This window comes from Colossoma macropomum, unplaced genomic scaffold, assembly GCF_904425465.1.
Source record: "Colossoma macropomum unplaced genomic scaffold, Colossoma_macropomum, whole genome shotgun sequence".
Taxonomy (NCBI): Eukaryota; Metazoa; Chordata; class Actinopteri; order Characiformes; family Serrasalmidae; genus Colossoma; species Colossoma macropomum.
In genome coordinates, this window is record NW_023494806.1 from 23867904 (window position 1) to 24106298 (window position 238395).

General features: G+C 40.5%; 10 protein-coding genes across 25 annotated transcripts; 7 read left to right on the plus strand and 3 right to left on the minus strand.

The window, feature by feature from the left end:
* Positions 1-204: 204 nt before the first annotated feature.
* Positions 205-25879, minus strand: tnksb (tankyrase, TRF1-interacting ankyrin-related ADP-ribose polymerase b). 2 transcript variants are annotated; one of them, XM_036598088.1, is made up of 28 exons: positions 25363-25879; positions 22524-22748; positions 20124-20219; positions 19977-20013; positions 18999-19074; positions 16840-16860; positions 14575-14669; positions 14008-14074; positions 12357-12543; positions 12135-12253; positions 11384-11475; positions 11217-11295; positions 10504-10675; positions 9813-9892; positions 9389-9534; positions 8254-8419; positions 7690-7909; positions 6455-6564; positions 6143-6331; positions 5467-5716; positions 5196-5278; positions 4849-4969; positions 4057-4154; positions 3852-3926; positions 3408-3513; positions 2162-2348; positions 1881-2037; positions 205-794 (listed from the first exon to the last, which is right to left on the minus strand). In XM_036598088.1, exons 1-28 carry the CDS (start codon positions 25727-25729, stop codon positions 708-710), a joined length of 3708 nt encoding a protein of 1235 aa, XP_036453981.1. In that variant the 5' UTR covers positions 25730-25879; the 3' UTR covers positions 205-707. The 2 variants fall into 2 exon arrangements, with proteins under 2 accessions (XP_036453981.1, XP_036453982.1); XM_036598089.1 differs by lacking the exon at positions 16840-16860 and having other exon boundaries at positions 340-794.
* Positions 25880-33313: 7434 nt separating this feature from the next.
* Positions 33314-48472, minus strand: agpat9l (1-acylglycerol-3-phosphate O-acyltransferase 9, like). Of its 3 annotated transcripts, none has more exons than XM_036598110.1 (14): positions 48366-48472; positions 47968-48026; positions 47211-47374; positions 46377-46443; positions 40954-41233; positions 40278-40352; positions 39986-40075; positions 38910-39003; positions 38291-38406; positions 36935-36990; positions 36610-36695; positions 35233-35361; positions 34491-34570; positions 33314-34075 (listed from the first exon to the last, which is right to left on the minus strand). In XM_036598110.1, the coding sequence occupies exons 3-14, from the start codon at positions 47352-47354 to the stop codon at positions 33976-33978; spliced, it is 1317 nt and encodes a 438-aa protein (XP_036454003.1). In that variant the 5' UTR covers positions 47355-47374; positions 47968-48026; positions 48366-48472; the 3' UTR covers positions 33314-33975. The 3 variants fall into 3 exon arrangements, with proteins under 3 accessions (XP_036454003.1, XP_036454002.1, XP_036454001.1); XM_036598109.1 differs by having other exon boundaries at positions 47953-48026; XM_036598108.1 differs by having other exon boundaries at positions 47211-48026.
* Positions 48473-54030: 5558 nt separating this feature from the next.
* Positions 54031-85093, plus strand: adamts12 (ADAM metallopeptidase with thrombospondin type 1 motif, 12). The gene is given in 26 exon segments (XM_036598086.1): positions 54031-54119; positions 55366-55691; positions 63304-63484; positions 65313-65533; positions 66309-66392; positions 67730-67813; positions 67815-67855; positions 68304-68453; positions 68602-68745; positions 69908-70052; positions 70353-70445; positions 70786-70931; positions 71115-71284; positions 73109-73239; positions 74211-74331; positions 75872-76116; positions 76457-76598; positions 77214-77340; positions 77437-77647; positions 77844-78143; positions 79482-80039; positions 80131-80283; positions 80452-80625; positions 80767-80913; positions 82383-82536; positions 82709-85093. Coding segments are annotated over 26 exon segments (4455 nt in total). The 5' UTR covers position 54031; the 3' UTR covers positions 82828-85093.
* Positions 85094-89627: 4534 nt separating this feature from the next.
* fgf10b (fibroblast growth factor 10b) lies at positions 89628-106345 on the plus strand. The gene is made up of 3 exons (XM_036598168.1): positions 89628-89883; positions 103057-103160; positions 104654-106345. Exons 1-3 carry the CDS (start codon positions 89628-89630, stop codon positions 104843-104845), a joined length of 552 nt encoding a protein of 183 aa, XP_036454061.1. The 3' UTR covers positions 104846-106345.
* A 2733-nt stretch (positions 106346-109078) lies between these two features.
* mybbp1a (MYB binding protein (P160) 1a) lies at positions 109079-132879 on the plus strand (the record flags this gene model as incomplete). Its single annotated transcript, XM_036598257.1, is given in 28 exon segments — positions 109079-109279; positions 111894-111989; positions 112534-112617; positions 112733-112807; positions 113224-113331; positions 114192-114382; positions 115661-115828; positions 116881-116998; positions 117313-117602; positions 118450-118560; positions 118657-118782; positions 120465-120671; positions 121877-121985; positions 122657-122750; positions 123515-123669; positions 124910-125044; positions 125999-126127; positions 126827-127003; positions 127363-127520; positions 128416-128550; positions 128750-128819; positions 128949-129080; positions 130027-130095; positions 130415-130528; positions 130935-131033; positions 131200-131324; positions 131932-132084; positions 132086-132879. Coding segments are annotated over 28 exon segments (3840 nt in total), but the record flags the coding sequence as incomplete, so codon positions are not given.
* A 93-nt stretch (positions 132880-132972) lies between these two features.
* Positions 132973-142156, plus strand: LOC118826980. 2 transcript variants are annotated; one of them, XM_036598126.1, is made up of 6 exons: positions 132973-133082; positions 136104-136161; positions 136503-136778; positions 137076-137360; positions 139737-139817; positions 140758-142156. In XM_036598126.1, the coding sequence occupies exons 2-6, from the start codon at positions 136104-136106 to the stop codon at positions 141003-141005; spliced, it is 948 nt and encodes a 315-aa protein (XP_036454019.1). In that variant the 5' UTR covers positions 132973-133082; the 3' UTR covers positions 141006-142156. The 2 variants fall into 2 exon arrangements, with proteins under 2 accessions (XP_036454019.1, XP_036454020.1); XM_036598127.1 differs by lacking the exon at positions 139737-139817.
* A 3331-nt stretch (positions 142157-145487) lies between these two features.
* LOC118826975 lies at positions 145488-149591 on the plus strand. Of its 3 annotated transcripts, XM_036598115.1 has the most exons (6): positions 145488-145834; positions 147134-147194; positions 147277-147567; positions 147992-148276; positions 148674-148757; positions 148919-149591. In XM_036598115.1, the coding sequence occupies exons 2-6, from the start codon at positions 147134-147136 to the stop codon at positions 149230-149232; spliced, it is 1035 nt and encodes a 344-aa protein (XP_036454008.1). In that variant the 5' UTR covers positions 145488-145834; the 3' UTR covers positions 149233-149591. The 3 variants fall into 3 exon arrangements, with proteins under 3 accessions (XP_036454008.1, XP_036454007.1, XP_036454009.1); XM_036598114.1 differs by lacking the exon at positions 145488-145834 and having other exon boundaries at positions 146938-147194; XM_036598116.1 differs by lacking the exons at positions 145488-145834; positions 148674-148757 and having other exon boundaries at positions 146938-147194.
* A 4319-nt stretch (positions 149592-153910) lies between these two features.
* LOC118827001 (myb-binding protein 1A-like protein) lies at positions 153911-159336 on the plus strand. Of its 2 annotated transcripts, XR_005008834.1 has the most exons (6): positions 154984-155278; positions 155385-155445; positions 156663-156820; positions 157931-158029; positions 158192-158316; positions 158980-159092. XR_005008834.1 is itself a non-coding variant. In XM_036598169.1 (4 exons), exons 1-4 carry the CDS (start codon positions 153936-153938, stop codon positions 159065-159067), a joined length of 408 nt encoding a protein of 135 aa, XP_036454062.1. In that variant the 5' UTR covers positions 153911-153935; the 3' UTR covers positions 159068-159336. The 2 variants fall into 2 exon arrangements, 1 of the variants encoding a protein (XP_036454062.1); XM_036598169.1 differs by lacking the exons at positions 154984-155278; positions 155385-155445; positions 156663-156820 and adding an exon at positions 153911-154031 and having other exon boundaries at positions 158980-159336.
* Positions 159337-183717: 24381 nt separating this feature from the next.
* LOC118826998 lies at positions 183718-221754 on the plus strand. The gene is made up of 6 exons (XM_036598160.1): positions 183718-183996; positions 188486-188545; positions 198948-199247; positions 219293-219593; positions 219986-220276; positions 221251-221754. The coding sequence occupies exons 4-6, from the start codon at positions 219332-219334 to the stop codon at positions 221427-221429; spliced, it is 732 nt and encodes a 243-aa protein (XP_036454053.1). The 5' UTR covers positions 183718-183996; positions 188486-188545; positions 198948-199247; positions 219293-219331; the 3' UTR covers positions 221430-221754.
* A 1322-nt stretch (positions 221755-223076) lies between these two features.
* On the minus strand, positions 223077-234197 carry LOC118826999. 9 transcript variants are annotated; one of them, XR_005008833.1, is made up of 6 exons: positions 233047-233655; positions 229646-229725; positions 228478-228756; positions 228031-228328; positions 225868-225951; positions 223077-224107 (listed from the first exon to the last, which is right to left on the minus strand). XR_005008833.1 is itself a non-coding variant. In XM_036598166.1 (6 exons), exons 4-6 carry the CDS (start codon positions 228206-228208, stop codon positions 223926-223928), a joined length of 444 nt encoding a protein of 147 aa, XP_036454059.1. In that variant the 5' UTR covers positions 228209-228328; positions 228478-228756; positions 229646-229725; positions 234116-234197; the 3' UTR covers positions 223077-223925. The 9 variants fall into 9 exon arrangements, 6 of the variants coding, with proteins under 6 accessions (XP_036454059.1, XP_036454057.1, XP_036454055.1 ...); XR_005008832.1 differs by having other exon boundaries at positions 224220-225951; positions 228478-228759; XM_036598166.1 differs by lacking the exon at positions 233047-233655 and adding an exon at positions 234116-234197.
* Positions 234198-238395: the final 4198 nt, after the last annotated feature.

Genomic DNA, 238395 nt, shown 5'->3' on the forward strand with positions numbered 1-238395 from the left:
GACATCACCATTATGAATTAATAAATGTTTATAACATACCATCACACTGCTATTTACAAAATGGACATTTATTGTCCCTTTAAAAAAAAAATTCAATGTTTATGCTTTCTTGCTTTTTTGTAACAAACCACACGTCACTAAATTGGTTAATCAAATGTTTTTTTTTTTTAAATGGAACAAAAACAATACCGTTACAGAAGCCAGTAAATATACACCAAATGTTTAATTCCACATGTTAATAAATGTGTTTTAAAACAGTGAATAAATAAATTGTGGATTTGAACAAAGTTTATGTTCTGACTGGGTTTATTTAAAAGAAATGAACTGATTCAAAAGAAAAAAAAAAGACTTTCCTTAAAATACAACTCAAATAGCTTGGTTAATCACAACGTGCTTTACATGATTCTTTTCCACTGCCTGTACAATACACTTCACAATCCAACTGTTTTTCAAATAACTTAAATAACTCACTTTAAAAGTGCAAATTCATAATGCATACATGGCAAGCCCATGAGTAAGACAACAGTCAATAGAACAGTTCACATTTCTTTTTGTGCAATATTCACAAGAATGTTTTAGTGAGACAGGGTGAGAGACAGAGAGAGAATATGTGAGAGAGAGAGAAGAAATAAGGGCCAGAGTGAGGCAAGGAAGGAGGAAAGAGACAGAGAGAGGGAGAGAGAGAGATAGAGAGAGAGAGGGGGACACTATGATTTCTGTTCTGCTCCTGTGGCAGTTTGGGGGGTGCTCTCCGGCTTTGCAATCTGATAGGTGATTAGATATTCTGGATAAGCCTGAAAAACAAACACAAAAAAATCACTGCATAAATAAATGTCCCCTCTGACAAGACGCAGTACGCAAGTGTAAAAAAGACTCATTTTTCATTTAAAGGGTTTGTTCTGGGGCTTTCCTGTCTTGCTTTGGACAACACTTGGGACTAGCCTGTTTTGGCTTGGACTGCTTTGCCTTGGACTATTCTAGACTTGGGACTTGCCCATCTTACCTTGAGACATGCCTGTGTTCTCTTGGACTACACTTGCGATTTGCCTGTCTTGCCTTGGACTAGGCTTGGGATTTGCTTATCTTGCATTGGGACCTGCTTGCCTTGACTGGACTAGACTTGGGACTTTCCTGTCTTGCCTTGGACTATTCTTAGGACTAGACTTAGGGACATACCTGTCTTTGCCTTGGGACTAGACTTGGGACTTGCCCATCTTGACTTTGGGCTAGACTTGGGACTTGCCTGTCTTGTCTTGGACTAAGCTTGGGACTTGATTATCTTGCATTAGGACTTGCTTGTCTTGACTGGACTAGACTTGGGACTTTCTAGTCTTGCTTTGGACAAGACTTGGGACTAGCCTGTTTTTGCTTGGACAGCCTTGTCTTGGACTATTCTTGGGACTAGACTTGGGACTTGCCCATCTTACCTTGGGACTTGTCTGTCTTGTCTTGGACTAGACTTGGGACTTGCCCATCTTACCTTGGGACTTGCCTGTCTTGCTTTCGACTAGGCTTGGGACCTCCCTGTCTTGCCTTGGACTATTCTTGGGACTATTCTTGGGACTTGCCCATCTTACCTTGGGACTTGTCTGCCTTGTCTTGGATTAGACTTGGGACTTGCCCATCTTACCTTGGGACTTGCCTGTCTTGCTTTCGACTAGGCTTGGGACTTGCCTGTCTTGCCTTAGGCTAGGCTTGGGACTTGCCTGTCTTGCCTTAGGCTAGGCTTGGGACTTGCCTGTCTCGCATGTCTCGAGTGTCAGGACTTGAGACTTACTTGTTCTTTGAAACACAATGGCTTGTTTTCTTCTAGGCACACTTATTAATGAACACTGCAGTTGTGAGTGTGTAATACGTGTCTCCTCAGGTGTATGTTGTACCTGCTCTCCCCTGTAGATGACATACTCTGCATACGCAAGGCCATTGACACTGGGCCTCCCGATAACAGAGTGATGACCTGGAGGAGCATGAGCCATCTTCATAGCGCTGAACTGCAGGAAGGACTTTCCCAGAGTTACCCTGCAGAACAGCATCTGCCTGCAACCACAATAACACATATATATTACTGAACACAGCTCTTACACAGACACCTCACTTTCTCCATTTAAATACACGTAATCATGGTCATATTAATAATTTTTGTATTTCTTTGTTGTCTTACCTGTGGCACAGGTAGCAGGAGCGGTCTTTGTGTGTAGGGCAGCCAGTTCCTCCCCCGATGCCGTAAACGTACTGGTTACTCTTGGACGAGTTTTCAGCAAAGTAGATCCCCGCTCCAAACATGCCTCCAATGTAGGCATGCCGCTCGTCAAAGCCTTTATGGATGATGGCGTTTATAAAGGGTGAACCTAAACAACACACAAAATAAAACACAGAAGAGCTAACAGGTACACTGTTGGACAATGATGGAGACCCATTGTGTTCTACAAGAGACCTTTTCTATTCAGTAGATGAAGAGTCCATGGTAGTTTAGCAGAGAAATAACTTTCCACTGTTTGAGGTCGTAGCGAACGTCAGCAGGAGTAGTTAGTAAGTGATAAAGCTGCGCTCTCTGCTTTATCAGTTACATTCTTAATGTGTCTTTGGCAACACGCTTACGTTCAGGCACTTGTGCTTCATGGTAGCAAAGTGCAACATAAAACTACTAATCTACTTATAAATTCTAATCTACTTACAAATGTAAGAAAATTGTCAGAGTTATGTTAAAACCTAAATTGTTAGCCCATATATTTTCTCTGTCTTCCCATAACAAGCACCTAAATAGTGATTTTGGTATTTGAATAGTGGCACCTTAACCCAAATATGCATGCAACTACTAATCACTACGATGAAATAAGACTACAGCACATATTTCCAGTGCTGTCTCTAGGAACCCCTAAACAGTTCAATTTATTTAAAAAATACACCATACATCACTTTCTGGAGAGCAGTAGAGTCTGAGACAGACTGCGTTTGGTGGAACAGTAGAGTCTGAGACAGACTGCTTTTGAAGAACAGCAGAGTCTGAGACAAACTGCTTTTGAAGAACAGCAGAGTCTGAGACAAACTGCGTTTGGTGGAACAGTAGAGTCTGAGACAGAATGCTTTTGGTGGAACAGTAGAATCTGAGACAGACTGCTTTTAAAGAACAAAAGAGTCTGAGACAGACTGCTTTTGAAGAACAGCAGAGTCTGAGACAAACTGCTTTTGAAGAACAGCAGAGTCTGAGACAAACTGCTTTTGAAGAACAGCAGAGTCTGAGACAAACTGCGTTTGGTGGAACAGTAGAGTCTGAGACAGAATGCTTTTGGTGGAACAGTAGAATCTGAGACAGACTGCTTTTAAAGAACAAAAGAGTCTGAGACAGACTTTTTGGAGAAGCTGAGTGGGATTAAAGAGACTGTGAAAAGCAGGGTTTAGGGTTTTACCATGGAAAAGCATGCGCTCGTTATGATGATTGTGGTTCTCGTCAGCGATCTCCTTCTGCCGGTGAGTGTATCGCTCTCGTAACTTCTTATTCACCACCTTCTGGATCTGCACACACACATACAGACAACACCCGTCACACACCAGCCCAAAAACACAGCATACTTTTCTATTTATACTTGATTACTGTAGGTCAGTTTTTTCTTAATCCTGCTCCCCATGTCCTGCACTTAGGAACACATTTCATTTGTGATACCCCCAGAGGTCATATTAAACAAAACAACATTCTTGTTCTGAGACAGAGAGCAAAACCAAGTCTACTTTAAATGTTAAAGCAACAATTGACAAATCCAATTTCTACAATTAGGGACAAATACAGCTGATTTTATCGGCCAACTAATCTACCGGTCAGGCCCTCATTCTGATATTGTCAAAACTGTCTTCACCTTGATGACGTTGTATCTGCTGAAGACTCCTCCTGCATTACCGCCATCTCTGTGCTCACGGATTGTACTCTGCATCTGCAGCAAACACAGAAATGAAACCTTTCATGCCACTGAATGACTTCACATTACGTCAAAAACCTCTCAATAAACAGAACTACGTAGCAGGGAGCTGTGAAAGATCACCACTTCGTTTTTGTTTGTTTACCTCCTCCTCGACGGACTGGAACTCCTTGTCGTCAGGCGGCAGGTCGATGAGGACGGTGCCCTGAGCGGTGCAGTGGAAGGCCAAGTATGGGTTCGCACCTGGGACACAAATGTCACACACAGCAGGACAGTCAAAGCTATAATCCGCTGCTGTAAACACGCTGCATCTGAATAGAACCGTATTAGGGTTAAATACATAAACAGCATGAGAATAATTAAGGGGTGTAAAATAAGGCAGGGTGGGCGAAGATTAAAGAAGCCCCGGAATACTTAAAATATAAAATATAAGGGGAAAGTTTGTCAAATAACTTTGTTTAACTAAGTTTGTTTCACAAAGTTGTTGCTATGGAATCCCAGGTGGTTGCTAAGGCATTGTTAGCTGTTTCTATGGTTTCCCAAACAGTTGCTAAGGCTGCTGTTATATCCCAGGTGGCTGCTAAGGTTGCATACTTTAAGTTGGCCTGACAAAGTTGCTGCTTGCTGTGGAATCCCAAATGGTTGCTAAGGTGCTGCTGTTATATCTCAGGTGGTTGATAAGGTGTGACTGTGGTATCCAAGTGGTTGCTAAGGTTGCTCACTTTAAGCTGGTTTCACAAAGTTGTTGCTGTGGAATCCCAGGTGGTTGGTAAGGCACTGCTAGGCTGTTGCTATGGTAATCCAGGTGGATGCTAAGGTGTTGCTAGACTGTTGCTATGGTCTATGTTGCTATTGCTAAATTACTCTTCCTGGTGAGGATAAATTCTCCAAATACTATTACATCACCAAGTGCCCCCCAGAACGGGATTGGACTCACCCTGCTGCCCCCCCAACAGCCTCTCGATGCCTTTGATGAGTTTGTGTCGGTGTCCATAAGCGTTTATACCGATTTCCTTTAGCTCCTCATGTCCCATATCAGCCAACACGTCCAGAGTGATCTACAGAGAGAGGGAGAGTCAAATAAATCACACTGTCAGTGTGTGAAGGTCTTAAGAGCACAGCTCTGAAACACCAGTAAATAGTAAATACGCTGTTTTGTGAGTAAAATATTCTGATAATTCTAAATTATAAATGAAACTTTTTAAACCCTCATTTGTTCTGATTACTAAAAGTTAAACATGACTGCTCCTCACTAACAAACTGACTCACACTGCGAAGCCTCACCTGCTCGCGTTCGAAGATGTCTCTGAGGTGCTCCAGACCCAGACTCTTCAGGAACTGACTGATGTTCATGTCCAACACCGCTACTGCAGGGGAACATTAGCATTAGCACACAGACGTTCACAGCATTAAACAAAAACAACTGTGCAGATACAGTGTGTGGAACTCAAGTCTTGATGATGAGCGAAAAATAAAGTAGCTGATCCACTGCATTTGTGGTAAATCAGAGTTTTCACTGGACTATCGCTTTAACTCCTAGATTACTCTTCCTCACCCTCTCCTTCTTTCCTCTCTGTTCCAGACGCTCCATCTGCAGGGCCTGTAGCCCCCCCACTGGCCCCGGCGCTGGCCCCGTCGCTCAGAGGCCCGGCCAGGTTATCGATACTGGAGGCGGCGGAGAGGCAGGAGGGCGTTGAGGCAGGCGAGATCAAAGCGGCACTCAGAACTGTGGCCTGCGGCTTAAAACAGCTGGGCAGAGCGTTCGGTGGCATGGCGTCCATCAGCAGTGCACGGATATCATCAGCCTGGCAGGGGGTATCGGGGTGCAAGGGGTGGGGGGGGGATATAATATGTTTAATGATCACAAAGCTCCTCAGTCCCACAGAAATGACCATTTAAAGCTAAAAACTTGTTCAGCCTAGAAAACTGTGCTTATGCTACGTACAGATATACATACAGTACTACGTCATTACTATCTAATACGAGCCTATAATACATAATATGACATTATATTCATTATTCACATAGCATTAGCATAGCATTAGTAAAGCAGTTTACCAGGGCTAAGAATTAGCATGACATGTACATAATACAGTACAGTACTGTGGCTAAATGTTAGCATAGCACAAACACAGTGGTGTATACCACGGCTAAGTAACAGTGCTATCACAGAATTAGTACAGTAGTTTTCCAGGGCTAAGTCTTAGTACAGCGACGGCACAGTATCATACCGTGGCTAAGTCGAGAGCAGTCTGGCCCTCCTGGTTCTTCATGGTTGGGTCGGCGCCGTGTGCCAGCAGCAGGGCGCATAACTGCGTCCGGCCTTTCTGAGCAGCCTCGTGCAGCGGCGTGAATGCCCACTTATCCGTCGCGTTCACACACGTGTTGTACTTTATCAACAGAGCTGCTATGTCCACATGCTAGAGAGAGAGAGAGAGAGAGAGAGAGAGAGAGAGAGAGAGAGAGAGAGAGTGAAGGGTTACTCTCTGAGTGTGAGAAGCATGTGATGGTAATGATGACTTCACTGCGCTGGCGGCTCTCACCCCATAGGAGGCAGCGTTGTGCAGCGGGATCAGTCCTCCTTTATCCTGCGCGTTCACATCTGCTCCGTGCTCCAGCAGGTACTCCGCCACCTCCAGGTTATTGTAGCCAGCTAGTGTGCGCACACAAACACACACACACACACACACACACACACACACACACACACACACACACACACACACAAAAATATTTCTGATTAAGTAAAATAGAAGCACAGGGCTTCCCTGAAGATATTACTTTACAACGTGTCACACTGGCTGGGATAGAGGTGGGCAATATGACTATATTTCATAGCTATTGTGAAAAATGTTATCATGATGAAACTTGTTATCGTGATAAACTATATGCTTTCGTGAGCATATAGTGGATATTGTCAGTTTTTAAAGAACAATGACCAACTGTGTGTTTAATTAAAAAAAGATTAAAAATAGCCCTGTTTAAGTGGATTTAGTGCAGTGCCGTATGTGAAATACTGAAAAAAAATCAAGTTTTCAAAGGCAATTTTTAAATGTGGTGCTAGAAGTGCATTGCATGTCTATCAAAGTATCATGGTATGTATCTTGAAAACATATTTAAGTATCACGACTTTTTTTTTGCCATATCTCTCAGCCCTACCGGGGGGTTTCCAAACATTTTCATGCCTGGACCCACATTCTGAGATACTGCTTGTCCTGAGATCCTCTAAATATTTCACAAAGTGAATTAAACCTGTCAAAAAAGCCTTTGACTTTCAAGTTATTTATCAGCCCATTTAAAAATATACTGTTCTCTAAATCAACAAGTGCAATTATATACCAAGATAAAAGAAGGAATCGTGTAGGCTTACACCGTTACATACTTAGCGAGATGGTGAAACAGAAAACTAACGACAACACTTGTTTTACTAATATTTAGCTGGATATTACGCATCTTTCTTAAACTGTTTCTCGTTTACTACGCTAGCCAGCTCTGTACATACTGTTAAACATTAATGAAGCAAGGTAAAGGAAGCTCTATATACCAGAACTGACACAACACAGTGGCGTTCTTTATGTTTCTAGTGGCAGGTTTTATTACATATAGATGGTTTCATATATATGTAACACATGAGACATGTGACTATTACACGTAATACTTCATCATACATATTGAAATTGATTATAATTTAGGTACTTACATATAATTCGCCTAGGATATTTTATGTTTACGTCCTGACCAGGTGTAAAAACAAACCCGTATGTGTGTGTGAGCGTACCTGCGAGGTGCAGTGGTGTGGAGTTCCTGCCCTGCGTGTCTCTGCAGTTGATGTTGTCTGGGCTGCACAGTTTCTGTACTCGAGCGAGGCAGCCCTTTTTCGCTGCGTCCAGCAGGGCGGCGTCTCCGCGCAGCAGGTCCTGAATGTCTGTGTCTCCGTCCTTCACCATGTCCAGAGCCATGTTACCGTCACGGTTCTTCTTAGATGGGTCAGCGCCGTGCTATTAAATACAAATACAGCACTGTCAGGCATCCATATCACTCCCATTCTAACACATACAGGTCGTGGGTATGGAGATGTCCATGTTAGTGCATATCAGTACACTAATGGTACTGTAGGGGGCGATATGGCATCTACTGTTTCATTTAAAAAGCCTCTATAATGTTCATATGATCCACACAGTCATTCTGACAGACTGTAATACACTACAGGAAGTGTAGGGGGCGATACGGCTTCTACTGTTTCATTTAAAAAGCTCTCTATAATGTTCATATGATCCACACAGTCACTCTGACAGACTGTAATACAAAGAATATTAATATTAGTCAATGAAATCACGCTGACCTTCAGCAGTAGTTTACAGATTTCGTATTTGCCCTTCGCTGCTGCCTCGTGCAGGGGGGTGAACTTCCACAGATCAGCAACATTTACCGATGCTCCATGTCTGACCAACAACTCAGCGACTTCGTAATGACCGTAAGAACAGGCGTTATGAAGAGGAACCAACCCACTGAGAGAGAGAGAGAGAGAGAGAGAGAGAGAGAGAGAGAGAGAGAGAGAGAGAGACAGAGAGATTAGAACATAACTCCTGGCAATTAAAGAATTAAAAATGATCAAAAATCATGTTTTTGATATGCATTTGAGGTACTTTTGATAAAATAATGATGCTGTCATTTTCCTAATCTTGTATTAAGAGTAAAGGTTTGAACTTTAAACAGTTGCCACTTCAACACTAGGTGGTGCTGTGTGTCATTAACTCTCTATATAAGCAGTAAGAAGTCTAGCCATTCACTCCCAACAGCACATAACAGCAGGACAGTTTTATAAGTACATTTATTATACCGTTTTATTATTTTATATGTTTTTATGTATATGTTTATTGTACATTCATAGTACATGTTATATGTATAAGTCTATGTATAATTTTATGTAAATGTTTATGTATGTTTTCTGTATTTCGCTGTTGCCGGAACAAAACCTCGTATCTCCAAAATGGTAGCTTTACAGGAGAAGGAAAAAAACATACTTTACTTTTAATGTAAGTCAATGGAACCAGACATTTTTCCAAGTAATTTTGGGCCATTTCCTTTGGTTCCTGAACCTCACCCATAAAGTGAAGGACAACAGGTATTTTCAAATTATGTCAAAAACTAAAAACTGGACATATGAGGTTTTGTTCCGACCACAACGATAAGCACTTTCTAAAAGTTCTAATTAATTTTCAGACATAAAAGCGAGCATTAGAAAGAGCACATAATAATAATTACCAACAAAGAATTTTCTGGAACGGTATCATGATAAGATTTCTGACCATATCGTTCAGCCCTATTAGGGTTTTAGTCATCATGGCCATACTGGTAATGATAAAGGATAGTGAGAAATACTTTATGTAGTAGCTGTTTTTTTATAATGATTTACATGCCACCCTACATTTGAACCACTTTTAATTTGATTAAGTTCAGGATAATGACAGTCGTACCCCTTATCCTTGGCGTGAACGTCAGCTCCGTGGTGTAGCAGATACTCCACCACAGCCACGCGGTTATACCCTGCAGCGAAGTGCAGCGGAGTGGAGTGACGGCCTTCGAGATCTCTGCAGTTCACGTTCTGAGGAGAACACAGTTGCTGCAGGAGACAAAAACATTTTAATTCAATCTGGTATTGTTCCCAAACAACAGACATCAACACATCTAACGAAATGGCCCGATGCTGGCGCTGTACAGCTCATATGGTTTAATAAAGCTTCTAATGAAGCTGATTTATGTTATTTTTAACCAGCCTTCTGTAAACAAGATCACAACATCACAACAGTAGTTATAAGGAAAGACATTTGTAGGCAGAGCCTGGAAAGGGGAATAACTTTCAGCTAATCCATTCACAAACACCTCCACACCCTCTCTCACCTTGACTGTGTCCAGATCTCCGGCTTTAGCCGCCTCCAGGAAACGGTAATCCACGTCAGAGTTTCGAGCTGGAATGTTTTCTGAATGAACACACAGGAACCAACACAAACTCAGTCAGTACATTAATCATTATCAGACTGCTTTTTCTGCTGCTTTGACAATGAATAGCACTGTAGGAGTGTATTCATAACGTCAGTGCGATTATAGTCCATTCTGTGACAATAGTCACTGCTGAGTAATACAGTGTACCTTATAGTATATATGTAGCGCATATTGTGGTATATATATATATATATATATAAATATATAAAACAACACATAATATTTACCACATTGTGATGCTGCATATATACACTACATATAAAATATGTGCAGTATATCTACATTATAATGTATCTCAATATACATACAAAGCATAGCTCAGTGTATATGTAGTTTATACTATGTTAGATGTATAGAGTACATTACAGCAGTGTTTACTATAGTGTACAGAGTATAAGGTATATGTAGTATACAGTATAGTGTATGCAAAGAGTAACATATCACATATTTAGTTACATTGAGCTGTATATAGTGTACACACTTACTATAGCACACTGCGTTTATACAGAGTGTATTAGTGTGTACTGCATATCCTACAGTGTATATTACAGCGTATACTATAGTGTATATTGTAGTGTATATTAATCACCGCTGAGTATCTGCTGGACGGCCTCGTTCCCCATCTGAGTGGCCGTAAAGCCCTGCAGTGAAACGATTGCCGGGTCGGCGCCGTAACTAAGCAACAGCCGGCAGGTCTGGATGTGTCCAGCGAGAGCGGCTCTGTGCAGGGCAGTCTGACCCAGAGTGTCCACTGCATTCACCTACAACACAAACAGTGAAAGTGAGGTCAGTATTGTTCAGCAGTGATGCACTAAAGTGAAAGTTCTTGACTAAAACTGAAATTCAGGACACACTTGGCTGAAAACCAAAAACAAAAGCCAAACACCATTTTTTTTTATATTATCCATGATCTGATAACAGCTATTACTGCCAGTACCAAGTAATTCAAGTCATGTTAACCTGTCCGGTTTTGTTCTGTGCTTTGGGTGACGATGGGTCAGTTTTGGACAGAATTTATTTGTACTTGGGTCAGTTTCAGACTCAAACCCTGTTCATGTGGCTCATTTCGGTCCCAGACAGAATTGGGTTCAGACTCAAAACCTGATAAGTTTGGGTCAATTTGGACAATTCTCAGACTCTATTTGGGTTCAGACCAAAATTTCAGGCCCGATTAAAACTCTAATGCAGGCATGTCAAACTGGAGACCTTCAGAGCTAAAGTGCTGTAGAGGTCGGCGTTCATCCTCATCTAACGCTCTAATTTCAGTTCATGAAACGCATGTGGACGTGTGAGTATACACACCTTCGCTCCGTGTTTCTGCAGAACCTCCAGAACATCATTATGAGCTCGTTCAGCAGCCACGTGGAACGGAGTCATAAAACTACAGAGAACACAGCGAGAAAACGAGTGAGGAAAGACTGAGGAGCTCAGTGAAGTATGAAGCTCTGTTAAATCTGAGCGTGACTCACTCTTTGTTCTTGTCGTGGATGTTTGCTCCTTTTCTCAGCAGCAGCTCTGTGACCTGTTTGCGTTTGGGGTGAGGAGACGCCACCGCACAGTGCTGTGAACACACACACACACACACACACACACACACACACACACACACACACACACACACACACAGCAGTTACACACAACAGAGCTTTAACAGATGCATTGTAAGAGTGAAACTACATTAATTTCAGTGGAAACTGTGCTGCATGAATTTGCATCATTAACCAATAAATCTCAGAAATTTGCATGTCGTTCTGAAGCCACTGTTAGTCCAATATTAGGAACTCCAGGAAAATCAACACTTTTCATGAATGTACACTTTTCCCCTGAATGCCACCGTATCTGCTCAATTAATTAGTCAAAATACGAGTAAGGCCAATACATTCATGCTAATAGAAAGCTAACACCGCTGCACACTGAAATGAAAGTAAGCCTACTATTAATAAGCCTCCTATTAAACTAGTGTTGGCATGTAACAGCGCTGTTATATGCCAACACCAGCTACTCAAACTGCAGCCTAAAACTGCCAGAGCCTCCCAACTACAACACTGGACAGAGGCTGCTGGTTTATGTCAGCTATTTTGTTGAGGTCAGTTGTATGATGGTAGTTCAGTGGGCCGCAGTGTTAGCTTACATGTAAATATATTCATATTTAGGCTGCTTAACAACCTTGTAATTCAGAGGATTTGTAAAAGTAAATAAAGCTATCTGTGCTTGTGGTACCAGAGCGCTGTCGTGTGAGTGCGGGTGTTTGAAGCTGATGATCTCCTGTGGAGTCTTCTTCACTTTGGCCACGTCCCCCTCCCGCGCAGCCTGCAGCAACGAGTGACCTTTAAACTCATCTGAGAAAGAGAGAGAGGTCAAAAGGTCACGCACCACAATCATAACTCACTCAAGCAGCTGAGTGTGTTTATTAGCGGGTGTGTGTGTGGGTGTGTCGCTCACAGGTGAGTTTCTCCCGGAGCTCAGGTGTGGGAGCCAGGTCGATGGCGCTCTTGCTGTGGCAGTTGAGCAGGTTGGGGTCGGCTCCGTGACTCAGCAGCAGTGAACAGACCTCCACTCTGTTCTTACTGGCCGCCTCGTGCAGCGGAGTGAACTGCCACAGATCCATCGCATTCACACACGCGCCGTGCTGAGAACAACACAACCGGTAATCAGTAATGTGGGCAGAAAGGCATCAGTTTAAAGGGGCTACTCAGGTAAAATAACCTTAGAGATGTTGGTAACGCAGAAATTAACTGATCATATTATTTGATTATGGTGATACTTAATGAGCTACAGACACGTCTTTGGCCAAAATAAAAATTTCTAACATTTAAATTGATAAAACGCCTGGTGTATTGTTTTATTGTCTAAGTGTGTGTGTGCCATGCATTTTCTTTACATCGGGTATTTGCTTGTTTTGCTTGTTTGTGATTTGTTTTGTTTTGAACTTTCTCCACGCTGGTACATCGTCAAATGAGAACCAGTCGAGAGACTTTAACTAGGTCACAGGCGAGACTCTTCCCCACGGTAGCAGAGATTGTCTGGGCTGCAAGCCAGGACATTTCATATTACAGCATTGGAACTTTGCTAGGCTACGAGGTCACAAGCCGGGGACATCACACTGTGAGGAAGACGTTTGACTGGGCTACAAGCAAGGGACCTCACAATGTGAGAAAGGAGTTTGCCTGGGCGACGAGCCGGGGACTTCACAACATGAGAAAGGAGTTGGACTAGGCCACAAACTGGGGACTTCATGCTGTGAGAAAGGAGTTCGACTGGGCCACAAACTGGGGACTTCACAATGTAAGAAAGGAGTTTGACTGGGCCACGAGCCGGGGACTTCACAACATGAGAAAGGAGTTTGCCTGGGCCACAAGCCAGGGACTTCATGCTGTGAGAAAGAAGTTTGACTAGGCCACAAACTGGGGACTTCATGCTGTGAGAAAGGAGTTCGACTGGGCCACAAACTGGGGTCTTCACAACGTAAGAAAGGTGTCTGACTGGGCCACGAGCCGGGGACTTCACAACATGAGAAAGGAGTTTGCCTGGGCCACAAGCCAGGGACTTCATGCTGTGAGAAAGAAGTTTGACTGGGCCACAAACTGGGGACTTCACAATGTAAGAAAGGAGTTCGACTGGGCCCAAAGCCGGGGTCTTCACAACGTAAGAAAGGTGTCTGACTGGGCTATGAGTCGGGGACTTCACAACATGAGAAAGGAGTGTGCCTGGACCACAAGCCGGGAATGGGAACATGAAAGACAAGTTTGACTGGGCCGCGAGTTGGGGACTTCACAACACAAGAGGGAAGTCTGACTGGGCCACGAGCTAGGGACTTCACGCTGTGAGACAGAAGCTTGACTGGGCCGCAAGCTGGAGACTTCACAATGTGAGAAAGGAGTTTGAAAGGGCCAAAAGTCAAAGAATTTGCACTGTGACAGCAGAGTTGATTGGGCTGTGAACCGGATCACTTTTCACTGTGATAGTAGAGTTTGACTGGCTGCGAACTGGGGGGAAAAAAGTTGTCATTTCCTGATACACAGTGATTTCCTAAAAACTCATAATCAAATTGTATCTTTGTGAGATCTGAAATATGAACATTTAGATGTCTGACCTTTAGCAGGAGTTCTGTGACCTCATAGTGACCGTATGAACAGGCGTTATGGAGCGGGACCAAACCACTGAAAGAGAGAGAGAGAGAGAAGGTTATTTGTATAAAAGTATTCTTGACATCTGAGATCTAGGAATGGATGCACTAATATTAGAACTGTGGGCTGATGCAGATGTCCTATAAACATATCTGTCCAATAAACATATCCATTTATACAATGCAGAACTGCATTAGAATTACAGAGCAATATATCATTTATTTCTGTTAATAAGTTACAAATGCAGTAAAATTAACTAAATGCATATGTTTTATTGCAGTAACCCAACGTCACCTAAACGTTCTGCTCTTCTGGAGCTCAAACACATTTCAGTCCAAAATATCGGTCAATCTAAACATCCAACACCAATATTTTTAAGGGGTTATCAACTGACAGTAACATGATTCTGATATTGTCCTGCATCCCTAAAGAGATTAGAGTGTCTGTTCCCCATGGAACACTAATCCTGTCCCCACAGCACTTCAGTTCTGTGTTATGGAGACCGTGTACTGGGTCAGCTGTGTTTTTTTTACCCTTTGTCTTTGGCGTGGACGTCTGCTCCGTACTGCAGCAGCAGCTGGACGATACGAACGCGGTTATAACCGGCAGCCAGGTGCAGCGGAGTTGACTGTAACAGACAAACACAGTCCTGATTATATAACCAATACAATACACATAAGCAAAACACAGAAAACCCTGATTACAACACAAACGTAAAAATAGGCTAATCGCAAAAAAATCCTCCTCTACTTAACAGTCTCTAAAAAAGAAAATCAAAAACCACAAAAGTATGTTAGGGTTACCAAACCTCAACTTAAAACTAAACATTTAATAACAATAATAGAATAAAAAAGGGCAAAATAAAAAAAAAATGCTTCCTAAAAAGCTACAAAATCTGATGACTATAACTTCAGATCACACAAGAAAAGGCTTTAAATCATTCACTGATCCTCTGTTAAACTATATATATATATATATATATATATATATATAATATAATCCTAATTATAACAGAACACTAATCAGCAATTCAATATTCATCATATTCTACAGTAAATCCTTCTTTAAAATAATAGAATATCTAACACACAATATAGCACAAAAAGAACAACATCCAAATGTTCACAGAATCAAACACAAGACTGTGCGCATGAATCAGACAAACACACTGAATAATAAACATTTGAACAATTTTTCATTTTTCATGCAACAGTAAAATTATGAATCATGCTCCTTCATGACAAATGAGTAAAACTAAATCAGTGATGCAGTCGTCAGTCAGAAAGCCTGTGATGATGAGGATGCTCAGTGCAGTTCAGACAGAACGGGGTTTATTCCAAACTCACAATCACTCAAAAAAAATAAATAAAAAACAAAACACATTCAGATCAACACTATAATCCTGCTACCATCAGCCAGATGTGCTAGATTACAGTCAGGTGTGTCATATTACACCCAGTACAAGTGTGCAAGATTAGAGCCGGCCAAGCTGTGTTAAATTACACCTAGAGGTGTTAGATTAGAGCGAGATGTGCTAAATTTAAAGCCATGAGTGCAATATCAGAGCCAGGTGTGCTAGATTACAGCTAGCCCAGGTGTTAGATTACACACAACTGTGCTAGATTAGATGCAGGTGTGTTAAAATGGAGCCAGGTGTGACAGAATACACACACATGCTAAATTATACCCAGCCCAGGTGTGCTAGATTACACCCAACTCAGAGGAATCAGATTAGATCCAGGAGTGCCAGATTAGAGCCAGGTCAGATAGATTACACCCAGCCAAGGTGTGTTAGATTAGGGCCCACACAGGTAAATTAGATTTGAGCCAGGTGTGCCTGATTACACTGGCCCAGGTGTGCTAAATTAGATCCAGATGTGCTACATTACACTCCACACAGGTAAATTAGATTTGACCATGTGTGGACAATTAAAGCCAAGTATTCTAGATCACATCTAGTCCAGGTGTGCTAGTTTAGAGCCAGGTGTGCTAGATTAGGCATGGAATATCAAAACCAAGTGTTCTGGATTACACTCAATCCAGGTGGGCTAGATTAGAGCCAGGCGTGCTAGAGGGAGGTGTGCTAGAATACAGCCAACCCAGGTGTTACATTACACATAAGTGTGCTAGATTAGAAGCTGCTTAGAGGCAGCTATGCGAGACCAGGTGTGTTAGATTACACCCAGCCCAGGTGTAAGATTACACACAGGTGTGCCAGATTATAGCCAGGTGTGCCAGACTGGTGAATAAGGCATTGTTAGAGAATCACATTCAAAATCCTGTGTAAGGATATAAATTATGCTGTATAATAAACTGTTAGATCACAGTTCGCTGACAGTGACACAAACACACTGACAGACGCACTCTCACTCACAGATCCAGGTGGTTAGGGGTGTGAATAATTATGAGAAACGAGTGCAAGACGTCATGCTTCACTTCTGACCACAACCAATCAAACTGATCCATCAAAAAGGAGAAATATTGCTCTGAGCTGTGGGTGGGGCTCAGGTGAAGGCGTGCAGCAGGATGGGCTACAGCAAAAGCAGGTGATTCACATAAACAACCAAACAAACAACAAACAATGAAATAAAACTCAAACGTATGGGAAGCCTCATGTCATTTCAGAGTCAACCAAATGCGAGCAGCTGTGTGGGTTGGTTGAGATGGACTGTGCCCAGCACAACAACAAAAAAGTTTCAGTGCAATTAATATGCGTGTTTATGAATGAATTTTAGGGACAAAAATTAAGGAAATGCAAATCAAACTTTTTTTTATTATTATTTTCAAAACAAACTTACCAGCATTTTTTGTGAAGTTGACTGAAAATCGCCAGAAACCAATAAAAAAGGCAAAACATAAAAATTAGGCCTAAAATCTATCATACTGACATCATGACTTTAGAGGATTAAGACCCTACAAAGACATGAAGACAAACACTAAATCATAAACAGTAACTCATGCAGGATTCCTGTAAGTATTTTAGAGCCCTTTAAAGTTTCTGACCTCTACCTTTAACAACTGGCTTGAAAAAGGGTCATTTGATAGCCACATCCTCAAATTACAGACTACTGCTGTTAAAGGGCCCATATCACCCACAGCAGTTTAGCCCCACCCATTCAGTCTATAGCAGTTTAGTCCCACCCATTCAGTCTATAGCAGTTTAGTCCGCCCATAGAACTTATAACAGTTTAGCCCCACCCATTCAGCCTACAGCAGTTTAACCCCACCCATTCAGTCTATAGCAGTTTAGTCCCACCTATAGAACCTGCAGCAGTTTAGCCCCACCCATTCAGTCTATAGCAGTTAAGTCCCACCTATAGAACCTGCAGCAGTTTAGCCCCACCACTCAGTCTATAGCAGTTTAGTCCCACCCATAGAATTTACAGCAGTTTAACCCCACCATTCAGCCTACAGTATTTCAGCCCCACCCATTCGACCTACGGTATTTCACACAAACTTAACTTCAGACTGCTTTTTGAATGAGGCCCAATACACAGCAGCTGCGGCCGTGTGAAAATTAATTATGAACAATGTCATTTTAGTAAATAAACCCGCAGAAATGTTCTGGGGGAGATGCAGAATACAGGCTGTTTAACCTCGTAACGCAGGGTTTCGGGACTTCGTTCTCTTTGTCTATGTGAAGAACCCAATCACAGGCCCCTCACGCAGCAGCAGATCTGAAGATTTGCTCCAATCAGAGTCACTGAGGTCATCGAAAGCGACGGCTGTCAGAAAACATCGGCCAGCGACGCAAACGAGGCGAATCAAATGCACAGTCGGAGGGAAAAGGAGCACTAAAGCACCTCCGGCACCGACCACGTCTCAGCACGGGGCAAAACTCTTACATTACGTATTCGCACCCTTAGAAGCTTCAGTGGTAACAAAGTATTTGAGAGTAGTTTTGTTTTGCAGAAAGAAAAACATCCTTTAAAGTAAAGTATATATCATATACACAGCCAACGAGTGTATATATCATATATACAGTGGTGTCGCCTCTCGCTCTCGTTCATACAGCTCTTCCTCTCTCTCGCGATGGGAACTGGAGCTTCACTGAGCTGCTGCTTTAGTTAGTTTCCTGCTGGTTGGTTTGAATGAGAGATTCTATCAGAGTAACGTATAGCGCTGCAGCTGGGCTTCAGCCTGCACTACTACGGGAGGGTCGAAGGGTCAAACTAGGGAAATGAATTAACAATGTTCAGTACTGTTAACAATTAATGACGTTAACTTGCTCTTAATAAAGCAAAATTATGTAGTTATATAAAATAACTCTAATGTATATTGTAGAAAAAAAACAATAACAGCAGACTAAGGGTTAAATTACTGAGGGGTCCAGATGAGGATAGACCTACTGTGGGAGGGGGGGGATGAAAGAGATGGCCTAAAAACATAAATGACAAAGCTTAACCATCCATCCAAGCTGAACTCATTACAGCAGATCTGGGTCACTACAAATAAAGAACATTAGATTTAAAGGAAGGAAGGAATGAATAAATAAATAAATAAATAAAAATCCGGGCACTGCCCTGTGAAACTGTACACAACAGAATTCAAGGGTTCATATCACTGCACTCAGTAATATGAAACTCAAGTATATATGTATCACTCTAATATGATTCTAGCACGTCAACTTTCATATAATCCGTCAAATTAAGAAACTGTACATCAAATCTCCAGGTAGATAACCTCAATAGGTGATTACAGCACATTGTTTACCATGTAATATAGAGACTGATTGAGTTTTGATGCAGGTGTCTGATATTTGTCATGTACATATCTGCTGATGCTGACATATAAACATTTATAAATAAACAGAAACTGGACCAGCATTACAGAGAAATATAAGTGATAGTCGAGAAGTGGTGCAGGAATAAATATAACACTGTTTATGATAAGATTCTATAATCGTAATAACGCACAGATCATCCAGTAATGAAACGTGTACAGGTGTGTTAGTTACCTTGCGCCCGTCGCTGGCGTGGCAGTTAACGTTAAGCGGTGTGAGCAGAGCCATCAACTTATCTTCATTCCCGCTCCTGACAGAACAGACAGAACACACACACACACACACACACACACACACACACACACACACACACACACACAGAGCAGCTCAGCTTTAGTTTTGATTTCAGGCCGTCTTTAAAAAATCCATATCCTGCATTATTCATTATTTTTCCTCTTGAGGTCCACTCAGTGACATTTGTGTAGGTTTTATGGAGCAAAAACATGAAATGACACATTTTTGGATGAGCATGTTGGTATTAAACATGCTGCTTTTGTTATGATTAAGACCAATATATGTAAATGAGCTCTGTTCTGATTGGTTGCCTTGCTTTCAAAATCAGTCAGGACTGAAACACCATGAATGGGCCAAGCTGAGCTGCTGCAGGCTGAACAGACAAGCATATTTACATTTTTTTAACAACAATTTTTTGTGACATCACTAAAAAACATCAAAGTTTATGTTCCATATACGGTCTGTACGGACTGTAAAGGGTGAATGGTTTGTTTTGAAACTTTAACAATGTTTATATACTACATTAAAATCTTCGTTCAGAAAAGTGAGGAAATTCATTTTGCATTACATGAGCTACAAGGGATAATGGAGGACTGAGTAGAAAGGATTGAGGAGGGAAGAGGGAGGAGGGAAGAGGGAGGAAGGATGAGGGAGGACGGAGGAGGGAGGATAGAGGAGGCATGAGGAAAGATGGACAAAGGGAAGAGGGAGGATGGAGGAGGGAGAAGGGAGGACGGAGGAGGGAGGATAGAGGAGGCATGAGGAAAGATGGACAAAGGGAAGAGGGAGGATGGAGGGAAAATAGAGGGAGGATACAGGATGGGGGGAGAATGGAAGATAGAGGACAGAGAATGGAGGGAAGACGATGGATGGAAGAGCTGCTGACGGAGGGTCTCTGGTCAGTGAGGCGTCACTCACCTGGCTGCCTCTAACAGCTCGTCCTTCTTATATTCACCTGCAGAGAGAAGAACAATCAGACACAGCAGATCAGCAGTAAAGCAGTAAAACGGCAGCAGACGACTGAGTGAGAGATGAGTCTGTGTTCTGTACGTGTTCTGTACGTACCGGTGAGGACGGTCTTGGCGGAGGGGTCTGCGAGGTCCAGCGCTGATTTTCCGTCTGTGTTTCTGATGTTGGGGTCGGCGCCGTGCTGGAGCAGCACTGGAGACACAAACAGACACGTTTATATTTAATTCCACACACTGAGGAACATCAGCACTGTCAGAACAAAACCTCGAAAACAGTAACTTTACAGGAGAAGGAAAAAACACACTCGCTTTCAATGTGAGTTACTGTTACAAGGTTTTATTCCAAATCATTCTCGAAATTCTCACCATGTGAGCGGCTCAAATGATAAAAAAAAAAATTTAAAATGACAAAAAAAAACAGATAAGAAGTTTCATTCCGACAGCAACAATGTATTTCACTTAGTTCCACATAGAGAAGAATATATCGTTACTGTTAGAACGAAACCTAGTATCTCATTTTTGTTGTTTTTAATTTTGTTGCACTGTTTAAAATCACCAGCTGCCCTTTACTCTGTGATGAACGGACCAATAGAACTAGTCCAAAATGGAAAAAAGTCTGGTTACTTTGACTTACATGGAAAGTTAAGATTGTTTTTTCCTTTCTTCATAAAGTAACAAGGTTTTGAACCAGTTATTAGTGCTGGGCCTTCAGTTCGGGGCACAAATGTCAAAACTCTATCAAAAAATGAGAAAAAAACCCACCTCTATGATAATGCTAATTTCTGCTAGTGCCCCTATGGGATTTATAATAGTATATTAGCACTAAGCTAACGCTGGTGCACATGAATACTTTTTGGCTGGTCTAGATTGAACAGGGACATCTGAAGCTTGTAAAACACATCCCACACGTTTTATCTGAAGACAGTTACAGTTATTATTAAATATCTGAGTTTGTATGTATCGGTTCTACAGCCACTCTTTCAGTAAAGAGTCCTGCACAGAGCTGCGGCCGCTGTTTTCCATTCCTAACAACCAACCGAAACACTGCTTAGACCACGGCTTAGACTAGAACGTGACGTTGAGAAAGTGTCTTCAAGTATCGTGATATCATGTTTTTGCCATAACGCCCCAACGCTACCACAGACCATAGCAGCGCTGTCTCTCTGGCTCTCTCTCATAGTCCAGTGATGTGGTCACTCTCTCTCAGTGTGCAGTGTCAGCAGTGTGTAAGCACAGAGGTATTCAGCACTCTGAATTCACCCCATCAGCAGACCGCTCCTCCTGTACGCCCTGTTCGTCTCACTAAGGTCACTTTCCCTCTATCAGACGTCCAGCATTCACTGTCCAAAGGGACATAAAGGGTATACACCACAATAGCCTGCGTATCGTCTGTATTAGGAGTGCGCATTACGACTAATTATGATATTTGAGAATCCGTAAGAGTTACTCATTAGTGACACACCAAAAACATTTCTGGCTGAAAATTTAAAACCCCTTCAAAAAAAAGAGATTTTTTTTTTTGTCTTTGGTTTTAATTCTTTTAATTTTTTGAATTTAATTTTTAATGTATATGTAAGTTTCTAAAATCACATTAAACAAAATTTCTAAACATGAAAAACTAAGTCTAAAGTAAAAAGTGAAAATACGCTTGTATTATTATTGCTTTCAAGACAAACCTGAGCTGAATAAAAATAAAAACAGTTTACATAAAATGTTTTTTTTATGCACTTTTGGCTGTGGTTTGTTTCAACTGGCTGATATTTTCATCCTTAACCTGCTGACTGAACTGTTTGAATGGCCGACGCAGGACAGCGAAGAAATAAAGAGTGTTTTTAATCACTATTTCTCATTTTCACTACCACTTTCAAAATATTCTGAACTGCTTACCCCTCTGTTGCATGGTGTTGCCATATGGCAACAATTTATCTCAATTTTACTAAAAAGCATAAATATAAATATATATAAATCTGTGTTTTCCCATTTAATTGTGAAAAAAGCGTCTTACTTTGAAAAGACAAATACTTTATAACATCACATGACCAGGAATTCTTACTCTGATGTTCGGATTGTACATTCACTAAGTATAATGTGGATTTGTTTGGTCTGGTTTTCAATAAAAGGATGTTTTTAGAGAAAAATTAGATTTTACGTTGTGTGTTTTTTTTTTTTAAGATTTTATGGTGCTATGATACGATTGTGCATTGTTGCCAGATGGCAACAATTTACCAAATACCCCACTTTAAAAATAATACATATTTTTCAAGTATGTCCATTATTTAAGCACACTTAAATAAGGAGAACACATTAAAACATTTTATCATGTGTAAGTAATAATTCATGCAATAGAGGATTAAGTGATCTAAATTTCAGGTCATCCCTCATATTGAGATGTGCTGAATGATGACGGGTAGGCATGGTGGTGATATTATGGGTTAAGAATATGTACTTCTTTTCTAATTAATATCATGTTAACACATCCTGAAGCTGCTGTTCTCACCGATGCAGACGTCTATCTTGCCCTTGATGGCGGCCTCGTGCAGCGGCGTGTAGTTCCAGTTGTCGCGGGCGTTGGGGTCCGCTCCCTGACACAGCAGCAGACTGACCACCTCCGCGTGTCCGAAAGAGCAGGCGTTATGGAGCGGGATCAACCCCCCGTCATCCCGGGAATGAACGTTCGCTCCCATCTGCAGGAGGTGCTCCACCACGTCCTTCCTACCAAAACCTGAGGAAGACGAACCAGAAAAACACGTCAAAAGAAAAGTCTGAGATACATTCAGCAAACCTAGACACACAGAACGTCATTAGAAACTCCATTTATGTGCATCACTGACTGTGCAATACGTTATAAAATCCGACGTGAAAACATGCCTTCAATACTACAATGTAGTGAACAACACAGTAGTTTTCCCATCAGGCAAATTACGTGTTGTTAAAAAAAACAACAACTCCACAGAGACACACTTCTGCACATTTTAATACACAATTACTGTTTATCTACTGAATTTAACATGAATTTAAATGTTATGGTACATTTTATATTTATTTTTGTCCAATAAATATTCATTGTGCACCAAACATATACAGAAAAATGCCATATTTAAGTGTACAATCAACAAAACACAGAATTTGATCTTTTCAATGACAACTGTTTGTAATTTTGTTCAATGTCATTTTAATACTTATTTAACATTCTATATTCTATATTTGATATATTCTATAATAATTAACATTCTATGACTGTAATCTCTAACACCATTCTACAACAATAATCCATAACAATAATCTATAACAGTAATCTCTGCTTCATTTTCTTTGTCATCTCAGAATGTTTTGCAAAGACATCATGTAGAGTATCACTACACGGCTCTTTCACATTCTTTGTTTTAATTTTTTTCATTATTTTGCAATTCTAGAAATGTAGAATATCATTACTGAGTCTGCAATGTGCTGTGAAAATCACCTCTATAAACATTTATGCCTTGTTTTTTGTACAGTTCTCAAAAACACTGAACACCTGGACATGAAAAATGATGAAAAAGACATTTTTATAAGCACTACCAGCAGTACATTACATTCAGTAATACTGTAAATCTTCTACCCCTCATCTTATTTCAGTTTTGAAAAGGTTTTTTCAAACCCAGAAACACAGAATGTTATTAAAAACCCTCTTTACCTGCATCACTGACCATGGAACACGCTGTGCAATCCTACAATCACCTCCTGAACCTCATATTATTTACAGTTTTGGATTTGATCACATCTAACATCATCTGAAACATCTGAATCGTCTGAATCACACAGCTGCAGAAAACGTTTAGGATTATGAATCACGGCAGTTTGTCCATCACAGCTGTTCATCAGTCAGAGCTGCTGATCATAACTGGTTATCAACAGTTATAGCTTTTGACCAATCAATGATCTACCAAAGCTGATCAGTCATAATTGTTCATAAATCAGCTGTTTATCAATTACAGGTTCCGGCGCTATTTACTGGTGATAACTGCCTTTCAATCATAGCTGTTTATGTTTATTAAATCAATCACGGCTGTTTATCAGTTATAGCCTCATGATCAAATGAATTACATTCATATTTTTAAGAAAGTATTTTTAATGTATATGTAAATATTAGAAATGGATGCAACTACACAAAATTAATCTATATATGGGCATATATGTCAACACATCGGCATATGAGCAGACTTTGGCATATGTTTACATATTTAAAAATATGGGATTTTAATAAATGTAGCACATTTAACTTAAGAAACATCGCATATATTGTACTAACATATTTCTGTAATATGAAAAAATATATATTAGTAATTTTCTATGGGGCTTTACATCAATCAGCTGTTTATCAATCACAGCTGTTTACATAATGCAATTCTAGATCATTCACTGTTTTTAGATCATTCACATTCAACTGTTTACCTATCAGACCTTGATCAATCATAGCTGTTTATCTCTTACAGGTTTTAATCAATCATATCTGATAGTCTCTTATAGTTTTTGATCAATTGTAGTTAACTGATCCGTATTTGAACAATCACAGCTGCTGACCCATCAGTTTCTGATCAATCGTATCTGTTTACATCACGCAATTTAGGATCATTCATAACTATGTTCCTATCAGTTTTTGATCAATCACAGCTAATCGGTTTTTGATCAATCATAGCTGTTTACCTCATAGTTTTTAATCAATCATAGCTGATCAGTTTTTGAACAATCACAGCTGTTTACCCATCAGTTTTTGATCAATCATGCCTGTTTATCTCATAGTTTTTGATCATAGTTGATACGTATTTGAACAATCACAGCTGCTGACCCATCAGTTTCTGATCAATCACAGCTGTTTACATCACACAATTTAAGATCATTCATAACTACGTTCCTATCAGTTTTTGATCAATCACAGCTAATCAGTTTTTGATCAATCATAGCTGCTTACCTCTTATAATTTTTAATGAATCATAGCTGATCAGTTTTTAAACAGTCACAGCTGCTGATCGATCACAACTGTTTACTTATCACTATTTTTTGATCATAGCTGTTTGCCTATCAGTTATTGGTCGATCATAGCTGATCTTCTTATGATCAATTATAGCTGTTTATCTGTGAATCACGCGGTTAATCTGCTAATCCGATTATCGATCATGTTTGTTTATGAATCATAGCTCTAGCGAGCCTATTAGCCTTTTAGCTTTTTTAGCCTTTTTAGCTTTTTTAGCGATGTTAGCCGCTTTAGCCGTTCGCCGATCACCCCGTCTGATCGATCGTGGCTGCTGATCGATAGCTGTTAAAGGCCCCTCTCTCGGTGTGGACGGATCGTAGGTTACCTGCGGCGAAGTGCAGCGGGGTGGATTTCCTCCCCGCCATGTCCTTGGCGTTGACGTTAGCCGAATCCACCAGCCGTTTCACCCGGGACACGTCTCCGTTCCTGCAGGCCTCGAACAGCTCCCGGAACGCGCCGCTGTCCTGGGCCGGGCTGGGGGCCGCTGAGGCCGGACTGCTGCTGCCCACGGCCCCGCCGGGGGAGCTGGAGGCTCCGCTGCTGCCCGGCCGCTCCGGAGAGGCCTCGGTGGGGCTCAGCGCGGCCGCCTCCGACTGAGGAGCGTCCAGAGGCGGCGAGGAGACGGCGGAGAGCCGCGGCGGAGACTGGAGCCCGCCGCCATGGTGCTGAGAGGAGCGCCGGGACACCGCCATTACACCCAGCCTCACATACAAAACCAGTAGAACACAGAAACCCTCAGATACACTCTCTCTCTCTCTCTCTCCGCCGCTCACACACGCACTCTCTCTCTCTCTCTCTCTCTCTCTCGCTCTCTCTCTCTATCTCCGCCGCTCACACACACACGCTCTCTCTCTCTCTCTCTCTCTCTCTCTATCTCCGCCGCACACACTCTCTCTCTCTCTCTCTCCGCCGCACACACACACACACACTCTCTCTCTCTCTCTCTCTCTCTCTCTCTCTCCGCCGCACACACACTGTCAACAACACAGCACAGACACGCTTCCGCTTAGGGAGGGGCGGGCTTCCGGTTGCACAGTATAGTACTGAATTACTGAAGTACTGAAATACTGACACAGCTGCTAACAGTATAGTACTGAATAACTGACTCAGCTACTAACAGTACAGTACTGAATAACTGACTCAGCTACTAACAGTGCAGTACTGAATTACTGATACAGCTGCTAACAGTACAGTACTGAATAACTGACTCAGCTACTAACAGTGCAGTACTGAATGACTGACACAGCTGCTAAGAGTACAGTACTGAATAACTGACTCAGCTATTAACAGTACAGCACTGAATTACCTAACAGTACAGTACTGAATAACTGACTCAGCTACTAACAGTGCAGTAATGAATTACTGACACAGCTGCTAACAGTACAGCACTGAATTACCTAACAGTACAGTACTGAATAACTGACTCAGCTACTAACAGTGCAGTAATGGATTACTGACACAGCTGCTAAGAGTACAGTACTGAATAACTGACTCAGCTATTAACAGTACAGTTTTGAATTACTGAAGTACTGAATTACTGACACAGCTGCTAACAGTACTGTACTGAATAATTGACTCAGCTACTAACAGTGCAGTAATGAATTACTGACACAGCTGCTAAGAGTACAGTACTGAATAACTGACTCAGCTACTAACAGTACAGTATTGAATTACTGAAGTACTGAATTACTGACACAGCTGCTAACAGTACTGTACTGAATAACTGACTCAGCTACTAACAGTGCAGTAATGAATTACTGACACAGCTGCTAAGAGTACAGTACTGAATCACTGACACAGCTATTAACAGTACATTACTGAATTACTAACTCAGCTACTAACGGTACAGTACTGAATTACCTAACAGTTCAGTACTGAATTACTGACACAGCTGATAACAGTACAGTACTGAATTACTGACTCCACTGCTAACAGTACAGTACTGAATTACTGACTCCGCTGCTAACAGTGCAGTACAGAATTACTGACACAGATACTAACAGTACAGTACTGAATTACTGACAGTTACTAACAGTACAGAACTGATTTACTGACACAGCTACTAACAGTAAAGTACTGAATTGCTGACACAGCTACTAGCAGTACAATAAAGAATTACTGACACAGCTGCCAACAGTACAGTACTACTGATATACTGACACAGCTACTGACAGTACAGTACAATACTGATTTATTGATACAGCTTCTAACCATACAATACAAAATTACTGACACAGCTACTAACAGTACAATATTGAGTTAATGACAGTACAGAACTTAATTACTTACATAACTACTCACTTTACAGTACTGAATTACTGGCACAGCCATGAACAGTACAGTACTGAACTACTACAGATAATACCGTATGGTATTGAACTGCTGACATGGCTACTAACAGTATACTACTGAATTACTGACACAGTTACTAAAAGGACAGTACTGAATTACTGACAGTTGCTAACAGTACAGTACTGAATTACTGACACAGCTACTAAAAGTATAGTACAGAATTACTGACACAGCTACTGTTAGTACACTACTGAATTACTGACACAGTTACCAAAAGTACAGTGCTGAATTACTGACAGTTTGTAACAGTACACTACTGAATTACTGACACAGCTACTAAAAGTACAGTACTGAATTACTGACAGTTGCTAACAGTACAGTACTGAATTACTGACACAGCTACTAAAAGTACAGTCTTATTTAATGACACTGCTACTAACAGTATAGTCTGGTTTAGGGACACAGTTACTAACAGTACAGTCTGATTTAGGGACACAGTTACTAACAGTACAGTCTGATTTAGGGACACAGTTACTAACAGTACAATCTGATTTAATCTCACAGTTACTAACAGTACAGTCTGATTTAGGGACACTGTTACTAACAGTACAGTCTGATTTAATCTCACAGTTACTAATAGTACAGTCTGATTTAGGGACACAGTTACTAACAGTGCAGTCTGATTTAGGGACACAGTTACTAACAGTACAATCTGATTTAATCTCAGTTACTAACAGTACAATCTGATTTAAGATCACAGTTACTAACAGTACTGTCTGATTTAGGGACACAGTTACTAACAGTACTGTCTGATTTAGGGACACAGTTACTAACAGTACAATCTGATTTAAGATCACAGTTACTAACAGTACTGTCTGATTTAGGGACACAGTTACTAACAGTACAGTCTGATTTAGGGACACAGTTACTAACAGTACAGTCTAATTTAACATTTTCATAACAACACAGATTCTGATTTTGTGCCCAGCATTTCTGATGTGAGCACAGCGTTCACACAGATCAACTTTCCTTTGCCGGGAATGCTGTGCTCACATCCTAACAGTAAATATGAGGTTTGCTTTCACTGGTAATGTTTACTGATTCGAAATGAGCCATATATTAATCAGTATATCTTGCCGGTAATGGATAATGATATGGGTCCAACATCTAGAATGTTTGCCAGCACTGAGTGAGATGGATGTTCACAATAGGGCCCTGTGTTGCTATGGAGACAACAACAAACACCTTTCTGGCATTGGGCTCAGCAGCACGCTGTCCAGCTGACTGGAAGCTGTGACTGTTTTAGAATAGAAATGCTGGAACAGAGCCTGGACGTACAATGCTGGTTGGTCTAGATGTGAAAGGGATCTACAGTTTATGTGCATTAGTGTGCTTTGTTTGTGTTTCACTGGTATGTAGTTTCAGAAATGCCTATTTCCTCTGGTGCTGCTGGGAGGTGGGGTGCTGAGAACAAGACTCAGGGCTCTTATTTAAAGATGTGAGTATCTAAAGTCCTCTTAAAAACACTGCGTTTTAATTTAACTGTGGCTTTTGAACTTCATGTCAGAGCAGATATATTTGTTGTTCTCTGTTACCTCATACAGAGTGACTATAATAGATTAAACTATATTATTTTAAGACAGTAATCACTATTTTTCCCCCCCTAGAGATCTATATTATTGAGTTTAGTACCCAGATGCAGCTAATCTGAGTGTTGAAAATATATAGATTGCTGGATTATCTTGACTAGCAGGAGGTTAGCTGGTATAACTAGTAAAAGATAGGTTAACTGGATTAGTCTGCAAAAGACTTGCAAAAGATATTGACTATTTAGATCAGATAAGTCAGATTTAGACCTAAACTGCTCTATTCTGGTCTTATTCTGAGTAGATCTTTCACATTGCTTTATTACTTACTCCAGGCTTAGGCCTACTTCAGGTCTGGAAAACTGGTGATTTGTGGATATCAAGATGATCCACTGATTCCATTCCACAGGTATTTAGGAACCCTCCCTCAGGAGAAGAGGATGCTCCTGGAGAACACTTTGGAGGTACGTCATAATATTCTCCATATGTCATATTAATCAGACAAAGCAGCAGCTTTAAAAGTGACCAAGGGTGGCCATTTGTCCTGTTGCACAGGCAGAATGTATTTCTGGCACAGCTAAAGAGAAAGAAGACGCACTACCCCCAAAAGGTAGGTACACCAAACCCAATGTCTGTCGCTGTGGTTACGGTGAACCCCAATCAAGAGTTAAAGCAGAAAAAATCATAAATTTGAGCTCCTTCCGCTTATTCTAAGTGTAGTCGATCAGCCAAGACACGTTTGCTGTCTTAGTTTTAGCACTGGAGCTACAAGGCCCATGTAGCTAACAGTGAAAGCAAATACCTCACCAATTAGCCTGGTGCTAACTATGCCTACATCATCACATCCTGGCCTCAATCCGTGTGGAGGTGTTCAGTATCTCTAATAGACTTGATTATGTGGTGTCTGACACTGTATCACTCACTGTTGGTCTAAAGTATAGACACATTTCAGGCTTTAAGGTGGTTTATGCTAATGTTTTTAGCTTTGCGTGGTTTCTGACACTGTGTCTCTCCACATATCGACACAAGTGTGGTCAAAATTCAGGCTTCATGATGGCGTCTACTGTTTTTAGCTTTATGCTAACATATTTTACTCTATATTTAAAGATAACTATGAGTCACACAGTGTCAGAAACCATGTAATCAAATCGATTAGAGATACTGAACAACTCCACACAGTTTGAGACGAGTGTGTGATGTTTTTTGGCATGATTTAAGTTAGCACCATGCTAGCATAGTGCAGTATTAGCTTCTACCTCTTGTCAGCTACACTAGCCTCGTAGCTCCAGTTCTAAAACTGAAGAAGCAAAGTTCAGACAACAAAGGTGTCTTGGCTCAGCTTGCTGAACTATTCCTTTAAAGAACTCTGTAGTTTGTGTGTTTCAGGTGTCCAGAAGGAGAAACAAACAGAGCAGAGACGACCGAGTGATGGAGATGCTAATGGTGGACAGCTCGAACAAACACCCCCAAAAAAATCATCCACATGCACTGTGTTGTGAAACACATACACAAGTAGAGATGGCACAACGCCACATTGTCTTCTCTGATAACATGTGTTGAAATCTTAAATATTGGCCTTTTATTTATTTTTTCTTTAAAAACTGATGAGCTTTAAAGGGCCCATATCACCGACGACTGAACTGAACTTTCCCTGTCTATAAAAAAGCGTTTGTGCCTAGTTAGCAAAATTAGTTTGGCTCACTTGTGGGCCACATTCTTGGTTTGTTCTGGCCCAGTATACGGCTGGGTCCTTGGCCCAGATCTGGCCCACACACTGTAAAGTGAGTAGAACTAAAGGATATGGCCCAAATCTGGCCCCAATCTGGTCCAACTACATTGTTGGTCCACAATATTCATACCAGAATTGTCTCACAAATGTGGACACAAAGTAAAAATGGTATGAAGCTGTCCAGGATCTGGCCCTGTTCTGGCCCGCATGCCTAACATCTACCCAGTAGTCAACCAGCACTCACATGGGAAAGCCAGAATCAGCCCAAAACTGTTATCTGGGTAGCGTGACACAGTTAAATGTGCTAGATGCACTTCTCGATTCGTACAGTCCATAAATGGAAACTAAGCTGCAAAAAACAGCCCATTTTGCGTTCACTGTTTTTGTGATGTCACGAAAACCAACACATTTGCATTCGGTCAGCCTACTGTAGTTTAGCCCCGCCCATTCATGCTGAAGTTATAAGGAGTGTTTCAGCCTGGACTGCTTTCTGAAGGAGGCGCAATACAGGGCAGCCAATCAAAAGTGAGCACATATATCAGTCTTAAAGGCAACAGCCTGTTTAATTCTAAGTAATAAAGACTAAAAAAAGCTATAACTGTTTTTGGTACATAAATCCACAGAAATATTAGAAGTGGATAAAATAAAAATGCAAGAAAATATGTGGGATATGAGCCTTTTAAAAATATTCTTTTATTATACCATTTTCTGTTGATATTGTACTCAAACCTGGTGCCACCTCGAACAGTTTCCTCTCAGGTGATCACCCGCTGATAATCAGCAGTGGTGGTGGAATGAGTTTGTGTTTTCTTTGTGTGCCATACCCTGACGTATTTGCTCATATTCAGTATTTTTATGGTTCATATACAAGGTACTATGAGAAGCTATTTATCCGGGCAGTTCTTATTTGCTTGGGTAGAAACATTATGAATATAAATAAACATTGATATGATTAATTGTTTCATGTTTTTTCAGTATGTTAACATATAGAGTATTTATCCAAGAACAAGTAAATTGACTGCCTTGATAAAATAGTTCTAAACAATGGTCTAAACTGGTCTTTCTCCAGTCTGGTCCTGGAGACCCACTGCCCGGCACATTTTAGAGCTTTTCCTACTTTAACACACCCAAGAATGGGCTATTAATGTGGGCCTCCAGGACCAGGGCTGAGAAACACTGCACTAAACAGAAATATAGTCACAAATTAAATAACTAAAGCATGACTGTATTGCCTATGGAAAGGAAAGTGCAGAACTACGCCATCTGCTGGTCGCCATTCATTTCGCCATTGACAAATCTTTTACAACGGATTAAAATCGCTGTAACGTTTGTTAAACAGTCAGTTTGTGATTATATAAACACAGCACGCATGAATTTAACATAACAGCGGAACACTGTGCTTAGCAACATAACTGTAGCAATTAAACTACAATTGAACTACAAATCCCATGCCTCAATGCAGCGCCGCTTCGTTGGATATGCGGCAGTGACATCATCGGCGCGACAGACTTTGTAGTCCGTTTTGAGAAAACTCGTAAAAACTGTATTTCTGTCTTTTTACTGTCAACTAATCATTGATATAGTGTCAAATGTAGCTGAACATGGTGTGACACTTTGCCGTATGCTGTACAACGGGTGCATAAACCGTTCCGTTCTTTGTAAATATGTTGTGAGCGCAGCAGCGTTCCCTCAATGCGCTCAACACCAGAATCTTCCACTAGAGGGCGGTGTTGATATGCGTTTGCTCTTGTATGTGTTCAAATCTGTGCAGGTCTCTGAAAACTGTCCTGAACTCTGTTCAAGCAAAATGTTGAAGAAGTTACATCAGCAGAATTTGTATTTGTGGAATGAAACTGTAAATAAATGAGTGTAAAGCAGCTTCAGTTCTCTTCTGCATGCCTGTTTTCTCACAGAGGAAGTGGATGAGACAGGAGGTCAACAAATGGGTGCCATAAAAAACAGAAGCAGACCCATAAACTCTGATTGGACTCCGGCTGAGACCCCCAGACTCAGACACGGCACAGTGTCTTTATTAGAGTGAGGGTTTTACCTTCTGTGTGTCTACTGTGAGCCTGCTGAGAACCATTTGGGACCCAGTTAACACTGTGTCACCGTGTTAACGTACACATGCAAGCCTGGATTACCAGCTAACGCTGTTCTTTCCATGTGTTGTTGTGATTGAAAGGGAATTCCACCATTACACAAATTCTGTATAATTCAGTGTGTGAGCTGTAAACAGAGAGATTCAGAGTGGTTTGGTGTGAAATGGTTCAGATGTCTTTACAGTGGTGGTGATAGGAACCAGGGGTCACCATGACTACAACACAAATATAGACATTTTATTCACTATCAAAACCACCAGTGAACCTACACGAGTCTTCTGAGTTTATATGGAATGATGATGATGGAAAAATAGTGGAAAACCTGAAATAGTAAGTTTTCTTTTGGGACTATTTTGCCTCACAGCGCCCTGCATGTGTCCCTCCACCATGAATGGACTTTTTTATAAGTTCATGCAATAACTTTCTGTGGGGGAGCTTTTAGAGGTGGATGTCTGGTGTTTTTAATTAATGCATAAATAAATAAACAAATACTAATGACAGGGTTGTAAGGATTTGATCTGACAGTACAAACATTTTATTAGATGTGACTGAAAACAATGCCAAAGGTTTTATTTGTCAGAAATTAATTTATTGAGGAAAAATAAACAGCACATCAAAACTTTAAAATGAAGAACATGAGGATTTTTCTGTCATCAGAAAAATAAACAATGCAAAGTTCCACTTTCTTGTGTATTACAACTGAATGAACATTAACGATTAGCAAAATGCCATAATTTGCCATATAACTGCCAAATTAGTTTACTTTCCTCAAAAACAATATCTTGTCCTGTTCTGTTCGAGGCAGAGAGCTGTGTGCAGTTCAGAGTTTGTTCTCCTGAAGGCACTGACATGAATGTCTTTAGGTTGTCAGCAGAGCTGAGCTGAGGAACGCCTGTAAAACCTTTTACAACAAAATACCACAGAGTAACCAGAGGCTTTAGCACCTCTGTGTTAGTGTCTGTGATTGGTGGATATGGTGTCTCAGAGGGTGGTGATTGGTGGGTTTGGTGTCCTGCAGATCTGAGATTGGAGGATTTGGTGTCTCAGAGGTCTAAGATTGGTGGGCTCAGTGTCTCAGAGGTCTGTGATTGGTGAGTTTGGTATCTCGGAGGTCTGTGATTGGTGGGTTTGATGTCTCAGAGATCTGTGATTGGTGAGTTTGATGTCTCGGGGGTCTGCGATTAGTTGGTTTGATATCTTGGAGGTCTGTGATTGGTGGATTTTCCAGTTCATTCACTGCTGTCGTCTCCGACCACCATGCTGCTGTACTTCTTCTGCTGCTCCTGTTTGAAAGTGTCCTTCACCTTTGCTCTTTTCAGACCACCATCCCTACACACACACACACACACACACACACACACACACAAATTACAAACTGTATTACTATTGTTTTGACCTCACAACTTAGCACACATAGTTCCCTGTGTATTTCTGTGTATTTGTGGAAGAACACTGTATGTATTATTTTTATTTATTTATTTTTTTATATTCAACATCAACCATCAAACTCAAAAAATCACAAATAGAACTGTTTTTGTTTTCTGTTCTGTATTTTTACTTGCCCATAAAGATATTCTATTATATTTTATTCTATTGTTTTTACTCCATTATCCTGTTCTATTCTATTCTATTCTATTCTATTCTATTCTATTCTATTCTTATATCGTGTTCCAACTACATTTAATTGTATTCTATTACTTCTATTCTAATGTATGAACATGATATAAAAGAGAGCATTGCCCACCAGGAGAGGTCCACCAGTCCCCCCTGCTGTGCGATAGCAGACTTCACTCTGTTAGCAAACTGCACTGCGTCCTCTCCTTCCTATACACACAGGAAATGAGTCAGAGAAACTGCAAAGCACTGCGTAACTACAGTGTTTCACAATCCAACCAGAGACAAACATCATTATTACGGTTTTTAAAGCATTTGCTGAGCAAAACATTCATACATCATTTCTACCCTTGACCCGAATATACTCAATCAACCAAGACATGTTTGTGTCTGAAGTTAGCTTGTTTAGCTTTAGCTTTAAAGTTTGGAAGTTAATAACAGTGTATGACACACTGTTATATATGAAAACTGACAAAAATACAGGCCAAATTCAGGCTTCAAAACTGTATTTTGCTATGCTAACATACTTCAGTCCATGTTTATAATAACAGTGAGTCATACAGTGTCAGGAACCACATTATCAAGTCTATTAGTGATTACTGAACTCCACTCACTTTTAGGCAAGCGTGTGATGGTTTAGGCATTTAGTTAGCACCATGCTAATTGGTGGGGTATAAGCACCCATTACCTGTTAGCGACATTAGCCTCCTAGCTCCAGTGATAAACAAAAGAAACAAGCTTCACACACCAAACATGTCTTGGCTGATGTACAGTGTTTTGGGTAAGGGGGTGGGTGTGGTTGTGGTTGTGACTAAGTCAGATTTTTAGCTGAACTATTGCTTTAATTTTGATTTTCCTGTGACTGTTCCCACCTTTTGGGTCATGGGGGGCAGGTACCAGACGTTGCAGACAATTGCCCAGCTGGTCATCATCCTCAGCAGGTAACTGACCATGTTATACTTTGCACTGTTCCAGAACGCATCGCCAAACTGAGGGTCATACTGCGGGACACACATATACTCATAATTAACACATTACAGCCTGCAACCTAAAGTGCTCCACCAATACAGCATCATTTATACCGATTTTAACATGAAAATGAAACCTTCTGTATCTGAAACACAGGAAAACGAGTAATGGCTAGAGAATCATTTCATTCATTGGCCCCAACAGCTGTGCCAATACAAACCATGTCAAAAACTGTACTGCTTTCCAGATATTTTCTAAAAATCCATTGCTTACCACACAGAGGTAAAGGGTCAATGTTTTTAAAAATGTAGACATTACCTTTCAAGACCCCTCATCAACAATAACTATGTATACATGTCATCCTAAAAACTTTGCCCATCATTTGTGTTCTATCTGCTTAAAAGCCTGTACTGGGCCCATAAGGTGTGGAGTGCTTGGACCCCTATGATTGCCACTTTCTTGTAATTGCTAGATGGTTCCTTATCAGTCACAACATTTATCAACGTTTTCTACATCAATTTCAGACAAAAATGAAAAGGTAGCTGATTGTCTTGGTTGCAAACATCAATAATTTACATGTGTTGACCTTTCCAGCACCCAATGCTCTAAAACTATTGAAGAAAGAAATCTGAAAATGTGAGAATAAAACTGTTTTAGTAGCCTTCTATTCCACAGTGGTTTCATTTATCAGCACCATTAAGGCACTAAAGTTATCCAGTTAATCCATTAATATCATCCAGCACTAGCAGCGCTCCTACTGAAACCTTTTAATGTTTTAAAAACATCACTCATAATATAATATAAAATCATTTCTAATATTCTAAAATTTAATTCTAACATGAAATTTCAAATAAAAGGCCATGATCTGCTGTTAGGGCACCCCAAATTACCCAACGCTCCCATGAATAAAAACTATTTTATTTAAAATGTACACAGATTTCGTCTGTGTCATATTTGTCATTCAAAATGACAAATTTGACCAAAAGGTGATGAGTTTGCAGGCATATTATGAAAAAATGACTTTCATCAGACGATTACCAGATAATTTGTTATAATAATATTAAATAGGCAGATTTTTTGCCCAAACACACAATTCTCAAGCAATTTTTTTTCTCATTTTTCATTTTAGTCTATATTCCACTACAGTGTAATCGGTTTCTCCAGTTACATCCGTGTAACTGTGGAATGTAGGCTGAGTGGTGTAATGTTTATTGAGTTGTGTAATTTTATTGTTCATATTGCCCGTATTGCAGTGCGGGGTGACGGAGGAGCTTTTATACCTTTATAGCGACGGGGTAAATGGTGCCTCCGATTTCAAAACTTCCCTTTTTGAACATCATGACGGACGTGTTGTTGATGCAGGTTCCTGTGTGCAGAAACAGAAGCAGAACAGAGTGAATGAACCACGACTGTAGAGTTTACAGACCAGTCAGGACGTCAATTAGACAGCCTGTAGTTAGCCATTAGCATTAGAGTGCTTGTTTGGCTGAAAAAGCATTTTCACATAATTTTTAAATTAAATTTCAAATAATTTTATTTAATACTGTTTTTTCCATCATGCTCCCTGAGCTTTAGGAGGGCTGTTTTAAGCATTAAGGCACTTACCCTCGGGGAATATGAGGATGGGCAGTTTCTTCTTGTCGTTCACGTGATCCCTCAATCTGTGGAAGACGGGAAAGAGGGAGAAGAGCTCAGCTGAGAACAGATAAAACACTTTACAGTAATAAAATCCTGCTGTTGTTTTAGATTAAATATTTATGACTGTAATTCACTGAAACGAATGGAGAAACTGTGTGGAAAGTGCAGATTCTAAACTTACAATCCAGGCCATAGTGTTTATAAGGGCCCTGCACTTTGGCTGAGGTACAGTGCAGGGCAGACAAAAACAATTCTAAGGGATGAAGAAAGTTTGGAAAATGATCATGTACTAAAAAGCACACCTAATGCTGTAAGTGGGCAAGAAAAATGCAGAACATGAGCCTTTAATGCTCCAAATCTTTGGCCCACGCAAAAGTTATCGAGATAACTATGTGATTAATTATGTGTTTGCAAACTGCAGTGTAAATATGCATATGTAACTTGTTAAAATATTATTATTTATCGTCGCTCTCAGAACAAAAGTTTGTACCTCCAAAAAGGAAACTTCACTGCAAAAGGAAAAAATGTCCTTAACTTGTAATAGAATTTAATGCAACTAGAGTTTTGTCCAAGTATGTTTGGTCCATTTCTGTTGGTCCATTAATCATGAAATTTTACCCCAATGCAAAGGGTAACTGGAGTTTTCAAATTATGCCAAAAAATAAAAACTCAACAGAAACATGATATCATATTTATCATTGATTTAATGAATCATATAATTATGTTTTTACATTTAAATGATTACGTAATGTAAAGTGAATGTGTAGAAAAATGACGATAATAGTGGACTAGTAGCGATTAAAGCATAACTGAATGTATCTTCAATGATTATGAAGTGCAGTTGATGAGTATATGGTGTTATTAAACATATATGAGCCTTCAGTGCTGCACTGACTAGCTTTTCTATACACTCTGTGCTGTGTGTGTGTGTGTGTGTGGGAGTGTGGGGGAGTGTGGGGGTAATTGCTGACCTACATTCCAGACCAGTGCATGTCTGAGCACTGCATCTCTGTGTCTGTTAAATAAATGACGTTAAAGGTTCGGCTAGTTCTTAAAGGAACAGTTCAGAGAAACTCTAATTCAAATCCTCACTGATGGACTACATTTATTGCATAAGTGGCTGCACTATCACTTTAATGCACTCAGTTTGGCCCTCACGCTCTAGCAGGAGCAGAAAACAAGATCCAGCCTGAAGTAGATTCAGCTTAAACATGAGCTCTATAATAAGCAGATCATTAGCTCTGTGCTTTACTAACACACTGTGTGCCTGCAGTGACTTGTTTAACAGCAGAATGAAGGAGGTTTAATGCAGTGCTGCTGTACCTCTGTGTCACCAGGTGGCGATCTTTCATCTCCGCCCTCTCAAACCAGATGTGCGGGCATGCTCGGACCATCGCCCGCTGGACCACGCCCATCAGCCCTCCGTGGACCTGCCCCACCTGTCAATCACACACGCAAACCCCACCTTAAAACCTCCAACAGCGTGTTTATGAATTATGTGTGTGTAAACGCTATGACTCCAGCTAATCATTATTTACATAAACTCCAATCGATTATCAATTATTATCTGTTTAATCAACTGGTCTTCAACTGAGGATCTGGAACTGAAGTTCCAACAAGTGATTTTTCCTTTAATGGTGCAGTGAAATAATAGAAGCCATATCGCCCCCTACACTTCCTGTAGTGTATTACAGTCTGTCAGAATGACTGTGTGGATCATATGAACATTATAGAGCTTTTTAAATGAAACAGTAGAAGCCATATCGCCCCCTACACTTCCTGTACTGTACTACAGTCTGTCAGAATGACTGTGTATCAAGTAGTGCTTTTCTCATTATTAAAAATGAAAAATGAGTAATTGACTTTGTAAACTAATCATTGCCTCCTGCTTGTGTGCATCACTGTAATTCCACTCGGTGTGTTTTTGTTTTGGCTCACTCACCATGGCGTAGCCGCTGTCATTGGCTAGGATCACCACGTCGATCGGTGAAGTGTGATTGGCTACACAGATTCCTCCTTTCTTTGGTTTGTTCTCTCTGCAGAAGAGGAGACAGAACAGATTGTAGCTTGTTGTGATATTAAATACCTGTTATTGTATTCAGTACTTGTTACAGTATTTAGTACTGGTGTTTAGTGCCTGTTATGGTATTTAGTACATGTTGTGGTGTTTAGTGCCTGTTTTGGAATTAAGTGCCTGTTTTGGTATTTAGTACTTGTTATGGATTAGTGTAGTACTTGTTATGGATTAGTGCCTAATATGGTACCGAGTACCTGTTGTGATATTTAGTACCTGTTATCATACTGAGTACCTGTTATGGTATTTAGTAATTTTTGTAGTATTTAGTACCCGTTATCATGCTGAATACCTGTTGTGGTATTGAGTAACTGTTGTAATATTTAGTACCTGTTATCATACTGAGTACCTGTTGTGATATTTAGTAACTGTTGTAGTATTTAGTGATATTTAGTATTGTGGTATTTAATACTTGATATGGTATTTAGTACCTGTTACAGTATTTAGTACTGGTAGTTAGTGCCTGTTATGATATTTAGGACCTGATATGGTATTTATTACTTGTTATGGTATTCCCTCCATGGATTAGTGCCTAATATGGTATTTAGTACCTATTATGGTATTGAGTACCTGTTGTGATATTTAATACCTGTTGTAATATTGAGTATCTATTATTGTATTTAGTAACTGTTGCAGTATTTAGTGCATGTTATGGTATTCAGTATCTGCTGTGATATTTAGTAATTATGGTATTTAATACCTGATATAGTACTTCGTACCTGTTGTGTTATTGAGTACCTGTTGTAGTATTTAGTGCCTGTTATGGTACTCAGTACCTGCTGTGATATGTAGTAATTGTTGTGCTATTTAATACCTGATGTAGTACTTCACACCTGTTGTGTTATCGAGTACCTGTTATGGTATTTAGTAACTGTTGTAGTATTTAGAACTGCCACGGTATTCATTACTTGCTGTGATATAGTAATTGTTGTGGTATTGAGTACCTGTTATGGTAGTGGATGGTGGCTGAAAGGCCTCTGGCGCAGATCCGATAGCACATCACATGCACCAGCTCACTCAGCCAGTCCTTTAACCTGCAATGCAAAACATCCACACCGTCACCGCCATCCACACAACTTCTTCAGTGGAATGAAGTGCACTTACAGCAGGCAAGTGATTCACCCAACAGTAATACAAGCTTATATAATTAAATACTTAAAAACTCTGTAAATGTAAAGGTTTTTTTTCATTTTATTGTACTGCGTACTGTAGAAGAGAGTTTTAGTGTGTGATTACCAGCAGTTCGGGATGAATCCCACCGCAGTGGTGCCGATGACCAGCCAGCTGAGCCCGATAGCCGCCAGAGTGACTCTGCAACCAAACCAAATAGTTATGGTCATTTAAAGACAAACCAGCTAACCAGTTTGGGCACCCCTAGTCAAATTCCATGTTTTAATTATGAAAATAAGTGAACACATCCTCTACAACGAGCACACTTCTGCACATTCTAATGCACAATGACTGTTTATTTGCTGAATTTAACATATTAAAATAAAAAGCTTATCAGTGTGCACAAGAACAGCACAGTGTTGGTCATGGCACTGTGCGGGTTCTGTGCTACTGAAGAGGTCAAGCTGCCCTCCAGATTCTCTGAATGCTAGAACACCATGTACAGCGACACAAATAACAATAGCCTGTAAGGATTTCACTCATCCAGACCATCAACCTGTCTAGTAAGTCAGCTGGACGTGTGTTATCTTGAAATCGTGGTATCTAAGATATATATATGTATATATATATATATATATATATACATATATATATATATATATATATATATATACCTGATTGGTTGGAACTGAGAGTTTAACAGAGAAATTAACTATAAAAATAATTATATAGTCACATTTAAATCACTTTGTGACAGAAATGACTGAATGGAAAAGCTCTGTGACTGTGGCGTGTGTGTTACCTGAGGGGCAGCAGGATGCCATAGCGGACGATGACCCCGACGCCCCACAGGATGGTCAGTCTGAGGGAGATGTAGTGGAAGTTGTTGTTGGTTCGTGTGAGCAGGTTCCAGGACACTAACTCCTCCGAGCTGAACCTCTGAGTGACCTCGTCCTCCACTATACTCTCGATGCCCTTCCGACTGAAATAAAACACGTCACTGAGAGCGAAATCCCCCCGCCGGTTCCTCCGCTGCTCCCCAAGCTCCTTCTCCAGTGAGGAGTCATCCCTCTGGATCAGACCTGAGGAGAACGCAGCAAGACTTTGTTACAACTAAAAGCAACAATTCATTTCAGTCATTTAGCCTGGCCTAGTAACTCGCTAACTCATTCCCTAATGTTTAGCAGTCTGGATATTTTCCACAAGGGGGTGCTGATACCACAGAGTTTTTCACGTGCATCACTGAAAGGGAAGAAACCGGCATGAACCCACACCATGCTAGGCTAAAGGATCCCCTGAAGCATTTACAGTAAAACTACACCGTAAAAAGTGAAGAAGGCTTATTACAAACTTCCATATTTTGGGTAGAGGTGACTCTTAAAAAGTGGTTCTTTAAGGGTTCTTTAGTAAAAGCACCGGTTATATACAGAACCATGATAACTGACTGTTTGAATACTTAAATGGTTCTTTGCATTGTTAAACATTCTCCATAATGGAGAGTGTCTCATATATGGTTCTTTAAAGTACTTTTTTAAATGGTTCTACATAGCGCCCAAAAGCGTTGATCAAAGAACCTTCTTTGGACTGTCTTTGCTAAAAAGTGTACCATTAACAGTATTAAGCCCAGTGGAACAAAGCTTAGCTTGGCGCTAACATAACATTATGCTGGCAGAAATCAGCATTATCCAACAGTAGAAAGTGCTAGAACATTCCGTATGTGTGCTTATACATTTTATCAGACGTTGGTGGTAGAACAGTATTCAGTGTTTTAGTGTCTTTATAGACTCTACATTATTATAATAGAGCTGGGAAAAGGTTTGGAGGGTGGGTGTGTTGTGTGCCCCCCTTTGCTTTGTATTTCATGCTGTTTAAAGCTTCAAACAGCACTGAAAAATGAGTAAACGACATGCATCACTCATCACTGCACTTCATGAGGAAACTGTTAGCCGAGCAGGAAAAGACACGCAATTGAGACTCCATGGAAATGTAGACAAAGCAGCTTCATGAGTCTGAAATAAAGCTACTTCACTGGAAGTGCCAGATACGTCTGACAGGTCTAAACAGCTCCAACACGCCTCACTGCAGGAATGCAAACCTGGCAGCATAACAGCAGCAACACTACCGTCCAGACGGAGAGAGTTCTGCTCACACTCGCTGACACCTTGTGCTTCCATTCACTGTCCACTTTATTAGAAACACCCACCTTTTACTTCCACTAACTGACCTCTTTATTAGAAACATCTACCTTGTGCTTCCATTCACTGTCCACTTTATTAGAAACACCCACCTTTTACTTCCACTAACTGACCTCTTTATTAGAAACATCTACCTTGTGCCTCCACTCACTGACCTCTTTATTAGAAACACCTACCTTGTGCTTCCACTCACTGGCCACTTATTAGAAACATCAGCCACACTAATGAAGCAGCAGCAGATGAGCTATCGTCTCTGACTTTACATCTACAAGGTGGACTGACAAGGTAGGAGTGTCTAATAGAGTGGACAGTGAGTGGACACAGTGTTTAAAAACTCCAGCAGCACTGCTGTGTCTGATCCACTCGTACCAGCACAACACACACTAACACACCACCACCACGTCAGTGTCACTGCAGTGCTGAGAATGACCCACCACCCAAATAGTACCTGCTCTGTGAGGGTCCATGGTGGTCCGGACCACTGAAGAACAGGGTAACAAAGTATGCAGAGAAACAGATGGACTACAGTCTGTAACTGCAGAACTACAGAGTGAAACTGTACGGTCAGTGGAGCTGAAAAAATGGACAATGAATGTAGAAACAAGGAGGTGGACTTCATGACGTGGCAATACTTGCAGCATTGTAATATATTCTATATATGCTGAACCAATGCACACACTGCTTTTTACAGTGCAGCTAGCTAACTTAGCTAGCTGACTAGCTTCACTCACGCTGTGGTTTGGTTTGCAGCGCTGCAGCTAAAGGTCACTCACTGATTCTTTAACTGATGACGGAACTGTAAACCAGCACTAACTACATCATCTTCATCACTTCAGCTAACTCACAATGCCCACTCTGTACTGCAGTGCAGCTGTATGCTAATGGACACACAACAGTGCCAAAGCTGATGTTGCTGAACTGATCTGTGTGCCTGCAGAGCAGAGAGAAGCTGCCTGATCAGTGTTGATAAGCCAAGTACTGAGTATTGATTTATCGTTACAGGCTAAGACAGACAGCAAAGCTAAATGAGAGGACTGTAGATAATAAAAAGGCACAAAGTCCACCAGGGGTGTGAGAGTAATTGTGTAATCTTTAATTGCTTTGGCTAAATGTTCACATTCCACACCAGTGTGGAAAACTCCGGCCTGGAACAGGACAGACTGGATGATTTCACTTTTACTTGGATTTACTTCTAATAAAGTAACTTACTATTTCCATTTTTAATAACCACTATAAGGAGAAAATGAATTTGTTTTTCATAACACCCAAGCTGAGGAAGCTATTAGCTTGTAGGCCAGCTAATCTTAGCTAAGTAGCTACCGTGATCTTTCACAATTTCCTTTTTATTTTGTCATTTATGGTAACAAAAACAGACTTTTGTTAAATGTAAAGCTGTTGCTTGAATGTCAAGGTGTTAGTTAGCTGGCTAGGCTAGTGTAAGCTAACTTAGCTAGTGTACGCTAATGTTTAGGTTAGCTTATGTGAGCAATAAACCCAGTGTAGTCTTGAACGTTAGACATAAGTAATTAACTGAGTACTTTATTAGAAACATCTACCTTTTACATCCACTCACTGGCCACTTTATTAGAAACACCCACCCTGTACTTCAACTCACTGGCCACTTTATTAGAAACACTCACCCTGTACTTCCACTCACTGGCCACTTTATTAGAAACACTCACCCTGTACTTCCACGCACTGGCCACTTTATTAGAAACACTCACCCTGTACTTCCACACACTGGCCACTTTATTAGAAACACTCACCCTGTACTTCCACTCACTGGCCACTTTATTAGAAACACTCACCCTGTACTTCCACTCACTGACCACTTTACTGGAAACACTTACCCTGTACTTCCACTCACTGGTCACTTTATTAGAAACACTTACCCTGTACTTCCACTCACTGGCCACTTTATTAGAAACACCCACCCTTTACTTCCAGTCACTGGCCACTTTATTAGAAACACTATTAGAAGCTAATGTTTAGGTTAGCTATGTGACCAGTAAACTCAGTGTAGCCTTGAACGTTGGACTAAGTAATTAACTGAGTACAGATTCTTAAAATCATGTTCAAAATATTTTAGTAGCACTACTCTAACTTTAAGAGCAACAACAGAAAAACTTAAAGAACAGTCATGTCAAAAAGCCAAAAAGTGTTAAGGTAGTATTAGATTAAGGTACAATAGCATCACAGCTTAAAACTGCTGTAACATTTTGATTAGTTAGCTAATGCTGGCTAGTTTGTTCCTTTGTTGTTATCTAGCTAGCTAACTATTAGTGCTACCATCCAGTTAGCAACTTAGCTAACATTAGCGCTAGCCTAGCTAACATTAAGGGTATTTGGACAGTGTTTTTGCATGGCTGACCTGCTCATGATTGTGTTATGATGACCAGACTGTGTTACGTTGTTAACCCAGAACACTGAAGGACAGTGGAGAAGGGAGAGGGGTCAAAAGGCCGTTCCGTTGCTCTTTAACCCGAGATTTTCAGCACGCTTTCATCTCCTGAGACGCACTGTAACCTAAAGAAGCCTCTGTTTTATCTCAGCATCGATAAGAGCCATCAGTTATCTACCGCTGATAGCAGGACTCTTCACTCCAGCCTGGACCAGCTGCCCTCTGCCCTCAGAAACAATAATAAAACCACTCAGTTTAACCCCCGAACTGCGGCCTGACTCCTCGCTTACTCGTCTCAAAAAAAAAAAAAGTAAAATAAAATCTATCTTCTCTGAATTGTCAGTAATTAGTTGGCATTTGAGATGATGAAACTGTCTTACAGTAAGAAACAGAGCTGGAGGGTCATTTTTGGTCGCAGTGTATGTGTTTCTGTATATTTTCTATAATGAAGCCTTTTGAATATTTTCTTGCTTATCTTTTTTCACTAAAGTATTCTGGAACCTTTGAACGGCTGTACATGGTTTGTTATTGTTCAATAAAGCCCATTTTATTGTTTGGTCTTTATTTACTATATTGGCCTCTATAAACTGTCTTAGTAGATCTGTCAAATGAAAGTGGACAGCTCTATTTATTATACAGTAACCACAATAAACCATCCACCATCAATTATTAGTAAATTATTATTCACTAATATTTATTATGCAGTAGCAGTTACTGTGAATTAGTCAGTTACTATAATGAAGTGTTCAGTTACTAATTATTTAGAAACTAATTATTCAGCATCTACTACGAATTATTCAGCATCTACTATGAATTATTCAGCATCTTCTATGAATTATTCAGTATATACTATGAATTATTCAGCATCTACTACAAATTATTCAGCATCTTCTATGAATTATTCAGCATCTACTACAAATTATTCAGCATCTACTACAAATTATTCAGTATCTACTATGAATTACTCAGTATCTACTATGAATTATTCAGCATCTTCTATGAATTATTCAGCATCTACTACAAATTATTCAGCATCTACTACAAATTATTCAGCATCTACTGTGAATTATTCAGCATCCACTACAAATTATTCAGCATCTACTACAAATTATTCAGCATCTACTACAAATTATTCAGCATCTACTGTGAATTATTCAGCATCCATTACAAATTATTCAGCATCCACTACAAATTATTCAGCATCTACTGTGAATTATTCAGTATCTCGTATGAATTATTCAGCACCTACTATGAATTATTCAGTATCTACTGTGAATTATTCAGTATCTACTACAAATTATTCAGCATCCACTACAAATTATTCAGCATCTACTGTGAATTATTCAGTATCTCGTATGAATTATTCAGCACCTACTATGAATTATTCAGTATCTACTATGAATTATTCAGTATCTACTATGAATTATTCAGTATCTACTATGAAATACTCTAACTAACTAGTAACTATTCTGAAACTCATCTGTACAGTCTGTACTGATCAGAAGAGGAAATGGAGAGCAGTGTATTGCGTATTAAAGCACACAGTGCCAGTGAAACCACACTTCAGTGTTCAGTCACGGGAATGTGTCGTAACCGTGTGTCTGTGGTGAGTATACATTTTATGTTTACCGTTAGATGAAGAATGTTTTAAGGTCTGCTCCTCTCTGCTGCTCTTCTGAATCTTCAGTGTTGCCCACTGGAACACACAGACACATGGTTAAATACAAACTGTCTCTCTCTCTCTCTCACACACACACACACACACACACACACACACACACACACACACACACACACAGGCATCCTATTCAACATGTTCTTTTCAAATTTTCTATTCCACCTCAAACAGTGCAGCAGTTACATTCTGGCACATGGGCTGTTTTTGTATATGGTCACCAAAAGAAATGCTCACTACTTTAACACACAGTTAAAGTTAAGAAGTTAAGAATGTTCCTTCTCCTACGCAGTTACAGCATATATATATAACTTATTAGAAACACCTACCTTGTGCCTCAACTAACTGGCCGCTTTATTAGAAACACCTACACACATACGTATTTATGTGTGTGTGTGTGTGTTTGTGTGTGTATTTGTGAATTCAGACTGCATTTTAGAGAGTAATTAAGACTTAGAATTTAGAAGAAGGCAAACTAGCTCACTGACTAAATTTTGAGTTAGTGTCTAACCCAAACCACTAACGGTAGACATTTATTTACCTAAATAAAGCTACTATCGTTGACAATTGTTTTCTATTTCCTGCTTCTCTCTAAACCAGATATATAATGTGTTTTGAATACAAAAATACTAAACATATTTTCTCTCAAATGTATACAACTTTGTGGGCATAACAGTGAAAATACTTAAACAGGACTCTAGACAGTCACTCATTGTGGCTCAGCTGCTGTCTAAGTGTTGGTGTGTGTGTGTGTGTGTGTGTGTGTGTGTGTGTGTGTGTGTGCGTACCTTCAGTGTTTTGATGAGGATCTTCATGTAGGTCTCTGTGATGCCCAGTGAAAAGCCGAACATGGCGGGCAGCATGATGAGCAGCAGCAGAGACAGGAAGAACACCTGCAGCACCGGAACCACAGCGGCCCAAAAGCCCCCCATACTGATATATATACTCACACCTGTACACACACACACACACACAAACACGCCTGTACACTCACACCTGTACACACATAGCCTGTACACCTACTCTCACACCTGTACACTTTAAATACACCTAGAGTACCACCTGAACACTTACACACTCACCTGTACACCTGCACACTCACCTGTATGCCTATATAAATTTATATATACACACACCTGCACATCTAGATGTATGCGCCTATATCACACACACACATCTGAATACCTACACACTCACCTGTACACCTATTTACACTCACCCTTATGCCTATATATACATACACAACTGTACAGCAGGATGCTCACACCTTTACCACATACACGTGGACACCTACATACACACCTCAACACCTGTACACCTTTACATACATACACATCTGTATGCCTGTATGCACACCTAGATACATATACTTACACTACACACTCACTTGCACATCAACACATGCTCCCCTGTACTTCCTCACACACCTGTACACCTACACTCTGACCTGTATGCCCGCACACTTATCTGTACATCTATTTATCTATCTATAAACATACATATATCAAGCACTCACACCTATATACACACCTATTCTTCACACACCTGTGCCACACAGCTGTATTTAACTTCACGCAAACCATACACACCCACGGCACACACATCTGTACACGAGAGGAGAGACAAAAGAGTGTGTTTTACATCGACAGCACGAATTAACGTCTTTATATTAAGTGGCTTCAGTAATGTCACATAACCTATGGCGCTCAGGCATTTAACAAGTGAATGAATGAATCAATGAAAGAATGAATGTAAAACAGGACGTTTTTAGATGCGTATGAAATGTGACTGAAATGTAATCCTGTTTTAGTCTTTGAGTGCTGTGAGTGTTCCATAAGATCTGATCTACTGTACAGAAGAGCTTAACTTCATTATAATTAAAACAGTGCTAATTAAGAGTTTATAGTTAAATTAATGAGTGTAGATGAAGAGAAAGAACTCACCCGTGTGAAGTCCAGCTGAAATGTCCCATCACTCCTGACCTGCTTGTGTTTCACACTGCGCCTGTTGCGCCAGAAGGTGTGTGTGACGCTCCCTCTGAGTGGCTCTGACTCTGCCCTACTGACGGTAATGTGGACTAAAGGTCAGCAATTCAAACCTGCAGAACAGTGACATCCTGTGGACGAGCAGTGCAACTGCATTGAAAAATCTGAACCATCAGCCTGCTGGGAGAATGAAGAAAAGAATGAATGAATGAATGAATGAATGAATGAATGAATGAGTGAATGAATTATTTCATACAACATGTATGACCCAAGTGATTCTCAGTTGTATGAATGAAGGAATGAATGAACTGACCCCTGTGGCTGTTTCACGCTTGTTTGGTCGTCCACAGAGTCTGGGGTTTTGTTTTTTTGGGTTTTTGGGTTTTTGGGTGATTCTGTATCTTGTTCATTTTGTTCAGCTACTTTCACAGGGCAGCAGTCAAAGCACACCAAATTACACACATGGGTGTCCTTTGATTGGTCAGGAATTTGGCTCAGTTGGAATTTGGCTCGGATACTTTAGCGTTTGCCTCCATTGGTGCCAAAAGAAACAACATATTTTTTATTTTAGCTTTAACTAGCCTGTCGCTGGGTTTGGGGATTCAGTTGTTTGGTATGAGGCTGAGTACGACTGGAGTGACCACAGCTGTCCAAATAAACAGACCTAAAGAGTCTTTTTAATGATAATTACTGAATAATAATAGTCCTTAATAAATAATAAATCTCATTAATAATAACTGAACAATAAAAAGAAATGAATAAATCACTGAGTGCAGGAATGAATGAATGAATGAATACTGGAATAAATAAATGAATGAGTGCATGAATGAATGAGTGCATGAATAAGTAACTGAACTGATAAATGAGTGAATCAATAAATAAACGAATTAATGGATGAGTGAATTAATTAAGTGAATGAATGTGTACCCTGCACTCTGGCCTTTGTACACTGAATGAATGAATGAAAGAATTAATTAATTAACACTGCTTTCTGGTCTGTGTCCACTAAATGAATAAATGATTGAATGAATGACTGAATGAATGAATGGCTTGTGCAAACTCACTGTGTAAAATGCCTTTGTACACTAAATGAATGAATGAATGAATATCCTCTGGCCTGTGTGCACTAAACTAAAGCTCAGGAGTCTAAACGCTCTGTGAGTCTCTGATTTATCTCAGCACACTAGAATATAAATGGTGGGTTATTAGTTCAGTGCAGACACGTGTTCCACATTCGGAGCCGAGGGGGTCAGTCTGGGTGAGTGTTCCCTGAGTGATGAAATGAAAAGATATAAAGCAACAGAGTTGGCTGGAGATCCAGTCCAGAGAGTGAGTGAGAGAGTGAGTGAGTGAGAGAGTGAGTGTGGAGCATATGTGTGGAACAATCTGCTCTCCCCGATCGGAGCTCTGGTCTGAATATGGAACAGATCAGTGAAGCTCGGAGTTCCTGCGTTTGGGCTGTGAGAGGTTCCGCAGGAAGAATCAGCAGAATCTGAAAACAGCCACAGTTCATCAGGAGGCCAAGCACCGTGGCGACTTGACTAATCCGGCTCTGACACCGCTCTGCCAGTGCCGCTGCTCACAGCCTGCAACCTCTGACACACACATGAGGAACTGAGGCAGAGGGATTACTGAAGACCCCACTTACACACCAGAGTAACCCCCACCTCCCACCTCCCACCTCACCACTTCAGTTAGGACACTGCACCAGCTGGACGACTGTCCAAGGGACTGGACGGTCCGAAAGTCACACACCACCCTCCATTTATCCAATGTCCAGTCAAACAGCCATTACAGTTACTGATTCTTACTGAGAGCTGATTGGTTAGCATTACTGCTACTGAGTGCTGATTGGTTAACATTACTGCTACTGAGTGCTGATTAGTTGTTGAGCTTGAGTAAAGCAGTTTGCGCTCACTGATGTCATAAAGGCACATAAGACATTGTCAAGTTCTATAATTAGAGCTCAAAGGGATTCTATAGGATTCCATTCATTTTGGACTTACTCGAGAGCGCCCTCTAGCGTCTGACAAACTAGGAAGACATTACTGAGAGGCAGTTCTCCTCGATATACATTCTCCTATAGTGTTTCCCCAGCTTCTGAAAACTAAGCTATGCTCTTGTTTACGTCATAACATGACAACAGCTACTGAGAGCTGATTGGTTAACATTAGTGCTACTGAGTGCTGATTGGTTAGCATTACTGTTACTGAGTGCTGATTGGTCAGTATTATTGCTACTGAGTGCTGATTTATATATATATATATATATATATATATATATATATATATATATATACTCCTGTAGTGTTTCCCCAGCCTTTGAAAACTAAGCTATGCTCTTGTTTACGTACTAAAATATCAATGCTGTAAAATATGTTTTTATTTCAAATCATAATAAAAAATCTCCTGTTCTACTTACACGTTTCATGAGCTGTGAGTCAGAAACAGTTCATATAAAACTACAACATGACTTTGCTGGCCATAATTGTGAGTTCTAAGAGTTAACTGGAGTGTCTATTCTGATGATTTTACTTCTGACTGCAGAAAAAAGCTCTTACTGATCTTTTAATGCATTCACTCCCACATCAAAGTTTCCCGAGGTGCTAATTTTCAGCCTTAGTTAAACACAGTGCAGTGGAGAATGTACTACCGCAGAATTTCCTAAAGGCTGAAGCGTCTGCTCTGCTTTCCTGGGACTCTAATTTAAGATTACAATTTAGGTTTTAGACAGTTTAGACAGGATTACTCAGCAGGTCCTGCTGCTCTTCGGGCAGCAGCACCTTCAGGTCGTCTTCACTCGATGTAATGTCCGTAGTGTTTATAGCACTGTTTCACTATTCTCACATTCTTACAACTTTACAAAGTTTGATGGACGAAGGACTTTTCATCATTAACTGATATGTCTTTTATAGCCTATAATCTATTAGTTTAATAGAGCATCACATAGACCCCTGAAGTCGTGCTGTCACTCTAAAGTCCTGCCCAAGTAAGGAACTCTGAGTCTCTTTGTATTTTTATCTATGGGACAAACGAACAGTGGTTTTAAAAATAATTGGTTCTCATGCTCTGTGGTAAACAAAAATGTTCTAAATGTGATATGTTTTGTCCTTTGCACATTTTTTCCTTCTGAATGTCACTGGATCATCTAAATTCTGTGGTCATTAACCCCTAAAATGGCCAGGGCCCACCAGCAGGCCGAAAGTTTTATTACACACTTCTATAAACTAAGAATAGCTCAGCCAGTTGGCATTGAGGTCACTGTAGTTACTGAATAATAAGCCTTAGTATGTCATAAGATGGGATTTTAAGGGGTAAATGAATATTGCTACCAAGCTAACACACCTGCACATTGAACTGACATTGCATTAAAGTAAGACTATTATTAAAACTATTACTATTACAACACTATTATATAGACTTTTCTATCAAAGTAGTTCAAACTGCACACTCACAGTAAAAAAAAAACTATTTAAAACTTTAACTATTTAAAACTATTTAAAAAAAATGTAAAAATACTTTAACTAATTAAGTATTTAGATCTTGGATATTTACGCGGATTATGTCATCAACTATTTAAACTAAGGACGTTTACATGGATAGTAATAAGCTAAATATATTAAAAAAACACTTACAAGGTAATTTTTATTGGCAAATGTCTGTCCCAAAGGCGGAGTCCATAGTCGGTAGGTGGAGCCTTTTTTAGTCACGCCCCTGTACTTTAGAGCAGGAAGTGAGGCTGCATCCCTGTCCTTCATGGCCGCATGGTGAGCAGTTAGTGCCCCAAAGTCTGAAAGTCAGTGTGGAACAATAAGAATTGTCACTACCGAAACACAGATTTTCTGCAGTTAAGTACACTTTTTAATGTTTTAATGAACAATATGATGATTTTCTGTGTGAACAGCTGTTCAAAGCTGTGTTTGCTGGTTGTGTACTGCTGCGTTTTTGAGCTCAAAATGAGCCAAAATTGTCACTGAAACAGTCACTACTGACACATTTGGGAAAGTTTGGTAGAGTTGTGATTGTTTTGGTAGTGACAAAATGGAACGTTCAATCATTAATTTTAATAAAATAAACATAATTGAGGTCTAGGGTCACTCAAAGCAGAAGGATTTTAGCCTAAAGTCCAAGATTAGTTCCTAAATGTGTTTTCAGCTCTGACCTTAACCCAGTTCGATGGAATGAACCATTATAGTTGAATGATCTGTAAAACAGCGGATGCTCAAACTGCAGCCTAACGCTGCGATTCACGTTTGTGTTGAGAAAGGCGACATTCTGCACCTCATAGCGGTACATGGCCGATGGCGGGCCGACGCCACTCAAACACTGGCATGATGACCATGGTACCCGTGAAAATGGACGGGTTTTAGAGCAGAGCTTTGGCAGAGTAGATTGTTTTAAGGTGGAGAAAAGTTGGACAATACTGGGTTCATCAAGAAATTCAACAACAAGATGTTTGGCATCCAAGGCTACCCAAAGAATCAACATTTAAGTTTATTTCACTGCTGCGGTCGACGGCAGAAGTTGGGAAAATTGAAAATTTAACTCGTGCTGGAGGGTTCCGCTCACCGCTGCGTCTGCAGAAAGTTACCGCTGGCAGAATTTTCCATCATGGTTGATGAAAACAACAGAATATCTAGTTTGCAGTCGTCCAGCTACCGAACACACATGTGAACACAGCATAAAACTGCCTCTAAACTACCACACTGCACAGAGCCTGTGGTGTGTGTGGGGTATTTTGGTGAGGTCAGTCTTATGATGTCAGTTCTGCGCGTGGCAGTGTTAGCTTACATGTAGCGTTGTCAGTATTTTGGCTGCTAAATGACCTCGTAATTCAGAGAATCCAGTGACATTCAGAAAAATGTGTACAAGACAAAACGTATCAGCTTTGGAGCGCTGTAGTCAGTTTACCACACGGCGCGACAGCAGCGCATTAGCTCATAAGATCGTTGAGACTGACGTTATCATTAGCCTACACTGTTAACGTTCATTAACCTGCATCGTTAATGATTTTAAACTGACACTAAGAAAGATTTACTGTGTAAAATTCTGCTTCTGCTGAACTAACGTTACCTTTTTATTATTTAGAGCTATAAACTCTAAGTTAAAGCTGCTATAGCTAACTAGGCTAACTTAGAGACTGTTTACAAGCTAATGCTAACGCTTCAGTCTGGAGGGGAGGGTACGGAAGCGGAAAGGGGCGTGTCCTCGATATTTAAGCGTTTGTTTGAACGTATAACTTAATATTTGTTCATTTTTATGCAAATGTAATTGTCACAAAGGTAATTAAATAATCTCTGACCAGATTTTACTGGAATCTGATAATCCGGAGCTCCAAATAGCCTCAAAACTTCACTAAAGCTAACAAAGCACGATAATGTTTCACTCTCACTGTTCTGTCCAGGAGCTGGTCACTTTCTCACTTTCTCTGCTCCTTTCTTTCTCTACCTCTGTCCTTCCCTCCTCTCTCTCTCTCTCTCTCTCTCTCTCTCTCTCCCTCCTCCTCGTGTGCCGGGCTCACTCCTCCCCTCGTGCTTACCGTTTCTCTCTCTCTCTCTCTCTCTCTCTCTCTCTCTCTGTTGTGTTGTTCAGTTTTCTCTCTCTCTCCTCCTCCTGTACTCCGCTATGTCTCTCGCACTCCTCCTGCTCGTGCTGGCCTGCAGCCACGTCGCGCGCTCGGTGTCGGACAGCGCTCTCCCAGACGCGGAGCAGGGTGGGTGCCATTACTAATTCACACGCAGAGAGAAGGGATAATCAGCGATAATTCACAAACTAACTCACTAACTCAGCAACGCGGGACAGGGACGCTGCTGTGTTTGTGCTGCACGCGCGGGGAACCCGGCTTCCCTCTGTGTGTGTGTGTATGTGTGTGTGTGTGTGTGTATGAGCGCGCGAGGGGAGAGCTGCAGAAGTGTGTGTGTGCGCTGTCTGCAGCCCTGTAATGCAGCTTTAGGGTGTATAGAAACCCCTGCAAGTTTAGCGAATTTTGCTAGTTTCACTGCTGTTGCAAGTTTTGAATTTTTTTGCAAAAACTACAAGGTTTACATGTTTCACGCAACCAGGTTTACCAGGTTTACATGTTTCACGTTTCAAGCTTTCAAACTTGCAGAACTATTGTATTGTAAATTTGATTGTAATCCATTTATTTTGCAAACTTTGCATGTTTTGCGAGTTTCGAAACAAAATGTGCAGTTTTTGCATGTTTCAAAACTTTTGCAAAATTTGAAATTTTGTGTGTTGTAAAGCTTAAGCAAATGTTGTAGGTTTTGTTTTTGTTTTTGCAAAATTTGGCAAAATAACAGGTTTTACAACTTACGTTTTCACACAAATTGCATATTTTGAAATTGAGCAAAAACTGCAAGATTGCAGTGTTTTACAAGATTTTACCTTATGCAAAATTTGGAATTTTAGAACTATTGTAGCTGTTGCAAATTTGAAGAAAAAATCCCAAATTTTTGCAAACTCTGCATGTTTTGCAGGTTTTGAAACCTTTACAAAGTTGCAATTTTCATATGTTATAAAGCTCATGGGTATTTTGCGGATTTTGGTATTTTTTGCAAAATTTGGCAAGTTGTGTTTTACAACTTACACTTTTTTACGCAGATTGTGTATTTTGAAACTTGAGCAAAAATTGTAAAATTAAAATGTTTTACAAGATTTAAACTTTTGTAAAATTTGTATGTTTTGAAACTTTTAGAACCGTTGTAGCTGTTGCAAATTTGGCAAAATTTTAAAAACTTCCACAAATTTTGGTATGTTTTGCAAGTTTTTAAACTTTTCAGATTTTGCAAATTTTGCAAGTGATAGGTGTTTTAAAACTTTACAGATTTGCACATCTTTCATGTTTTACAGCTGTTGCGTGTTGCAGAGCTCCTGATTCCTTTGCGTAAACTACACAGATGCTGTAGGGTTTGTATTGCACTGGCTGACCTCTCTGGCTCTGGACTCTTCCTCTGCAGATCTCTTCATCAGGTCCCACTCTCACTTCTCTCTGGTCCGGCCGGTGCGCGTGGACGAAGCCGGACGCTTCCTGTCTCATGAGGTGTCTCACCGGCCCGCCGCAGACACGCATGTGTTCTACCGGCTGCAGCACAGCGAGCGCGAGCTCCTCCTCAACCTCACACTGAACCCTCACCTGCTCTCGCAGGACCACGTGGTGGAGACGCGGCAGGGCGGGAACGGGACCGGGACCGGACGGCGGGTGGAGAACGCCTGCCACCTGCTGGGCACCGTGACGGATGGGCACTTGCAGGGCACTGCCGCCGTGAGCACCTGCAACGGACTGGTGAGTACAGCTCCAGGTCTGCAGGGACATACAACTGACCTCATTAGCATAGGGTCATCACAACTGGGCAGCCTCTGTGCTGTGTAAATGGGGCTGTTTAATTAGCGTATAATGGTGTAATTAACATATAATGATTAGCATATAACCATGTAATTAGTGGATAGGTGATGCTGTGTATTTAGCACATAATTAGTGCTGTGTAATTAGCGTCTATATGGTACTATGTAATTAGCATATAACTGCGTAATTAGCGTACAAATAGTATTGTGTAATTATTCCTAATTTTCATGGATACATCATTTTAACAGTCATGACTGGACGCTGAAGAGAGAGGGGAAGTAACTTTAGCTTTGAGCTCATTAGCATCTGGCTCATTAACGGAGGTTATTCATAACTGGGCGGAGCATAAAGGGAAGTTGGATTGCATCATTAGCATATGCCTCATTAGCATATATTAATAAATATCGGATGGGTGTACATGTGAGGAGGTGGAGCTGCATGATTAGCACAGACGGAGAGAACACGTTCAACTGCACACGTGTGTCTCAGGAGAGAGAGAGAGAGGAGAGAGAGAGAGAGAGAGAGAGAGAGAGAACGAGGGGCTTCAGAGCAAACACACAAAACAAACACCCTCCTCTCTCTCACTCTTTCTCTCTCTGACTCACTAACACACAGGGCTCAGTTACTGCAGGATCAGCAGATACAACACAATACAACTTCTGATGAGAGAGAGAGAAAGAGAGAGGAGAACAAAGAAAGAAAGAAAGAAAGAAAGAAGAAACAAAGAGAGAAGGAAAGAGAGAGGAAAAGAAAGAGAGAAAGGGGAGAGAGAGAGAGAGAGAGACAGAGACAGAGACAGAGAGAGAGACAGAGAGAAGGGGAGAGACAGAGAGAGAGATGGAGAGAGAGAGAGGGAGAGAGAGAGAGAGAGAGAGAGAGCAAAAGAGACAGAAACAGAGAGAGAAGGGAAGAGAAAGAGAGAGATGGAGAGAGAAGGGGAAAGAGAGAGAGAGAAGGGAAGACAAAGAGTGAGAGACAGAGAGAGAAGAGGAGAGAGAGAGAAAGAGAGAGAGGCTCTCATGCTGTGGAGGAGAGAGTTTAGAAGTGTATCACTGTGTCATCAACCAGCATGAGTCACTGTGGAAAACATGAGATAGAGAAAGAGAACAGAGAGAGAGGAAAAATAGAGAAAGAGTGAGAGAGAACATAGAACAAGAGAAGAGAGAACAAAGAGAGAACATAGAAAGAGAGAACACAGAGAAAGAGAACACAGAGAAAGAGAACACAGAGAAAGAGAGAATAGAGATATAGACAGAGAAAAGAGGGAGAGAGTATAGACTGTACAGAGCACAGAGAGAGAGATATATATAGACAGAAAAGAGAGAGAGTATAGACTGTACAGAGCACACAGAGAGAGATATAGACAGAGAAAAGAGAGAGAGAGAGTAAAGAATGTACAGAGCACAGAGAGAGAGAGATATAGACAGAAAAGAGAGAGAGAGTATAGACTGTACAGAGCACACAGAGAGAGAGATATAGACAGAGAAAAGAGAGAGAGTATAGACTGTACAGAGCACAGAGAGAGAGAGAGATATAGACAGAGAAAAGAGAGAGAGTATAGACTGTACAGAGCACAGAGAGAGAGAGAGATATAGACAGAAAAGAGAGAGAGAGTATAGACTGTACAGCTGTCTGTGTTCACAGTAACAGTGTGTCACAGTGTGATTAACCCCATAATGACGTCTGTTAGAGATTAATGAACATCCCGGTTAGAGGTGATGATGTATGTGTGCAGTTAGCGCTGTGCTAATGTTGTGGTTTCAGCTTCCATTACATGTTAGCTGCATTAGCCTCATAGCTGCAGCGCTTAAACTAACGAAGCTGCGGTCAGACGCCAAACATGTCCTGTCTGATCTACTGTATTAGACCTTTACTGAGCTATCGCTTTAATGTGTGTGTGTGTGTGTGTGTGTGTGTGTGTATGTGTGTGTGTAACGTGTCCTGGTGTAACTCTGCTGTAGGCTGTGTGTGTGTTTTGGGTCAGTGAGAGCAGGAATGTGTTTCCCTGGAGACCCTCCCACCTGTCAATCAACAGAAGCTCCTCCACACCACTCTCTCTCTCTCTCTCTCTCTCTCTCTCTCTGCATCGTTAACTTTCACTGTTTAACTCTTCACTTTCCCATCACTAAATAAACAATCTGTGTCCAAACAAACGCTGCCTGTTCAGTCTGGACTGGTCTCTCCGTGTTATCTAGGTAGATTCAGCTGAGCTGCTCTCTGATTGGTTAGGACTTCAGGAGCTGAACTGAAGGTTTTACACATCAGATTATCTACCAATAAAATCAGAAACTGACAGAGAAATCAACCAAGCAAGGTTTGATTTACAATGGATGTGAGAAAAAACACTCTTCTGGAGATTCTAGGTACATCACTGACTGTAAATGTCAGCCATGATCTAAGCAGGTTTCGGTTGGTTGTTAGGAATGGAAAACAGCAGCGGCAGCTCTATGTCAGGACTCTTTACTGAAACAGTCACTTTAAAAATGATATATACAAGCTCAGATATATGCTAATGTCTGTAACAAGCTTCAAATGTGCATGTTTAATCTGGAACAGACAAAACATATTCATGTTGGCCAGCATTAGCTTAGTGCTAAGATACTACTAGACATCCCATAGAAGTGCTAGAAGTTAGTGTTAGTCTAGAGGTGTTTTTTTTCCACATTTTTTGACCGAAATTTGGCATTTGTGGCCCAAATTGAAGGCCTAGCTCCAATAATTATGGTTGATCTCTGACATTTATAGGGTGTTATTAATTTCAAATAATATTTGAATCTGTTCTACAGTTTCTCATTAGGTCGAATGAATAACCGACTCTGAATGTAGGTATTGTGATATAAACTGAGTCTGTTCTACAGTTTCTCATTAGGTTGAATCGGATTTTTAAGAGTTACATAAGAGCATATTTGTGGGCGGAGTTTAATGAGGGGAATTTAATGAATTACTGTCATTAATAGGGTCTTTGTTGTGTATTTAGGTCAGTAGATCAGAGGTTCAGTTGGCTTGAGCACTGTAGCGTAATGTAAATAATCTCCTAAATCAGATTTATTCTCTTTCTTTTTCTCCTGTAATGATTATTCCTGAATCAGGACAACACAAATAACTAAAGCTACGTTCACCACAGCAGATTCCATTCAGAGGACGCTATTTGGAGCAGAACAGATGCTACAGGAGCTCAATATGAACATAGAATGTCAAACAGCAGCAGTGTTTATAAAACTGCACTCACATTACCTTTCAGAGCAGGAGTGTGTGTGTGTGTGTGTGTGGTGTGTGGTGTGTGTGTGTGTGTGTGTGTGGAGGGAAGTAGACCACTGAGTGTGTGTGAGACAGTTTAACTCATTCAAGTCTAAATTTATACGTGTCTTTTTCATATAATGTTCACTCGTAATTGTGTAATCACATTTTTAATTACATATTACTTACACACTTAGTTACATAATGAAAGACACACCCATTTGATTTCTATTCTTTATTAACCGGTTCGTTCTGTTTGTCTTATGAGTAAAAAATGACAGAAACAGCAAAAATATAAAGGTTTTTTGCTGCACAACAGTAACCTTACAGAGCGATCACATGAATGTCATCACATGTGCTTTAGACTATCCACATATTATATTGCCTCATATGGACTTTTCACTGATTTTTCACATATTAATTACATGTGATCATGTATCAGTCACATCACACCAAAAATAAACCTTGACACACATGGTGATGTATAAATCACATCTGATCACATATAATCACACATGAATCACGTCACACATCATCACATGTGAATCAGTTATGTGACTTATACATCAGTTATGTGATTTATACATGATCACGTGACCACATATAAATCACGTCACGTGTGACCACATATAAACCTTGTCACATGTGATCACAGAAATCACTTTGTGTGTGATCACTTATAAGTCACATGTCAAACGTGGTCACGTATAAATCACGTCACACCACATATGAATCTTATGTCACATAAATCATTACATCACATCATCACATATACATCATGCCACACATGATCACATACAAATTACATGTCAAACATGATCATGTATAAATCACATAACATGTCATGTCCCACCTGATCGTGTATAATCACATTACATGTGATCCCGTACCAATCACATAATTGATCACATATAAATCATGTCACATGTGGTCACATATTAATCACATCATGTGATCACATACATCACATGTGGCATGTAATGACGTGTAAATCACATATCAGCATATGTCCTCATTGACATCACTGCCTGAAGGGTGAAGTGACACTCCAAAGCCTTACCATTTCACTCTTGAACTAGTTGATTATCATACTCATTTGACTAATTGTTGCAGCCTTAATCACATGTTCATCAGCTGTTGGTGCACCTTGAAGTATCTGAATTCACTCATTAGAATGTCCACCTGGACACTGATGGACATCAAACTGTCTCTCCTACTTACAAACACAACTGTGGTGTAGATTTAAAGTTTAGAATGTGCACTTTCCACGTAATGTCTCTGCTTTCCAATGAGCTGTGAAATAAATAAAATAACGTGATAGCTGTGACTTGGACGGGTTCTTCAGGATATTAAACTTCCCTCAGATCAGATCAGATCAGACCCCTACAGACCGTCTGAGCGTGTGTGTATGTTATCCTCTTTACCTCTAGGCTGGAGACAGGAACAGGAAGAGGAACAGGAACTGGAGAAATGCAGCACTCTCACATATGCATGCATCCCCCCTTCCATCCATCCATCCACGTCCTCCTCACACACATGGCTTCTGTATTCCACACAGTGTTATTATAACCTCCCCCAACACATAGCTGAGGAGAGAGAGACACAGAGACACACGGAGAGAGACAGAGAGAGTAAAAGAGAGAAAGAGAGACAGAGAGAGTAAGAGAGAGAAAGAGATACAGAGAGAGAGAGAGAGAGAGAGACAGAGAGAGTAAGAGAGAGAAAGAGAGACAGAGACACACACACAGAGAGAGAGAGAGAGAGAGAGAGAGAGCGAAAGAGAGAGGTAGGGAGAGGAAAGGGGTTACCATACCTTTGAGACAGATATACGTAAATGAGCTCTGTTCTGATTGGCTTCTCTATGCTGTGACTCATTCAGAAAGGTTAACGAGTGAACTATTCCAAACAGAGTGATAGTCTATAGCAACAACACTCAATTACAAATGGGCGGGGCTATCCAGCTATAGACTGAATGGGTGGGGCTAAACTGCTGTAGGCTGAATGGGTGTGGCTAAACTGCTGTAGGCTGAATGGATGGAGCTAAAGTACTGTAGGCTGAATGGGTGGGGCTAAAGTGCTGTAGACTGAATGGGTGGAGCTTAACTGCTATAGACTGAATGGGTGGGGCTAAGCTGCTTGAGGCTGAATGGGCGGGGTTAAACTGCTGTAGGCTGAATGGATCCTATGTAAATCTGTTCATGGCTGTGACATCACCTTAGCTTTCTGTATGGACTGGAGAGGGAATGGAGGGAAACCCTGTTCTCCATGATATGGGCTCTTTAATTTGATATGGGCTCTTTAATCTGTGTGTGTACATCACTGTACACACACACACACACACACACATACACACACACACGGCAGCGGTGAACGAGTGCATGAAATGCATTCTGGAATTTTGGCTCATTCTCATGCGGCCACAGACGCAGCTGGATTTTCTTACAAACACACACACACACACACACACACACACACACACACTCACACACACTCACACACTGGTTTGATAAGGTAAGAATGACCATAGAGATTAGAAATATTTCTGAACACACCAGTGAGAATTCCCAGACTCACTGATTCACTGACTCACTGACTCACTGGCTGACTGACTTAATCGACTCCCTGATGCACTGACTCATCAAATCACCAACTCACCAACTTACTGACTTACTGATTTACCGATTCACTAACTCACTGATATACTGACTCACTCACTGAATCACTGACTCTCTGACTCAATAACTCATTGATTTACTGATTCACTGATACACTGACTCACAAACTCACTGACTTACTAATTCACTGATACACTGACTTATTGTCTCACTAACTCACCAATTTACTGAATCACTAACTTACTGAATCACTGATGCATTGATGCACTGATGCACTGATACAGTGATTTACTGACTCACAAACTCACTGAATCACTGATGCGCTGATACACTGACACACTGATACACTGACTCACTGCCTCACAAACTCACTGACTTACTGACTGGTCTCAGTAACTCACCAATTTACTGATTCACTAACTCACTGACTCAGTAACTTACCGACTCACTGATACACTGACTCACTAACTCTCTGACTCACTGACTTACTAACATATGTCAGTGTGAGGTGTAAAGAGCTTATCTGTGCTCAACAGTGTAGAGATTTAGTGACTCAGGTGATGTAGTGATTTATAAGAACGAGGTAAACAGACTCCACTGAGACATTTCGGAACCCCCCCCCACAGCACAGAGAGAGTGTGTGTGTGTGTGTGTGTGTGTGTGTGTGTAGGGCTTGTGTAGACACAGTGATGGATTGCTGTGTAATCTGGAGTGATGAGCATTAGTGAAGTGTTAGGACTTGTACACACACATACACTCGCTGAATACAGAGGGAATGTGCTCAGGGCAAGAGTGAGAGAGAGTGAGAGAGGGTAAAAATACCTATTTGCATTCAGCTGAAGTTTGTTGCTTGATGTGTATTATTAGCTGGTATTACTACATATTAATAACACTACAATTGCCACTACTACTAATAATAGCAATATCTTACTGTGATGTCAAGCTTACATTGGGATTTTTGGAATCGGAATGGGAGTCGACTCCAGAATTTCTGGAACTGAGCAGTCTCGGTTTTTCCAATTTTTTAAAATTCCCCATAATTCAGTGTGTGAAATGTAAGCAGAGTAATTCAGAGTGGTTTGGTGTGAAATGGTTCAGAGGTCTTTACAGTGGTGGTGATAGGAACCAGGGGTCGCCATGACTACAGCACAAATATAGACATTTTATTTACTATCAAAACCACCAGTGAACCTACACGAGTCTTCTGAGTTTACATGGAATGTTAATGATGGAAAATAGTGGAAAACCTGAAATAATTATTTTTTAGGGACTCTTTTGCCTCACAGCACCTGCATGTATCCCTCCTCCATGAATGGAGTTTTAGGCCAAAATCTTCTCAAAACTATCATAAAACAGTGTCTCAGTCATCAGGCAGTGAATTCATAACCATTTCATGTAGTAACTTTCTGTGAGGGAGCTTTTAGAGGTGGACGTCTGGTTCCTATCACCACCACTGTGAACAGTTCTGACTCGGTAAGTTTCTCTAGAACAGAGCGTTTCACACCAAACCACTCTGAACGACTCAACAACATCTTAACCATTTAATTATGTGGAAATTCTGAAAGATTGGTGGAACTACCCTTTAAACCCCTTAAATGACCTGACCTGCTGTTGGGTCCACAAGTTAGGACTGGAACTGTTTCGTAATTTGCGGCCTGTCTTGGAGACACTGTGCTTCAGTACTGTGTGTTGAATTTCAGACGGGTCTGCTGACTCTCCCTGCTGGCGTGTTTCTGATCGAGCCTGTACGTGGACACACGCCGACCCCCGCAGACCCACACCAACCGCACGTCATCTACCACAACTCCACCTGGAGAAGCCCCCGAGCACGCCGCAGCACACAGACTGACCACAACCTCCACGGTGCCTGCGGGGTCAAAGGTCAGGAGCTATTACATTCGTAAAAACTGCGTTTCATACTAATGGACTCTCGTAGACACTGCTGTGTGTGCTAGCATGCCTGTGGCAGCCTGCTGTGAGTCATAAACTGTGTGCCTCAGAGCAGGGTTGGGAGTTATGACAGTAGTAAGGTAAACCACTGTGTCTAAAATGGTGATGGTGTTTCAAAATCCAAAATTATTACAGCAGATATCTCTTTTGCTGCCGACTGCTCTCCACTGTAGAGCCGAATGGCTCCTATGGCTGTTTTGTGTAGGTCATAGTTTCTTTTCCCTCAGATATGCTGCTAATTCAGGACCAGAAATAATGCCTCAGCGACGGCTAACAGACACCAGAGAACACTTTCGACTCTGGTTTTCACCTCATCACCAGTCTTTATTCCTTAAACGTGTGTAATTTTAACATGAGTTAGCTGGAATTGAGCCTATATTGTGGTGTGAGGCATTTTTGGCCTGCTGAGTAAGTTAACTCTTAAAACCTGCTAACTAAGCTAGAGTTAGCTGAGCTAACACACTACCGCTCCAAACACCACAGAACAGGTTTGATTTAGACCTCCCGTCATTCCAACACAAGTCACTCCACTTTGCTCTCTCAGATTTGACTCTTTATTCAATAAACATGTGTAATTTTAGCGTCAGCTAGCTGAAACAGAGCCTGTGCTGTGGTGTGTGAAACTTCTGGGCCTGCTAACTAGACTAGCGTTAGCTGAGTTATCACACTGCTGCTCCAAACACCACAGAACAGGTTTGATTTAGACCTTTTTTGAGTCTTTATTCTCTGAATGTGTGCAATTTTAACACCAGCCTATTGTGGTGTGAGGCACTTTGGGCGTGCAAACTAAGCTCTCATTAGCTTAGCTACCACAGACACCACAGAACAGGTTAGATTTCTGCTTTCTGTCCCTCCGACATAAGTTTTTATAGTCTACAGTTAGTCAGAACAGAATCTGTATTGACTGGATCTGTAACCCGCGCACTAAGCTAACATTAGGTTAGCTAGCAGGCTGCAGATCCAGACAGGTTTAATTTCACTTTTTTGTCCCTCCGATTCTAACCACTCAAGTTTAATTCATCATCTGAACTTGTCTTGGTGCTTTAGATAGCCACAGTTCAACATGTTCTGTGGTGAGCAGAGCTCTTATTATGCTAAACTAAACTAATGCTAACCAGCTTCTCGCTCCTAGTTAGCGGCTTTGTTTAACATTTAGCAGTTGTCGCTATGCGAATGTTTTGACGTTTATTAAATGAAGGACTGAAAATTGTGCACTGCTTTCACTTATTTGGTGACTGTGGAAGCGAAACTTTTTATTTGGTTGTTTTCAGTTTTTAAATAACTTTAGATGAAATGGCACAAAAGTGACATAAATAGAAAACTTGAGCAGCTATGCTAAGGTAATATATTACGGTAATATTTGACAGTATAAAAAAGTGCACACCAACCGTACTTCAGACTAAAGGGTATTTTAGTGTGTATATACATACAGAAGCAGTCAAAATCTATTAAGTATCAACATATGTGGAACTGTTTAGTCCATGGCTACCTACAACACACCTGACTGGCTTAAACACATTAAGGAAGACACGAATATCACACTATAATTAAACATTTGAACGAGGTACGATAGGTAGATGATAGAATGATTGAGCTTTTGCATTTTCACACAATTCAGTAACGCTCTACCTGAAAGCTACTACATTAAGTTTTTTAATCAAATTGTTTTAGAAGTAAATCCGTACAGAAGCATCTTCCAGATGGCTTTCAGATTTAAAATCTTTAAAATCTTCGACCTGTGTGTGTGCTTTTGGTGCAGATGGTGCAGCGTATTCAAAGCAGGTGGAGCTGGACAGGGAGCTTTGGGAGCAAGAGCAGAGAGACCGGACTGAACCGGATCGACCTGGACGCAGGCAGATTTCCCGCCGTTCCGTCAGTATGGAGCGCTGGGTGGAGACCATGGTGGTGGCCGACTCCAAACTGCTGCAGTACCACGGCAACAATAATGTGGAGAGTTACGTCTTCACCATCATGAACATGGTGAGACACCGAGACTGACTGAGTTACGGTTCAGAGTACTGACTCTGATTGATTGATTGATTGATTCAGGAGTACTGACTCTGATTGACTGATTCAGAGTGTATAGTTCATACTAACTCAGATAGATTAATGATTCAGCGTGTGTGATTCAGACTTATTCAGACTGATTTACAATATATGATTCAGACTTGTTCAGATTGTTTCATGATTCAGAATAACTGTGTTTGATTCAGGATTCACAACATATGATTCAGACTGATTCAGACTGATTCATTTGATTGGTATAGCGTAGTGGGTGATATGTGGTAGACTAGATTCAGGCACATCATGCTGTATCAGTAAAAGTCCTTGGGCAAGACTCCTAATGCTGTATTTGCCCATCTCTGTAACATAATTCAAATTATAAGTTGCCAAATGCCATAAATGTAAATAGAAATGATTCACAATTTAGAGTGCATGATTCAAACCTGCTTCTTTTGATCCATGATGCAGAGTTTTTTGTTTATAAATTGATTCATGGTTCATAGTGTATGATTCAGACTCACTGTCTGATTCTGATTCATGATTCAGAGTTTACACTGGCTTTGATTCACGATTCATCATGATTTGTTTCATGATTCATCTGTTATTCTTTTTAAACATAGACATGTTGCATTACTTACTTGCATGACTTGTTTTTAGTGTGATCTGAAAATATTTTTTATTTTTTTGATCCAGTTTTGTTCAGATGCTGAACCAGGTGCCAGTGTGAATGTATGTGTTTGTGTTATTGCAGGTGGCAGGTATTTTTCATGATGCCAGTATCGGTAATGCCATCCACATCATCCTTGTAAGGCTCATATTGCTGCAGGGAGAGGAGGTAGGAACAAAGCTTTCACTTAGGAGTCACGATTCCTGATTCATTTAACTTCATACATTTTTTCTGTTCATTTACTGTTGGATCATTAGTAAACTCAAACAATGCATGTGCAACCCATACTCACAATGGGTTACTTAAGCTATAAGCTGAAACAATGACGTTTACATTTGATTTACATGCAACAGGTCTTCACTTCTGACTTTTTTAATGTTGAAAATAAATAATGGAGACATCTACAGCAGGCAATTACCCTGCACAGAGCCCAGCGCACCTCAGAACAGAAAGCTTCTTTGTTGCTTCTGTTTTAGTCACATTGTTCTTACTGAGCAGAGAGGAACTAATGTTTCTTTGCCTCCATCTCAGTCACACACTCTTCATTAGCTCCATAACTAAGATACTAAATCACGAAATCAACCACACCCTGTCCCACCAGCAGCTCTGAGTGTGTGCAGCTGTGTGCTTTTCCTGGGAAAAATGAAAAAGCCTCATTCTGGCCTCATTCTTGAAATATAGTTCCCCAGAGTAACTCTGCATAATCAGATTGGCTCTGGTTGATTCATGAGTCACAGTAGATGGTTTCATTTGGCTCTGTATGAGTGGACTGGGATTAGTTGTCTGATTCATGATTCAGAAGGAATCATTCAGTTTGATTCTTTTTGATGTATGATTTAGAATATATGTCTCTTTAATTTATGATTTGGAGTGTATGATTCAATTTAACTCTTTTTGATTCCTAATTTACTGTGTGCTTCATATTGTCTCTGTTTGATTCAAAATTTACAGTGTGTGATCCAGACTGGCTCTGTGTGATTCATGAAACACAGTGTATAGTTCAAATTGGCTGTGATTGATTCACAATTTGGAGTGTATGATTTACAGTGATTGTGTTTGATTTACCATCAATAGTGTGTGATTCATATGGGATCTTTTCATTTCATGATTCAGAGTCTGTGATTTGAACCGGCTCCTTCTGATTCATTGTTTACAGTGCATGGTTCAACTTGGCTTGGTTTGATTTATAGTTAATAATGTATAATTCAAATGGAATCTTTTTGATTCACAATTTACAGTGTGTAATTCCAACTGATTCTATTTGACTTGTGAATGAATCAAATATAGTCTATATGATTCATGATTTGGAGTGTAGGATTCAATTGTCTCTATTTGATTCAAAATTTAGAGTCAATGATTCAGAGGGGAAGAATCAGACTGGCTCTTTTTCTGTGTTAATGTGTGCTATAAAACTGCCCTTCAGTTTTATGATTCTTTTGTAATGCGTTTTGTATGTGTGTGTGCATGTGTGTGTGTGTGTGTGTGTGTGTGTGTGCGTGTATTAGAAAGGACTGAAGATCGTTCATCATGCAGATTCCACCCTCTCCAGTTTCTGCAGCTGGCAGAAAAACGTGAACCCCCAGAGTGACACGCACCCCTGCACATCATGACGTTGCTGTGCTCATTACAAGGTCACTCGCACACATACACACAGACACACACAGACACACACACACGACTGCAATGTAGTATTGCGTGTTCTAGACTCTACTGAGTTCTAGATCCTTAACTCTAGTTATGTGCCTAGACTTCTCTATATCACAATACCTACATTTAGAGTCAGTTATTCATTCAACCTAATGAGAAACTGTAGAACAGACTCAGTTTATATCACAATACCTACATTTAGAGTCAGTTATTCATTCAACCTAATGAGAACAGACACAGTTTATATCACAATACCTACATTTAGAGTCGGTTATTCATTCAGCCTAATAAGAAACTGTAGAACAGACTCAGTTTATATCACAATACCTACATTTAGAGTCAGTTATTCATTCAATCTAATGAGAAACTGACTGCAAAGTACACTAACTTTGCTGAGGTACCTGTATATATGCTATTATTTTGTAAGTACAGGAAGGACCTGTGCGCAGGTAGGAATGAGCCGTGTGAAACGCTGGGCCTGTCTCACCTGTCCGGAATGTGCCAACCGCATCGATCCTGCAACATTAACGAGGATTCAGGGCTGCCTGTGGCCTTCACCATCGCACACGAACTCGGACACAGGTCAGTGCGTACATGTGCTGTTTTTAATGTTATAAATGCCGTCAAGCCTTATGACATGATGGCTATTATGGGGTTTTTGGCAGAGTGCGCAGCTGTACCCAGTGTAGCCATTCACCCTCGAGAGTAATGTGTTTGTACATGTGTGTAGTTTTGGTATCCAGCATGACGGTCAGGGGAACGACTGTGAGCTGGACGGTAGAAACCCCTTCATCATGTCCCGACAGCTTCAGTACGACTCCTCCCCCCTCACATGGTCTTCCTGCAGCAAAGAGTACATCACACGCTTCCTGGAGTGAGTACACACACCTTCTTAAACTCGAATCAACATAAACTAGGACTAGACTGCCTCTCCAGTGCCTTTGATTCAGTGAATAGGACAGGATACAGGATGTATTATAATGTGTCCATCGCTTTTTAGAATTATCACTTTAAAAGGTTGCATTTATTCGCCAGTGTAACGTTGACTAGTGACAAATGTGTCCGACTCTATAAATTTTCCCCCTCAAACAAATGACTATAATAACTCAGAATCATTTATTAAGTCAGAAAAAGAACATTTTCCTTCCAGAGTGTAAAAATAAGAGCAAAAACAGATTGTTCTCTAGGCGCTAATATATATGCTAGCGCTATTATCCTTGTATTGGTAGTGTTGGGTGGGTATTAGGGCAACTCTGAATATCGTATAGACATATAATAGCATATATTAGTGTATAGCTCCACCTGCAGTGACTCATTCAGGCAGTCATTCAGAGCCTCAGTCAGTCAGTCGGTAATTCAGACAGTCAGTGACTCAGTCAGTTAGTCAGTGACTCAGTCAGTCAATTACTCAGTCAGTCAGTGACTCAGTCAGTCAGTGGCTCAGTCAGTCAGTCTGTGGCTCAATCAGTCAGTAACTTAGTGTTTTAGTCAGTCAGTTAAATACTCAGTCAGTCAGTGACTCAGGCAGTCAGTCAATTACTCAGTCATTGACTCAGGCAGTCATTCAGTGACTCAGGCAGTCAGTCAATTATTCAGTCATTGACTTAGGCAGTCAGTCAGTGACTCAGGCAGTCAGTGACTCAGTAAGTCAGTCAGTCAATTAGTCAGTCACTCAATTACTCAGTTAATCAATCAGTCGGTCAGTCACTCAGTCACTCAGTGACTCAGTCAGTCAGTCAGTGTCTCAATCAGTCAGTCAGTGACTCATTCAGTCAGTGACTCAATCAGTCATTCAGTCAGTGACTCAGTCAGTCAGTCAGTGACTCAGAGGAAATAACTCTGACAATGTTAAACTATCAAATTAAAATGTGAAGTATAAGCATCCAGATTCATTAAAAAGTTGTAAATGCACCTACAAATAACACTCGAATGATGACATTATGGGAACCTTTAGCATAGGAATCTGGACTGACTTCAAGAGTCAACAAACTCTCTCTCTTTGTTTATCTCTCTATCTGTTTATCGGTCTACCTTAGTCGCGGTTGGGGTTTTTGTCTGGATGATCGTCCATCTAAGAAGGATCTGACCACAGCTCTGGTGGCTCCGGGGGTCCGGTACACTCCGCAGCATCAGTGCCAGATGCAGTACGGCCCCAACGCCACCTTTTGCTCAGAGATTGACGTGAGACCACTTCTACTGTTCACTAGCAGATTAATAATCAGAGAAATGTTTGATTTTCACTGTTACTTTTCAATGAAGTAAAAAATGCTGATGCTTTGTGTATATTAATCTTCAGCTCTCAGCTTCATGTTCATCAAACTGTCTTCCTCTGTAGGAGGTGATTTCACAGGTTTCTTTTCCAAATTATTGTTAAAAGTACAAACTGAACCTCTGTTGGTCCAAAGGTGGTTTAAGCTCCTGAAAGGTCTTAGTGCTGATGAGTGCTGACTTCACAGTATTGCGTATCTGTGTTGTTTGTAGAACGTGTGTCAGATCCTGTGGTGCTCTGTGAACGGATCCTGCCGCTCCAAACTGGACGCGCCTATTGATGGGACCAGGTGCGGCCCGGGCAAGGTGGGATACTTTATATGATGTCAGAAAAAGAGTGTGCTAACTTATGCATATGTACTGCTGATAGGTAGGTAGTGTTTTAGTAAGTAATTGCATTTCTGATATAAATTTAGAGGTATAATTATAGTTATGTCTCCTCACGTAACTCCATTATTATTTTGTAACAATGTTACAATTCAATTATTTGATATGATTCAGAATTATTTTTTAAAAATGAACAAAACAAACGAAATAGATAATAAAAACAATACACCATGTTTTTTTCTTACATTTAATGAGTTAATACTGTACATATATTATATTGAATGCTCTTACTGTGTGTCTGTGTGTTTGTGTGTGTTAGTGGTGTATCTCAGGTGAGTGTGTGATTGTGGGGAAGTTACCTGAGATGGTGAATGGTGGGTGGGGCCAGTGGAGCACCTGGTCTCACTGCTCACGCACCTGTGGCTCTGGTGTCCAGTCAGCGGACAGAGAGTGTGACCAGCCCAAGTATGACTCCTACAGTGCCTACATCGCTTTCTTTTTCTCTCTTTCTCTCCTTCTTCCAAACTTTTGGCATATAGTGTGTATCTAACCCTATATACACTGTTTAATATTGGGTTTAATGCCCCTCTCTCTCTCTCTCTCTCTCTCTCTCTCTTTCTATCTCTCTCTTTCTCTCTCTCTCTCTAGGCCGGCGTTCGGGGGAAAGTATTGTACAGGAGAGCGTAAGCGCTATAGAATCTGTAGCACGACACCGTGTGCTCAGAAGCATCCTACGTTTCGGGAAATGCAGTGCAGCGAGTTTGATACAGTGCTGTATCACAACCAGCTTTACCAGTGGATCCCTGTCTCCAGCATCAGTAATCTTTATTCATCACACATCACGTTAAACATCACATCACCCATCACATTAAACATCACATTACCCACCACATTACCCATCACCCGTCACATTAAACATCACATTACACATCGCATTACACATCGTATTACACATTACATAATCTATCACCTTACGCATCACATCACCCGTCACATTCAACATCATATTACCCACTACATTAATTATTTTCCATCACATTAAACATCACATTACACATCACTTTACCCATCACCCGTCACATTAAACATCACATTACACATCACATTACACATAACATTACCAATCATCCATCACATTAAACATCACACAACACATCACATTACCCATCATCCATCACATTAAACATCACATTAAACATCACACTAAACACCACATTACACATTGTATTACACATCACATTACACATTACATTACCTATCGCGTTATTCATTGTATTGCCATCTCATCATCTATCATTTTTCACCTTACCCAACATTTATCACATCAACCATCATGCATCGTGTTACTCATCACATCACACTATCCTTGGCTTTAGCCTTTGTTTTGTTCCAACAGTGTCGATATTTTGTAGATTGAGCTGAGATGATGATGATGTACATTAATATGTATTCTGAATGTTTAAGTTCATTTCTAACATGTTTATGTTTGTATTTAATGCACATTTTTTTCACACATTGTCTTCAGCAACTGCACAAACTGATTCAGTCGTGAAGTTATTTGGGGTTTAATGTACCACATTCACTTTCCCACAATGCTCTGCTTTGACTCCTGTAATTAATGCTCAGTGTGAGGTTAAACAGTGGTGTGTACTGCCCGGAGCTGCTGTGTGTTCCAGTAGGAGACATTATCTCTGCTCACATGACCCAAACCACAGGACCACAGACCAACCTGCCTGTACTTCAGCATTCAGAGTGATCGCAGTGCAGGACTGTAGAAATCTGCTTGTAATTAATGCAGAATTAGATTCTACGATCACAGTTTAATCCAGTTCCAGTCACTGTAGATCTGCAGTTCCGCCTCTGCTGACTGTGTGGGCTCGCGGCTGTACTGGGTGCTTTTGAAGAACTCTTCTAAACACCACAAACCTGGAGGAGTGATGGTGGACTCACAATCTGAGTCACTGGGCAGAATTCCAGTCACTGCAGGGAAGCTGCAGATGTTTTGTTTCATGTTGATTTCTGTATTTTAGGCTCCGAAGCTGAGAATAGAAGCCGTAATTGCACACTGCAGCAGGCTACATTATTATAAAACATGGAAAATAGGCCTGAGAAGGTTTCCTCCTTTCAGTTTTTGGAAATTTTGGCTTTTTCTTCCAGGCTTTCTGAGGCCTGGCGTGCATTTTGTGTTCGCAGCCGTGTGTGTGTGGGTCAGTGTTTACACAGTGTAAACAGTTTACAAAACCAGAGCAGCTCCAAATAGATCAGTTCAGAGAAGAACACTGTTCTTTAACCCCTCTGGAATTGTTATCGTCAGTGTGCTGTAATGTTTAAATGTTATTAACACTATTAATTACATATTTTACATATACATATTTTATGCAATTACATTTGCATTCAAGTCATAATAAAGTATCTCCTCTTCTACTTACAGACACTAATATAGTCTGGATTGAAAGTTTAGAATCTGCACTTTCCACACAGCTTCTCTAATTGTTTCGGGGATCTACGAGACATAATTTGTATAGAATTACAGCATGACTTTGTGCTCAACTGTGCTTCTAATTTTACTTTAGTAAGGCTTTGTTTTATATACTTCTATTTTTCTATCTCTTTCTCTTACTCACCTTTGCTCCCACACTCAGACCACCCGTGTGAGCTCCACTGCAGGCCGGTTAATGAGGACTTCTCGGAGAAGATGCTGGACGCTGTAACAGACGGGACTCCGTGCTTCAGTAACAGCAGCAGGAACGTCTGCATCAATGGTGTGTGCAAGGTAGAGTGACAGAGTATTCCCCTTAGCAACCACCTGCGACACCAAAGCAACAGCCTAGCAGCACCTTATCAAGCGTCTGGGATTCTATAGCAGCGGCTTAGCAACACCTTAGCAACCATGTGGGATAACATAGCAAAGGCCTAGGAACACCTTAGCAACCACCTGGGATACTATAGAAACAGCCTTGCAACATCTTAGTGACCACCTGAGATTCCAGAACAATGGCCTAGCGACACTTTAGCAACCACCTAGAATGACACAGCAAAGGCCTAGCAACACCTTAGCAACCACCTAGGGTACCATAGAAACAGCCTTGCAACACTTTAGCAACCACCTGAAATTCCATACCAAAGGCCTAGCAACACTTTAGGTACCACTTGAGGTGGGTAATCCAGGTCCAAAAAGTAAAAACCCTCCCCAGGATTTTGTTCCAAAACAAACAAAACAAAATCCTGGGGAGGGTTTTTATTTTTTGGACCTGGATTACCCACCTCTAGCTACCACCTGGCATCTCTTAGAGAAGGCCTTGCAACGCTGTCTAGCAACACCTTAGCAACCACCTGGGAAAATATATAAAAACCTTAGCAACACCTTAGCAACCACATGGGATACCATAGCCACAGCCTTGAAACTCCTCAGCAACCACCTGAGATTCCATAGCAATGGCCTAGCAACACTTTAGCAACCACCTAGTATCCCACAGAAGAGGCCTAGCAACACCTTAGCAACCACCTGGGATTCCACAGCAATGGTCTAGTAACACTTTAGCAACCACCCAGCATACCATATGAACAGCCATGCAACACCTTAGCAACCACCTGAGATAACATAGCAAAGGCCAAACAACACCTTAGCAACCACCTGGGATAGCTTATATACAGCCTTGCAACACCTTAGCAACCACCTGGGATAGCTGGGAAGGACTTCAGCTATTTGATAATTCCATAAAGAGTATGTGTGGATGTGTACAGGCGGTGGGCTGTGATTATGGAATAGACTCTAAAGCTGAGGAGGATCGCTGTGGAGTGTGTTTGGGTGACGGCTCCAGCTGTGAGACAGTGAGAGACTCCTACACAGAGAAAGACGGATATGGTACCTCACCTTCTCCATCACACATACCTCACACTATACTTCACCTCCTCACCTTCATCACACACACCTCACACTGTACCTCACCTTCTCCATCACACATACCTCGCATTGTATCTCATCTGCTCCATCATGCATACCTTGCACTGTACCTCACCTTCTCCATCAAACATACCTCACACTGTACCTCACCTTCTCTATCACACATACCTCACACTATACCTCACCTCCTCACCTTCATCACACACACCTCACACTGTACCTCACCTTCTCCATCACACATACCTCGCATTGTATCTCATCTGCTCCATCATGCATACCTTGCACTGTACCTCACCTTCTCCATCACACATACCTCACACTATACCTCACCTTTTCCAGCACACATACCTCATACAGTACCTTACTTTCTCCATCACACATACCTCACAGTGTACCTCATCTTCTCCATCACACATACCTCACACTGTACCTCACCTCCTCACCTTTATCACCCATACCTGATACTGTACCTCACTTTCTCCATCACACATACCTCACACTATACCTCACCTCCTCACCTTCATCACCCATACCTCATACTGTACCTCACTTTCTCCATCACACATACCTCACACTATACCTCACCTCCTCACCTTCTCCATCACACACACACCTCACACTATACCTCACCTCCTCACTTTCTCCATCACACACACCTCACACTGTACCTCACCTCATCACCTTTTCCAGCACAGATACCTCTCACTGTACCTCACCTTCTCCATCACACATACCTCACACTGTATCTCACCTACTCCATCACACATACCTCACACTGTACCTCACCTTTTCCAGCACACCTACCTCACAGTGTACCTCACCTTCTCCATCACACATATTTCACACTATACCTCACCTTCTCCATCACACATACCTCACCTTCTCCATCACACATACCTCACACTGTATCTCACCTACTCCATCACACACACACCTCACACTGTACCTCACCTTCTCCATCACACATACCTCACACTGTACCTCACCTTCTCTAGCACACATACCTCACTATACCTCACCTCCTCATCTTCATTACACATACCTCATACAGTACCTTACTTTCTCCATCACACATACCTCACACTATACCTTACCTCCTCACCTTCTTCATCACACACACCTCACACTGTACCTCACTTTCTCCATCACACATACCTCACTATACCTCACCTTCTCTATCACACATACCTCACCCTTTCCAGCACAGATACCTCACACTGTATCTCACCTTCTCCATCACACCTACCTCACACTGTATCTCACCTTTTCCAGCACACCTACCTCACACTGTACCTCACCTTCTTCATCACACAAACCTCACACTATACCTCACCTTCTCCATCACACATTCCATACAGCTCACCTGAACACAGATGTCGGCTGATGATCATGCAGATTAAGCAGTGAGTGAACATCATGCTGTTAGACTGTACTGATAGGGGCTTTTCTAGGAGCTTTTCCATTACAGTATTATCAGTAACTGAGTTTGTATGTGTGTCAGGTTATGTAGACATGCTGCTGATCCCAGAGGGAGCACGGGACATCCTCATCCAGGAGGTGCAGGAGGCAGGGAACTTCCTGGCCGTGCGTGCGGCAGATTCGGAGGATTATTTCCTCAACGGGAATTTTATCATCCAGTGGAATGGAGAGTACAGAGTAGGCGGAGCCAAATTCTACTACGATCGTCATGGTAACCTGGAGAACCTCACTTCTCCTGGACCCACCACACAGCCAGTCATGGTGCAGGTACACACACACACACACACACACACACACACAATAATGTGTGTAGTAACTGATTTTCACACATTTTCATTTAGCATCAAATATAAATGATAAAATATGAATAATTTGATTTATACATTTTATATATTGTACTTTTCTATTTCTGTATTCGTGTAAAATAATTATTTATTTTTTCTTGCTCAGTTCAATAGCGCTAACTGTCAGGTTGTAATATAATATCTGACATGTCTGGTATCTGGACCAAACATTGCCTTGAAAAAAGATGTCTTTATTTATACTTTTAATTGTACAAGGACAAAAGATACAATAATAATATTTAATATAATATTTCTCTTTGCAGCTGCTGTTCCAGGAGCCAAACCCAGGAGTGCGTTTTGAGTTCACAGTGAAGAAGAGCCGCCTGACCGGTAACGAGCTGCTGGAGCCTGAATACAGCTGGAAATACGGAGCCTGGACCGACTGCAGCGCCTCCTGTGGGCTAGGTGGAGAAGTACACCTCATTTCACATTCACAAAACATGGTCTTGGATTGAGAACCACAGGTTGTATAAAAGCTCTGCTAAAAGAAGAATTAAAATCATATATATTTATACATGAAGTGCATTATGGTTGCAATTGTCATAATTACCATCAGTGCATTATGGTTCTGGTTACTTTCAATGCATTACAGTCAATGCCATAGTTATAACCACTGTTTATAGTCGCTGATGTCATTATTACCATCAGTGCATTATAGTCGTGATGTCATCGTTGCCATCAGTGCATTACAGTTGATGTCATAATTATAACCATTGCATTATAGTTGCTGATGTCATAATTACCATCCATGCACTATGGTGATGATGTCATAATTACTTTCAGTGTGTTATAGTCAATGTCATAATTATAACCAGTGCATTATACTTGCTGATATAATTACCATCTGTGCATTATATTTGCTGATGTCATTATTACCATAATTGCATTTTGGTTTCTGATGTCATCATCACCATTAGTGCATTATGATGCTGATGTCATAATTACTTTCGGTGCATTATAGTCAATGTGATAATATTATAACCAGTGCATTATAGTTGCTGACCCCGTTCTCTCGTTCAGGTGAGCAGCAGCAGCCCGTGCGCTGTTTTGAGGAGGACATGGGCGTGGTGGACGAGGCCCTGTGTGACCCGAACACTCGGCCGGATGACCAACATCGCAAGTGTAAGAACAGGGACTGTCCAGCCAGGTCAGCGTCTCTCCACCCTAAACACTGTAAAAGTTTGTAATCTAGTGCATCTGCTTCTGAACAGTTTCAACTGAAGAGTCTGTTTACTGCCCCCAGGTGGTGGGTGGGGGGATGGCAGCCGTGTTCGTCCTCCTGTGGGTCAGGGGGTCTGCGGAGGCGGGCGGTTCTGTGTGTGCGGACTGCGGGCGGAGAGGAGCGGGTGCTGCCCCCTGGAGACTGTAAACATCTCCCTAAACCCAAACTGGCCGTGCCCTGCAACAGAGACGTCACCTGTGGGTCAACCTGGGCTGTAGGCAACTGGAGCGAGGTGAGGTCACGGGGTCGCGGGGTCAGACGGGAGGTGCCCGTCAATCATTGAGAAAAAAATTTCACCACAGAAAAATCAGATTTACACAGTTTAAAGTTTGCCATTTAAAGTTTTGCACTGAATTGTGTTTCTTTATCTGTTTTGTGTCATTCCTGTCCGGATGCTCGTCCACTGACTGTCTTCTTTTGTCCTGCAGTGTTCTCTCAGCTGCGGTGGAGGGGTGAAGTCCCGTACTGTGAGGTGTTTGACCGAACCCAAGGTGTCCTGTGACCCCGTGACCCGACCTCGCTCCACCACCTTCTGTAACCTCCAGAGCTGCTCCTCCAACCACAGGCCCCGCCCCCACCCTCAAAAACCCACCCCCAAAGTCCCTACCCACACCACCAGGACCCCACCAGCTCCCACACGCACACCGGTCCCAGACGTGCTCCACGAGGACGATCAGGATTTCATCCTAGTGAAGAACGGCAGCGCAGAGGACCACACGCACACCACGGTAGGACTGGACAACAAATCTTATCACAATAATTTTTTCCATATCATGTATTATGAGCAGTCATTGATAAGTACTATGTACATTTCTTAATGCTCAATATTAGAATAAAAATAATTATTTTTATTTTAATAAAAAACTGAATAGGTATTTGCAATCTGAAGAAAACAAAAGGCTTATTCTGGCAGTTTTCAATAATAACAATAATAATAATAATAATAATAATAGTAATAATAATAATGATAAATTGCTATCACATCTCAATACTTAGCACTGCACCAGTTTTTAAAGGGCCCATATCATACATCTTCAGTTATAATGTTTTTGTGGTTTTATGCACCAAATGTAGCCATAATTCAATTCGATGTGACCATTTGTAATCCCTTAGAATTAAACAGGCTGTTTTTGTTGATGTGCCTTTAAGACTGATATATGCAAATGAAACTGATAAATGTAAATGTGCTATATTCTGATTGGCTGTGCTCATTCAAAAAGCACTCAGAGCTGAAACACTGGCTGGGCTAAACTGTAGGGATGTTGCTGTCACCTCTCAGCAAGAAGGATCTGGGTTCGATTCCCCAGTCGGGCGACCGGAGTCCTTTCTGTGTGAGTTTCCTCACACAGTGTAAAGACATGCAGTCAGGCCAGTTGGACATGCTAAATTGCCCCCCTAGGTATGTGTGTCTGCCCTGTGATGGACTGGTGACCTGTCCAGGGTGTTTCCTGCCTTCCTCCCAGTGAGCGCTCGGATAAGCTCCAGCACCCAGTGCGGCTTTGAAGATGAATGTGTTAACTGCTGTTGGCTGAATAGGTGGAAATGACGTGGAACTTTCACAACGTTTATAGACTATTTTATATACTCCTTAAATGGCCAGAGCCCACCAGCAGCCCAAGTTTTATTATGCACTTCTATAACCTAAGAAAAGCTCAGCCAGTTTGCACTGAAGTCCCTGTAGTTATTGAATAATAAGCCTGGGATTTTAAGGAGTTAAACTCCTGTATTTCAAGAAAGTGAGAGAAATGTGGTTTTCCATGCTAAGGGCCCTTTAAACATCACAATACACGTGTATCATGTTTCAAGTATGGTGATAATATTGTGCTGTAGGGTCTGTAGTGAACCCTGCAGGTATTTCATACACTTTGGTGCTGTTAAAAGCTGCACTTTTTCTCCTGTAAAGCTCACATAGTGCCACCTAGTGTACTAAAGTAGCACCTGTTTACAGTATAAGCCTTGACTGCTAATACTGGACTGAAAACAGACACATAATTGAATCTACATACGTTATTGAAATTGAAAAAATGTTTGATTTTTATAGTAGTTGTTATTGCTTTATCATCCAGGCCAATCCTGGGGTCAGTGAGGATGAGGAGGGCAGCGCTGACCTACAGCCGCCCGACAGAGGCTCCAGGTACACACCAGGTTACGACTACATAGTGGAAGAAGATGGAGGTGATGAGAGACAGAGTGTGTTTACCATCCGGCCCCCTCTGACCACAACCGCACCCCCGCACACACCGCTGACCACAGCTAAACCGCACTGTACTGCTGAACCCACACGCGTTCTTCTGACCACATCTACACCAGCCATTAAAACACACGCATACACCAAGGTTGCTGTGGCCACCATCAGAGACCACCCTTACAATGGCCATAATGCCAAAGCAACTGCACACCTCCACACCACACCTGCCTCATATACACCAACACGGAAGACGGCGAGGGACAGCAGCGGTCAGTCTGAGAGACACCACTCCCCTGTCGTCACCCACACAAAGCTTAAGAAGATCCTCACAGCCAGGAGCCCCAGCAAAGCCAAAGGCCAAAAAACACCCGCACATGCCCCAGGTGGAGCGGGACCCAGCACAGCGGCATTCTGGGTGGTGGGCAACTGGAGTGAGGTAAATATTTACAGCGTCAACACAATTTTACCACGTTTTAAAGTGTCAGTGCTGGTGGGCCGTGTCTCTGACCTGTCTGTGTTTGTGTCAGTGTTCAGTGAGCTGTGGTTTAGGTGCAGTTTGGCGGAGAGTTTCCTGCAGTTCCGGGTTGGACGCTGACTGCAGCAGTGTGAAGAAACCTGAACCGGCGCAGCACTGCAACCTCAAACCCTGCGCTACCTGGCACACGTCCAAGTGGAGCAGGGTGAGCACTCACACACACATGCACGTAACCATTGAGCAGGTCGGTCAGTGCCCAGTCATACACACTGTACCACTGTAGAGCAGAAACTGCTGCGATATCAAAGACAGCCACTAGAGGGCAACATGAAACTGCTCACTTTTCTGACTTACTGTTTGTGTGTGTGCGCAGTGTCCAGAGGGTTGTGTTGGTGGTAAGAAGCAGCGTGACGTGCAGTGTGTTGACTCTCAGAGTGGACGGGCGCTGAGGCCGTTTCACTGCCAGGCTCTGGCCTCCCGGCCCCCCCGCACTCTGCCCTGCAGTACCCAACCTTGCCTGCAGTGGGCGCACTTACCCTGGGGATCGGTACTGACCTCCACTCTCTCACTGTAACACCCCTGACTTCACTGTTTACCGAAGTGGTAGATGGTCTGGGGTCGTTTTACTCCTGGTTCCTATTGTTTCCTTAATTGTATCTGCTCTCTTTCTGTCCATCTGTGTATCTAGTGCTCTAAAAGCTGTGGTGAAGGTGTGGTGGAGAGGTTGGTGTTCTGTCCAGAGGACGGACGCTGTAACGCTATGCTCCGGCCCAACAGCACCGCCCCCTGTAACCTTCAGCCCTGTGTGGCCTGGACCACTGACCCCTGGCAGGAGGTCAGTATCACAACACTGTCATTATTAGGACAACTATTTGAATGAGTGATGCCAGACCAAGTGTGCCAACGTGGTCTTTTTTCAGCTTTAACCTCTTTTCTCTTTTTTTATTTAATTTATTTATGGGACAATGCCTATTAATAAACCATATCAGTACAACTGTAAATGAGCCATAGTTAGCCAAAAAGGCTCATATTCCATTGTGGACCCTGGACTGATGTTAAGAGGCATCCGAAAAATAACAAAAATACAATATAAACACTTCTTATAAACGTGTATTTTTTATTTTCATTATTTAATTTTTAATATCACAGGAAATTTGTTGTACAATTCACAAAGACACAGGAACATAGTTAACATAGTATGCAGAAGCCAGTAGCCACCAGTTAACTTACTGCTAATGGGTGGATGCTAGCTGTCAGTGATTATTAGCAACATTAGCATTAGTTTCTCTAATGAAATAATACAGATTAAATAATACAGATACATGAAAATAAAGTATGTTTTAAAGTAACTGAGGCTTAAGAAGTTATAAGAATTGTTGCTCAGTTCTTCAAGCTGGATTGTTGTCCACTAGGTGGCACTAGTAACTGACCACAGCACAGAAATATGTACGTTCTATTCACAGGTTTTGTCATCTCTACCTGAAAACACAATCATTCGTGATTATTCAGTGCATTCGTTAAAGGAGCTAGTGCTAATGTTGGTAATATTCAGTGAAAGCTGTGCTCTTTTTAAAAAAGCTGCAAAGAACCATGCTTGAAAAGAGATTTGTGAGTGTGAAGAACCCTTTAAAGCCATAAAGGATAATTCAATACATTTTCAATATTTATCCATAATTCAGTGTGTGAGATGTAAACAGAGTGATTCAGAGTGGTTTGGTGTGAAATGGTTCAGATGTCTTTACAGTGGTGGTGATAGGAACCAGGGGTCGCCATGACTACAACACAAATATAGACATTTTATTTACTATCCAGAACCACCAGTGAACCAACACGAGTCTTCTGAGTTTATATGGAATGTTGATGATGGAAAATAGTGGAAAATCTGAAATAATAAGTTTTCTTTTGGGATTAATTTGCCTCACAACACTCTGCATGTATTTCATTTTTAAACATATGTTTTAGGACCAAACTCTTCATAAAACTATCATAAAACAGCGTCTCAGACATCAGGCAGTGAATTCATAACCATTTCATGTAGTAACTTCCTGTGAGGGAGCTTTTAGAGGTGGACGTCTGGTTCCTATCACCACCACTGTGAACAATTCTGACTCTGTGAGTTTCTCTAGAACAGAGCGTTTCACACCAAACCACTCTGAACCACTCTGTTTATGTTTTAACTGTTTAATTATGCAAATCTGGAAAATTGGTGGAGTTCCCCTTTTATATAATATACTGCTTTTTTAACAATTTAACGGCTCTAACTTTTAAAGGGATGTTCTAACTTCCACTGTGTGTCGGTGTCAGTGCTCTGTGAGCTGTGGTGATGGAGTACAGAAGCGAGTGGTGAGATGTACCAATACGGATTCAGGCGAGGAGCAGAAGAGCAGCCTGTGTGCAAAAAACAACAAACCGGACAGTGTCCGCAAGTGCAGCCTGGAGGAGTGCAGAACTGATTCAGGTAAAATCAAATCATAATCATGGCATGGATTGAAGGTTTATAATCTCCATATTCCATACAATTACAAATACAGAAGTAATCCATATAAACTACAGCAGCTTGTGTTTATGACGTATATATTCTGTTCAGTGTTCATCGCTGATGCTGTGTTTTTGTGTTTGCTTGTGTGCAGATGTTCCGGTGTGTAAGAGGAACAGCATGTCCACTCGTTTCTGTGCCAAGCTGAAGCTGCTGGGTCGCTGCGTTCTTCGCTCCATCCGCAGACAGTGCTGCCTCACCTGCAGGACGTAACACTGCCGGAGGTCGGAGGTCATCATCGACACCTTGAGCGACAATGCTGGACCACAAACAAACAAACTCAAGCACACAAAGTTGTTGTTTACTTGAACTTCATGCTGCCCTTATGTGCCCGTCATGTTTCCCTCCTGCAGCGTCTTAGACCGCTCTTAGATTCCTCCTCCGGAGCCGTGAACCCACTGGAGATACGAGCCTTCAAGAAACCGAGCTTTCGGAACCAAATACCTGATTGGTGCTCTTGAATCTGAGCCACCGTCTGTCTGATTAAAGGCATGTTGTGGTTATCGGTGTCAGTTATAAAGCAATTCTAAAGCACAAGAACCTTAAACCAGTGCTGCACTGGAGGTGGTGAGAATCTGCATTGCTTCTGGTATGATTTACTGACCCATCCTCAGTCAGACGATCGTAAAAATCACAGTAAAATCCTTCCAGACGAGTAAGTGGTGAATGCTAATGTGCAATAACGGTCATCAAACTCACAGATACATCAGTCATAAATGTAAAATACAACGTCGGTGAACTGATTCACAAGATGATGTTATAATCGTTGGTAACATGTTTGTTTTATTGCACATGATTATGATGAGGACGAAGAGAAAGAGCAGAAGGCCGAAACTGTGAATTTTCCAGGCTGTTCAGTGTACCATCGAAAACCAGGGTGAACCGTTTAGGTGCTTTTTAGTGATGATTCACATTTACTTATGTGCTTTTTTTTTAAATTAGCAAATGTTCTATACTTTTAGCTCAACATGTTTTCATATTGTGATCACTGTAAATGACATGAATGCTGATATTCTGATCACACAAACGTGCAGAAGCACAATGTGACCAGCCGTTTTACCACCGTCCTGCTTCATTTCCGTTCAAAACCTTCAAAACCTCACAAATTTCTTATGCAATCAGTCAAATTTCAGTCAAAAAATCAAATTTACACATTTTCTCATACCTCAAATGTAGTCAGTCAGCCAGGACATGTTTTAGTTTAGCTCTGGAGCTATGAGGCTAATGTAGCTAACAGGTAACGGAAGCTTATTATCATTGACAGTTAGCATGATAATAACCGCATGCCTGAATCATCACACACTCGTCTCAATGTGTGTGGAGGTGGTCAGCATCTCTAATAGTCTTGATTAGGTGGTTTCTGACCCTGTATGACTCACTGTTATCTATAAACATGGACTGAAGTACGTTAGCATAGCTAAAACGGTAGTAGCCTCCATTTTATCGTCTTTTTACCACAGAGAAGTGAGAAGAACTGCTACTCACTGGTGTCCTCTGGGTTTACCTGACACTGGACTGCTCGTCTGGGAGAGTCCAAAATGAATGGGTTCCTAAGGAGCTTTTGGGTGCAACTGTTAGCAGTAAAATCAAGCATTCAGCACACAGTAGCAGTAATGCTAACATCCTACAACCCAAAACCTGTTTGCTGGAGAAAAACAGAAAAATACAGGAACATTTTAAGTGGTTTGTTAACATTCAGTGTTCTTTGTCTTGCTAAAATTCCTCACAAATGGTTAGAAATGTGTCATTTTATTTGTTTTTAGCCATGCAGCTCCTTTCAGCTCATTCATTGAGGGCTCTCTTGTGGGTGTTTGCAGTCATATTTTGTTTTATAATGAGAGAAATGTGAAGGCTCCCCTTAAACTGACTCTGCTATTACTGGGGTATACACTTCCATTACCTGTTGGCTTGTTAGCTACATTAGCCTTGTAGCTCCACTGCTAAAGCTAAAGAAGCGAACTTCAGACTCCAAACATGCCCTTTACCTTTTTAGCTGTGGAGGATTTTTTTGCCAAACTAATCTTTTAATGGGAAAAACACATTATTTCTATCATTGCTTGTAATGAACACTTAGCATGTCTAACCTGATGGGTTTCCAGTGACTGACTGCACTGAGGGTTTTCTGAGCTGACCGAGTCGTGTAACAGAGTTACATCACTTCCAGATGTGGGTGTGTGAGAACGTGTTTGCTGTGTGAGCCGTGTGCTGCTGTTATGGTGCTAATGCTTGGAGCTCATTAGACGCTGTTAGGACATTTTGTTCATTATTAATGAATTCTTATAGTCGTAGTTAATGAACCTGTAGACGTCGTTACTGTGTTCTTTAGGTATTAATCAGTGAGCTGTGTGAGAGGTTGAGGTGTTGCAGGCCAATCCTCGCTGGCCTTTAATACGAGGCCCAAATCTTTTATACTGTAATACTGTGGAGTTCCACTCTGCTGCATTTCTGTATGTTTATGAGATAATAAACGCTGTGATGAGAAGAAAACGCTCAATGTTGTGTCTGTGAATTTAAATAAAGAGTAGTAAATCAGTCATGAAGTGCTCTGGCGTTGGGACATTCACAGAGTGATTCAGAACGGTTTGGTGTGAAATGGTTCAGATGTCTTTACAGTGGTGGTGATAGGAACCAGGGGTCGCCATGACTACAACACAGATATAGACATTTTATTTACTATCTTCTGAGTTTATATGGAATGTTGATGATGGAAAACAGTGGAAAATCTGAAATAATAAGTTTTCTTTGGGGACTCTTTTGCCTCACAGTGCCCTGCTTGTATCCTTCCACCATGAATGGAGTTTAAGGCCAAAATCTTTTCAAATCTATCATAAAACAGTGTCTCAGACATCAGGTAGTGAATTCATAACCATGTCATGTAATAACTTTAAGCGAGGGAGCTTTTAGAGGTGGACATCTGGTTCCAATCACCACCACTGTGAACAATTCTGACTCAGTAAGTTTCTCAAGAACGGAGTGTTTCACACCAAACCACTCTGAATGACTTTGTTCACCTCCATTCAATTAAATTCCTTAAAAATTTTAATTTTATTAAAAATTCAGTTGAAATTTCACTTTAAAGGGGCAACGCTAATGTTACTAACTGTGAAGCAGAGTGAATGGCTGCCAGCTTACACTTGTTGTTTGCCATGTTAGCATCATTAGTCAGGATATTTATTTAACACTGTAGTTTTATATGAATAACTTCTGACTCATAGTTCCCTGAATCAACCGAGTGTGTGGAAAGTGCAGACTGTAAACTGTCAAACCAAACCACATCTGTGTTAGTAAGTCGAAGAGGAGACATTTTATTATGATTTGAATTTGATGAAAAGTTGCTGCTGTCTGTACAAAAACAATCTGTGCTGTTTTTGTCATTTTTTGACATCAAAACAAACAGAAAAAGTCAGAAGTGCAAACAGTGTAAATGTAAGTAATGATGTGACCTGCGATGGAATTAAATCTGTAATTATTTAATTACATTTGAATAATGTAAGTGATAATGTAATTAAGTTCGGCCTTGTTGTTGCAGGCTCTGAGGTCACTCAGGCTGAGGCCCTGGCCGGCTCTGTGTCCGGTGCGTGTCTCGGGTGAATGGGGGTCAGGCTGTTTGAGCTGAAACCAAGCCGTTACTCAGCAAGGCAACACCAGCGGCTCTGTCCTACATTCCTTCACTCGGTGTTTGATAGCAAAGCCTGTGACTCAGCCCTGTTTCCACCAGTGTTATATAATCACACGTTACCGCATTACAGGAATTAGAAACCCAAACACAGTGACAGGAGGGCAACTGTAGACGCGCCGGGGCAGGAAGACCACCTCCCTCTGCTCTGTAGCGATAAATAATGTATTTGAATCAGATTCACACGCCCACAGCGGCTCTGATTAAAGATAAAGAGATAGGCTGGCTAAAATGTACCCAATTCTTGCTTTAGCCCAGATACATTCATACAGCCAAGGCATGTTCGGCTGGTGTTAGCACAGGCTATTATCTATAAAAGGCTGTTATCTTTTTACATATGCTAACATACTTCGGTCCATGTTTATAGATAACAGTGTGCCATACAGAGTCAGAAACCACATAATCGAGACTGTCAGAGATTACTGATGACTTAGCATCATGTTAATTGGTTGGATATAATGTTGGATTGCTTGTTAGCTAAAGAGGCACCAAAAATGTCTTGGCCGATGGACTAAATCTGGGGGTAAGGGGCGAAAAACAATCATGCTGCCAAACTATCGCTTTAAAGCTGTAGTAAGTGACCTCGGTGCACAGTTACTGGATTAATGAGGCAATCTGTGACCTGTAAATAAAATCCTGTGTCATGCGTTTGTTCCTCTAGCTGTGGAAACCCACACCTCACCCACTTAACTGACACCCAGCACATCAAATATTTAACTTTAGTGACCAGCAAAAGCCCAGCTGGCCCTGAACAGCAGAAACGCAGGACGCTATGCACGGCTGTGACTGGGGTTCAGTGGCTAATACTAAGGAAAATGGATCTAAAGGGCGGTGATCATAAGGCTACATAACACCGACATAAGCATTATATGACCACTGACTAAAACCTACATCATTTTTTAAAAACGTCTTCTAATTTGACATCACTTGACATCAAAATTGACAAAAGTGGCCTTTATGACAGAAGAATAAGCCTTTATAAGCCTGTCATGGAAGGCTTATGTAGGTCTATGAACCCTGGCCAACAGCAAAGTGATGAAGGCTATATTAGGTGAAACAACCAAACAGTACACTTAAAATCTCAGGAAATATTAGAATATTGAGTAGTTTGTCAAACTTTTGTAACCCTATTTGACCTTTTGTCTGCATTCTCTGCACCAACAAGGCTATTTAGCCCAAATACTGATGTCATTCTGTATAAAATCTTTTTGAATAAGAGAAAAAAGGAGAAGCTTTGGAGAATGCGAAAGACGACATGCTGCTTTATCTGGAAGACGTGGATCAATAAAGATAAAGCTGTAGCCTGAAGGCAGAGATCACTCAGAGATCCCCCGTACTGATAAAGCCGCTAAATCTCATGTATATTGCTTTTGCGCTCAGTGCGGTTATTTTTCAATAGCGCTCGCTTCTGTGAATGTATGACAGCTGTACTGCTGAGGCCTGGATCAGGGTTGGAGGTTCATCCTCTCCATGGCTTTGAGACTTTTATGGAGGATGAAGCTCCATGCCTGAATCCTGGCCTCAGCAGCTGTACTGAGAATCACAAAGCCACAGAGAGATTGGAAAGTTTTTCTCTTTCTATGTTCGCTGTATCTTGAGCTCTGTGACCCAACCTGACCTCCATATGAGGGTACACACATTTGAGGACCTCCGACTGTAACTTGTAGAGAAAGACGAGACAACAAAGGCAACTTGTCTTGCGTTTTTTGCTCTAGAGCGTCGTACTGTGTGCTGTTTAAGGTGAAGACTGAACTACAAAGGAAGCGGCAGATAAGATAGTGGGACAGACAGAGTCTGCAAGACCTCAGCATTCTGCAAACAGAGGAAATGTGAGGGGGGCTGGGATGAAAAGAGACCTCTGTGTCCTCCTGGAAGTGATGTGATGAGGTGGGACTCAAGGCTGCTTTGAGAATTTTGATCACTGCTATGATCTGTCACAGTGAAGCTACCAGACAGAGAGAGAGAGATAGAGAGAGAGTAAGAGAGAGAGAGGGAGAGAGAGAGATGTGGCTGGATTTGCAGCTTTGCTGATTGATTACTATTGTTTGGAGCAATTGAAACTATTGATGTGCTACTGTAACTCAGGCACCACATGGTTGCAATCTGAGTAGGAAGGGTAAGAGTGAAGTAGGTGAAACCGTATACACCAGGGGTGTCTTTATACATCCGGAGTGTCTCTGTATGTCCAGATTGTCCTTATATACTCAGGGAGTCTCTACGTATCCATGATGTCTTTAAATGCTCTGGATGTGTCTGTATACCCACAGTGTCTCAGTATGCCCAGTATGCTCCTACATGCCCAGGCACCCTGACTGTCTCTATGTGCCCAGAGAGTCTATATATCCAAAATGTCTCTATGTCTCTATACACCCGAAGAGTCGCTATACACCCAGAGTGTCTCTATACACTTGGACTGTGTCTATACACCTGGAGTGTGTCTATATGCCAAGAGTGTTTCTATACACCCAGTGTCTTTATATAACCAGGATGTCTCTATACACCCAGACTATCTCTATACATCTGAAGTTTCTCTATACACCAAGAGTGTCTCTATACACCCAGAGTGTCTTTATATAACCAAAATCTCTCTATACACCCAAACTATCTCTATACACTTGAAAGTTCTGCATGCCTGGCTGTGTCTCTATTTCTATGTGTGTCCTGGGATGTCTCTGTTCTGGGGATGTCTCTGTTCTGGGGATGTCTCTGTTCTGGGAAGTGTCTTGATATGTTCAAACAGTCTCTATACGTCGTGGGTGTTTGTGTGTGCAGACTATTCTTACCCACAGCCTAATACTGCAGAGGACAAAAGTAATAATTTGTATCTTCACACACAGGGTGTCTCTGTAGCCATGCATATGCTCTCTCTCTCTCTCTCTCTCTCTCTCTCTCTCTCTCTCTCTCTCTCTCACACACACACACACACACACACACACACACACACATCAGTATCAAAGCCCTACCGATAAACACTGGAGTTCCGGCTCAAACCTACAAACACCCCACACAGGTAACCTAACCACCAGAGAGAGAGCGAGCGAGCGAGCGAGAGAGAGAGAGAGAGAGAGAGAGAGAGAGAGAGAGAGTTAGGGGAAGAAACAGAGAGAGAGGGAAAGAACGGGAGAGCTCTCCCTCTCCCTCTCCCTGCGCGCGCGGGCGCGTGGTTGTGCTGGGCAGTGTTTCCGGCGGTGCTGTTGGGGGGAGCGCGGTGGTCTTTAAGCAGCTGTAACTGCGCTTCACTTCAATTCAGTTCAGAAGCGCTGCAGCTCGGGCTGGACGTTCCTGAAGCTCGTGCGTTCTCAACCGGCGATGCTCCTGCGCCCTGAGGCGCGCGGCCATGGCCGCATGCGCACGGAGTAGCTGCGTCCTGCGCGCGCTCGCGGCGCTCCTGCTCCTGCTGCTGTTCGTGTGCGCGGCGGCGGGGGGAGACGCGCTGGCGCTCGGCGGCGGCGGAAACCGGAGGCACGCGCGCAGCTATGAACACCTACAGGGAGACACGCGCCGCAGGAAACTGTTCAACTACCAGAGAATGTTCCTCAGGATAGACACCAACGGCAGAGTGAACGGCACGCGCAGCAGCGACGACCCCCACAGTGAGTAACGTGCACGCGCTGATCACTCCAGCTTAAACTCATAACACTCATTAATATACAGTATTAAACTCATAAAGTTTAATAATATAGAGAATTAAACTCATAAAGCTCATTAATATACAGTATTAAACTCATAACACTCATTAATATACAGTATTAAACTCATAAAGCTCATTAATAAACAGTATTAAACTCATAAAGTTTAATAATATAGAGAATTAAACTCATAAAGCTCATTAATATACAGTATTAAACTCATAACACTCATTAATATACAGTATAAACTCTTAACACTCATTATTACAAAATATCAAACTCAAAATGCTCGTTATGCAATATTAAAATCATAATTATAGAAAAATAAACACCTAATGCTCATGAATGTCATCATGATGATGTTTCAATGCAAGGTTAATTACTATAGTTTACACAGTCACACATGCAGTGAGCTACCACTGTAAAAGCATCCCTGTGTGTTCCTCAGTATTTACTATAAGACTACAACTGTAGTGGTAACGCTACTCGTTCATATACGGTATTAAACTCATAAAGCTCATTATTTTACAGAATTGAACTCATAATGCTCATTAATATACAGCATTAAACTCATAACGCTCATTAATATACAGCATTAAACTCATAACGCTCATTATTATACAGCATTAAACTCATAACGCTCATTAATATACAGCATTAAACTCATAACGCTCATTAATAAACAGCATTAAACTCATAACGCTCATTAATATACAGCATTAAACTCATAACGCTCAGTAATAAATACAGCAATAAACACATAACGCTCATTAATATACAGAATTAAACTCAAAGCTCATTCATATACAGTATTAAACTCATAACACTCATTAATATACAGTATTAAACTCATAAAGTTTAATAATATAGAGAATTAAACTCATAACACTCATTAATATACAGCATTAAACTCATAAAGCTCATTAATATACAGCATCAAACTCATAAAGCTCATTAATATACAGTATTAAACTCATAAAGCTCATCAATATACAGCATTAAACTCATAAAGCTCATTAATATACAGAATTAAACTCATAACGCTCATTAATATAGAGAATTAAACTCATAACGCTCATTAATATAAAGAATTAAACTCATAACGCTCATTAATATAGAGAATTAAACTCATAATGGTCATTAATATAAAGAATTAAACTCATAACGCTCATTAATATAGAGAATTAAACTCATAACGCTCATTAATATAGAGAATTAAACTCATAACGCTCATTAATATGAAGATTAAACTCATAACGCTCATTAAAATAGAGAATTAAACTCATAACGCTCATTAATATAAAGAATTAAACTCATAACGCTCATTAATATAAAGAATTAAACTCATAACGCTCATTAATATAGAGAATTAAACTCATAACGCTCATTAATATACAGAATTAAACTCTTAACACTCATTATTACAAAATATCAAACTCAAAATGCTCGTTATGCAATATTAAATCATTATAGAAAAATAAACACCTAATGCTCATGAATGTCATCATGATGATGTTTCAATGCAAGGTTAATTACTATAGTTTACACAGTCACACATGCAGTAAACTGCCACTGTAAAAGCATCCCTGTGTGTTCCTCAGTATTTACTATAAGACTACAACTGTAGTGGTAAAAAGACCCAAACAAAGACACGTATTAGGCAATATTTTCCAGTGTTTAACTGATTCATTTAAATTTACCATGAAACTGGACCCTGCAGTGGCCTTAGGCCAGTGTTTCCCAACCCTGCTCCTCTACTGAACCCACATTTACTCCACATTTCAGTGTTTTGTCTGCGCTAACATACGGCTGGCAACTCCATCTGATAGTCTGGCAGAGCCTTTATTTATTTAGGTATTTATTTACAACTACAGCAGGAAGATAACAAGGAAGTGGGAGCTAAATGTGAAGAACTGAAGTGGAACTGAGTGAAAGAGCCCTTTTCCCACAAACACACCTGAGTAGAAAAGGATTTGAAAATACCCAGGAAAGTACAAAGGCATTAAAATTGCACTTAAACACACTGAACTGAGTAAATGGAACTAGTTACCCAGATAGATCTTGAACCTGGACCACATCCAGCATGGATGGACGCGGGCCAGATGCGGTAGCCGGAACCCGGCCTGTGAGAAAGTCACATCTCAGCTACCTTGAAATGTGCCATCAGGGGGTCGTTTCTGCATCACATCTGCTCCAACTCAAACGTAGTAGAGTTTAGCGTGTGTTGCAGAAGGACCGCTAATCTGCTTTGGCTAACGGTCCCAACTTTACCTACTTAAATCACTCTGCTTGTCCTCTTTGGTGAACTGTCTAGTGACGCACTCTTAAAACAATGTTTAATCACTGTTTTTGCTGTGGAATGATATCTGGGTCAGACAGTGTCAGATTTAGCTGACTCATAGCATTGCTAACAGCACCTAGCTGTGCAGGTTAGCTAGTGGACTGAGCAGGATTGGCAACAGTGGCCTGAAGTAAATCTGAAGTGTTGTGATGTTTCATACTATTGCTGTATACGGATACCTTAGTTAGCTCTGGTTAGCTGACTTTATAACATCGCTAACAGCTGCTATCTGCGCAGCTAGTGGACAGAAATGGCCTGGAGTAAATTTAACCAAAAGTATTGTGATGTTCCATATTATCTCTGTGTATGGATATCTCGGTTACCCAGCCTCTGGTTAGCGGACATTCATAACATTGCTAACAGCTGCTAAATTCTCAGCTAAACAGTAGCTGGGTTAGCTAGCTGACTGCAGGAGCAGGATTATGATACAGTGGACTGAGGTAGATTACAGGACAGTATAATATAATTGGGATGGAAGGCCAAATACTCACTTAGTTCAGGTTTCAATTTCATGTACTTAAGCATAATTTTGATGAGTTGGTCAAAAAAGGTTCAAATGCTAACACTTAGCAAGAAAAAGTATCTACTTTTTACTCAGTTCTCAGGTTAGTTCTTTACATTTATTTACTTATTTGTTTTATTATTTGAGTCCTTTTATTATTTTAATTGTTTTATAATTTGTATGGGTTCAGGAAGTTCATTCTGTACTGCTTTGTTTTTTTTTTTACTATAATTTTGAATTTCATTTTAGACCAAAAAGATCTGAAAAGAGAAGAACAGAGCCAGCTAATTCAGTTCCTGGCCAATAGACGCTAGGAAACTTATGTTTTTTCAGAATTATTTATTGATCACAGCTTCACTGAAGTAACAGTATGTATTGCTGAGTATAGTTAAAGGCTGTTTGGCCCTAAGCAGAAATGACTGTAATGGTTTTCATTACGGGTATAAAAGCAGTCTTCATCTTTACACTTCTAAAATCTGAGAACAATTAGCCCACACGTTTCCTCCTGAGTGTTTCCTTACTGAGCAGAAAGAAAATGTGCCCTTGGTGTGAAGACCTCAAGAAGATCAAGGGCTTTTGTGTGCAAACTACACCAGAATATGAGCATGTAGACGGCCTGTGGGGCTTTTTGGCTCTGCTGTGTAGAGCACCTTGATCAGAGTCAGTAAAGCGCAGGCTTTGTTTTTGTGTGTATTGCTCTAATAAGTTTAACAATGAAGACGCTTCATCATTACTCATATGGTGTCCATGTGTAGATAAGAGCCTTCCTGTTTCCTCAGTCCGTGTGCAGCGTTTTGCTCTGGGGGAGGTCTGAGCATTTGTTCGATTTGGAGGGACTGACAAAACACTTTGAATAACTAGGCCTTATTTATACAGCACTGTGCAAAAGTCAGAGACTCTTCATTTATTTGATTTCCAGTCAAAAGAGCCATTAATAAGCATCTTTCCCTTTATTCCAGCTTCCATTCTTTTCAGGAGACTCACGAAATCTGCAGACACACCTCCAAAGTTCAGTCTTAGAAGCTGGTTGATCGTTTTCTGAAGTAATCAAACACATTCAGTGGTGTTGAGGTCTGGACTCTGGGGTGGTCAGTCCATTGTTCAGCTTCTTTGTGTAATGTGTCCGTCTCCTTTTCTCAGTGAGGTTCTTCTTGACAGCTACACATCCTTTCAGACCCATAGCGCTGAGTCGTCTTCTCACAGTGGAAGGATGGACAGAAACACCTGTGGATGTTTTTTAGATCTGAAGCAGCTTGATTTTCTCCTCTCTCTCAAAGATCAAAGCTTTAAGTGCTGTTTATCTGATGGGGGGCAGTTTTGGTGTTTACCAGGTCTCCCAGGTGGCTGTTAAAAGCCCCAATTTCTCTGTATCTTCTCTCAGAACATCTCATGGAAAATCAATCTTGTAATCAATAGCTATATTGACTGGAAATAAAATCAACAAAGGGTGGTTTTGCACAGTAGGGTATACTTTAATATAGGTGAATGTTCATAATGACACCTACATGACAACTGACATAGACCCACGTCAAGTTGTATTAACACTAATTCCAATGGGCATTCACCACATTTAACCATTTATAAGATTTAAGCTACGTGATAAGCTCCCCAGACAAAAACTTGTCACCTTGTGTGTTTAAGGTGGTAGTAACTTCAGGCTCCTGCAGATAGCACTGCACAAGGATGATCAGGCTGTAAATACCTGCAGGGTGAGCGACGGGATTCATAGATTGAGAAAAGGTGGTATAGTGCAGTGAATGTCTCATTGGAAAATGGGCCACAAAGCAGATGTTAATGATTGGCAAAAAGGAGTGACTGCATTTGGGCTGCCAAAGGCGGCAGTGTGAAGGTAGTACCTGAATTTGCAGGTGTATTAAAGCGTATGGTCATACGGGTCGACCAGCAGTGGCAAAAATCACAGCCTACAGGAAATTCTCATCAGAATTGTGGCCGAAAGACCAATCTGACGGACAGGGACCGCTGGTATGTTTCACAGCTTGTGAATGAAAAACACTTCCCTGCGGAGTGCTCTTTCAGAAATTGGTTTGAAGAACCTGCGTTGACTTTATTTACAAGCTCCCCGGACAAAAAAATTAGTCACCTTGCGTGTTTAAGGTGGTGACTAATTTTTTTGTAGGCAGAGAGCTTATCATCAGCATTATGTCACTGTCATATATACGAAGCTACAAAGCCAGTTGTTACAGTGTGCTATGCAATTACACCCAAAACAAAAGCCTCAGGACAACTCAATATCAGAAAAAAATCAAAGTTGACAAAATTAACCTTTATAGCAGAACATGCCTACTGGAAAAAGCCTTTATGAACGCTTATGTAGGTGTCATGTAGCCTTATGAACACTCCCCCTACAGTAAAGTGTTAGTAGTGACCCTACTGCCCTTACCTACAGCCATGATCCTTGCGGTTTGTGAGGCTCTAGACATCATTGCGCTGTCTCAGTTAGTAAAGGTATTATCAGCTGTCACAGTGAGAGAGGAAGTGTCTGTGTCTGCTGATACAGTGGGTTTATTTCAGTCAAATAGATAAGCCAGAGCCAGCTCTGATAACAGCGCTGAGACAGCGCACATCTACACCTCTGTCAGACAAAGCTAGGTGATCTGAAAGCTCAGATGTAAGCTGCTTTTTACAGCTCAGGCTCCTTGCCTTACCTCATTTCCAATCACAGCACCCATCACATGCACATTTTCATAACCTTACTCTTTACTTCGTTATAGCTTCATGAGTCCAGAGACTTATTTGCAGTAGAACTTTGTTCTGTTTAGACTGCTCCATAACATCATTTCCATTTGACAGCACACTCATTACAGAATAAATGTCCTTTACATTATAAGCTCCAGTCGATCGCTGTAACTCACCTTCCCTGCTAGAAAAAACAGAACCACCGATAACCAGCAAAACAGCATGGCCATGACCATGCTGGGTGACCAGCTAAACCAGCACTAGACAAGCACAAACCAGCATAGAAAAGCTGGTCTGTGCTGTTTTTTTTTCTTTTCAGCAGGGTTTACCTCAGAAAATTGAGCGAATATTGTTTTTGCTGATCTTTTAAAACATTTTTTCATGTTCTTTGTGGGCCCTGTCTCGTCAAAGCCCTTAGAATCTTCTTAATAACCCCCCCCCTCCCTCCTTACAGCAAGTCAGACTGTATGAAATACTCTATGGCCAAAGTTCAGGCCTCAGAGTGGCTACTGCTACTGTTTTTAGCCGTGCGTGCTAATGTACTTTAGTACTATATCTGTGGTGTCAGAAACTACATAACCAAGTCTATTAGAATTACTGAATAACTAACAGTTTGATGTGAAGACTTTCAAAGCATTGCTAACAGCTGCTAGCTTCTCAGCTAAACAGTAGCTAGGTTAGCTAGCTGACTGCATGAGCAATATTGGGATGTGGTGGCCTGAAGTAGATTATAAAACAGCATAATTATGATAAAAGTGATTATTTAGGTACTATGTTAACTGGTGTGGTAAAAATTTTCCTTCGCACCTACATTAGCCTCATAGCTAAAGCGCTAAAACTGAAGAAGCAAACTTCAGACACCAAACACGTCTTGACTGATGGACTACATCTGGGGTAAGAAGGGGGGACAGTAACTGTGTACAGTTTATTTTAAGTTTGCACACATTTCAGAATGCTGGTGTGCAAGTTATGAATCATTAGCACGCTAACATGCAGGACATGCGAGGGTGAAGAGGTTGGCTTTGATGTAGCTGCTGTTTCCTGACTGCTTCCTTTGAATATCAGTGTTGGCACATCAAAGGCGGCCGTGTTGCGGGTGAAGAAGCGGAGGGGACAAAAGCGCTAAGCCTCGCGGGCCGAAGTTACCACAGTGTGGACGGGAACAGAGATAGCGCTAAAGCTACTGTCCTCAGGCTACACATGGGGTTAGCAACTGGAGACTTTGAAGCAGCTCTGAAAGACGTGTGTTGCATTTGAAAAGGACTCTGAGTTAGAAGAACAGCGGCAGGTCTCTTGGGAGCGTGACAACACACCTGGATGAGCTTCATAATTAGCCGATGAGCTGAATAAGAATAGATAAAGCAGAATTAGATGACTTACGCTACTCCAAAGTGCAGATTGATTCAAGTTCTACTCAGGGTTGCCAAAAAAAAGTCAGAAACAGTCGAAGGTCAGTATTTCAACCACAATACTAAATGCACATTTAAACAACATGACATCAGTAATAAATTGGTGGGCATAAAATAACAATAATGTGCACTTTTTAAATTTTTAAAAAACGTATTAGTCTCTGCCAAACAGGTCACGGCACTGCTAGAAACACCAGCATGTCTGGTCACCAGCAAAACCAGCAAATGTAGTGTTATGTACGCCAACATAACCATGCTGGGTTACCAGCTTACCAGCACTAGACCAGCACTGGACCAGCATAAACCACCTTGGAATGCATGCTGGTCCAAATGATGGTTCTTCAAGGGTTCTTGAGTAAAAAAATGGGTCTATATAGAACCATGAACACTCAAAGAACCCTTTGCATGATATAAAACCATCTACAGCACATTCTCCATCAATCTGAAGAACGCTTGATTGTGCAAAGAACCCTTTAATCATGCAAAGGCTTCTTTGAGTGTTCATGGTTCTCTATAGAACATTTTCTTTATTACGGAACCGTTGAAGAATCATCATTTTTATATGTGTACAGTCAGCTAAGTGAACCTTGAGATCGCCATGATGCAGATGGCTGCGGCCTTCTCACTGCCTCCTCTATTCTGTTCATATTTCAGCTGCATTATTAGCGCCTTTCATTAATGGGTTGCGCTGTCGTCTCACAGCAAGAAGGGCCTGGGTTCAGTTCCCCGGCCGGGCGACCAGGATTCTGTGTGGAGTCTGCATGTTCTCTCTGTGTGGGTTTCCTCCCACAGTCCAAAGACATGCAGTCAGGCAAATTGGACACGCTTAATTTCCCCCTAGGAGTGAATGTATATGTCTGTGTGTCTGCCCTGTGATGGACTAAGGATCTGTCCTGCCTTCTGTCCAATGAGCACTGGGATAGGCTCTGGCACCACCACCCGACCCAGAAGCATTAGTGGTTTAAAAAATATCTGTGTGTGTATATACACACCAAAATCATGTTAAATCAGTCCAAATGCTGTCCACCCACCAAAACACTTTTCCCCGCCTAGTCCAAACAAACTCCACCCAATTTGGCATGAAACGCCCCAATCTGGCAACCCTGTCAATGTCAAGTCACCTTTATCTATGTAGAATAGTTAAATGGTGAGTGTCGGCCAACATGCTATATGATAAAATGTACTAAAAATAACCACCAATAACTTCAACAAGGAAAACAGCATGCAGATAAAAACAGATCAAATAAAAACAAAAGAGCACAGATTAAAATCACAGTCTTTAAATGGACCCAGAGGCCTGAGAGAACAAATAGGCTTCTAAATTTGACTTAAAAGTGTCTTTTGTGAAGGATTCCTTTATGAAAAACAGAAGAATAATTTGTCTTGGGCAGCTATGGAAAAGGCCCAGTCACCTTTGAACCTTATCCGAGAGTGTGGGACGGCTAATCATCACAAGATTCCCAAGTACAGCGAGTTCTCTCCATTAAAAAGTCCCAAAAGAAGTGAAGGATCCCTACTGACAGTGTAATGTGGAAAACTGGGGCTAACTGTCTTTAGACTATTAGCATTCAATTAAGCCGTAGTTCGATATAATTTGCAGGACTAGCGAGACCCTCGCTGCACACAGCTCCAGGTAGGTGTGGAAGTGTTGGAGTCTGTGATTGGTGCGGCAGTGATGTGCGAGTGGATGATTATGTGCGCTGTATCTGGTCTTGTATAGAGCTGCTCCTCAGGGATCTGAGAGCGTTTAGCATCCTGGGAGTTGCCTGGTGGGCTGTTGATCTTTGGTGGGATCTGGCGTCAGACACCACAGCCGCAGACACCCGCAGATTTTATGGGGATTCCATTGCAAAACTGTCCCACGTGCATGCCCCACCAAGGCCTTTTGGGTAATTTTACAGTGGGCATGTTTTCTGGAGGATAAAACTGTTGAACACTTAAATGTGGTTTAGCCCTATCTGACGGTTTCTGATGTTGTAGGCAAGCCTGGATTTGATAGTATTTCAATGACAAGTCTCATTATCTCCCCCGTCTACATAGGCAGCATTTTAAGGCATCAACCAAAGGGTATTTATAGGGCATTTAGGCAGGGTGTAGGGTGTTTAGGATATAAGGCAGCCATTTTCAAATTGGGGGCTGTGGTCCTCTGTTTGTGTTTTGGGTAAGGAGTGGGGGGCAGAATTTTGTCAGTTTATAAAATGTGCTTTATGTGGCCCAAGGCCGGGCAGTCTAGGGTAGACATAAAGGGCTTTAGGCTGGGTGTAGGAGGTTTTAGATGGGGATAATGGGCGTACAGGCTGGGTGTAGAGGGTTTAAGGTAGATATAAAGGTCATTGGGCTGGCTTTAGGCTGGGTACAGGGAGCTTTGGGTAGTTATTAAAGGCTTTAGGCCAGGTATAGGGAGTTTTAAGTGCATCTGAAGGGCACTTAGGTTGTGTGTTGATAGTTTTGGGTGGATATAAAGGGTAAATAACCAGATTTAAGGCTTTTAGAGTGGATATAGTCGGCATTTTGCCCAGGTGTATGTGGTTTAGGATGGATTTAAGGGGCATTAGGACCAAATGTAGGGGGTTTAAGGTGGTTATAAAGGCATTAAGACTGGTTATATAGTGGGTGTAAATGCTTCAGGCCAAGTATAGGAAGTTTAGAGTGGATATAAAGGACTTTCGACTGGGTATACAGGTTTAGGCTGGGTGTAGGTGATTTAGGGTTGGTATAAAGGGATTTAGAAGTGATATATGTAGTTTAGGATGGATATAAAGTGCCTTAGACCCAAGTGTAGGGAGTTTGGGGTGGATATAAAGGCGATTAAGGAAGGGTGTAGTGAGATTAAAGTGAATTTAAAGGCATTTAGGATAGATGAAAGGGGTTTGGAGTGGATAAACAGGGCATTCTGGCGTGTTGTAGAGAGTGCTGCAAAATTAAGGTCACCACAGCAGAATCTGTCATGTTTACAAGGACTGGCTGAAGTAACAAAGTATAATTAACGCTCAGTCACATGCAATGATGAACACAAAGCACTTCTCGCTTATCCTGACGCATCTGAAAACCCAAAATACACATCACTCTGCTCTGTAAACTACGACTGTTCCTTTTGTTTTCCCCTCAAAATAGCACATCATCGCCTTGGCTGTAAAATGCGGTGAAGTTTTGGCAGAGCTTTATGGAAAAAGTGTGGCTGACATGCACATACACATAACAAGGCAAAGTGTGAGTTCATCCACGCCACATTTACTCACAGCTAACAGAGCATAGCGAGTCAGACACATACACACACAGCAAATGGAGAAAATGTTAATTTCCCCGACAAATAAAGAGCGTTTAAATTTTCGGGAATTCTGCATCAGCCGCAAAGATTAACACGATAAACACAACTTTTCACTGTCTCTCTCTCTCTCTCTCTCTCTCTCTCTCTCTCTCTGTATCACACATGTAAGTTTTTTGTGTTCAGTGTGTTGAAAACAGTGGTAAACCATGACTAGCAGAGCAGGACTTTCAGTTCACGGCATAAATGTCAAAACACAGTCAAGATAGTGCTAATTTCTGCTACCACCCCTATGGGACTCAAGTAGTATGTTAGTGATGAACTAACTGTGATTCTCATGAGCATTTTTGTCTGTTAAAATCTTTTTTGAAGTAAAACATACTCCATATGTTTCATTTGAAGCTCGTAACAGACTTTAATGTATATTTGAGCTTGTATCAGTTTCACTAACGAGTCCTGACATAGAGCTGCCGCCACTGTTTTCCATTTCTAACGACTAACTGGAACACTGCTTAGACTATGGCTCATATTCACAGACAGTGATGTATCTAGAACCTCCAGAAGAACTAGAGTGACTTCTCACGGAATTGGTCCCATTGTAAACCAAAATGTGAGTGGCCGAGTTCACTGCCTAATTATGTTGGTGGTTAATCTAATGTGTAAGGCCTTCAGTTCGGCTCATGAAGTCCTAACTCAGGGGTCGCAACCCAAACGTTAAGAAGAGCCATGTTGTCCTTTCAACACAAATCAAACCACCTTGGGAGCCACAACATTTTATGTCCATTTTACCATCTTCACTGAAAATGTGTCTCAGTATGTGCTAATGTACTAGTATAGGCTAAAAGACATAATATAAACACGAACACAGACTTACTTTACTCTGCTTTAAGCTTCAGCTCAGCTATAGCTGATTTTCTCGCATCTCCAGCAGGAAACTTTTCCACAAAAGTAGAATATTTTCTTGTAAAATGTCTCTCGACGTTCAAGGCTGAAGTCGCTTCTGGTGAGTGAGTAACTGACTTCAGCTTTGAGACTTTTTAGTGTTTGAGAGTTTTCGTTGCAGATTATCAGCAAACCAGCTGGAGTGATTATAAATGCTAGTAAGTCTTTGCCTTTTTGTTAGCTATTAGCTAGGTGAGATTGTTGTCTGCATTGCTGCAGTGCTATCTGACCAGCAGTCTGGACGCCAACCTTCAGGGTCAAAAGTTGGTGAATTAGTGAAGTTGGTGAAGATAAAGACTACAGCTAGTAGAAGAGCCGCATATGGCTCTGGAGCCATGTTGCCTACCCCTGTCCTAACCAATGGGAGAGCTCGCTTGACTTACCACAGACAAAACAATCCTGATTGGACAGTTTCCTGTTTTGCTTCTCAAGATTTGCACATTTTTGTTTCCAACCTAAAGCTTTCCAAACTGAAATAAGAGTATTGGCCTGCTACATTACTTTTAATACAACAAGAAATAATATTATTTAATTTAAATAAAATATTAAATATAGTAATATAAAATAAAAATGAACTACAGATTGCAGACATGTTTTTTGATTTCACAGAAATCTCCTCTGAAAGCCCAGAAGGCCCTGAGGGATCCTGTGGTGAATTACAGATTTAGCGTCATGCAGGGCTGTACAGTAACTGGCTTTGCTCTGTACAGTTTGTGCTTGTTTTCAGTCAGAAGTGAGAGAAAACTTCAAAGCCACTACCTGAGATCAGACGCATGCTTCTGAGTGTGCGTGTTTGGATATTTTGGGTGCGGATAATGATCCATATGGCTTTATGTGCGGTCAAACATGCGCGTCAACTCAAATCCTGCGATTACTGCGGCGCACGTGAAAACGTGTGTTTGTCTTTTGTACATTTATGGGAAAAAAATATTCTGATTGTAGAAAAACCAGAGGAACAGTTTTAACCTACAGCATCAACAGAATTCTCTGGGTTAGGTTTAGGATTAGGCTTAATACTGTTATTAGATTTAGACACTTACATGTGTGTAATACAGAGAGGATATACTGTTATGACATATTGAGACTGTACATACAGTATTCTATACATACTTTATAGACAGTACATACTATATACAAAGATATTTACATTTATTATTACATATAGCTACTGTGTATATTTGACATTATTGATGCTTATAAGCATTTAAAAGTGTAATATATAATGGATGGGTTATTATTACATACATATATACATATTTATACATTCCATTTACATATTCCCGTTACATACATATATGTAATGTGACCATGTAAATGTCCTAACAGTGTATAAAAACAAAAGCGTGTGTGTGTGTGGGGTTCATTGTGGTTAGTGTCCGTGTGGTGTGGGCGTTCGTCATTCAGTTCTCTCTCTATCTCTCTCTCTCTCTCTTTGATCACTGCTCACTGATGTTCCTCTAATCCTTCTCTCTGTCATGCTGCCATTCTTCTTTTCTTCCTTCTCTTCATCCTTTCATTCTGCCACTGTTTACTGAAGGACAGATAGATTTACTGTTTCATCTGATACCTGCAACCCAACCCACACACACACACACACACACACACACACACACACACACACACACACTCACACATGCACTGAAGGTGTAGTAATGCTTTGATCTGAAGGTGACATGGAGTGAGGTACAGTGTCCATGTGTGTTTGGGAAGTGAGATGATGGACTAAAACCTGACTTAAAGGCTTCTGGAGGCCAAAGGTCATGCCAAAGAGCAATACTAATGCATTGATCTGCAGACAGACACGGTTCTCACTGTTCTCTGCTGTAACCCACAGGGTTCCTTCATGTTCTGCTAGCTTTCAGAGCTGAAATAAAGACCTCTGACATCTGGAGGCTGCAGTGGACTGTGCAGGCCTGGAGTGCAGGACTAATGCAGTGTGTGTGTGTGCGTGTGTGTGTGCGTGTGTGTGTGTGTGTTGTAGGTATTCTGGAGATCACGTCTGTGGATGTGGGGGTGGTAGCCATTCGGGGGCTCAGAAGTAATTACTATCTTGCCATCAGCGAGAAAGGGGAAGTGTATGGAGCGGTGAGTGTTATTAACACACACACACACACACACACACACACACACACACACACACACACACGCACACACACACACAGTGATGTATTACTGTACTTCTGAGGTCTTACACTGACTGCAGTGATACTGGATCTTGCCCTAACTCTAACTTTACATACTTATTTGTTTTTTCTCATAGAAAAGCACAATAAATGTATGTAAACTTTTCAAAAGCAGCAAAAATGATCTTTTTAACATCTTTAAAAACTTGCGAGGACATTTGACCTTGATTGATGGCACTAGCAACACTAAAGGTCTAAGCTTGGTCTAAGCTAAGACACATTGCTGTCTTCTTTGTCAGTGTTTCTAAGAGTGAGGTGTCAGACTCAAATTACCTGGGGGCTAATAGCTGGGTGGTCCTTCCAAGCAGGGCCGGTTAAAAAATTTAGGGGAAAAGAAGGGTCCCATATTTTTCCCAAGTAGAAATTTTAACATATATAGTCATTTAAGCGCATCTTATTCACTGTTTATCAGCGCCACAAACCACAACTTCTTCTTTTTCTACTACTAATAATTATTACTATTTTTGTAGTAGTATAAATATGTGGTGTTTATTAAATATTTTAGGGTCCAGTTAAATTAAGTAAACCTACATCTAACAGTGGAATTATGCTTTTATTGTGAAAGCATTGGCTGAATGTGAGTGAAGTTAAATTTGCGTTCTTAGTGGATTATTTGAGGTTAATTCCATTCGTCAGGTAGCTAGCTAACTATATAGCTAAAAACATTACCTTTGATGACGAAGTGTTCGACCAGAAACATACTCAATGCAAGTACACAAATGCAGATGCTTTTTCAGAGTTATGCAGCCGGTTTTTACATGTAGTTGCATTCACAAATGTGTCCCAACGCATTTCATAATGCAATACAAGCATGAGCTGCATTCTGAGCGACACAGCAGGGGGCGCTATGACGACAGCCAAACCTGACCAAGTGGTCTCATACTGCCAGCGTGCTTTCTAAACTGCCACAGCAGACGAGGAGCTGAATCTCACGCAAAGACGGCTTACATAAACATAAAAAATATGATCCATTATCGTCTTTCTATTCCAGGTAGAGGCAAAGAAGCTCACTCTCTACTGTCCACCTCCCTGGTTTGTCCTCTAGCGCCCCCTACAGTACTGAGCGTTTTAACTGCCACAGTAAAGTAAGAATGCGCAGTGAGTTTGTACAGAAGGGCTGAGCGTTTGCAATATGTTGGCTAAACGCTGTCATTTATGTTGGTGAATTTCCGTTGCGTATGTTTCTGGCCTTAATATAGCTACACTTTACATAGAGCTAGCGCTATAAATAACCAGCAGGCCACCTCACATTTTTCCATTTCAAGCAAATCTACCAAATATAAGTATTTTGCTGATAGTTGGTTGTATGTCCAGAACGTACAGACTGATTTGTAGCTATAGTAATAAAATTCCCGTTGCAGAATGTTTCTCACTCTGTATGTGTTTATGTTCCAGAGGGAATACGGAAAGAACTGCAGACTGAAAGAGCGCATCGAGGAGAACGGCTACAACACCTACTCGTCCGCGCAGTGGAAGAACCGCCGGAGGTCCATGTTCGTGGGGTTGAACACTAACGGCCGGCCGCTGAGGGGCAGGAAAACACGCAGAAAGAACACGGCCACACACTTCCTGCCCATCTTGGTCTGAGCGGACACTCCGACACCCAAAGGCCTGATAGGATGGCACGAAGCTCAAATAGAGCCGAGGCTACTGCAGCCGGACGCTGGACCCACCTGAGGCCACTTCTGTTTGTGTGCTTGTGTGTGTTTGTTGTTCTTCTCTTGGACATAACTGTACATTATAACCCAAACTGGTGGGCAGGAGCGGCAATAGTGCTGAGATATAGTTTAAAATCAAATGTACCCCTCCCCCCTTACTCCAACTGCAGTTGATCAGCCAAAACATAGTTGGTGTCAGAAGTTAGCGCTGGAGCTACACGGCTAATGTAGCTAACAAGTAGTGGAAACTGTAGCGAGTAACCTGTTGCTTAATTTACTGTAAGAAAGTTTCTCAGCTCACAAAATAAAATAGCTGCTTTGTAACAGTTTCAACTGTGAAAAGCAGTATAGAAATAAAACTGAACGGAAATTGACTCTTTCAGGATAAAGTTTTGTGGAATAAGCTCCCATTACTTGTTAGCCATATTAGCCTCGAAGCTCCAGAGCAAAACAAAAGATGCAGGCTTGGCTGACTCACTACATTTGGGGTAAATGGGTTAAACTGTGTACATCTGATTTCTAACTATCGCGTTAATGTACTGTGAAACCTGTCATTACAAGGCATTGTTTATGTGTGAAAAACAGCTTTAATAATGGTGTTTACGGAAGTAATAAACAATGGACGGGAATCTCTGGAGGACACTGTGTACTCTGAGTGTATCTCCGAGAGCTGCTTCCAGACCAGCACCAGATATTAATTATTAATATTTGACTGAGATTGAGATTAAGAAGCTGAACATGGCTCGTAGAACTGGGTTTTGGAATCAGAGCATGGAACTGGATCCTGGTACGGGAGCACGGAACTGGATCCTGGAATGGAAGCATGAGACTAGATTCTGAAAAGGGGGCATGAAACTGGCTCCTAAAATTGGAGCAATGAACTTGATCCTGAAATGGGATCATGGAATTGGATCCTGAAAAAGAGAAATTGGATCCTGGAATTTTAAAAGAGAGAAGATTAGGAATTTGCTGAATATTTCTCACAAAAAACAGCGTGGAAGTAAAATTAATACGAGAAAACATAACCTGGATGCTGGATTCAGAAAAGAGAAACTGGATCCTGGAATCAAAGAACGAAACTGGAGCATTCGACTGGATCCTGGAATGGCAGAATGGAACTGGATCCTGGACCTGGTACTAGAATCACCACATGGAACTGGATCTTGGTATTAGAACTGCATCCTGAAATCAGAGCATGGAACTGGATCCATTTACTACATGAACTGGAACCAGAATGTGGATCTGAATTCCTTTTTTTACTAGATTCTGGAAGCGGAGGTTGGAAAGGGAACCTAAAAGCTGGACAGTGGAATGTAGACTGTGGTTTTGGGGTCAGTTGAAGACACATGAGGGTCAGCGGTCGCGTTTGTAAACATTGCTCTTTTCTGCTTACAGAGAAATTATTTATTTGTATACTATTTAAATGCAAAATAACTAATGAAGTGTATGAAATGAAATGAGCAGCTTTTCTGTACTTTATATTAATAAATGCTATTTTTCTCACTCTTGTACAGAGTCACAGTACGTCTGTTCTCTGTTACTGTCGCTCAGCCGTGTGGATAGTTGGCTATGATTGATTACAGTAATGATATGGACCCTTTGGTCAATAATTAGTGTTCTGGTTCTGAACAACAGCAGTAAATATGAAGGAGAACAGAAACAGATCCACTGTAGCTGAAGCAGGTTTCCTGTTTTGCGGCTCTAACATAACATTACATAATGTAACATAATGTAAGTGCTGCACCATTTAAGGTGGAACGGAAAATTGAAATAAGAAAATGGGGAATAAAAAGCTAACTTAGGTTGCTGAAGTTGCTAAAAAGTAATGGAAGCTTATATCCTACCAATTAGCATTGCAACAGCACACAGGCCTTCATGTGGGGCCACACACACACACACACATACACATACACACACATACACACACACACAGAAATATTTTCCATTCTGTCCCCTTTCCTTATTACTTTAAATCTCTCTCCTTAAGCTGAAACATTCCTCTTCTTTCCATTACACGCACACTTACAGGAACACACACAAACGGAAAAACTCACACGCCGCTAAACGCACCCAGCTAAACATGCCGCTATCTGTTATCTGCTGTTTCCTCTGTGGAGCCCATTTACCAGCAGCTTTGGGGGCCACAGTGGAAAATGCTGAACTCTACAGGGCTAATGAGGGAACACAAACTACCCCAGATTAGGAGCTCACTGAATATTTCTCACAAAAAAACAGCGCAGAAAAGAAATAACACCAAGCTGCATGCTAGAATCACAGCACTCTCACCGCTATGTACTGTTTCTGCTCAGTTATCAGGACTGTTTATCTCACTTCAGGTTAGCTCGGCTTATTTTGTCACTCGAACATAACAGACTGCCACCAGGTGGCGCTAATGCAACGATAACGCTCTACTTAGAAGATAAACACAGTGACCACATTCACAAAATCTTCCATGAATGAAAGAATGAATGAATAAATAAGCTAAGAGCTCACAACAGTTCATAAAACCCTTACAAAAGCATCTAAAGCAATATGATGCAAAACGATGAACTATCTATAGCCTTGTATAACGCTTACGTAATAGGCCTAATCTAAAATATTTATCTATAATAATGTATTAATTTTTTTCTCTATATATAATTCGTGTAGAGCTCTTATAGTAATCTACAATACTGGTGTAGTATCCTGTAGTAAACTATAGTAATTATCTATAATAATGTAGAATATTTTTTCCTCTATATAAAATTCCTGTTGTGCTGTTATTTTATAGTAATACTGTATATCCTGTATTATAGCAATTTTCTGAATTTACTATAAGGAATAATAAGGAAATTCCTGTAGGATAAGCTCATAAATATCTTAGTAAAAAAAACTCTAAAGGACTTATATTTACATATTTATTGTGTTATTTTCTTAAAAAGACTTTGTAATTTTTACCTTATATATTTTTAATAAAGAGACATTCTTAAATTTCTCAGAAAAAAAACTTCTAAAGGACTTTATTTCCATACATATTATGGTATTTTTTTTTTAAAAAGACTTTGTAATTTTTACCATAGATATTTTTAATAAAGAGACGTTCTTAAATTTCTCAGAAAAAAAACTCTAAAGGACTTTTATTTATATATTTATTAAGTTATTTCTTAAAAAGACATTTTAATTTGTCCATGGATTTCAGCCAATCACAACAGCGCGAGGCCCATTTTGAATTTTTGAAAAGGCTTTAGCCGTTAAACTGTAACCGTTGGGGTTCAGCCGTTAATCTAACGGTAACGTTAGTTTAGTTTCCACATAGCCTGCACGCAGCGCAGAAACAGAGGCTCAAAAACAGCCAAATGTTTTAAAAAATGGACAGAAAACTCTTAGAAGAAGCTCTGGGATTGAGAGTATGGTTTACTACTGTGAGTAGCCATGTGTCAGGTTAAAAATCCACTAAGGAGAAAATTAATTTTAGTTATGTTAGCTATCTATGCTAACTGCTTCAGCCGCCAATAATCTAACTAAATTATTAAGTTAACCTACAGTTTTAGAGGTTTACTGTTAATAATTTACCCTCACAGAACAGTTTATGCCTTAGAGTTACCACACTTGCTCACATATTAGCGTTAATCGAGATAACTTTAACGTTACACATATTACATTTGATTTCCGTTACATTTACACAGCACATCCATCAGAAACCTTAATGGACACAAAAGGGGAAAAAGCGAATATACGGTCAGATGACAGAAGATGCATTTTAGCTGAACCCCTGATGAGCATGTTAACAGTTATCTCTGTAAAGTTTCGTTGAGCTTGTCTAAGAGCTGTTTTAGAATCATTTTAACTGCAGCTGGTTCATCTTCAGCTTCGTTCATCATTATATACACATAAAGCTAACATTTCCTCATTTTTACAGCTTCCTGTAGTAATAATGATAAACATAATGTGGCGCACGGTTTGCTCAGTTCAACGATTTATTATATTCTGTTCTAAAAAGTCTAGAAATTATAAGTTTAAGTTAATTAAGTCTATGAGAAACTCCCTTGTGCGTGTCCGTTTGCATGGACTCTTATTTTGAAGGGCTTTTGTAGAAAGAAACACTCCGGCGGAAGTAGTGCCCTAGTGCCCCTGTTCTTCCTCCACGTGTTTCCCTCTCGTGTTTTTCTACGCGAGTTCGTAAAGGCGAGCATGGTGGACCCTAGAGAGCGGCCCTGTCCGGCCTGAGGGCGGCCCGGTCCGGCCGGCTGTGAGCGATCCGGACGGGGTGCTGAAGCGGAGCCGCGAGCTGCTGGACCTGTTCTGGGAAATCGCCAAACCTGAGAGAGACACGCGGCTGCAGGCGGCGGAGAAGCTGGTGGAGCAGCTGAAGAAGAGTGGAGAGGTCAGTACATTCAGCTGAGTGGACATTACACTCACACTGCTGCACATGGTCAGAGTTATAGAGCCTTTCCGAACCAGCACAGCGGCTCAGTCTGATCCAGAACCTTTAGACTCACAATAAACCACCTTGATTAGAGCGCGGAGTGTCCCTGACATCCCGCTGGACTACACGTAACCTACGTCATTAGTGGACGTTTCACTCACACTGCTGCACATGGTCAGAGCTATAGGGCCTTTCCGAACCAACACAGCAGCTCAGTCTGATCCAGTAACATATAGATTGACACTAAATGACTCTAAACCACCTTGATTAGAGCTTGGAGTGTCTGTCATGGTTCTGGACTACACTCAGTGCACGTTTTACTGTTTTTCTGACACATACTGTCTCCTCTAACACTCATGGGGGGTTTAAATGAGCAGAAGAGTTTAATGAGTAGATGAAACATATATATTTCTGCAGGACAGAGAAACAGTGGAGTTAATAAACATCATAACTCTCTTACTTCACTGTTGTCTGTACAGAAACCTGACAAGCAGGGTGATCTTGTATTAGCCAGAGGTAAAGCTGTTAGAGTAGCAGTTTATACCAGTCCTACTGTATCTCACCCTGAAAGTTTCAGTGTTTTCTGCTATTCCTGCTTTACCCTCAGGATGGCTTTAAGGAGCTGCTGAGGTGATAAAACACTAAATTGTGCAGTGAAGGGATTTAATACAGGATACTGTAGTGGGAAACTCGGAGGCTGTGTTGATTAACCCTACACCATGTTGCCCATGTGGGTTGAGCTTCAGTGGTGGGTGATTCATGAATCATTCTTTCTAAACGACTCCTGAATAGTTTGGGTGAATTGATTTGTAAACATGTGTGAGTCAAGTTTGGCTGAAACCCAGTGTTTTGGTAGAACGACACTACTTTCTGGTCTTTGTTGTGCACTATGAAGGGTGAAGGGAACAGATTAGGACTTCATAGATTGACTTTTACTTCCACCCAGGACAGTCTTGATAAGCTGTCTAGCCTTTGCCGATGTTGATTTCGCTCTCTTTCGACTGTCTTTCGACTGCATAGTCCATGAGTTTCTGCTAGTTTGTCGATTTAAAATGCCAAATCACAAAAATATGATTAATAAACTGGGAATATTGACCATCTAGTTTCACGGACATATCAAACAAAAACTGAAGTATTTTGTAGGAGAAAAGTTACATATTTCAATACAATTATTTAAGGATTTGTTACATGTTAAATAGGCCGTAGTAACAGAGTGTATTACATGTTACCTAATTACTCTGATTAAAGCCATGAGTTTTTCCAATACAGTGGGCGTCATTTACCAGTATTTTCATAAGTTTGTTCTTAAGTGTGTTCTTGTGAATGGTCCTAAGAAAAAGTCTACGTCAGATTCATGACGTGTTCTCAAAGCGCAGAACTGTTCTCCTTTTTGTGCTCTTGAGTGTGTGTAGATTCTGTTCTTACCTGAGAACAAATCCCAATAGAAAGCACTGGTAAATGTCAGAATCTTTGTAAAAACTGGGTAAGTGGATTTTGAGAAGAAATTTCTTCTTAAGAACGGTTGGTGAATGAGGCCCGATGTTATTTCCAGATCGCTAACATGCAGTATGGATTATTAGCGGAGTGTTTTAATTGTGAGTTTTCTTGGTTATACATTATGATTACTATGGAAATTTGTCTTTCTTATCTGTAAAATTCTATAGACAAAGTGGGTTAAAGTGGTTTGAAGTTGCATCTGGATGGTGAATCAAAACTTGAATAGTTTGATTCTTTTAGATGTGCAGTTCAAAAGAGTTGAATCAGTATAGTGAGTCATTATGGAAAAATTCAAAAGCATCAAATCCATATCACTACTGAGCAAGAATGGATGATGTTGCTGAGTAGATGGTCAGCATTACAGGACTATAAGAATGGACAAAAAAGGCTTAAAGATGAGGGCAGTTGTTTTTAGCTTTGCAACATAGTTATTGAGTGTGTTTACATGCACTTAATAATCCAAAAACTGAAGTAATCCGATTTCTGCTTTGCAACTGGGCAGTAAACGTAATGTAAGTCTCAAACTTTATGCCGCATTTTTTTTTTTTAAACATCGCGCTACTTTACCTGAAAATATGAACTTAAATCATCTAGAACATGAAGAATATTTAAATCCTTTATTTAGTATTTGGTTTCAGTGCCGCCCCAAAAGAGTTTTGCTGCGTCTCGCGGCATGCTGCTGCTTATTTCCGGTACTGCTGTCTGTTTTTTTTACGCCTGCTCAGACTGAGAAATCCGAAAGAAATCAGAGGTAGAGTTTACATGCACTGAGAAATCTGATTACTGAGCTAAAATCCAGCCTCTTTATCAGATTTCTAGAGCTTACTCCGATCTAAGAAATCAGAGTGTGCTGTTTACATGACCATTTGAATAATCAGATAACTGCAGAAATCCGATTTTGATCGGATTGTTAAATGCATGTAAACGCACTCAGTGACACACAGCTTTGACATGAAACTCTCCTTGCTGCTCTTAGAGGCTGTTGGTTTCCTTTTTCATACCTTATCTGTAGCCTTAAATGTATTTAAGTGAGCTTGTGTGTAATTGCTAACTTTGTCTGTTTGTGTTTTTCCAGGCAGATGAGTTGAATTATGTTTTGAAGAGGCTGGTGAGTGGACTTTCTCACGCTCGAGAGCAGGCACGCACCGGCTACAGCGCCACGCTGGCCCAGGTAAGCATTGACCAGCCTGACCACAGGAATCATAACCACGCTTTAGCAACCTAATGCTTTGAGTCAAAAGTGCAAATAAGCACCCAGAGATTCATGCTTAAGTGAAATTTTGATGAATTTGTTTTTCTAAGTACCTTAAAATGCTAATGAATCCTATTTATATTAATGAGCAAAGTTACCTATTGTGTATAGTTCCATTTACTTTAAGTTTTTCTCCATTTACTTTGTTTTTAACTTCTTTTTTGGGTTTGATTTCATTCTCTTGAGTTGGTTTAGCTCTTGAACTGCTTTGCTGTTGTTCGCACTGCTTTGGCATTTTGTTTTAAACCAAATGGACCCAAAAACAGAGAGTAGAGTCTAACAAGCATTAGTTTCTATGCTGATGCTGGATGCCAGTTACATTTATATTTAGATTGTTTTTATGCTACTTTTGATTCCACCTACAGAGAGATCATTTTAATTAAACTTCTATTGAGTGAGGAGTTAAGCTCCACTCCTGTTCTCCTGCTGTTAGGCGCGCACTCATGCTGTTTTGTGTCTGTAGGTGCTGACTGTGTTTGAGGAGGTCTCACTTCAGAGCACTTTGGATCAGATCAAAGAAAAACACAACCTGCAAACTGCGAATAAGGTAAGAGACGCTGAATAGAAGGAAGTCAATCAATTCTGTGTCTTGTTTAAGGTATGGGCAATAATTTGTTGTGCCCTTATATTAGTGTTTTCAGAAACTCTCTCTCTCATTACAGAAACAAATCAGAAATGTGGTGTTTGGGAATTTTTTCGGAGTGCTTGCGCTGTCTCAGTCCATGCGGTTGCACAAGGTAAACACCTCAAAGGCTGTACTACTATGTACTTAATGATGTTCTAATTATTTATCTATGTTTTGTTAAGCATTTATTGTTGTGGTGGCTGCTGCCTTGGATTCTGAAATGTGCCTGTATTTTAGTCCATGATTGTAGGTAACAGTGAGCCATACTGTGTCAGAAACTACATTATCAAGTCTATTATTACAGTTTGAGGCAAACGTGTGAAGATATATGCATGTATTTGGCACCACGCTATACGCTTCTGTTACTTGTTTGCTACGTTAGCCTTGTATCACCAGTGTAGAAGTGAATAATCAAACCTCTTATGTCTTGGCTGATCAGGGGAAAGGGGTGTAATTTTCATCAAAATAATTCCTTTAACGGTCTCTCTCTCTCTCTCTCTCTCACCCCCCGCCCCCTGCCCCTCTCAGGAGCCACAGGTGCTGCTGGAGTGCATCAAGCTGCTGCAGACTCTGTCTCAGTACAGAGAACACCTGAGAGAGCTGCCCAGGAAGACCATGGTGGACATCCTCAGTGAGGTGACCTGACACTGCTGCTTATCTCACTGAAAAGTTGATAATGTGTGCCTGACATATTTTCGATTAAATCATGATTCCATTCTGCTCCTTAGTATGGTGTTAGCCTATTAAGTGTAGGCTTGCAGTAACGCTCAAGATATTTATAAACGTAGAGCTTCTAGAGAGAGTTACTAACAGCAAACTGTATCATTTTTCCATCACTGAATTGAATAGATGATTTTGTTTATTAGACAAGATTTTAATATAAAGCTTCATGCTCTATTTATGTTTTATAAATGTAATATCAGTGATAACAGGATTGTTCAGCAGAGGGCAGTGTTCCCTAAGATGCTTCATGAAGTATTTTAATGCATTTGACTGTGTAGAACAAAACTGATTAGTTTAGCAAGTGTATTATTTGACTAATGTTAGGCCTGATTCCTTTGACAGCGTTGCTGGCTGTGCTGGTGATACAGCCTTCTGGTAAACGGTGAGCAAGGTTGCTGTAATCTGTTGTTTATTTGTAGTGGTGAGGTTAGTTCAGAGGTGATGATGGTGGCTTTAGTGGTGGTTTGAATGGTGTCAGTGAAAGTCGTCAGGTGGTTGGGGGTCTGTTTCACATATGAGCTGCCACATTGGTAAGCAATACTGCGCTGAATTTGAACTGAAAAAGGTTACCGGCCCTCTGGGAATTCTCCCGACTCTCACAATTACCCCCCAGTGTCTTTCTGCAGCTACAGTAAAGCTGCTCCATTTCCACAGTGCAGTAGGACTGTGATGCGGTGCGGTTGTTTTAGGTGATATTGCGTGAAGCTGTGTTATGTTGTCATGCTGTGTTTTGCTAGACACTTTTCGTGAAGCTGTGTTCTGTTGTGTTGCAGACATCGGAGGAGGTGTTCGAGGAGGTGCTGTTGAACGCACTGCAGACAGACCTGACCTCTGCCCTAAGCAGCCCAGAGCAGTTAGAGCTCCTCCTGGTAGCCATGCAGAAATTTCCCTCGGTCATCAAGCCGGCCAAACTGAAGAAACTGCTGGGAACCGCAAACATCATCAGCAAACACACCCTCCCACGGTGAGACACAGCATCAGTGAGGCCGTCAGCCCTCTCATGTACACAGTTTCATTCATAGACTACATCTGAGATATGAGAGTGATGGACATGCCATTCGTGTGAATTCGTGAACTGTGAAGCTTTGAGACCTTATTAATTTTAGTAAGGGTGGGGGTTGTTACTGCCAGCAAACACAACACAGGAGCAGCTCAGTCTTTTTTTCAGCCAATCCACAGATATGGTATGTCATTTTTATTGGCCAGTCAGGGTTAATGTATATAAATCATGATTGCTGTCAATTAAGACAGTCAGCGTCTACATAGCTTTCATCTGAAATTAATGTAGAACAGGTTGATTTTCTGTGGACTGCTGTAACGGCTATGAGGGATAAGCCACAGTCTACAGCCACAGTCTACAGCCAGTCTTATCTGCAGAGGGCTGGTGTAGCGCAGGTTTTCATTTCAACCAAGCGTCTAACGCATCAGTTATTGGAAGACTGAGACTAACTGATTAAATGAGGGGAATCAGGTGTGATTGGGTTGAAAACCTACAGCCACACTGGCGCTTTGTGAAAAAGACTAGTGACCACTGGTCTACGAATTACAAAACAAGTGGTGATCATAGGGATCCAAGCACAACACGCTTGGTGTAGAAGCCTTTTAGAAGATAGAGCACACAATGGGCAGAATTTTTATAATGTCCTGTATTTATAATGGATGTGAGGTCTCAAAAGATGTCTGCCAAATTTCATACATATTGATCTTTTGATCTTGAAAAGTAAGCAACAGACTTAAAACTAAAAAGTCAAAATACATAGAAAACAGTTGAATCTTTGGACATGGTTTGTATTTGCTTAGATGTTGAACTTAGTGAGCTAAATAATTCACAGCTGCCGGACTCCACTACAGGGGATTAGTTTTTCAATATGTAATTCGCTGCTAATAAGTTTTCAACTCTGTATTGTGAGCAGAATTCATGAGTGATGATCAGTTCTGTGCACTAATGTCACATGGATTTGACCATCACTCCCTGCATACAACAGTGCTTCTGGGTATCCAGTGTCTATTAGGGGACATATCGTATTCATTTTAGGACTGTAAGAGCGTATTGAATGTTTTCCACTCTGTTTTAGACCCACTATAAGACAATAATAGCCCAAAACAGTGTACAGTAATATGAATGAGGCATAGTTATGGACATGGCAATGGTGTCATACGAATATAATACCAAAGACAGGATGTATGTTAGAGATTTACACATGCACACACTCACTCTTCGGCCCTGTTTATGTTGTGTCAGGTTGGTGGAGGTGTTAAAGACGGCCGCCCGCTCAGTGAAGAAGGAGAGCGTGTTGCCGTCGGTAGCACTGGACCTGCTGCAGGTATCTCTGAGGGAGGACAGCTTTGAGCTCTTCTGGAAGGAGGCAGTCATCAGCGGCTTACTGTCAGATCCCCCAGGCCCCTGCCAGTGAGTACTGCCCCTTACAGAACCTCCGAGAGATTATCAAAAACTATGAATATTATTATGTTTACACGCTTACATTTCACACTCTGCATTGCATAAATCCAACTAAACAGGACTCGTTCTGCTCTGTCTGTAATAAAACATGCAGATGATTAATGTTCTCATAGTACTGTGTACTCTCCAGTACGCTCAGAAAAGCTTACTGTGAAGTTATTTATTGTGATGGTGCGAATATATAATCATATTTCCCAGGCCCCTTATTGGTGGCAATGAAACAGTAGCTAAAACAGGGATCAATGAAAGATTTTTGACTTGTATTTTCATGTGTGTACATTTTATTAAAATGCATTATTATGCATTAAAAATTAAAAATTTGGTTAACAAAAAATTACTGCATGCATTACCAGAAGGGCAAGTGCCTTCAAAATCTTAATGACCAGCCCTGGTTGGCAGTTTGGGTCTAGTTATGGTCTTTATTTTTATGCTTCCAAGTAGCTTCAGTACTTAATTTACACTGTGTTTCTGATCTTCTACAAATTTTCCCCAAATTTTCTAGACGGTGTCCAACAACAAGTAATCAAATTTGAGTTGATTTTTATACATTGTGGTAGTTACTACTAAGATGCCTGTTCCTTTCAGAGAATTTTATTGTTCAAGTAAAAAAAAATTAATTAAAATAACACACCTTGTAATCTTCCCTCTCAAGACTGTCTATGCTTCTGTTTTTATCAGCCCAAACAGGCATTTATAAACTGTGTACTTCATGAAAATAAATACTAGTACAAAGCAGTTGCACACTCTGCATTACCAATAAGCAGTGAGCCTTTCAGATTGATTGATGATTAACAGATAAAGTCAACTGGTTGAGTTCTGTGTTATGAAATCTGTCCAGCAGAGGTCAGTGTTTCCCTAGAAACAGATCCTTACTGCTGTAAGTTTGTGCAAATAAAGGGGTTGGTTCGATTCTTTAAACAAGAACGGATAAGCAGCTTGGGGCTAGATGAAGCTCGTTCACACATTCTCTCTCTCTCTCTTTCTCTCTCTCTCTCTCTCAGTTATCTGGTGTTCAGGCTCCTCGGTGTGGCTCTGCCTCTCCTTTCTGCGTCTCAGCTGCAGTTTGTTCTTTCTGGAGAGGTGATGAGACGTTACGGGGAGCATGTGGTGTCTGCACAGGTGAGTCCAGTCACACACCTGTCTGCGTGTCTCAGCCCGGTTTCTTCTGAAAACCATTGCTGTGCACTGGTAGAGCAAGTATGGTTTAGAATGCCCCCTTTCTGCCACTGAAGGTGAGGGTAAATGTAGTGCTTTCTGGAGACGGGGCTCAACATAATTTCAGTGCAGCTTTGGACATCGCTTACATTTTAGCCCTGCATAAACCTCATGGAAACAAGCAAGTTTGTCTGTTCAACAAGAAATAAATGTGATGATTTATTTTTCCTCCTAAAGTGTCACTTTAGGTCAGTTGTTCTTTCTGTCTGTACCAAAAGCTTCCAGAGCGGTTTAAGTTCTCCCCGGAGATGGACGCATACGTGAACTCCTTCATGCAGAGCTGCAGGGAGCCTGACAGGCAGCTGACCGTCATTCTGGCCTTCACCCAGCTCACACATCAGGGGTACCCAGCCGTGCCCTCTCACTGGAAGGTTGTGGAGCATATGGAGCCCAAAGCACTGAGGAAGTATGTGGAGTGGCTGAAGGAGGCGTTCTGCCGACCGCAGCCGGACAAGTGCCTGGAGTTCAGCACCCGCAAACAGAGAGAGGGCCAGGAGACCACAGTTCAGTGAGTGACCACCACAGCCTTAGCAGAGATTAACGCAGTGCACTCTTGGCAGTGATACAATAATGTCCTTCCACAGGTGTTCGTGTGAACATAGTTTGTATTGTACTGAATGAGGTCGTAGTATCGGAGCTTTTTTTTGGCATTAAATGGTACCTTTTTTGTTAACCGTATACAGCAGGTTCTCCATCAGGGAGAAGAACTATTTAAGCATTCATCTGGTTCTGTCAGTTCTATATTTAACAACTACGCATAGTGAAGAAGCCTTAAAGAGCATAGGGCTGACATGTTCTATCATCACACTGTTTTACTATATTATTGCAATAGTATTAACAAAGTACTGTGGTTTTATACTGTCTTTGTTTCAATGTGGTCTTTAAACAGTGTTTAAAAAGCACTAATAATCCCTAAAATCATTTTACCACTGATATCATATGGAGACCTTTCATTAAACTCATGATACTTATTTAAAACCACAAAAATGTAAATATTAATTTAAAAAGCATATAAATACAACTGTTGCTGTTCACTGTTTGCACTATAATGTTGTCCAGGCGTGTGGTTTTCAGTGAGGCTGTAACATTAGAGCTGTTTGCTTTCTCTGCCATTTTTAAAAAAGTGTGATTAATACAGGAAAAAGATCAATGATGTTTGTAGTGAATGCATCTCCATGCGTAAGATCTGTTAGTTTGTTCTGTTTTTCTTGGTTTCTTTATCTTTTTTGACATCAAATCTGTAGTTGAAGAAGCGGCTTGTAGTTAAGATGGAGGGGAAACCCCTCTGTAGAGGGGGGATTTTTTTCTGTTGTCTTTAGGGGGCTTTCACCTCTCTCTCGCTTTTACTCCTTTAGAAATGAAACCTGTGTCTTCCGTTTCCGGAAGTGGATTGTTCCACGACTCGCATCCATTGTGGAGAACCATCAGATTAAGAAAGATGAGGAGCTTGTTATGGGCATCGCCAGGTACTTACATCACACCCGCATCCCTCCTCACATCTCCTAACGCACCAGTGTCTGCCCTAACTTCGTTTTGGTTTTAATTGTGTGTGTGTTCTCCAGGTTCATCTTCTTCCATGCTTTTTTCGACACTAAAAAGGCCACGGCGGAGATTCCGGAGACTAAGCGCTCTCTCTCGGTCCCATTGGACAACAACACACGCAACATCACCAGCTCCGCCTTCTACAGGTACTACAGTCTTACTACAGTCTACTCAGATTCCACATTCAGATGCTTGAAAAGATGCACATTTGAATCTTTGAAGCTCTGCTGTATGTTTCAGTAACACTATCACGCACGACTGCTGCTGCTACAGAAGAACAGTGCTGACTGTAAACATAACGATTAACCATGGCTTAAATCAGAGTTTAAAGTTGTGTGGGAATATTTGCAAACATCCGACAGCTTTTTAGCAGCTCAGTGAGTCTGAACACAGCGATGATAATTATTTTGTAAATCGAATAACACTAATAGGCAGAAATGCGCTAATGCTTGGGGTAGCTGAATCAGGTGGCAGACCTTCTCTGATAAGCCAGCACTCCAAATGTGGATGCGTTCTAAGTCAGTAAGCTAATAATCATATATTTTTAATGTAGTGAAATGGCAGTTACAGACTTCAGTGCTTGCTGTGTTGTGCCCACGCTTTCTGCACAGCGGGATCACTGGTGTGGAGATTTGTATTAGTGAGATGATGAGATGATTCATGACATAGATGAACACCAAAAATAGGAGAAACATATCCATAAGCTTGTGAGGAGTTGGAAAAGCCTTAAAAACCCTTTGTGGATTTAGAGGATATTGCCTTAGCTTGCTCGCTTAGGGCTTTGACGCAGATTCCGGTTAAGCTGCTTCGTAACAAATTTTGTGAATTTTAATTGATTTGAATAGTATGGACTTACAGTCAGGTGTTTTACTGCAGTCGTGTGTCCTACTGAATTCTATAACAAAAAATACAAATATATTCAATTATTTCACAGACAAACAGAAGAACAGTTCAAATTTGATTTCTGATTCAGTTTGAAGGCCGTACTGAGATTCTGATCTTGGGCAGAGTCTGATTAGTTCAGTGTTTTTGTGGTTTGAAAGCTGCCATCTGTTCTGCATCCCTTATCTGTTGGATACGTGAGCTACATTATACAGATTCTCTTATTAATCACCCCCTACGTCTAATATAGCAGGATATCTGGGTTTAAATCTTTGTATTCTTCTCTCTCTGTGCTTTCACAAATGCTTTCCTGCAGTTTTGCTTGTTCTTGTATTTACAGAGCACTTCAGACAGCATTTTAAAATGTTCTGTTAAAATTAAGCCTGTTCTTCTCATTCTGTTTAACACAGCCATGTAACTACAATAAACAGGGCTGTAAAAAGGTAATTCAGCTGTATGAATATTGAAATGTTAGAAACAGTGGCAAACAATATCAATAATATTCTATATAGTGTGCACTAGAGCCCAATGCATATATTGATAGGCCAAAAATATCAGATGACCTGCAGTTTCACCAGTATCAATGAACACATTGCTGATAACGTGCCGAAAATTACTGACTTTTTAGGTTTTGGTGTCCCGCAACTCAAACTTAGAATGTTCCAACGTTGGGAAAAATGTTAGACAGTTCTTTGAGTGGATATGAGCCCCCCATTAAACTGAATTACAGACAGAACTGGAGAATCTTACACTACAGCGGCTGTAGTAATGACTGAAATTAAATTATTCTGTCTTTTCAATTTCAAAAATATCTGTTTTAGAAAATGTTTTGATCTTCTGTATTTCTTGACTCCATAAACAGTTACAGGATAACGAAACTGTTTCATATTTATTGTGAACCCGAGTTCACGTATCACTCCTCCTCTCACGGTTCTCTGTCTCTCAGTCTGCTGCAGCATCTGAACGTTCTGCCTGTGCTGGACGACTCTGCTGAAGCCGGAGCTGTGAGTAAGCGCCGAGCTCTGGGTGTGATGGCTGACGGCTCTATGTGGGTGTACCGCCTGGTGGAGTTCGCAGACACACTGCTCAAACAGGACACACACGTACGGAGCACTCAGACGTTCACGGAGGAGCACACGCAGGCCTGGGACAGGTGAGGACCACGGAGGACCACAGAACGTGGAGAGAGACAGTCAGTGGCATTAGAGCTGTTTATGTGTTGGAAGCTTCAGAAAGTTTTGCCTCAAAGTATGGATTCTGGATATTTCCTTCATGATGACTTTCTTAGTGAGGCAAAGTGTTAAGTTTAATGTGACTGACCATGTTGTGGTGAGAAACATGGTGTGGTCATGGCAACAGCCTAGCATGAGCTGACTTATACATAAGTAATGATGAAATGATAAGTAATGATGAAAGCAAAGAGACAGTAAAAAAAAAAGTGATGCTTTCGTTATTGTTGTTGTTGTTATTGTTGTTGTTTTAAGTGCCAACCAAAACAAATGGATGTTGTAATAAAACAAACAAAAGAAAAGACTCAAAATAAAGTATCTTGACAGAAAAAGAAGGTAATCTGGAATGGATGTCTATGTAGAAACATGCTTTGTGACTCCAGGCAGGATTTCTACAGCTTACTATTTTCCAGCTCCAGCACATCTGCTAAATATAGTAAGGAATATAACACCCTGACTCAGGGACTGGTTTTAGAAAATCCTGTACTGGACTACGATAGTAAATACAATCTGTTCAGTTCTGTGCAGTGTTGCGCCAAATAAAAACAATCCTGGGTCAGACCGCTTTGATAGTTCAGATTTCTTACAGACGCTTTAATTACTGATGTCGCTGATGAAACAGATGGTTATCCCCAGTGTTATGGAAAGGATTAGGTTTAGGATTAGATTTAGGTTTTGGGTGGAAGTCAAGATTAGGTTTAAGGTTAGATTTAGTAAAACACAGTTGAATGTTTGATAGGGACGTTAAAGACGAGGTGAGTATCTACAAAACATCTTCAGTGGACTTTCAAAATAAAGTATTAACCATTTCAGAAACATGTTTGGAGATTACAGTTACTGAGTTATGTGTTTATTAAAAAGGAAGTACCAGCAGACCAGTATAAACACACCACTGCTGGGTTATGTGAGTGTTTATAGAGCAAAACAGAATAAACTGATCCTCTTTCCTGAAGGTGCTGTTACTTTTACAGATGTTTATTTCAAAAGTGGTGCTTCATCCAAAACTAGAGTAACAGTAGTAAACTGGAGCAACAGCTTTATTTTATACTTTAGGAGTTTAAATTGGAGTCAGTTTATGTTATTATTTTCTCTGTAAGTTCAGTACAGTATTTTATGTGTGTGTGTGCAGCATGCTGCAGTCGGTGGAGACGCTGATGAAGAAAATGAAGAAGTCTCCTGCTCCAGAACACGCAGCGTTCCAGCACCTCTTCCTCATCGTTGGTATTCAGATGTTTAAGGTACACTTACTTCACTCTCAGCGGTCTGTGGTTGTGTGTGATTTGAGTAAGTTCTGTTCTTTTATGTCTGTTTTTGTGTATGTGTGTGTGTGTGTGTGTGTGTGTGTGTGTGTATGAGCATTTGCCTCCATTTCCTCTCTCTCTCTTTTTGTGTCACTGGTGGAAAGACCCTTTAACCTCACACTGCAGATGAGAAAGAAAGCATCTTAATTTTTTTTTACACACCCACATTTACGGCTGCAACTGTCCAATATTTGTACGTTAAATTTGTATATAATAACAATAATAATATTAATAATTCAACCTTGAGGCATGAAGCCAGAACTGTGGTTGTTCGTCACTTGAGTGTTTGTTTGCGGTAGAATTCCATTCATGTGCAAGTTAATCATGTTTCTACCAAAGAATTCTGGAAATTATTATATATATGTGTATATATAAAATATTTATTTATTGTTAGGAACTTGTCAGCTTCTGTTTTAAAAAATTTACAACTCAATGATATCAGTCAGTAAAGCGCTATTCAGGCTGTCTTGACAGTACTAAGTATCAGAAGAAATTATCAAAGCACATTAGAATCTGTAATTCTATAAATCCAACATTGTGACAGAAGCTTCATATCAGTCCAATCTCAGTGTGTGCTGTACTGAGTCTGTGTGTGATCTGGTCTTTAGGCTCCTGAAGACAGTGTGGAGCTGTTGAAGGATCTGCGGAGCTGCATGGAGAAAGCCCAGGCCAAGAAATCCAAAAAGAAGAAGAAGGAAGCAGGTGCAGTTATTAGTTTTACTGTTTTCTGTACTTCAGTATTAAACACACATGAAAATACGCCAGTCAGAAATACTGACCTTCTGCTAATGTAGCTATTAAGACCCCACCCACCAACAACGTGCCTGATTAGCACATGAACAAAGAAATATATTCCACTAATTAAAGTTTAACTATGCGTCCACACATAATTACTGTATCTAACATATCTATAGCTGTAATTGAAAACTGCTTGTTGTGATAGTTCATTTTCCTCCAACATTGCAATATTTCTTACCTTTCATCTTTTACGGCTGTTTTGTCCATATGTTCTTATATAGACATCAGCTTCCCTATTTACATTTGTCGTACATTGCTGTAGAATAAACGTTGTTGCGTGTCTCATAGCAGAATTGCTGATGGTGCAGAGCCGGTAGCGACACACAGTGTTGCGGTGAGCATCCTAAAAGTGTTTTAGAATAATGCTGCGTGTCCTGTATTTCTGAAAAATACTCCATTGCTGTAGCTCATGGCGAACATTGCGGAAAATTAAACTCTTGACGGTGACAGTGGTATTGCTGCTGACATTGGTAGTTTTGATCGCGGCTCCATTGAAAACAGTGCAACATCCGTCTACTGCCAGCCTGTAAACACAGAATTAGGGACAGATTTAAAGCAAGTAAACATAAGCCTTCACTTCTAAAGGTTCACGATTATAAAGAACATACATCCAGGCAGGTGGTCACAGTTGAGTGGTGCTGCATGTTGTGATATGTGTCTGTGTGTAGATGGTGAGCAGGAGCCCCACTGGGTGGAGGTCGTGGTAGAGATCCTGCTGTCTCTGCTCTCTCAGCCCAGCCGCCTCATCCGCAACGTGTGCAGAACAGCCTTCAGCCGCATCTGTCCACACCTCACCCAGCCAGCGCTTGGCGCCATCCTCAACGTGAGATATACATACATACACACACGCACCTCATCCAACTAGCGCTCAGCTCCATCCTGAACGTAAGATATACATACATACACACAAACACACGCGCGCACCTCACCCAGCCTGCACTTTGAAGATGGAGTGATGTAAAATTTTTCAGTCATTGTTTTATGACCCCTGATAAGCAGCATAATAGCTTAATAAACCAAATATCTTAATAAACCAAACCGTGTATCTCTGGATAGCCAATTGAAAGTCGGAATGCAACCAAAAATTCCTGTAGCTGTTCCTACATCAGAAGGTCTCTTTATATCTGTGCCAGGAGCTTCTGACACTCAGGCTGCTTTTACACCTACCTTTTTTTTGGTTTGGACCAACCAAACTTTTATTTATTAGTTATTGTTTTTACGTGCGTCAGCAATCTGCTGGATGAGTTACTGATAAAAAAGGCAGATGAGCAGCACCGATACATTTTAAATTTGGCACATGGACCACAGAGTGTATTTTTGATTGGTTGGGGCAGCAATCTGTGACATGAATTATATATTTTCGCGAGTTTGATCCCTGGTGATGCTACAGCCGTCTGTGGCTGGGAGTCCAAGAGAGCACAGTTTTCCTCACTCTCTCTAGGTGGGTAGGATGGCCCCTTGTGTCCCCCCATAACTCGGCACGATGCCAGCCAACAGAAATGGGAGTTAGTTCTCCTCCATGCACGTTCATCTGTCCAGTGACGTTGCGTTAGTGGCAGTTCGAAAAGATACAGTGGCTTCACAGGACTCAGAGGAAGCCTGTGTTAGTCTTCACCCTCCTAGCACTGGTGGTGTCGTGTGACCGTGGGAGTCCTAGCTAGTAGGTGGAATTGGATATGACTAAATTGGGGAGAAAATTGGAGAAAAATCCATTAAAAGAATATATTTGTGGAATAGATTAAGATTTTATACTATGATGGGCTAGAGGGAGTTATAAAAATAGGTTCTTTCTGGAGAACAGTGCACCCATGTATGTAGTTTGGTGCACTTTCAGCATTGCAGAGACCAACTGAACCAACTGAAAAATATACTGTCACAGAACCTCAAACTCTGGTGTGGACTCTAACAAACAGATCCTAATGACCCAAAATGAGGAGCTGTATTTTGCTTTTTATAAGTGTAGTGTATATAATGCATTTTGATGAGTAAGCGGAGCCGTGGTTGTTTCCATTAAGCATCTCGCAGTGTATGATTATAAAGAACCCTTTAAAACTCGTTCTCAGGTTCTGGATCCCAGTAAAGACGAGGATGAAAGTGGTGTGGTAGTGATGGACGAGAAAGAAGGAGCGAAGAAGCAAGCGGAGGAGGAAGATGAGGAGAATGAAGATAAAGAGGGTGATGGGGAACAGGAAGGAGAGGTGAGTGTAAACCACACTGAGCAGTTTAAAGCTACAGTCAGGAGTCACTGCTGAAAATGAGCCGTCTGAACAGAGCATACAGTACAGGCTGAAAGAGTGGAAACAAGCAGAGGCGTTTACTGCCTAGTTCCCCCAAATCAGTTTGACCTGGAATGTGTAGTCGGATCCTTCTGAACACTCTTGGTTGATAACGGTGCTTTACGCTGAACAGTTCTTCATTCTTTCTACTCTCTTAATGTAACACAGCTTTTAGATTCAGAGGTAAAATTCTGATTTTAGTCTTAATACAGTCATATGGTTAAGAATCCTGGTCAAAGTTCATGTTTAGTTGATTTTCTGAGTCTAAATAAGTTACATATCCTGTACAGAGAACACAGTTCTGCACATTTTAATGCACACACGTACTGTGTGTTTGTTGAATTTAATATATTGGGAAAAAATAAAGCAAAACTTGTCCTGTGCAAATGTTATGGTGCATTTTAGATTTTACTTGTTCCGATGCGTTAAAAATAAATAGAAACTGTGCACTAAATTTGCAAAAAAGTTGGATTTTTTAAGTTTGTTCACTAATTATTTTCTTATGTGTCTTATTTTCACTTGGAGAATCAACAAGACGTGTAATTTGACTGGAGATTTGCATACAGTTGTATGTCATAAACTGACCTCTAATGACTTTCCTGGAATATCTGGAGCCTCACCACTCAGGGATGGAAGGTGGTACTGATTAAAAATTTGCAGGGAAGTAAAACCTGGCTCAGCTCTGTTCACCAGAGAATCAGGGATAAAGCTCTCTATCTCAGGATGTTTGGAGCACTGTGGGTGAGGAAAGATTGAATTAGACCTTAAACTTTACACAGGGGTAGAGCAGATTGTGGTCTTCATAGCCACCAGAGAACTGAAGATGTTACCATGAAATTCATCATGACTTCACGTCTTATTAATCTGTGTTATCAGGACGAGGAGGAATCGGACTCCTCAGATGATGATGATGATGCCGACGAGGCGATGGAGGAAGAGCAGGAGGAAGTAGATCAGAATTTCCGTCTGGAGCTGATGAAGGTTCTGCAGGGACAGAATGCCCTGGTATGAATGAATTAACAAAATTTCAGTTCCATACCGATTTGACTGGGTCATTTGAGTCATTTGTGGCTCGTAGCAGGTTATGAAAACTTCTCAGTATGAAAGGGCAGTTTCAAAAATGTTGGCCATCAAAGGGTATTAAAACCTTTGTTTCACACAGCTTCACCTTTTAGTATGCCCTTTGGGTAGAGTAGAAATGTTGGGGAAAGAGGTAATCAGTAGTTTCAGTAGACGTGAGGTGGACTGGGGACTAAAAACAGAAGAAGATGAAAGATGAAATTGCAGTCATTACTGGCGCACAAAAGTATGTTGCAGTGATGCACCATTGTATTAGTTTTATTAAAATAAGCTGAGAAATTCATTCAAAAAGTGTGGATTCGTCACATTACTGTGTGACTAATTATGTAATTCTACTTGAATGGATATAGCAGCATGGCAACATGTTTACCGTTCACTCTTTACAGTCCGTACTCTCTGTATATGAAGACTAAGCTGCAAAAACAGACCATTTTGAATCCGTTGTTGTTGTGAGATCATGAAAATCAAGGCATTTAGGTATGTCTGGTTGTTCAGCCTACAGTAGTTTACAGCAGTTTAACTCCGCCCACAAAAAAAAATTTGCCTTCAGCAGATAAACGTTATAAAAGACTAGTGAGCTGTAAAGAATGAAAGAGTGAAGATTGCGTCCCTTCTGCTGTTTAGGCCACTGAAGAGGATGGCAGTGAGGATGAGGAGGAGATGGATGATGAAGCCATGATGAAGCTGGACAAAAGCCTATCCACTCTGTTTGGAGAGCAGAAGAAGAAGCTGCAGGCCAAAAAGGATGAGAAGGAGCGACTGCGCAGAGAGAAAACGCTCGTCCGGGATTTTAAGATTAAAGTGAGTCATCGTGGTTTGTGAAGGAATCACTGAGTAAAAAAAATCTTTTTTTTAACTTTTAGCACGGGACCTACTAGGCTAATCTAGCCAACCAGTGCAACGCCAAAAATAACACCACATAACTAAATCCATGACTAAGTCTGTTAGAGATTACTAATTACTAGGCATGCAGTCAGCACCATGCTAATTGGTATAATTGTAATCGTCCATTGCTTGTTAGCTACTTTAGCTTGTAGCTCCAGTAGAACACTTGAGCAGCAAATCTTTAAAAGATTTTATTGTGGCTGAACTGTCCTCGTCTGTCTGTGTGCGCACATGCTTGAATACCTAAATGTGTATTTCCCTGTGTTTGTGTGCAGGTGTTGGACCTGGTGGAGGTGTTCCTGACCAAGCAGGGCAGCAGTGCCCTGGTTCTGGGGATGGTGGAGCCTCTGCTCAGCATGATCGAGAACGGAATGAGCTCTGAGAGCGGTCAGCAGGAGGTGGACTTCCTGCGCAGAGCCGCAGACATCTTCAGGTCAGTGTCTGTCTTGTCTTGACCGGCAGGAGTGTACCTGTTAAGTTACCTTGGAGGAGAGTAGAAATGGGTCATTTCACCATGTTAGCTCCTTATATAAACCTCATCAAATTTGCTCCTCATGGACATACGGTGACATGGATCAGCTACTTTTCATGTTGAAAAAGTGTGAGAGAGTGAAGAGCTGCACTGCTTCATTCAGGAGCTGAAACTCTGAGAGCTTCCACATGCAGCTCAGATGTCTGTAGTCCAGTTTGAGTCTCATTTAAGCTGGTTTTGGAGATGCTAACACCATCTGTGACAAAGCAGAGGAAAAACTGTTCCTTTAGGGGTTTCACAAAGTTCTAGTTGTTGGCAGTCAGCCGATGCGTCAGCTTGGTTGTCGCCACGCCAAAGTCAGACATGACGGTGTTTGGTCAGCGAGTTCATGTTGTTGATAAAGTTCACAAAAATCGAACTGACGATGAATAACAGAATGTAGCATTTTGTCCACCTGAAAAACCACCTTTAAATGGCAAGAAAATCATTTATTCATGTGCTTGAATTAATTGCATTGTTGTCTGAATAAATCGCACTGATAAATAGTGCCCAGTGCACAGAGGCCTGACGGTTTTTCTAAACGTTAGTAAGGATAGAGGAGAATTCAAGTTGAAGATAGAAATAGCTTGAGCTCAAATAAACAAACATTACTCACTGTTGTCCTCTGAGGGTAAGATGTGATTGTTGGAAGTTACAACTTTAGTTGTTTTTGTAAAACAATAAAAAAAAGACTCTTTTCTGTTTTCTGTCATTATATGTTAGCCTTACATTAAGGGGTGTGATATTGCCTCACCCCACAGCTGACCTCATCCCTGATCACTGCTGAGTGAGGTCTGTGTGTGGTTGTTTCTGGCAGGAATCAGCTGTGTCGCGGTAAACAGTACTGCAGAGAGGTTGAGGGGCGAGAGGCGGAGCTTCACGAGATGCTGGAGCGTCTGATTGGTCGAGCGCAGAAGCTGCGGGACTCCTCAGTGGCGCTGTACTACTTTAGGTGAGGAGCTGCTGAGCTCATGGGTTTAGGAAACTGTTTTATTGCTTTGGAATTACAGTACAAAGAACAAGCTTACAGTAGATATACTGTATATAGTAGCTGTATAGTAACAGAAGCACATGGTTCTATAATCCACATAGTCCTAATGTGGCTAAAAGGTTGTTCTGTGTTGGTGATTTACTTTTGGTTTGTGTCTCAGTGCTGCACTCTATGTAGTTAAAGTGCTGCGAGGTGTGATGAAGGAAACAGACGCCACTCAGGCAGCTGAGGTAAAGCGCACACACACACACACACACACACACACACACACACACACACACACACACACACACTCTTCCTCTGAGAATCAGCGTGCAGGTTACCGTCAGATGGCTGAAATGTGTGTATGTTGATTACAGGAGAAGAGCATGGGGAAGGCGGATGTGGAGAGAGTGACTAACTGTTTCAGAGACGCTCTGACTTCCTTTATGACCCGCCGGAAAAGCCCCCTGACAGGAGACATGTTCATTGACCTCTTCAACAGATTCCCTGTGAGAACATTCACCATCACACGTCTCCCTCACTTAATCATAAGCACTTATGAGAATGTTTGTTGTTGCTTATCTGCATTATAGCATGTACTGTATTTTGCCTATATGTTAATGGCTTATTTGCAGCGTGTTTATTGGAGCTGGATTAGTTTGGGGAAGGTGCTGTAATCCGAGGGATTATTGATGAGATCGGGGATTTAAATCCATCTGCATTATGTGCAGTTTTTATAAATTTGCTAAGTAATAATTCCAGAGTGAATCACCTTCTGTAATTCCCTCACTGATGGTAGTCCTGTTTGAATCAACTGTACGCTAATGTCATAATAAAGCCCACTAATAGATACAGGCACTTTTGTTTCTTTGGTGACTGGGAGTGAAGGCTAGACCCTCAAAAGGACCTTAACACAGTTCATTTTTCCCCAAATTTGGAGCAGGACTATTAAAATGTATGTCTTTATAGATTCAATCAGATAGAATGTAAACCATGGTCACCCCCTCACTCACTGACAAGGGTTGATTATCCAGTTCTTTTGAGACAGTGTGGTTAACAGTGGTTTTCCCTGCTGTCCTGCTCCACCCACCACTGACTCGCTTAAACTTGCCTAGAAAAACCTGCTCAGGGTTGCCAGATTGGCAAGGATCCCTCAGAATAGATCCCTCAGACAGTAATTGTTTATTAGTGATTTTTTTTATTATTATTACCCTACAGTATTTCAGATTTTAGGGATGAATAATAATAATAATAATATAATAATAATAACTAATTATAATAAATTACAGTAAGATTAAAAAACATTTTAATTCAATTTAGGGTTTAGGGTTTCTTTATAGAATGTTCAAAGATATCAGATAATCGACAGACTGTTTGAAAATGACAATATTTGATAGTTGCAGTTGCTGTCTTTGCGCTGTTTAATGCTGCCTTTAACTCAGCTGTGTTTTACAGGTTGTGTGTGTGAACCTGCTGGACACTGCAGTGGAGAACATCACAGCAGGAGTGAGAGAACATCAGCAGGTACATCTCATCCAAACTGAGCGGCTAAATAACGTGTTACTTATTCATTCTTGTTGGATGGACTGTTTTGTAATAACTGGCTACTTGTTGAGGTTTTATGTTTATTAATGCTGTGGTTATTTTTTACATTTACTGTTGATTTGCTGTTTAATTATCTATGATGATTTTCACATGTGCTGTTTTGAACATATACGTATTGAAAATACTTGAATTTGTTATTGTTTTATACATTTATCAGAGACATCAAACAGAGAGGAAAATAAAGACTGTTGTAGTAACACGTGGGTGTTAATGCTCTGTGTGTGTGTGTGTGTTTCAGAGCCAGGCGTGTGTTATGGTGCTGAGAGCTCTACAGTCTAAAGATGTGAAGCAGTTGATGCCGTCAGCTCAGTGGACCAAACTGTGCCAGAAAACAGCACAGCAGCTCATTCAGGTAAGACCCAGCCTGTGTAGGTAAGGTCCAGCTAAGAATAGACCATCAGCTGTGAAGCAGAGTGTAGTTTTAATTGCATTTCCTTCATCTAGCTAATCTGTGTGTTAGGAAGGCAGCGATTAGAGGATCAGGTGTGTTGGCTGTGACTCTCAGTCCACTCTGTACAAACAGTGGATTTAGTTAGACTAATATGTTTGAACTGATTCATTCACTCTTTCACTGACAGTGTCAGCAGCTCAGTGAGTGTTTGGGGATTCATTGTGAATGACTCACAATCAGGAACGAGTGAATGAATGAGTCAGCCATGATGAGGCTTGTTGAGCAGAACTGCCCTGTACCTCTGTCATTATGGTGATGTAAGTGGGATAGGAAGAGCTGAACTGACTGTTTTCTCTTTCTCTTCCAGTGTCTGCAGCATGTAGAGTGCAAGAACAAAGCTGTGCATGAGAGAACAGTGAAGGCTCTGGAGCTCTGCCAGTACCTGGTGAAAACCGTTCACACACAGGTACAGAATCACCACTGTCCCCTCACAGCAAACCTCACTGTCCAAATGACCATGTCCACTTTGTTTTACTCAAGCGTAACTGACTGTAGCTCCAAATGCTAAACTTTGTAGATTTTTAAATCAGGATTTTTGAGTGGTAAAGCTGAAAATGTCTTGTTCTGAGCAGAAGGTGGAGGTGAATCTGGATCCTCTCCGGGATGTTCTGAGGTCCATGAATGCTGATGGGAGCCTGCAGAAGGCTGGACAGCTGGAGGACACGTACTGGAGCGTCATGAGGCTCTTCGGCATTCAGTGAGTTCCATACACAAAACTCATAAAACCACAGATATTAGTGGTTAACAAGTGGTGTTAACCAGATTACAGCCGTACTTCCTACACATATCCTGCTCCCACATACTCACACGCAGTTCACTGTATAAACTCAGATTATACTGAGAGAGATCGTACATTTACTGCGGTATTTAAGTACACAGATACAGAGAACGTGAGGGAGCAGTAATAATGATTGACACCACGGGCACCTTGGTGTCAACAAAGCGTTCATTTTCCGCAGGAAATGGGGTAGCTAACATATCTACATAGTCTTCTAAATGAAAACCTGTATTTGTCATAGCCATGGACTAACTGTTTATCTGATACAAGTTCTGTCATTGTGAGTAAATGTGTATTTATGTAAATTATATTTGAGTTTGTCTGGTAGTTCCCCTTATAGCTTTAGCATACAGAGTACAAAGGATAAGTGAATGACTCTGAGAGTCAGCAGTGATAAATCTGTTGACAGAGTGATAAACCAGATTCAGAGTCTTATCATCTGACCGCCAGACTCAGTCTGAACCACTCTGAATATCTGTTTATAAGCGAATGATTATGAAACCTGATCTCCTGTGTTTCTTCTCAGGAAACCCAAAGTGGAGAAGGTGAAGAAAGTGGTGGAGGAGCAGACGGAGCAAGAGGCTCCAAAGAAAAAGAAGAAAGGGTTCCTCCCAGAGAGCAAGAAACGCAAAAACCGCAAGAAACCACAAGTCCTGGAAGGAAAAGAGGCCACAGAAACTGCAGCAGCAGGAGGGGGGAGGAGGAGGAGGAGGCGTGGAAGGAGGGAAGAAGAAAAAGAAGAAGAAGAACAAGAAGAGGAAAGGACAAGGAGGAGAGCAGTCTGAGGCTCAGCCTCCAAACAAAAAGACCAAAATGGAGCCTCCGCAGAGTAAGAAGCAGAAGAAACAGAAGCAGAAGCAGACTGGGGGAGATCAGGCCAGCGCAGAGTGATGAAACACTGACCTCAGCAGGAGAGCAGGTCACTCAGAGACTGACCACTGACCCTCCGAACACTGACAGTGGAGTTAAGTCAGTGTGAAGAGTGTGAATCAGGCTTTAGAGTCTGAGGTGATGATGTGGCTCTGTGTTCAGAGCTCCTCTTTAACGTTAACCTCCTCGACAGGACAGACAGGCAGGGTGTCTTGTGTGCAGATTATACCTGTTTTATATGGAGCGTCTCGAGTTCACTGATTAAACTGACCGGTCTGTGGTTAAAACGTATCCAGATTGCTGCAAGTCTTGGTAGGGAAAGTTCACCCTGTTTAAGTTCACACCTCTTTGTCGTAAATACAGTGCCCCTTCATGCTCACACCCTGTTTTATTTCAGTTTCCATGTATGAGTTTATAAAGATACACAAATACTGCTCTCACTTCACAAACAGATGGAGACGTGTAGCGATGAAACAGAAGGCTATGCAGTATAAATTAGTTTTGCAGTAATGCTGGACCACAGACTGGCGAGTTTAATCAGCTGCAAAGTCTGTTTTTTGTAATGTAAAAGAAATCATTAAAGTTTCTTTATTCTGTTGACAAACATGGTCTGAACGAAGTGCGGTAATTCCAGTGTGTCGAAACACGTGAGCCTAAAAATCGGCATTGGGCGGGGCAAAGCAGGTGACGCAAGAGGGAAGGTCACATGTGCCCATCATCCAGTCAGTCGCTTAACACACATCGAAACGGTAACGTTAGTGGAAGAGTGCAGACTTTATCAGCGGTACACCGACCGGTCTTCCGAAGGTGAGTATAGCGGTTTAAAGCGCACGATGCGCATTACATATACATATATGCTCTAATATTACCCGACCGGTGAAAGAATGTCGTTACCGCTCCGTACTCCTCTTGCACAAATACCGAGCATACAAAATATATTTGCTGAAAAATCAAATTGAATTTAATTTAATTAAGTATAAACAGCTACATTTATGAGTGCAGGCCGTTTATCTCGGCATGCTGTCAGTGTGGTGTGGGGGAATTCACCAGGGAATGATGGCGATCCTGTTGCGCACTTTTTTTTCGTGCAGGATAAGAGCGGAGCAGCCTGTCGAGCTCCGTTTTCTGAGAAGTTCGGTTACCACTGTCCTCATGTTTTAAGTAGCGTTTCTCGTCGACACTGTTTAATATTAAAAATAGACGGGTAGCACAATGAATCGTAGCTGGTGTTTTACGACGGGACATGTGCACTTGCGCATGCGTAGTAACACTAACTTTGTTACAGACACAAACAGGAAGAGAAGAGGGCTCGTTTCAGTGCTGGGAATAAAAAGGCTCTGTTAGGTTACTGGTGTTTTCGGTTATGCTGCACTATCAAAACGTAGATATTTCACTGTATTTGGAGAGTAGAAGCTTCGAGAAAAAACGTTTGTAAATGAGTTTCGGTCACTTTTTCGTCACACTTCTAATGTCCTCCATCTTACTGACCGAGTAAACAAACCCGTATCAGCCCCCAGACAGCAGAACCCTCAGAGACACACAGCACCCAGACCAGCGGACTGCAGCTCAGATCTCAGTCTTTATTGAGCGAGTAAAGCAGTGAAGTAACGGGTAAAACGTTTGGCCGTTTAACCGCAGCTCCCCGGTAGAACCCCAGAGCCCCTCCGTGCTCTTCTTGGGGCGGCGGCTCAGCTCCGTTTACTCCGACTCTGAAGTCGGCTCCTTGCTGGAATTTCCCGTTCCACCTTAAATGGTGCAGTAGTTGCACAGACCTAATGCAGGCTAACTGCGGCACCATCTCAGGTGGAACGGGAAATTCGGACAGCAAGCTAACGGCAGCGGCCGGCTCGGTCCGCCGTCTCGCCAGAGGAAACACCGCTGAACCCACAAAGCCGAGCAGCCCCTGCTGGAGTTCAGTCGACCCAGTCAGCCGCGCTGGAAGTCCAGTCTCCGAACAACGTCCTTCGGACCGTGTGGGCTTTGTGCCCAGGTTAAATCAGCCCAGAGTGCGGTACTCCGCACGGTACTTCCGCACTTTTCAGTAGTTGCTGTGTAAATACCCGACGTCATATAGGATGTAATGATTGGTTGGACTCTGCAAAATCTGCCTAGCAACCAAACTGCATTTTGATTGGTCATATTTGGGCCATTCACTCCCATTCACTGAGGACTCGCACGCGGGCGCCCTCTGCTGTTCAGATATATGCCGTTTTGATATAACGGGGAATAGCCAGGCTCCTCTGAAACCGGCTCTGTGGAGACGTTCCGAGTGGAACACTGCACACTGTTATAAGCGCCCCCCGGCGGTACGTGACGGCTACTGCAGTGGCGCGGTTTTTTTATATACAGCTTGAACATACAGACTCACTGAGCTTTGCTGGCATTTTGAAGTGTGTCGTTACTTATAAAAGTTGATTACAGTTTTTATTATATTTTTTTTTATTTAATTTGAAGTCATTCTTGACTAATTTAAGGATTATTTGGCTTTTTGTTTTTTTCTGTATTTTATTATATTTTAATGTACTTGCACAGCAAGTTAGCTGCAGTTGTAATGAATTTGACGTTCTGTATAATGAAATTACAATAGCTTAAACATAATTGGTATGTTTTGAATAAACTTTATAAATTTCAGGATGTCTTAGTCACAAAAAGACAAATCCGGCCGTGCAGGATTACCGTGGAATTTGACGGTGTAATGAATGTCACAAAGACAGTCATATTCTTATTCATAGGAATAAATGCCTCATTTTTTAAAAGCACACTGGTACCTGGATTTGTATTTTGTAGTGAAACACTTTGTGAAAAGTATGTCACATAAAATAAATTACACACTGACGTGCCAAAAGTGATGGGATAGCAGTGTGTAAATTCATTATGAAGTGGTGTTACCTCAGGGGTGGCCTGGGGATGCCCACACCTGTATAAACTGTGAGGTGTTATTCTGTGAGTGAGGTTGAATACTGGACAGGACGTCATGAGCTCATGAGGCTGCTAACTTGGACCCTAGAGGACTGGCAACATGTGGTGTAGTCCAATGAGTCGCTGTACCACTTGTTTTGAGCTGATGGTTGGGTTCATTTGTGGCGCAGACGTTGTTCCAGCAGGATGATGCACCGTGCCATCAGGCCCAAGTTGTCCAGACCTGGTTTGAGGATTATTCTGGAGAGTTCTGACGAATGATGTGGCCTGGACATTCACTCCAGTCCAGCATTTATGGGATGTGGTGGAGAGGAACATTCACACCAGAGATCCTGCACCTACAAACACCACAGTGCTGTGGGTGTTGATCCAGACGACTTAGCATCCCTCCAGACATCTTTTGTCCACTTGTGGAATCGATACCACGCTGAGTCGCTGCAGTTTGTTGGGCTGGAGGGGGTCCTACACGATACTAGTTCCTGTCCTATGACTTTTGGCACATCAGTGTATGTGCATATATACATTGATGTGCATACATGCATAGGGGTCATGTAGGTCATGCTGCTGTAATGAAGGTCACATGACACTAAGGGACTCTCATCACACCATCAGGTGCCACTCCGAGCTAATGACATGGGAAAACGTCGTAGTACAGAACACTTACAGCTTTGACTGCTGCTCATCTTCATTTTCTGTAAGTTATGTTACAAAAACAGTGAAATTTAAATTTTTTGTAGCATGGTTTCTGTGGACGGACTGGAGAGCAAACAGAACATGTAGAATCTTAAACAGTGTTTACAAATGACATCAAACTCGAACATCAAAGAAGGAGATTTCCCCTTAATGATGTCTCAAACTGTGAGCTGCTCGTCATCTTTTCTGTTTCTCATCTTACTGTCTCTTCCACAGATGACCTCCACCTGCATGTCGATGGCTGTTCTGGGGCTGTCTCTAGGACTAATCTATGGTAAGTATGATCATTTCTTAATTAAGCAGTGGTTTGGAAGGAATAAATGTGTTAAACTCAATGTAAAATGTCATATTTGCAGATGTGGGTAATTATAATTTAGATGGATTTGAGTTTCAGTCATTAAGATACAGTTCCTAAAGCTCCTGATCTGCAACATCTAAAACAGTAACTTCACAAGCTCCCATGTCTCTCTTGTCCGGGTAGATTGCGAGATTACATACTGATTTGCTGCTTGTGTCCTGTGTTTCTTGAAGTTTTCCAAATGAAGTTTCTCACACGCATAATACACTTGTAGCGATGCCAAATTAATCTTTTTTTAATGTTTTACATATTTTCAGCTGATTCATTCCCAAAAACACAGAAGAAGCTGAACGAATCCGCTGTTCTGGTCTGTGACAGTGAGTGTTCAGGTGTGACCCAGTGGGAGAAGAATGGCAAGAAAGTGGCTGAGTGTGGACCTGGTGCTAAAACAGATTTCAAGCTCACCTGTACAGTAAACGAGGGGAGAAGTACACTGACCATTCCTCAGGTCAACTACTTAACTAGAGGCCCCTATTCAGTCAAGTGCGCTGAAAGAGAAATCTTTCCTTGTCGACAGATCCTGCAGCTTCTTAGTAAGTACAAACGAACTAAACGACTCAAACAATTGCCTTCTCCAGGCTCCGCCCACAAATATGTTCTTTCATAGCAGCTGTTGTGAGGTTGAACCAGCTTTAAATGCAGTCAACTTAATGAGAAGGTTAGGTTTTTTACCATTTTTACCAATGTTCAGCTGGTCTGACCTCACGACAGTATCTACAAGAGAACACACTTGTCGGAGTAAGATTTGTAGCGGTTTTCAACTTTACCGATGGTTGAATTAATCTTGTGAGTTATTTCTTGCTGTGTTGTTTGTGTTGTTGATGTTTTAGCTCCTGAATCTGCTCGTGAGCTGGATGCTGGTGACCTCCTCAAGGTGGAGCTGCAGATTTCTGGAACGGCAAGAATTCTCTTCACGAGGACTGGAGACCTCTCCAGAGTCCAGCTGTGCAGCGTAGATGGACGACACCACAAATGCGTTCCTGAGTATCAGAAGAGGGTCTTCATCGTTGGGAACACCTTCATCCTAATGAACATGACGCTGTCAGACTCTGGGATCTACATCATACAAGAGGAGGACGGTACGTCCGTCAGCATTTGGAATGTGACCATCAAAGGTTGGTATAATTTAACATGGCATAAAATTAAATTTCCTGCAATCTGTTCTGCTCGTGGGCATCACAGTCCTCAGTGTACAGGAGTGTAGCTGAGACGAGGTTGGATAGGAGGGGTGGTTTGAACTTCAAATTCAGTCCCCAGAAACAAATAAATAACCTAACTAATATTGTCAATAATGCAGTTACAAAGCACTTGATTCTGATTCTTTTGCTAAATAACTTTACAGAGGGTGGAACAGGTGTTGTTTAGGTTTTAAACTAGATGTAAAGTCATACCGAACAGTGGTTGTTGTAATGAAGAAGAGAAGGTGAGTACAAAGTCTAAATTCAGCACATAAGGCTAAGCTACACACTGACGTCTTTTCCACCCTCGAACCAAAAGGTTCTCAGGGCCGTACTGGGCCTTTCTGTGCTGGACTGGACTCTTAAAACCAGTTACGGTTTCTTTTTCTGTTGTACCGCTGAATCAGAACCAAGAAATAGTTAAGAAAACTACACAAACGAGTGGCTAACCACTAACAGGCTAATAGCGACATACACGCCACCCACCACAGAACACATTTGATTCCATCTGTCGCTCCAACACCAGTCTCTCTCTGTGCTCTCAGATCTTTTATCCTGTAAATGGATGTGATTTGAGCATCTGTTACTGAAACAGCCTGTGCTGTGGTGGGTTTTACCTGTAGCTGGATAACTAGCTACACTAGTGTTAGCGTCGCCTGGTAAGGTCCAGCTCAAAGCAGCACAGAACAAGTCTATTTTTATCTTTCTGTCACTTCAACGCCAGTCATTGTATGAGTTTATGCTCTCAGATATGAGTCTTTATCCTCTAAATGGGTGTTTTTAATCATTGGTTCAGAAACGAGCCTGTACTGTGTTGGGAGGCACTGTGTGCTCACTTTAGCTTAGCCTAGCAGGCTACAGCTCAAAGCACAACAGAACAGCTCCGATTTCAGCTTTCTGTCACTCCAGCACTGATCAGTCAACTTCACTCTCGCTGTAATAAGTTTTTTATCATCGATACTTGTGATATTAGAGCAGTTAGTCGAATCGAACCTGCACTGTGGTGTTTGGATCTGTTTAGCTAAGCTAAGTTAACTAGGAGAGAAGAGCCAGTTAGCATTAGCTTAGCTAGGAGGCTACAGCTTCAGACACCAGAGCAGAGGTTAATTTCGGCTTTCTGTTCCTCCAACATCAGCTGCTCAACTTCGCTTCCTCAGATTTGAGTCATTAATATCTGAATTTTTGTCAGTTAAGTTTTTGTTAGTCAGAATCAAACCTGCTCTGTGGTGAGCAGAGCTGGCAGCATGCTAGCTAAGCTAATGCTTACCAACTACTCTCTTTTGTTTATCAGTGCCGTTTAAAATTTCAATTATTTGCATAATTAAATGGTTAAGATGTAAACAGGGTCATACACACTAACACACCACCACCACTTCAGTGTTACTGCAGTGCTGAGAATGATCCACCACCCAAATAGTACCTGCTCTGTGAGAGTCCTTGGGGGTCCTGACCACTGAAGAACAGGTAACAGAGTGGTTCAGAGTGGTTTGGTGTGAAATGCTCTGTTCTAGATAAACTTACCGAGTCAGAATTGTTCACAGTGGTGGTGATAGGAACCAGACGTCCACCTCTAAAAGCTCCCTCACAGAAAGTTACTACATGAAATGGTTATGAATTCACTGCCTGATGATTGAGACACTGTTTTATGATAGTTTTGAGAGGATTTTGGCCTTAAACTCCTTTCATGGTGGAGGGATACATGCAGGGTGTTGAGGCAAAATAGTCCCCAAAGGAAACTGATTATTTCAGGTTTTCCACTATTTTCCATCATCAACATTCCATATAAACTCAGAAGACTCGTGTAGGTTCACTGGTGGTTTTGGATAGTAAATAAAATGTCTATATTTGTGTTGTAGTCATGGCGACCCCTGGTTCCTATCACCACCACTGTAAAGACATCTGAACCATTTCACACCAAACCACTCTGAATCACTCTGCTTACATCTCACACACTGAATTATGCAGAAAATGTGTGGAATTCCCCTTAATGTAATAATTTAAGCTATGAAATGTTCTTTCAGACTTGCAGCTTTTATAATCTTTGTTGATTTGTGATGCTAATATTAGCAAAAATCAGTTATTCAGCACCTCCTCCTTAAAATCGTCTCAGAGCGAACATCATGAACGGACCTTGTAACGTTACATTGCTGCACCTTAAAGTTAAGAACGTTTTCTTACGAGGTTGCACAGTTTACAGTGATGAGATGCTATTACAGTTCTTGCCTGTCTATTCAGCATATATTTACTAATAATTGGGCTGTCAGTAAAAGTGAGATTTTCTCTTCTGATTTCTGATGTTGCTCTCATTTTAAGGAGGGATGAGTTTGAATGCTGGCATTTCCACCCCAGAAGAGAACCGAGACCTCTTTTCCCTCATCACAGGCAGCTCACATGGTACATTACTCACTATTCACTACTAACTCCAAACACGCCTCTCATTCCTAGCATATTTTATTGTATAGAGATCACTAAATAATGAATGGCTGGGTTGGGGGGGGGGCAGTTGGGGTGAGAGTTGTTTATCAAGTGGGCCAATTGTGGTTTCATAAAAATAAGTCAATTTTTACTTGTTCTTTTAAAGATACAGAATTAAAATAGAAAATTATAATACATTGCAGTTGCTGCCCTGTTTTTAAAATGATAATTCTAATGTAACTCTAATTGCCAGTTAGTGGGCCTCTTGATTGTTGCACATGAGGCTGGCTTTACACAGTGAAACTTTTATGCAGGTTTAGTTGCTTGAAGCCTACATGAAACTAAAGTGCACTTGATTTGCATATTGTACAGTGTCCTGCAACTCACTTGAAAATCAGCTGCAACTGATGCTGATGATGTCTCAATTTCATGTAACAAGTTTCATGAAACAGTCAATAATGCATGAAACACCAGTAATGCATCATGTGATCAAGTGAGGACATATTTTCAAACCTTTCATTTCACCAGATCAGCTTTGTTTTTGAGCAGCTTCTTGTAGCTGTCAGGTTGCACAGAAATTGTGTTGGCAACTCACAACATGCAACCGATTGCATGGAAGTTACACTGTCTGACTGATATCTTGAACAGCAAATGTGTTTTTTTGCATTTTTGCAATTTTTGATGGGCATCATGAGCCCACTCCCTCAGACTCTACATTTTTGACAGAATGTCTTTGTTCCTCCGATAATTGTACAAATATTCTGATACAACGAAATTCCAGCTGTAAGGCCTTATTAGTGCAGTGTGCATAGTTTTGAGTGGAAAAAATCAGAGTATTTCACTGTTTACTTGCATTGTGTTCAGTGTACAACAGCCTTTAAGCTTCATCTGCTGTGTGTTCTGCATTGTCTGCTTTCAGATGTGCGACAGATCCAGACCTGTAAGGATGGGTTTGGAAAGGTGGCAGTGTTTTTTGGGAGTGCAATGCTGGTCACCGGTGTGCTTCTGGGGGTGTTTGTTGTGCCGCGGGTGCTTTATCTGAAGGACAGAGTCCTCCAGAGGCTCAGAGGAAGAGATTCCTCGACCACGGATCATAATGGGAGTGTGGAGAATGGAGATGCTCACCTCAAGGAGACCCTGCAGGGTAACAAGGACTCTGAAGGATGAGCACCATTCTGCCGTCTGCACTCTGAAGTCTTACTGTACGTTCATCTGGGGAAAGGTTGTTTTTCTGTGTGTGTGAATGTAACAGCAGAGCCGTCCTCAGTGAGTCACTGCCTCTCTCGAGCCACATGGAACTAATTTCCTCTCACTTTACATTTCTTCAGTAATCTGTTATGCGCTGTTAGACTGAAAGAGAGCTCAGTGTTTCAGTCATGAATATACTGTGTGGATCCTAAACTGGTTCAATGTGACAGAGAATGAAATGTTCTTAAGTGCGTTTATCCGTCATTAAGGGCCTGAAGTATATAATCCTAATTGTGTTTATTTATCTAAAGCCAAAGCCTGACTGATGTTAATAGTGATAATTCTGGCAGATTTAGGATTTAGACTGTGCCTTTCTGAACTTTATGAACTCAAACTCTAGTGCCTTTATCCTCCACGGTGCCACAGCTGTATCACTGTACTGTAAGTCTGATGACTGCCTCTGTTATGGAGGTTTGAGTTTGGCTGTAGCTTATTTCTTGGGAATTTTTTGCTATTTATTGTGTTTGTACTCCTCTAGCTCAAATTAAGTCATCATAAGCTCTGTGTTTGTATGTGTAACTGCCTAAATTCAGATTTTGTCCAATTGTCTAAACATCAGTGTGAGACGTTTACGTGGTGTTTATCAGAGAACAACGTTGAAATGAGCACAGTGATCAAGTATGACTGCCTCACAGTAGTGGTTCCTGAAGAGCCTTCAGTCGGTTTCAACCTGAGACACTTGATATTTTTTAATGTTGCTGTGACATCAAACAGAATCAGGTTCAGTTCATCAGTATAGCAATAATCAGCCAAAATGTGAGTGAAGCATTAATACTAAACTGCCAAACTCCTCAGCCACCGTGATGTGCCTGTACTTCACCTCAGACTGTGTTTATACTCAGGACTCCACTCTGTGAAGTAGATCTCCTCAGGGATTCTCTGTTGAAGTATTTTACAGGTGTGAACACCAGCTTTGATCCTGAAGAGGTGCTTTTATCTCAGCTGTACAATCAGAGAGAACAACACAGTAATAACAGCACATCACAACAAAGACACTTTATTTAGGTAATGTATTGTCAATGAGCTGTAATTAATAATATATATAACCAATAAAACATTTATGTACAGTCTTTGCCTGAGTCAGCTGATCCTGATCTGAGGATCAGGTTGTGTTTTTGTTTGTTAGTTTTGTTCTGTTTTACTCCATTTCTAGTTCTTTTGTTCCTGTTTTTGTTTTAATCCAGTTTTATGGGGCAGATTTACTAACGTTTTAATGCCGTCACACTGTATTGGTGTTAAAACTGTGGCCTTCACTGCACGTGCGCTTCATTATTCCTGTGTGCTGTGGCAGAAATGTGTCTTTCCTTGGTGAACTGCATGTGGTTTAAGGGAAACTCCACCAATTTTGCAAATTTCCTGCATAATTCAGTTCATTTTGACATGTAAATGTAGTTATTCAGAGCGGTTTGGTTGAGGAATAACATCTTTTTAACAAATTGCCCCATAAAATTGAGGAAAGTGTAATTTTGAGCAAAATTAGAGCAAACAGATTAGTACTAGGCTTTAACTACACTAATGCAAGTGTTAGTGAGTTTTAGCCTCACTTTAACTATATCAATGCGTAATGATAAAACTTAGAGGTCCTTCGCTGTTGCACTTTTTAGACGGTCCCTTACTGAATACAGCTCTTATGATTAATGATATGCGCATGCTCGGTAGGACCACTCAATGGGTAAAATTGTTAGAACACCTGGTTAGGATTTTGGGAAGCAGAGCTTTTTAGTCTAAACCCAATTTAACACAGCCTTTACACCTGTATAGACAGCAAAGCTACCAAAACTCAGTACTGTCATTGGTAAACGAGGCCCTCTGACACGTAAACATTGTTTTTGTGTATGTGTTCCCCAAACGTGAGTTCTGTATAAATACCATGAAAAACTAATAATAATGAAAAAAATAATAATTCACTCTTCAGTCCAGTAGGTGGCGGTACAAGCAAACCAAATAACCAGAGGCTGACGGTCATTTAGGTACAGAAGCTCAGTGACAAACTGAGTATATAGTGGCTATATAAAATACTTATATAAAAATAATAATATTTTATTATAATTAGTGATCATATAAAAAACAAACACCGGCTGCTCTCTGCACTGCGTGAACAGTGAATGGACCAACAGAAATGGCTCAAGATTACTAGGGAAATAAAGTCTTGTTACACTGATTTGCATTAAAACTTCTGTAAAATGACCGTTTTGGAGACAAGTTTCTTTATTTGAGAGCCTTATTATTATTGTAAACATTATTATTGCTATTATTATTATTTTGTAGCCTTTATTGTCGGCCTACAGGGATAAAGTTAGAGGCTAAAGCCTAACTTTGAAAGAGCAGGTGGTTTTACCCACACCAGGTGGTTTTACCCACACCAGCACATCATCGTCACGCTCCCATAGGCCACAGTCTTTAGCCTCAGTTGGTGTTTTTTATTGCAAATGACACGAGGCCGTTTTCTGTAGTCGATGATGACAGATTTCAGCTTTTGCTGGACGCGCTGGAGCCCAGGTACAGCGTTCCGTCACGTCCGCGCTTCAGTCGCTCTGTTTTATCAGCCCGGTGAAACAAAAGCCATCGTAATGCAGACTTTCAAAGAGGCAGGCAGCGCAGCAATAACCGCAGTAGGGTGTGTTTCGAGGGCTACCCAGAGCGAAGTCACTACCACGGCGCATGCGATCACCGGAGAGAGGGAATAGCGAGCTTCTACTCCAAACTCGCCCTGTTCAGAGCCGCACACTGGACAAAACATAGCCGAGGTGCTGTGGGCTGAAATCGGCTGTTTTGGATTGGGAGCTCGAAAGAGCTCATCACAACTGTTGCTATGTGGAGGTAGCGGTGAAAGAGGCTGGGCTACCTCCACACATAAAGTGGTTTTTATTGCGTGGTGGGAGCGCGCTTTAAATCTTCCTAAGCGTTTTTAAGCAGTCTAATGATAACCACACACTAGAAGACTCTGAGAAGACTCTGAGAAGACTGTGAAAGACTGAAGTCTGACTCCCTCTCACACCATAAAAAACAAAAAACAAAATAAGAAACCAGCGTAACAGAAAGGAAAATCTTTAAATTAGGGCATACGCTTTGTGATAAAAGCTCTGTTTATTATTGTGATTATGAAAAATATGATTTAATATTTTAGGAGCTGTTCATGCAGCTGTACATCAAGTAAATAAAGGAAAAGTTCAGTGTTTGATTTGTGTCGTATGTTGGTGATAACAAACGCATTCATTTTTCAGAAACTCTCACATTTAATTTCACCAGTCCAAATGTCCAGTATACTGGACACTGAATGTTTCCCGGTAAACAAAACTATAATTAGTGTTTTGTGTTATTTAGTACATAACAGAGAACGTGTTTGATGATAATGTTTTCAAAACAGGACTGAGGATGTTACTAATTAAATGTTTTTGTATTTTAATAACAAATTATTTAGTCACCACGTACGATTAAAGTAATTGTGTTGTTAGCTGTTTGAAGCTGACGAACAAACTTTCTGCAGCTTTACTCTCCGCCTCTGTTTAGGAACTTCAGCAGCGCTCCAGGTGTATACATCCGCCGAGATTCGGAGCCGCGGCACCAGATGTATACATCCGCCGAGATTCGGAGCCGCGGCACCGCAGCTTTACTCTCCGCCTCTGTTTAGGGACTTCAGCAGCGCTCCAGGTGTATACATCCGCCGAGACTCGGAGCCGCGGCACCGCAGCTTTATTCTCCGCCTCTGTTTAGGGACTTCTTCGGCGCTCCAGGTGTATACATCCGCCGAGATTCGGAGCCGCGGCACCAGATGTATACATCCGCCGAGATTCGGAGCCGCGGCACCAGATGTATACATCCGCCGAGATTCGGAGCCGCGGCACCACAGCTTTACTCTCCGCCTCTGTTTAGGGACTTCAGCAGCGCTCCAGGTGTATACATCCGCCGAGACTCGGAGCCGCGGCACCGCAGCTTTATTCTCCGCCTCTGTTTAGGGACTTCTTCGGCGCTCCAGGTGTATACATCCGCCGAGATTCGGAGCCGCGGCACCAGATGTATACATCCGCCGAGATTCGGAGCCGCGGCACCAGATGTATACATCCGCTGAGATTCGGAGCCGCGGCACCACAGCTTTACTCTCCGCCTCTGTTTAGGGACTTCAGCAGCGCTCCAGGTGTATACATCCGCCGAGACTCGGAGCCGCGGCACCGCAGCTTTATTCTCCGCCTCTGTTTAGGAACTTCAGCAGCGCTCCAGGTGTATACATCCGCCGAGATTCGGAGCCGCGGCACCAGATGTATACATCCGCCGAGATTCGGAGCCGCGGCACCGCAGCTTTACTCTCGCCCTGTTTAGGGACTTCAGCAGCGCTCCAGGTGTATACATCCGCCGAGACTCGGAGCCGCGGCACCGGATGTATACATCCGCCGAGATTCGGAGCCGCGGCACCGCAGCTTTACTCTCCGCCTCTGTTTAGGGACTTCAGCAGCGCTCCAGGTGTATACATCCGCCGAGATTCGGAGCCGCGGCACCGCAGCTTTACTCTCCGCCTCTGTTTAGGGACTTCTTCGGCGCTCCAGGTGTAGGGACTTCAGCGGCGCTTTACTATGTAGGTAGTATAGAGCCATTTGAGGCTCAGCCACGAGTCAGTTTTCTTACGTCACGCACTCCAACTAGCCTTTAAAAGCTGTCGCCGGGTGTGAGAGTGCGGAGCAGCGCCTCTGCAGTTGGTTGGACTTCTTCTATTTGCCTCTAGGTGCTCGCACGTTACTTGAGCTGGACGAACCGTGAGTACATAAGAAAGATTCATGCTAAAATAGCCACATTTATTGAGAGAAAACCACTAAAAAAACACAGCCTAGCTTATAAACCCTGTGTCACAGCGTAAGGTACGTTCTTCCAGCGGAGGAAAGAGCTGTGTGTTAGTTAACGTAACTAGGTAGATAGATTATATGGCGACATGTTGATTTAACGCGAATATTAGAGATTGTCTTGTGTGTCAGATTCGGGCAATTTTCAGGTACGTTAGACCAGGTAAGCTTGGCTTGTTGGCGTCAGGTGGAAAGACAAGATAGTCCTTTATTAGTCCCGCAGCGGGCAAATTCACAGCGCTACAGCAGCAAAGGGAGGGCTAAGTTAGAAAAGGCACTCAGGAAAAAAGAAGCAACAAGAAGAGAATTAACAAACAACGGGTTAACCTTACTAATTACTGTATAGACAATGTATACAAGATACAAATATGAACCGTGTCTTTCATAAAATTAACAATATAAACAAATAAAAGAGCCTAAAATCTTCACACTATAAGAACATTTAGACGTATTGCACATTTGGTGCTGAAGGTATTTCACACAGGAAAAGGATTCACAGTTAGGTGTAGGTTAGGTGTAGGTGTAGGTGTGTGAGGTCTAACGGGGGGTGTGGGGAGGGGTGTAGGGGTAGGTTCTACAGTCTAACAGCAGCAGGAAGGACCTGCGGTGGCCTGTCACTGAAAAGAGGTTGGTGGCAGACACCAACAGACTGTAACCCAAGACCGCTGTGCATTGAAGTGCGTCAACCCACCTTATCAGAAAACAGCAGTAGCAGTAAAAGAATAAGTAGGATATTTTGATAGCCTAAATCACTTTATCAGGGGGGAGGTAGTTATATTAGGCTTGGTTTGTACGACAGACTTAAGGCTGAATTAATATTAAAAACACAAGTTATTGTGCTGTAGTAATGATCTGCGCCTGCTTGGTAGGACAAGTTGTTAGAACAGGTCTTTGCTTGTCTTAGCTAGGACAGGTGTTTCACTATCCCTCACACTATAGGGATTATTTTTAGACACAGAAGCTGATTTATTATACACTTTATTATAGAGGAGTCTCAGTGTTTAATTGTCTCTTTAGTGGGTGTCATGTAGAAATGTTCTTTAACAGTCCTCAGAAAAGAACATCCAGACTGTGCTTCAGTACACAGAGCAGAGTAAGTGGGATTAATTCCTGTCCACCTCTGGACCTGACCTGTCACAGGGGGACTAGATAACCTACCTGGCTGGTGTGAGTTTCTCCTCATCTGTCCTGTTTCTCATGTTGTTGTCTTTACAGATGTCGGTCACTAAGTGTCTGTGGACGGCCTCTCTGGGGCTGTTTCTAGGACTCCTCTATGGTACGTATGACTGATCCTCGTATCAGCAGTGGCTCTCTGAGTGAAAACTGTGTGGTAATGACCACATGTCCTTCTGCTGCAGGGCCCGTGTTCAGTTCTGCCTCATTCCCAATCACGCGGGCGAAGCCCAATGACCCCGCTGACCTCTACTGCAACATCTCATGCCCAGGTGTGACCCAGTGGCGGAGGAATGATGAGGAGGTGGCTGAGTGTGGTCCTGGTGCTAAAACGGGTTTCAAGTTCACCTGCACAGTAAATAAAGGACAAAGCATACTGACCATTCCTCAGGTCAACCACTCTACCCGAGGCTTCTACTTGACCTACTGCGATGGGGAAGAGATGTTTGATAGTCAACAGCTCCTCCATCTTCTTCGTGAGTACAAATGAAGTTAACAGGTCAATCATTCCAGGCTCCGCCCACAGATATGTTCTTTCATAGCTACTGTTGAGTTTAGCAATACCTACATTTAGAGTCAGTTATTCATTCAACCTAATGAGAAACTGTAGAACAGACTCAGTTTATATCACAATACCTACATTTAGAGTCAGTTATTTATTCAATCTAATGAGAAACTGTAGAACAGACTCAGTTTATATCACAATACCTACATTTAGAGTCAGTTATTTATTCAATCTAATGAGAAACTGTAGAACAGACTCAGTTTATATCACAATACCTACATTTAGAGTCAGTTATTTATTCAATCTAATGAGAAACTGTAGAACAGACTCAGTTTATATCACAATACCTACATTTAGATGCAAATCTTATTATGATTATTATTATTGTTTTAAAGCTCTCGAGTCTGATCTTGAGCTGGATGCTGGAGAACGCCTTGAACTGGATCTGCAGATTTCCCAGCCAGTGATCATAATGGTCACAAGGCCTGATACCCCCTCCACAGTCCAGCTGTGCAGTGTGGATGGACGTCAGTATCAGTGTCTTCCTGAGTATCAGCCCAGAGTCCTCATCATTAGAAACACCTTCATTCTGATGGAAATGATGCCTTCAGACAGCGGGAACTACACCGTACAGGAGAAGGACAACACACGGGTCAGCATTTCACATGTGACCGTCAAAGGTGTGTATAATTTCACTTTGTGTCCTGTATAATAACAGCCCTGTACAGAATCACTGCAACTCCTGGATTCTCATGACTCAGCCAATCAGATTTTAGAACCAGAAGTGTTTGTTTTATAAAGCAAAGTCACGTCAAATCCAAACACCTCAAATCTGGGCTCAATCATAACAATATCACTCTTTTAGGTCTGTTTAATCTGGAATAATCTGTTTTTCTCTGATCTTACTATAAAATGCACAAACATGCTGTTCAGTTTCCGTATGTAAGCTGAATGTGGAAAGCGGTGAACGTGCCTCATTTTCAGTTTCTGCAGCTCTAATCTAAACTCAGTACTCCTCAGTAACTGAGCTGTGAGATCCTGTGAGTGATATTTTTGTGATGTGTCTCTCGTTTTAAGGAGAGAAGAGCTCCAGTATCCAAATTCCTACCCCAGATACAGAGAACCGCGACTACAAACACATCTTCATCAGCTCAGTGAACGGTACTCACTAATCCTGACTGTCATACCTGAACTGGCTTTACAGTTAGAGTACAGTTATAAAGGGTATAAAGGGTCTCTGTCCTGCATTTCTCATCAGTCTGACCTGAAGACTTTCCTAAAGAGTGCCACTCAGACTTCATCTGTTCTGTCTGTGTCTTTAGCTGTGCAGGACAGCTGGGTATGGAAGAGTGCCTGGAAGAGTGCCTACGAGAAGGGAAACAGTGACGGATATCAGAAGGGAAACAGTGACGGATATCAGATGGGAGTGGGGATCGGAGCACTGGCTGTAGGAAGTGCAGCTCTGGTCATCTTGATTGTAGTGTTCGTTCTTGGTGTGTTTGCTGCGCCGCGGGTGCGTCCTCCGATGGACAGCTGTGTCCAGATGCTCAGAAGTAAAGATTCCTCATACAGGAATCAATCTGAGGATGAAGAAAGGGGGCCTTCCCTGGCATCAAACGGTGACATCCAGAGTTAAGAAGAAGAAGCAGCCACTGCCTTGGACAAGTTTTCTGTTTTATATTTATATATATGTTTTTGGTGCTCTGAAAAGCAAAAAAAACGACAAGATTGCAGCTGACCCCTCTCATCCTGGACATTGGCTCCTCCAGACACGCCCCTCTGGTAGAAGATTCAGGACTATCAAAGCCAACACAGCCGGACATGCTAACAGCTTTTCCCCCCTAAACTCTCATTAACCACAGTGGACACTCACAGTTTAACCTTAACCTTGAAAACCCCTCGTACTGTGGCACATTAATCCTTTCTCCTCTAATTATTCAACTTTTCTATGCCATAATGCATCTTTCCACAGAAGTAATGCCCATAATGTTAAGTATAAAGACTAGTCTTTAAGTATATTTCCTTTTAGAAATGCTGGTCTGTTGAGTGTCTTACATGCTGTACGTGTGCACTGAACAACACAAATTTCTCATGTGTGCAGCAGACTTGTTTCTTCTGTTGCTTTTCTCCTTCAGTCTTGGCGTCTTGCAGGGCTTGATAGGTTATTCACTGGAAGAGTTTTGGTACCTGGGTCTGTGTCTAGCAGTGCTGATTACTGTCAGTGTAGCATCTTTGTATGGTTCTTTTGTCTGATAAGCTGGAGACTTTCTGAACTTTGTCATGCTGTATTGTGCTTATGAAGGAATTTAGTCATTTCACTGATTGAAAAAATGTGTATTTTTGAAAAGGTATTTTGAGAGTAAAAGGATGTTTATAATGTATATTTCAAGTTTTTTCACTTACAGCCTGTAGAACATTTGAGACAATGTTATACAGATTTCACATGAAATGTCTTTTAAGAAAGGGGAAAATGAAGGATAATTTGAATTTATTACATGTAGGACTACACAGGAAGTATGAATAAAGGACATTTTAACAAAGTAGGGTTAAACAGGGAAACAGAGCATGGCCTCCTACAGTTTAGCACACTTTTCTATTGCATTACTGTGTGGATGTTTTTAGTTGCTGCATGTTGTTTTCGTTTTTACCAACGGTCAGAGCCGAGAAACTTTTAGGAATCAAAAATGTTACTGAAAACAGGGTCAGAAGCACAAAACCACCATCATGGATGGAAGTTCTCTTTACCAGGCATGTCTCTTTGAATGTTCTACAAGGAAACCACTTTCAGGAATGTTTTGGAGAACTAAATCATTTTGGCTGTTACTGTGTATCTGAATATTCAGCTCCTTAAAATCAGTTTCAGTGATTTATTATCATATCGGTCAGGTCCTAATTTGCACTGTGCCACTGCTTTGTGCCTTTACCGTCCAGCATTCCAGCTGCTTCGGTGTACCAAAGTCTAGAAATGCACTGCTGTTGTGTAAGTGACTGTTTCTGAAATCTTTTTATTGTTGTTGTTGTTTGTATATGACTGTATGGAAGATGCTGGATATTTATTCAATGTTTGCCTTGTGAGCCAAAGCTCTGACAGCTGCACTGCTGCAGTGTTAGTTGATTTTGTGCCAGTTCAGATTGTTACAGTAAGTGATGTGTTTGTATGTGTAAATGACCGAAAATCAGATCAGCTTTATTCCACTTTTACAGGGCATTTATTACAGCTTTTGTTAAAAATGAGCAGGATGATCAAGTTTTGACTGAGTGATGAATTTTTGCACTGGCTCCTGAAGATTCTTCAGTCTGTTTTAGTCAGGTTGTGGTGGTGGTTGTTGTGGTTTTAGGTGTGCTGATGACGGCACGACTGATCACAGGGTTACTAATTCCGCTATATTCCACCTCTGCCAAACTCAGGAGTCCATGCTGTGATGTATTGGAGATCTCAGGACAATTACAAATGAGTTTATTCGATTTTTAATCATTTATTAATGAGATTTTAACCACCAAGTCTGTAAAGCTGCACCATCAGAGAGCACAGCAATAACAGTACATTACAAAATGAAGGTACAGTGCTGAATGTAAATCTTTTGGTAATTGATAAAGTCTTGACTTTTAAATCTTCTGTCTTTTTTTTTATTGTCTCAATTGTCTTCATTTCTGAGTGCAGTTTTCTAATTTCCTGTTTTTGTACTGAAGGTTTGCTTTATTACTTGTTTACATCAGGTACCTTCTTCTTCATAGTGCAGTGAACGTTTCATTCCTGTTCAGACAGAACTATGATACTGTATTCATTTGTTTTCACAGCAAGTACTGCACAAGTATGAAGGGGAACTCCACCAATTTTTCTACATTTCTGAATTGTTCACAGTGGTGGTGATAGGAACCAGATGTCCACCTCTAAAAGCTCCCTCACAGAAAGTTATTACATAAAGTATGTATGTGGTGAAAAATTATGTTTATTTATGAGAGACCAAGCCAATAAAACCTGCTGATGAAAGTTAAATCATTTTAAGGGGATTTTTTTTCAATCTTATAATCACAAAGTAAAATGAAACTGAGGCCACCAAGTTTGGGAAAAATATAACGAGATATGAAATTCCAAATAGAGGAAGGTTTACTTAAGAACTGTTTAATCCAATTGACTTTAAAAGTCTTGTTAAGGGTAGTAAAATCAAGAAAATGTAGTCCTCCAGACATCATGACTTTATTCATGATAACAGATTTGAATTGTCTTTAATTGCAAGAAGTTCACATTTATTGAGATTTAAAAAAAGGCCTTGGAAAATTCCTGTATGATCTTTATTGCTACGGATACGTGAGTATCCTTTAGGAAAAGTGTGGTGTCATCTGCTAATTGGCTGTTTATTTCTCTATTACCCATTGAAATCCCTTTTAAGGTACTTTTTTCAACATGAGCATTAAGAAGCTGCGCGCATAGAAGAAAAAGATAGGGAGCAATGGGGCACCCTTGTCTAATGCCACGTTTTAAAAAAAACCTAGATGAAGTTCTGTAATTCAATTTAATTGAACAGTTTCCATTTTTATACATGGTTTTAATAGCTCTACAGAAAAATTCACCAAATCCAAATTTCTGGAGGGAAATCCAGGAAAAGAATGAGGCTATCATTGGGGTACAGATATGAGTAATCAATTAAAGCCAAAATCATATCATCAGTCTTATATTGTTTGAAATGTGTCTGTTTCTTAAAAAAAAACCTGACTGGGCCTCATCAATGACACGATCTAATGCAGCTTTAATTACCAAAAAGCCAAAGCAAAACAATTTGGTAAGCAATTCTTACCAAAAATACCAAAGCAAAACCTTTGTAGTCATTATTTAAAAGGCAAATTGGTCGCCAATTTTCAATTAATAAGTGGTCTTTATGAGATTGAGGAATTAAGGTTATAAGACCTGGGGTCAAAGTAGGAGGTCTCATTTTCAATACTTTCTAAGAAGAATTTTAAGAGGAAGGGTGCCAATTGTTCAGTAAATGCCTTGTAAAACTCTGAGGTGAGACCATCTGCACCTGGAGATTTATCAAGTCTCCTCCTCTGTTTAGAAAGTACAGCGACGCGCGAATGAAAGCCGCTCGCGTTCACGTTCATTATTTGTAAACTGATTGGTTCAGTTCAACGTTCACCAAAATCTGAGGTTGGTGTAGTGTAGTGGGTAACACCTCTGCCTTCTACACTGTAGGCCTTGGGCAAGACTCCTAACACTACCTTCGCCTACCTGTGTAAAATGATCAAATTGTAAGTCGCTCTGGGTAAGAGCGTCTGCCAAACACCTTAAATGTAAATGAGCGTGTTCACTGAACGCGTTCATGCACAACACCGTAACTGAGCATGTGCAGTATGAGTGACATCACTGTAACATGTTGCTGATTGGAGACTTGCTGAAACCGTCCTCAGTCTCCCTACTGCACCTCCAGCACAGAAGAGCCCATCTTAACTTCAGCATTCATTTATTAATATTATATATCGCCGTGTGTGGCTTTAGTGGAATGAACCATTTTGAAGATCAACTTTACTAAACATAGTTTGGTTTCAGCTTCAACATGTTCTCTGACTTGTTTTCCAGCTTAAAGGTAGGAGATGGAAATGTGATTATAGTGGCTTTGACTGACGTGAAGATCAGCTTCTAACCCTGACCGGCTGCTGCCTGTACTGGTCAGATGTGGGGTTATAGTGAGTGCAGTAATGGAGAAACGAGGCCTGGAGGAACTGACCGACTGTGGACCTTCACTAAAAACAGAGGGTCTCATTTCTGGACGCTGTGTCCGGTGTGCAGGTCAGGCACTGCTGCTGATGGTTAGCCATGTGACTGATTTTAAAATAACAGAGAAAAAAATCTTACTTCAGTGCTTCTGGTACAACGACTAGTTAAAACACTGGCTGACTTCCTGTTTATATTAGTTTTTCAGAACCGCTGAGGAGAAATAAGAGTTTATTCAGTAAATCAGTCGCTTCTGTCTGTGAATTACAATTTGGGGGCGTGACTAATTTTGAAAAGATCGTTTTAAATCATTTCTTACCGTCTTGTTTAATAAATCTGACTAAAGAAACTGAGGGACTGTTTTAAACGTGATGTGTTGTGGATAAAGCAGGTGATTTGACACCGTTACTGCAGTAAGGGGTGATCAGTGACTGAGGTAACCTTGGTGTTGAAGTTTCAGCGCTGTTTCCTTATTAATCCAGCCTACCTGAACTGAGGTGTGACCCCGCCTGCTGTGATCAGCGGTAGGCACTGACTGAACTGGGCGGAGCTGATTCAGGTTGCTTGCAGGTGGACCACGGGCGCCATTTCCCAGTGATGGGCCGCTGTAGCCGCCCGGTCACCTTTTTATGTTGAGACCTTTTGCTGCGTTTTACAGGCACAGCCATTCTCACAGTTTCAGGTTTGTGTCGTTTCCTCACATGGAGAGTTTGGAGGTGCTTCAGGTGAGTCCGGGTGACTTTGTTACCTTCTTAACGGGAGTTTTTTGGTGTTCTGGGAATTTTACAGGTGATGTAGCAAATAACATAGCAGCGGCTTGATTTCTCAACCCGGGGTACTTCCTCAGACCCCACAAGAATATCTGGCTACAGAGCCGCAGAGCAACACTTTCACTCCAGCGGAAATCCATGAAAAACCCATAGAAAACATTCAGTGTTTCTTTTGGGTTCTGATGGTTTAGTAATGTGTTTTGTCTTTACTTGCTGGGTTAATATCACAGTGATTCACATATCACATGGTTTAACAGGTGACCTAGGACTGATTCCAGATGCATTTGATGGTTTCCTAATGGGATCTAAAGGTGTCCTATGGGAATCTAGTGGTCTCTAATGGTTACCATTAAGCCAAATTCCCATTAGAAAGCAAAATCATCAGGTTTTAATCCTAATGGTTCTGATGTATTTTTTTCAACAGGGATCACATAACAGACACTGCAACTGGCATTGCAGATATGAAAGGAATATGTATTTGTACACAGTGCTCTCCACAAATATTGGCACCCCTGGTAAACATAAGCAAAGCATGCTGCAGAAACATTTGATCTTCTCTTTAAAATATTATAAAAATCGAACCTTTTATTTGAAGTACAGTGATTGAAATAAAAGCTGAAATCTTATTATGAAATAAACATCTATGTGTGCCACAGTTATTGGCACCTCTTCATTTAATACTTTGTGGAGTCTCCCTTCACAGAGATATCAGCTCTGAGTCTCTCCTATAACGTTTAATGAGACCGAGAACACATGATAAAAATGAGGCCATTCCTCCACACAGAACCTCTCCAGAACCTTTAGGTTCAGAGATCCACACAATTCTAAAACCAAATCCATTACAGAGCACAGTAACAAACTTTTATGAAGAATGGTTAAAAATTTATAAGTATAAGTAATAATACAAAAACGGTAAAGGTGTGTTGAATTTTTGTGTGTGAATAATAAAATTCAGGACTAACAGGACCTCAAATTTGGTTCTATTTGTAATAATAATTTGTAATAATACTGACTGAAAGGTAAACTTAAGAACAGAGATGGGATACATACATACATACATACATAAATCATCTAAACCGCTTATCCTTCTGGGTCGCGGTGGGGTGCTGGAGCTTATCCCAGCGGAAGGCAGGATACACCCTGGACAGGTCGCCAGTCCATCGCAGGGCATGGGATACATGTGTCGCTGACCTATATTTGTGGTAAACTCACAATCATAGTCAAGTAAATTTTGGGTTAATTGTTGCTGTACCAGTGTAAAAACAATGTTTCTAATTTTATTTTTCTAATTTTCATTTTATTACTTAGAATGTTGCACCACTTGGCAGCCTGAAGATACTTCTACGTCTTCATTTTAAAAGGAGAAAATGTAATAAAATTACAGAAGACACATCACACTCTACTTTTTGAAAAAGTTGTGAATAATAGTAATCTATATTATATTAAATTATAAAAAATCTATAATGAACGAATCTACTATTTGGAAGTTGTTTTTTATTGGTCATAAAGATGCTGTTGATTTTTTTTTTGTAGTTGGAAACTTTAAACACAATATTTATTTAAATTCTGCTTGCTGTAGTATGTGGAAATAATAGGATGGTCTATAATGCATTTGGCTTCATAACTGTTGACTTTACAGTGAAGAAGCTGTTGAATTTCTTGTGGTTAGAGAATTCATTCAAATCAAAGGCTCTTTGTTCAAATTCTACATGTTGTAGGAAGCTGCAGTAACATGGGAGTCCAATCCAAACACATTGGGATTTACAGTGTCAGGTTTTAGAGTAAAGAGGTTATTGAGTTTATGATGCTGAAAATATTAATAAGATTTAAATACTAGAGTTTATTCAGATTTGCTTGTTGTAATGATGGAACAGTCTTTAATGTATCTGGTTTTTGGTCCTACAGTAAAGAAGCTAGTTTTTTAAGTTTAATATATTAATTTTTAACACCAGGCTTTCTTTAAATGCTGCTTGCTGTAGTTATTAATAATATGGGTAGTTAGTAATAATAGGGTCCTCCTCACTGCATTCGGTTTAACAAATTTGGGCTCTACAGTAAAGAAGCTATTGAAAAATTTAAAATTGAAGACTTTATTCAGATTTTACTTGCTGTAGGATGTTGTAACTATAAGCTCTGTAATACATTTGGTTTCACAATTGTAGGTCCAACAGTAAAGAAGATATTGATTATTGTATGTAAAAAAAAAAAAGAAAAATGTAAGAAAGCTGTGCTCCAGGACTGGAGCTGTGCACTCCTGCTTTAACGTATTTAGTTTTACAATCTTGAGCCCCACAGTAAAGAAGCTGTTGAACTTGTTTTCTATATATAATGTTAGTTATAATTCAACAAACGTAGTTTAGGTTCTGCTTGTTGTAGTAAGCTGCCATAACAGGCCCATCTTTAATGCATTTCCTTTTACAATTTTTTACCCTACGGTAAAGAAGATATAGATTTTTTTCACATATAAAGTACCAATTACAATGCAACACGTCATTTAATTTAATCCAGGTAGTCACACTGGACAGCAGCTTCCAAAGACACTGTGCTGCTCAGCGCTGGAATAAACTGGTAGCTGCAGGTGTGCAGGTGTTGGACCTGGTGGAGGTGTTCCTGACCAAGCAGGGCAACAGTGCTCTGGTTCTGGGGATGGTGGAGCCTCTGCTCAGCGTGATCGAGAACGGAATGAGCTCTGAGAGCGGTCAGCAGGAGGTGGACTTCCTGCGCAGAGCCGCAGACATCTTCAGGTCAGTGATTGTCTGGGTTCTGAAAAAAAGGATTGCGCTATATGTATGTGATGTGTGTTATCTATGTATGTTCTGAGGACGATGCCCTACATGGTCACTTCTATCACACGTCTTGCTTTCTAATATTGGCAATGGTCCAGGAGCCAATGTGCCTGAGTGGGCCTATATAAACACAGCCATTTCCAATGTTCAGCATGTAGTTCATTCTCCAGACACAAGCCTGGATGATTATTGGTTTTATCATGAGGGGTTCAATTCCACAGCACCAAGGGCACCATCACAGCAGTGTAAGTTATCTTTGCCAGGGGCACGGACACAACCTCTTACCATGACTGACCCTGGCTTTGGGACTTGCTGGTTCCAGTCTGGATGGTCCTTTTCATCTTTGGTCTGCAGCACACTGCGTCCATTTCTTCTAAAAAAGATGTGAAATACTGATTCATCTGACTACAGAACATATTTCCATGGTGTGATGGTCCCAGATGCCTCTGAGCCCAGAGCAGTGCTGCTGGAATTTTTAAACACTGTGTCCACTCACTGTCCGCTCTATTAGACACTCCTACCTTGTCGGTCCACCTTGTAGATGTAAAGTCAGAGACGATCTGCTCATCTGCTGCTGCACAGTTTGTGTTGGTCATCTTCTAGTCCTTCACCAGTGGCCACAGGACGCTGCCCACAGGACGCTGTTGTCTGGATATTTTTGGTTGGTGGACTATTCTCAGTCCAGCAGTGACACTGAGGTGTTTAAAAACTCCAGCAGCACTGCTGTGTCTGTTCCACTCAGACCAGTGCAACACACACTAACACACCACCACCGTCAGTGTTACTGCAGTGCTGAGAATGATCCACCACCCAAATAGTACCTGCTCTGTGAGGGTCCATGGGGGTCCTGACCACTGAAGAACAGGGTTAAAGGGGGCTAACAAAGTATCAGAGAAACAGATGGACTACAGTCTGTAACTGTAGAACTACAAAGTGCACCTATATAGTAAGTGGAGCTGAAAAAATGGACAATGAGCGTAGAAACAAGGAGGTGGTCAGAATGTTATGGCTGATCAGTGTAAGTGGGAGAGGAAGAGCTGAACTGACTGTTTTCTCTTTCTCTTCCAGTGTCTGCAGCATGTGGAGTGCAAGAACAAAGCTGTGCATGAGAGAACAGTGAAAGCTCTGGAGCTCTGCCAGTACCTGGTCAAAACCGTTCACACACAGGTACAGAATCACCACTTTCCCCTCACAGCAATCCTCAAACCCTGTCCAAATGACCACCGTCCACTTTGTTTTACTCAAGCGTAACTGACTGTAGCCCCAAATGCTGAACTATGTAGATTTTTAAATCAGGTGGTAAAGCTGAAAATGTCTTGTTCTGAGCAGAAGGTGGAGGTGAATCTGGATCCTCTCCAGGATGTTCTGAGGTCCATGAACGCTGATGGGAGCCTGCAGAAGGCTGGACAGCTGGAGGACACGTACTGGAGCGTCATGAGACTCTTCGGCATTCAGTGAGTTCCATACATGAAACTGTACTCACTTAGACTTTCAGTCTGAGTCATAAAAGCATATTAGCAACACAAGTGGTGTTAACCAGATTACAGCTGTATGTCCTACACCCACATATATAAGCCCCTATACTAAGAATACACATCTACTGTAGTATTTCTTACACAGATTATACTTAATCAAAGTTTAGCTTTTTTTTTTTTTTTACATCAGTGGTTCTCAAAACAGTTCTCAGTGATTTCAGGTGGTCCACATATTTGCTCCAATCCAACACACAGCACTTGGAACAGAGCAAAAATGTGGACTGTCTGGTGGGCCCTGAGGAACGGTTTGAGAACCACTGCTTTACATCACTAACAGCTGAGTTTTACACCGAATGGCAGTGTGCTCAGTGCACCAGACCATCTGTAGTATATTAATGATAAATGTACATAATTTTGCAAATTATGTTTTTGAGTTTGTGTCTGGTAGTTCCCCTTATAGCTTTAGCGTACAGAGTACAAATGATGAGTACTGTGTGAATCGGAAGATGATAAATCTGTGGACAGAGTGATAAACCAGATCCAGAGTCTTATCATCTGACCGCCAGATTCAATCTGAACCACTCCGAATATCTGTTTATGAATGAATGGTTATGAAACCTGATCTCCTATGTCTCTTCTTAGGAAACCCAACCACGGAAACCACAGCAGGAGGTGTGAAAGGAGGGAAGAAGAACAAGAAGAGGAAAGGACAAGGAGGAGAGCAGTCTGAGGCTCAGCCTCCAAACAAAAAGGCCAAAATGGAGCCTCCACAGAGTAAGAAGCAGAAGCAGACTGGTGGAGATCAGGGCAGTGCAGAGTGATGAAACTCTGACCTCAGCAGGAGAGCAGGTCACTCAGAGACTGACCACTGACCCTCTGAACACTGACGGTGGAGTTGAGTCAGTGAATGCTGGTGTGAAAAATATTTTCCAGGAGGGATTTCAGTGATTTTTCAAAACTTCTCCATAATTCAGTGTGTGAGATGTAAACAGAGTGATTCAGGGTGGTTTGGTGTGAAATGGTTCAGATTTCTTTACAGTGGTGGTGATAGGAACCACTGGTCGCCATGACTACAACACAAATATAGACATTTTATTTACTATCCAAAACCACCAGTGACCTACACGAGTCTTCGTGTAAAACAGTCGTAAAACAGTGTCTCAGGCATCAGGCAGTGACTTCATAACCATTTCATGTAGTAACTTTCTGTGAGGGAGCTTTTAGAGGTGGACGTCTGGTTCCTATCACCACCACTGTGAACAGTTCTGACTCTGTGAGTTTCTCTAGAACAGCGCGTTTCACACCAAACCACTCTGAATGACTTTGTTTACATCTCAAGCATTCAGTTCTGCACACTTTAAAAGTTTGTTTTTATTTTAATTTATTAAACTGGCTCCTGTAGAGGCTTCTGTCAAACACTAACTTCAAAGCTTGACAGGACAGACGAGCAGTTTACGTATTTGTATATGCACACGTTATTTCCTGTATCGTGAGTTATTGTCTTTGGTCTTAAGTTGACCCTCTGGTCTGTGGTTAAAACCGCTTTGTATAGGAAGTCATAATTTCCCCAACCGCATACAGAGTTCAGTTATGAAAGTCCTGATTCAGTTTGGGCCATGAGGATTACACAAATGTTGTTACTCGAATTCTCACGAGACTGGCGAGTTTAATTGGCCACCTATAGGTATACTATATACCATATAGGTGTACTATACTATATACTATATAGGTATACTATAGTGAAGGTATGCACACCTTTTTTGTACAGTAAAATATTATATTAAAGTCCCCTTATTCTGAGGACAACCAAACTTTCAGTGGGGCCTGAACAACATGCTGTAGTTCTCATTTCTCTCTGGTTCACTCTTTATATCATCCTCCTCGTTCCAAACGGCCAGTATACCGGACATTCTCCCCCAGGTGTTCTAACTCTAACTCACTTCTACAGAACTCAGTCTTTGATCATTTAAAAGAATGTTTTCTTTTTTGTGATTAAACAAAAACAAACTGAGACTAAATGAAACACTGCTTCTAAATTATTCTGTATTTATTTCAGAAGTGTTTCTTTATGTATGTCCTTCTAGAAGTTCCCTATTTTAAAGGATAAAACAGGAAATACTAGGTATTTGTTTGTACATACACACATTTTGAGGTAAAGTTTAATGTCCAGTAATCTGGACATTTGAACGTTTTATGCTTTGTTTGGTATGATACTCGTCTGCATTACAAAATACAGTCATTGAAGATTTTAGTTTATTTTTTTAAAAGTAGAATCTTATGTGTATTGGACATTAGGAGTGGACATTAGATGAGTGGCAGTAGATGATCTATAAATTTGGGGATAATATTGTTTTTGTATACTGGACACTGGAATTAGGCATATTAAATCTGCAAGATTTTGAAAAATTAAGATATTTATCATCATAACACAAACAAAAAATTAAATATTTCCCGAGTTTCAGAAATGTTACTACTGAAACACATAAGTTTTATTTCTGTCTGCGACTCCAGTCTATAAAATGTATGTAATGTATGTTATGCACTGTATTATTATCTTTTAATCAATGATCTCGAGTGGTTCAACCATTTGTTTTAGATATAGTAATGTAAATTAGGGCATACGCTTTGTGATAAAAGCTCTGTTTATTATTGTGATTATGAAAAATATGATTTAATATTTTAGGAGCTGTTCATGCAGCTGTACATCAAGTAAATAAAGGAAAAGTTCAGTGTTTGATTTGTGTCGTATGTTGGTGATAACAAACGCATTCATTTTTCAGAAACTCTCACATTTAATTTCACCAGTCCAAATGTCCAGTATACTGGACACTGAATGTTTCCCGGTAAACAAAACTATAATTAGTGTTTTGTGTTATTTAGTACATAACAGAGAACGTGTTTGATGATAATGTTTTCAAAACAGGACTGAGGATGTTACTAATTAAATGTTTTTGTATTTTAATAACAAATTATTTAGTCACCACGTACGATTAAAGTAATTGTGTTGTTAGCTGTTTGAAGCTGACGAACAAATTTCTGCAGCTTTACTCTCCGCCTCTGTTTAGGAACTTCAGCAGCGCTCCAGGTGTATACATCCGCCGAGATTCGGAGCCGCGGCACCAGATGTATACATCCGCCGAGATTCGGAGCCGCGGCACCGCAGCTTTACTCTCCGCCTCTGTTTAGGGACTTCAGCAGCGCTCCAGGTGTATACATCCGCCGAGACTCGGAGCCGCGGCACCGCAGCTTTATTCTCCGCCTCTGTTTAGGGACTTCTTCGGCGCTCCAGGTGTATACATCCGCCGAGACTCGGAGCCGGGGTAGGTTCTACAGTCTAACAGCAGCAGGAAGGACCTGCGGTGGCCTATCACTGAAAAGAGGTTGGTGGCAGACACCAACAGACTGTAACCCAAGACCGCTGTGCATTGAAGTGCGTCAACCCACCTTATCAGAAAACAGCAGTAGCAGTAAAAGAATAAGTAGGATATTTTGATAGCCTAAATCACTTTATCAGGGGGGAGGTAGTTATATTAGGCTTGGTTTGTACGACAGACTTAAGGCTGAATTAATATTAAAAACACAAGTTATTGTGCTGTAGTAACCATCTGCGCCTGCTTGGTAGGACAAGTTGTTAGAACAGGTCTTTGCTTGTCTTAGCTAGGACAGGTGTTTCACTATCCCTCACACTATAGGGATTATTTTTAGACACAGAAGCTGATTTATTATACATTTATTATAGAGGAGTCTCAGTGTATAATTGTCTCTTTAGTGGGTGTCATGTAGAAATGTTCTTTAACAGTCCTCAGAAAAGAACATCCAGACTGTGCTTCAGTACACAGAGCAGAGTAAGTGGGATTAATTCCTGTCCACCTCTGGACCTGACCTGTCACAGGGGGACTAGATAACCTACCTGGCTGGTGTGAGTTTCTCCTCATCTGTCCTGTTTCTCATGTTGTTGTCTTTACAGATGTCGGTCACTAAGTGTCTGTGGACGGCCTCTCTGGGGCTGTTTCTAGGACTCCTCTATGGTACGTATGACTGATCCTCGTATCAGCAGTGGCTCTCTGAGTGAAAACTGTGTGGTAATGACCACATGTCCTTCTGCTGCAGGGCCCGTGTTCAGTTCTGCCTCATTCCCAATCACGCGGGCGAAGCCCAATGACCCCGCTGACCTCTACTGCAACATCTCATGCCCAGCTGTGACCCAGTGGCGGAGGAATGATGAGGAGGTGGCTGAGTGTGGTCCTGGTGCTAAAACGGGTTTCAAGTTCACCTGCACAGTAAATAAAGGACAAAGCATACTGACCATTCCTCAGGTCAACCACTCTACCAGAGGCCTCTACTCGACCTACTGCGATGGGGAAGAGATGTTTGATAGTCAACAGCTCCTCCATCTTCTTCGTGAGTACAAATGAAGTTAACAGGTCAATCATTCCAGGCTCCGCCCACAGATGTTTTTTCATAGCTACTGTTGAGTTTAGCAATACCTACATTTAGAGTCAGTTATTCATTCAACCTAATGAGAAACTGTAGAACAGACTCAGTTTATATCACAATACCTACATTTAGAGTCAGTTATTCATTCAGCCTAATGAGAAACTGTAGAACAGACTCAGTTTATATCACAATACCTACATTTGGATGCAAATCTTACTATTATTATTATTATTATTATTATTATTATTATTTATTTATTTATTTATTTATGTATTTATTTATTTCTCTTGATCTTGAGCTGGATGCTGGAGAATGCCTTGAACTGGATCTGCAGATTTCCCAGCCAGTGGTCATAATGGTCACAAGGCCTGATACGCCCTCCACAGTCCAGCTGTGCAGTGTGGATGGACGTCAGTATCAGTGTCTTCGTGAATATCAGCCCAGAGTCCTCATCGTTAAAAACACCTTCATTCTGGTGGAAGTGCTGCCTTCAGACAGCGGGATCTACACCGTACAGGAGAAGGACAACACACCGGTCAGCATTTCACATGTGACCGTCACAGGTGTGTATAATTTAACTTTGTGTCCTGTATAATTACACACCAAACCTGTGACAAAATCATTGTAACACATGGCCTCTTGTGGCTCAATTGATCAGATTGTAGAACCAAATCTGTCTGTTTTCAGTAGCTGTTTAACATCATATCCACACACTGAAACCCTGGGCTCTACCATCATATCACTCTTAGATCTCACAGTCTTTTCAATCTGGAATAATCTGTTTCGCTCAAATATCACTAAAAACCAATAAACATGCTAGTTCAGTTGCAAGCATGTGTTATGCTGCATTTGAAAACCTGTGAAAATGATAAGCTACATATAATACTCCACAGTAACTGAGCTGATAGAAATAGTGAGGTCTTATGAGTGAATATTTTGTGATGTCTCTCATTTTAATGGTCATTTAGACCACCGATGCCCTGATCATCTCTTTATTCTCTCATTCTTGATGAATTTTATACAAATTGATTAAGTGGCAACCAATCAGATTGTTGATGTGTGGCACAGTAACTGATTGTGTCTCGCCCACAGTCACACAGTGTGATTTAACACTGGAAAGCACAATGAGTGAAAGACACGGTTGATAAAATGTTGTACCATCAGATGATTTTGTTAAATGTTTAAACAGTATTAGGCTGCTTTGGGGGTTTAGAACTGGCCTTTATCTCTGCACACACTTTCTCTTTTTAAGCCTCAACCTGTGTGTTTTAGCAATGCCCACAAAGCAGCCAGCTGTTGGTGAGGGAAGTGATTTGACTCACACAGTTGCACAGCTACTGCAGATTTTGAAAAAAATATAAATAAAAGTACAAACTCGTCTATAAATTTAGCATATGTGAGTTTTTGCTCCACTCAAATTATTGGAAAGTTCAGATCTCTGTATTATTACAAGTTCAGATCTCTGTATTATTAATATTGCTGTTTTTAACAATTGCAGTCCTGAAATCACAGTGTGGTGCAGCCCCCTTCGCACCCCCACAGTTCAAAAGCCAGTATTCATGATGCAATAGGGGTGCATTAGTGCACATGGCATGGGTGATGTGCACATCTGTGAAGGCACTATTAATGCTGATCGATATATACATGTTTTGCCAACATATGCTGCCATGGGAAGGCTTTGATTATTTCAGCAAGATGATGTCATATCACATTCTGCATGTATTAAAACAGCATTGCTCTGACTTAAGAGTCCGGGTGCTAAACTGACCTGCCTGCAGTCCAGACCTGTCACCACTGAAAACATTTGGCACATTATGAAATGAAAAATATGACAAAGGAGTCCTTGAACTGCTGAGCAGCTGAAATTCTATAACAAACAAGAACAGGAAAACATTTCACTCTCTAAACTACAGCAGTGTCTCCTCAGTTCCCAAACAGAGGAACTGAGTGTTGTTAAAAGAGTTGGTAAACAGGCCCCCGTCCCAACTTTTTTTGAATGTGTTGTTGGCATGAAATTCAAAATGGGCGTATGATTTTCAAAAAACAATAAAATTTCTCAGTTTCAACATCTGATACATTGGCTTTGTACTATTTTTAATATAGAGTTTAAATGATTTGCACATCATTGAATTTGTTTTTATTTACGTTTTGCACAGCGTCCCAACTTTTCTGGAAATGCGGTTGTAAAATTTGCCCATAATCTGCTCTGTTTTGGGTTGTTCTACCACTCATAGTATGTAACGATATAGTGGTGCTTGATTTTCTCCTCTCTCTCAAAGATGAAAGCTTAAGTGCTGTTTATCTGATGGGGGCAGTTTTGGTGTCTAGGTGTCCAGGTGGTTGTTAGGAGACACATTTTCTGTGTAGATTTTAATCAGTTTTTGAACTCCAGTTTTGGAAACTATTAAAACTATTTTCTTCTTTCTTTATACAAGTGAATCATTTTATATATAATCTTGTTTAGCCATTGTAGATGCCACATTTTTTAAAAGTTTATGTATTGGCCTGCAGTTTTCATGTCGGTGCATTCATATTTTCCATTTGCACTGTCAGTTTGTTTGGAAACTTGGATGCCCTCGTCTCCTGAACTGCTCTGGTTTCTAATATAACTTGCTTTACTTATGTGTTGAGTCTGTGGGTTTTAATTTTTATATTACCTCATACAGTGTAGTTAACAGTTGGCAATGATTGCCAAGCAACACAGCTATTCTTTTTAAACCCACATAATAATTAGTTGTATTTTTTATTAATTTGGTGCATAAATGCAGAATTACGTTTTATACACATATACACAATCAGGCATAACATTATGACCACCTCCTTGTTTCTATGCTCATTGTCCATTTTATCAGCTCCACTTACTATATAGGTGCACTTTGTAGTTCTACAGTTACAGACTGTAGTCCATCTGTTTCTCTGCATACTTTGTTAGCCCCCTTTTATGCTGTTCTTCAGTGGTCAGGACCCCCATGGACCCTCACAGAGCAGGTACTATGTGGGTGGTGGATCATTCTCAGCACTGCAGTAACACTGACGTGGTGGTGGTGTGTCAGTGTGTGTTGTGCTGGTCTGAGTGGATCAGACACAGCAGCGCTGCTGGAGTTTTTAAACACTGTGTCCACTCACTGTCCACTCTATTAGACACTCCTACCTTGTCAGTCCACCTTGTAGATGTAAAGTCAGAGACGATAGCTCATCTGCTGCCGCGCAGTTTGTGTTGGTCATCCTCTAGTCTTTCATCAGTGGTCACAGGACGCTGCCCACAGGACGCTGTTGGCTGGATATTTTTGGTTGGTGGACTATTCTCAGTCCAGCAGTGACACTGAGGTGTTTAAAAACTCCAGCAGCGCTGCTGTGTCTGATCCACTCAGACCAGCACAACACACACTAACACACCACCACCACATCAGTGTTATGCAGCGCTGAGAATGATCCAATCATCATAATGGCCATAATGTTATGCCTGATCGGTCTGTGTGTGTGTGTATGTATATATTATATTATCATTGATGTCCTGAGTTTCTAATCAGTCTGACTTCCCCAAAGAGCGTCAATCACATTTAATTCCTCTGGTTTGGTCTTTTGTCTTTAGATGTACAGCAGAGCTGGATTTGGAAGGATGGATATCGGAAGGGTTTGAGAATTGGAGCAGTGGTTTTTGGGATTGGAGCGCTGGTACTTGGTGCAATTCTGGGAATGTTTGTTGGGCTGCGGGTGCGTCCTCTGATGGACAGATGTGTCCAGATGTTCAGAAAAGGAGATCCCTCAGACGGGAATCAAGCTGAGGAAGAGGAGTGTTCCCCTGGCCTAGGAGAGCACTAGTCAGAGCTCTAAAGAACCAGCAGCTTCTACACGTTATTTTTTATTTTATTATTATTATTATTATTTTTTTTTGAGAGAGTCTGGGGAAAAAGGGAAGGAGTAGAATGGTTGATATGGAGCTCAGCCACAGGGATTGTGGCAACAGACTCAGTTAGTCTTAAACCCCATTTACTAGCAGTTTTTTTAAGGCCACTAGAACAACTCATGCCATTATTAACAACTTCTCAACATTATGTGAAGTGTTTTTTTTAGTTATACGCATTTTTTAATCTAGAAGAAAAAGGTTCTGTCTCCAGTGTCAAACTCTAACTCAGTTCTATAAGGTTCTATCTGTGAGCCAATCAGCACTTCAAATACACACAAGGGGACCAATCAGGTTCTGCTCCTTTGTCATGTCACTGCTCTGCTCAGTGACGGCGGGAAAAGTTTATAAAACTTTATGAAACATAAAAACAGGTTGCTAAACTCTGCCTGTCGTCTTACAGCTCTTTAAAAAGTCTTACTGTCCTAAATTTGATGACTATTAAGTCTTAAAGGTAACTAAATAGTAAACATTTGAATTGAAGGAGCCTTAATTACAACAGAAACATTCATTTCATTTATCCATCTTTTCTTTTTCGTCTTTCTCCCAAAATAAGACATTTTGGCTCATTAGAGTCAAATTTCTGATGTAAACTAAACCTCACACGACCTTTAGACTGACCTGCTACGCTGACCTGCTGGGACCGTTCATTACAGTAGCTGGTTTCTGTCTGACTTAAGGAAACTTAAAGTAATGGTTCCTAAAACTGACCCGTGCACTGGACAAAATATTTAGCACTGACTTTTATACTCAATCTGTCAATTAATGTTTTTTTGAATAAGAAAAAAGTATTTAATTCTAAAACAAGAAATAAATTCATAAAAAATAATAAAACAAGGGTCATAAAATGTCATAGAAAGCATTAAATGTAAATTTCCGATAATGTAGATTGTTTATGCTTTAAAACAAATTACCAGTGAATTGTGTGAATTCCTTGGAAATCGTTGCTTCTTTTCATGATTGGCCAGGTAGAACCTTATAATTCCATTAAAAATATAACAATAATTTGTATATCGATTCTTAGTGAGAATCAGGAGGAAGTATTTTGAAATAACTAAAGCCATGGGTACATTAAACGACTGCAAGTCGTCAGATAGCTGTACTGTTCACACTATACAACTCGCTGTCTTGCAAAAACTGCAGTCTAGAAGTTGTTGTGGTTTGCATACTAGGTGCCTTATTGAGGAGGCACTGGGTCTGGGCAATATGACAGTATTTATCGTTATCGTGATAAATTGCTTGAAATTATGTCACAATATGCTTTTCAGAGCATATCGTGGATATTGTCAGTATTTAGAAACACTTCCCAACTGCACGTTTGTTTACAATGAGAGCATAATTAGTCACGTTTAATTAGATTCTGTGAAATGTTGAAGAAAAGTAATTGCATTACAGTAATTATTAAATAATTAAATGTAGTTTCTGACTATTTTTTAAATGCAGTGCTACTTTAACCAAATTATTAGATATCAGGAGAAATATTATCATATCGTGTGTCATGAAAACTGTTTGAAGTATAGTGATTACAATTTTTTCATATCACCCACCTCTGGTATGCACCGATGTAGGAATCATGGCCCGATATTTGTTAAGTAACTTTGTCAATATATTTGCAGTACAACTGAATTCGTTTCTTTGCAAATCATAGCTTAGAAAGCTGGGGTCAGAGTGCAGGGTCAGCCATGATACGGCGCCCCTAGAGTAGAGAGGGTGAACAGTGCCCGTTTGACCAGGGTATTAAACCCACAATAGGGTTTCCACCTTTTCAACACTGCTAAGCCCAAACATAAAGTCAAAATTCACAAAATGTTTTTTTGGGGACGTTGTTGATCTGAAAGCAGAAAGGCCGTCATGTTTAATGATGAATGAGGAATGACAATCTTTGGTAATCCAGGATTTGAATTCTCCATTTTGAAGCTGTTCCTCTTGGAGAGAGCAGTAGTGCTTCTTTTTAGGGGAGTGACAAAACAAACTGACCTGCCACAATTCGAGAGAACATTGCCAAAAACAGACAAATGACAGTCAAAACCGGACATCCGGACACATAACCTGAAAACTGGACAGGTGGCAAACCTAACCCACAACTCTGTAGTCAATTGCCCAAAGCTCTGTCCACAAAGATGCCATTCCTAGCTGCTCTTACTCAGCGTGGCCGATGTAAAAGGCTACTTGACTAGTTAGCAGCCAGATTAAGCCATAATTTAGTGTGTTACTTATTGAGTGTGTTTACATGCAATTAATAATCCAGGAACATTTCAAAGAAGGTTTGTTTTGTGTAACATATTTGGTGGAACAGTGTTGATTATGACCATTTAGAGATTAAATTAATTAAATTAATTCATGAATTAAGGGAAGAAAAAGAATTGAAGGGATACACTTGTAGACCCAAACAACGATGAAGGAAAAAAAAAAGTCTTAACAAAATGGGTTAACCTTTAGTACAACAGTCTATATGTTTATGTTTTACATGGTACGTTCTATCAAAATACTGGTTTAACGGTTTATGTTGGACCTCATCATCTCTTGTTCTTTTTTGTCATCTCATTTTCATTTTTAATCTATATCCAAAGCCAAGCTGCTTTACTAAGGACAAAAAAGGTACTGTAGAAAAATAAATGCTGAGAAAGAAAAAATTCAATATTTAATTATGTCACTTCAGCTGGTACTAACATTTACTGCTGTTCATGTAGTACGTAGTTACTGTTTATGGATGCCTCACACTTAACGTTTGCTCAGAGTGTTTCCACCACTGTTTAAATACAAACTAACGTTTAGGTTGGAGCCGCTTGTAAACTCTGAATCTCCGTTTTAAATAATAAATAAACATCACCTTCAGACGTGCTGCGTCATGCGTCTCTGCACCACTTTAATGAAGTCCTGGATGTGGTTTGGGGGGGTGAATTTACAGGAAGGTTTTGGGTGACTACTGACTTCTAGTGTTTGTTAGCTAAATTAGCCTTGTAGCTCTAGCGCTAAATCTAAGGAAGCAAAATTTGAACACCAAGCATGTATTGGCTGACTGACTACATCTGGGTTAAGTGGGAAAATGTGTAATTTAATTTCATCACAGTCATTCCTTTAAGATCAGCATCGGTGATCACAGTCGCATCGGTCAGGTCTTAATTTACACCGTGACTTTTCCAGCTGATTCACTGTGCTAAATTTTATACAATGCACTGATGTTGTTATGCAGTTGTCACTGTTTGGTCTGCTAAAATGACTTTGTTACATTTATTGAACAACAACTTCACAAAAAAAAGTGAAAGTACAAGGCCTACGCAAAAGAAGTGACTGACAGGACAAAGAAAAGAAAGCAGTTCACAAAGGTCAGGTTTCCACTGGGCCTGGACAAATGTGACTTTTAGATCTGCAAAGATGGGCCTCTCTCCTGACCTCTACTGCTGACCCACTTTTTAGGGGTGTTACGGCTTACGAGTGGTCACCTTCCCCAGAGTGAGTCCCTAAGATAAGGTACGATATTAATGACCCACAGGACTTGGTATGGAGGTCAGAGAGAGAGAAAGTCCCTCGTTTGTTTGTGTGTCATGTATTACTTTGTTCCCTATTCGTCCTGTATCAGTGTTTTACTGTATAAGTTCTGATTTAAAAACACTAAAAGCTCATATTGAAACTCTTTTGGTCCAAAGATGATTTAAATTCCAGGGCTGCATTCAGCTCCAACAACACATTGATTTAAATGGAAACGTGTTTGGCAAGCGCTCAGCTATGACAACTGAGGAGGCCGTTCTTAGTCAGTGGCTGCATTTGTAGAGGACTTCATTATTTCATTTCATGTATTATTATTTCATTGTGCACACTGCTTGTTTAATACTGCAGGGTTTATATACAGTGTGCTGCTGATTGGGTAACAGCTCTGAACGCTCATCAAACCAGAGAAAACACAACTTAAAGCCTGTTACACACCATTTTACACCATCTAGATGAAACATGTTGTTCAACCCAAAAACCGTAGCAAAACAGTGCACATTTTGAGACGGAACATCCCCCAGTTGAGTGCTGACTTCACAACAAGGGGAGAAAGTGGGCGTGGCCCTTGGCTCTGTTCCCTAGCTAGCACTGTCACTAATTTGGGTACATTCACACACTGATGATGTCAGTTTTAGGCTGCAGTTTGAGCAGGTGTCGGTATATAACAGTGTTAAAGGTTAAAATTATACTTACTTTATATGACGTCAGTTCACCGTGCAGGAGAGTTAGCTTGCTTCAATACCGGAGTGGGTAATCAGGAAAACTGGCACAAAAACACTCAGACAAACTAGTTTTATATTCAAGCTTATATTTTGTAGTTATTTATGGGTTAAACCGGAGAGCTCCCGTCCAAACCAAGTGGTACAGCCCAGCTTTACTGACTGTAACTGAGTCTCCTACATGAGGCCGAGGTTTCTTCTCATTTCCCATTCCACCTTAAATGATGTAGCAGTTACATTCAGACACCTGTTCGGGCTCTAGTGTCGAACTGCAGCACATGTAATTATCATTACACTCCCTGCCAAGCCCCACCTTATTTTCTCAGCCCTCCAATCACTACTTAGCAACCGTTGCTAACCGCCATCGCCCCAAGCCTTCGGTTTGTTTTCAGCTCTCCAGTGTTTGAATTTCGAACTTCAGTTGCTGTTAAAATGTCGTCTTCTTTGGGCACATTTGTGCTCTTCCAGTGTCTTAGCATTATCCCAGCAGCTGTTCTCACAATGCCTGTTATGATAAGAGAGAGTTTACTTTTTGTTTCTGGATTAGTCCTGGGTCAGGTTTGTTTTGTTCCTGTATGTGTTTTTGGGTTATAAAAACTAAAAGGTCATATTGAAGCTCTTTTAATCCAAGTGAGCTTTAACACTTCAAAAGTTTGAGTGCTGACATCACAAGGGCAGAAAGTGGGTGTGTCCTTTGGATTCATTCCCAGTGTAGCACGGTCAGTAATTATGGCACAAATATTCATACATTGATCTTGTTTTCCTTTGTGGGTTTTAGGCTGCAGTTTGAGTAGCTGGTGTTGGGCTATAACAGTGATGAAGTTTAATAGTATGTGATGTCAGTGTGCAGCAGTGTTAGTTTGTTTGTAGCATTACTCGTTTGATCTTGTAACTCAGAGGATCCAGTGAATGTACACAGGACAGAATAGGTGAGGCTAGGAATACTGCAGTTTACCACAGAGTGAAACAGCAGTGATTTTCCCCCATAGAGGAGAACAGCTTAGACCTGGAGCTCCTTATCTGAGCATGATGTCAGTCAACCACAGAGTAGAGCATGAGTGCTGAGATACAGGGGACAGTGGGACGTGACCCAACACCCTTCAGATGCATCTCTGGGACAATGGAAAACCTATGCTTTGTGAACAATAACACACTTGCTAGGTTTGTATGAGCTAAAATTCTTGTAAATCAGTGCAAACACAATTAATGCAGTACAGTTCAATGTTGTTTGAGCCAAATGAGCTTTCCAATCTAAATACATAAAAATAGATACATCAAAGTAAATCTGATTGGTATCAAATACAAAGCAGAGCTGCTAATATCAGCACATCAATGTAAAATATATTTCATTAAAATGTGACTGTAGTATGTTTTTGATTAATCTGTGGGTTTTGAATGTGTATGAGGGGATATGGAGTTTTCTTACTATTGACTTTAACAGCCGTTTTTAAGTAGCTTTAACCATTATTTTTTGATGATGTAGCGCCCCCTGCTGTTCAAAGTCCATCATAGTTGGTAGTGGATTTTGGTCTAAAATGCAGCAAACTAGCTATCCACTATGTAATGCATAGAAAGTACATTAACATTTGTAACAAGCTTATAAACAGAACAAAACATATGTTTCAAGATTTATAAAAGTATGAATGACAACAAACGAAAAACAAACAAAAGTTTTATTTTCAATTGTTGATCTTTTTTGAATCTTAAATTAACCAATGATCTCATGGAGACTTCACTATCAAAGTGTAATGATTTTGCTTTTTAAAATGCTTTTTAACACATAACTGATGACTATTAGGTCACACTGTACAATTCAAAAAGAACCAATACAGAACTAATACAGAACCAATACAGAACTATTACAGTATTGGAGGGTGATGGGTTGCAAACAGCGCTGGAGTGTGTGTGTGTGTGTGTGTCATGGACAGTGGATCTCATGTGTGATTCTGGACAGAAAATCAGTGGTTTTTGTTTGCAGATTCATGTTTGATGCATTTTATCTAGCTATGTTATGTGGTCACATTCAAAATTGTCCATTTATATTCCATAATACCATTAAGACCTAATTTTTCAGCCCACAGAGGAACAAACAGACCTCTGATTACATGGGGCTATTTCGCACACTGCACCCACCCCGTTATAGATCTAATTACTCAACAGATTAAAAACTCACAAACACCAAATGAAACGGTTTACTTCACGAGATCTTTCCATTCAGGTGCTCTGAAAAATAAAAGCATGAAATCAAGATGTGTTTTAACCAGTTGTTTACATAAAGGTCATTTTCATTGGTTTTACTAATGGGTTTTAATGGGTTTTACACGTTTTTGGATTTTGTCCCATCCGGCCCACCTCGGCTACACGCCTTTGAATGCGGCGAAGGGTTCCTGTGGTTCTCCTAGTACAAAGTCAAAAGGTGACTATAAACAAATGCCACAGTAAACAAACCCTTCTGCCGCTTGGTGACGTTTGTGGCATCACTCACATGAAGAAGTAACCCCATGGTTTTCCAGCAGAGGGAGTAAATCAGAGAATCTGGTAAGAATTTGGTGAGAATCGTTTAGCACTGGAAGAACTGGGCTGGGCTATCAGTGGTGGTCTGGTAGTCAGTACCCAGGCAGGGGAGGCCACAGTGCAAGCAGGGTGACTTCATACTAAAGTGATGTCCATGACAGTAAAGGAGAGGAATGAGAGGAACAGAAGGACATTTTAACTAACCGGACATCAGTTCGTGCTCACAGAGTTGGTCACTGTAGCTGTCCTGATTCAGCAGTGCTGAAACCTTGACATACGACAGTGTTCTCAGATTTTAAGTTACTCTATCTCCCAGTTACACAGCGAGTTTAGAGGCGCTGCCTCAGTTCCCGGCCAGGCGAGTCCATTACTTGTGTTTATATGCTGTTAGACATGCTTTCAGTGGTCAGGACGAATGAGACTCGATTTCAGGCAGCTTTAACACAGGATGGGCAGGTGTTCAGCAAAGAAACACAGAGAGGAAGTTCTGTTAGGAGTGACTGAGATCAGCACTGGGTTTAAAATCAGTTAAATATCAGGCTGGCAGTACATTGATACTGCGGCGTTTAGGTGGGGCGAATAATGGAGTAACTCAGAGTAAAGCTCCGCGGTTGGTTGTTGAGAAGTTAGTTGTGGTTTCTGTGACGCAGATTCGGCGCTCCTGCTGGCTGGTTGTAAAACAGAATTATGTTGCTGATATTTTTTTAAATCTATTTTGCTTTAAATACATGAATTTGTAAAATAATCCAGAGCAGTTAAACTGGCTCTGAGTTTAATCCACAGCCTGTCCTGTAATCCTTTCTCCTTAAGGTTTAATATGAACTGTAACAGTCATTAGTGTGAATACTGAAAGGACTTATTCTACCAGCGCTTTGCTCTTTCATCTCCACCGGATCTAAAGCTGATCTTCGCTCCTTTTCAGTCTGAGCTTCATGTTTGGGCCAGTAAACGTCAGAGATGCTGATATTGCCAGTTATTGTGTATTAAATCAGCTTATATTAAATCAGGCTAAAACCAGGTTCCCCTACAGGGACAGCGTTTTTCTGTGTTTGGAACTGTCCATTTCCTCATTGTGCTATATTACGTTCTCAGAACGTTCCCCTAACGTTCCATTTTGGTTGTGGGAACGTTGCATTGGAATGTTCCCTCAACGTTATTTTGTCCAGTTTTCTTAATGTTCTCAGAACGTTCTGTATAAGTTATGAACGTCACCTCAACCATATTTGCAACAATTATTTAACATTCTAGGAACGTTGTCCTGGAACGTTCAAAATTATGTTCTCTAAACGCTCCTCTAACATTCCATTTTGGTTGTATGAACGTTTTATTGTAACGTTCCCTCAATGTTATTCTGTGCAGTTTTCTTAATGTTCTCAGAACGTTTTCTTAGGTTATGTGAATGTTCCCAGAATATCACCTCAACCTAATTTCCTAACAGTTTAACATTCTAGGAACGTTGTCTTGGAACGTTCTGACAACATTCAAAGTTATGTTAAAACATTCAGGTTACAAGAATGTTCCCTAAACATTAACCTCATTGGCATCAATTTAATGTTCTAGGAATGTGGTCTTGCAATGTTCTGAGAATGTTAAAACATTCCTATAACATCTAATTATGATGATATTGTTGCTAAATTAAGTGGAACAGTACAAAATTCCAAGCCTGGTCGCGCTCTCTACACTTGCATTTCATGAAGTATATGGCATTATTTAATATGCCATAAAAATTAAACAGCCAACTTAAACACAACTCCAACAAAGGAAGAAAATTACACTATTATCAGAAACCTCCACTGCAATGTTTAAAAACACTTTCTGACATACATGGGTTATGAGCTACATTTTATTTTGCTATCTAAATTCTGAACAAGACCTCTGCAATGCTTGGGAAAGTTAAATACATATATTACCATGTTAAAAAAATTGTATAAGCGGAAAGAATCAAACTGTTAGCAAAAGACTACCCTGCATTGTTGAACACCTCCAGAGAATGCAATTCATGTAATTTCACAGTCTGAATTTGGTATTGCAGTGAAGTTCCCTGTTAAAAGCTTGATTTGAATATTTTATGAAAACCTAAATATAATATGTAATAAAACTTTATTTATTCTTACATTTGGGAAAATGTAATTCGAAACTGAAACAGTAAAATTACACAAATTATTCCATGTGTATCTGGGGAGGTGTTTTTCAACACTGCAGTGGAGTTTCCTGATAACATCTTGATTTCAATGTTTTACAGAATTTTAAAAGTTGCCTTATTTTTAATGAAACTGGATTTTTCTGAATCTTAAGCAAAGATTATTCAAAATTACCTAAATTCTTCGTAAAACCAAGGGGTTTAATGTAACTGCAGTCTGTAGTAGGGCTTCATCAGTACCAATTACTTGTACTCTTACTCATACAAATTTACAGATACCAACATCTGGTACCAGCTGATACCGTGTGACATAAGCATAGTATATGCTGCCATACTAATGAACAAATGACTCAAGCTGGCAGTGCAGAGGGTCTGCTTACACAGTGAAGTGTTATAGGCTACGTTCACACAGCAGATTAAAGTGGCCCAAATCCGTTCTTTTCTGTCTTACATGACACTGATGTGCTTTCTGTGTGGCAGTGTAAATGGGGAAGGAAAAAAAACAAAACAAAAAAAAACACATATTGAATCTGACATTGAAATCCGATATGTATCGTGGTAATGGGACTCTGTCTGAACAACCAGATCAGAATTCATGTGATGCAAACATCAATCCAACTCAACTCTGAATGAGTTGTAGTATTCTGTGACAGTCATAGTATGAGCTGTAAAAATGTGAGTATTGTTTATCTTTCAGAGTTATTTAAAAGTAGAAACCAGACAGAAAAAAAATCCACTTTCATTTTCTTGTCAAAATAGTAAACTCTCTGGCCGCAGATTTAAACCAGTTATAAAAGAAAAAAAGCGGGCATGATGAACTGGAGAAAGTGGTTAAGCAAGTGTCTGTTCCCGTTGACTCTGGATGAGTGTGTCACGTGAAGTGAGGCATTATTCTTTTGGGCATGTGCATCAGTTTAGGAGCGTGGACTGTTGAGAGGAATGTCAGCAATAGATCGCATTAAAAAGATAATGTGAACGACCTAAAAAAAAAATTGTTAAAAATCAAATTTGGTGAGAAAATCGGATTTGGGCCACTTTTACCTGCTGTGTGAAGACGGCCTTGAACACGTGTATGTCATGCTAGCAAAAGTGGATCAGACACAGCAGTGCTGCTGGAGCTTTTAAACACCTCGGTGTCACTGCTGGACTGAGAATAGTCCACCAACCAAAAATATCCAGCAAACAGCGTCCTGTGACCACTGATATAGGACTAGAGGATGACCAACACAAACTGTGCAGCAGCAGATGAGTGATCGTCTCTGACTTTACATCTACAAGGTGGACTGACAAGGTAGGAGTGTCTAATAGAGTGGACAGTGTTTAAAATCTCCAGCAGCACTGCTGTGTCTGATCCACTCGTACCAGCACAACACAGTAACATGCCACCAAGACGTCAGTGTTACTGCAGTGCTGAGAATGATCCACCAGGCAAATAATATCTGCTCTGTGGTGGTCCTGACCATTGATGAACAAGGTAAAGGTGGGATAAATTACACAAAGACACAGACAGACTACAGTCTGTAATTGTAGAACATACGTAGACCAGGACCAGAGTGTGTTAAAGATTTAGGCACACCCTAGAGTGTAACATCTTTCTAGAAAAAAGGAAATAGCAAAGGTGTGACTTACCCTTGATCTCCAGTGTGTAGCATATTTTAAGTTGTGCCCAGTACATTCTTCAAACACCTTGGACACCACCGGCAAGCCTCTAAAAAACAAACATCATATTATACAAAGATATGCTTTTTTATAGAACCTTCTTTTTATGCTTTTTTACTCCCAATATATTTGCTGACAATTCCTGTCATAATCCAGCCATCATTCATGTTACCATACTACAGTGAGGTGAACCATTATTCACACACACACACCTTTGTTTTTGTTACTTAATATACTTATAGTGCATATATCCACTTCGAATTGATACACAATGCCTTTTGACACTGTATTGACAAAAAATATAACTCTGAGTGGTTTCAGGGGTAGACAGACCTCAGAAAGTTGACATAGGTGAAGCTGGTTTCCCAGTCTCATTTTCCAGTTCTACCTTAAATGGTGCAGCAGGTCATTCTGGCCTGAATGGAACGTCAAAGTTTGAACAAGAACGGCTCGTTCGGTTCTTTTTACAAAACAGCGATTACAGTCTTTTTTCTGCTCTCATCTAACCTTATTGAAACAGAAAACGGCGTGAATCAGCGCGTACTTGTACAATATTATACAACAGTTAGCGTTAGTTCGCCTTCGGCTCGTGCCGGCGACCAAATCACAGCCGTGATGTTATTCCGCAATAACCCTCCGCTCTCCTCTACTGCTTAAATAAAGCTTAGCTAAATGTGTTTCAGTGATGCTCGACCACAGTGACCCTCACGTTATCCTGCTTGTTGAGAACTTATAAATGTTAATTGATATGTTCAAGATAAACACCTGTGTCTGCAAGATTTACATTTTTATTTGGCTGAAATTGGCTTACCGTTACTTTTCACCAGCTTTTTCTTCGAATTAAATAAAAAACATGTCCACCTTTAATGGTGCAAGTTATTATAACGCCTCAGGCGCAAAGAACTGCTGCACCATTTAAGGTGGAACGAGAAAATCATATGCTAGCATATCTTAACATGCATACCGCTACATTTATTTTTTTCCTCATTTATAGACATTTATCTCCGCAATTAATGTACCTTGGCGATTTTATCATTTTATCAGCTACCTTACTAGTTATGAGTTATTTTTGTATTACTAAACATATTAAGCCCATCACTAATATGAAGTTAGCAAGATAGTAAGCGTTAACCTAGTTAGCTAACTAACCCTAGCTAACTTAATGTTGGCTAATATTAGCTAAGTAGCTACATTAGCTAAATGGCTAGCGGTTAAATTGAGATAAATTAAAAGGTAGCTAACGTTAGCTAACATACTAAATCCGTGGGACACCTTTATAGAATGCATTACAAGCCTTTATATAAACCTCAACACAAGCAACATCGACAAAAAAAGTATTTTACTCTCCACTTCTTACCTTGTAGTTAAGCAGGGCTGCAGGCGGCCCTCTGGAGTAAACCGGGGAAGACTGGCTGCAACTGGTTTAAACCGGTTCAGTCCGCTTATTTAACCGCTGAATCTCCGTCACCATGGCAGCAGTAACGTTACTCAAAACAGGCTGAGGAAAACTCGCTGTTTCTGATACCGGCAGTTTCAGCTTTTAATATAGTTTTTATTAAATGCAGTCAGAAAAAAAGAAAAGTAATAGCTTATCTTAAATCTGTTATTGAATTAAATATCAATATTTAAAGAAAGTCCAGTAGAACACAATGGATTCAGTTTTCAACTGTGCGCATTATCATCTCAAAAAATGGGAGTAAAACAGTGACTAATGTTTCCTAATATGTGTCTCAAGAACATTATACATACAGTCCTTTAAACTATTTATTTAAAAAAAAACGTTGAAAGAACGTTCCTTTAACGTTACACTGAGAACGTTTCAGACTAACATTGTGAGAACTTTGATCAAGGACACATAACGTTTACAGAACGTTCTATTGACGTTATTGTGAGAACGTTTGCTCCTAACGTTAGGAGAACCTTTACATAACGTTAGTCAAAGTTGTGGGAACGTTCCCTGTTAGCTGGGCTATTTCTTTGAGCCGTTTGTAGCTCAAGAACTTTTTTTTGGCTTCAAGTAGCTTTGGGGCAGTTTCTTTTCTCAGCCCCCTTTTCTTTTTCAGCTTTGGGCAGTTATTCTCAGCCCCCTTTTCTTTTTAGCTTTAGGGCAGTTTCTTTTTTTCAGCCCCCTTTTCTTTTTAGCTTTGGGGCAGTTTCTTTTTTTCAGCCCCCTTTTCTTTTTCAGCTTTAGGGCAGTTATTCTCAGCCCCCTTTTCTTTTTAGCTTTAGGGCAGTTTCTTTTCTCAGCCCCCTTTTCTTTTTTAGCTTTGGGGCAGTTTCTTTTCTCAGCCCCCTTTTCTTTTTCAGCTTTAGGGCAGTTATTCTCAGCCCCCTTTTCTTTTTAGCTTTAGGGCAGTTTCTTTTCTCAGCCCCCTTTTCTTTTTTAGCTTTGGGGCAGTTATTCTCAGCCCCCTTTTCTTTTTAGCTTTAGGGCAGTTTCTTTTCTCAGCCCCCTTTTCTTTTTTAGCTTTGGGGCAGTTTCTTTTCTCAGCCCCCTTTTCTTTTTAGTTTTGGGGCAATTTCTTTTCTCAGCCCTCTTTTCTTTTCTTTTCTTTTCTTTTCTGACACTAAGTAACGTACCGGTCACCCCTCAAGAAAGGTGTGACAAACGCCACTGTTTGCCACGGCCTTAAGTAGAGGAGTCCGCAGGTGTGTCGAGTTGGACCTAATCAGCCCGAATTGAAGTTCGGGGAATTGAAGTTCCCTGAAGTTATGGCCCCGTGCCGCCGTCGCCCTCTGCTGGCAGCAGACGGCGCAGACTGGACACCCTGCCCCCGTCGCCCTCTGCTGGCAGCAGGCGGCGCAGACTGGACACGCTGCCCCCGTCGCCCTCTGCTGGCAGCAGGCGGCGCAGACTGGACACCCTGCCGCCGTCGCCCTCTGCTGGCAGCAGGCGGGGCCGGCTGAACCCTTACGCAGTGTTAGCTTGTTTGTAGCATTACTCGTTTGATCTTGTAACTCAGAGGATCCAGTGAATGTACACCGGACAGAATGGCTGAGGCTAGGAATTGTTGTTCACCACTGAGTGAAACAGCAGTGAAATAGCAAGCTTTTGAATCTAAATACATAAAAATAAATTGGGTGGAAGGTATGTGGCATCTTAAAGAGGGAAATGGTAGAAACTGAGGATGCATAGTCTGTTGCATTAAAAGCACTTACCTGTCTGCTGTCAATACTACTTCCATTGTTTGCTACTGTTTTATGTCCAGTCAGGCCTGATGTGTTCGTAGACTCAGTTTATATCACAATACCTACATTTAGAGTCGGTTATTCATTCAGCCTAATGAGAAACTGTAGAACAGACTCAGTTTATATCACAATACCTACATTTGGATGCAAATCTTACTATTATTATTATTATTATTATTATTATTATTTCTATTATTTTTTTAATTATTATTTATTTATTTTAAAGCTCTTGATCTTGAGCTGGATGCTGGAGAACGCCTTGAACTGGATCTGCAGATTTCCCAGCCAGTGGTCATAATGGTCAAAAGGCCTGATACCCCCTCCACAGTCCAGCTGTGCAGTGTGGATGGACGTCAGTATCAGTGTCTTCCTGAATATCAGCCCAGAGTCCTCATCGTTAAAAACACCTTCATTCTGATGGAAATGATGCCTTCAGACAGCGGGAACTACACCGTACAGGAGAAGGACAACACACCGGTCAGCATTTCACACGTGACCGTCACAGGTGTGTGTAATTTCACCTTGGGTACTGTTTAACTTGGATTCTCATGGCTCAATCAGGTTTTAGAACCAGAACTATTTGCTTTATAAAGGAAAGTCACATGAAACCCAAACATAGACTCCTGTGAGTTTATGTGCCTTTACTGTCCAACATTCCAAAGGCAATAAATGTACTGCTGTGTCACTGTTTCTGACATGTTTTTATTTTTATTATTTGTATATGACTGTACAAAGAATGCCTGAAATGTTTGCCTTGAGAACCAAAACTCGGACAGCTGCAATGCTTTACTGTTTGTTGCTTTTATACTCGAAATTCTCAATTTCTATACTGGAAATCCAATGGGCTTTATTCCACTTTTATATGGCATTTATTACAGCTTTTGTTGAAACAGGAGAAGGATGATTCCGTGTGACTGATTAAGCCTTGCACTGCTTTATAAAGTTTCTGCAGTTTGTCACTTGGTGGTTGTTTTGTTTTCAGTGGTGCTAAATCACTTCAAGTTTAACATGTAGCTGAGTAAGCAATGTTGCATTACTGCCAAACTCAGGAATCAATGCTGTGATGTAAGATTCTTCTAATGTATCTAATACATCAGGTATTTTCTAGTTTTAAACACCAAGTCTGTAATTTTGTAACATCTTTACCAGGAAAGCTGCACCTTCAGAGAGCAAAGTGAAACAGTAGGGCAGCACGGGTAACAACCTTGCGCAGTGGACAATTTAACTTTTTAATTTTTTTTTTATTTTTTATGTTGTTATAAAAGGTCAGTCAGCATGAGCTTCTGGCCACATTACCACATTTCGTTTAAAAAAACAAAAAACAAAGTGTGTTCGGTTGTGCCTCATTCTCACCTACATCACAAAATGGGTATACAGGGATTAATGTAGGTATTACGGTAACTGATGTCAACAATAAAATAAAATCTGGGCTTTTAACTCCTTTGTCTGTCAGATTATTTTTCTAATTGCCTTTATTTTCTTCATTTCTAGCTCAAGCTTTTTAATATTCTTTTGTACTGAAGATTCGCTTCATTTTTCACATCAGGTGTATTTTTTTCATAAGTGTAGTGAATTTCTGTTTTCTTTTCAGACAGAAATAAAACTAAGACTACGATATTAATGTGCTCAGTGTTCTTATAGTCCCAGCACACAATAAATACTGCACATTTAAAGGGGAAGTCTACTTATTTTTCAAAATTTCTGCATATTTAACTGGTTAAGACATAATCTGAGTGGTTTGGTGTGAAACGCTCCGTTCTAGAGAAACTTACTGAGTCAGAACTGTTCACAGTGGTGGTGATAGGAACCAGACGTCCACCTCTAAAAGCTCCCTCACAGAAAGTTACTACATGAAATGGTTATGAATTCACTGCCTGACGTCCATTCATGAACTCCATTTATGGTGGAGGGATCGCCCCCTTATCTTTCAATGGCTGATATGTCTGAAAAATGTCCTTTCAATGGTGGAGACGACTAAATAATAATGATAATAATGACGATGACAGTGTTTAGAGTTCTGTGAGAGAATTGTATGTTAAGAGGTTTCCCCCAGCTTAGGAAATGGAGTCTCTAAAGGGACGGGGCTACCTCTTTAAAAGCCTGTAACAGGATGGAGGTGGGGTCGCTCACCTGTTCTCACCTGTCTAGACGGTGGTAGCAGTTTGAGTAGTAGCGTGTGTGGAGAGTAGAACGAGATACTTAACCTTGCGGTGGTATCAAGAGACCTGGTTAAACTGCTAGTTTGAGTCTAGCTAAGTTGTAAATACTGTAAATACTTAGCTTTTCCGTTTTCTTTTCTTCCTCCTGTTTTGGTGTCGGTTCGCAGTGCAGTTTCATCCGTTCATGCTGTCTCACCCTCTGTAGACCTAGACTACTTGCCCATGTGTAAATCCGGACGCTCTACACAGGATAACAACATCACGAATACTAATGTGCTCCTAAGGTAACATCTGTAGCAGCAAAGAAAGAACAATTCCAGCATTTAATAACTAACACCATTAAACATAAATCAGATACCACAAAATGAAGATACATGTATCGGAACTGACAAAGATTATATTACCAAAAGATTATAATAACATGCCGCAACAGGGACAATACATGCAACATCGCAACATGCAACAGAGCATTTGTCAGGCTGAAGAGTCTCCCCACTCCGCCTGGCTGATGTGCTGCAAGTCAAGAGATTATATTTAGGTCAAGGGCATCAAAAGTGACTAGATATAGCTATAAAGAATTGAATAAACAAGGGAAAGCCTCAATTTTTTATTGCAAACTGAATGCACAATGCTGTATTATGAAAGCACTGGTGTGGGTAAGAAATGCCAAATTATTTAAAATTAAGAGCCTGGTAACAGTTTCAGTAGTGCTACACACTCCATAACAATCGTATGTGAAAAAACACAGAAACCATGAAGAGTGTCTGACTCTAGATACATTACTAATTCTTCACTAGGAAACTAGTGGTCTCTGAGGGTAACCATTAAGGCAATTCTCATTAGGAGGCAAAAACCATTAGGTGTTCATCTTAATGGTTCTAATGATCTTTATTCAGCAGGGGTTACAGGGGTGCTGCCAGCTTGCACAATATAACTGACAACATTGAGTAATGTTCACTATTGAGTAACCGTGAGCTTATTGTGCAAATAATGTTAATGTAGCAGTATATTTAGCCAACATCACAATCTGTCGTGAAAGCACTCGTTGATCTTGACCTAATTAATCTTGCCTGTCTTTTTTGTGCTATTCTGTTTACCCACCTGCCCCGATGTCACGTAAGAGGTGTTCCTTGGGGGGTGTGTTGGTATCACAGAAACACCCTTATATGGGCCTTCAATTAAACCCTCTTCGAACGAAGAGGCATTGGGCCACCAGCAAGCCAACAGTGATGTGCTATCCACTTACTGGAGAGCTGAACAGTGTGTTCACCATTGCCAGTGAGTCATGGTGTCCGCATGATTTAGAGCCATTCTGGTCTGAAGTGGACTGTCTGTCTCAGTCCTTCCTCTTCAGCCACTTCCATTTAAATCACTGTGTTTCCTGCCTCCAAACTGCTGGAGTCACAGAGAGAAACGGAAAACAAAACAAGCCAGAATTTTGAACAGAAGGTAAGTTTATCACAGCTATTCCGAATGTGGTAATAAATCTGGTTTGTGAGCAGTGCGTGTTTTGCCTGGTGGTAATGAAAATGTTGATGTTTTGTTGAGATACTGATCGATTTCATCACATAATGAAAAACATGAAGTTAGGATCATTAGAACATTATGTAGAATTTGTTTATGTAAAATTGAAAAAAATGACCCTATTGGAGCAAAATCTAAAATTAGCCTAAAGAAAAGCAGACACTGCGCATGTTCAGATTTGTGTAAAGGAAATGTACAGGTTGATGGTGGATCTGACACTGAGAAAGAAATTCATCACAAAAATAAAGTTTACACTGTACAGGAACGAGTTGAGAACATGAGTCTAGAATTGTGCAGTGATTTTTACAATAAGCACTGTTCCCACCGTTAATGGTTGGAATATGGCACAATAAAGATGTGAGTATACAGATCATTTGAAACATTGAGGTTTAGGAGAAGAAGAAGTGAAACTTTTTTCAACTGTGTCAGCTAGTTCTTGACTTAAATTAAACACAAAGAATGTTTCTGTGAGAACAAAACTGGTGTCAGACTTCATCTTAAACTTTTTCCTGTCAGATGAATATGTCAAATATTTAGTGCCTCCAGTGAAGTATAAGTAACTGGTAGTGAACTACAATTGTGTAGGTCTCCTCATTTTTTCAAATGGCCACAAATATTGTTCATTGTTTTTATTGATTGGTATTTGCTCTTAGTATTGGACAACTATTACCAGATTGCTTACCTTTTAATTTAAAACACAATCATTTTTTACAGCATAGTTAATAAAAATGATTGAATAATTAGCTTGTGTTGTTTGTGACCTGCAAAACACTTGTGACGAAGCAGACTCAGGAACTTGAGAAGGATCCATGTGCAGATTTATTGACAAAAAGGGCAGTCCAAAACTCGATGTCAAAAGGCTAAGGGTCATAACAGAGAAATCAGTCCAAAAAGCCAGGCAGAGAGAGCAAAAGGGACAAAAGGCAAAAGCAGATTCCAACAGATCAGGCAGAGGTTCAAATCACCAGCAAGACAGACAAAACAAACACTCAGTAGTCAGACAGGAGGGAACTGGCAACACTTTCTAACTGGCTGAATAGGAGGAGTATTTAAGGTATTAGGTACCTTACCTTAGTAGTATTCGGGAGAGTGAATTGCTGACAACACTTTAGTCGAGTAATTGTAGGCTATTATTTTAGATTTTACTCAAATACATGTTTGTACAGTGGGTTTGTTTGTTTATAGATCAGGATATTTGTTTAGAGCATCTCAGTTTGATAATCAGATTTACTGAATGTGTTGTCCGTGTGCATCAGTCAGTTTAAACTAAAGAGATGCGCACACAACATGAAATACTCTGAAAATCGATATTAAGATGAGAACTTTTTTTTGTTAGGTTGTACTTTTGAACAGTAAGACTTATTCTAGCACTATAAGTACAGTGAAATTGTGGATTGGCATTTTCTGTAATTACACACACACACACACACACACACGCACACACATCATCATCATCATCTAAACCGCTTATCCTTCTGGGTCGCGGTGGGGTGCTGGAGCCTATCCCAGCTGTCATTGGGCGGAAGGCAGGATACACCCTGGACAGGTCTCCAGTCCATTGCAGGGCTAATTACACATCATCATCAATCATTAATAAAATTCGATATTAATGTTCAGTTTTAAAATAGAAAAATTCTAAATGTGCATTCACAAATTTCAGTAATTAACCTTTTTTTCTAAAGTAGAATTTATCTGTGTAAAATTTAGCTGGGGCTGCATACTATTCAAATACATAAATAAACAAAAACAAGTGTAATAGTTTGAATGTGGTACTAAAGGATACTAACATGAATTAAGAGTTTTTGAGGTTCTCTTTAAACGAGAGTGAAGAAATACTGGTGCAGAGATGACCTGTAACAATAATCGAAAAATTTATGGTGCTAGAACCATTTTAAAAAGGTTTTTTTAAAGAACCATATACAGCAGGCTTTCCATAAGGAAGAACCATTGAAATGTTTCTTTGAGTGTTCTTGGTTCTCCAGTGTGTTTACTAAAGAACTCTTGAAGGACCTTTTAAATAGTTTAGAATAAATGCAAGGCTGTGTGTGGATCTTTGGACCCATCTGAATGAGCAAGGTGAAATGAATTACAGAGACTACAGTTGGCTTTGCAGTTTGTATTGAGAAACTGACCCCGTCTAATGTTCCAATGTCCATTCAGTGTTAATGTTCAGATGGACTGTAAATAACAGTGAAGATCGTAAAATCATATTTTAATAACAGCCCTGGCAGCATTTCCTTCTCAATACACTGTAAATAATATTAGGTTGCTTTTTTCTGTTGCCTGAACAAAGAAATTGAAAACTATTGGTTTAAAATGTTAAATTTAGTTAGTCCAACTTTGTGCCTTAAAACACAAAGTACATTAAACATCCAAGTTTGCAATTCAACTTAAATTTATTTGTGCCTGATCTAATATTTTGAGTTAATTAAATATCAAATCTGTATTTAAATCTGTGTAAGTGTGTTGCCTGAACTTATTAAGTCAGCATTGTTACTTTTGGAAGATAAATTCTGTCATTTTTACAGTGCACAGTGTACGAACATTTCATGGTGAACAGGCTAACTGATCCAAGGAGTATTTCTTCTGCAAAGGTACCTGTTAGCAAGCTGACTGAGGGGAATGAAGCAGAGAGTTCACTCAGACAGACTTCTCTGTAGCAGAGATCTGAAAATAGTAAATAAAAACACTGTACAAAATACAAAAGAAAATGCCTGCAATCAGCCAGCTAGAAAACAGGCTATATCACAAAGACCCTGACATTCAGGACATCCGACTTGCCTCTCCAGCTCCAAAAACCAGAGTCCCCGTTTGGGCTCTATGTGCCCCTTGTAAAAAGCGAAGCCCTGCCCAACCAAATTATTCATAATCAAAATCAAAAGAAAGACAAACATGAACCCAAAAGCCCATAAACCCGCAAACAACATACTCATTTAAACGGCAGGTGTAGCATAGTTGCCTTTATTTGCTCATAGGAACTACTGAGGAAAATACCGTCTTTAAGATTATCAACATGTATAGGCTGTAATGCGATATCTAATACCTGCACACATATGCTAATTCACAAACTTCAGACTCAGCTCAACAACTGTGTGATTGCTCAGACAACCCTCACAAAACGATGAACAACAAATACAGAAATATTCATTTCCCTAAGAATGATCTCAGATTTTGCCAGCAATTTAAGTGCTCTGTCATTCCCCATTCACAGGATAAAGAGGCACAGAGATCCATTACAGTATCACTTTATTGAGGCAAGGTTTTTATCCAAAAGCAATGATATCTGAAAGTGTCTTTTTGTGGCTGGCTTGTCTCTTTTACCACACTTATAAATGCAAGAACACTCTTATTAATGGGTTCCCAAGATATACAAATCCAACAACAAACACATGTAACATGTTAACATGTAAGAATGAACCGTCTTTTGTGTTAACTCAATCTGAGGACACCAGAGTTCACCCAGCTTAAACTTCTTAGTTTAGTTCTCTTAACTAACAATTTTCAGTGTTGCAGCTCAGGTAAGCAACATGTAACATTTTAAAAAATTCATTAAATTTACTGTAATTATACAGTAAAAATACTGTGGTGTTCACCGCTTTTAAAAGAGACACAGCTTTTACACAAGTTGCAGTGCTTTATTTTCCAGCTGTTGTCCGCCATAGCTACTCGGTACATAATAGAGTTTTCTCTAACAGGTCGGTCTCTGACGTTGCTCACATGTCTCTCTGCTCATACCACATATACCCCTGCCAGGGTAGTTCCCAGCCCTGCCTCCTCAAATTAGAGTCTCTAGAAAAATGAACCCAGTGAATAAATGCTGATAACACACAACTTAAAACTAACATGCCATCCTCCTGGGGCAGTCCTCTTTTGAGACCCACACAGAAGAGCCCATGCCAGCCACAAGCACCTTAGTGGTGGGCCCGTGCGATGTCACGTCTGCCCAATCCAGTTTCTGACCTGCCTGGAGCCATCCGCATCCTCCTCCTGGGTGCAGTGGAACTCCTCAAAGTCTGGTGCTGCTGGGGGCGATGACAGTAGCAGCAGCACTCCTCTCGGCTACCTTCATTCCACTTCTGACACCAGTGTCACACTGACAGAAACAGGGATAGCCAAGATTTGCTACCAGCACCAGCCATAACCTGATTGTTTACGCTGAAATCCAAGTGTCTTTTTTAGACCTGATAAAATTGTTTTGTCCAGATTACTGATGTGAAAACTAAGACTGGATTATTCTGCTGGTAGTACAGAGATCAAATCTCTTGTGCTGTGGATCTAAACAGGTGGTGTATCACTTGATATAAGGGACTTATTTATCGATTTTGATGTTTTGAATATTCCTTTGAATATTTTGTCTCATCTGTTTTTCCTCTCCTCTTCAGTACTGACAGTGTTTTGTGTCTCTGTATTTCAGTCATGCAGCTGATCATCGGTCACTGTGTCCTGATCTTACTGATCACTATCTTCACTATTGGTAAGTGTACACGGTTCATATTCCTATCAGTTTTATTTTGGTCTTTTTATTGTTTTTGCCAATTTTTTTCTAACAGTGAAGTACCATTTTGACAGGGTGATTAAACCAGATTGTGGTGAATCCTTTGGAATATAACAGTTTTTTACAGTGTGTATAATAATCTATTTGTAATTAACATAGGAGTTACCATTTTAGCGAGCTCTGCATGAAAAAAAGTTTCAACACAGTTTGAATCAGCATAATTTTATTTGTAAAGCACATTTCAGAACAGTTCCAAAGCATCTTTCCGGAAATTTTATTAAAACAATGACCATCACAGAGGAAGAAGCTCCCTAAGAGCATGAGAAAGAACCACAGAGAGGAACCAAGACTCAAAAGAACAAACTCCCTAAGAGCACGAGGAGGAACCACTGAGAGGAATTAAGACTCAAAAGAACAAACTCCCTAGGAGCTTGAGGAGGAACCACTGAGAGGAACCAAGACTCAAAAGAACAAACTCCCTAAGAGCACGAGGAGGAACCACCGAGAGGAACCAAGACTCAAAAGAACAAACTCCCTAAGAGCTTGAGGAGGAACCACTGAGAGGAACCAAGACTCAAAAGAACAAACTCCCTAAGAGCACGAGGAGGAACCACTGAGAGGAATTAAGACTCAAAAGAACAAACTCCCTAGGAGCTTGAGGAGGAACCACTGAGAGGAACTTAGACTCAAAAGAACAAACTTCCTAAGAGCACAAGGAGGAACCACTGAGAGGAACCAAGACTCAAAAGAACAAACTTCCTAAGAGCACGAGGAGGAACCACTGAGAGGAACTAAGACTCAAAAGAACAAACTCCCTAAGAGCATGAGGAGGAACCACTGAGAGGAACTTAGACTCAAAAGAACAAACTCCCTAAGAGCACAAGGAGGAACCACTGAGAGGAACTAAGACTCAAAAGAACAAACTCCCTAAGAGCACAAGGAGGAACCACTGAGAGGAACCAAGACTCAAAAGAACAAACTCCCTAAGAGCTTGAGGAGGAACCACTGAGAGGAACTAAGACTCAAAAGAACAAACTCCCTAAGAGCATGAGGAGGAACCACTGAGAGGAACCAAGACTCAAAAGAACAAACTCCCTAAGAGCACGAGGAGGAACCACTGAGAGGAACCAAGACTCAAAAGAACAAACTCCCTAAGAGCTTGAGGAGGAACCACTGAGAGGAACTAAGACTCAAAAGAACAAATTCCCTAAGAGTACGAGGAGGAACCACTGAGAGGAACTAAGACTCAAAAGAACAAACTCCCTAAGAGCACGAGGAGGAACCACTGAGAGGAACCAAGACTCAAAAGAACAAACTCCCTAAGTGCTTGAGGATGAACCACTGAGAGGAACCAAGACTCAAAAGAACAAACTCCCTAAGAGCTTGAGGAGGAACCACTGAGAGGAACTAAGACTCAAAAGAACAAACTTCCTAAGAGCACGAGGAGGAACCACTGAGAGGAACTAAGACTCAAAAGAACAAATTCCCTAAGAGTACGAGGAGGAACCACTGAGAGGAACTAAGACTCAAAAGAACAAACTCCCTAAGAGCACGAGGAGGAACCACTGAGAGGAACCAAGACTCAAAAGAACAAACTCCCTAAGAGCTTGAGGATGAACCACTGAGAGGAACCAAGACTCAAAAGAACAAACTCCCTAAGAGCTTGAGGAGGAACCACTGAGAGGAACTAAGACTCAAAAGAACAAACTTCCTAAGAGCACGAGGAGGAACCACTGAGAGGAACTAAGACTCAAAAGAACAAACTCCCTAAGAGCACGAGGAGGAACCACTGAGAGGAACTAAGACTCAAAAGAACAAAACTCCCTAAGAGCACGAGGAGGAACCACTGAGAGGAACCAAGACTCAAAAGAACAAATTCCCTAAGAGCACGAGGAGGAACCACTGAGAGGAACCAAGACTCAAAAGAACAAATTCCCTAAGAGCTTGAGGAGGAACCCACTGAGAGGAACCAAGACTCAAAAGAACAAACTCCCTAAGAGCACGAGGAGGAACCACTGAGAGGAACCAAGACTCAAAAGAACAAATTCCCTAAGAGCATGAGAAAGAACCACCGAGGGGAACCAAGACTCAAAACAAGAAACTCCCTAAGAGCACGAGGAGGAACCACTGAGAGGAACTAAGACTCAAAAGAACAAACTCCCTAAGAGCACGAGGAGGAACCACTGAGAGGAACCAAGACTCAAAAGAACAAATTCCCTAAGAGCACGAGGAGGAACCACTGAGAGGAACCAAGACTCAAAAGAACAAATTCCCTAAGAGCTTGAGGAGGAACCACTGAGAGGAACCAAGACTCAAAAGAACAAACTCCCTAAGAGCACGAGGAGGAACCACTGAGAGGAACCAAGACTCAAAAGAACAAACTCCCTAAGAGCACGAGGAGGAACCACTGAGAGGAACCAAGACTCAAAAGAACAAATTCCCTAAGAGCATGAGAAAGAACCACCGAGGGGAACCAAGACTCAAAACAAGAAACTCCCTAAGAGCACGAGGAAGAACCATTGCGAGGAACCAACAGTCAAATAGGGCACTATGATATGCATGCACAGCTTTTGGAACTGAGACATTGAAATGTGCAAGATTTGGAGACTTGGTGAAGATTATTATCAAGTCTTTGAATATATTAAACGTTTTGTGAAATCTGTACTTACATTATCAGGATAAGACACTACTGTTCAAAAGTATGGAAACACTTTCCAGTAATACAGCTCTGTGCAGAAGTTAGAGGCCACTTTCATTTACTTAATTTCCAGCTTGAATGCCCAAATGGGCTAAAAAATAAAAAGTGCACCAAGGGCACAAAAGACTACGATATATGCATGATGAAATAGTTTTCATCCTTGATTATGAGAAAGCTATGATTTTTGGGAGCTTAGCGGTCAGGAGTAGTCACTCTTAAGTTAACTGAAAAAGCAATTCACACCAAACCTTAAAATCCTATGAGCATTTTATGCAAATTACCCTATAATTTGTTTTGCACTTCTGCTTGCTTTCCAAATAGAGGCACAGTGCTGAAACAGAAGAATGTTCAGAAACTTCCAACCTCAGGGACCTTCTAACTTCACAAACCTCAACTAAGCACACACTCTCACAAACACTACAGAGGACAAGGTCTGCAATATAAAAAACAAATACAGTAATAAAAATAATAATGAAAATCTTTATAAATGTATGCAAATACACATTAAAAAACAATGTACACATAAATAATTAAAGTCTGACATTAATTTCTTTGCATGCGGTAATAATTATTAATTTATTTATTTATTAATTATTATTTGTAGCTATTTATTTTCCATATCAGCAGACACACACACACACACATACAAAAGTTTAATTATGTCTTATTTTGTAGTCACACCTCACAATTTAAATATTTCATGTTAATGTGACTTCCAGCAGTGATGACTATTTACCTTCCACTAGAACATAGTGATGCGCTGGTGTGCACAGACTTAAGTGTAGGGAGGTATTTGAGAATATAATTATGGGCAAATATATTAGAATATTGTCATTTTGTATACAGACCTGATTCATACTATAAAAATGTAAAGTATATTCAGGTCCATTTCTTTGCAGCAAGTATTAAGAATAGACTTAATTGTAGAAAATGTTTTCGTAAATAATTATAGGGAATATGTAATATTATTCAAGTTCTAAACCAACAACACTTTTAGCGCATCCATAAAATGTATTTTTTTGTTGTTGTTGTTATATTTATTATCCAGAAAAATAAAACTATACAGCCTACATACATGTTGTCTGCCTGGTTTTTGCAGCCAGCTTGTCAAAGTGTAAATATAAAAACTCTCAATATCAGAACATCTCAATAATCCTAAAATATGTGACTTGATTATCATTACCCAATATCAGACTAAAAAAAAAAATCAAATGGACCCAAAAGCTATGTAATCCACACTATGAGATAATCTGTCTCTTTGATTTCTTTAAAGTTTTGTAAATAAACTTGCCAAGCGACTTTTACAGAAAGAGGAGTATTGTTCCACTCAACATTGATGGCTTCAAATAGCTGAAACACTGCAAGTTTGTGTTTGATATGAGACCAAATATTTTCTATCAGGTTAAATCCTGAATATTATCTTTTTACTTTTATTAAACAATTTGCTAGTAAAAATACCATTTCACTATTTTATTTACAGTGTTTACATTGAAATTGTATTGGTGATATTGAAGACGTACTTAGAACTAATGTCATAGTAACATTCAAATGACTTTAAAATACCAACATTGAAGTCAAGTTCATACCTTAATGTAATAAAAAACTGAAACAATGTTTACATACCAAAATTGAATAATAAACACTTAAATTGTGTTGATATGTTGGGTTATCTGTACACTAGCTGTTGTGTACTGCCCATTCAAACCCATTGAACGCCCACAGTAGGCTAAATGATTTGAGCCCAGTGTGGAGTGACCCGCAGTGGGCTTGTATCAGGCTATCTGTGTGTACTGCTCACCCAAATCTATTAAGGGCCCACACTTGGGATCAGCGATGTAGGCCCTCTGTAGGCTGGCCAATACAGGGTTATCTGTTGACTAGCCCAAGCCCACACAGCCCACAGATAGCCCTCAGCAGACCCACATGGGCATGGTAAACGGATTTGCAGGGTAAATGGATGGAACAGATGTAAGAATGAATATTTTAAACGTTATTGTGTCATCGTTAGTAACAATCACATTTTCTCCACTAGACGGGCGCTGATTAAGACATATCGAATTTACTTGTTCTAGAAGGCATATCATCATAATTTATTGTATGTGGGGGGCATGTAATATTTTTTTTCCTATATGAAGGGCAGCCAATAGGGCACTTACTCTCATTATCGCTGTGATGCAAGCAGCATGAGCGAAGTGTTTTCGCTTGGCTCCCACTACTGCTGAAAATTTTTTGCCCATATTTTTAAAATTCAGTGACTAAACCTATTGCTGTGCCCACTACTTCACACCAGAACATGTCAGGATCAGGACCTGTGGGGCTGCAACAAGAGCAAAAGAGAGGCCGGGGCTGGGGCTGAAAGATGGCGGCGCTGCCCCTGTGGACCAGTCTAGCTCAGCCCAAGCTGTGACTGACAGGATTAGTTCCCTCCTCGACATGAAATTTGATCACTTCCAGTTGCCTCTTGACTCTCTCACAGCTCCTCTCGAAAAACAACACAAAACGTATCACAGATGCTGAGAGCTGTATATCTGAAACAGAGGACAAGCTACTGAATCACTAGAACAAGATCTCGCTGCTTGAAAGCTCCGTGAAAACTCTTGCAGAGAGAGCGGAGGACGGCAAAGACAGGAGCTGCAGAGATAACATACAGATCATGGGCCTAAAAGAGGGTGCCCGAGGACAGGCAACTGGAAGAATTTTTCAGACCTGGCTCCCTGCCTTGCTTGGACTTGAAATGAAACATGGCATCGTTAAATTAGACTGGTCACACAGAACTCTTGGACCCCCAAGGAATGACCATTTACCACCGGTGCTAATTAAAAAGCGTAAAATTCTCCAGGCGGCAAGGGAAAGGGATGGCTGTCTTAAGAAGACTGCAGTATCTCTATCACACAAGATCTCTCAGTCATAGTGAAAGAGGCTTGACGTGCATTTAACAAAGTCTGTAGTCAGCTCATCCAGACGGAAATCGGATTCATGATGCGCTTCCCCGCAATGTTATGCTTCAGCTACAATTGAGATAAGTACTCATTCGTCAAGGGAAGCTAAAACCTTTCTGGAAGGATTGAGGTGACTGAGATGACTGAATGATCAGTCTTACCAGTGCTCTTTAGCGATTAAGAAGCAACTAGAACTAGAAGAAAAAATCTTAAGACTGGCAGGGGAATTATTATCTTCTTCTAAGTCTTTAGTTCAACAATTAAGCGCTAGAAAAGCTCTAAAAAGCTGAATCTTCTATTTTTTTGCCAAACATAAACTGTTTGAATCCGGAAATAAACCAGGACATCTTCTTGCTCATCTGGCTAGGGGGAGAATGATGGGTAATGCAATATCATCTCTTAAAGATGAAAAGGATGTGCACCATCCCACCTAAAGGGTGTCCTACCTAACCTGATAAACCCTGACCAAACTGGTTTTATACAAAAACGTTATTCCAGTTCAAATATAAAAACGCTATTAAATGTGATTCAGTTTACTAATCTGAAGCAATTACTGTGTCTTTAGACGCAGAGATAGCTTTCGATAGGTTAGAGTGGGGATATTTGTTTGAGGCTTTGCAGAGGTTTGGTTTACGGGGTGACTTTCTGAAATGGATCCGGGTTATTTATCGTTCACCCTCAGTGTGTGTTATAACCAATTGTTTGAGATCTGATCCCTTTCCTCTTGCTAGGGGTACGAGACAAGGCTGTCCCTTCAGCCCCTTGTTATTCTTGTTAGCTCTCAAACCGCTGGCAGAGTTTATTAGACAGCATGAAAATTTTGGTTGGGAAGACAATGCATAAAATAACATTGCATGCAGATGAATTTTTTCAACTTGATGTTTTATTTGGCTTATTTTCAGGCTATAAAATCTATTTTGATTCCATTAGGCAACTTTGACATGGGATCAGTAACAAATTTTCCCTTTAATTGTCTCAAACAAATCGTAACCAACTCTGGAAACTGAATTTTGCACCCTTAATGGACATGATGAAAAGGGACCTGGGATGGTGGCACAACCTCTTCCTCTCATTTTTGGGTAGAATAAGTTTGATTAAGATGAATATCCGTCCCCAGCTATTATACCCTCTTCAGATGCTACCTTGTGGATGCCTAGATGAACAGCTGCAGACATAGAACAAACTCCATCAAAGTTTATGCGGCATGGCAAAAAACCTAGACAGAAATTTGCAGAAATCATCTGATAGGGGTGGTCTTGCTGTGCCAAATATTACATTCTATAACTGGGCCTGCCATGCTAGGTTAATTTGGGAGTGGTTTTGCGATTATTCTAACCTACGGATTTCTGTGGACTCCTGGGCCTGTTTTCCATTTTCGCTGTGGAGTCTTATTAGGTATGACAACAAATATATTAATCCAATTATTACAAAGAACCCTATACTTTATAATTCTATTAAAGTGTGGCGTCAGATTATAAGATATCTTAAGAGAAATGGGGCCTTATTTTTTGCTGACTCCCAAATGTAGAAATCCAGAATTTTTCCCTGGTGTAACCTCTACGCTTCTCGGCGACTGGCATTCTAAGGGAATATGTGTGATAGGGGAGCTTTTTCAAGACAATACTGTAATGTCGTTCCAGCAGCTGCAACAAATATTTGACATTTCAAAGCAAGATCATTATGGGTTTTTACAAATTCGTCGCTACATTACTGCAAAATTAAAGTCTTTTTTGGACATCCCCTTATATAGTGAGGTGGAACTTTTTTTCCCATTAACACAAAGAATGCAGCTCATTTTATATCAAAATTTTATTCATTTATACTTTCAAGGTTCACAACGTCAAAGCTAGTGTAATTTGTAAATGAGAGACGGACTTGGATAACATATATACACCACGTTCCAAATTATTATGCAAATGATATTTTTCTCAGATTTTCCTAAATGGTCGATGCAAATGACAGTCAGTATAATTTCAAAGTCATCAACCGTTAGAGTATAAATCGAATTTTGTCGAACAAACCTCCCAGTGATATCAGTATTTTTTCAAAAATAAAAAAACTCATTCACTGTTTCAAATTATTATGCACAACAGTTTCAAAACATCTTATAGGTTGTAAAGAACTGAAAATGGTCATTTGATGAATTTGTAGCATTACGAGGTTACATTTACTGAAATCAAAAGCTATTTCAATCAAAAACATCCTAACAGGCCAAGTTACATGTTAACATACGACCCCTTCTTTGATATCACCTTCACAATTCTTGCATCTATTTAACTTGTGAGTTTTTGGAGAATTTCTGCTTGAATTTCTTTGCAGGCTGTCAGAATAGGCTCCCAGAGCTGCTGTTTTGATGTGAACAGGGGAGGATGGTGGCCACACCATGAGTTTCCCTCCGTATATGCCCATAGTAGCAGCCAATGACACAGAGGTATTCTTTGCAGCATGAGATGGTGTATTGTCATGATGATTTTGCTTCTTTTTGTACCATGGAAGAAAGTGGTCGGTCAGAAACTCTATATACTTTGCCGAGGTCATTTTCACACCTTCAGGGACCCTAAAGGGGCCTACCAGCTCTCTCCCCATGATCCCGGCCCAAAACATGACACCTCCTTGCTGATGTTGCAGCCTTGTTGGGACATGGTGGCCATCCACCAACCATCTACTACTCCATCCATCTGGACCATCCAGGGTTGCACGGCACTCATCAGTAACACAGCCTCAGTCTTTAAGTCTAGGCTAAAAACTTACCTGTTTAGTGGAGCCTTTGGTTAATTAGTTTTCCTGTTAGAATAAGGCGCAGATCTGGGACAGAGAGTAATGGTAATGGTAATCTGGGAATGTTGATGCTGAACTAACTATCTGTCCCCCTTACACCCCCCCTCCCCGTCTCTTTCCCTGAGCTGAGCGGCTGCCCGTCCTAAGAGGGTGTAATGCGAACACCGCTCAATCACGTCCCAGGGGGATCTGATGCGGCCGGCGCACTGCACAGTGGTGTAAAACTGTATCTACTTATACTGTTTTGTGTCTGTGCTGTTATCCGGTGTTGACCAGAGGAGGATGGGTTCCCCTTTTGAGTCTGGTTCCTCTTGAGGTTTCTTCCTCCTGTTGAGGGAGTTTTTCCTTTCCACTGTCGCCAAGGCTCACTGGGGGCGTGGCCCCGGATTCTCTGTAAAGCTGCTTTGTGACAACATCTGTTGTAAAAGGCGCTATATAAATAAATTTGACTTGGGCCCACTGCAACCGTTTCTACTTGTAAGCACTGGATAGGAGTGGCCGAATAGTAGATTAATGCACAGCTGAAAGCATCTGGAGAATCCTACACCTTGAGGTTTGCGGGACTCCAGAGGCACCAGCAGCTTCAAATACCTGTTTGCTGCTTTGTAATGGCATTTTAGCCGCTGCTCTCTTAATCCGATGAAACATCTGTGCTCTGAATCAGCCACAAATCTCTTCACAGTACGATAATTACGCTTAAGTTTTCGTGAAATATCTAATGTTTTCATAACTTGTCCAAGGCATTGCGCTATTTGACACTTTTCGGCAGCAGAGAGATCCTTTTTCCTTCCCATATTGCTTGAAACCTGTGGCCTGCTTAATAATGTGGAACGTCCTTCTTAAGTAGTTTTCCTTTAATTGGGCTTACCTGGCAAACTAATTATCACAGGTGGCTGAGATTAATTTCAGTGAGCCCTGAGACACAATACCATCCATGAGTTTAATTGAAAAACAAAAATTAAATCTTTATAACACTTAAATCCAATTTGCATAATAATTTGGAACACGGTGTAGATGATGATTGGCAGGAGGCCATAGTGTCTGTGAGAAGTACTTTCTCTGCAACAGATTAAGGGAAACACAATACAAGACATTATGCAGATTACATATAACACCATGATACTGAATAAAATTGATCATAATACTTCACCTGTCTGTATGAAGTACCATACACACTTGGGGACAAACTTTCATTCCTTTTGGGAGTGTGAACTGATTTTGAGATTTTGGAAATGTATAAGTCAGGTAATTGGCAGAATTCTTAACATAAAACTAAAAGATCCAGGTTTGTTTTTATTAGGCCTCCCCTCTAAAACAGTTTCACTATCCCCTCTACATCATAAACAGCTTGATAAGCTGTTACTCCTTGCTAGGAAATGCATTCTTGTTAACTGGCTAAGCGAGATGCCACCATCTGTTACTCAGTGGTATAGGGAAATATTTAGGATACTTCCTCGTGAAAGATTATTTGCAGTACTCAGGGGCAACGACTTGTTATTTATGAACATTTGGAGACCATTCATAGAGCATCTGCCTCTGGAACTCATAGATACTATATTAAAAGGTCAGTACTCTTTAGAATGGAAGGTAGTGCATGTGGGTAGCGCACCCAGTTTTAGTATATTGTGAAGAATATGGAATTATGTTTTTCTGAATCTCTTTCAAGTGTTCCTTATTCATATAGGATGGCCTTGTTTTGGTTGGGATGGGGAGTTATGTTTTTTTCTTGTTCTTATGATACCACATTCTCATTGCTCATGATTGTCCTGTAATTGCTAAAAGCAATAAAAATGAAAGAAATTCAAGACCTTGATAATTAACTGTACACATGTTAAAAAGTGCTTCAGAACACTGATACCTGCAGGGTCACCTATTTGTTAAACAAATTATAATATTTAATGTTTTGTTCATCCAACATTTAACTTTAATTTTAAACAAATTGATGTTGTCTGATTCTCTCTTTCAGTGTCTGAATCAGCTGTTCCTCCAGTGAAGGTGAATCTTCATGACTCTGCTACTCTGCCCTGCTCTGAGAGATGCTCTGGTTTGGTCAGATGGACTGTGTTCAGTAAACCCAGTGACACTCTGGCTGAGTGTGATCAGACTTCATGTAGATCAGTGAAGGAGGGATATCAGATGATCCATGATCAGTACCTGAAGGGGAATCTCTCTCTCACCATCACTGACGCTGATTTCACTAAGAGAGGCTGGTACACGTGTCAGTGTGATGGTAAAGACGTCAGTGATGTTCATCTACAGATTGAGCGTAAGTATCTGTTTTCTTCACTGACCACTCCAACATGTTGCACACGCCGACGCACTGTCTCAGATAAGGAACAACAGGCAACGTGGCGCTTATATGTTAAAGTCTATGGTTACTGCGAAATTATTGAGTACAGGCCGGTGCAATTCAATCCAGCACTCCAGGATAAATGTTAGCTGTAGTTCTCTGCACGCTCGCCCGTTAGATTCTGTACTGAATTCTGTTTGAAACGTTCTGAACTCTGTGTTTGAATCGTACTAAAGTGTGTGTTTGAATCATTCTGAACTGTGTTTGAATCGTACTAACCTCTTTGAATCATTATTGATATCTGTTTGAATCATTCTGAACTCCGTTTGAACCATACTGACCTCTTTGAATCATTACTGATATCTGTTTGAATCATTCTGAACTCCGTTTGAACCATACTGACCTCTTTGAATCATTACTGATATCTGTTTGAATCATTCTGAACTGTGTTTGAATCATACTGAACTCTTTGAATCTTTACTGATATCTGTTTGAATCATTCTGAACTGTGTTTGAATCATACTGAACTGTGTTTGAATCATTCTGAACTCTGTCTTTGAATTATACTGATCTCTGTGTTTGAATCATTCTGAACTGTGTTTGAATCATTCTGAACTCTGTCTTTGAATTATTCTGATCTCTGTGTTTGAATCATTCTGAACTGTGTTTGAATCATACTGAACTCTGTCTTTGAATTATACTGATCTCTGTGTTTTAATCATTCTGAACTCAGTGTTTGAATTATACTGAACTCAGTGTTTGAATCATTCTGAACTGTGTTTGAATCATACTGATCTCTGGGTTTGAATCATTCTGAACGTAGTGTTTGAATCATTCTGAACTCAGTGTTTGAATCTTTACTGAAATCTGAATCGTTCTGAACTCTGATTGAATCGTTCTGAACTCTGTGTCAGAGCATCATATTTTCCAGCTTTCAGCATGTGTAAACATGTGCCCTAATAGTTAGAGTTTGGCTTTTTATTTGTTATGATTTCTATTATTATTTGCATAAAAAGTTGAGTTGGAGGAAATGCATTTCACTCCAGTCCGTTCTGTATGCAGTTTTTCAGGAGAACAAACTGTTGTTAAGGCCTGTATGATCATTGTTAGCCATTAGTTTAATTATCAGTAGTTATCTGAATCGTTCTGAACTCTGATTGAATCGTATCTGAACAAACAGATACTTTCTCTAGGCTCTGCCCACAAATGTCAAGTCAAAGATTACTTATATAGCGCTTTTTACAACAGGCGTTGTCACAAAGCAATTTTACAGAAAAAAAAAAAACATCTGAGATCGAGCCGCCATGAGTGCCACCAACGGCAACAGTGGCAGGAAAAACTCCCTAAGAGAAAGAGGAAGAAACCTTGAGAGGAACCACGAGTCAGAGGAGAACCCATCCTCATCTGGACCACACTGGATAGCAAACAGTAACAGCAGAGAATAAGGTTGATACAGAGAAGGGGAAAAGCAGGAGAAGCAACGTCTATGATTGAAAGATGCAGCAGCATCATCAGGAGGGTCAGTTCATGCAGGTGAGGTTTGCACAGTGTTGTACAGCGAGAAGCTCCATGGTGGTCAAACCGGTCCAGAAGGCTGGTGAGCAGTGGCACCCGGTCAAGGCAGAAGAAGCAACAGCATCAGACACACAGGATGGGCAGCTGTTCAACTCAGCAAAGAAAGGAAACACACAGAGAGTCAGTTGTGTAATGAGTGACTGATCAGATTACAGTATTAACAGAGCAGCAGAGACTCCGGCAGGTCTAGTTATTACAGCCTAACTAAAAGGGAGAAACCAGAAGGTAACAGAGTCAGGAGGCTCCCTGAGATGTTGGCACCCCTCCACTCTACCGTCAACAAATGTGAGTGAACGCGTGAGGCAGTGGGACAACAGCACCAACACTCCCAGTTCACCATAACACTCTATGACCATGAACCCCAGATCTGCATCTTTCATCTCACAGGGAAAAGTAATTACCAAAGGCTCCACTAAAGAAGTGGGTTTTTAGCCTAGACTTAAAGACTGAGGCTGTGTCTGAGTCCCGAACACTGACTGGAAGATTATTCCAAAGCTGGGGGGCTTTGGATGAGAAGGATCCACCCCCTGATGTAGCCTTATTAATTCTAGGTACTAATAGTCAGCAGCACCTTGCGATCTAAGTAGACTCTAAGTTTATATCACAATACCTACATTTAGAGTCGGTTATTCATTCAGCCTAATGAGAAACTGTAGAACAGACTCAGTTTATATCACAATACCTACATTTAGAGTCGGTTATTCATTCAGCCTAATGAGAAACTGTAGAACAGACTCAGATTATATCACAATACCTACATTTAGAGTCAGTTATTCATTCAGCCTAATGAGAAACTGTAGAACAGAATCAGTTTATATCACAATACCTACATTTAGAGTCGGTTATTCATTCAGCCTAATGAGAAACTGTAGAACAGACTCAGATTATATCACAATACCTACATTTAGAGTCGGTTATTCATTTAACCTAAAAAAAAAAAAAACACCTTCATTCTGATAGAAATGATGCCTTCAGACACCGGGAACTACACTGTACAGGAGAAGGACAACACACCGGTCAGCATTTCACATGTGACCGTCACAGGCGTGTATAATTTAACTTTGTGTCCTGTATAATTACACACCAAACCTGTGACAAAATCATTGTAACACATGGCCTCTTGTGGCTCAATCGATCAGATTGTAGAACCAAATCTGTCTGTTTTCAGTAGCCGTTTAACATCATATCCACACACTGAAACCCTGGGCTCTACCATCATATCACTCTTAGATCTCACAGTCTTTTCAATCTGGAATAATCTGTTTTGCTCAAATATCACTAAAAACCAATAAACATGCTAGTTCAGTTGCAAGCATGTGTTATGCTGCATTTGAAAACCTGTGAAAATGATAAGCTACATATAATACTCCACAGTAACTGAGCTGATAGAAATAGTGAGGTCTTATGAGTGAATATTTTGTGATGTCTCTCATTTTAATGGTCATTTAGACCACCGATGCCCTGATCATCTCTTTATTCTCTCATTCTTGATGAATTTTATACAAATTGATTAAGTGGCAACCAGTCAGATTGTTGATGTGTGGCACAGTAACTGATTGTGTCTCGCCCACAGTCACACAGTGTGATTTAACACTGGAAAGCACAATGAGTGAAAGACATGGTTGATAAAATGTTGTACCATCAGATGATTTTGTTAAATGTTTAAACAGTATTAGGCTGCTTTGGGGGTTTAGAACTGGCCTTTATCTCTGCACACACTTTCTCTTTTTAAGCCTCAACCTGTGTGTTTTAGCAATGCCCACAAAGCGGCCAGCCGTTGTTGAGGGAAGTGATTTGACTCACACAGTATACTCAACTAAAACAGGATAACAGGATTGTGGGGCTCATAGTTTAAAGTCAGATCTGACCTTAAATGTTTTGGCCTGTGTGACATTCTGCGTGTTATTTGAGGATCTCTACATTGTAAAATGGTTCTTCACAATGGTTCTATACATTTTTTTTCTTTTACGTTTTACGTTGCTACAATAGAAGAACACTTTTTGATGCTATATAGAACCCTTTCCAAAATATTCTATATAGAACCATCTGAAGAACCATTTTATGATGCAAAGAACCCTTTAATCATGAAATGGTGTTCATGGTTCTATATAGAACCATTGTCTATACTAAAGAATCCTGGGTGAACCATCCTTTGTAAGTGCATAGGAGCACTACTACACATCCTAGTTTGCAGTTTAATCCAGATTTAGTTCAAAGTGATTTGTGGTTGATATGTTCTATAAATAATTCTATTGATTTATTATTGTATCAAATAGTAAATCAATAGAACTAATTACAGAACATTAATTAACTCAACATTAACATTAATTGCAGGCTTGTAAACAGGAGTGCCAGAATGGTGCAGTAGGCTAAGCATTCGCTGCATTATCAGGAGATCATGAGTTTAAATCCAATCTAGTCTACAGTCATCTGCAGCTGGTAGTCATGGAGGATGAATCACAGGTAGACTCTGTTATCTGAGTGTGGTGACTCTGTGTAAGACGGAAAGTCCCTCCAGGGAATGTAACTGCTGCACCATTTAAGGTGGAACTGGAACATTCAAACGAGAAGCTGGAGAAAGTCCTGAGAAAATGTTACCAGCGTTAAAATAATAATTAGGATATTTTGATAGCCTAGATGAAGAACAGAGAACTGCTCCTTTTGTCCTGACTTCTCTTCAACTGCCCTCAGTCTGTACATGGAAATATGCTACCACACTGACAAAGGTTGACAGTCTAATGACGTGAATTCAGTAGCTTTAGCTCACATGTAGCAATATTCATACTTCAACTCTTTATGACCTCGTAATTCAGAGGATCCAGTGGTATTCGAGAGAAGAATGTTCACAGGACAAAGCGTATCAGCTCTGGAACATCTCTGATTATCAGAGGATGCAACAGAGGCAAATTTCTAAAACTCCATTCATTCTTCTCATGGAGAAATTCCTTTTAGACCGGGAGTTCCTTAAATGAGCATAAGAGCATGGTGCATGGTGGGGATGGTTTAGCTCAGGGGTGCACAACTCCAGTCCTGGAGGGCCGCTGTCCAGAACAGTTTGGTGATTTACCTGCTCCAACACACCTGATTACTCTTATCTGTTCACTGCCAGATTTAGTGGGTGTGTTTGAGCGGGGACACCTCCAAACTGTGCTGGATACCGGCCCTCCAGGACTGGAGTTGTGCACCCCTTGTTTAGATTTTCATTGCCACCTTGTGGTATATCATCTATAACCTTATAAAAGTTTGGACCACCTTATCAATGTATAGTTACCACAGTGACGTTCCAACAAGAAGCCCCAGTAAAAAATAACAACCTTTGGAAACGGAACTTTGGCACATTTATACTGTCCAAAAATAAATAATGCTTTCCTGTTAAAGCAGTTACTCAAAAATAACACACATTTGTAAATGCATCTACACTGAACACACTGCTCTAACTTAAACGCCTGCGAAGACTGGTTTATCAGCCTGTAAGATCTGTACTCTCAGAAATAAACTGGGTCAGTGCTTCTCTTGTAACTGGGGTGGGACCCCTCAAGGGTACATCTCGGTACCTTTAGTCAGGGAACATAACTGAACCATAATCCACTGAAATGATATGTGCTAAACTGTACTGACTCCACACACCCCGTCTCGTCTCCAGGCTTTTATTTTACTGTTCTGTTTTAAAACATGAAAAGGAACAAATATGAACTTTTCACCTGGAAAAACTTATTTAAGGTTCATAATCAGACCTTAAAACCACTTTGAGGGAACATTTACACTGTTTGTACCTTGATGAACGAGAAATGTACCTGAACAGAACCTTTATTACTAACAGTGTGAGGGTGAATTGGTCTAGTCTGACCTTTTTAAAGTGAGGACGTTATATATATATGAAATATTAGACTACCTACCCGCTGTTTTAAATACAATAACACACCGTAAATTACGCCGCTTCTCTGTCACCCTGACGTTGTTAAAGGCGCCGTTTTAATGAGGTAATGAGCGCCACCTGCCGGCTGTAATAGCCAAATACATGTGAACTTTAAGTTTTCTTGCTGTGCTTGTTTCTAACATCTCTGATATACTTGCCAAATGGGCGGGGCGTAACTCAGAGTGCTCCGCTATTAGTTGTTGAGAAGTTAGTTGTGGTTTTTGTGACGCAGATTCGGCGTTTCTGCTGACCGGTTGTAAAACAGAATTCTGTTGCTGGTCCATTTATTTTTTGTATCTATTGTGCATTAAATACATGGACAGATCGGTCCGTTAGATTGTATTAAATAATCTAAAATGTAGAGTAGTTAAATGGGTTCGATATGAGTTTGATCCACAGCCTGTCCTGTAACTCCTCCCCTCATGTTGACTGTCTAACAGGACTGCATTAGTGTGAATACTGAAACGTCTTATTCTACCAGCGCTTTGCTCTTTTATATCCACTGAATTCGCTTTATTTCTGATAATAATGAAGTACAGTCAGTTATTATTATAGATGGGGGGTGAGCTGGGTGTTTTTCGGGCCAGTGAATGTCAGAGATGCTGATTTGCTTCTCATGTATTTATCAAAACAAACAACAGTTTTCATTTAAAACATTGAATGTAGCCTCAACAAAGCGTTCATGAGATCATATCCTTTTTGTGTTCATGCTGCCAACCTACCTACGACGGCAATTTAGGGCCACTGTCATAATGTAATAATAATAATAACAATAACAATAGCAATAATAATAATAATAATAATGATAGCAATAATAATAATAATAATAATAATAATTTTCTGTTTTGTTGCTTTTATGATGACTGAATCAAAATCATAACCTACACTGAATTATATACTACAAATATTACTAAATCTGCCCTTTTAAAGTAATGTGTCTTCCTCTTCCAGATATATTCAAAGTTAATTTGATTTATGGTCCTAATAGCAGAATTTGGAAAGGCTATAGTAGATGCTGGGTAAATGCCTCTAGAAATACTTTCCATTTTTGTCAAATAGATACGACCAAATAATGAAAAATCTCTTTGGAGCCAAGCGCTTAATTGAGCCTTACATGTATCCAAATTATTCCAGATATTCAGGGACTCTACAGATTTATTATCCTTAGAAATGTGAATGCAAAGATATTTCACACTCGACTGAACTGGAATACCGTGTATTTCCGTTAGAGGAGAGTTATGAACTGGTAATAGTTCACATTTTTTAAAATTTAAATTTTATTCAGAGGCTTTGGAGAAACATTCCATCTATTGTATCACTTTAGGAACTTGCTGAATATCTTTTTTTTTTTTTAAAAATAGCTGTTTCATCAGCCAACTGACTAAATACAAATTCTCTGCCAAACACTTTCAATTTGTCACAATCTGAATTTCTGATGTAGATAGACAGCATTTCTGCTGCCATAATGAAAAAAAGAGGTGAGATCAGACAACCTTGCTTTGTTCCTCATCTTGTGTCAAATCTAGGTGAAGTACCCTAAACAAGGAAACAGAGCTATTAGTGCCTTTATAAAAGGATTCAACAATACTTCTAAACCTTTCCCCAAATCCAAACAATTCCAGCGTTCGGAAAATAAAAGAATGTAAAACACAACCATCTTCCTTAATCATATGATTGTAGTCCAACAAATCAAATACCAATCGAGTATTTCAATGAATGGATCTATCTTTCATGAAGCCGCTTTGCGTTTCAGAAATAATGGAATACACCACACTTTAATCTGTTTGCATAAATATGGATTAACAATTTGTAACCTGTGTTCAATAAAGTTACCGGCTGTAAATTGTCCAGTATTCTGGGATCTTTCCCTGGTTTTGGAACAAGAGTAGTAATACCTTGTGTCATTGTGTGAGGGAGTGACACGAACCAGGTGATTTATCTAATGACGAACACTTTAACGCTTCTTCTAACTCTTCCATAGTTATTTCTGCTTCACAAAGTTCTTTAAAATAACCATCTATCTGTGGGATCAGTCAACTAATGCAACTAAAAATATATATTTTTTTATAGTGATGCCTCTCAAATAAAGAAGGTGATCTATCCAACCATTCACCCTGAACCATATTGAAGTCCCCACCAAGAATAATATTATCTGTTGGCAACCTTCTTCTATATTCTTGTATAACTTTGTTAACATCAGACAGTAAAGTTTTGTTACGACTAGGACTATTATATCCTTAAATATTGGCCAAAATAACAAAGTTAGCATCTACTTCTAATATACAAAACACCCAATGACCATCAATGTCAGCTTTCACATCAACAATGTTCCTAGAGAAATTCCAAAAAAGGACAGCTGTAGCTGTTTTTTGTAGAGCCATGACTGTACAGAACTCTGTCCCCCCATTGACTAGTCCAAAATCGCTCATCAGTGTCAGTGGAGTGTGTTTCCTGGAGAAGCAGACATTGTGCTCCTTCATTTTTCCAAATAAGAAAATGGATTTTCTTTTAACATTGTATCTTAGTCCCCTAACATTTGAGGAAATAAAAGTAAAATTAAAAGTGAACATAAGAAAGGGAAAACTTAAATACTTGCAAGGAAAAAGTGCACTAACGCCACAGAACAAGAAGCAAAAACGTTGCTTGTTAGGCAGTGGTGGGCAGTAACTAGGCAAATGTAATTTGTTGCTGTACTTAAGTAGTTTTTTGGTGTATCTGTACTGAAGTTTTTCCATTTTGGGCGACTTTTCACTTTCACTCCACTACATTTCAAAGTCTAATATCTTTCTTTTTACTCCACTACATTATGAGAAATCTGTCGTTCCTTTTGGTTTATGTGTGTATAAAAACATATCATATCAAAACGAAAGAAGTGCAAGCAAGAACACCAATCAGGGCACAGCGCACACTTAGTTTTGAGCTTGTTTTGACAAACACTTTCATTTTATAGTAAATTAGTTTTGGCTGGTTTATGTTTATGAACAGAGACCTACAGATGCAGTTTAGTAAAGGAAACTCATTTGTGAATCTGAGTTTAAAGTTTTTATTTAACTTAAACTTGTAACTAAGTTGCAAACAAATCTTGAACTGAAACTTGGCTTTATTTCAGAGCCACTCAGTTCTACCTAATGGAATTTTTTTGCCTTTAGTGTTTTGAGCTTATGATAATTTTAATAGACATCAGCATCACTAATTAATGACATTCTATTAAAAGACTGGTTTACCAAGAGAGACACTGGAGTATTTTCACCTAAAATGAGTTAATGAAGCAGAGTCTTGTTACAAAAATGATAATAGGACATCATAGGATGTCATAATTAATGTTTTAGTACTTTTACTTTTGATACTTAAGTACATTTGAAGGCAAATACTTTAGTACTTTTACTCAAGTGGTGGTCTAAAGGGAGGAGCTTCTACTTTTACTGGAGGAATATGTTACCTTGGGTATCTCTACTTTAACTCAAGTACATGGTTTGTGTACTTCATCCACCACTGGTGTTGGGAAACTCTGCTGTTGCGTCCCAGTATTACTCTGAAAAAGAACAAAAAAACAGCAGCGTCCAGATTTCCATTGGCTAGCTAACCAAGAGATACCCTTGGACCATCAATAATGCCAACGTGCCCTCTGTAGAACACCGATTTTCCTTAAAAATTTAGCACGCGCCATTATCCGCCAGGCTGCAGCGCGAATGCTCGCATTAGTGGAGTCGCTGCTGAAAACCAGACCAGAGTTACCGACGTCTTATGTTTCTTTCTGGGTGGCACTGAGGGTTTGGTGGGTGTGGAGGCTGGCTTTCTCTTTCCCCTTGCCGAAGTGTCATGCATTGACATCGCGTAATCCTGGTGGTCGGCCGAGGCTGCATTCACAGTATCACCCGCTTTACCTCTTGGCATCTTTTCTTTCAGTCTTTCAGCGTGCATTAGTGATGGGAATTCGGGCTCTTTTTTCTTTTGGCTCGGCTCACTAAAAAGAGTCGGCTCTTTCGGCTCCCACATGGCTCCTCAGATTTTTTGTTGCTTAAATTAATTTATTACCAAATAATGTGTCAAATGAATTACTAATGTAAAAACATACATTATATCAAATGTTTATTACTTATACGGCTTTATTTATATGCTCATCATGGAACAGAGGGCTACAAAAATAAATGATAAAATACAAAAAATCAAAGACCCTTCTAAATTAGACAAAAAGGTCCAGTCTCTGGTTGTGTATATAATTTGTAAATGTGTACAGTGAAACAACACAGCATCAACAAAACATCACTCAAGAAAATATGCAAATATGCAAAAAAATATGCAAATATGCAAAAAATATGCAGCATCCTTTATTCCTTCATTAATAGCAGGTTCTCTTGCTTGTCTTTTCCTTCTACTTGCTCTGATGGATGAACAGTTCGCATATACCTGTGCAGGCTGTTTGTGGAGCCTGCTCGATGTGAGGTTTTAACTGTGCACAGTCGACACTCTGCCTTTGAACTATTACATTAAAATGTGTCCAAACGTTACTACGTTTCCTGTCACTCATTTTCCTCTCCTTTCCAGCGTGTCGTCTGTCTGACTATGTAAAGCGCGAAGTTCTCTCGCTTTCTCTGGTCTCTGGTCTGAGACTCTCCCTCCTGTTCGTGTGCTCACTGCTGTGTGTGTGTTTGTTTGGGCGTCCTGTACTGCGCCTGCGCCGCTCACGCATGTGTAGAGAACCAGTGTAGTGTAGACGTTACCATGACAACAAGCATCACGTGAGTCCCGTCAGAGTGAGACGAGCAGCAGTGAGCAGTGCTTGTGTTTTTAACTGCTTTAAAATGATGTCAGACTCAGGAAAACGTCCTTCACATGTCCTTATTAAAGAAGGCCGAGAGGAAGACGTCGTGTTCTGAGACACATAAGCTGGACGTCCGTCCCACCGCCGTCTTTTAAAGATCAGAGCATAAACTTCGTCTCCTCTGCAGACCAGTTTCTGCTCCGCCATGTTGAACGGTATAAACTTTCGCCATGAAGCGACGCACATGCGCAGAACATACTTACACGTTCCGATAAGGAATGTAATCAGATACAGGCGTTTACACGGATATTATTCTTCTATTTAACGGATTATTTACAGGATTACCCACCTCGTTCAATCGGATAGAATTTGTATTCTGAATGGCCTCAATCGAACTAGACTATTCCGATTGAGTTGTTTACATGGACGTGTTCTATTCTGATTGAGGTATTAGTCGGATTATTAACGGATTATCAGGCTGCATGTAAACGTGGCTACTGTGCCAGGTACAGGTCGCCATTATATAGTCATGGACCACTGTAGCCGTCCGCTGACCACACGATGGTGCGTAAGCCAGAAGCACTGTATGTTAAGTTTGCTATCTAGCTAGTTTTTTACATACACTTTACTTTCTTACATTGAGTTTCTGAATTTGATTGTGCCAAGTGTCCATGAATGAATGCTAATTGTATATAAGTTTTAAAGTTACAGTTCAGCCAACTAACAAAGCCAACGTTTGCAGTACCTGGTATCTAATGCTAGCTAATGCTAGCCGAGAGCCCACCCTTTCATTTCTGGTGTTGGTTCGACTTTTCATCACAAATATAAAATATCATATGTTGTCTGTATCTAATATTAGCATTTATAAAAGACGGGTTTCCGCTGACAAACATTGCCGGGTGCGCGCGCAGCCAGGGGGCAAAAGCGACTGCGGTAAGTTACTTTAATATTTGACGTTGGTGTGTGGGATACAGAATCCCACTCTTCCTCACCAGCTAGCAAAACTTGGATCGATGTTGCGGTTGCAGTTTGGCGCAGAAATGAAAGAAGACAAACTACAACCACAATTTTCACTGAATTGCAATTTCTAATGATTATATTTATCAGAGATGCCGCGTGCAGCGTTGGGGACCGTCACAAATTTACAGGAGGAAATGTTCAGTGTCAACCTTTCAGTGATCTGCAGCTACTGACACTCAAATGAACACACACAGAAACTCATGAGACCTTTTATGTATTTAAAAGTATATTTACAGCAAATATAGTTAAATAAACAGATCATTTTAATTAATTAATTACATTTTTAAATGTTTTTTTTTTTAATGATAAGAAAAATAGATGAATCTTTCCAGAATTTTGACCTCATGATGTCAAACCAACTCTGAAATGTACAAATATTTATTTTGTAAATACTACAAAGCTTGTTTTGGTAAATAGTGATCATTTATTTGATAATAATTTTATCATTTATAAAAATCTATTAATCTCCCTCAAATTGTGACCTTATGATGTCAAACCAAATCTGAAATATACAGACATTTATTAAATAATACAATGACTGTTTTGGCTAGTATTTATTTGCTAATAGTTTTATTAAGCTTTCTCAATTTCTTCCAACATTGAATGGCCTGGGTTCGATTCCCGGCCGGGTGACCAGGGTCGTTTCTGTGTGGAGTTTGCCTGTTCTCCCCGTGTCTGCGTGGGTTTCCTCCGGGTACTCCGGTTTCCTCCCACAGTCCAAAAACATGCAGTCAGGCTGACTGGACATGCTAAATTGCCCCTAGGTGTGAATGTGTATGTCTGTCTGTCTGCCCTGTGATGGACTGGCGACCTGTCCAGGGTGTATCCTGCCTTCCGCCCAATGACAGCTGGGATAGGCAATGATTTATTACACACATAAATCTCTCAATCTCTCAAGTTGTGACGCCATGATGTCAAACCAACAGAAATATATAGATATTTATTCCTTACATACTACAATTCTTATTTTGGTAAATATTGAAGTAATTTATTTGATAATTTTATTACTCATCTATTAATCTCTCAAACTGTGAAACAATATTAATATTTATTTTATACATACTACAACACAAAGTTATTTAATTGTTAAAATTGTATTAATTAAATAATCTATTAATCATTGTCTGAAATATGCAGATATTTTTCCCATATACTACAAGACTTATTTTGGTAAACAGTTAAGTAATTTGTGACAATTTTATTAATCAAATCTATTAATCTTACTTAGTTTGTGGCATGATGATATTCTACTAACTCTAAAATGTACAGTTATTTATTTCTTACACACTACAAGGTGTATTTTGGTAAGCAGTGAAAATTAATTTGATAATTTCAATAGTGAAATCAATTGATCTCTCTCAAATTGTGACCTCATGATGTCAAACAAACTCTGAAATATACAAATATTTATTCCTTATGTACTACAATGCTTATTTTGGCAGAAAGTTAAGTAATTTATTAGAACTTTTTTAGCCAAAAACAACCCCATTTCCAAAAAGTTGGGATGCTGTAAAAAATGCAATGATGTGCAAATCCTTTAAACCTTATATTTCATTGAAAATAGTACAAAGACAACAAATCAAATGTTGAAACTGAGAAATTGTATCGTTTTTTTTGAAAAACATTTGCCCATGTTGAATTTGATGCCAATGACACGCTCCAAAAAAAGTTGAGATGGGGGAACAAAAGGCTAGTAAAGTTGTGTAATGCTAAAAAAAAAACACCTGGTGGTTAATTGGCAACAGGTCAGTAATATGATTGGGTATACAAGAGCATCTCAGAGAGGCGGAGTCTTTCAGAAGTAAAGATGAGGAGGGGTTCACCACTCTGTGAAAGACAATTCAAGAATAATGTTTCTCAACATAAAATAGCAAAGAACTTCTGCTTTTCATCATCTACGGTACATAATATCATTAAAAGATTCAGAGAATCTGGAGAAATCTCTGTATGTAAGGGACAAGGCTGAAAACTAATATTGGCTGGCCGTGATCTTTGGGCCCTCAGACAGCACTGCATTAAAAACAGACATGATTCTGTAGAGGAAATCACTGCATGGGCTCAGAAACACTTCTGAAAACCACTGTCTGTGAAAACATTTGATCACTGCATCCACAAATGCTAATTAAAACTCTAAAACGCAAAGAAGAAGCTGTATATAAACAGGATCCAGAAACACTGCCACTTTCTCTGGGTCTGATCTCATTTAATTTGGACTGAGGCGAAGTGGAAAAGTGTCCTGTTGTCCAACAAATCAACATTTTGAAATTCTTTTTGGAAATCATGGACACTGTCCTCCTACAGACCACTCAGCTTGTTATCAGTGTACAGTTCAAAAGCCAGTATTCATGATGGTATAGGGGAGCATTAGTGCACATGGCATGGGTGACGTCCACATCTGTGACGGCACCATTAATGCTGAACGATATGTGTGTTTTGGCAACATATGCTGCCATCCAGATGACGTCTTTTTCAGGGAAGGCAAGACGATGTAAAACCACATTCTGCATGTATTACAACAGTATTGCTCTGTATTAAAAGTGTCCAGGTGCTAAACTGACCTGTCTGCAGTCCAAACCTGTCACCACTAAAAACATCTAGTGCATTATGAAATGAAAAATATGACAAATGAGCCCCTGAACTGATGAGCAGCTGAAATCCTGTATCAAACAAGAACAGGAAAACATTTCACTTTCAAAAGTACAGCAGTGTCTCCTCAGTTCCCAAACACTTACAGAGTGTTGTTAAAAGAAGACGTGGTGAAACACAGTGGTAAACAGGCCCCCATCCCAACTTTTTTGGAACCTGTTGTTGGCATCAAATTCAAAATGAGCAAATAAAAAAAAAAAAAAATTCTCAGTTTAAACATTTGATTTGTTGTCTTTGTAGTATTTTCCTTTAAATATATGGTTTAAATGATTTGCACATCTTTTTTTCTTTTTGCTTTTTTTAATTTACATTTTGCACAGCATCCCAACTTTTTTGGAAATGGGATTGTCAATCTATTATTCTTTGTCCTATTTTAAGTAAAAATATTTTGCTTTTGTTCCTTATATACTACAAGGCTTATTTTGGTAAATATAGAAGTAATTTTTTTGAAATTATTAGTGAAATCTATTAACCTCTCTTAAATTGTGACTTTATGATGTCAAACTTGGTCTGAAATATACAGATAATCATTCTTTACCTACAATTCCTATTTTGTTAAATAGTGAAGTATTAAATAATAAATGTATTTGATAATTTTATAATTCACTCAAATCTCTTAATCTTTGTCTCATTTAATATGACATGTCAAAGCAACTCTGAAATATGTAGATATTTATTTCTTATATAAGTGTTATTTTGATAAATAGTGAAGTAATTTATGTGACAATTTTCTTAATCAAATCTATTCAACTAAGTTGTCTTTATAATATTAAACCAAATCCAAAATATGCAGATATTTATTCCTTACATATTACAAGGCTTCTTTTGGTAAAAATTCTGTTATTTATTTGATTATTTTATTATATAACATCATATTTTTCAATTTGTGACATCATGAAGTCAAATCAACTCAGTAATATGTAAATATTTATACCTTATATACTAGGTGTATTTGGTAAATATTAAAATGTGTAATTATTATTTTTTTTTGATAATTTCATTACTCACATAAATCTTTGTCTTTTCCAAATTGTGTTGTCGTGATTTCAAGCAAACAGAATTTTGATATTTGATATTTGATATTAATTTCTCACACACCACAAGGCTTATTTGGTAAACAAATGCTATTTACTTGATACAAATTTTATTAATTAAATAATCTATTAATTACTCTCAAATTGTAGCCACATGATGTCAAACCAATTCTGAAAGATAGATATATAATGATTCTTACTTCTGTATTTACAGACACAAGCTTTGTAATATGCAATGAATCAATTTCTGACATCACAAAGCCAGGGATTAATTTTCTAATAAAATTAATACATTTAATAATTTAATACATTTCTAATAAAATTAATGTCTGGTAAAATTATGTTAATTACATTATTACGATAATTTTTTACCAGATTAAGTTGCTGTAAATAATGTACTTTACGTTTCAGTGCCAGTGGCTACAGAAATATTGACACTGAACAATTCTTCCTGTAATTGTCCAACGGCCCCCAACACTGCATCTTGATCTGCAAGTAAAAACAGTGATAAGCAGCTGCGCTGTGTCTTCATCTCTGTTAAATAGTCATTAGAACGTGTAGTTTAGTGAAGATTCTGGTCGTAGAGTATCCTGTGATTGCAACCACATATAACAGAATTTAAATGAAGTAATAGGTTAAATTATGATGAATATCTTATACCCATAAATCAATAGGTTTTTTACCATAGGGGCCAAACAAAACGCAGTAAACGGTGCTCTATTATTGAAATAAATGGACCAAAAAAAAAACAAACAAACAAAAAAAAAACTACACTGTGGGGCTCAAGCTTTTAAAATCAAAAGAATGAAAGACGGCCCTGTTACTGCTACTTGCTACAGCAATCAGAATTGGAAGAAGGTCTTGTGTTCAACTTTAAGTAATGTTTTAAACCTCAAACTCAATAATGTTTCTACTGTATGATGCAGAATTGTTAAATTAAATGCATCAAAGCCGATCCTATTATTACTACAAGTAAAGTTTAAAATTCTGTTCAATTTTATTACAATTTTCAAGCACAAATAATTCATTAGCTTCTGTACTGTAGGACCTAAAATTATGAACACGGATGAAGAAAAGGCAGTTCTATTATTGTAACATGGTACAGCAATTTGAATGAGGCATTTGTGTTTTACTTTAATTCAACAATAAAAATTGGTAACTTCTTTATTATTGAGATACAGATTCTTTTGTTTTTTAATTTACAACAGCCTACAGTGCTACAGCCAATGTTTAAACCTTATTATTATTTTCAAATTGGAATTGTCAAACTAAAGTGGTAAAATGAGGTCAGCAGTGCATTTGCTTGTGTATTTGTATGTCATGATAACCAATTGATTTAATTGTTAAACAAGTTTAAGTCCTAGATCAGGGGTCTTTAATTAAAGTTCAGTAAGGTCCAGTTAGAGAGAATTTCATCAAGCAAAGGTCCAGAACATCAATGTCTAACCTGCATCATGATTCAGTGCCATATACTGTTTACTGAAGTAGCCTAGTAGGTATATCAACATCTTATACAGTCAACAACTGAATGTCCAATCAAATAAAGTACAGTTCAGTCATATTTCAACAACATTTATAATCAGTTTTCTCTTTTTAGATCACGTCATATGAAATAACTTCCCTCTGACTCACTTTCTTCTCTGACTGCTGTTTCTCTCTCTCTCTGTGTGTGTGTGAGCGTCACAGGTCTGATTGGCTGAGTAGCGCCACATGTGACATTTACAACGCATGCGATTGGTCTGTGAGTCTCCGGCCGCTAAGGCTACCGTAAAGGCTAGAAAAGTTACGCCGATTAAAATAGTAAAACGAAAATTAAATAATTCTCCATTGTTTATCAGTTATAGGTCCAGGTCCACATAGGACACCGCCTGGTTCCAGACTTGGACCGCGGTCTGCCTATTAGTGACAAACCTGTTAAGACCTTTAATAAACAACAGTTAAAAATCACATTTAAAAAAGAATATGTTTGTAGTAATATGAAAAAAGCTTTCTGGAATATCAAAGGGTAAGGAACGTATAGGATTTTTGTGTGTGAAAGTTAAAGACTAACAGGGCCTCCAGTTCTATTTGTTACTTTTTACAATAAGCACTGAAATGTAAACTTTATGAGCAGAGATGGGATACATGTGTCAGTGACCTATATTTGGGGTAAACTCACAATCATAGTCAAGTAAATTTTGGATCATTTGTTGTTGAACCAGCATAAAAACAAACCTACGTGTAGGAAGTTGTAATAACAGGTCTGTAATGCCTTTGGTGCTTCATTTATAGGTGATACTGTAAAAAATGTATTTAACCATCAAAAGTGAAAGTTTATTTTAACATTTTTCTAATTTTGTTTGCTGTAGCAACTTGGACTGCTGCACCTCTCGGGAGCGTGAAGCTACTTCTGCTTCTTAATTTTAGAGGCTGAAAATTCAGAAGACACATCACACTCTGCTTTGTAAACAGTTGTGAATAATAGGGAAATATTTGAACGCAATAAAATATTAAAATGTAGAAGTTTAGTTGTTTTTATAGGCCCAACAGATGCTATTGTGTTTGGAAACTTTAAAATTCCGCTTGTGGCAATAATAAGATGGTCTATAATGCATTTGGTTTCATAAACTGTAGGCTTTACAGTAAAGAAGAATTTCTTATAGAAAATTAACTCAAAATAAAGGTAGCCCTTTATTAAAATGTATATGTTGTCGTAAGCTGCAATATTAGGCTAATCTTTAATGCATTTGCATTTACAATTTTACACCCTAAGTAAAGAAGCGAATTATTTATTTTTTTGCATATAAAAAACATTTCAACACAACATGTAAATGAATACAGGTGTCTTTATTAGATCTGATAGAAAGGTTTTGTCCAGATATCTGATGTGCATGTAGTCACACTGGACAGCAGCTTCCAAAGACACTGTGCTGCTCAGCGCTTGAATAAACTGGTAGCTGCTGAAATCCTGTAGAGGCTGAGTTTGTGTGAGGAAGATCACTGAGTGAGAAGGAACACTGAACTGATCTGCTGGTAGAGCAGAGATCAAATCTCTTGAGCTGTGGATCTAAACAGGTGTTGTTTCTGAGGCCACTTGATAAAAGGGACTGATTTACTGATCTTAATGGGTCTCTTAAAGAATTAGTCTCTAATATCTCTCCTCTTCAGTACTGATGTGTTTTGTGTACATACATACATCATCTAAACCGCTTATCCTTCTGGGTCGCGGTGGGGTGCTGGAGCCTATCCCAGCTGTCATTGGGCGGAAGGCAGGATACACCCTGGACAGGTCGCCAGTCCATCGCAGGGCAGACAGACAGACATACACAGTCACACAGTCACACACACCTAGGGGCAATTTTAGCATGTCCAATCAGCCTGACTGCATGTTTTTGGACTGTGGGAGGAAACCGGAGTACCCGGAGGAAACCCACGCAGACACGGGGAGAACAGGCAAACTCCACACAGAAACGACCCTGGTCGCCCAGCCGGGAATTGAACCCGGGCCATTCTTGCTGTGAGGCAACAGCTACCCACTGCGCCACCGTGCCACCCAGTTCAGATCAGTATAATTATATTAGTAAAGCACATTTAACAACAGTTACGAAGCATCTTTCCAGAAATGTCAGTACAGCCCCCTTATGACCATCACAGAGGGAGAACCTCCCTAAGAGCATGAGGGAGAACCACTGAGAGGAACCAAGACTCAAAAGGAGAAACTCCCTAAGACTGTGAGGAAGAACCACTGAGAGGAACAAAGACTCAAATTGAGACAATCCCTAAGAGCATGAGAAAGAATCACTAAGAGGAACCAAACCCAAAAGGAGAACCTCCCTTAGAGTATTAAGAACCACTGAGGGGAACCAAGACTCAAAAGGAGAACCTCCCTAAGAGCATGAGGAAGAACAAGTGAGACTCACTTTCAGTTCCTCAAAGAATCTGCAGACACACCTCCAAAGTTCAGTCTTAGAAGCTGGTTGATCATTTTCTGAAGTAATCAAACACATTCAGTGGTGTTGAGGTCTGGACTCTGGGGTGGTCAGTCCATCGTTCAGCTTCTTTGTTTGATGTGTCCGGTTCTTCTTGACAGCTACACATCCTTTCAGACCCACAGCGCTGAGTCGTCTTCTCACAGTGGAAGGATGGACAGAAACACCTGTGGATGTTTTCAGATCTGAAGCAGCTTGATTTTCTCCTCTCTCTCAGAGATGAAAGCTTTAAGTGCTGTTTATCTGATGGGGACAGTTTTGGTGTCGACCACATCTTCCAGGTGGTTGTTAGGAGACACATTTTCTCTGTGGCTTTTAATTGGTTTTTGGAAACTCATGTTTTTTTTTTCTTCTCCTTTGACTTTCTCCTTCCTTATGCAAGTGGGCTATCTTAGATCTAATCTCAACAACTTTAATTCCATGGGTGTTTTGACTGAAATTTAAAAAAGAATGGTGGACTCTTGCACAGATGAGTATGTTGATGGTTTTAAACTAATAAATAAACAAATTAAAACATTGATGAATTAAAGCTAGCTATCTGAATTGTGGAGTATCAGAATGAAACTCATGGGTGGAACATAATTTATTCCGTACACATAGTTAACTGTACATAACTTGTAAGAAGTGCTACCAAAAAACTGAGATCTGCAGCTTCACCTATTTTAACAAATTATAATAATTCACTGTTTTATTCATCCAGTTTATAAATGTAAACAATTTCAAGATTCAGATCAGTCAGAGCAAAAACTAACAGATTAAAAAACGGCTTCTTTCCACAGGCAGTCAGATGTATAAGTCCCTACTCCCCTCCTGCTCCTCCCTAAGGCTGAGACTAAATCTATAACTACACTAAGTCTGAGATATCTTTAATTTTGCACTACATATTTCATTTTGCACTAGTATGTTTGTATATACTATCTTATTGTATTTATGTTTATGTGTTTGGCCTTATCTTTATTTCTGTTTTGTTCGTCTTTTCATATCTATTCTAGACCTGCTAAATGGTTTTTCATTGTTTTTAGCAATGACAATAAAGATCTATCTATCTATCTATCTATCTATCTATCTACAAGTTGTCTTTGTCTTTCATTCTCTTGCAGTGTCTGAATCAGCTGATCCTCCAGTGAAGGTGAAGCTTCATGACTCTGCCTACTCTGTCCTGCTCTGAGAGATGCTCTGGTTTGGTCAGATGGACTGTGTTCCATAAACGCAGTGACACTCTGGCTGCGTGTGATCAGACTTCATGTAGATCAATGAAGGAGGGATATCAGATGATCCATGATCAGTACCTGAAGGGGAATCTCTCTCTCACCATCACTGACGCTGATTTCACTAAGAGAGGCTGGTACACGTGTGACTGTGATGGGAAAGACGTCTGTGATGTTCAGCTACAGATTGAGCGTAAGTGTTCATCTGTTTTCTTCACTGACCATTACACCTAAGGGCTGCACTGTACTTGATTTTAGCAGCTGCATGTGCGTGTGTTCACAGCAGCTGTGCGAGCAGCATTGTTGACATATTCATCTGCTTGGCTTCTGGATGTTTTGGAGGATTAACATCTAAACTAGGGGGCTGCTTAAAGATAAAACTTCAGTAGGCAGATTAATCACTGTTGGCTATGAGGCCCATCACAGTGGTGTCGTCTGCAAACTTCAGGATCTTCACAGCTGGTTCCTCAGAGATCTTGTGGACAGATGCTCTGATTTGTCCTCTGTCTTTTGGAATAAGAGTAGATCTTGTTTAGCTCTAAAATGTTACCTTTGTCAAATTTGCATGCTTGTTTTTCTTCTCAGCCTTGAACACTACAGTTCAGACAGAGTCTGGTGAATCTCTGATGCTGAAGTTGGACATATCAGATCCAGTGGAGGTGATTTATAACAGCACAGGTTCAGCTGGACCATCCAGTGGTCAGATCTGTACAGTGGATGGACAATCACTACAGTGTAAACCTGAATACACACAGAGAGCATCAGTAACATCTGCCCTTCAGCTGAGAGCAGTGACTCCATCTGACAGTGGGGTTTACACTGTACTGGCCAAAGGGAATGAAGAGGTCATTCACACCTACACAGTGACCGTCCAAGGTATGACTTTAATGTGATTTTTACATTATATATATTTTATTTGGGGGGGTATCTGTTATCAGCAGTTATCAGAAAACTACATCTCCATTTCCTGAAGGTGATACAGATTAAAAGAAAGAAGATTAAGATGAGCAAAACAAAAGTAAAAGACCTGTGGTTGGGTGAGGCTGTTGTAAATGACATAAAAGCATTTATGGGCCGTCTTGTGCCGTTTTATATCAAAACTGAAAACATTTTTAAAACTTTTTGCTTACACAGTCACTAAATAAGTGAACGCAGTGCACTATTCTCAACCCATCATTCAATAAATGTTAAACCAGCTGTTTAACAACAGATAAACATTAAACGGTGCTGCTAGGAGAGAGGAGCAGGTTAGCATTAGCATAGCTAGCATGATAGCAGCTCTGCTCACCACAGAGCATGTTGGATTCTGGCTAAACTGAAGTACCGACACAAATTTGGATGATGACTCAAATCTGAGGGAGTGAAGTCGAGCAGCTGGTGCTGAAATAAAAGAAAGAAACCTGTTCTGTGGTGTTTGGATCTGTAGTCTCTCACTAAGCTGATGTTAAGTTAGCTGATCAGGCTAAAAACAGAGCCACACACTACAGTACAGGTCTGATTCTGACTGACTGCTGCTCTGCTGAAACGAGTATAGATGGTAAAGTCTGATAATAAGGTCAAGAGCCTGACAGGGAGCTGAAATCAAACCTGTTCTGTGGTGTTTGGGACTCTAGCATTTTGGCTAAGCTAACAATAGCTTAGTTAGCAGGACAAACAGCAAAGGATCGGTTCCAGCTAGCTGAAGCCAAAATGACCCCATTTAGAGGATATTTGAGCGCAGAGTGGACGGACTGAAGTGAATTAAACCTGTACTTGTGTTTATTTACCTTTGACAGTTTACTGGCTTGTGATTGGGCCATCGTGTCAAATCTTTACCTAAAGAAAGCCATTCGTTTTGTTTGTGTTTTTAGCTGTGCAGGACAGCGAGGTATGGAAGAGGGCCTATGAGAAGGGAAACAGTGACGGATATCAGAAGGGAGTGGGGATCGGAGCACTGGCTGTAGGAATTGCAGCTCTGATTATCATGATTGGAGTATTCTTTCTTGGTGTGTTTACTGCGCCGCGGGTGCGTCCATTTTCACCTCCTTAAAATCAGCATCAGTGATTTATCATCATATCGGTCAGGTCCTAATTTTCACTGTGACTCCTGTGAGTTTATAAACTCCAGCTTTGTGCCTTTACTGTCCAACATTCCAGCTGATTCACTGTACCAATGTCTATAAATGCACTGCAGCTACTTCGCTGTTTCTGAAATGTTTTAATTACAAACAAATTACAAATTATAAACAGTAGTAAATATCACTACGGGTTGAAGTGACAATTAAATGCAAATGAGGTGATGACAAAAAAAAAAGACCAAGAGAAGATGAGGTCCAACATAAACCGTTAAACCAGTATTTTGACTTAAAACACATAGGGTGTCATACTAAATCGTACACGTGCCAGGCTAAGTTTCCAGGTTAACCCAGTTTTGTTAAGACTTTCTTTACTTCCTCGTTGTTTAGGTCTATAAGCATAACATGCAAAATTAACCCATTTGTCTTCAATTCTTTTTCTTCCCTTAATTCATTAAATGTGAAAATGCCACCTCTAAATATGTTACACAAAACAAACCTACTTTGAAATATTCTCCTTAAATATACATTACACACAAAACAATAAAACATAAGCATAAGGTAATTTCATATGAGACTTATTTGTTTTATTCCCAAACGGGTTTGGCACTCTTTAAAGCACGTCTCAGACTCCGCAGAGTGCAGTATTCCTCCATATTTAACACATTCAATTCAGCAGCGAGTCAGCAAGGCCTTCATTAACACATTTACTTTTATTAACACATGTAACCAATATAACAAAACAAGCACCCATTACAATGAAATTAAAGCTTATGGTTAAGATGCATAATTTTGAACTGTACAGTTTATTTTTCCTGATAAGTTCACAGCACTGTTTACTGAAGATCAATTTTTCGAGGGTCTTACGCTGAAAATCTGGCCTTCTGGTTGAATAAAACAACTTGTTCAAGGACACTGGCAGCTTAAAAAGATGAGCTGACTGGCTACGTATTTCTACAGATGGCAGGTTTTAGCCCTTTAAAATGAGCTTCAGAAAACCATCACATAATGCCTTTGAAATTTAAATTCTCTTTGGATTTCTTCAGTAGAACTCTTCAAGGCTGATAATCACTTGTCTTTATGAATGAACTGATTTTCTTGCTACTGATTAATAAAGTAAATGCTAATAAAAATTGAAACAGTCCTGTACAGAAATCCCAGCACACATTCATTTTTCATTTTCAGATAAAATGGACATTAAGTGCAAGTGTAAAAACAACGTGTATTACACAGAAAATTATGTGCATGAAGTAGAACAGAATCTATAAATAATTCACTGAGATGCTGTTGTTTACACTTATACCCTGATCATTGCTTCACGGCATTACATTCATTTATAGTCCTATTACTTTTATTGCGTCTTGTTAAATGTCCATAACCCCCAGCAACATGAGTTAAACAGGATGTTTACCATCTCTGTCCCCTCCTTTCGGCTCTTGTTCATTACAGTATGTATCTGGAGCTAAAAGAAAATATGCAAACATTTTAGAAAAGGCACGTATTCTATTTGAATGGGAACAGGCGACCCTTTCATCAGATCAGGAGAAAGTCACAGTAGTTTATTTTTCTTTTTACTTTTCCTGAAAAATGATTGCAGCAATGTCTACAGATAAACGTTAATGTTTTACATATTTTGTTTTCACTTTTTACAAGCGTTTCACCTTCATGCAAATTTATATTGTTTTCTTCTTAAGTTTATTAGCATCTTTAAAAACTGCTTTCAGTTGACTGCAGTAGTTGAAAATCAGTTATCTATATGGATATAGATCATTTAGTGCAAAGTGGCATTTCAAGAGTGTTGATGTCAACAATGTAAACAAGTGAAAATGTTGATTTTATATTAAGGTTAATTAAATATTGTAAGTAGAACATGTAAAATTAAATTATTAGAAGAAGGAATTAATTTGTCATGTACATTTTCAGCTCCCCTCATAACTTCTCTCTATCCATGTTAATCGGATGTAAGAAACGTGGAAACGTCAAAAACTGAAAATTCAAATTGTAACAGCAATGCGTTTTTCTGTTTTCAGTAGTACTGATAACATCTTCGAGTCAGCATTGAATTTCTGACATAAATTACAGGTTAAAACTGCTTTCTATAGCCATGAACATCACGCCACCACTACCACAGACACTACAGCAGTGTCTTATTCACCTCGTCTTCAGTGCGGTACCAGAACGCACAAGAGAAGTTCTACAGATCTACAGACAGCTATTTTACAGGTCTAACAAACTGCTGTCTGATGCGGTTTAAGAGTCACTGAGTCTGTTGCAGGACAAAATATGACACAGTTAGATGTCCCTGTGGCTGAGCATCACATCAAGCTTCTTTTCCTTTCAGCTTTTTCAAGAAAGATGAAAACTTTCAATCTGCAAAAAGGAAAATGTTCTTCAGATCTCTGGCTGGTACTCTCCTATTTCAGGGGAACATCGCTTTCCTCTTTTTCAGCTTGATTTCCGTCTGCGGGATCTTATCTTTGGAAGACTCTGCCCATCAGTGGACGCACCTGTGGCCCAGCAAATATTCCCAGAATTACACCAAGAGCCAGCGCTATGATCCCAAAAACCACTGCCCCAATTCCCAATCCGTTACGATATCCATCTTCACTTCCCTTCTGATACCCATACTTCCAACTTCGGCTCTGCTGTTCACCTAAAGACAAAAGATGAAACGGAGGAGTTAAATGTGATTGACGCCCTTCAGAAAAGTCTTGAGATTCTACATGAAAAGTCAGACTGATGAAACTAATAAGAAGCTTATTTACAAAGAGAAGATTTCTGTGAAGAAATGTATTTCGGTAGGAGGGACCTCTGTGAAGCTGGCTCCCCATGCACTCAGAAATGGAATAAAAATGTTAATAACGTCACCTAAAATATCGGCATGTGGACATGCTAAATACATGCATGTTAATGTGAAGCTGTTTCAAGCATTAACATGGATATTCCCTGGTTTTGCCACACAGTTTTATCAACCTGATAAAATGCATGCTTAAACGTTCCAGAAAAAAATGAAGATTCAACATCTAGAAAATTAAGAATATTTAAGTCATTTTATCGAGCATGTAGTCGGTTTCAGCGTTGCTCTAAAAGTGCTTTATTGCGGCTCGCAGCTGCTGTGCAAAACTTCGCTTGCTCTTTTCCGGCACCGCTGTCTGTTTTCGCACATGCGCAGACTGAGAAAAATGAAAGAAATCAGAGTAAGAGCACACATCTGATAACTGAGCTCAAATCCAGCTCTCTTTATCGGATTTCTAGACCTTATTCTAATCTTAAAAAAAAAAAAAAAGGAGTGGGCTGTTTACATGACCACTTGAATATCAGATGACTACAGAACTCAGACTATGATCGGATTACTGAGTGCATGTAAACGCACTCTGTGTCACTTGGACCACAGAAATGGAAACTAAAACTTAACAGCAGGCGGCACAATCAATGTTCAATTAAATGTTTTTTTCCAATGCAGTTGTTGAGCTTTTTACATTGTGCATCTATCTATATACATCATTATATCACTAATATTAGTGATATCACTACATCTCCTCTCCTGTTAATACTCACTGTGCAACATATAACTTGCTGCTGTAATGACACTTCCACTATGCACTTTACACTGTAATATTGCTGCAACTCCTAGTTATGGCTACACTCATTTTTATTTTACCTCATACCACTCAGTGCTTGCTGTCATGTAAACACAAAATCTGTCTCATATGCCATGTAAATATGCAAACAGATATACTTTACTTCTACTCTTACACTTATGTCTATTTTTATTTCATTTTTTCTGCATAGTATATGTAAGTATATGTGTGTTGCTACTGAAACACTGCAATTTCCCCTCTGGATAAATAAAGATTGATCATCTATCTATCTATCTGTCTGTCTGTCTATCTATCTATCCATCTAGTTGGTTAATGGGCTAAAGTTTGGCCACCCCCCCAATCTAACTGCATGTTGTTGTTGATTTTCTCGGTAAAAACAAATTAATCCATCCTCTACAGAGAACACACTGTGTTCAAAACTTGCTTCATATTTTGTGTTTATTTTTTTTTCTTCAATATATTAAAAAAGTCAATTTAATTAGCAAAAAAATGTCCTACTGCAAGTTTTTTACATTACATTTTTTTTAACATACATGGCAGTGATTCTTGACTAGTATTTCTTACCTTGAGATAAGACGCTGTAAGATAAACTACAATTCCTGCATCATGTTTTACGTCAAATCCTTAGAACAAAGTTATGTTTTTATCTTGTCAGCTGAGAAATTGGGCCTAGAGATAGAAAGTTTGTGTAATACAGCCTCTGGAGTCTTTATACATGATAAACATCATGGCAATGTAAAATTTTTATTATATAAAAGGTAAAGATTAGTATGCAGGAGTGTGGTGATGCGTCCGGTTCTAACAGTCGTACCGTTTTTAGAGCCAGTGAGGATCAGAGTGATCAGCTGTGTTTCCTCTCTGGAAGCCTCTCTATCAGCTCTCACCTCTGTTCTTCCTGAACAATATCAGAAAATACATCATTCTGTTTAGAATTGGGAGTGTCTGTTATGAGACTATTAAGACTGTGCACAAAATCTTTATATGACACTATATAGTGGATAAACTTCTGGTGACTGAAATATGAATTTACGAATTCAGCTAAACAGGTGCTGCAGTCAAGTCTCAGAGCGCCATGTTTTGAGTGTTTTTCCTCCTCTCCCATCGCCCTGACCAATCATCAAGCAAGAATACCAGTCATCCCCTCCACTCCCAGCTGCACGTACACGTCTATCAGCAGACAACCTCCTTTCTTCTCCGCACTTTACTCTCATTTTCACTTCAGATTTTTGGACCAGCTGTTAAACAGTCACTTCTAAGTTGTTACAGATGTATTTCTGTGTTCAGTTTACGCTGGCATGTTAACAAGATTGAGGAAGTTGAAACATCTGTAGGGATTTATGCTGGTTTCTGCGATGATGTGAGTTTGTGAGGCGATGAGGCTGCAAAGTTGTGCAGCTGTAATAGAATTAAGGCTGTGAGGTTGTGAGCCTACACAGCTGCGAGGCTGTGAAGCGGTGAGACTGATACCGTGAGGCAGTGGGGCTGTAATGCTGCGAGGTAGCAGCATCGTGAGACTATGAAGCAGCGAGGTTGTTAGGCTGCAAAGCTGATCAGCTGATGATGGAGTGATGTGCACACGTACATAGTCCGTCTCTTACTCACAAACGTTAGGTAGCTGTGTGTTTATAACAAGTGTTTTCTCCAAATTCAACACAAAATGCCACTTTAATGACCACTGCAGTCTCAGAATTATTCAACCCCTTGAACAGAATCCCTCATAAGAGCTCACATTCGCAAACCAGGTGTTGTCTCAAGCACAACAGATGCAGCGAATCAAGGGCTTCATTAGTGTCATCAGGTTTGCTTGAGATTAAAAAAAATAAATAAAAATCATCAAATACCTGGACTGGCTTGTGGGGTGGGGTTGGGGGTGGGGGGCAGCTGACTGTGAAGTTTGAAGATTACATGTTGGAATCATGGCCAAGTCAAAAGACTTGTCCAAAAAGTTAGAGATTGTTTGAAAAGGCTACAAAAAAAACAGCAAATGTACTGAATGTTCCTAGAGATTCAACTGGAAGCAAAGTTTGCAAGTTCAAAGTTAAAGGAACACTGACTAAACTACCTGGACATGGCAGAAAGAGGAAGCCATCACCAGCTGCCACCAGATTCCTGAGGAGACAGGTGGTCTAAAACCCTCGAGTGACTGCAGCAAGATTTAGTGGCAGCAGACACTTCAGTTTGGACAATAAGGCTCATACTACAGGCTGAAGGTCTGCACACCCAAACTCCTACTCCTACTACATATACACTTCTACTGCTCCAAAAGCACAAGAAAAATGGGCTCCAATGTGCTGAAAACCACATACAGAAGTTTTGGGATTCTGTTCTGTGGAGCGATGTAATAAAACAAACTTCGTGCCTATGGATCAGTGGTATATCAGGAGGACGAAGAATGAAGCATACGCTGAAAAGAACACCCTGCCTGAAGTGAAGCCTAGTGGTGGCTTGATGATGCTCTGGGGCTGCTTTGCGTCCTCTGGCACTGGAAACCTGGCCACAGAAAATCTTTGGTAGGACTGGAAGAAGGTACTTGCAGCACGCAAACCCAGTGAACTGGAGGCCATTGCCACTGTAACTATTTGACAATTTCTACGACAAATATTAGTATTGAGATTCATAATTTCTGTTCATGTGGAGCTTCAAGACAAAAAAATCTTCTCCACCTCAGGTTTGACAGCACCTTCAAATGTCTTGATATGCGGAATGCAGCAAAAGAAAAAAGAAAGTAAAGTCCTTGCTAGCATGCCGGCGCCATCTGTACAGTGTATGAACTGCTGAACAGGTTCACAAACTACAGGGTTCAGTGTGTTTCAAACATCAGAACTAGATTAGACTGAATATAGTCAATATCTGATCTGTTAAAATATGCCTGTATCGGCTTCAATCCCTATCCACTTGATTGTATTAGGACACCCTCAATTTAAACTGTGTTAACGCGCTGCAAATTTCTCAACAGGAGTATTAAAGCACTTACCTTTAACAGTGACCGACACTGTCCGTATGAGAGCCGCTCCATCGTTGACCTCTCTGACCGTGTAGACTCCAGAGTCAGCAGACACCACGTCTCTCAGCACCATGGAGTTACCACACACTGACACTCTGTCTTCATACCCCGCGTAACAGCGCACGGAGCGTCCATCCACAGTGCACATCTGGACAGGGCTTACAGATCCTCCATCAGTCCGGGAGAACGTTAGAGTCACTGGATGGAACGTGAACAGATCCAAGACGAGGGGATCTCCAGCTGGGTACTTCAACAGAAGAGCTGTGAGCTGCAGGAGAGACAAGCAGAGATCTTTGTAACAAACATAAGTTTAAGTTATCAGTCAGATTTTTCTCCACATTGTCCAAGCTCTTAAAGTCTACCTAAACAATATTAAGATTACTTTCATTCATTGAGCGTTTTTGTTCTTATACTCACGCTTGGGCTGGAGGTTCTGGAAGCAGATCACTTCTCCGCTACATTTGGTGAGATAAAATCCTCTGGTGGTGTAATTAACCTGAGGAACAGTGAGGCTACTCTGGTCCAGGTGTCTCTCACAGCTGAACTCCGACTCCTCTTTAACTCCACATTCGGCCACTTTCACTCCACTCTTCTCCCAGGTTTCCACCCCTGAACAGGGCTCTGAACAGTACAGAGTGGCCGGGTCATTCAGATCCCTCCATGTGGTTTTGACGAAGTTAGCCAGTGTCTGCTGACCTGCTGAAGAAGAACAAGTGTGGATATAAACTACTGTAATCAGACACTCAATTAGAGTCAGAGCAGATTACTATAATGAACAAATTCTATTATATCAATTCAGTATACTTGTTCTGTAATACGCAGTAAGTTGTAGTAAATTCCTGACAGTATTGAATAATTTGTGTATAAAAGGTAAATTCCACATTGGCTGGGACGATTTTGTAATATATTTTGTAAAGTCAAAATATAAACTGCGAAACAAACTAACAGCACTAATTTTCAACATTATTAATGCATTTTCATAGTTTGACCCTTGGAACCTTATAGTTCCACCCTGAACTGTAAAACACCATGTAAAGCAAGTGTCATGCACTTCCAGGTCGTGAGTCAAGAAAATATATATATATATATATTTTCTTTTATTATATTTTTAGCAGAATGGGCTGTTACCCAGAGTCTGAGCCTTTGAGCTGCTTCGAGTAAAAGAAAAATGCTAACTTTGATGCCGTTATTACTCAGTGAATCCATTTCTGCTTCCTTCCATCTTGTTCTTCCTGCATTATCACAATAAAACAGCCCATCAGACTCGATGTGAAGCTTAAACTCATGGTTAAATGCATTAAACCATCAACCGTCTAAAACATTTTAGAACGTCTAAATATTCAGTTATACACAAAAACTGCCGTTTCTCCCGTTTTATAAGTCAGTACAGATAAAAAAAACAGCAGTGCCACATGTGAAAATCCTATTAAAGACCATCTTTGTAATAACTCACGCAGTTGGGAAGTGTCTTTAATTATTGACGATAGCCCTGATATGCTTAGAGAAGTGTACTGTGACATAACGTGATGTAATTTATCTCAATAATGATGAATACGGTCCTCTTCTGAGCAGTGAGCACTCTTACCCGACAGGACTGCAGCCAGGATACAGAAGCTGAAGCTGTAGAGCTGCATGGCTGACCAGACAGCGGAGACTCAACACAGCCTGCAGGTGGAAACACATCAACAAACACTGTTAGACACGTATTTAATGACAAGACTCATCACCCACAACACCTGCACCTGTACGGTGCAATAAGAGAACCAATCCTGAGACTGTGAACTCCAGTCAATCCCCTAAGCACCATATAACCAATTACCTATAAACCACCTGCAACTGTGCTTTATTTTTTCAACCAAATCATTTCACAACGTCTCAGTTATTTAAAACCTACAAAAGAAGTCACAAAAAAGTGTTTTCAGTTGTTTCAACTCTGCTTAAAATCAAATATCAAATTTTTTGACACAAACCATCACCCCAATATTCAACAAATATCAATATTCTGCAGATGTGGAACCTGAACCTGTGGATCCCAAGCTCTTATGGATCTGAGCCCACGTTTTAATGAACTTGCAGCAAAGAAAAGATGGCAGGTGTCTAATTCAAGCAGATAGGCAGGTTTAAAAGACTGAGCTCCTGGGGACACTTGAGTTTTGAATATTTCAAGTGTCCATGTAATATTTCATTGTCTACTACCAGCACCTGTATTTTACTGTTGAGGTTTTGATGTATTTTAAATTTAAACATGGTCAGTTTGGGTTACAGCACAACATTAAAATGAAATAAAACTTTTTTTTCCCCTCTGGCCCACAGATTTGATGAGATTTCTAAATATGGTTGAGTTTGAGGTGGGCAGGTGAGCGTCTCAACCTGATGCTGCGATACCATCAACCATGTTTTAATAATATCAACAAGTTTTAAGTCTTGGCCCATGCAAATAATGATGTGCCAGGGGTGTGCGAGAGAGAGAGAGAGAGAGAGAGAGAGAGAGAGAGAGAGAGAGAGAGAGCGAGAGAGCCGTAAATCTCTTTTAAAAAAGCAAATCTGCTCCACTTTAAAACAATGATCATAAAAACCTAAAAATGTAAACTGGCTGCTTTAATATTTCAGGTTCACTGAGTGTAACAGTGATGTGAAGAAACGTGCAGAGAACTTTAAAAACGGCTTTACTGAAGAAGCATTGATGTTCATTCCTCATTCATGGACATTCCCTAAATCATAAACAATCAACACTAAATCACTGTATGTTTTGATGTGTAAAACTTTATATAACAAACAAAAAAATTAAATAACTGCTCATTTTACAGGTTAGTTAATTAAATTCTGGGTGGTGATGAGCCAGAATACACAGTTCTACAGTGAACTGTGCTGAACCCCAGACCTTTACACGCCCGGCCACCGTCTACTCCCTTCTGTCCCACTGCAGAGAGGAGAAGGAAAAGGGTTTCTACTCTTGTAAACTTCCATCAGGTGCATGATGGGAAAGAATCTAAAAACACAAGCTGCAGTTTTGCAGATATGGACCCTGCAAGACCCCCAGACTCTGCAGGATCTCAGTGTGTGTCTAAAAGTGTCAGACTCCAGTCTTTTAAAGCCTTTTCAGTCTTACAGTGCTCGGTTAGCGTTAAGGGGAGGACGCGTTCACGGCGGGCAGCGCGCCAGAGCTGCGTAAACACAGCGCCACACACTCCGGCACTGAACCGCTCGGTGCGGAACGGTGTCGATATAACAAACATCAATGGCCTTCACTCTTACGGCCAAACAGAACAGTTAACAGCCACTCTAACCCACGGCGTGGCTGAACTCTCTCCCTCTCTTGGGCGGCTGCGTCGCGCGGGTGGGGCCGGGCGGCGACTCGGCGTGGCTAGGCTAGCTAGCTGAGGCGGCAAACGGTGCAGATTCCCACGGTGTCGGTGGAAGTTCGGGCTTCCGGTCGCCCAAACCGCTGGCTAACTGGTTGCGGAGCTTGGTCGGACGGGAGGGGGCTCGGTTGAGCTCACCAAACAGTCACTAGCTCCTGTACCTTCCTCGACAACGAGGCCGGTCGCCTGAGCTGAGCTGAGCTAGGCTAGGCTAGCGCGCAGCTCAAAGGGCGTCGAACTTGCTGGCTAAACTGCTGCAAGTACAAGTAACTACAATACATGGCCACCACTTTCCTTTCACCACAGTTATTTACAGGATATAGCTGATACGGCTGACAACACGACCGCGACTGTCCCGTTTGCCACAGACTTAACGTGGAACGTCCCCGCTCTCCGTCCACATTAGTCTCGCCCCGTGTTGTGTTACAGTGCATGCTGGGAACTGCAGTGCATCTCAGGGTGAAACAGGCCAACAAAAACAGAAAATTAAATATTTTCGTGGGCCGAATGGGACTGGGTCACGGGCCCGCGGGCCTTGTGACTGACACCTGGAAGGTAGAGGACACTCCTGTCACTCACAGGTGCGCGCTGTCTACGCTACACTCGATTATTTCTTGATTGACAGCAGACCGATGCACTACATCCCCCGAGTCAAACACAAGGCAACGACGCAGCTTCGTGACGAGGTGCAGGCCGTTTTCTTTTTCGCTAGTCTTATTCCAGGTTCACTGGGTGAGCGAAGCTTCTTTTTATTGTAAGCCGGGCTTTTAATGGTCTGTTAAACTGACTCTAATACTTTGGTGTGAGATCTGGTGGTCCGACTCCAGTTCTCCAGCGAAGAGGCCCAACCTGCAGTCACTCCGGCCCCTTCTCCACTGGTCCGACCGCTAACAGGCTAATAGCGACACATACACCACCCACCACAGAACACACTTAATTCCGTGTGTCACTCCCCTGTCTCTCTCTCTGCTCCCATCTTTATCTTCTAAACGGGGGTTATATGAGCTGAACCTGAGCCCGTGTTGCGGTGGGATTCACCTGTAACCGGCTAGCTACATTAGCATCAGCGTCGCCCGGCGGGGTACCGGTAAAGCAGCACAGAAGACTTGTAGTTATTTTTATCTTTCTGTCACTTCAACAGTCATCCAGTCATTTGACGACTTTGTGCTCTCAGTTTCGAGTATTTGTCCTCTAAATGGGTGTTTTTAATCATCGGTTCAGAACCGAGCCCGTACTGCGTTGGGAGGCACCGTGCACTCGCGTTAGCTTAGCCTAGCAGGCTACAGGTTATAGCACTGCAGAACAGGCAGATTTCGGGTTTCTGTCACTCCAGCACTGAACAGTGGGCTTTGCTCTCGCTGTAATAAGTTTTCATCATCGATACTTGTGATATTAGAGCAGTTAGTCCAATCGAACCTGCACTGGGGTGTTTGGATCTCTTCAGCTAAGCTAAGTTAGCTAGGAGAGAGGAAGTGACCGACGGGAGGGGAAGGCGAGCTGAATTTGAGACCAGCCGGTCACGAAGCCCCACCTCCTACTCCTGCATCTACAGAGCCAGCCCCTTCACACATCTTCACGCTCTTTTCACTCTGAGTACACAACACAGCCGGTTAGGAATACATACGTGTTATTCCACTGGAACACCACGGCGGGGCGCTTCTCGAACACAAGTCCGCCTGAGCGGCCTGCAGTGCAAAGTCACCCCGTCTCTCGTGACTCATATCGATTCTATGTAGGTTTTGAACCGACGCAGAGCAGAAGAGTCTCTCGGGCTCAGGAGTGACTGACCAGCTCTGTCCTACATCCGGGAGCTCGAACAGAGCCGGTCGGTGAAGCTGGTGTGTTCTGGTGTCGGAGGAGCAGATCCGCTCTGCTTTAGTCTCCTCTGAGAGAAATAAATCCACAGCGTCCACAAACGAATAAACTCCAATAAACGAACAAACTCCAATAAACTCCCACAAATGAATAAACTCTCGCTCCTCCTCAGAGTGAGGCCCGGAGCCGAGGAGTCCGCCCAGGCGGTCTGCGTCGTTTTCCTCGACCCGAGCAGGGGTTCCGTCCACTACACCACAACACAGTCCTCTGTAGGACCCCATAGCCGAGTCTGCAGCGGGTCCAGCAGGAATAAAGACCGTATATCTGAGGTGGTCCAGTATGGAGAAGACACGCAGTGTTGCGTCAGACTCTCTAGGTTAACTGTGGAGGAAATGGCGCTCCTCGCTCTCTCTGTAGTTCCACAGTCGAACCGCAATGAAGGGCGTTTCCGTAAAACAAGAACGCCCACATCAGGAACGCCCACTTATCACTCATTGGCCGATATGTCTGCAAAATGGCTTCTCTCATTGGTGGATAAGACTCAACGGGGAAAATACACCAATACTTGTAAAGACGTTACTAACACTACATTAATATTGTTCCTACATGTTTACATAATGAGCATTTGGCCTTTAAAACAAATATGGGTGAATCTGTAGCCTCTGGTGGTTTGTAGAGCTCTGTCTGCGGTTTTGTGATCCCCGACTTAATCCCCTCAGTTACAGTTACAGAGTTTTACAGTTTTTACACAAAGACAGTCACCCATACATTAACCAGTAACAGGATCACCACACATCACAAGCCCCCAGACTAAATCCAGCACCATAGACCCCTTAAAAACCCAGCCCACCTTAAACACAGCGAAAGAGAGTGTTCACCTCCAACATGTACAGCACCCTGTCTTCTGTCCTGGTCTGCCACCTGAGCGCTCGCCTTGGTGTGTGTCTGTACACCTCCTACAGGGAGACTGAGTGAGTGAGCGAGTGAGTGGTTGAGCGAGTGGGTTTCTGTTTCTGTCACCAATGCCTTTAAAGCACTCTGGTGCGTGGAGTCACGCTGCCCGAGGGTGTTCAAGGGGGGCAAGAAATCCCACTGCATGGAGGACAGAGCACAGCTGGACTTTAATTATTGACGGTGCAAATACGGTCAGAGAAAAGTGGGAGAATTTCAAACACTCTTCAAAAGATGGTTCTACAAGGGTTCTTTAGTAAAGACAGCAGATCTGTACGGCACCTCGAACACTCGAAGAACCTTCTCTATCTAGCACCAAAAGCGTTCTTCCATTGTTATGATGTCAAGAGGTCACCTTTTTTGGTGCCATATAGGACCATATACAACACATTCTCCATCAGTCTGAACAAACATTTAAGCATAAAACAGCTCTGTATAGAGCTCATGGTTCTAAAGAGAACCAATCCCTTTACTTAAGGACCCTTAAAGAACAATCTATTTTAAGAGTGTACACTAGCAGAACCCTTTTTGGTGCTATATGGAACCATTCACTACACATCCTCCATCAACCTTAAGAACCATTTCACCATGCAAAGAATCTTTGGATCATGCAAAGTGTTCTTTGGATGTTAATGGTTCTATATGGAACTGTTGTCTTTACTAAAGAACCCATTCAATATTTAAAAAGCAAACTTATGAGTAGGAATGATGTGTCCTTTAGGGGGCAGAACAGGCCTAACTAACTAACCCAGATTGAAGGTGCAGCATCCTTCTTGTGGTTGGTTACCCCGGGGAAGGCTGTACACTGAGTGAGAGAAGAGTAAGAAACATATTCTGTCACTTACTTTTTATTTACTTCATTGAAAAATGCCAAGATCTCAATGAACATAATAAACAACACAAAAATACACGAAGTGGGTACAATTACAGACTCCGTCTGATTTGCAAACCATTTTTGCAGCTTTTCTATATGTTGAGTCATGTGCAGTATTAATATACAGTCTAATCTCAAGTACAGAAATCGTTAACAACGAGTTTACCTTATGAACGTAAAATGTTGCTAATATTATAATTCAGATCAGCATCGGTGATCACAGTCACTTTGGTCGGGTCTTAATTTACGCTGTGACTTTCTAAGTTTTATAACCTCAGTCAGCGTCTTTTACAATCCAGCATTCCAGCTGATTCACTGGGCTGAATTTGCACTGAAGCTGTTGTGCAAATATTTGTTTTATTATTTATTGCTCTTCTGGCTTGTTTTATTTTTACTTTAAGTCAAATTGTTACAGTACATGATGTGGTACGTGTAATTTCACCACAGTCTATGTATAATTAGCATTATTACACTTCCATACCGCTGCTGTCGGAACAAAACGCTGTATCTCCAAAATGGCAACTTTACAGGAGAAGAAACAAACCTACTTTACTTTTAATGTAAGTCAATGGAACCAGACTTTTTTCCTATACATTTCAAGCTGTTTCTTTTGGTCCATTCATCATGAAACTTGCATACAATGTAAAGAACGACAGACATTTTCAAATTATATCAAAAACTGTAAAATAATATTTGAGATGCGAGGTTTTGTTCCGACAGCAGGGATATTTTTTCATGAAATAGCTTTTTCTGAAATGGGATGATCAGGTGAGTTCTTGCCAGTGGGAGTTTTCAGTTTGTGTCAGTTGAGTCTTCGTGCTCTTGAGAGAGAAAGACACGCAGCAGGAAAGTTAGATGTGTCATACTGATCTACTGCTTGACTAATTTCTGTTACACCCACTGATTAGTGCCTGTACCTCACTAATCAGCAGAGTGAATCCATGCTGTGATGCAAATCTCTGTACTCTTCTTCACACACAAACTCTGTATAAATTCCTGGCAGCAGGACGGAGTGTGAGGTTTCACAGCAGGCTGTGTCAGTAAAGCATGTTACAGTCATAGCAATAAAACAGAAAGAAGTCTGTAAGAAATGAGATGAGCCAAAAATAAAAGAATCCACAGCTGCCAAACTGAGTGTCAGATTTATTGAACAACTCCTTCACAAAAAAAACATGAATGAAAGTAACAAGGCCGACCCAAAAGAAGTGACTGACAGGACAAAGAAAGTAAGTGGAACCAGTGCAAAAAGTTCAGGTTTCCACTGGGCCTGGACAGATCTGGCTTTTAGATCTACGAAGACGAGTAGTCACCTTCCCTGAGATAAGGTACGATATTAATGACCCACAGGACTTGGAATGGAGGTCAGAGAGAGAGAAAGTCCCTCGTTTGTTTGTGTGTCGTGTGTTACTTTGTTCCCTATTTGTCCTGTATCAGTGTTTTACTGTATGAGTTCAGATTTAAAAACACTAAAAGCTCATATTGAAACTCTTTTGGTCCAAAGATGGTTTAAACGCCAGGGCTGCGTTCAGCTCCAACAACACATAATGAAACATTGATTTAAATGGAAACACGCTGTTGTGTTTGGCAAGCGTTCAGCTATGACAACTGAGGAGGCCATTTTTGGTGTCCTTCTAGCTTATTCTATTAAAAAAAAAAAACCTTTACAATAAAATACTTAACACAAACACGGTTTGTATGAGCTACAATTCTTGTAAATCAGTGCAAACACAATTAATGCAGTACAGTTCAATGTTGTTTGAGCCAAATGAGCTTTCCAATCTAAATACATAAAAATAGATACATCAAAGTAAATCTGATCGGTATCAAATACAAAGCAGAGCTGCTAATATCAGCACCTCAATGTAAAATATATTTCATTAAAATGTGACTGTAGTATGTTTTTGATTGATCTGTGGATTAAAAAACGTCCAATAAATAACCAGTTTCAGCAGCTTTAATACAGATACACTGTTAATACAGTTTAATACAGTTATGCAGTTAAGACAGTTTAATACAGTTATTACAGTTAATACAGTTTAATACGATTATACAGTTAAACAGTTAATACAGTTTAATAGTTATGCAGTTAATACAGTTTAATATAGTTATACAGTTATTACAGTTAATACAATTATGCATTTAATAGTTTAATACAGTTAATACAATTTTATAGTTATGCAGTTAATACAGTTTAATACAGTTAAACAGTTAATACAGTTTAATAGTTATGCAGTTAATACAGTTTAATATAGTTATACAGTTATTACAGTTAATACAGTTATGCATTTAATACAGTTAATACAATTTAATACAGTTATACAGTTAATACGGTTTAATACAATTATGCAGTTCATACAGTTAAACAGTTATTACAGTTTAATACAGTTCGTACAGTTTAATAGTTACGCAGTTCATACAGTTTAATACAGTTAGGCATTAAGTCCATCACTGTAGTGAATTATGAGCTAAGCAAACTAATTATCCTCTATGTAAATCTTAGAAACTACATTAACATTTGTATCAAGCTTATGAACAGAACAAAACATAAGTTTCAAGATTTATAAAAGTATGAATGACAACAAACATAAGTTTTATTTTCAATTATTGATCGCTTTTTCAATCTTAAATTAACCAATGATCTCACTGAGACTTCACCATAAAAAAGTGTAATGTTTTCGCTTATTCATTTTTTTTTAAAACAAAATTGACGAATATTAGGACACATTGCAATTCAAAAAGAACCAATGGCTTCTATCTGTTTTCAGTATTAGAGGGTGGGGAAGCCCCTTAGGTAACCATTTGTAACCCTGAAAGCCTGCTTGCCACCCTCATTAAGCAGAGGATTATAATAGTGAAACCACAGGGTTTTTTTTTTTAGCACTGACTGGAATGTGGTGTCACTATTATAGTCCTCCGCCAAATATGACAGGTTACAAAGAGTGCTGGGGTGCGTGTGTGTGTCATGGACAGTGACTCTTATGTGTGATTCTGGTCAGAAAATCAGTGGTTTTTGTTTGCAGATACATGTTTGATGCATTTTATCTAGCTATGTTATGTGGTCACATTCAAAATTGTCCATTAATGTTCCATAATACCAGTAAGACTTAGGTTTTCAGCCCACAAAGGAACAAAGACACCCCTGATTACAAGGGGGTATTTCGCACACTGCACCCACCCTGTTATAGATCTAATTACTCAACAGATTAAAAACTCACAAACACCAAATGAAACGGTTTACTTCATGAGAAGTAAATCAGAGAATCTGGTAAGAATTTGGTGGGAATCGTTTAGCACTGGAAGAACCAGGCTGGGCTATCAGTGCTGGTCTGGTAG

Coding starts and splice junctions, on each gene's coding strand:
- fgf10b (XM_036598168.1), top strand. CDS start 89,628: ATGGCCGCATGCGCACGGAGTAGCTGCGTCCTGCGCGCGCTCGCGGCG. Junction 89,884..103,056: donor CAGCAGCGACGACCCCCACA/GTGAGTAACGTG, acceptor TGTGTGTTGTAG/GTATTCTGGAGATCACGTCT. Junction 103,161..104,653: donor AAGGGGAAGTGTATGGAGCG/GTGAGTGTTATT, acceptor TTTATGTTCCAG/AGGGAATACGGAAAGAACTG.
- LOC118826998 (XM_036598160.1), top strand. CDS start 219,332: ATGACTCTGCCTACTCTGTCCTGCTCTGAGAGATGCTCTGGTTTGGTC. Junction 219,594..219,985: donor TGTTCAGCTACAGATTGAGC/GTAAGTGTTCAT, acceptor TTTTCTTCTCAG/CCTTGAACACTACAGTTCAG. Junction 220,277..221,250: donor CTACACAGTGACCGTCCAAG/GTATGACTTTAA, acceptor TTGTGTTTTTAG/CTGTGCAGGACAGCGAGGTA.
- LOC118826999 (XM_036598166.1), bottom strand. CDS start 228,208: ATGTGCACTGTGGATGGACGCTCCGTGCGCTGTTACGCGGGGTATGAA. Junction 225,952..228,030: donor AGTGTCGGTCACTGTTAAAG/GTAAGTGCTTTA, acceptor GATATTGTTCAG/GAAGAACAGAGGTGAGAGCT. Junction 224,108..225,867: donor CCTCACTGGCTCTAAAAACG/GTACGACTGTTA, acceptor TTTTGTCTTTAG/GTGAACAGCAGAGCCGAAGT.
- LOC118827001 (XM_036598169.1), top strand. CDS start 153,936: ATGTTGAGACCTTTTGCTGCGTTTTACAGGCACAGCCATTCTCACAGT. Junction 154,032..157,930: donor AGAGTTTGGAGGTGCTTCAG/GTGAGTCCGGGT, acceptor TTTCTCTTCCAG/TGTCTGCAGCATGTGGAGTG. Junction 158,030..158,191: donor TCAAAACCGTTCACACACAG/GTACAGAATCAC, acceptor TGTTCTGAGCAG/AAGGTGGAGGTGAATCTGGA.
- LOC118826980 (XM_036598126.1), top strand. CDS start 136,104: ATGACCTCCACCTGCATGTCGATGGCTGTTCTGGGGCTGTCTCTAGGA. Junction 136,779..137,075: donor ACAGATCCTGCAGCTTCTTA/GTAAGTACAAAC, acceptor TTGATGTTTTAG/CTCCTGAATCTGCTCGTGAG. Junction 139,818..140,757: donor CATCACAGGCAGCTCACATG/GTACATTACTCA, acceptor GTCTGCTTTCAG/ATGTGCGACAGATCCAGACC.
- agpat9l (XM_036598110.1), bottom strand. CDS start 47,354: ATGGGGGGCTTTTGGGCCGCTGTGGTTCCGGTGCTGCAGGTGTTCTTC. Junction 41,234..46,376: donor AAAACATTCTTCATCTAACG/GTAAACATAAAA, acceptor CGTTCTCCTCAG/GTCTGATCCAGAGGGATGAC. Junction 36,696..36,934: donor CATCCTCATATTCCCCGAGG/GTAAGTGCCTTA, acceptor TTCTGCACACAG/GAACCTGCATCAACAACACG.
- tnksb (XM_036598088.1), bottom strand. CDS start 25,729: ATGGCGGTGTCCCGGCGCTCCTCTCAGCACCATGGCGGCGGGCTCCAG. Junction 14,075..14,574: donor GTCCACGCCAAAGACAAAGG/GTAAAAAAAACA, acceptor TCTCTCTTTCAG/TGGTTTGGTCCCGCTCCATA. Junction 6,565..7,689: donor CACACCACTGCACCTCGCAG/GTACGCTCACAC, acceptor TGCGCACACTAG/CTGGCTACAATAACCTGGAG.
- LOC118826975 (XM_036598114.1), top strand. CDS start 147,116: ATGTTGTTGTCTTTACAGATGTCGGTCACTAAGTGTCTGTGGACGGCC. Junction 147,195..147,276: donor GTTTCTAGGACTCCTCTATG/GTACGTATGACT, acceptor CTTCTGCTGCAG/GGCCCGTGTTCAGTTCTGCC. Junction 148,758..148,918: donor CTTCATCAGCTCAGTGAACG/GTACTCACTAAT, acceptor CTGTGTCTTTAG/CTGTGCAGGACAGCTGGGTA.